At 32.7% G+C, this 288,358-nt stretch overlaps 14 protein-coding genes, 1 long non-coding RNA gene and 3 other non-coding genes across 27 annotated transcripts; 11 read left to right on the plus strand and 7 right to left on the minus strand.

Moving 5' to 3' along the window:
* The first annotated feature begins 258 nt into the window (after positions 1–258).
* Positions 259–33,026, plus strand: LOC129948114 (histone acetyltransferase p300). Of its 4 annotated transcripts, XM_056058963.1 has the most exons (16): positions 259–519; positions 1,822–2,458; positions 2,525–2,754; positions 2,825–3,011; positions 12,773–13,141; positions 13,214–17,190; positions 17,272–17,429; positions 17,895–18,005; positions 26,088–27,042; positions 27,103–27,336; positions 27,424–27,654; positions 27,730–28,127; positions 28,198–28,474; positions 28,707–28,982; positions 29,067–29,561; positions 29,625–33,026. In XM_056058963.1, the coding sequence occupies exons 2-16, from the start codon at positions 2,383–2,385 to the stop codon at positions 30,216–30,218; spliced, it is 8,568 nt and encodes a 2,855-aa protein (XP_055914938.1). In that variant the 5' UTR covers positions 259–519; positions 1,822–2,382; the 3' UTR covers positions 30,219–33,026. The 4 variants fall into 4 exon arrangements, with proteins under 4 accessions (XP_055914938.1, XP_055914935.1, XP_055914937.1 ...); XM_056058960.1 differs by having other exon boundaries at positions 12,773–17,190; XM_056058962.1 differs by having other exon boundaries at positions 12,773–17,190; positions 17,925–18,005.
* A 6,004-nt stretch (positions 33,027–39,030) lies between these two features.
* LOC129946654 (nose resistant to fluoxetine protein 6-like) lies at positions 39,031–43,219 on the plus strand. The gene is made up of 10 exons (XM_056056909.1): positions 39,031–39,352; positions 39,678–40,083; positions 40,937–41,010; positions 41,076–41,275; positions 41,368–41,483; positions 41,554–41,767; positions 42,050–42,237; positions 42,302–42,434; positions 42,500–42,835; positions 42,942–43,219. Exons 1-10 carry the CDS (start codon positions 39,100–39,102, stop codon positions 43,140–43,142), a joined length of 2,121 nt encoding a protein of 706 aa, XP_055912884.1. The 5' UTR covers positions 39,031–39,099; the 3' UTR covers positions 43,143–43,219.
* Positions 43,220–44,949: 1,730 nt separating this feature from the next.
* On the plus strand, positions 44,950–51,807 carry LOC129948252 (nose resistant to fluoxetine protein 6-like). Its single transcript, XM_056059180.1, has 10 exons — positions 44,950–45,319; positions 48,262–48,664; positions 48,724–48,797; positions 48,856–49,055; positions 49,117–49,232; positions 49,293–49,506; positions 49,566–49,753; positions 49,811–49,943; positions 49,999–50,334; positions 50,399–51,807. Exons 1-10 carry the CDS (start codon positions 45,034–45,036, stop codon positions 50,612–50,614), a joined length of 2,166 nt encoding a protein of 721 aa, XP_055915155.1. The 5' UTR covers positions 44,950–45,033; the 3' UTR covers positions 50,615–51,807.
* Positions 51,808–54,710: 2,903 nt separating this feature from the next.
* On the minus strand, positions 54,711–60,993 carry LOC129948435 (O-acyltransferase like protein-like). The gene is made up of 11 exons (XM_056059437.1): positions 60,965–60,993; positions 57,755–57,897; positions 56,867–57,245; positions 56,731–56,804; positions 56,468–56,667; positions 56,284–56,396; positions 56,016–56,232; positions 55,760–55,947; positions 55,558–55,693; positions 55,066–55,401; positions 54,711–55,001 (listed from the first exon to the last, which is right to left on the minus strand). Exons 1-11 carry the CDS (start codon positions 60,991–60,993, stop codon positions 54,834–54,836), a joined length of 1,983 nt encoding a protein of 660 aa, XP_055915412.1. The 3' UTR covers positions 54,711–54,833.
* Positions 60,994–61,261: 268 nt separating this feature from the next.
* LOC129947408 (nose resistant to fluoxetine protein 6-like) lies at positions 61,262–65,299 on the minus strand. Its single transcript, XM_056057947.1, has 10 exons — positions 65,037–65,299; positions 64,207–64,609; positions 64,075–64,148; positions 63,816–64,015; positions 63,640–63,755; positions 62,882–63,095; positions 62,637–62,818; positions 62,436–62,565; positions 62,035–62,367; positions 61,262–61,969 (listed from the first exon to the last, which is right to left on the minus strand). The coding sequence occupies exons 1-10, from the start codon at positions 65,272–65,274 to the stop codon at positions 61,787–61,789; spliced, it is 2,073 nt and encodes a 690-aa protein (XP_055913922.1). The 5' UTR covers positions 65,275–65,299; the 3' UTR covers positions 61,262–61,786.
* Positions 65,300–67,976: 2,677 nt separating this feature from the next.
* Positions 67,977–71,203, plus strand: LOC129947295 (nose resistant to fluoxetine protein 6-like). Its single transcript, XM_056057806.1, has 10 exons — positions 67,977–68,283; positions 68,553–68,961; positions 69,024–69,097; positions 69,158–69,357; positions 69,425–69,540; positions 69,602–69,815; positions 69,886–70,067; positions 70,172–70,301; positions 70,372–70,704; positions 70,771–71,203. Exons 1-10 carry the CDS (start codon positions 68,037–68,039, stop codon positions 70,966–70,968), a joined length of 2,103 nt encoding a protein of 700 aa, XP_055913781.1. The 5' UTR covers positions 67,977–68,036; the 3' UTR covers positions 70,969–71,203.
* A 602-nt stretch (positions 71,204–71,805) lies between these two features.
* Positions 71,806–76,723, plus strand: LOC129947629 (nose resistant to fluoxetine protein 6-like). The gene is made up of 10 exons (XM_056058263.1): positions 71,806–72,105; positions 74,058–74,472; positions 74,535–74,608; positions 74,665–74,864; positions 75,115–75,230; positions 75,288–75,501; positions 75,569–75,750; positions 75,812–75,941; positions 76,011–76,343; positions 76,417–76,723. Exons 1-10 carry the CDS (start codon positions 71,853–71,855, stop codon positions 76,582–76,584), a joined length of 2,085 nt encoding a protein of 694 aa, XP_055914238.1. The 5' UTR covers positions 71,806–71,852; the 3' UTR covers positions 76,585–76,723.
* A 1,730-nt stretch (positions 76,724–78,453) lies between these two features.
* LOC129947444 (40S ribosomal protein S10b) lies at positions 78,454–79,323 on the plus strand. Its single transcript, XM_056057999.1, has 2 exons — positions 78,454–78,567; positions 78,805–79,323. The coding sequence occupies exon 2, from the start codon at positions 78,805–78,807 to the stop codon at positions 79,276–79,278; it is 474 nt and encodes a 157-aa protein (XP_055913974.1). The 5' UTR covers positions 78,454–78,567; the 3' UTR covers positions 79,279–79,323.
* Positions 79,324–81,664: 2,341 nt separating this feature from the next.
* Positions 81,665–83,044, plus strand: LOC129947440 (RING finger protein 141-like). Its single transcript, XM_056057996.1, has 4 exons — positions 81,665–81,970; positions 82,038–82,266; positions 82,329–82,555; positions 82,630–83,044. The coding sequence occupies exons 1-4, from the start codon at positions 81,819–81,821 to the stop codon at positions 82,781–82,783; spliced, it is 762 nt and encodes a 253-aa protein (XP_055913971.1). The 5' UTR covers positions 81,665–81,818; the 3' UTR covers positions 82,784–83,044.
* A 166-nt stretch (positions 83,045–83,210) lies between these two features.
* Positions 83,211–85,083, minus strand: LOC129947439 (sin3 histone deacetylase corepressor complex component SDS3). 2 transcript variants are annotated; one of them, XM_056057995.1, is made up of 7 exons: positions 84,820–85,080; positions 84,678–84,753; positions 84,351–84,567; positions 83,991–84,089; positions 83,756–83,924; positions 83,490–83,698; positions 83,211–83,432 (listed from the first exon to the last, which is right to left on the minus strand). In XM_056057995.1, exons 1-7 carry the CDS (start codon positions 84,938–84,940, stop codon positions 83,337–83,339), a joined length of 987 nt encoding a protein of 328 aa, XP_055913970.1. In that variant the 5' UTR covers positions 84,941–85,080; the 3' UTR covers positions 83,211–83,336. The 2 variants fall into 2 exon arrangements, with proteins under 2 accessions (XP_055913970.1, XP_055913969.1); XM_056057994.1 differs by having other exon boundaries at positions 83,490–83,924; positions 84,820–85,083.
* A 1,118-nt stretch (positions 85,084–86,201) lies between these two features.
* LOC129947290 (protein SPT2 homolog) lies at positions 86,202–89,144 on the plus strand. Its single transcript, XM_056057799.1, has 5 exons — positions 86,202–86,428; positions 86,726–88,163; positions 88,227–88,356; positions 88,483–88,568; positions 88,659–89,144. Exons 1-5 carry the CDS (start codon positions 86,366–86,368, stop codon positions 88,742–88,744), a joined length of 1,803 nt encoding a protein of 600 aa, XP_055913774.1. The 5' UTR covers positions 86,202–86,365; the 3' UTR covers positions 88,745–89,144.
* Positions 89,145–90,571: 1,427 nt separating this feature from the next.
* Positions 90,572–98,042, plus strand: LOC129948195 (histidine--tRNA ligase, cytoplasmic). 2 transcript variants are annotated; one of them, XM_056059074.1, is made up of 7 exons: positions 90,572–90,869; positions 94,754–95,007; positions 95,120–95,332; positions 95,394–95,615; positions 95,688–95,894; positions 97,104–97,691; positions 97,761–98,042. In XM_056059074.1, exons 2-7 carry the CDS (start codon positions 94,804–94,806, stop codon positions 97,962–97,964), a joined length of 1,638 nt encoding a protein of 545 aa, XP_055915049.1. In that variant the 5' UTR covers positions 90,572–90,869; positions 94,754–94,803; the 3' UTR covers positions 97,965–98,042. The 2 variants fall into 2 exon arrangements, with proteins under 2 accessions (XP_055915049.1, XP_055915050.1); XM_056059075.1 differs by lacking the exon at positions 94,754–95,007 and having other exon boundaries at positions 90,575–90,869.
* A 303-nt stretch (positions 98,043–98,345) lies between these two features.
* LOC129948196 (LIM domain only protein 3) lies at positions 98,346–182,775 on the plus strand. 3 transcript variants are annotated; one of them, XM_056059076.1, is made up of 4 exons: positions 98,346–98,452; positions 177,317–177,558; positions 179,112–179,237; positions 181,480–182,775. In XM_056059076.1, the coding sequence occupies exons 1-4, from the start codon at positions 98,348–98,350 to the stop codon at positions 181,799–181,801; spliced, it is 795 nt and encodes a 264-aa protein (XP_055915051.1). In that variant the 5' UTR covers positions 98,346–98,347; the 3' UTR covers positions 181,802–182,775. The 3 variants fall into 3 exon arrangements, with proteins under 3 accessions (XP_055915051.1, XP_055915053.1, XP_055915054.1); XM_056059078.1 differs by lacking the exon at positions 98,346–98,452 and adding an exon at positions 126,689–127,508; XM_056059079.1 differs by lacking the exon at positions 98,346–98,452 and adding an exon at positions 149,342–149,533.
* Trnat-cgu (transfer RNA threonine (anticodon CGU)) lies at positions 169,873–169,944 on the minus strand. Its single transcript has one exon. It is a non-coding gene; the product is annotated as a tRNA-Thr (tRNA).
* Positions 170,318–170,389, plus strand: Trnap-cgg (transfer RNA proline (anticodon CGG)). The gene has a single exon. It is a non-coding gene; the product is annotated as a tRNA-Pro (tRNA).
* Positions 182,776–193,411: 10,636 nt separating the features above from the next.
* On the minus strand, positions 193,412–194,268 carry LOC129948437 (uncharacterized). Its single transcript, XM_056059438.1, has 3 exons — positions 194,208–194,268; positions 193,976–194,153; positions 193,412–193,903 (listed from the first exon to the last, which is right to left on the minus strand). Coding segments are annotated over exons 1-3 (672 nt in total). The 5' UTR covers positions 194,210–194,268.
* Positions 194,269–197,170: 2,902 nt separating this feature from the next.
* Positions 197,171–197,242, minus strand: Trnap-cgg (transfer RNA proline (anticodon CGG)). The gene has a single exon. It is a non-coding gene; the product is annotated as a tRNA-Pro (tRNA).
* Positions 197,243–261,688: 64,446 nt separating this feature from the next.
* On the minus strand, positions 261,689–263,996 carry LOC129947755 (uncharacterized). Of its 3 annotated transcripts, none has more exons than XR_008781758.1 (4): positions 263,887–263,996; positions 263,130–263,323; positions 262,891–263,068; positions 261,689–261,966 (listed from the first exon to the last, which is right to left on the minus strand). It is a non-coding gene; the product is annotated as an uncharacterized LOC129947755 (long non-coding RNA). The 3 variants fall into 3 exon arrangements; XR_008781759.1 differs by having other exon boundaries at positions 263,130–263,260; positions 263,887–263,993; XR_008781757.1 differs by lacking the exon at positions 263,887–263,996 and adding an exon at positions 263,544–263,667.
* Positions 263,997–288,358: the final 24,362 nt, after the last annotated feature.

The raw sequence follows: 288,358 nt of genomic DNA on the forward strand, positions 1-288,358 counted from the left end.
CGAGCAATCAAATGTCTATTCCCGTCACATGTCCTCCTTTCACAATTCGCACTGACTCTCACGTCTCACATAATGGCGGAAACTTTGTATGTGTGCGACTCAATGAACGCAAAAGAAAAGGTCAACCACATTCCTTGCCTCCATCCAACGGCCACCAAAAGAGCACAGAAAATGTGTTATAGAGAGCCGAGAGCCAGTAAGTATGAGTAGTTCCTTGTTTTTCACATATACACTATACGAGTGCACAAACATCATTTCACTCACATTTGATTGTGCTTTGCCGTTGGTGTGTCTACGCTCTACGCTCTACGACGGGCAGACGAAGACGACTTTTTCTCGCCATCAACATATAAGTCCGCCATTTTGAACAAATCGGAGTCTCGGTTGTTCTTCGTCGTCGAATCGAACAAAATTTTACTCAGAATTTTCTTCATCGCAGAAATTTTGTGAAAAATTTTCTCTCAAAAATTGTAAATAATTAAAATTCCTTATCAATTTAAATCGATGGATTAAATTATGGTAAATGAAATTATCCAAAAAAAAGTGATTATGTTTTTGCATTTTAATTAGTTTTTCGGTGTTAAAAGAAAAAAATATTTGGTTTTGGATTTTCTTTTTCTTTTTTTCGCCTTCACTTCGCCTCTTCTCTGTGTGTCCAACAAAAATTCAATTCAATTTTTTCTCGATTCGCTTCGTCGTTTCGTCGCTCGTACTCGTACATATTCGCTGTCGCTCGCTTCGTTCGTTTCGTTCACGTTCATCGTTAGGTTTCTTTCTTTTCTTTTCTCTTGTATAGAATTTGAGGCAGTGTAATGTTGCGTGTGTGTTAATGCATATAGAAATAGCAGTGTGTGATGGCTGTGTTGGTGTGCGAGCGGAGCGGGAGCGCTAGTTGGAGCAAGAGCAACGAACAAAAACTCTGGTTTATCTATTCTAACGTGGTATGTGCCATAGCAAACTGACCGAAAAAGAACTATACACGGCGAAGAGATTTTCGAGATTTTTCAAATGCAAAACAAAGATCGATGCAGTTAATTTGTTGAAAGTTAGAGTGACACCGCTCTATAATCTTCTCACACAGTGGACCACAAAAATCGCAATAAATATTATTTTCCTTTTTTTTCTCAATAAGATTCGGGGATCGTCGGATCAGTTGGTTTTTCACTTCGTTTTTCGCCTTTTCAAGCGAAAAAAATTAATTGTTGTTAAGTTTTTTGTTTTTTTTTTTTCTTCCGGAAAAGAAAATAATTTTTGGTTCCTAATTAAAAAAAATCTAATGTTTACTTGGAAAAAATCTTTTCGTAAAAAAAAACATTTTACCAACGTAGCCATTGTTTGTGGTCTGTGTATTTTATCCGTAATTCATAATGACAAGTCGAATGGGTGAAATTTTCTCTTTTCCTTCATCATCGCTGCTCGCTCGACATCGCCATCGCCATGACCATCGCCGCCGCAGTCTTCGCATTCTTGATTTTGACTTTCTTGCTCTCTTCTGCTTCGAGTCAGTTCAATTTTGTGGCTGATTGATGATAAAAGTAATTCATGGAATTGTTAACTTTATGAAGAAATACCCTTTGAGGTTCCTTAAAATAATATAAAAGAAAAAATAATCTTTTAAAAACTCAAGGCCAAAACTAGGTTTGTCGAGTTTGTATTGAATTTTTATGTTGTATAAACGTTGGACCACGGAAAGTCGAATAGTTGGCTCTGTCGTCGCCGTTTCTGTACTATTATAGTTTATGTCCCTCTGTATTCTTGGTGTATATCTAAATCTAACTAAAACTAACTCCATGTCTATTATGTTTTTCAATTTCAATATAGCAGCAGCAGCAAAGTTTTAACAAGCAGCAGTATTAAAAAAATATTAAGAAAAATGTGCAAATGGAGGAAACGCAAAACCTCAATAGTTTTTTCATTTTTCTCAAAAACAAATACAAAGGAACTCAAAAAATGAAAAAAAATGCAACTCAAAAACTGTTCTAAAAACACGAATTTTCCTTGCATTTTAAGGAAAAGTCAGTCTAAAAATATGCAATATTTTTTGCTTGTTAACAACATCAGAAACTGATAATAGATATTTTGTGTTTTATTTTGTGTTAAACTTAAAACTTCATGTGATCGTCGTCTCTTTGGAATCTAATTTTATCGTCGTCGAATGAATATGTCAAACCATCTCTTTGGATAGACCAAAAACATAACAGTTAATAATAATAATACAAAACCGAACATAAAAACAAAACATATAAAACTTTAATTATAATTAAGTTTTGTTATAATAATAAAAAAAAAAGAAAAACAAAAAAAAACTGAATTGCATTTGGTGAAAAAATATATAAGAAAGAAGTGCTTTAAGTTTAAAAAAATAATCAACCTCACCTCACCATGGCGGATCATCTGGATGAGCCGCCTCAAAAGCGGGTTAAGATGGAACGCTTTCCCCAATCGTCCAGTGATGCCGGTAATATAAACATTTTATTAAAATTGAAAACAAAAACTGATATATTTTTTTAAATTTATTCAACAGCGGAAGTTCTATCAAATATATTTGGTCTTGAAGATAATCTACCAGATGAGTTAGTCTCAACAGGTGCGTGGGGCGATCAGATGGGTGGAGGTGGTAATAAACCTCCGGCGCAAGGACCAGGCCCAGGTGGGCCTCAAATGAATGGCGGCGAAGACCCCAGTGGAGGAGTTCCCAATACTTTGCGACAGTTACAACATCAACATCATTTGCAGCATTTGTTGCAACAACAGGTAACTTTGGAAATATTTTCATTTTATGTTGTTTGAATGATTCTAACTGGTGTTTTATTTATGATTACAGGGAAATAAAAATGCCATGGTTGGAAATGCAATGGGTCTGAACCAATTGGGAAGTAAGAGCCCAAACTTGCAGTCGCCGACGGGAATGCAAGGTGGAATGCAGGGTAATATGGGGGTTGCGGGGATGGTTAATCCGATGCCCATGTCAATATCGAATAATGGCACACAGACCATAAATGCCATGCCAGGTAAATACAAAAAAATATATAAATTTTCCCCATAAGCGACCAGTAAGTTATGCTTTGAGGTCTTAAGATAATCAAAATTATTCTTTAAAGAGTTTAAAATTTAATAATAATAAAACTAGTTTATTAGAAACTGCTACATATACTCGCCAAACATAACTGGTGTAAAGTTTTGTGCTAAACAGAAGTATCTTATCAGTCTTATTTCACGGTTCTAATTTTTTTTTAATCTAGCGTATTGAAATGTAAATGGAAATGGAGGTAGTTTATTGTTTAGTCGTATGCACTTTGCTTGTACAAAACCAAACAACTTTGTTTCTAGTTTATTATTTCTGTGGCTACAAAAAAATATTTCCCTTCGTATAGTTTTTCACGATAGCAGTTTGAAAGTTTATTTTTTTCCTTATGTAATTTGTATTGTCGGTCTTAGCTTGTTTGTCAGTTTACTTTTCTTGAACTAAAAGTTCTGTAAAAGGACCATATGTCAACTTAAGTTGTTAATGTTAGGTAGAATGCAAAAATTTTGCCCTTTTTCTGAAGAAAAAATTCTTAAAAGCGGCTTTAAGTTATTTTTTTAATTGGCTAAAATTCAGAAAACAAACGAGATAAAAATAAACAAAAGTAATAGAGATAAAATCAAATGTACCCAGTCTGATACTACAATTAACTTTTTGTTGACATACGATTTTCTGTCCAGAATTTGAGAGTCAAAAAAAAAATATTACCATTAAAAAAATACTTTACATAGGTAGCTCCAGTTGTAATTTAAATATTGTTACAGAAAAGGTCTACCTCTAACGAACTCCAAATTCTGTTACAAATATTTTTCCCCTTTTGGTACTTCTTTTTTTCTGCAATGGTATATGAGTCGTGTAACGCAATGTAACAAATGATCTAAGTTAGTAAAATCTAAACAATTCAAAAAAAGGAAGCATTCAAAGTTTGAATTTGATAAAAGAAAGAAAGTTGATTTATTTAAGCATTGGCACATTAGGTTGGGTTAGGTTAAAGTGGCTGTCCAAGATGGAAACGAACATACTTAGGCAAGTTTAATGGCCCATTGTGATACCACATAATTGTTTCCTCCTCTTCCTCGTCCATACAGCCCCTGCAAAAGTCATTTGAGAATACACCTAGTCGCGTGGCGTGCTTTGCTATTAGACAGTGTCCGGTTATGACACCTCTTATCAAGCTTATATGCGATCTGCTTAGAGATAACAAGCACCTAGAACGTTTTAATTTTAGTGTTGGCCAGATGTTTTTTGTGACTCGACACGTGGTGATGTTCCACCTGGTGCCTGCCCTCCACACAGCGTCTTGTATTAGCAACAGCTTACAAGTAGCGATTGGTATGCCACTGTACCGGCGAGTTCATCTGCCTTACAGTTAGCTGGAATGTCTCTATGTCACAGCACCCAGCAAAGGTGAATATTAAACTGTTGTGCCATTTCCATTAGAGATGATCGATAGTTATGGACTGTTATAGAGTTTGGAGAGACAGAGTTCAGAGTTCGGAATCAGATGTGATATCACGTTTTGTTTAAGCTAGGATAAGAATCCATTTATCGCCAAAAGTTCCGCCTGGAGAGTACACACCGGCACCAACCCCTTCTTTTGTTTCTGAACCATCTGTATAGAAATCTGGAAATTTCTGTGTAATTGCATAGTCTGTGTTCTTTGGAATTGGTTCTAAATACCTAAGAATTACCGAGTGTTGTTGTTAGTCCTTTTCGACGAAGCTTTGAGGCGAATAGCAGAGATTGCAGCTATTTGTTTGCTTAATATATCAAGAGGCGTTAGGTAGAGTAGGTGTCCAGTGCCGCAGATGGGTTCGTGCGAAGCGATCCGCTTATACATAGGCAAGCTGAACGTTGGACTTATTTAATTGGCACATTGGTATACACAAAAATTGATTCGCAGTCTTGTGATATTAACTCAATTTAACTTAACAATTAAATACACATTTTTTAGCAATTTAAACTATCACTTATTTAAAAAAAAATTGATATGATTTTCACTTTGAGTAGATATCACAAGTAGTACCTATGGCGTGATACTTAGTGCGTAGGACTGTTTAATCCTTGCCTGTGCCACCTTAAGTTTTTTTTTTCACGGGCTACTACCTATTGGAGGAATTGAGTATCCAATAGTAATTCTTATCATAAAAAGTGTTTTTTTTTTTTAAATTAGCTGTTCGTATTCGACATAAAAACTGTAGGTCCCTTTTATCCCTGACATTAGTCGTACACGGGAATGGGTAAGAGTTTTGTAAGTCACTGGGCCCTGGGTCACTACGAACTGTCTCACAACCTAATTTCTATATGAGTCAGAACCTGTTAAAAGGTTAACAATCAACGTAAGGTAATATGCAATTTTAAGTTAGTTTATTCGGATTTAGAACTCAAATAAGTATACAAAAAGTTGTATTAAATCCTCAAAATAATAAACAAAAAGATAATGTGAAGGGTCATAAATAACATTAGCAAAATATAAAATGTCAGAACAACAGTTATTTCAATTTCAATTTAAACATATACGCAAAGTTGGCCCTTAATAATATAAAGGAAAGCCTTGATTCAATCAAACGAAATCAAAGATTTAAAATTGAAAATGCTCTGCGGCGTAACACCATAAAAGCTTGCTTTCGAAAAAAGTTTGGTTTGTAGTCTTGTGATATTAACTTAATTTATATTAAATATTAAATAACAATTTTTTAATTAATAGTATTTTGAATAAATATCACAAGACTTTTAATTTAGTTTTTTTTCGGAAGTGACATTTGTAGTAACTCATTTTCAATTTTAATCCAATTTTTACACTTCTTCTTACAATTCTTCTACTTTTTTGTTTAACGTAATTAAAATGTTTGTCCATGATTGAGAGTTAATTTTGTGTATATTTTCCATTTTTCTTTTAAAATCAAATCTCGATTTTTAATGTTTCTGTTTTTTAACTTTTCTGTCTTTCGTTAAATTACATAACTGGTTGTATTGGATCTTTTAAAAATAATGCTGTTTTTTATTTTATTTTTCCAATTGAAATAAGTAAATGTATTCGATTTAATTATCCTACTCAACTTTTGTTGCATTGTGTTGATATTATACTTTGCCAAATCTGAAAATAAAAGACTTGGCAGAAAATATTATAAAACAACGGAAACAAGACGAAACGGTTAAATTTTGAGCAGCAAATTTTTAATACTTATTTTTTAAGAAGTAAGGAGAAGTGTGAAAAGTTAGAAGCAAATGTGAATATCTTATTCATTAAACATTACACCTTCATTATGTGTATCATGAAGAAAAACAAAAAACTATAATAAAATATGAACCGTAAACCTTTTTTATATAGAATGTGTCCTTTTCTAAATATAATGAAATGTAAATAGTGAAATTCACATATTATTTATCTGTTCCCATAGATGTGATTTATTTCGCAACTTTTTTAATAAAATAAGTTTTTAATGTTGATATTCTTCCCAAATCGCTTGCCAGTATGTTAAAACCCATCAAGCAAAGGAGCTGTAAAAATTAAGTTGTTAAACATTAAAATAGAAACAGCAAACAGAGTTACTATTTTTGTAGTAAAATTATAACATAAAATATTTACAACCGCTCCATTCTTGACCGTTTTCTGCATGTATTTGGGATTTAGTTCTTTTAAATTAAGCCTTCTAATGGTTTGTCTTCCATCGCTTACGAACAAATTTATCTTTGTTTCGTCCATCCACAAAACATTGTGCCTCCTTGTAGGTCACTCCAATCAAAATGATCGTGGGCAAATTTAAACCGCGTTGTTATATTTTGTTTGCCTTAGAAAGGGCGCACCATCCTTGCGATCCTTCTGAGCAAGATAGTTTCAACAAGTCTTTTACGAACAGTTCTGGAAGTTATTGAAATCTGTAGACTTGTAATGATCTTTTTTTGAGGCGCAAATTATCTTTCAGTCTTCTCTTGGGGTTGTTTTGCTTGGTTTTCACGTTAAATTGCTTTTGCAATCAACTTGAGAGATCTGCTCATTATTCTGGCTATATTAAACCCATTTTATTTTGCAAAGTCTAACTTTTTTTTGATAACGGTTAAAACTACTTCTAATGCATGTTGTTTTAATTTGAGTTAACTCTTAGCAACTGTCTCTGTGTCTATTTTAATGTCCATGTCTGTAACTCAGTTTTTCTGTTCGGGATTGAAGTACAATATAAACAAAATTCAGTTAATTGTATTCGAGGAAAAAAAATGAAAAATGAAAATTAATAATAATTTTAAAATATCAAACAATTTTTTCGCAAAAACTTTAGAAGCGAATATCACTCGCGCGACTTTGAAATGTTCACAAAACCCATTTAAAAGCCCAAATTTCTTATGTAGTTATTTTGCAAACCTCAGTCAGTAAAATTTATATTGGCTTCATTTAAGTGATTTAAACAAATTCAGGATATTTTAAATAAGAATGTAAAATATATCAATAAGGAATATAATAAGATTAAAAAAAAGGTTAACATATTTGTCACACATTCACATTACACAGTCTTTTCTTACAAAATTGATTATTTTCATAACGTGTTTAAATATTGTTTTTACTTCAAGAAGCTATTTGTTTACAAAAAATTTTACTCAAAGAAATACTTACTTACTTAAGGTTGCGCTACAGTCCGGGGCGGACCTGGGCCTCAACCAACATGCGTCTCCCTAGCTATCTGTCTCCAGTTTCGCACGCCAAGTTGGTTGAGGTCCTTCCTACCTGGGTGCGCCACCTGAGTCGCGGTCTTCCTCTATTGCGCCGTCCCTCGGGATTGGATTCGAAAACCTTCCGAGCTGGAGCATTGATGTCCATCCGCTCTACATGACATAGCCATCTTAGCCGTTGGACTTTAATTCTGCTAACTAGGTCAGTGTCGCTGTACAGCCCGTACAGTTCGTCGTTATATCTCCTCCTCCATTCTCTATCTATGCGTACGGGACCAAAAATCACCCGAAGAATTTTTCTCTCGAAGCATCCTAAGACGCTATCATCTTTCTTTGATAGGGTCCAGGCCTCAGCGCCATAAATGAGAACCGGGATGATGATTTTAGATGCTTGAGAGAGGACTTTCTCAATTGCCTTCTAAGTCCAAAAAAGCAGCGATTTGCAAGTGTTATTCTTCGTTTGATTTCAGGGCTGGGTTCGTTGTCTGTATTATAATAGCGGTGTCTAGCTAGACAAAGTCCTTAACTACCTCAAAGTTACTACTCAAAGAAATGTGACTTCAAAAAAGAAAAAATGAAATGAAATGGTAGTTTTTTTGACTCGTAGAATTTTTAATTTGTTGTGATATTTAAATATTTATGGCAAACGACAGAGATGAATTATTTTTTTACGAATACAATTTGTTTTACATTGTTACCTCGCGGTAACAATATGACAAGTTAAAAATAATATTTTCCATGTACAGACCAAAATATTTAATACTCATACTCATACTCATAATTCGAAAAAGACTCTGGGTACTGTTTTAATTAATATTTGAGATCAAGCGTATTTAAAATATTAGAAAAAAAAAAACAAACTCAAAAATTGAAAAGCTTATATTTTTTTAATGTGTATTTAAAATTTATCAAGACATTTTCATCAACAGTAACTCTAAGCTTTTTCTAAGTTCATCTTGGTAACCCTGTTTAATAGAATTTGGGATAGTTGCATAGTCATACAGATTTCAAAATATAGAAGTAAATATTATAATATCCTCGTTATACGAACGTTCTATAAAACAAATTTCAATACTCATAAACAATTATATCGATTTCAATCAAAATGTTTTTGTGTGTGATCCTAAGAAATATAACAATTTGACATAATAAACAAAAATATTGTTTTGTAATTAATCCAAGTAATTAAAAAAATATGTAGGTACTTAAAATTGTAAATATAAAATTTTATTTAAATAAGGAAATTATCATTTATGTTGGCAATTATAGCTTGGAATGTCTGTATATAAAGCATATTTATTTAAGAAGTAAAATTGTTATTATAAATGGTATTTCTTCTACATAAATATAAATCCAAATATTTTTTTTTGTTCAACATTAGACCATGTCAAACTTTTCACTGCCATTTGTTAACATATTTTTTGGTGAAGAAAGATTTTTGCAAATTTATTTGAATTTGGCATACAAATAGTTTTTCGTGAAGTCCGTGCATCAATAAGATTCGAACTTTAACTTTTTCATTTCCATTTCGATAACTTTCTTTAACTGCACGTTGGTCTTACAGTTTTGAATATAAACATTTTTGTGAAAAAAAAACATTTTTATATCATTTGACACGAAAAGCTCATTCAAAAATAGCTTATAGTTGCAAAAAATGTCACCGACTTCAAAAGGTTCATCTACAGGAGAATTTAAATTGTCTTTGATATAAATCATCATAATGTTCCATTTGAAACTTTTAGTTTAACTTTTTATTCAAACTTTACTATCATCATTGGGCCTTAACTCATTTATACTGATAAATGTATATGTCAAATTTTATTTTGACTGACAATAGAGAAATTGTTGGTTAAAATTTTGTTTGGAAATAGTGACAATTCGGAATAATTTTTCAAGTTTATATTTTAAAGATCTCAGAGTTTTCCGTATTCTGAGAAGTTTAAACACAATTTTTTATATAAGTTTCTCGTTTTCGCTGTCAAAACTCTGAGAACAGAATTTTTATGATTTGGTTTCTCAAGTATTTTCTATTGCACATTTAATGAAACATAACAGATAATAACAAAAAATCACTAAATATATAAAACAGAATTTTAATAAATCAAATATAATGTAGAAATGAAGAAGTACCGAATGAAAATTACGTACAATTTTCCAAATGCTTTGAGGAACAATAAAATCCAAACTCCGCGTTGTATTTCAATTTCAAGCCTTTATCAAAATCAAAAAGGTTTAATAAGAAACATGTCTGAAGTAGTAGAATTATTGGCAATTGGGATTTTTGTTTAAATATTCGGTGTTTAATTTAGGGCCCAGTTATAGCTTTCATTGATTTTCATCATGTACAAAAAAGTCCAAGTAAAAATTTAACAATTTTACCGTAATGAGATCAAAATATAACCGTATCCTTTGTCTTTGTTCTATAAATTTGTTATGTTGAATTTATAGCTTTTGATTTTTGATTATTTATGTTTTAATAAAAAAAAATTACAACAATTTTGTCTAATGATTTAAATAAAAATAAGTGACTGCATATTACACCTTACATAAAGTTATTGGCTGTGAATAAAAGTTATTGGCTGTAAATAATAGTATTTTTCATAGAAAGCCAATTGATTAATTTTGTAATAAAAAGTCCTTGTATTATCTAGAAGTGTTGATTTTGCTTCTGCGCTATCAAAACGATTAATAATCATTCACTTATCAACTAGGTTTTTCTTACTAACAAATTACATTTTTCATGGCGTTAGTTCCCATTCGAGTTCAAAATTAATATCTTCTCAGATTTTTGAAATTACAAATCTGTGATTCCTGTCTTTAATATTCCATTTAAATATTTTTAGTATCTTATTCACATTTAAAAATCATCATTAGTTGTTAACTCTCGCTTAATCTACATGCATTTTAAAGGAACGCTAAAGCGTTTGTGAAAAACTGTTTAGAAGTAATTTTTTTCCTTATAACTAATTCGTCCACATATAGTTTTTAAAATACTAAATTAATCTTGAAAAGGGTTATTTTTAAATTCGAGTATAAATGGAGCTAAGGTCGAAATTCGGTTTCAGAATCCGAACGAAAAAAAAATCTTTAAACTAATGAAAATTTCCAAAAACTAGGTGACGAAAAACGATTTTAACTGTATCTGTAAGACTTACGTTGCAAAATCATCTTACAAGTTTTTTATTGAGAACTATTGTTGTGTTCTTAAACCTGTTTCATATACAGTATCTTTAAAAGTAACTCTTAGTGTTTCCCAATTTTTGAACATAAATTTAAAATGGTTTCACGCATTTTGTAAGGTACTAGTTTTCATAATTCGAAATTCATTAAAAAATTTGAATAGTTGAAAAGTTAAAATGAAGTTTGTTCTCCTTGAAATACGTCAAAAGCCACCCATTTTTAAAATCAAGAAATTGTTTTTAAAAATAATTTGACTATATTTTGAAGTTGACTAAAAAATAAATCATGAAAAATCTCCCTTACTTAGAAGTCATGGCTACTTGTGCCAACATAATTGTTTTTATTTAACTTAAAGTTAAAGTCCATTTTCTTTGTTTTAATCATTCTTTGGATAACTTCAGTTATGTTCGGTACAAAAAGACTTCTTAACAATTTGTAAAAGTGATAAGTATTGTACTAGGTTCATTAACAACTAATTGTGGTTTGTAGCTTGTGTAAAAAGATTTTTTGTAGACAAAAATAATTGACTTTTTTTTCTATATTTTCCACCAAATTGAGGTATTTGAAAGAATAACAAAAACACTGAACAAAATGTTTTTGAGGGAAAATTATGAATGTGTTGTAAATTTTCAATTTAAACGTATGAATTTTATACCAGTAAAATGAGATGAAAAAGGGTGCATTTTCGGAATGAAAGATAGTAAGCTTAAAATGTATAAATACCTTTCTTTTGGTGTTCTTAAAGTGCAAAACCATTGTAGCTATAGAAACGGAGATAACCACTAAAAATTAATTTCGCCTGGCTTTGACGATCCATAACTTACGAAGCAGACATGAGATTTTATAAGACTTTTTAAACAATGTTTAGAACAACAAAAGAAAGGTGAAACGCATATTTATTTTACTTAAACTTTTGTGTAGTATTCGAATGTGGCTATGTGTCAAAAAACAATATTCTGCGTGATTTGTTTCACATTTCAGCTTTAAGTTAAATTTTTGAAATTACACTAGACAAACGTTGTTAAAGCGAACTTAACTAACGTATGTGTTTCAAATTAACTTTAACTTTGAATTTTATTTTACTCAATCACTCCGCGTTAACCAAAGTGCTTGTGTCATGTACTGTAATGTTATGTGTGCATATTGCGCATTTTGCAGGCCTTGTTTGATTGAACCTCAGCCAACTCTTTGGTAAAAGTAAAAGAGTCAAATGCACAACACCACAACTATTGCTGATTCCTAGTTCCACAAGTGATTAGATTTAAATAAAAGTTTCAAAAATTAAATTAAAAAGTTATGTTTAAAGAGAATTATCTGTTATTTTACATATTTCAAAAATGTTGCTTTTGCAAATACGAAATTAATAGTGAAATATTTACCTACAAATATAATAATTCATTTTTATTAACACAATACATTTTTTAATTCGGATATGCTATTGTTTATAAAAAAAATTATTAAAGGTAGGCACTTAAAATAATCTTTTAAATAAGGAAAGAATTTTAACTGTTGGTCGCCACATTTCATCCTACGAATAGCTTAATTTTGAAAATGTGTATCTTGCAAAATGACGTTGAAACTTTAAAACAAATTCGCCGAAGCTAGGAGTATGTTGAATAATGTCTGGAAAAATGTTAATCTTTTTTTCCCATTTTCACTAAGATTCTGATAATTAGTGCAGGTTATTTTAAATGGACTGATAATAAAGATAAATAAAGATGTCTACAACATTACGAGCATGTTAGAGAACTAACGCAAAACTCTTTTAAAGCGTCAATATTCTGCTTTCTTTCGATAACGTTTCTAATAAAATACTTTTGTTTATTACACTATTTGCTATTTGACAGCATTAGTTCAAGTTATTTATTTGTCAAATGCAAGTAACATATGTTTTTGTTACAGGAATGAATAGCATTGCCCAAGGCAACATAGGAAACATGGTAATGACCAACAGTGCCATGGCTTCTGGTGGAATAGGTGGTGGCTCAATGGCAGCTTCCCAAGGCGTAATGGTAAATGCACTCAAACAACATATTAATACAGGGCCTATGATGGGACCAGGCAAAGTGCCAGGCGCTGGCCCTGCAAACCATCAAGGGATTCACCATCAGCAAGCAATGCAAAATGGTCCCCTCATGACAACTGCTGCAATCGGCGTTGGTGGTCGCATGGTCGGCCAACAACATATGATTAGGGGTCCAAATCCGCATCAACTAATGGGTGCCGGTCCCGGCGGTGGCCCGCGTATGCAAAATCCAAACATGCCAATTGGTAAGTTGAACGTAATAGAGAACCAATCGACCACAAACGAATTGTTGTCTCGAAAATTTGCGATTCGACCAGGTCAAATAAATAGCATGGGGGGAGGACCGAATGGACCATATGGCTATGTTAATGCTGGTCCTCAGAGTGTAAGTGTTAATGTTAATCCTGGGGGTGGAGGTGGGCCATCGCCACAGCAACAGATGCTGGTAAATCAGATCACGCAACAACAACGCGTGCCACCAAGTATGCAACAAGCAATGCAGGGAAATCGACCTGGGGGCCCCATTGGTACCAATATTGGTCTCGTCAACGTTGGGAATGATGGTAGCGGAATCGTTGGAGGTCCCCAACAGCAACAACAACAGCAGCAACAACAACAGCAGCAGCAACAACAGCAGCAACAACAACAACAGCAACAACAACAGCAGCAGCAACAACAACAACAGCAGCAACAACAACAGCAGCAACAACAACAACAGCAATTAGCAAATCCGCAACAGCAACTAAATCCTAATCAACCCCCTCAAGTAGTTTTAGGATTGCCAGCGCCAGGGAGTGTGCAGCAGCGTCCACCACAGCCAGGTCAAATGCAACAGCCTCAACCAGGTACTTCGCAAGGCCCTCCTCAACATCCACTTCCAATCGCTCGAAAGAAGCAAATTCAGCAGCAGTTGATGATATTACTTCATGCTCACAAGTGCAGTCGACGCGAAGCTGCTAACCCCCAAAGAGAGAAGTGTACTGTATTTCACTGTAAGATAATGCAGGATGTCTTGGCTCACATGGCTAATTGTAAGGACAGCAAAGATTGTACCGTCCAGCACTGCACCTCCTCACGTCAGATACTCCTCCACTACAAGACTTGCACAAAATCTGATTGTATTATTTGTTTTCCTTTTCGGCAAACTCACCAACTACTTAATAGTGGAAATGCCAGTGGAGAAAACAAACAGCAACAACAGCAAGTGCAGCAGCAGCAGCAACAACAACAGCAGCAACAACAGCAGCAACAACAACAGCAACAACAACAACAGCAGCAGCAACAACAACAGCAGCAACAACAACAACAGCAGCAACAACAACAACAACAGCAACAGCAGCAACAACAACAGCAGCAGCAACAACAACAGCAGCAACAGCAACAGGCTGTTCCAGGAAGCTCACAACAAAACGTTGGCAACCAGAACAACGTTCAGGGTCCAGTACCAGTTGGAGCTGTGCCTGTAGGAGCTCAGATGAGTATTAAGCCTAACGCTGTTGATATGCAACCGCAGCAAATGCAAACCTCAAATCCGAACCAAGAAATACGTCGTTTTGACAGCATGGGCATGCAGGGAGCTGTATCATCCGCCCCATCTAACCTTATGCAGGCCAATGCAAATGCACCTCAAGTACCGCAAGGAATGCGCATCCAAGGACCGCCGGTTAGAGTAGCTGCCCCTCCGAACCCCAACGTTCTATCTAATAATTTGCTGATGAGCAACAACGATATCCAAAATGGGAACAACCCCAATCAGCAGTTGCTGGTGCCAGGAGCTGGGAATCATGTTGTGACGCTAAGCGCCCAACAAGGAGGTCCACAACAAGGTGCGCATCAATTACCGGGTATGCAACAGCAGCAACAACAACAAACCCAGGCCAACATTCCACTATCTGTGAACGTACACAGCTTTAGTAATTCCAATACCGTCGACGGTGGAGGTTCTAATAAATCGCAACAGATGGCTCCAAGCCAAATGGCCCAGATGCAAATACAAGCTCATGCAGCTGTGGCAGCAGCAGCGGCATCGGCCAATGCAGCGGCAAACAACGTCTCTGGCGGACTTCTTTCCCAAAGCTCATCGATGCCAGCCTCTTCTGGAGCAGGCGACAATGAAAAAGATTGGCGTGAGTCGGTAACAACGGATCTACGAAAACACCTAGTCCACAAACTGGTTCAAGCTATATTTCCTACATCTGATCCTGCTACAATGCAGGACAAACGAATGTTCAATCTGGTTTCTTATGCAGAGAAAGTTGAAAAGGATATGTATGAAATGGCAAAATCCCGATCAGAGTACTACCACTTGCTAGCTGAAAAAATCTACAAAATCCAAAAAGAACTTGAAGAGAAACGTCTAAAGAGAAAGGAACAGCAACTTCTTCAAATGCAACAACAACAGCAACAAGCTGGACCGGGCGGCCCAAGTCAGCAGCAACAATTGCCGGGACACCAACAACAAATACGGCCAAACGTGTCAATGGTAAACCAATTGAGTGCAAGCCAAGCTGGAAATCCCATGGCAAGTATGATGCAACGAGGACAAGCTCCTGGGATGTTGCCACAGAATCCTACGCAACAAACAGCAGGAGTGCGGAGTCATTCACCGGCAGGAATGCTCAATGCAATGCAGCAAAACCGAATGCAGTTTTCTAATCCGGTGGGCTTACCCCTTGGAAATTTGGTAGTAGGACCACCTGGGCCTAGTCCAAATGGAACTCCAACATCACAGCAGAACTTGGTCATACAGAATGCAGTGCACTCGCCCTTCACCAGCGGTGGACAGACCGTGAGTGGAGGAGTTCTTTCTCAACCCGCAACATCTCAAGGATCTCAACAGCAGCAGTTTATCAATGCAAACGGAGGTGTAAGTCAGTTCAATGATTTGATGAAAGCACGAATGCAGAATGCCGCCGCTGTTCAACAGCAGCAGCAACAAGCAACTAGTCAAGTTGTCACCTCGGTAAATCAAAATATTGTCATGCCACAATCTCCATTTAACTCTGCCGGACAGATTCAGAATAACTCTGTTAATGCGTTTGCACCTACGTTGCAGCAACAACAACAGCAGCAGCAACAACAACAACAACAGCAGCAGCAACAGCAGCAACAACAACAGCAGCAGCAACAACAACAGCAGCAGCAACAACAACAACAGCAGCAGCAACAACAGCAACAACAACAACAGCAGCAACAACAGCCGCAAAAATCAGTAAGTGGTGGCATGCCACCAACCCCCACAAGTTTAGAATCACTAACTAATGCGAATACCACAATGGCTCCTTCTCCGTCTCCGAGCTATGTTGGCAACGGACCGATAGCTGTTAGTACTCCTAACCCTCCATCAGTGTCATCACTAATGCAACCCATGAGTGACCGCAATACACCACCATTGATGACATCACCATCGAATACGGGAACAACAGTGACCCCGGCAACAACCCCAAATATGACCCAAAAGCAACAACAACAGCAGCAAATGGGAATGGGTAAGGGAGGTGGAGTTGGCTCAAATAATTCAGCGCCTTCGAGACCGTCCTCCAGCTCAAATCTGTCATCTCAGATGGCTGCCTTAGAGGCTGCTTCCCGCGACCAAGATGATACCCCACCATCTCCAGACAACAACACGAATGCACCAAAAGGCAAGCTTGATTCCATTAAGCAAGAAGATGAGATAAAGAAAGAGTATATGGATGAAAATGGAGACAACAGCCAGATGGACACATCTTCAGGAGGAGGATCAGCGGGCATCGGCAAAAATGTCAATAAAGACGGCACCAACTGCACTAACTCTGCATTCATAAAAACCGAACAAATGGACACGGATGACAGCGTTGGTATAAAAGACGAGTTAGGTATAAAAGACGAAAACACTACCAATACAGAAGAAGGTTCATCATCCAGCACAAGTGGCCGGGGAGGTGACATTAAACTGGAGATCAAGACAGAAGTTAAGCCCGTGGTACCGGAGCCCTTAGTTCCCACTGGGGAAAAGAAGAAGTGTGTTTTCAATCCGGAAGAATTGAAAAGAGCCTTATTACCAACACTAGACAAACTTCTTCGCCATGAGCCTGAGTCGGTTCATTTCAAGAATCCCGTGGACCCTCAAGCCCTTGGCATTCCCGATTATTTTGAGATTATTAAAAAACCAATGGACTTGGGGACAATAAGAAATAATTTAATGAACGGAATGTACAGTGATCCCTGGGAGTATGTAGACGACGTTTGGTTGATATTCGACAATGCCTGGTTATATAACCGGAAGACATCGCGAGTCTACAGATATTGCACGAGGGTAAGTTTTGTTTTTTCTTTTTATAAATTCTGTACTAACTTGCAAATTTACTAACTTTATTTCTATTTTTATATCTCAAAGCTCTCGGAAGTATTCGAACAAGAAATTGATCCAGTTATGCAGGCATTGGGATACTGCTGTGGACGGAAGTACACTTTCAATCCGCAAGTATTGTGTTGCTATGGAAAACAGTTGTGTACCATCCCGAGAGATGCAAAGTACTACAGTTATCAAAATAGGTATGTATTTTTCTTTATTTGAAAACTTGCCTCCAAAGTATTTTTTATTTTTTTTGCGTGTTACATTTACACAAGTATTAAAATGATTAATATAAATAATTAATAAACCTTTATTAAACACCGCACATTGCATATAAATGTCATTGTTTGGAAAATGTATTAATCAACCTTTTCCTTTGCCTTTTCTTTTTTCATTGCCTGCACACATTGTATACTACCTCCTGGTTATGGTTTCGAACATTCACCAAAATACACAATCGTCACAATACCTTTTCAAATGCTCTATTTGCTAATAATCAAATCAAAAAAAACTAAAACATAAACATTAAAAATAAAATATGGTCAAAATTAATAACAAATTAAATCGTTCGTCAAAACACTCGTTCCCTATTAATCACACTGTACTACTTTCATTTACCACAACACCCAAATAAAATTTGTTTTTCAAACGAAACAAAAAAATAGTCTAAAGGATTACGGTGTTGCATCTAACAGATATACATTCTGCCAAAAATGTTTCAACGACATCATCGGTGACACGGTTACGCTAGGAGATGATCCAATGCAGTCACAAACGTAAGTACTTTTATTTTTATTTAAATTTTTAAAAATTATATATTTTTTAAAAAAGCGCATATCTCTTTATTTGGTTTAGTTAATTTTATTTAAGAAAAAATGTATTTAATATTTTTATTTTTATATATATCGGCGGGCGTTTCAAACAAACATACATTAAATAATATTTAAGTATAGATGTTTGAATATTTAAATCATTTCAAAAAAAAGAACCTTTAGATTATATGAGGCAGTAATTGCATTGGATCTTATGAAAACTTTGCCAACTCCAGACATTTCAAGGGGTGTATGCTATTATAGGAGGAAGCTTTGGACAAATTGTCTAGGTATCCATGACATGATAAAGAACAAAGCTTACATGTATATTTGGTATGAGTCGGTGGCATCAAGAGGTCCCCAAGAAATTGGCAGCTACTTATTATATTAAACATTTTGTGAGTACCTCAAATTTAATTATGTACACTGACCAATGTGGTGGGCAAAATAGGAATATTAAGATGTCCGTTTTGTGCCAATATATTATATATATATCTTTTAAATAAAATTGATCACAAATTTCTATTGAATGGCCACTCTTACCTACCTTGTGATCAAGACTTTGTTCTTATCGAAAAACAAAAGAAGTATTTTGACGAAAAAATTGGAAACAAATATAACAAATCTAAAGATTAATGTAAATAAAGGGATTCAATGGCTACAATTTTTAAAAGAGACCCCCTTCAATATTTCTTACAAGTACAGCAATAATGAAGACGTGCTTTCTGAAACTGTGATATTAAAAAAAAGAACATCTGCATTAATCACAGATCTCGAATTACTGTTTCCAAAAGGAAATGCCGTAAGTGAAGCGGAAAAGAAAGATTACCAGGACTTTATTAGAACTTGACAAGTGTTTCCACAGACAGAGACGTTGCCTTAGTAGAATACGTAGATGAGGATGAAGAGTGATAGTTGCATAGCAGTCTTAACTCATAACTTGTAACTATTTTGTACTTAGAAAGTCATAATAGAAAAAAATTAATAACTTGTATTTTTAATTATTGGTGTAACCAACTTACTTTTTTTAAATTATTTCTGTATCTAGAAAGCAGAAGTGGTGTAAGCCAAATAAAATCCAATAAATCACACATTTACAGACAATATTAGGATCTAAAATAGAAGATATTCCACCAGATATGACATACCTGAAGTTAATTAGCCATTATTTTAAGTAGGAAACCAATAATAAACAAATGTGTTTGATTATTTTCTTTAACCGTGATTTTATCAATTATTGCAATTTGGGTTGACGCCACTTCAGCTCTCAATGCCTCATATTAAACAAATTATTGAAAAAAAAAAAACAAGCTTATATTAAAAGTATAGACATTAAAGGAGTGATTTTCAAAAAGATTTACAATATAATTGAACCAATTCAATTTATTAAACATACCTGTGTTTAATCCGATTCAACATAAACGGCCATTTAAAGATAAAATAATTAATGACAGCGTTTTTAAATAGTAAAATTCAAAATTCTGTATACTACAATAGTTCATAATGCGGTAATTCTTAAATGATGTGCTTCAAAAAATATAGATTTAGAACAGTAGTGTATCACAATACTGTTTCTTAGAATCCCTAGCCTCAAAATACTGTATCCATTAAAATGTTTTTTTGCTTACTTGTGTTCTTTAGATTTCTGTATTAAAATAGCCGGAATTAGATTAATTTATAAATATAATAATATTTAGTGCAAAAACACTAAAAAAGTTTCAAAAACTCTGGGTACGTTTATATAACTCTGAATATTCATACTCTTGCAAAAGAAAAAACGCTACACGAAAAAACTAACAAGCCTTTAAGCATCTCAAAAAGAAAGATTATATTCAAAACGTGTACTGCCCTAAATGAAAAATTGAAAATGATGCTCAATAAATAATCTGCACTGAACTTGTAAATAAAATCTGTTGAAAAAGAAAAATCATTTTTAATTTGTACTTCTGACAAAAATTAAGGGAGTAAGAAAGAAACCGACAATTTTGGTGAGATTTTAAAAATCTGTATCTTGAAAACGAAACGTTGTACAACTATTAGAAAGAAAATCGTAGCTCTGTGTCTACTTTTTGGACCTGTGCTCCAATTTTTTGAGACAAGCGAGGAAAAAGTTTCAATTTTTTTTCTAGTTTATGAATTTGGGTTTTAACTTAACCTCTCAATTCTATCTTCAATTTATTTAAAGTTTACTACTCCAGAATTCATTGGCTGTGTTTCTCAACTTAAATCAACAAAAAACAATAGACAATAGAATAGATGTTTGGAAAGGGATATTTTAAATTCTTTAAATTGAATTTATCAAGTTGTAAAAAATATATATGTGTGATTATACAAAAGTTGGGTAACTCGATGTCATCAACCAATACATATATTCAAAGTCTTGTTATATTTTATTGAGATGACAATTTAATTTAAAACCTTATTTAGACACCTAATTTTAGTTCTTAATTTTGAATACAAGTTGTTAAAAAATACAATTTGTTCTTAAAACGTCAGAAAACTTATCAATTTACATATAAGACTTTGATTTGTTAAAATGTAGTTTGATGATATTCGAAATTATAAAAAAAATTATTAGTCCTGATTATAATCTCAAATTTCGCCAGTCCTATGGCGTCAGACCTGTGTCAGGTATTAGGTATTGTTATTGTTTTGCATTTCATGATCATTAGTCCCTTTAAGATGAATATTGTTAGATTTTGTTTATATTGTTTGTTGATAACTTAGAAATATTTAATAAAACGTGAAAGTAGAAAAAGATAAATGAATAACGTTACGTTAAAGTCTGTTTTGAAAACTGATAAAGTTTTTCTCCCAGTATTAATATTAATAATTATTTTTACTAATTTGTATTAAATTTCATTATAATACTTTCAAAAATTTGTATAACATGTGCCAGTACTATGTTACCTCTACAGTCCCCTGGCAGTCAAATATGGAATTTTTTAAATATCTTACAATGTACTCAAAAAAGTGACAGGCCCGATTGGGAAAAATATATTATTTAGATTAGCTTTCATATACACCAGAATTTGTAGAAGTTTGATTTAATAACTATCGTAAACAAAATATCCTCTAAAGTTACCCAACTTTTGTATAATCACACATATACAGCCCAAAAAAATAGAAACATATAACTTCACAATATAACTGGTTAAAATAATAGGAACACTTGAAGAAAAGCCAATACAATAGCCTTGTTTGGTTAAAAAATTCAAATTTTGTATATTATTTTTAATCTGAAATTAATTTTGCAATTATGTCAACATTTTTTTTTCAAAAATATTTTGAAGTAATTTTGGCACTGCATAATATAGACATATCCATTAGAGAAATTGCAAAATTAACCCAACTGTTACTTAATGCTATACAAAATAAAAAAATCAAGAAACCAGAAGATATTCCTTTATAGACAAAGCAACTTAAGTAAGAAAATCGAAAGCTCTTCTATCTGTGTCTTAAAAAAATCTGCAACCAGATACACTCAAGTCAGCTCCAGAACAATTCCTAGGAACTGATTCATTTTGCAAAAATATACTACATAACAAAATAAGGAAAGAATGCATTTTTAAAGTTTTAAAACAAAAATATATGTATTTGGAATAGATTGGAAAATGTTTTTTTGTCACCCAATGTGAGAAGCCACAAACCCAAGCTCATAAATCCAACGTTCAAATTACAAGGTGACAGCATAATACTTAAGGTTTAATTCTACTGAATTCTAATTCTCACAAGCTTTGATTTCAAAGGAAGAATATTTATATTCTCAACAATTGGTAACGCAATATCAAATAGTGTACTAACAAAATGAACTTTGGAAAATTTTATCACTAAAATGTGGTACTCGATTCAAGATGAAAAAGAGGCTGGGATGCGACCCACACTGATAACTTCCCATCCTGTCTGTCGATTTGTCTTGCTTAAAAGTTTGTCTATATGTACTCGTATCAATTTTTACCAAATTTGCGTACTATTTTTTGTAGATTTTATTTTGTATGAAAAAACGGACTGTAGGATTTTTATATAAAAATTACTAAATATCGAAAACAATATTTTCTGTGAAATAAAATAAGTTTTAAACCAATATTTTTAATTCTTGAAAAGATATTTGAGTCGAAAATCAATTTTTACCAACTTTTGTTAAATTTTATTTACGTTTTTTAATTTTTTGTAAAAAAAACTGTCCATTCGATTTTTTTCAAAATTTACTGAATGTTGACAACAATACTTTTTGAAACATAAAAGTATTTTAAAGCGAATATCTACAAGTTTTGAAAAGATATTTGAGTCGAAAATAAATTTTTACCAACTTTTATACATTTTTTTTAGGTTTTTATTTTTTGTAAAAAAAACTGTCAATTCGATTTTTATCCTAATGTTGAAAACAATATTTCGTATAAGTAAAAATTAATTAGAAGCTATTTTCTCAAATTTTTGAAAAGATATTAAGTCGAAAATCATTTTTACCAACTTTTGGTAATTTTTTTTCGGTTTCTGATTTTTTGTAAAAAAAACTGCCAATTCGATTTTTTTCAAAATTTTACTGAATGTTGACAACAATACTTTTTGAAAGATAAAAGTAAATTAAAGCCAATATCTCAAATTTTTGAAAAGATATTTGAGTCGAAAATCAATTTTTACCAACTTTTATTCTTTTTTTTAGGTTTTTATTTTTTGTAAAAAAAACTGTCAATTTGATTTTTCTCAAAATTGTATCAGGTGTCAAAAGCATTATTCTTCGTAGCACAAAATTGTTTTGGAGATGAGATCATATTTAAGTCGTAAAATTTTGGAGATCACAAATTTGTTTTTTCCGTGTTTTTTGATTTATAAAAAACCGTTAGATGGATTTTTTTCAAAAAATAAGTTCTTTGATATTACCTTACAATATATTATATACATTTTAATTCAAGTCTCTAGCGTTTTTGGTTCGTAAGATATTTAGGGTTAACCAAAATTTTCACCTTTTTTTCAAACTGCTATAGTAAAAAAAACCACCCACGCAATTTTCTTGACAGCCCTTTCTGTATCTTTCTGCCTTATTATTTCAAGTGGATATCTCTTCTGGTTCCTGTGCTATGGAAGACGAAAAAAACGTCGCGAACGTACGGACGTACAAACGTACATACACACGCACGCACAGACATCACAGACAAATCGGACCCATTACAATAACTTCCTATGGGAAGTTAAAAATAGAAATTATTTAATTAACTTTAAACATTTTTTTTTTGAAAATAGGAAATATAATTTATCAGCAAAGAAAATAGTTCCCATTTTCTGTCGAAATTAAATGTTTTTTTAAAGCTTTAAAAAGTCTTTTTATGAAGTCCTGCAGGAAATAATATTGCTTGTTAAAAATCACAAACTGAAAAATATTAACAAAAATTACCTACTATTAAAATTAAATGAATAAATTAAGGACTTGTTGCCTTACGCAGTGCTAAAAGCATAACTAGCTCAAAATCACCAAGGTGCAGAATTGGCTTTGCTAGCAATTTAATGCCTTAAATCTCGACTTAACTGAAAAAAAAAATGAATGAGAAATACTAAAACTATCGTGTTTTGTGTGTCCAATCAAATAATATAATTTATTAACAAGGTGAATTTTAAATTAAATGAATATACACGCATTGAAAATCATTTCGGGAACGCGTCCTAATTTACAATCTTTAAGGGGGTATTCTGGTCTAGAGACATGAATTTTATGTAATTTTTGAAGTGCTGTAGAAAAAAGCAAGCTACAATTTTACCATCAATTTTTTTATACATTATTTATTCACATTAGAAGCATACAAAAAAAAATAAAAAAGTAAAAAAAAATAAAAATTCCGTTAGTTATCAGCTGATAGAGTAGTGCGTCTCAAAAATTTGGTGCGTGACCATACCCACGATTTTAACTCTCCCAGAAATCTGAAATCAAAAACTAAAAAAGATTATTAATCTACAATAATGTCGCAATGTCTGGAACTACGGAAAAGTTACAAACATTTTTTTTTACAAAATGGCGGCTGTCTAAAGAAAAATACAAAAAATTTACCATTTTTTTGAACATTCTTCGATTTGTTAAAAATAGTAAAAATAAAAATTTGGGGATGGCCGTAGTTCCGGACGTAGACAAGTCCCTAAAGAAGACTTTCTTAAAATTTCAAGTAAATCGGTTCGGCAGAACCTGAGAAATCGTGGGTATCAGATTCAAAAAGACAGTTCTGAGAAAAACGCGTTTAAAGTACCCCATTATGTCTTTTGTTCTATTAGTTGCAGCCCAACCGATTTGGATGGCTGCTCAGCAAAATACTTATTTCTCCGAAAATAATTTGAATTTGGGAAAATCCTCTAGTAGACATATTCTTAAATAGTTAAACTATGAAAATATGAAAAGAAAAAAAAATCGATTTTTTTTAATTTCTAGACCAGAATACCCCCTTAACAAGTCCAAAATATAGTTGAGAAAAATTTAGGTATTTAACCCAGGTCATTACTCGATACACCGTATTTTTTATACAAAATGTAGTTTTAGAGAGAATGCTAGAAGACTATGTATTAACTATAAAAATGCAAAAATAGTTTGTCCAATACCGCAGAAGTCATTTCAGTGAACGTATCGACAATTGATCAAAAATAATTTTAAGTAAATCTATTCGGTGTCAAACGTCAGTCGAGGAAGAGAACAATAACAAAGCCGGCTGTCAGAGTATTTTTCGTCAAATAAATTATATCTAAACGTTAAGTACCTTTCTATTCATTATTCGTAGAGCGTACATCAATAGTCCGTCATTCCATGAACGTATTTACATTTTATTATTGATAAAATTCTTTTTTAACTGGAAATAACAAAGAAACCTCAAATATGTTCCTATTGACAAAGTCAGATCTCATCTAAGATGGCCGCGGGCCGTATAATCAAAGGGCGCTCTTGTTTGAAATCGGCATTTCGTGAACGGTCATTTCGGGAACGTTCCCGGACATAGTTTGAAGTGTTTTGCTAAGAAGTTTTTGATTGTAATGTTTTCATTATTGCTTATTTAATACAGATACATAATACAACCATGTTATAAATCAAAGCTTAAATTATGTGCTTTGTTTTGTTCTTAATGATTTTATCAAACTTAGAAAAACGGTCCCGAATTGATGGTTTCTATAAGATATTTAATACTAAAAAATATTTCTAATAAAGTATAGAACTCTGTCCGCTGCCCTGTCAAAGTTTATTAATATACAAATTTTAAAACAGTATAAGCTAAAAATCATCATTTTAGCTTGAAATTTGTTGTGTCATAAAACCAATTTTGAAATTTGCAACCTTGGTGATTTTGAGCCAACTACCAAATAATCAATTTTGTCTCTATTGTTTTCACCATAGCTGTAACATACTATATAGTTTAAACTTTAAAGTTAAAAGAAGAAAAAAAAAAAAACAGAACTTATAACTCATTATTTTTAAGGATTGTGGTGGTAATACGTGAAATCAGGTTCAATTAACTTTTCGAGATTTTAAAAAGGTCTTTTAGGAGGCAGAGTCTTGCTTCGCGAAACGTCTAGTTTTAGTTTTTTGTTCCCATTTGTATCCAATTAATTTAGCTGGTTCTGGTAATGTCATATACATTAGTTTGTGTTGGGATTAGGGAAAACTCCAGAATTATATTGAAGAACATCATAAAAACCAATAGACAGGCTGCTGTTTCTTTGACTATAAAATTCAATTTATTCAAGATGCTACAATGAATATTTTAATACTAAGGAACTACAGTCGCAGAAGACTTGGTGTACGTTTGTATTTAGGACTCGCGTATGACAGACCTTAGTGTTAAGCGCAACTAAGAAAACAACAAAACGTTTATTGAAATAATTCCAGGGTATATTATTAAAATATTGCTGAAAGCGATCATCTTAGATATGACCTATTTGCAGTAATTTATCAATTATATTTTACATATTTCTTTAAGACAAAACCAATTTATAAGAGAGGTATGCGAATGATATTAGAATTCAATAGTTTTGAAAATGTAAGCAAACAAACTAAAAAATTAATATTTTTTTTATCAGACAAATTAAAAAGGATCAATTTAAAGAAATGAAAAATGATCATTTGGAATTGGAGCCGTTTGTAGATTGCCAGGAATGTGGCCGAAAACAACATCAAATATGTGTTTTGTATTTAGAAACAATTTGGCAAGGTGGATTCGTTTGTGAAAATTGTCTAAAGAAAAAGAACCAAAAGAGAAAAGACAATAAATTTAACGCAAAGAGATTGCCTCCAACTAAACTAGGTGTATATATTGAGACCAGAGTAAATAACTTTTTAAAGAAAAAGGAGGCTGGTGCAGGAGAAGTTCACATTCGAGTTGTGTCCAGTTCGGACAAATATGTAGAAGTCAAGCCGGGTATGCGACGCCGCTTTGTAGAAGCTGGAGAACTCAATGCTGAGTTCCCATACAGAGCGAAAGCTCTATTTGCTTTTGAAGAGGTCGATGGCGTAGATGTGTGTTTCTTTGGAATGCACGTTCAAGAATATGGCTCTGAATGTCCGGCGCCCAATACAAGACGAGTGTACATTGCTTATCTGGACTCGGTTCACTTCTTTCGACCACGTCAATACCGTACCTCTGTGTACCATGAAATCCTACTCGGCTATATGGATTATGTGAAGCAACTTGGTTACACAATGGCGCACATTTGGGCGTGTCCACCGTCTGAAGGCGATGATTACATTTTCCACTGCCATCCAACCGATCAGAAAATACCAAAACCAAAGCGATTACAAGAATGGTACAAGAAGATGCTCGACAAGGGAATGATCGAGCGAACCATTCAAGACTACAAAGATATTCTCAAACAAGCTATGGAAGACAAGCTTACCTCTGCTGCGGAATTGCCCTATTTCGAGGGTGATTTTTGGCCGAATGTACTAGAAGAAAGTATTAAGGAGCTTGATCAAGAGGAAGAGGAAAAACGCAAGCAAGCAGAGGCTGCCGAAGCCGCTGCTGCTGCTGCCAATGCGGTAAATATTATATTATTTAATTTTTCAAGTGATTCTTTTACTAATTTATTTATTTATTAGATATTCTCATTGTCCGAAGAAAATGATACAAGTAGTGATGGCAAAAAGAAGGGCCAAAAGAAAGCAAAGAAATCAAACAAGTCGAAGGCAGCTCAACGCAAGAATAATAAGAAGTCTAACGAACAACAAACAGGCAACGATCTCACAGCGAAAATTTATGCCACTATGGAAAAACACAAAGAGGTATTTTTCGTCATCCGCCTGCATTCAGCGCAATCAGCAGCAAGTCTAGCGGTAAGTTTACTTTAATATTGCAAACCAAAAAAATATGATGAAAGGAAAGGAATTGAAAATTAATAAAATTTGTTTTGTAAAATTTAGCCTATTCAAGATCCTGATCCAATCCAAACATGCGATTTAATGGACGGTCGAGATGCATTTTTGACAATGGCACGCGATAAACACTACGAATTTTCGTCGTTGCGTCGAGCGCGGTTCTCAACACTTTCTATGTTGTACGAGTTGCATAACCAAGGACAAGACAAGTTCGTCTACACCTGCAACAACTGCAAAGCCGCCGTTGAAACAAGATACCATTGCACTGTTTGCGATGTAAGTGTAATAACAATTCAATTAAAAATGTACTTGAACATAACTACAATTCATGTTTCTTTTTTGTATATAAAGGACTTCGACCTATGCACCGTTTGCAAGGATAAAGTTGGCCATCCACATAAGATGGAAAAATTGGGTTTCGATTTGGACGATGGATCTTCACCAGCAGATCTCAAACAAGCAAACCCTCAAGAGGCGAGAAAGCAATCTATTCAGCGCTGCATTCAATCTCTGGTGCATGCGTGCCAGTGCAGAGATGCAAATTGTCGGTTACCTTCGTGCCAAAAGATGAAGCGAGTGGTTCAGCATACGAAGAACTGCAAGCGGAAAACAAATGGCGGCTGCCCGATTTGCAAACAGCTCATTGCGTTGTGCTGTTACCATGCTAAGCACTGTCAAGAACCAAAGTGTCCTGTGCCGTTTTGTGCCAACATCAAGCATAAGCTCAAGCAACAACAATTGCAACAAAGGTTTGAGTTTTATTTATACTGTTTTTATTGAATGTATTTTATGTTTATGGTGTGAATGAATTTTGAATAGGTTACAACAAGCGCAATTACTTCGTCGTCGTATGGCTGTGATGACAAGAACAGCGACGAATCCAGCTTTCCCATCAGGTGTTCCGGTGCCAGGTCCAATGCCCGTAGCCCCAATTATTGCAGCCGGTGGTAATCCGGGAGGAATGAGTCCTCATCAAGCTGTGCCATCGCCTGTCTCAACGTCTTTAGGCGGAATGAGCAGTCCTCACCAACAGGGAATAGGAATGAAGCCCGGCGGTCACTCTCCATCGCCAAACGTCTTACAGGTGGTTAAACAAGTGAGTTTTTATTTAAAGAAAATGTAGTTTTATAATACAGTTTTTAAGAGATTAGCTTAAAAGTTGAAAGTCCATCCGGAAAAATGCAAAAAATTAAATCCCACTTGTAATGGTATTAAATTAATAATAACTTAAAGGAAATTTAAAATTAAACATAAACGAGGAGTCACAGAAAATAAATATATCAAAAAATGTACGAACAAAAAAATTATTTAAATTTTTGGTTTCTAAGGTACAAGAAGAAGCGGCGCGACAACAAGTTCCTCATGCTGGAGGTTTCGGAAAAGTTGCACCAGCCCCACAAATGCCTCCTGCCGTAATGCAACGCCATCTGGGTGTAGTTCCTAATCAACCCCAACAACTCCCCATGGGAGGTGGACCGGTAGGTGGTAATAATCTTCTGTCCATGGAACAATGGGGCAACAGATACCCCAACAACACCAACCAACCCAATTTAAGGCCACCAAATCAAAATCAAGTTATGCAACAAAATCCAATGCAACCACAGGTAAGTGTTTGTCTTTTATCTTTTTTTATACCCTTAAAATGGTGCACTTTTTATAACAAAAAATCATATAAACAAAATCTCTAGAATATGATGGGCATGGTGGCTGGTCCGTCAAATCAGATGGGTGGTGCGATGAATGTCGGAGTTGGAATGCGACCAACTGGAGGTCAAGCTGGCCCACCCTCCTCCAATGGTCCCCAATTAAATACTCAACAACTTTCCCAGATAATGCAAAAAATTAAAAACAACCCATCTAGTGAAGGTCACCATCAAATTCTACAAATGTTGAAATCGAATCCTCAAATAATGGCGGCCATCATAAAGCAGCGCCAGCAGAGTCAGAATTCTGGCGGGGGTGTCGCAGCTCTTAATCAAGTAAATGGACCACTGCCGCCTCAGCAGGTGATGCAGCAAGGTGGTCATATGCAGCATATGATAAACCAACAACAGCAACAACCCCAACAAAATCAGGTTGTTATGCCAAATCAGCCTGGCGTGCCCCACAGCAGAATGCCTACCGCCATGCAAAACGCAATGATGGTTCAAGGAGGTGGCCAAATTCAACAACAACAAGGGCCTGTGAGTACACAGAAAAGGTTTAAGGTTTTCTCAAATTTTATCTCGGTCTTCCTTTTTTTATAGGTACAAAATAATCAGTGGTATAAGTCGATGCAGATGCGTCAGATGCAAATGCAGAGTTATCCAGCCCCGCCATATCCCCAACGACCACGCGCACCTCAAATGGGTGGTTTCCAAGGTGGTGGTGGCAATTTCTCGCCTGACCAATACGCAATGCAGCAAGGCTTAAAATCAAATCAGCCTCAGGTGGGTGGAGTTGGTGGTGTTATGCCAACCGGTCAACATGTGCAGCAAGGCGTCCAAGGGAATCCCCATGTCATGGGCCCACCGACCCCCTTGTCAATGCAACAGCAGCTGATGCAATCGGTTCGGTCTCCACCTCCGATTCGAAGTCCCCAGCCAACGCCTTCTCCACGTTCCGCGCCATCACCTCGAGCTCAACCCTCCGCATCACCACGAGCTCAACCATCTCCTCACCACATGCCAAGTCACTCACCCGCGCCTCAACCCGGTGACATGCACAACCACATGCACCCCCATCAATCACCGATTCCCGGGGTTCCACAAGATGGAGTCGGAGGTGTAGTTGGCCCTGGTCCTGATGCGCCTTCAATGACAGCTCAGGATCAATTAACAAAATTCGTGGAACAACTCTAGTATAATTAGAAGTAGATATTTTTCTAACAAACAAAATAACAACAACAAATATATTTCTATACATAAATGCGTACCATTTAAACCAACCAACCAAACAAGCTAAAAAGATAGAAATGATGAATGATACTGAGAGCCCTTATCGAAATTTTATCACTTCCATTATATGAAAAAGAAAAACAAAACAAAAAACAAGAGTTATTGTAAAACGCAACTTATTACTATTATCATTCTACTGTAGTTATTATTAACTATTAAAATTAGTAATATGTTTTCCAACCCAAAACGTTCCCATCTCCCGCTTCCCCCCTTATCCACTCCAACCTCACACTCACCCCCACTCACTCTTTGCTCTTTATAATTATATATGTAAATAAAAGTACATTAAGTAGTTTATTAAGGGAACCACAAACCACAATGTATAAATAAGAATATAATTATGTATAATTATTGTATACATCGATAGCATAAAAATAAATGTATACAGCATAAAAAAAACTTAAAAAAATGATGACGTAGGTTATAAGCAAAACCAAAATGCGGATTTCGGAAATTCACCTTTTACAAAAAAAAAGAAAAGAAAATACAAAAAAATAATAATGTTCACTATTTTTTTTTATTTTAATTTTTACATCTGATATTCTTTTACTCTCTAAGTTCTTAGTTAAACATTAATTTTTAAAAATCCAATAATTTACTAGCAAAAGAAAAAAATATATATATATTTAAATATATCGTAAAAAAACTGCAACACTTTTTTGAAGAAATACAAAAACAAACAAGAAGAAACTAACAACAAAATTGTATTTCGTGTTTACTATTTATGCAATAAAACATTTGTTTTTTAATTAATTTTTCTTTCTTCTTCAAAGTAGAACTTACATTGTAAAAGATATAAACATTAAGTGTATAACGAAATAATATTAACTGTATATATATAAATTACCTTATATATATATATACATCATTCATACAAGAAAACAGTAAACAAAAATAAAAATGCATCATGGGGTTACATAAAATAATAATAATAATAATTAATAAAAATAATTGATGACGTGCTTTATTTTTAAAAAATGGGATTAAACAAATTTCATGCTAAGTTAAAACAAGTATAAAGTAAGATTATACATTAATTAATATAAAGTAAAATAAAATAATTAATAAACATAGGGATTAACGTAATTTTAACGAGCCACGGTTTTCTTTTGATACGATAAATATAATATAAAATAAAATTAAAAAAAAAACAACAATTGTTTTTCTTCTTCGTCATCCTTTCGTCGTCGTGATACATGTCAATGGGGGAGAAAAAGAGAAAACAAGGAATCAACAAGCTATGAATAAAATTATCTTAAATTGTAATTTATAAAAAAATAAATAAAAATATATATTGAAATGCACTGTCTTGAAAAACAATGTTATAATTTATAAAAGAAAGAAAGAAAACGTTAGTATCAATAAGAAACAAAAAAAAAATTAAAAATAAGAATTTAATAAAACAAAAAAAAAACAAAATGTATGATAGCGAGCAAAACAAAAGAAAAGAAAATAAAATTATTAAAGATTTATTCCAAGATTTTTGTGATTAAGGCGGTGCGCGTCAATAAAGATTTAAAAAATTAAACGATTTCAAACCAGCAAAGAGCTAAAAACAAATATATACATGGTTTTGTATATAATATAATATAAATGAATAATGATTATTTATGAAATGAAACAAAAAAAACTTGTAGTTATAGAAACTTTAACAAAAAAAAGTAACATCTAACTATTATTAATATCACACTGAGCACTTTAATTTATAAACGTGTGCACCGAAATTTGCGTTTGTCATCTAAACAAGAGAAGTTTTCTTAATTCTTAGGCTACATGTAGATAAACTAATAAATAAAAATAAATTCATGAATACTGTAAGATACAAAATTTAAGCAAAAACAAACAAAACAAAAATCGGTAAATTAAATAAATGTTAATAAAAAAAAACATTAATTCTATATTATATTATAAAACAAAATAAAAGAAAAACAAAAACAAACAAAAAAATAGTAAAAAGGAGTAAAAAATATACCCCAGCTGAAAAATTTAATAAAATAAATAAAAAAATAAAACTGCTGCTTGTTTTTAAAGAAGAACTTGAAGAACTGTTTGAGGGGACTTTAACATACGACTTTATACAACAACAACAATAACAAAAGAATATCAAGTTATTTTTTTTTTAAATATTTTTCTTTTTTCATTAAAATGACTTTGACTCGTAAGAAAAAACAATCTGTATGTCTTCATGTCATACACAACAATCATTTAGGGAAGTTACTTTATTTTTTAAGATAATTATTGTTTTAATCCATCATAATGTGTATATTATTATTAATTATTTTATTTTTTTAAATGTAAAGTGAAGATATTGTTTATTTTAATTTTTTCATTTGAATTTTTTTTATATAAAAAATTTTTTTTAAACAATATTAGTTCAATGTTATATATATAAAAATTACATCTATAAATATTATATTATTATTTTAATTTACTAATATTTCCTTTTTTTGGTAATATTTAGCCTCATTTTGAGTTGATTGACAAAAAGAACATAAAATAATGGAACACCCATTTACATACGGATACACAGTACATACAATTTAAACAAAAAAACAAAACAAAAAAAAAGAGAAAACTAAAAATAGTAATTATTTTAATGTGTATGTTTAATGTTATTTTTCTCATTTTTCCTCTGTATAGAAAAAAATAATTCATATTTTATATTAATTAATAAAATAAGAAAATTACATAAATACAAAAAAATTAAATCAAGTTTTTTTTTCTTTATTTTCTTATAAAATAATTTCCTTTTCGTTTTTGTTGTAGTTCCAACCTGATTATAATTATTATCGAGAACAAAGTGGTTTCACAATATGATTTGACTAATGCATGACACCCCTGGCCCTGCATGCCTGCAATTGATTATTAAGTTGGTTTGTTTATTTGTTCTAAGGAAGTGCTATCAATGGGATTGAATGTACCACAGTTTTACTTAACTCAATATACAGACTTAAAAATTGTAAGACGAGATATAACTTAAAATCATATGCTGACTGTCTGGTATCAGTAAAACTCCTTCGTTGTCGATTGTTATTTAGTCATGATTTGTTTTTTGTCAAATGTTGGAAATGGGACCAGGATGTGGAATTTATCCAATGACTGCCATACTCACACGACCTTACCCTTATTAAAAATGTATGAAGACGTCGGTTTAAGGATGTTGAACATCTTCATGGGGCCGTTAATTTATCCAATAGGCGAGTTTCGCCGAATGTTTTATTTTTTGACATTAGGCAAAAAGGACTAAAGACGTATGTATGTCTTCTTTTCTAAAGACTAAATTAAATCTCAGCGTGATGTCAATGGGGCTTTTGTGAGTATTAAGGTAGAGGCGGCAAAAAATTGTTTAACGGTTAATGAGGGCAAAACAAAGTACATACTGTCGCCAAGAAAGGACTTAGAACAAAGACGATTCATTCGTCTACCTAGGCTCCGCTATAAACGCAGAAAACAACACCAGCGCTGAGATCAAATGAAGAATAACTCTTGCTAACCAATGTTTCTTTCGGCTAAGAAAACAATTGAGTAGCAAAGCCCTCTCGAAGGACCAAAGTGTGGCTATATAACACCCTCATCATTCCCGTCCTGCTATACGGTGCAGAAGCATGGACTATGACAAAAGCGGATGAAAGCACCTTAGGTAGTTTCGAGAGAAAAGTTCTTCGTGCGATCGACGGTCCCGTGAGCATAGAAGGGGAGTAGAGGAGAAGATGAAACGACGAGCAGTAAGGGCTGTACAGCGACCGACGTAGAATTAGCCGGAATGGTAAAAGTCCAACGACTAAGATGGCTGGGTCACATAGAGCATATGGAAACCAATGCTTCTGCCCGGAAAGTCTTCGAATCCACACCCACGGGACAATGCAATAGATGAAGACCTCGGATCAGGTGCCGCGCACAAGTGGAAAGTGACCTCACCCAATTTGAACCGCGAAACTCGAGACATCTAGCTAGATGGAATAGTTTGTTGGGTGAGGCCCTAGTTCACACAGGACAGTAGCGCCACCTTAAGTAAGTAAATTCAAATTATATTAAGCAGTTGTTTTAGACTCAAGTTGTTAGTATTAAACGAAAGAGACGAGCGAGGGCTGTTACCAAATCAAAAACATAAAATTAAATTTTTTGACTCAAGAGCTTTTTACATAATACGAAAGAACTATTTATTCTGGCGGTCGTATCTACCCACTACTAGAACTAACTATTAAAAAACATATTTGGAAGGGAACTTATTTCAATCAATCCATAAGCTTGTGGATCTAATTTAATTGCGTGCGTCAATTCAGTTGACGCAATTAAAATCTATATTTTTCAGTGTTAAAATGTTTGCAAGGAGCCGGAGAGCCATAAGCAACCAGTAAGCCCAAAAAAATGATAAATTAAGGCACAAGTTTTCTAATGAACAACATACCTTAGAAAATGTTTGTGCTTATTGAGTTGAAACTGAGTCTAGTTGCTATTAAAAAGTGCAAACAAAAGTAGATACATTTTTAGCAAGAAAAATAACAAGAATTGATTTTGCAAAAAAGTAAAGAATCAGTGTTACCTACCACAGAAGAATTTAAAAAAATAAAAACATATTGGACTTGACGAGAGCCGATTTAAGAAATTGAATTTCTTCAAAAGTTTTGAATTTTGTGAAAACAAAAGAAAATTATTCGTTTATTAACTGATGGGCCCAAGTTCAAAGTATGGATTAGTTGGAAAGATTCAAATGATTTTACAGGGCATATCGACAGATTTCGGGTATCCACTTGAGCTATGATCATCTCAAGTGGATACCAGAAATCTATAAAATATAACGTTGATATCATAATTTTGTTTATTTTTATAAATACTCGTAAATATAGTAACCAACCAATAATCTAAGTAGATAAGTCCTTATGTTTGAAGTAGTTTCCATATTCTTAGTCACATTATCAGCAAATAAATTTAAATAATCTAAAAGAATATAATATTTGACTTCTTGTTAAATTATGAATGCTATTTGTTGACAACGCACAAATCCTCAGGGCTTAAAAATCGTTTCTTGACTTGTATTAGGAAAAGTTGGCCCTATTCAAAATCTAACTTCTTTGGCCATTTTGGTCTACCGAATTATATATCCGAAAGTGGAAAGAGTTTTCTTGCAACTTCTTCTTTCGATTAGAATCGAAATTTTTAATTTTCAAATTGAAGAACAGGCTCGGAACGTTTGAATTGGCTGACCTAATTCTCCAAAAAACATTGGTATATGTATAATCAAGTAAACGGACAGTTCTAGAACATCACTAAGTCAAATTTCTTCATCGAAATGGTAAACGAAATAGAACTGCTCAAATGTTAAACGGACCATAATTCAAGACTTTCAAGTCTATTAGTGGCATATTAAACCATAAGACCATTTTTTAAATTTAAAGCCGGAATAAAAATGGAGACGCGTAGTAGAGTTTTAGAGTTTTCTTCACAGTAATCGAAATGTCTTTAAAATATTATAAAATTTTTCAGTTGTAAGATATAAATTAAATATCAAATCTCTGAGCAAGCTGCGTATTATAAAAACAAAAACAATTATTTGTAAAAAGCATTTATCTATGAAAATAAAATATCTATCTATCTATCTAATAGTGGAGATGGAACAATTATCTTTTCAAGTAATTGATTATTGTGTTAAGTGCTTACCTTAGCCTTGTTGCCTTTACAAGTAAACTTTAAAAAAGGAAAAATAAAGGTAAGCCATGGTAAATTCTTCATTTCATCTTCTTTGACTAAAATTTGTACAATTATTTTTATTTTCGAATCGAACGTTCGTATCACCTCGAGTAAAGACGATAATTTAAGTGGTGTGGTAATAAAACAAATACATATTAAAAAACAATTATATTAATTAACATACATATTCATTTATGATATTTGGGTTGAATTTTATTAGTTTATTGACAAATGGTAATGTCTAATTGTAATTCCCTTATTGTATTATTATTATTAAATCAATTATGATAAGTTTTATTTCACGTGAATTTCACGAGCAATTATCAAAAATAAACTATTGTTATCAGGATAATAAACAAAAAAACACAAAAACCCGGATAGATCTTATATCATTTCTTTAAAGGTTAGATAGACCTGTCAATTTTTATATTATTATCTTAAAATTATTTGGTAGAAGTTCTAAGTCTTTTATATTCATTTTGCTATCTACAAATGAACATAGTATGAAAATATGTACATATCTCGGTATGATTATAAAAAAAGGATTTATTTTTAGACTAAAAAACCCAAACAAAAATTTTCCAAAACTTAATCATAACTCTACGTGACGGCTTTTAGTTTTAGTAGGCTCTCAATAATCTTATCTTATCAAATCTTTATAAGACCCATCAAAGTACAAACCTTCAAAACAAGAAGTTTTAACGAAAGGTTAAGAACAGCTTTTTAAAAACATGTTTGATGTAAAATCAGTTCTGAGAATATTAAGCTTTTGCATAATTCAGATATGTTTTAATGGAATTCAAGAACTTGGATCAACTACCACTTCGCAGGTTTAAACGGAAAAGAGTACAAAAATGTTCAATGAAACGAACCTGACCTGGGAGAAGTTCCGATTCATGAAAATGTGTGTATTTTTCAAATTGTTTACTTTTCAGAAAAAGAGTCATTATTTTCTCATAAGTTGAGATTCCAAAAAAAAAACAAATGGATTTCGAAACCTTCATTTGTTGCATTGCACTGGTTTGACGTCATATTGCTCTTACAAAAGAAATGCTTAGTTTAGTGTCTTTAATATTATGTACACATGTAGTTTGAAAAAAACGTAATTCCAGCAGTTTTATTGTCCGATTTATTTATATTATTTTAGTGAGGGAAACTTCAAGACCTTTGATTTGGCAGTAAAAAGAATATTGATAATGATATTTATTGTGGAGTGGATTGAGAGTATACTTTGGACTATGATGAATATAGAAACAAATTGATAGTAACAAGAAATGATAGATAATTATCATACTCTTAAGTGGAAACAATATTGATATTATGTACCTATGTATGTTGATTAAATGTTTCTTTTAATTAATATGGTACAGATTATTTCACAAGGTACAGTTGATTATTTTAATGATATTTTTTAGATAGATAAGATTTTTGTTGTTGTTTTTGCAAACAAAAGCCATTGAATAATTTTAAACTAAGCAATCACATGATATGCTTTTGATATTCTCCTTTTTTTTCGTTTTCACACAAAGTCCTCTTATTTTAGAAATACGGATCAGGAAAATGTATGGGTTGGAAATGAGACCAATTACATCTTTTTGAAAATTACTCAGCATCTCATGTAATGCCTAACATTTTTTGAAGCAAAAAGTATTACCAACTGTGAAAATTCCAGATCTTTCTACTCTCCAAAACTTTTTTGTAGATTAGTTTTATAGAATTCAATGATTTTTGTATCTAATTTTTCTGGATTATGGTTAAATTTCTAGTTTGTTCTTAAGACTGGTATAAGTAAACACATCAAAACTAAATGACATTTTGAAATTCCTATAGTTCTATTAATAGATAGCAAAAATGATTGATATTTGATTGATAATAGATTGATTGATGATTGATATGAAACACGGGGTGTTTTTTTTGAGAGTTTGAGTAAATTAAACAATAATATGAATAAGACAATTTCATTTACTTTTTTAATATGACCTCTAGCATACATGCCCCGAGGCACATATCTATTCGATCTGTCCATATTGTTAGTAATTTTCCCAAAAAATCTTGCTGCTTGGCGCCAATGTACTTATCATTCCAAAAATTACTCTTGGAGGGATTGAACCAAAAACCTGTCACATGCCAGTCCTACGCGCTTACCATTACGGTTACTACTCCATCCGTGCCAATATTAATCGCACACAGGAATTGTTTAAAGTTGTAAACAACTCGACCCTAGTTCTCAACGGACTTTTGCGCCACAACTATTTACTGGCATAAACCAAAGACTTAATTAAAATAGTTCTAGAGAAAGTATTTTCTTTAAAATCGGACTAACTGGTGGACCAGTAAACGGTACCACTTCTGGAAATAAAGTTGTTGCCGAAATAATTTTGCAATTAATAAATGGTTAAGCGCATATGATAATATTTTTTTTTAAACAAAAAATCAGTCAGCATTTCTGAATGTCAACCCAGCATGGCATTATCAACTGTCAAACCATGGACAACAACTATTGAAACTTCAGAGGCAGCTAAAAAAACACCCTATACATGCTAAAGTATTTTATATAACGACTAAATAACGTCAACTGAAAACATTTCTCTATCAAAATTGATACTCGTACGTCACTTCAAATCAGTATCTCTATATTAACATGATCAAATTGGAGATAGAAGTACATAATGTATGAAGTATTTTTAACAAATACATACATATATATTGATTCATCTCTATGTAAGAAATAATTAATATTATACTAAGGTTAAGTATTGGAGTATTTTTAATCTTAATCAAGTTTAAAATTAGATACGAAAATTTCTTAGAACCAAACAAAAAACAATTATCGTTATTTTTAAAAATATTATATTTAGGAATATTTTAATCGCCCGGAAGATTTTTTATTTTGTGACCACCTAAATTACCAAACAAAGTAATTTTCCAAATGAGCTGATTAAAATTTAATTTTATCATTTATACTTACATAGTATACTTGAAACATAAAACTAGATGTTCTAATCTCAAAGCTATAAAAGAGGTTGTTAAGTTAAACCAATCAAGTCTTTATTCAACCTCATCTAAAGGCCAGTGGTCCTCGTCAAGCCTTCCAAAAATGGTCCGGAATATTTTATTTGGATTTGGTGTGACATTGTTAACAGTATTAGGACTTGTACAGTGTTCCTATAATATATCAACAAGAGGATTTTCACCATTCAGGAGTGATATTGCTATTGCTTTTTTTGAGGAAGCGCAAAAACAGAGTGAAAATGACTTGACAAGTAGAGATGTTAGCCGAAAACAGTGCCTGAGGGATATTAATAAGATTTATGAAGGAATTGCAGACTTGCAGGAATGGGCTTTGGAGTGTAAGAATAAAATTGTTTATCAAGTGAAATCAAACTTTTTTGGTGGCTTCTATTTTTTACTCATCTTGGATTTAAAAAAAATTTCGTTCAATAATTAAATTTAATATTCCCGCATTTTGTGCTTTAAATTATAATGTATCTAAAAAACAGAAATCGTTCTAAAAAAAAATTGAAGTAAGAAGTGATAATTAGACCATTCTTTTATTGTTTGGAGAACGTAACTGAAAAAATAGAAAATAGAGATAATGTTATAGTTTCCCTTTATATTCTTTAAGGAAAAGTTTTTGAATGAAATATCAACCGATTTAATTTGAATAATTTACAGGGCCAGACTCATGGGGACGCTTGCCAGTGGGTCTGTTCTGGGGCCACACCATCAGCATGGGAGCATACGAAGAATGTATTGCTGCTTCTCATCAACAAACTGAAGCACATACGATACGAGGAAAATATTGTTTAGCTAATATTCCAATAGAAGAATACTACAAACAAGTTAAGCCCCGCAAAAATGATATTCAAGCTCGTGTTAGCTATAAACAAACTGACCCTACAAGATTTCAATTAGGAATTTGTATTCCAAAGTCATGTTCAGCTAAAATGGGAAATGATCTTCTCATTGGTGTATTGAAAAATGTTACTAACATAGATTTCTTAAAGAAGAACATGGTTAGAGAGACACTCTGCAGAACAAAGGAGCCTATTATTTTAGAAGGAATTGATATTTTCGCAATGTAAGTATTCGTAAGAAATTCATGTATCTATTAGCTAAAAAGGCCAATACAAAAGCCTCAGTATTCTTTTATTTATTTACCTATGTTCTAAATTACATAAATTAATACAGCGGTAGCGCCATCTGGATATATTCTATTTCAAACTTGAAAACATCCGCCTTTTTTCAGTCGATTTTGACAGAAAGATGGCGATGCAATTGTAATGATTTATCTACATTGAAAACTATTGTTGAATCGTGAAAACTGTGTGGTTTACTGTTACAAAAAATGGCAGACTCATTTCTTCCTTTCCGGTGGCGCAGTTAAAAAACTAATTTCGGAGACAATCCATACATCATTCGTTGAGGACCACTGCACGACTAGAGAGTTGGGACGGGATGTGTTTCTGACCTTTTTTTCTCTAAGTTGCAGAGCCAATATACGGCACACACCTTTGGACTTTGTCTATCCACAAATGCAGAAAAAAAGACAAATTTGAAGCTTATACACTTACTGCTATAACGACCATAATACTACCCAAATTTATGTAAAATATCCACAAAAGCAGCTCTTTGTGGTCTTTTAATCGACGTTGTATTGTAAACCAGCTTTGAAATAAAAAGCATAAAATATTGTTCTTTTGAGAAAATCGGATGAAAAATGACGGAGCTATTCAACGTTGAAATAGGGTACGTACAGATGGCGCAACCTGTACATGAATATAGATGATTCCATTTTGTTTTTAAGTAGTCCGAGACATTTCAAAAATTCAATAATACCACATATTTAAACTCTAATGCCTTCGTCAAACATACCGTATAGGTATTCTACTATCTCGAAGCTGTGGTCTATAAAACTATTTATTAAATTTCAGATCACTTGTAGCAACCGTTACGGCCATAATGATTGTCAGCAGTATTTACGATGCAGTTTTACTAAAACAAGGACGTACGTTTTCAATCTACAAAAATATGACCTAATACATGTTTTTAAAAAAAATATTTCCAAATTAGAAAAAGGACATCCACTTTTGACAGCATTTTCGGTCTATACGAATGCACCGAAAATTTTTACTGTCAAAGAGACAAAGAATCCAAATGTTATTCATTGCTTGGCTGGTTTGAGATCAATTTCTATGATGTGGGTTGTCTTTGGACATGGCTATATGACTTTCAATCAATTGCCTCATTTGGATAGAAATAAATTTTACACTGTAAGTTTTTTCTATTTTTCATTAGCAACTATACATATTACGGTTCAACATGAATATCATTAACTTATTTTATATCATTACCGTTATTTCAGTGGATTGAAACTCCATACTCAATGCTGGTGCAAAATGCAACGTTTTGCGTTGACACTTTCTTCTTTATGAGTGGGTTACTAATGCTTTGGGGTGCCTTCCGTGAAATGGAGAAGACGTGAGACCTTAATATAATTAATCCGTACTTTTTCATTATTAACAATTTATATTTTTTTTTAAATTATCAGCAAGGGAAAACTGAACATACCTTTGATGTACTTCCATCGATATATTCGTCTTACTCCAATCCTTGCAGTCTTAATCTTGTATATAATGAGTTTGTACAGATATTCCGGACAAGGGCCAATGTGGATAAAGATTGCAACTCAAGACAAAAAATGCAGTGACACTTGGTGGTACACTTTGTTGTATATTCAAAACTATGCTACTCCACACAATTACGTAAGTATTAAAAAACCCTTCTTTGTGACAACCGTAAAGTACGGGGATAATTTGATACGTTCTTATGAATGACAAAAATTGAGCATTCGAAAATGTTGTAAAGTAAATGTGGGCCTTTTTATGAACTACGAACAATCTCTCGTTGTCATTTCGTTGCGATTAGGCTTTACAATAATATTTCTTTGTTTACGATATCCGTTTTTATTTACAAAACGACTATAATTATTTTTAAAAGCAAATTCCTAATGAGGTTTAATGTTTGTATTTTTTTAATTTGTACAGTGCGTTGGCCAATCCTGGTACTTAGCAGTCGACACCCAGCTGTATGTGCTCTCACCACTCTTCTTGATCCCATTATGGAAATGGGGCAAGAAGGCACTTGGTCCTATAATTGTGTTTGGCTTACTTTGTATGGCATGCACATATGCTACTTTTATGAAGAATGGCTTCACCCTGTTTCGTGTACAAGAGTAAGTTTTTTTTAAATTATTTATTTTCGTAAAACAAGTTTTAACATTTTTCTTTTACTTTTAGCGATGATGTTGATCGTCGTCAAGCACTAACCTACTACCCAACACACACCCGAGTTCCAACATGGCTAATTGGTGTCATATTTGGTTACTTCTTCTTCAAATTCAATCGTGGAAGGCAAATCGCAATGAATAAGGTTTAAATATTTGAATTTATTTTTAGTATTTATTTTATTTAGTTTAATTTCTTTTCATTGCTTAGACTTTAGTAGTCTTGGGCTGGACTGTTGCTTTGGGGACCATGTTAGCCTGTGTGTGGGGGCCTTATTGGAGAATTCTTCCTGGTACACCTAATGCACCCATTGTGGAGGGCGCACTTTATGAACCAATTAGTAGGGCTTCCTGGGCCTGCGCAATCGGCTGGATTGTATGGGCTTGTTATAATGGACATGGTGGAATCATTAACGATTTCTTGTCTTGGAGTTTCTTCCAAGTTCTAGCTCGATTATCGTACTGCATGTACATAATCCACAGAATCGTACAAAACGTCAATGGTGCTCGCCTACAGCATGACACTAAATTCGGAGATTACGAAGCGGTAAGTTAGATAATTTAATACTATGTTGACCAAAAGTTAACGTCTATGAAATTTTATCATTAATATTCTTTTCAACAATAACGAATTATTTGTCTTATATTTGTAGATTCTTCGTTTTTGGCATGATTTTGGAATCGCTTTGACACTATCATGTTTTGCAACATTAGCATTTGAAGCACCAATTCTTGGAATTGAAACTGCCATTTTCAGACGAGGAGCATCGGCAGAACCTAAGAAACCACATGAACTAACGAATGTTACCACAGATGCAAAGAAAGATGAAAAGAGTTGTAGTATAGAAAGTTGATGTTTCCATATAGATTATAGTACCTGTAAAATAAGACCGTATTATTTATAAAAAAAAATTAAATAAAAAAAAATTAATCGACATTTTGTTATTTAAAAGTACGCAAAAATAAAACTTAAGTTAGTTAAGTTAGTGGACGAAGCTATGAAAATATGAATTTTTGTTGGTTTTTGTACTCTAATTTGAAGTTTTGAAACTGCATTTCCAGTTCACTGAAGGCTGTGTAGAAAATTTTCTTTGTTTTTGTAGAAATTGTAGCTTTTAATTTAATATTTTTGTGCAAACCCCAATTTTGTATCCCGAATAGATTGGGATACTTATATTTAAATTTCTTGTTAACAAAATTATCTCAAAAGTTAGTTTCAAAAATCCAAAAAAGAGAGAAATTCAAAAATATGTTTAATGTCGTTGAACAAGATGAAATCGGAATACACTGATCTTATAGCTTAACTATTTTTCTTTTTCTGAGATAAGACGATAGCAATTTTTGAAAACTTTAGCGAACCTTAATTTAATTAATTGTTTTGAAAATCAATCGTGAGAACTGCAAAAATGGAAGGAAAAGAAAAAAGTTACAAATTCCACTTGATTGCCAAAAATTAATATTTTCTTTATAAGCAGGCATTTTTCTGGTGAAAATGATTATCTTCTTGATTCCATTTTTAAACAGCTGTTTTGGTTCTTTTCATCAATAAGCAAATTTAATTAATTTAAAGCAATCAAATTTTAGATGTTGACACTTGACAAAAAGACAACATTTTTATTAATTTATGTCAATGTGGCAATTAAGTATTATTTCTTCTATCTCTTCAGTTTTAAATATATCAAAACTTAGTTTAATATCCTCAAATTGAAGATAACTTAAAAGATAAGTTTTACCTGATTTGATGTCGGTTTATAACAACTTCTAATTTCCTTTCTTGGTACGAAACAAATGGAAATTAAAAAAAATTAATAATAAAAATTAACTTTGAACTGTACCCTAAATTATTGATGAAAACTCATGAAAACTAGAAGACACAATCAAAAAATGATAAAATAATTAGTACAAAGTTTGTATTTCGATAGATCTGGATGGTAAATGATCGTGATATAATTTTTTGTATTTAGTCTACCTGCGTCAATTCTAAAATTATATTAAAAAAGTTGTCTAAAAATATTTAAATACAACTCTGTAGTGAACACTAGTGAATAAAAGGAATTATTGATAACAATACTTTATTAGGCTGCTCAGGTGTCTTGGCATTAGAAAGTGCAATAAACTTAATCAATCTTTTTTCTTCTACGCAAACATGTTATTTATTACCTAATTTGTGACCGAAGATCAATGAATAATAACAAGTAAACCAATTGATAAAAAAGTCCAAAAAATCACCTGTAGTAAACTTATGATTTGTTGTTAAACTTATCTCTGTTGTAATCGCTCTTTGAAACAATTAAAAGGTGTGCATACCTTGGTGCTTAGGATACGTTTTTTTAGCTCTTATCAATGTCACATAAACTTTAAATATATAAACCTAAAACAATATAAATCCCAAAAACCGTGATTCAAAATTAAGCTATAAAATATTTTAACCGCACATATTAAATCAATGATTCCGGGTTTGTTCTTTATCAAAAGTACTTAGAATTGGAATTTCCATTTAATTCAATTTTTTTTCTAGTGATAACAATTGAATGTTGCGATCGATTGAAATTTTCTTAAACTCCTTTGCGTTTGTTTGGACTGCGATGGATCAGCTATTATCTTTAATCGTTTAATCAAAAAAGACGATAAACTTATACCTATAAAAAGGGGTTGCATTGTTTTAAAGTCACGTATTTCGTAAATCCCCTTCAAACGTGTAGGAGTGTTCGGTCGGTGAACTAAAAAAGGATTAAATTGCTTAACATGGGTAGACATTTCCATTTGGGATTGTCTATAGCTCTCCTAACCGTTTTAGGATACGCGCAGTGTTCAATTGAAAAAACATCAAACTATGGAAATATCAGATCAGTAGATTTAGCTCCTTCGCCTTTTAAAAGTGATATTGCTTTTGCGTTTTTCAAAGAAGCGCATGAATTATTTGCTAACAACTCATCTAGTCGAGCTAATTTAGAAATCAATGATCTCTGCAGAAGTCATTTGGAAAAGATATACAGTGGAATTTTGGACTACCAGGAATGGGCTTTGGAGTGTAAGAATTTTGTTTGTGGTGTTTGTCTTTGAAAATAAAAATTAAAGGACTATATTCCCCTTATTGATGGTTAAAATCATTTGGAACAGTGATTTAATTGAAGTGACTTATATTAGGAAGAAAACATTACCCCAACATCTTTTTTAATTGGAAAAATACCTAGTTTAAACCATAGAATAAAACTTAAGTGGATCATAAATAAGTTTACAAGACTTCATTGAAGAAATATACAATAGGGTATTGCAAAAGCTTATATTGTTTCCCTCTGAAGTAGCATGGAACTAGACAATACTTCTGCTTTCATAAATTAATAAATATTTTTGTTTTATTGTACTGCCATACTGATGTAAGTAAGGTGTTAATTCTAAATTAATTTATAAATTCCGGATGGATTAAAAGTAGTTTTTTTATAGGTTTTCGTATTAAGTATTACCTTACAAATAAATAACATCTTTAACCTTAAAGATAAATCAATCAAAAAGCTGGTTTATGCGACGTAAAATAAAAATAGTTATTCTGTAACAACTTTTATTGGTATCACAGAAATCTAAATTAATTTTGTGTTTGATTAGTGGCAAATTTTATTACTACGATAAAAATGTTTTAGTTTACGACTCGAACAAGAGGATACAAATGATATTTGGTTAAATTAATAAGATTGACAAAAATTAAGTGTTTTCATTTTTTTCAAATATATTTATGTATGTATATATGTAGGTCCTTATAAACATATAGCTTTTATCAATTTTTATTAAATTTATAATTTTATTTCAAAGACTTACCAAATAGATAATATAAAAGATTAATTGGAAATTAACTGATGACATTAATTTAAAAATTATATCATTATCAAACAAGTGATACAAATCGCAAGTGCGAACCATCGCTCATTTGATAAGTCAATAAAATAATAAAAACAACTTCTTCAAACAACCTTTATAAGATAAAAAGACTTTTTTTTAACATTAATTTCTTTTAAATTGTTATTCCGTTAACATTTAATTTCTATTCAATTGCTAAAGGAAATATTTGCTGAAAAAACTAAGATCATCTTTATAATTTTAACTACCATTAGTTGGTGCTTCTTAAATAAAGTGTTCTGATTGGAAAAACATTCATTTCCAAATCTACAATAATTGGTGACAGTTGTAAATCAGTTGTCTCTGATGGTTCTTTGAGAACTTAGCGCCATTAAGAAATAAATTTAACTCACATTTCTGACGTTATCTTGATGACTGGCCCATATAAGACTATTAATAGGTCAAATCGATTAACAATTAACGTAAATATAAAAATAGATTAGAAATAAACTTTTTCCCACAAAAAAATTTATCAATTGCGTAATACCTTGTCAATTAGCCTATACAGCTTTTTTTCCATTGATAATCTTTTTTTGAATGAAGTTATTGTTTTACGTACTTTCCAAATAAAAATAAGGATATCTACAAGCATGTTTGAAAGAAAAAACATAATCCCTGACATTGAATCTTTGATAAAGAATTTAATCTGCATCCGTTTTTGTTTTCGAAATTTTACTATTACTTCACTCAGTTGTTGTTTGTTTTCAAAATTTTAGATCTTTTACTATAACTTGAACCAGTTAAGTACATAAAAACATAATTTGTATAAAAGGAAGCTTAAAGAAAAAAGTCGCTGTTAAGGTTAACTTCCCCATTTTGTAAATACGGAGTCATTGAGCTAGAAATGTGTAACGTATTGTTTTTAACAAAAGAAGTGGACATATAAAATTCGAGAATTATCTTTAAATTTAAAATAATTTGATTTTAATATTTTTTTTTTCGACTGAACTTTTAAAAATGTGTATAAATTTAAAAAATCCAAATTATCTCATCGTCAATTATAAAGACCCCACTCATTATTAATGTTTTGTAATTTGTATTTACGCTGCATCAGAAGAATATTGTAATAATTTTTGAAATTATGTACACATGAAAATTGAGCTTAGAACTTTATTGTACATAAGTCTAATCACTGCAAAATTCAGTTCAAAACACTTAAAATAAACAAGGTTCATAATAAGATTTAAGTTGATTTTGAATGTTCAAGAGATTAAACTTAAACATTCCTCTAAAACAATTTGATAATAATACAACAGATAAAAACCATTCAAAATCTTGTCAACAATTAACAAATATCTTGAAGATATGTCAAAGAGCTTGTTGATAATAGACATCTGGAATAGACCACTTTAATTATTTTTGATTTAAATAAGAGATACAAAAAATTGATACGCCACAATCATAAACTTTAATTTGATAAGCAAACTTATTAGTTTAATCACTTTTTTCTCAAATTTATGAGCATGATCTTTGATTTTGTTGAAGGGTAAATTTAAATCTAAGTATTTAAAACCCCTCTGTTAAAACAGGATTACTTTTTACTATCCTTACACAAACATTAAAATCGATCCTAAAATAGCTGGCTTAGATTTTTGACTTGTAAAAAAATATATAAAACCATTATCTTCTTCAAAAGGAGATGGTGTTTGATATAAGTTAAAGTTAAATCAGATAACCCTTAAATCCGTGAAACACACACAAAAGTTATTTTTTATTTTAAAGAAAAGCATAATTACCTATTTTTTTAATACATTTTATGTTTTTACTTGTTTAACTGCAAATTTCAATTTTTTTACCAATACTTCAATTCTATTAAACAGTCATCTTTAAAATCGATATTCCAAACAAATAAAGATCATAGGTATAAAGTATTAAAAGATTTATTATAATAGGTTCTTCAGAAAATGTAAAAATAAAAATAAGGTATACGCCATAATGTCTCCCTGACATTTTTAAAACCTTAAGATGTAAACTATCGAAATTTAAGTCCTTTACGATAATATCTGAAGTTCTATATTTGTATCTACATTTTTTAAATTGACCAAAAAAAATTAAAAACTATATTTGTTTACTTATTTACAGGGCCAGATTCATGGGGTCGAATGCCTATGGGTCTATTTTGGGGACACACAATTAGTATGGGAGCCTTTGAAGAATGCATAGCAGCTTCGCGAAAATTCTCTGAGACTGATACAATTCATGGAAAATATTGTTTAACCCAAGTGCCGATTAAAAATCTATTCTCTCAAGTTAAGCCTCGCAACGATGCCCTTCAAGCCCGTATAAGTTACAAACAAAAAGATCCAGAAAACTTTGAACTCGGTATTTGTATTCCAAAGTCATGTTCAGCAGCTGATGTTAATATTATTTATAAAAGCGTTGTCGAGAAACTTACCAATGAAGTTGTTACTAAACCTATGGCTATGGAAAATTATTGTAGGGCAGATGATCCAATTGTTCTTCGTGGAATTGATATATTTGCTATGTACGTTATTCAACTCAAGTCCTTAATATTTCACTAATGAGGAACTATTTCATTTCCAGAGTTTTTATTTGCTGTATAGTTCTTATCATGATTTTAAGCAGTATTTATGATGCAGTCCAGCAGAAGCAAGGACGTAAGTTTAATGAAACACGGAAAGCCAGAATTTGTAATATTTATTTTTTTTCTCACAGTTAAAGGACGTCCTCTATTTACTGCATTTTCGGTTTATTCAAATGCTCCTAAGATTTTCACTGTCAAAAAGACTAACAATCCAAATGTTATTCATTGCTTGGCGGGCATGAGATGCATATCCATGATGTGGGTAGTTTTCGGACATGGCTATATGACCTTCTATGAACTTCCTCATCTTGATAGGAATAAATTCTACACTGTAAGTTTAATTTTGTAGTTTGTTTGTTTTGATCAAAATTGACGTCAATTGTGATTTTTAGTGGATTGAAACGCCATATTCAATGTTGGTGCAAAACGCAACCCTTTGTGTGGACACATTCTTCTTTATGAGTGGTTTGTTGATGCTATGGGGTGCTTTCCGTGAAATGGAAAAGACGTAAGGATATCCATTTAGCCTTTTAATTTAAATTTTACAAAAAATCAATTTTCTAATCAGGAAGGGCAAATTAAATCTTCCTTTGATGTACTTCCATCGATATATTCGTTTGACTCCTGTAGTAGCGGTAGTCATCTTGTACATTATGAGTCTGTACAAATACTCAGGGCGTGGACCTATGTGGATGAAGATCGGAACTCAAGATCAAAGATGCTCAGACACTTGGTGGGCAACTCTTCTATACGTTCAGAATTATGTCTTCCCTTATAAAATTGTAGGGTTTTTGACATCTATCGCTTAAAAGAATTGTATAATGTTCGATTTATTTTACAGTGCGTGAGTCAATCTTGGTACTTGGCAGTAGATACTCAGTTATATGTTATTTCACCAATTTTCCTCATTCCATTATGGAAATGGGGCAAGAAAGCACTTGTTCCAATAGTTATCTTTGGTGTTTTGTGCATGGCATGTACATTTGCCACATTTATGAAGGAAGGCTTCACATTATTCCGTGTCCAAGAGTAAGTTTTAACTAATTAAGAGTAAGCTATGTATATATAATAATTCGTTTTTCTTAGCGATCATGTTGACCTCCGACAGAGACTTACTTACTATCCAACTCATACCCGAGTTCCAACATGGCTTATCGGAGTAATCTTTGGTTACTTCTTCTTTAAGTATAACCGTGGACGTACTATTGCAATGAAAAAGGTAGAGATACTTAAAATTCTTCTAATTTCAAATGTCTTACCCGTAATTCTTTCAGTCATTGGTTATTTTGGGATGGGCAGTTGCATTTGGAATTATGTTAGCTTGTGTTTGGGGACCATACTGGAGAATTCTTCCAGGCACTCCTAATGCACCTATTATTGAAGGCGCTCTCTACGAACCACTTAGCAGAGCATCATGGGCTTGTGCTATGGGATGGATTGTATGGGCTTGTTATAATGGACATGGTGGAATAATTAATGACTTCTTGTCTTGGAGTTTCTTCCAAGGATTCGCACGGCTGTCATACTGTATGTACGTCATTCATAGAATTGTTCAACTGGTTAATGGAGCTCGAATCCAACACGATACCAAATTTGGGGATTATGAAGCTGTAAGAATTAACATATCACTTCTAAGTACAGATTTTGTTAAATTTTTTTTTCGAACCCTGTTAGATTCTTCGATTCTGGCACGATTTCGGTATATCATTGACATTGTCTATATTTGCAACTTTGGCATTCGAAGCACCTATTCTGGGAATTGAAAAGGCTATATTCGGTGGAGGAAGTCCACCCCCTAAGAAACCAGCAGAACCTTTGTCGTCTATTGTAACAGCAGAACCAGCTGTTACGATAACAACAAATATTGAAACCAAAGATCTAAAGGCTTGAGAGACTTTTGAATTAGTTATAATGTAAAAGTATTTATTTTTGTAATTTAGTCACAAAGAATTTTAATTGTTAATTTTATAGTCAAGTAAAATGAATAAGATGTACGTTTGACCTAAGAACCTACTTATAACGAATAGATTTGGATGATTTAAGATGTGTTATGTAAAAAGTAAAAAACTTATTCAAATCAAAAATATTTTGTCTTGTATTATACCATTTTGTATTCGATATTTATTTGTAACTGACTGATTTCGCAAACCAAGTCACGCCAACCAAAATATTTTTTTAAATTCAAATAATGTTCGTAGAGTTAAAAAAAATCAAATTTTTTAGTTGATGATTTGATTTTTGAAAATCATTTCATATAAACCATATTGTTAAGATAATTTGTTAATGTAATTAATACAAACTAAAAACTCAATTCCAATAATATGATAAAAACAATTTGTTCTCAATATTTTCAACATACAAAAAACAAACACAAAAATATACCTTCTTAAGCTTTTTAAATCAAGCTTTTAAGTTAAGTATTTTTTGATAAAGAACGTTTGAATAATTTATGATAAGCTATGTTTCTACAATGAAACATAGAATTATTTTCATTTAAATATATTCTTGGGATTTTTGAGTTTAGGAATTAAATAGATTAATTAAATATAAAAGTGATACAATTTGTCTTTATGGTTTGTAAAAAAAAGTATTTTTTGTAATTTTTAAGAAAAAATATGAATAAATTAAAAAATCCAGAAAATAATAATGTTGCTTTTTTGAAGTTTGTTCAAAAAATTGATAAAATCGTCCAAAAATATACTGTTCAGAGATTTGAAATGATAGAAACAAAAATTGAAAAATGTGTGTGCTTTTATAGAGACCTATGATGTTGACTATGATGTTGAATAAAATATAAAATATTAGTATTATATGTACTTCATTCAATATGAACTTATTGAAGTAATGTCGATGAAAGTGGTGTCATTTACAAATATTGAATATTTAAAAAAATATAAAATATTTTTAAAATCTCATTTTCAAAGACTACTTTTCATCGAAACCAAAAATATGGCAAAGAAAAGCAAAAGTAGGCAACTATTTCTAAAATATAATAAATGCTTTAAAGAGGTTACGTGAAACTTAGTTCTAGTGAAATAAATAATTGACCTCAAATAAAAACTAAAATACTTATCCTTTATTCGGATTGGGATTTTTAAACAACAAGTAAATTCCTTTGAGCTGATAAAACTCCAAACATTAAGATGGTATGATTTGTTAACTCTTTGATAAAAGTGATGGTATACTTTTTGTGTTTGTTCTGTAAGCTTTAGCTTAGTTAAAGGTTGAAAAGTATTGAAATTGGAATGAACAAACCAAAGCTTAAACATCTGAGAGAATTCTTCAGAGATCAGAATTGTTTTTTATTGCCATTTTTAATAAAATAAATCTCAATAAGCTTTATTTTCAATTAAAAGTAAAACTTCGGTCAAGGTTAGAGTGAAACCTTAATTTTTGTTTATGCTACGGTAAACTAGTGAGATGTAGCGTTGATGGAAAAAATAAAATTTATTTGCAAAGTGTTTTATGATTTGTTTAGTTTATTTACACATTAACTAGGCATTTAAGAATGTAGAACTAAATCTAAATTGAATTTTTATAAAGCATAAACTAAATTTGATGCGAGGTTCTGATTATTTTACGTTTATTTGCAAGACTTAATATTGGGTTAAAATTTTGTAAAACTTATTTTTTGTTAAAACAAACATAATTTCAAAGTTCAAAGAATTCAAAATACAGCTCTAAGGGTCTATATTTTAACAACGATTTTTTAGTACCGAATTGCCATATGATGTGATTATGGAGAATTTTTGCAAGTAAACATATAAAGTCTATAAGAACACATATTGTGTACATTTCACATTAAAATTATTTCAAGCTTAGTTCAAACCTTGAAGAAATAAGTTTTTAAGTTTGACAAAAAAAAAAAACTTTTGCTCGTTATCTAATTATTATTTTAAATATCCTTGTTTAACAAAACAGTACAAATAAATTGGTTCCTTTTCTAATTTCTTGTACGTTTGATATTTTTTGATAACATTGCATTTAGACTGTTTCTTAGAAAAATTTGAAATTTTCTCTTGAATTAACCATTTTTGATTTATTTTGAGCGAAAAAGGTTAAATATTGGCAAATTTCCTCAAGAACTTCAGCAGAAGAAGACAGCAATAAACCAATAGAGTGTAACCGTGATTTTTCAGATCCGCTCACAAATGTTTAATTGTTTTGGAATCGGGAGACTTAGATGGCCAGGGTACCACAGAGGTTTATCGCCAAGCACTCACCGATTTTGAAGAGTGGTTGATATGATTATCTTGCTAAAAATGACATCTAAAGGCATATTGATCTTAATATACGGAAGAATAAGTAGATAGGCGAATCCTTTACAGTCGAAACGTACTCTCACTGGACGGAGCCGAGCGAATTCGATTCAGCAGCAATGTTTCCGATAAGGACTGAAGAGATAGGGTGAGGCAGGAGAACAGGTGTATTCATAAACGCAGAAAATCTACGCAAGTACAATCGCATTTTTTTTCTGATTCATCTGACTTAGTTCGATTTGTATGTAAACAGAGTTCATAAAGGTCAGAGGAAATGGCTGCCAAAAAAATTTTGTTGGCGATATATTCCATAGTCATTCTAGGATGTCGAGGTCCATATTAAATGTAATTCAATGTAAAATTATTTTAATAATTCAGCTGCACAATCTGCCCGACGCCGACGAAAGTCTGACTTTTATGAACGGTAGGTATTGCAGTTCGACTAGGTTAGTTCAATCGAAAATCTGACTTTATGAACGCAGTGCAGATAACGCAGTTCTTAGTTAGGCTGACGTTTATGAATACACCCAACCAGTTTTGGTGGCTTCAAATTGAAAATGGCATTAAAAGTTGTCTGGCTTAAAGGGGCACCAAAAAACACCTTAAAAACATACCATGGTTGTTCTAGTTTTTAAGTAATTTTAATTAGTATTTTTGGATTTGGTTAGTTTTAAATAGCTTAAGTACTATAATTGGTTCTGTTTTTTTTTTTTTTAATTTCGTTTTAAGTTTTATATAAAATAAAAAATAATGGTAAGGATACCAAGTTTTTTTTAATTTTCTTAATGTTAGATTAAGTTATTGTTATTTAGTATTAAAATTATTTTTAGGCTGAAAGGCAGTAGTTATAAGATAATGGAATAACTTAGAGCACGCGCATAGGGCCAGTAATATATTTTTAAGTTTTTGTTATTTACGCTAGTTTTTTAAAGACCTTTTGTCTAGCTTTAAGATAATTTTAAGATTTTAGTAAAATACAAAAATACGGAAAATAACTTCTTTGAAAATAACACGATATGCTTCCTTATAGTCATGATTTCATGAAATTGGATGACCTGTCCAACATCAAACACAGAAAAGCAACCCTACGCAATAATGCTCCTGTCTCCGTGTTTCTTTATTATTTTTGTTTGTAGATCGAAAGACAAACTCCTTTCCATTCTTCCGTCATTTACATACTAGATATGAACTGCTTATCGATTTATATTCGCATAGAAAATCCCCTTTAAAAGTGATTCCACCTAATTAGACACACTTTCTCTCTTGTAGGTTTCTTGGCAAAAACAAAAAATAATTTAAAAATACCGTCTATTATATCTAGGCACCAACAAGTTTTTTTTTCAAAGCAACGAAGGACATCTATTTTAATAAAGTTTGACAAATTAACGAAGTATACGAGTACAAATAAATTCAAAAAGTTTCTCCAACTCGAAGTTGACTGCTAGCAGTCCATATTTAGCATGTTAATGTCTTCCCTAGTTATCTTAACTCCCAAAATCTCAAACCGTAACCGAACATTTTTAAAAATGTAGGAATTTCGGGTAAACGTTCAAAATGATTGTTTGTATTCATTGATGAGCAATGTAGTTACTAGAATCTTGAATTCGTCGATGGGAAACATTCCAAGTAGCATTCAATTCTTGATATCCCACAATATGTTTGATTAAAAGTACGATTTTAATTTCAATATTCATGTAAAAACTACGAAATAAGAATTTCGAAATAAATTTAAAATGACACTTTAAAATTTTAATATAAAAATGAATTAATGTAGACTTTGCACAGAGCACACTTTTTGCATAGTTTTTGTTTGATTTATATAATAACGTGCTGCACGCACTTGAAATCAGTTACGGTTGGTGTTCGCACAATCCTTCCTTTGAAATAGTCTTTGCTTTTTTTGTTGGATTTGACTTGAACAAAATTTTTTCGATTCCCATCATTGGTGACTCGAACATTAAGTAAGCAACAATAGACACTAAAATCGTGATACCGAAATCTCCCCAAAAACGTAACATCTGAAAATCAAAAACATATACTTAATATATATTTACAAATGAAGATTATTTATGCTTTTCTTACCAAATCATAATCTGAGAAATGTAAGTTTACTTTCGTTCGTCCAGCATTTATGGTCTCGACCGTCAAGTGAATAATGTACATACAGTATGAAAGTCTTGCTACTGGCTGCCAAAATGGCCATGACAAGAAAGTATTAGCAAGTCCACCATAACCGTTAACACATGCGAATACAATCCACGACAGGGCAAGAGGCCACGCTACCCTGCTTAAGGTTAAGTAAAAAGCTCCTTCTATTGTGGACAAAGGTTTTGCATCAGGCAAAACCTTGGGATACAAGGCAAATATCCCAGTTGCCAATAGAACCAATGCTATTATCCAGCCTCCAATTATAGCAACCTAAATTGTTGATATGAAATATTTTTTTCAAAAACGGTTATTTTTTAAATCTATGTATTATTTTAATTTATGAAGAAGGAGTTTTGTGAATTAGTCATCAAATAAAATCACCAATCTACTGACAATTACCGCATTACTTTTAAAATGTAAACAAACCTTTGGCATTTTTATGCGAGTGTCTTTATAGTTGTACAGAAAATATCCAACAATAATTCCGATAAGCCAAGGTGATGTACGGGCATGGGTGGGATAGTATGTTTTCCTCATTTCGGGAGTATCCTCACCTAAATTTCTAGAATTTTAAAAGCAGTTCAATAAATACTTTAGTCAATATTTAGTTAATAAACAAGTCACATACCCTGTTGGACTAAAAACAGAAAAATTATTAATCATAATAATTGTGAAAACGTAGGCTACCATAAGAATTCCTAAGACAATAACACCTCCAATAGCTTTTTTCTTCCATTTAAATATTGGAATCAAAAGCAACGGAGATATAATGTACAATTGCATATCTGCTGCTAAGTACCAAGTATGACCCAAACACTTTAAAGAAAAAAATTTTATATTATAATTGATTCCTGTTGCGATTAATAGAATTTTATCAAACTAACCATTCTTCCAGGTGCTGCATAGTTTTGAACATACAAAAGAGTTGCCCACCAAGTCTCATGGCAGAGTTTGTATGAACTTGTAAAATTGTTCCACAGAGGTCCATTTCCCATATGTCGGAATAGGCTGACATAAAATAATATAGCAGCAGCCACTATTGGAGTTAGACGAATATATCGATGAAGATACATCATAAGTATATCAAGCTTTCCTCCAGTCCTTTCAAGAATATTATTAACTTTAAATAAAATATGGTTGGATTATGCATACTTCTCCATTTCCCTCATGCCCGACCAAATGAGAAGCAGACCACTAAGAAAGAAGAAAGAGTCCACAGATATCGTGCCACACTGCAGAAACATGGAGAAAGGAGTTCGAGCCCACTACAAAATCCAAACCAAAATCATTACATTAAAATCAATTTAAACTTTCACGTCAGGATGCACTTTTTTACATCAATAATATCTTTGCTATTTGCATTTGGTAAGAGCAAACTCATCATGTAACTATGACCGAAGATTATCCATATAATTGACATGCACCGAATACCATTTAGACAACTGATTATATTGGGGGATTTTTTAGATGAAGTCCGGAACAAGGTATTCATGTTGACATAAAGCGAGAATGCCACCAGAGCCTCATTTGGAACACCTGAAACAATAAAACATTCAGTACTTTCTGTATAAATTAAAATAACGAATTTTGCTTCATTACTTCCTCGTCTTTTTGCAGTGACATCATAAATTGAACTACACACTATCAGAATTCCTATAAATGAAAATATTGATCTGGTGCATTTTTTGATTACTTATATTTATGTTTACAGTTCGGGTTATGTTGCTCAACTTACATTGCAATCCAGTCCATTATATCAAACTTCGTTTGCATACTCTTAGTGCATTGTCCTTCAGTAACTATAACTGACGGGCTTGTAATATTGAAAACTCTTGATAGGATTTCATTCAAAACCTCATTTGCTTCAAACGCTGCACATGTTCGGGGAATACAAATTCCAATCTTTAATTGTAGTCCTGGTGAGAGTTCTGGGTAAATGTTGTGAAATAACTCCCAAAACGGAAGTGATGCCAAACAATATTGTCCTCGGATTATTTCCTTGGGTGACTGATTTTCAATTGTATGTTCTGTTAGTAAACATTCATCGAAGCTTCCTAATTCAACCAAATTTCCCCACAATACACCCGATGGAAACTTCCCCCAGGAATCGAGAACTGAAAGATAAAGTCACAAATTAACTTTGTTCGTCTGAAAGTTGTTTAAACGATATTTTTGTTTAAATGTCATGATGCATATGCATATTTAAATTTAACATATTCACGTTTTTATTATTAATCAAATAACAACACTATATCTATGTCTTAATTGTTATGTCTCTAAGATTTAAGATTTAAAAATAACAAAGTTCATTCAGAGTAATTATTGAATATGTCCCAAAACACCATATGTGCAATAGAATAGGCTTTTTTCCAAAATGCATGTTTAGTGTTTTATTGTTACATCAATTGCAAATTTACTCATGAATATTAAAAAGATAAATTTATAATTAAAATATGATTACACTCGATGTCCAATAATTCAAGAGCAATTAAACAGAATGAAAACAAAAACAAATCTTATGATTGCGTTTCGTAATTATTTTTCGCGTGCTTAATGTAAACGTCATTCGATCATAAAAACAAAAATAAACTTCACAACTTATTCGGAATCTCAATAAACTTACACTTTATTGCCCATTTTTCACGGTTTTTAACTGCCGTTACAATTGCACCAATATGTTGATTGCACTCAAAACTTAAATTCAGAGTTAAGGACTCGATTTCGTTAAGGAAATCATTTTCCCAAGTATGTTTTATAAATTCAATACTTTTATTAACATATAGATTTTTTTCGATTTCACTGCCTTTCACGACCTTAGATGAAAATTTACACAAAATGTTTAACACAACAAAAATAAAAACCCCCTTAGAACTCCGCATTCTTATTTATGTGACACTGATTTTAGTGATTCAATTGAATAAAACTAAGAACACCTCATTAATAACCTCACCTGCTCACTGGCAGTGTGCTTCTGACCAAAAACGCTGTTAGACATCAGTTTATATATTAAAAACTCAAACAAATTGAACATTCTTATGATTTTGGATTTGATAAAATTGCATTTTTAGCATAATCAAAAACTTATCAATGGTTAATCAAATGATCACAGATTGTCAAATTGTCGAATTAAAAAAAAAATTAAGGAGGTAAGTGAATTGCGCATTTGGAGCAGCAGCGGCAGCGAGCGACGACGCGGAGCATGCGACGCACTTAAGTTCGACTGATCATATTTGACGAAATGTTAAATATTTATTTGATATAAGAATAACGCTACCGTTATAAGATATAGAAACCTTATCGAATGAAACAACTCTGTTGCAAAACTTTTATACCAATATAATAATAACTTTGATAGAATAGTTCCTAAGAACCCCGAATTATGAACGAAAAAAGTTCTTACGGTTGGGGTTAATTATTGAAGTTTTAATTTAAGCTCATACTCGTAAATTTCATTTCAAAACAGGTTCATCAAATATTATTATAAACATATGTACCTACATTTTAGGTTTTTTTTTGATAGTGGGTCATTATTGATTTCTCCATTGAATTATTGTGTCAGCCAGTGTAGGCGTTTAAATGAAAGTACACATTTCGATATTTCAGAAGCTGTACTTAAGAGTAACAGAAGTTTAGGATGCAGAAACGCATTAAGATGTTAAGTTTGAGAAATGGCAAGACTACAAAAGTGTCAAAAAATAGGTACTTAATTGTTGTTTCCAGATTCAGGTGAAAGTGTGACATGAGCTAAAATTAAACAAAACCAAAAGTTCATAGAGAAATTTGGTTTGCTGCGAACAAAACAAATGTGCGTTTCGGAAGATTAATGTATGTAGGTGGAAAGAGTGGAATGAACTTTGATTATTAATTTTTGTTTATTACATAATTATAATCTATTAACAATATTTGAAAAATCTTACCTTTCACCTTAAAATTGTCAAAAGATCACTTTTAATCCAATGTTTCAGACTTGAGTTCAATGATCTCATGTGGTTATTTTTTTAAAGTTTAAATTAAAAAATAATCATAGCTGATATCATTATAGTACACTTCATAGAAATTAATTGATTAAATTCAAAAGATAATTACTAAACATATTTGTGAAAAATCAAAATAATATCTAATCTTATATGAATCGCTTGCAATACTCGTGCTTAACTTTGTTAGTATAGTAGGTAAACTAATCATCATGAGTTCAATGGCCCTTAAAAGGTTGTATTAATTAAACCTACGTTTTTTTTGTTGTTTTTTTTTTGGTTTGAATAGTGCTTTACTAGGTACACATTATAACTTGTATTGTTAATATTATTGATATCACACTTAGAGCAATCATCATGAACCCAACCACTATAAGAACAAATCAAACAATTGCACGTGTTTTTGGCGCATACTCTTTTGTATCATGAGAGTTTGTGTTATGAAACATTGAAAATATTATCTTTTCTCAAACTAAAGCGAAAATGATCGGCATTATAAAATTTTGGAAATCATTAGTTATTTTTATTATAACTTTGAATTTAGATACATATAACATTATTTTGTTGAATAGAATGTTAAATTTTAACCCTGAATAAGTACAATTTCATATTTTAAGAACGGAATAAAGTTTCACCAAATTTAAAGGCAGTGGAAGAGAGAAGAAAACAGACGAATTTGCTAAAATTCGTTACAAAAAATATTTATATTTTCAAAAACTTAGCATTTTTTTTTATAAAATAAGTGTAACAGGACACACTTGCCAATTTTACGAATTTGCTGAAATTCGGTACTAAAAATATTTATATTTGCAAAAAGTTAGCATTTTTTTAGAAAATGAGTGTAAAGGGACAGACTTGCCAATTTTATAACTTGAAACCCCTACACACTTCTTCACTATTTAAAAGGGTTACAGTGAATACATATCATCAGGCTTAAACGTAAAAAAAACTAGAGTTCGAAATATAAATATCAAACCCTTGGACTTATGGATCTAGTTAAGTATTAGCTTTGTTGAATGCCAAACTTTTTTACATAATAGAATAACAGCGAAGAACGTTTTGAATTATAATTTTTAATGTGGAGTCACGAGGTCTGCTTATTTTTTGATTTATTTGAATTTTGATTTTCTGTCTCTTACTAACAAATTTGAATTCTATACTTTGCATCCTTTACATTTGACAATACTTTCTTTTTATGCCAACATCTTGTTCATTACTCACATTCAACCCAAAAATTCCCCCTTCTTTTCTCATTTTGAAGATGATGTGTAGCTAAATTTGTTCACTTTCTATTTCAAACAAGATATCAAAACCCTACCTAGTTTCAAACATAACGACCACCAAATAACTTTTTTATAAAACCTAAGAAAACCGAATGGTTTTTAATTTTCTATTATGAAAGTATGCAATCAACAAACTTATATTACAGCACAATAATATGCTATGAAATTTATTTCCTAACACGGGTTTTTAGCTGGTGTTTTATGGTTATTTTAAAGAAGCACATGAAAAAAATTATCAAAATGAAAAATTTCGGCTTCTATTAAATGGTTTGTTTCATAAAGTATGCATACCAAAATACGAACTTAAAAAAGACATTTACTTCTTTGTGGTAGTATTCGCAATTTTCGAAAACAGATAAACTGTGACAGTGAAAAATTGGTTTAATGTTTTTTAGTGAAAAATTAAGAAATTAAATCTAAAACAAGTTTCCAGAAATTAACTACTAGTTTATTTCATTGGGTCATTGGGCACATAAAATTATGCTGACTTTTATTAACAAATAATCGTATCCGATAAATATGCAATACCTTTAAATATGTTGATTAAAGCAAATCACCTAAAAGTAGACTACTCACCAAAAATGATCTAGACTCTTAAGTGGCATGGTGGGATGAAAAAATGTACGAATAAAATTTCCCTACATTGAAAATAAAATAAAAATGATAAAAAAGAAATTTTAACACTTTGTACTTAGCATAATCAGGAATCGATTCTTATCGTCTCTTACCTTTAGAAAGTTAATAACTTTTGGCCAATTAACACCCACTCAGGAACACTTTATATGTACGCAAATGGACCTTGTTCTTCAATCGCTATCACACCCGAAATAATATATTCTTTTTTTAAATTGGCCAAAGTTTCCAGAAGATAAACTACTTACTTACTTATTTTAAAACATAAAACTTGATGATAATTTTGAATCGACATTTTGAACTGAAAAGAGGCGGGCCTAAGGAAAAACCTACTGATTCCGTTGGATTTTTTTTAATTTTAACCAAACAAAAATATACTTAACTAACTTTACTTTTGTGCACTTTACAAAGTATTGTTTGTACATTATATATTGTATTCTTGTACTTGTTCCTTAAAGTCCAAATTCTATAGATTTTTATTTTTTTTTTAAATTTGTTTTTAATACAGTTTTGGTTTTCAATTTTAAGCATCTACCTAATATATGTACATACGAGTACATACATGTGTTCTAAACTTGATTCAAATTAATTCATTTATTTCTGACGCACGGTTAGCTTTCGTTTAGTTTTTTCTTAAAATTTAATTTTACTATTGAACCAATATTATAAGATCATATAGATTAAGTTGGTCTTTGGAAATTCTTACCCAAAAGAAAAATGATTGTATAAATATCTACAAAATATAATTATTTATTTATTGTAAAGCTAAGGAAGTTTTTGAGTTATTTCTAGCTCAGCCTTGGATTTCGTCTTTGGTTTTTCATCAATTTCTTGGTTTAAGGGTCTAAACAATAACTTTTCAATCGCTATTACTGGTGCTTCAAAGGCTAATGTTAAAACTACCGCCACGCTCAAGCAAATACCAAAAGTACTCCAAAAAGTTAATATCTGCAAAGAGAATGAGTATAGTTTAAGAATTTTTCTTTAACGCTTCAAAGTTTTGATTTCATTACAAAGTTGTAGTCTGAAAAGTAGACGTTCGTTTTCGTCAATCCATAGTTAACGACTTGAATATTCAAATGCACCAAATACATAGAATAAGTCAATCGAGCAATTGGTTGCCACATTTCGTGTGAAAGAAATGAATTTATCAAACCCCCAAATCCAAAATGGCACGCAAAAACAACCCAGGCTAGCATAACTCCCCATCCAATCCGCCTAAAGGGCTCATATAATGCAGCTTGAAGAATAGTAGCCCCTTGGTCAGCATGGATTGTAGGATAAGGTCCATACATTATGGCTCCAATAACTGCAAAGCAAGCACACCAACCAAGGACTTGAATAGGCTGAAAAATTATAAATTAAATTTATAATCATAATTAAATACGAATGTTATACTCTCGTTCATACGAACCCTTGAAAGACGTATTGACTTGCTTCTGTTCTTGTGCATAAAATACCCAAATCCAATACCCACGAGCCAAACAGAGTATCTTGCATGAGTTGGCTTATAAGTTAGAACTAATTGATCGTCCCCTAAAACTCTAAAAATATTTTAAGATAAAGTATTATTCAAAAATCTTGTTTCTAAGTTTTTGAATTATTGAATAATTACCCCAGAAAATTATTAAATCCATATTGGTAAAATATTGCAATAACATATCCGACCTGTAGAAATGCAAGAATAAACATAATTGGTATAACCTTCTTCCCATGTTTCCAAAGAGGAATCAAAATCAGAGGAGATAAGACATACAGTTGAGTATCAACTGCTAGATACCATGTTTGCCCTACACACTGAAAATTTAAGTAAATTAATTTAAGTATTCAAAATTGCAACCAAGTAAGATGTGACCTTACCACGTCAGCTGGATTAGCATAATTTTGAATGTAAAGTAACGTTGACCACCAATTATTTTTGCAGTTGCCAACAATATCTCTAAACTCTTGACTTATTGGACCAATTCCAATATAGTCGTCTATAGAAACAACATACAGAATTACAGCGGCTAATGCAGGAGTCAAGCGCATATAACGATGGAAGTACATCAAAAATAAATTAAGTTTTCCATTGCTGAAAGAATTTAATTTAGAAAATTTTAGAAACAAAGCGATATTTTATGATCCAAGGACACAACCTTCTTTCTATTTATTGTGCCCGCTATCGAGGGCTATGAATATTATAACAATGATTCAACAAATAGTAAATCATTCCACCTTCATGAAGTTCAGATATAAAAGAATTAAATTGGTCTCAATTGTAAACTGATAGACGTTCCTAAAAGTTGTACTGTAATTTTGAATATAGATATTGTTAATTAGACTAAAGGCAAAGATATTTGGACCATGATTAAAATGTAGATTTAATTGCATTTTTAAACATTAAATTAATTTCCTGGATGTTGATACCTTCGTTTTATTACCACTATAAATTCTTTACAAATATTATACTTTCGTATGTTAATATTAATGTTTTAATAGTAAAATTAGATTTTTAACTGTCAAACTATAATACATTTAAAACATTGAGTCACCCGTCTCAATCTATCGACAAATCTGCCAATAAATTTGTACATACCTCAAAATCAAGGCACTATAGACGTAATGTTAAACTTTACCTTTTATCCAGTTCAAAGAATCCAATCCAAGCTAATAGCAAACCACTAATAAAGAAAAAAGAATCCACTGAAACAGTAGCCAATACCACGTGCATTGTCGATGCCTCCTTCGTCCACTATAATTCAGAATCTGTTGATTATATTTGATAACATGATAGAATTGAATATTAATTTACTGGAAAATAATCAAATTTATTTATGTATGGCATTTTTGCAGAAGCCGTATAACAATGGCAGTAAATGACCCAAACCATCGATAGCACACGGATTCCTGTTAGACAAGAAATGGTATTGCTTGACTTGGCATAATTCAGTTTAAACAATTTTCGACCATTTGATACTACAGAGAAAGCTATGAGTATCTTATTTGCTGGCTCTGTAAAAAGAAATCTTGAAGTTATTTTGAATTTAGAATTTGTATGAAATTATTTTTACTATTGAATGTATCCGTAAAAATATCATACAATGTACTTAGCAGCATCAGCAGTCCAAAAATTCCAAATATAACACTTTAAAATAATCTTTTATGAATATATGAATATTGGTTTAAAATCGATTAATTCTCACAATCCAATATAATTTGTAATATTAAAACTTGGGCTTTCAGCTGTTACACAGTTCTCCACAGTAACCCTCTTTAAGGCCCCATTTATGATATTAACAGTTGCGTTCTGGAATATTTCTGTGAGTATTTCGGAAGTGCAAACATCAGGAACACATATGCCTATTCTAATGACTGCGTATTCTGCGATAGAAAATCTTTGTTGGATTTTTCCGTCACCATCGACACTATCCGGAGTAACAGTTTGTTCTTCTAATAGAGGAAGCGATGCAAAACAATACTTTCCATTTGTAGGACCAATAGATTGAGTTAGGTTTGTAGATATATCGAGACACTCATCGTAGTTACCAAAGTCCTCCAAGTGACCATATAGCAATCCTGAGGGAATTGTTCCCCAAGCATCAATAACTGGAAGATTGAAGATTTACATATAAGAAAAAATTGAACAACACACACTGAAGTATTACAAGTTTTTTAAACAAAAACTCTTTTATTAATTTTAAAGAACAATTCAAATATTTTTCCTCTCTTAAATTTGTCAATTTTTTGTTGATTTTCCGTTCAAAAAGTTAAGCAAATGCAGCTTGTTGTGTGGAGTGATCCAAGTTACTTTTTAGAAATTACCACTTTGTTTTGAAAAATATGATTAACAATGTTCTCTTAATGTAAATCCTTCATGTAAATGATTAAGGAAGGCTGTAATTTATTCCATCACCAGGAGAGGTAGTTATTTAAAACTGTCTATTTTACGAGTATGTAGTCCGTTTTTTTACTTGAAACATTTTAACGAATACCACAATTGCATAAATTGTTCATACACTTTGAATTAACTTACACGGAAAAACGTCCATACTTGGATAGCGATTCACAATTTCTTTAAGCCCTAAAATACACTTTTTAGAATCTTCAAACTCTGCTCTTGCAACGAAAATAGGTTCATGTTGTACATGATCAATTAATATTTTCGAAAGGATATCATTGGGCAAATCTAGGTTGCTTAAAACGGCAATCGATTGTACTTGAAGTATAAGGACACTTGAAGTTATTAATAATAAGTTTAATATTTTTTTCATTTTAAAACTTAAATGTCTATAAATGGATAGATTTTCTTAAACTGAAAAATCCATTATTATTGTGAGCCCTTTTATTTATTTCTAGACTTAGACGACACGACTTGAATTTTTCGATAAGAAAGTTAGATAGAAAGAGTTGCATCAATAACCCTATAGAAAAATAATGATCTTGTGAAATGCACTGAATAACGCAGAGATAAAAGACATTTTTATAGAGTAAAAGTTTGATAAGTTTTATGACACCGAAGTAAAAGTTGGTCTTACCTACATTCCATTTATGATTGGTAAATATAAAGACTAAATATGTTTTTGTGTGGTCATAAATGTTCATTAAAAAGTTATTTTCAAAGTTGCAGTAGGACATCGAACTTATATAGTTGCAAAAGAATTAAGAACATAACCTGATCTCAATATTCCCCAGCTAAAAAATATTATTACTTTATTGCTCAGAACAAATATCATGAGATCATGAAAATTAAAAATGTATTATTTTTATTCTACATACAAAAATGTAAGAACTGTTTCCACTATGAATCCGAAGTTTGGAACCGAGAAAATAACCTCTGATAATCAGCTGCATAATTTCTATATATGTATAAAATACATATATTCCTTGAACTGGTATTAATGAAAAATTACCAATAAGGGCCTCTTCAAGCCATTTGTTTGGTTCTTACAACTATGATACAATTCTAGACCTGCATACCTAAACTTATACATTCTACCGATCAAAAATAAATTCGATAATAATTATTTCGTATTTATTTTTAAAATAACCATAATTATCTTGTCACCAAAAAGATATTTATTATCCACATTTTCTGATTCCGATAAAACATGAACTTTATCAAATATTTAGGTTTGTAAATTGTGAAAGGCCTTAATCATTCAAGATAAGTTTGTCTACGTTAGGTCCATTTTTATTACTATGTTTATAGTTGTTTAAGAAAGAAAAAAGGAATTGGTAGTATTGTAGTAAAACAAAACCATTTCTTTCCCATTTCATTAATTGATGGTTGTAAAAGTACCTACATTTGACACATTTCGAGTTAGAGGCCAATTATAGCTATCATAGGTTTTCATGAATGGAACTAATCGTTGGATTTGTTGGTCGGTAATAGCAATTGTTGAATTGAGCATTCTGTCGCTGGAATTATGTTAAATTGAAAAACAATTCGGATCATTTTTGACGTAATAATAATAAAATAACTAAAATATCCATTCAAAGATTTGTCTCCAATTATTTAAATGCTAGCTATAGCTTAAGCATAATACAAAGTTTTGTTTCATTACCGAAGCTCGGGTGAATACTTAACCCAAACTTTGTTTGTGAGAATTACATTTTTTTAACACAAAATTTTCATTCAATGTTCTATAAGTGAAACCCCAGAAATTAGTATTTTCTCTAAGAAATCACTATGAAATAGTACATCAATTTTATGCTTATTAAATAACAAATAAAATAAATTCATTATAAAAGATGTACTTTCACTTCGGGGAGAGTTCTTATTAAATGGATTTTGATGTACATTATAGTTAGCACGTATTATTTTATAGCTTCTCCAAAAACAAATTCTATTGTAAAATAAGAATCAAAAAGTTTATTTTACTGAATCATTCAAAGTTATCTATAAGAACTTTGAAATCATATACGTACCATAAACTGTACGTTTAGTTAATCTTTTGAATTATATTGAAACATAAAATATAATAATAATATTTTACAAAACCATAACCATAACTTCCTTAAGGTAAATCGGAAGCTATGAAAATTGTTAAGATAATAATGTCTGTAAAATAACTGGCTATTTATATAAGACAATAATTCCTAGAACAATAATTTTATAACTCATCATAAAAATAATATAATATTTACGATAATAATAACATAGATTGAGCTAGACTAAATAAAAGAGCGTTATAACTTTTGTATAGGGTAAAGTTCAGAATTAGAATCAATGACTCAATTCAATGGAAGGCTAAAAAATAAAAGTAATAGAAGTTTTCATTTGGAGGTTACATACGCAAGTGTACAAATTTAGTAAAAGATACACAAATCAAAAGTTATAAGTGCTCAATCAATTATAGACTTTGAACTCACTCACTCTATCCAAAGTCAATATTTGTAAGCAACACTTACTTTTTTTTAAAGAAATGCGAACATATTCGTAGTCCTTTACTTTTTTGGATAATAAAGAAGTAAAAGATTTTAAAGATCTTAAAGAAATTATTTAGACGTTATTGAATGTTTTGCAAAAAGTCATCAGTTCATATACTTGTACTGTTAACACATATTTTAGTAATTGCGAATTAATAGCTATATTTTTTTTAATCTTTAAATCTCCTAAGCTGTAACTGCTTTTTCTGCAGGTGCTTTATTAACAACTTCACGTGACACTCAAGTAATAATAAAACTGACCCAAAGAAATTTAAATAAATATATCTACTCTAACTAACTTACAATTTTACTTTTAAAATTTTATTTATCACCGCCAAATGGATTATTGACTTATCCGTATCATTACTCGTACGAAGAATGCCTGATTCAATTATTATTTAATATTTACAAGTATAAATAATAATATAAAATTGCATTTTTATAAATTGCATTGATAATCTTATCGACAAAAATATCTACTGTAATTAAATGTTAAAAGGACAACTATCTTCAAGTAAATTTTCCAGTAACATGTAAGTTCTTGACGAGTTGGTGTCTACAAAACTAACAAGCTTCCGTGGTCGAGTCGGTTTTTCTATTCAAAATGCCAAAAAATAAATTTGTATTCGCTTCTTTAATTTTAACCGTGCTCGTTTTCGAAACACATTCAATATCGGTTATTAATAACGTGACAGTTTCGAGTAATTTCTTACAAGATGAGTTCCTTAAGCAAATGCGGTCTGATTTTAAAGTCACAGGAACAACTGGAGCAGATTTAATAAATGCTCGAAAATGTGTCCTTCAATTACAAAGTATAGTTAGCCAATTTCCAAGTATTAAAGTAGCTCGATGTAAGTGCAATCTGTTTGTTATTAAATATAACATTTTCTTAATTAACCCAACGCTATTTCCTTAGAGTTCCTATTGAGAATTTAGTTCTTAAGTGGTAGTAATAAATTTGGCAAAAAGGAGTTTCAAAACTTAATTTTGAAGAATACATTTTTTTCAAACAATTCTGAAGAGAAGTTTCTTAAAAACTTTATAAATACATTTTTTAAGTCAAAAACTTTTAAATGAAGCTCAAAAACCTTTCAATAAAAATAATTTCTTATAATTTTAGTTTTTGATTCCTGGGGTAAATTTCCATCTGGTATTCTCTATGGTCATTTAAGAGATCTTGGTAACTACGATCAATGCGTTAAGACATCCGTAGAACTAAATGAGACAATTGGCATTGCAACTGGAAAGTACTGCACTGCGTCTTTTCCACTAACATCACCCACAACATTCTCCGAAAATGATTTATCCTTGCTTCGAGAAAATCCCTTAGATGAAAAGATAAGTCTACGAAATGTTATTAGAATAAAAATAGGAGTGTGTATTCCAGACACGTGTAGCCCAGTTCTGATAACTCAGATTTTTCAAAGGGTATTAGCAAATGTACTGAATGGTACTCTTTCTGAAGTCACTGTTTCAGGTTGTTCCGTAAATAAGACTCCTGAGTACGAAGCACTGGATATATTTGCAATGTAAGTATCTTATAATAGTAATAACATATTATTTATTTACAACTTACTTCTTTCTGATGTAGTGTTCTGTTTTCGACGATTGGTGGATTAATGGTTTTGAGTACATTTTATGACTTATTTACGAGTACTTTTGAAAGTAAGAGTATTAGGTATAAGAATTTCATATTGAATAAGGTAAAATATATCGAACTTTTAGAAAAACCAAAACAACTATTAATGGCATTTTCGGTCATAAGCAATGGAAGGAAGTTATTTATGATCAACACTAAAAAATCACCAAACTCTATTGACTGTTTAACTGGTATCAGAGTGTTTTCAATGATTTGGGTTTTGCACTGTCACAATTATATGTTTTATGCAACCCAAAACTTGATTAATTTCAGCGATTCACTAAGTGTAAATATTAATGTCCTTTTTCAAAAATCTTGTTTTTCAAAAATTTTACTTAATTTTTTTTTTACAGTGGTACAAGAAACCATGGTCAATGGTGGTTTTAATGGGGACTGTTTCCGTTGATTCATTTTTCTTGCTGAGTGGATTGCTGGTAGCCTGGTTGGGATTACGAGAATTGGACAAAACGTTAGAAAATTGAAAATTGTGTTTAAAAAAATATTTAAATGTGATTTTGATATAATTTAAGGAAAGGAAAACTAAACGTTCCAATGATGTATTTTCATCGGTATATTCGGCTTACTCCAGCTCTGGCAGCAGTCGTTTTATTCTACGTTACATTAATTAAATTTATTGGAAGTGGGCCGTTTCGTCAAACATATAACAAAGCTAGTGAAACTTGTGAAGATTCTTGGTGGGCTACGCTTTTGTACGTGCAAAACTATGTTGCTCCCGAGAAAATGGTATTTTTTCAAAAACAGAAAAAGAAAATAACACAAAAAAAAATGATTACTCTTTTTTATTTTTTTAAAGTGTATAATGCAGTCCTGGTATCTGGCAATAGACACCCAATTATATTTTCTTTCGCCATTGGTTCTGATACCTTTGTGGAAATGGGGTAGAAGATATGTGCCCGTTTTAATAGTTCTGGCATTATTGTCTATTGGTTGCACAATAGCAACTTTTTTCTCAGAAGGCTACACAAGCTTAATAGGGTGAGTTATAAAGTTTTTTATGATCAAAAGATTTTTTTTTAAAACAAATAAAAAGAACAATCAATAGTGCTTCCAACTCTATTTCAAATTATTATATTTTAAAGATTTGGCGAAGCAGAACGAACAAGAAGAGTATACTTTCCAACTCACACTAGATACTCAGTATGGTTAGTCGGAATATGTCTTGGATATTTTATGCATCTAAACAGGCAAAAGTCTATGAGGCCTCCAATGGTAGTTAATTTAAATAAAAATTATAATATAATCTTCCTTTGGAAATTGCAAAATGGAATTCTTTCTCAAGGTTTTTCGAATGATTGGATGGATTATTTGTTTCACGACTTTATTATCCATCATATTTGGACCATACTTTACAATAAGTTCTTCCGAATCAGCTTCTGTATTCCATGCTGCATCATATGAATCTTTAAAGCGAGTTTCCTGGAGTATAGCCTTAGCTTGGATTGTGTTCGCTTGTCATTTTGGATTTGGTGGAATTGTTAACTCGATTCTTTCTCATCCTATTTGGCAGCCGTTGGGACGTTTAAACTATTGCATGTACCTGGTCCATATTACTGTGCAAACCATTAACTTTGGGACAGTTCGTACAGATGCATATTTCTCCGATTATAGACTTGTAAGTTCCTTTATTATTTAATTGTTTTGTATAAATTGTTATTTTATTTCAAAATTTTATTTATAGTATTTAACTTTTTGGAGTACTTTTGGAATCTCTGTTCTGGTATCAACAGTGCTTTCATTATCTTTTGAAGCACCTGTACTCGTTATAGAAAAGGTTTTATTTTCTAAGAGTCATCAGAATGAAAAAACGAACGGAAATATTTTGCCGTCTGCTCCATGCAAAGCTTCCATAAATGGACCCGATTTTAAAGAAGTGTAAACCGCGCTTTTTGTAGTTTTTGTAATTAATAGAATTTTATTTATTTTATCACTTGTTAAGGATTATTTTTTTAAGATTAAATATGAACAAATAACATTATATTTACAACCATTTATCAAGCCAATGTATTAATAGCAAACTATTTTATCAAAATGTAACTTCTGGTGGGACTTAAAAGTTTTGGTAGTTTTGTATTGCAACAACTTGTAATGGAATATTTATATTTTTAATAGAAAAAAAAATTGAACTAAAAAAAATATTTTTTTAATCCGGAAATATTGGTAGGTATGCAATTTTAGGATCACATTAAAGTTTTGTTCAAAGTCTCTACAAAATTTAAGTGAAAGCTTCAAATCTTGGTACGAGGATCTAGAAGGTAGCGCATTCTTTCTTTTAGACGAAACACAACCAAGTTTATGGACATTTTTAACTGTTAATGAAAAATCTGATTCATAATTTACACATAAATTTGTACAAACAATTATTAAATTATTTCCTGGAAGGAACCTCGTGTTACTATTTTTAAAAAATTAGGCATCCACCATAAAAAAAATTACAAAATTAAAATTGATGAGTCATTCCCAAACATCCAATTTTAATTTGATACCGAAATATTTATAGCCATCGATCGTAAAGCTAACTTATCGCCAAAAGGCGAGGCAGTCCATAATCTCTAAACGTCTTCATTTAATCACGAAAAGGTAATTTTATTTTCTTGACCAAATTAACAAAAAACAAAACAAAAATTATGTTTATCTTATCTAAGACTTTGAATAAGAAATACAATAAAAGGATAATTATCTTCAAAATTATGTGTAGTCGAAATAAACCCTCCGAGTTTTTAGGTTTATTTATTTATTAGTAAAAATATTAATTTATACATTATGCGGATAAAATTATTAATAGTTTTGATTTTTCTCTTTGGGATTCCTAAAAATGTGGATTCGAGAACGGTTGTGAACAATGTTACGGTTTCGAGTGATTTTATTCAAGACTTATTTATTAGTGAAATTCAAACAAATTCAAATTTTGATGATATTCTTGGATCGATTGGTTCAAATATTTTAGATGCACGAAAGTGTGTTCTTCAATTAAAGGATATAGTTGACCAATTTCCAAGCCTGAAGGTAGCACGATGTAAGTGTTATTTTATTTGTTGTTTAAGTTTAATAAACCTGCGAGAGATTTTATAGAAATTCAAATTTCTTCCTGTTTGTTTTAAATTGATATTGAATTGGTACGAACGTTACGTACTTTAAAATGTGAGTTCTCATTAGACAATCCGATGTGAAAATGTAACATCAGATTTGAATCATTAACAATGTTCATGGTTTCATTTTAAGTTTTTAACGATTCCTTGGTTGACAGTAAATACTCATGTTATTAAATGGAGTTTTTTAATGTTTTTTCCTCCGGTCAAGATTAAAATTATAATTATGTAAACCTTATTGAAAATTTTGAAAACTTATATACATACTATTTTAGCTGAAAGATACATTGTATCAAATCACTATATTGTAAAATGTGCGGTAACAAACCATTGTAAAATTTAAACAAAATCAATAAACTATCTATCTATCTATCTCTCATATTTGGGGAACGTTTCCTGTTTCTGTGGATTGCAAATTTACATTTGACCAAAAATTCACTGTGAATAGTCACGAATTTAGCCATTTCACACACATCCGTCTTCGTTGGTAGTTTAGAATTATTATGTACCCGTCGTATTTGGTTTAGAATTTCGGGCTTAATTTGAACTAATTGTTTTATGGAACGTGTTATACAAGAAAATACTTTAACGAAATTTAGTGTAAACTTTTTTTCAAAATCTCGTTCTATCCTTATTTGTTCATCATTTGTCTAAAATGATTTTTACTCATGATTCAAACAAAATCACCAAAGCTTTTCATTAAAATAAAACCTTCAACACTTTAATAGACAATTAATCAAAGTTAAGATTATCAACATTAGAAGTTTGACACAACTAAATTTAAACGATCTAAAATAATATTGCTATTATATTAATTAGGATAAGAGTGCTTAAAGTATATTATTAATTTTATTATAGAAATTTATTTTCAAATCCATTCATCAACAAAATATCAAGATTGTCTAGCTGCGATATTAGTAGGTGACCGACAACGAAATATTATGCGATAAGGATCGTCTTGCAATTAATCAATCTAAATTTTAAATGCACAACCGGATAGCACGCAAAACTTGATGTCCAAAAATAGGAATACAACAAATTAGTACTAGTTAAATTGAACAGCTCATTTTAATCGGAAAATATTGGTTTGTTTGTTTATTACTCTCATTTTAATGAGTAATCTTATTTTAATCTAATCTTTTTTTAAACTTTGGACCCTCGACATGCGTCACTATTGTGCTAAGAACATCTCATATCTTTTTCATTTAAAATTCGTATACATTGAACTTATCGTGTTAATTAATTAATGTTAATAGAAACCAATCATGTTCTGGTTTAGTTTTTTGAGATAAAGCCAATTGAAAGCATTAATTTAAATTAAAATATGATCATGCTAGTATATTATTATATGAATTATATGAGTTTTTGCTGTATTCGAATCAAATAATTTGCGTCCAATGAGAGAAATTTTTAACGAAAGCTTTAACGAACTTGTCGAAAGAATTCCAATGATTGGTTTCAATGATGGAATACAATGATAGGTATTACTGCCCCTAAATAATTTGGTTGAACGTGCCATTCATTTTTAATTTTTAATCAAATAATTTTCTGTTGATCGTCAGGACTCCTGAGCTTCTTTTAAAAAGAGAAAAGACTATTTTATTAACTTCTTAAAGAAGAATTCTACCCCTCAGTTCCCCTACAGATAATTGATAATAAAAATTGTGGATGTGAATAAATGTTTCAGTATCAGATCGACTAAGATGAGACAAAATAGACATTATAACGGAAATGTTGACCAATGCTTTACTATTTACTAACAAAACAACATTTTATGTAACTCAAATTTTTGTTTAGCTTTAATTTTTAAAAGAATGTGTAGTTAGAATAACAATAGTTAATTTGTTAATAAATAAAAATCATTTATTTTATTTTCCAGTCATTGATTCGTGGGGAAAATTTCCACCTGGAGTACTGTACGGCCATTTGACTGATCTTGGCAATTACGATCAGTGTGTTAGAACATCAGTGGTTTTAAAAGAAGGCACTGAAGTAACAAATGGCCAATATTGTTTTGCATCATTCCCAATACTTCCAGCTGTTCCATATCCAAAAGAAAGTTTGGATATTGCAAGAGATGTTTTAGTTAATCCCAGATTAGACATCGATCTATCCAAAATTTTGACCATCAAACTGGGAATCTGTATTCCAGATGTTTGTGATGCAAAATTGATAACTAAAATTTTTCAAAAGGCAGTTGCTAATGTTATGGGAGGCTATTTAACTGGTGTTCAGATTTCCAAATGTTCTGTTGCTAAAAAGCCTGATTTTGAAGCCTTCGATATATTTGCTATGTAAGTAATAATTGAATTATATTCAATGTTAAACTAACTAACTAACTGTTTTTTTTATATAGCGTATTTTTTTCATTGATCGGAGTTTTGATGTTAGCTAGTACAGCTTATGACTGGTACACTCAATATTTTGAAAGTGAGTTTTATTTACAAAGGTTATATTGGAAAGTATGTGAACATTTTTGTTTACAGAAAAGCAAATCAGTCTTCTACTGGCATTCTCCATAATATCCAATGGACGGAAGTTATTTGCTATCAAAACGACAAAGTCTACCAATTCAATTGATTGCTTGACTGGTATTAGAGTGCTCTCCACAATATGGGTCTTGTATTGTCATAATTACATGTTTTATACATCCATGGATCTTGTTAATATAGTCGACATACTAAATGTAAGTAAATATACATCTTATATTAGAAAGATCAGGTTTCGAATCAATAAGAACCTAAATGATCATAGTTTCTATTCCCAGTTTAAATTCCTAAGGGTCTTTAAGTTGAAAATTTGACACATTGTTTGTTAAGATCTGGTGTTTTTCTATGAAAATAAAACTATTAGAAGACCTCAGAAATGTTAACTACAAACTATGTAACAATGAATTCGAGTATTATAAATATTTCTGACCATAATTATCTTTAAAGTGGGCTAAAAGATTCTGGACCATGCCCATACTGATGGGAACTGTTTCTGTGGATACATTTTTCTTCTTAAGTGGACTACTTGTAGCCTGGCTCTGCTTCCAAGAATTAGACAAAACGTAAGATTTTCAAAAAAATACAGATCTTCAATTTTAATTTTGTTCAAATATTTACAGAAGAGGAAAACTGAATTATTTATTGATGTGGTTCCATCGCTATATTCGGCTAACACCACCTCTAGCAGTGGTGATTCTTTATTACCTAACGATAAATAAATTCATCGGAAGTGGGCCATACAGAGAGGATTCTATAAAAAGGCATTTTCAATGTAAGGAAACATGGTGGTCTACATTATTGTATGTTCAAAACTACGTCAGTGCCAAAAACATGGTAAGTCTTAGAAACTATATTACAACAAGAACTTTTTGATTTGAACGAATTTGTTTATAATTTTTAGTGTGTACTGCAGTCATGGTATCTAGCCATTGATACTCAGTTGTACGTGCTAGCTCCACTTATTCTTTTACCTCTTTGGAAATGGGGTAAGAAATGTATTCCTGTATTTACACTGCTCATATGTGGAGCAATTGCGTGCGTTTTTTCTGTGATCTTCATCGAAGACTATCAAACTCTTTTTGGGTAAGACGATTAACTTTTTCAAGATCTTTGGAGTTACTAAATTTGAATAAAATGTTTGCAGATTTGCTGAACCAGGACGAACTTCGAAGGTTTATTTTCCAACACATATCAGATTCCCTCCATGGCTGATCGGCATTGTGTTAGGATATTTCATGCACTTAAATAGAAACAAGATAATTCGTATACCAGTGGTAATTATACTCTATTCCTCTCTGTTAAAATAATTCCCCTTAACTATTTTACTTTTATAACGTCCACAGAAACTTCAACTTCTTGGTTGGGTCATAAGCTTGGGAACTTTGTTGGCGATAGTTTTTGGACCTTATTTTTCCATGAAATCATCGTACACTGTAACTGCGTTCCATGCAGCGGCTTATGAAGGCTTCAAACGCGTTTCTTGGAGTATAGCCTTAGCCTGGATCGTATTTGCATGCCACTTCGGATACGGTGGAAAGGTGAACTCGATTCTTTCACATCCTTGCTGGCAGCCACTTGGACGTTTGACATATTGCTTGTATTTAGTTCACGTTGCTGTGTTAACTTTTAATTTTGGAATTTCACGGACAGATGTGTTCTTCTCAGACTACACCTTAGTAAGTGTATTACTCTTGTTTTCTACTTAAAGTTGGAATCTAATAATTTAATAACTCTTTATTTCTTATGTAGATGCTGGTGTTTTGGAGTAATTTTGGAATCTCATTGATGGTATCTATTGTCTTATCATTATCTTTCGAAGCTCCAGTATTAGTAATTGAAAAGGTAATATTTAGGAGTAAAAATCAAAGCGATAACCAAACTGTATTACCAATTACGACTTCGACTAAGGGAGCTTAGACTGTTTATTTATTTATTAGTTAATTTATTTTTGCATGTATAAAGTCATTTTTCACACATTTAGTATATAAGAAAACATAAATATTATAAAAAGAATAAAAAATTTAACAAAAATAAAAAAGAATTTTCAGAAATTTAAGTTTTAATCCAGTCAAGCGCTTTATCACCAACAAAAATTTACTATATGAATTTGTGCGATTGAATTGGAAAAATAAAATATTTTTCTCTATTGGAGAAAGAAATGTAGTAATCGTAAAATTGGACCTATTTATCAAATTGAAAATTCTGAAATTCATCGACTTTTATTTTACATATTGTAACGTCTTATAAAATAACTTGTATGAATCAGAAAAATTTGTACACCGAAGAATAAAGTTTTTGACAAGGAGCACATGTTACAAATTTTTACCTAAAAACAAGTTTTACTAAAAATCGGTTAAAAATAATTTTCAACTCGTACATCTTGATAACTGACAACGATTTCTGAGAATTTTTTCAAAACAGGAGAATATAATATAAACAAAATTCTATATTCAATCTCACAAAATCAAATTAGTTTTGACTTGTTTTCCTTCCTTTTTAAATTGTGCAAAACGAATACTTGAGAAATCGGATCATAAAAATTCCATTCTCAGAGTTTTGAATCCAAAAACGAGAAATTGATACGAAAAATATTGTTATGTTTCTGAGAAAACAGAAATTTTTTTAAAAATGCCAAATTGACAGTTCTTTTAAACGTCTCGAACATTTGTACGGAAAACAGATTCAAATTCAGGTTTTAATATCATACTTTTTGAAGTCGTTAAATGATATTTCGGACTACAAAATATTATATTTAAACAATTTTAACGTCACCAATGAGATGTTATCAGATTATAAAAATAATGTTTAAACATTTTTAAGATCACCATTGGGAAGATTTCAGTGCTGTTGTACTCTAAACTAAGCCATTAACATACAAAATTATGTTTTATCACATCTTATACACCCTTATTTATAAACTAACAGCCTTATTTAATAGAATTCGCTAAACAGGTGAATCGTTGCGAAAATTCCCATTTATAAAAAATTCAGCCATAAATTTTAGTTATACAATGCTAATGTCAAACAAAGTACCAAAATGGAGCAAACTATTCCATTTATTTGTCTAACAAATCAGCTGTTTGTCATATCAAATAAAATTTAAAACTTTGTGTTGGGCTTTTGCTGTCCTTAAATCGAATAAAAATGGTAACTATAACTAAAAGGTCTCGTACCGCAAATTCGGATTCGTCCGATAAAGTACGTAATATCAGAGATAAAAACCTTTGAATGAAATCAATAAAACTTCTAACATTTCATTCATAAACTGCTTCCTTTACTAACTTGTGTGCAAGCTTTTCAGTTTCAACAGTTTAACCCCCACGATGAGGGAAACATCAGAAATCCAGGTTGGGTTGAACCTTTTTTTACAAGCTTTCCGACTTCTCGGAGTTGGTAAAACGCGATTTAAATTATAAAAATCATCAATAAACGAGTTCGAAAGGCATTATTGTTTTCTTTTTAATTTAAATGGAAAAGAATTAAAAATGGCATTTACGAAATAATAATAACAATAATTTCCTTATGTAGGCTCTATTCAACCTCAAAACGCGTTTAGCTTATTATGGGGCTATGCACCCTTGCATAAGTTTTATAAATAGCATTTTGGTTAGAGGCATTATAAACATTACATAACTTAATGTAGGCTCTATACAGCGTTTTTAAATAAGACTGTAACTCACTTTTATTAATTTTATTTTTTCATTTTTAGAAACATGTTCGAAGATTTGCAACATGTAGACAAATCCTCAACTGTGTTAACACTGCGAAGTCAGACTTATATTTCACTTTAACGACAATGCGACATCTGTGTTTCAATAATAAAACCAATTTTCTTTGAAATGTCATTTTCTTTTTGACAATTCCTTTCTTTCCGGTGACCGCTCTCACAAAGACGCTAAAGTATGTGAATTTTCGTAAAAATCTTTAAAAATCTTATCAATCGTTGAATTAAATTACTAAATGGAACCGAAATTATAATTTACAACATTATATCGATTTATACAACATGAAATAATGTGAAAATTTACTAGTGAATTGTGTAATATTTACATTTATTTCGGTTCACTTTAGTTCTTGTAGTGATTTTTTTTCTATGAAAAGTGCAACATTAATGAAAAATCCTTAATTTACTTTCAGATGTTTATGCCAAAGGCTCATCGCGTTGCTATCTATGAATACCTCTTCAAAGAGGGTGTCATTGTGGCCAAAAAAGATTTCCATGCCCCAAAACATCCCGAATTGGAAACAATTCCCAACTTACATGTCATCAAGACAATGCAATCTCTGCATTCCCGTGGATTGGTGAAGGAACAGTTCGCCTGGAGGCATTACTACTGGCATTTGACCAATGAAGGTATTGAATACCTCAGGACATACCTGCACTTGCCCCCAGAGATTGTCCCAGCAACATTGAAACGCCCAGCCAGGTCTGAGACTGCTCGTCCACGACCAACTGTTTCTGGTCCTCGTGGAGATTCCACAAAGACCGGCGAAGATCGTTCTGCATACAGACGTGCCCCAGGCGGTGCTGACAAGAAGGGAGACGTCGGAGCTGGAGCCGGAGATGTTGAATTCCGTGGTGGATTCGGTCGTGGTTCTCGTCCACAATAGGTTTTTATGTTAAATCAATAAACAAACGTTTGTACTAAAATGTAATCTTTTTTTCTATTATTATTGAATTTTCTGGAACAGTTAATATTTTGGGAGAACTATTTGATTTGCAGTTTGTTTATAGATCGAAACTTTCTTTGAGAAAGTTTCTGGATTCAATAATATGGTTTTTGTTCCTCAGCTGTTGCTTCTTCTATTGGGTGCACTATAATTCAATTAAAAGCATCAGTTTTAGGAATTTACTAGAAGCGTAAGAAGTTCGTATAGCAATAGAAGGTAAGATATTAATCTCACTCGGATGATTTGTTGTTAAAAGTCCTCCTATGTGATTGGTTTACTAATCTAATCTTTTTGGACATTAAGCATCGTTTCGGCTATATAAACATCGCAATTACATTTTGCCTCTAAAATGCTGAATGTTCGGACAAGGGAATGCATTAATATTCATTTTTAGCCTAATGTGAAATTATGGTACTTCAGTACTCTAAGGCACTGTCTATGTTGCATGATCTTCATCAAGAGCGATTCTGAAATAATTATTTGCAAAAGAATCCCATACCTACCCTTGTTTAAAATTAAACTATGCTATTGCACAGCTTTTAGAGGCAAACTTCTTATAAATAAAAAAGATACTTGAAGTAATTTTGATTTAAAAATAAAACTTAGCCAAATATTTATTTAAAATTAAACGGTCAATTGATTTGATTTACATTTAAACAATTATTTATTCTGGTTTTGAGACAGTGTCTTGTTCAGTGTTTGTTGCTTTGTTGTTTTGTTTGATGGTCTTTCGTATGCTGGACAATCGCAACAAGAGATCATAGTGTTCTTCAACTTTTCGTAAACAGGATCTGCATATAGTTTTAGGCAGAGGGTCTGTTGGCGATATCTATAAAATGTATAATAATAATGAATTGCTAATAGTGGAAATGATTTAAAGTTTCTTGCCGTTATTGGTAAATATCCATTTATTTTTTCATCAATTAGGAACTTCTTGACGCTATTGCTGTAAACATGAACAACGATTTTGTGAATTTCAGAACAAAGTCGACACAGAAAACCCGATATATATGCTTTGGCTATGCTACCCATCGGTCTGTTTATGTATTTAGATGTTAATTTAATTTTTCTTTACTTTTATTAAGTAAATTTTTCCGCAGAAAACAAATCAAATGAAAATTTTCCAATACTCAAGTTTTTTTTTTCTTTTGTAATAACAAATATAAATTATTTTCAACTGTTTGGTGTATGCATTAATGAATGAACTGAGTAGTCAGGTTCAAAAGTTGAAAATCGAACCAGTTTTAAGGCTAACGTTACAAGTATGTATATAAGTCCCTTATAACACGGGCTGTACATTTTTTTGTATGAGACTTTATTAGTTTAATTTTGATTTCAATCAGAAAAAATATCAGATTCATTTTTTCGCATTCTTATGAGGTATTAAATAAATATATTTTCGTTCCGTACAAATATGAAAGTTGAACTGTAACACTTTTCAAAGACATGTTAAAAAACTACAAGAAAATAGAAATTATTACTATCTAATCAAAAGGTATTTGTTTTGGATTTATCACATTCCATGTCCATTATTAAATATTTCTGCCAGTTTGAAGGATGTAGTTAGTAAAAATGTGAATTTGTTAAATTTGTATATAAATCAGTGAAGAAAGAGTGCCGATTTATATTTGGAAAAACTTTGAAATTAAATATTTTGAAAAAATATGCAATTAAAATAAATACTTTTATTTCGTTTTCGTTCATTGAAATTTAAAAAATCATAAGTAAAATTTAGTCCAGTAAATTCTGATGGTACTCACCTTGAGCTAAAATTTCAATGTAAAAGCTCAATACTTAGATGGGAAAGTATTTTTGATCTCACGCAAATTTTTGTAAATATTAAGGGCTACTTTATGGATAGTGGGTTCGGTTTCTAAAAAAATCTTTCTCTATCAAATTACACTAATCAATCAATGTCAGCTTGTTAACTTAATTCATAATACTAGGTTCTTACCTATATTTAAGCAACATTTGTGTATATTAAGGGCTAAATCTACTTAGCTGAATGGTTGCATTGGATGAAACATTATTAATTTTGTGCAACGCACTCATGTCATGTTTTTTTGTTGAAAATCGAAGTTTGGTTATAATCTCAACAAAAACATTGTTTCAAGTTTACAAATTTATGTTTTCAATTGATTTGTAGAATATTTTTAAATTAAAGTTCTAAAACTCGAAAGAAAATGTATTTTTACTCGATTTAGCTTTCAACTGTTGAACGCATAAAACACACAACAACACAATCAAATTATCATAGTTACGTGAACTCTGCCAATCAATTTGACAGCTGTTGTCATCATTTATCTTTTTTGGTGACTAAATAGAAACGTCAAAAATAAAGTTAAAGCGCATCAAAAAAAAGGACGGGCATTGATATACAAAAATAATTGAAAACCATTTTTGTTGGTACTTGGGTTTTTCAAACAACATGACAGTTTTTTAAAAAATAAAAACACTAAAATAAGATAGATTGAAACGAAATGGGTCAGAATCAAAGCATTACAGACAATGTCATCCCGGACACTGTGGATAATCTACAAATGCAAGTGGTTAAGCATGCAAAAGTTTTTTCTGAAATAGGTTTGCTCACCTATGACGACTTCACGCAATGTCTTGAAGGACTAAATGCGTTGTAAGTTAATTACCTCCAACCGGCTAATGCAGAAGGTATGCAGTTTTCTAAAAAAAAACTCTTACAGATCTCGCAACTGCTTGGATCCATCGGGAAAACAGTTGGTATTCCTTATCAAAAACGGCACAGATACTTCACTTTTATGGAAAGCAACTGTGAAGATAGCTTGTGTAAAAGTCGACCCAGTCACTCGGGAGATTGATCAATACAAACTTCTCAATCTTAAGCAATTTTTGTGTGTCTTTAAGACATTTCAATCCCATCTCCAAAGTCTGGTTTCCAGCGAAAAGCAGAGCGTGAGTAGTTTTTATTATTTAAATAACAAATCGATAATTGTGTCATACTATGTACTTATTAGGAACGAAGAGGATCCGGTTCTTCAGATTCTCAATCGGATACTCCAATAACAGCATCGATACTGATGGACAAAGTACATACAATGATGAATTCAGGCCAATTCAGTCCCACCTCCTCACTGTGTTCTACTCCAGATCAATTTGATGAGTGTTCTATATGTCTGGATCGAAGAACCGAAGTAATACTTCCATGCACTCATAGCTTTTGTGCTCCATGCATAGAACAATGGTAAGAGAGACGCAGTGGAAACTAATTTATTAAAATTAATATCGATGTTTTTCTTTTTGTTTAATTATTTTTAGGAATGTAAACAACAAGACGTGTCCCATTTGCAATGAGCTATTGGCTAGCACAGATGATACCTGGGTTATGTCAGAGCTGCCTGGGGTCGATGAAATAAATGACAAAATATGCGATGAGCTAATGAATCTCTCAAAGCAACAAATTGAAAAGTAAATAAATAAAAAAAAGAAAGTTGGCTCCAACAATGACAGTCCTCGGGGAAAAGTAAATTTTTATATGTATGTTAGATTATTATGTTTAAACAACCTCTATGTTGAAAAAAAACCTTACGAAATAAGTTCCAATATAATGTTTATGTATTTTTAAGCTTTATGTTTACTGTGTTAAATATATAAATGAATGTATATGCTTTCCGTTAAATTAAGGACACACATGTTTCAGGCGAAATATAGAACTGGGAAGCAAGTAAGAGAATTTTAAATCACTATTGACATTAATTCAAACAGAAGATACAGAAGAAACCTGTTATTTCTTTGAGTAACTTCAATCTTATTGTACTGTTTCTTTACTTACGTGGTTCATGCTATGCCGAGCTAGCTCTCTTTGGTCTTCCCTATAATCATGTTAAGAAAAGTCAGTCTTGCCATCTTAGATTTTAATATTGAACTTTAAACATACAAAAATAAAACTTGTAAAGTTATCAGCTATTTAATACTAAAAACTTATAAATTTAAATTCTACATGAAAAATACAAACAACATAAAACTTAATTAGCTCTACGCTTAATTGAAACTTTGCCCTTCGCCAAATGCGACATACTAATCTTCGAGCGGGTGTTGTCGGTAACTTTTTTAACCCAAACCTGTAATTGACGAAAACATTATAGAACACATTTTGTCACGTATGAATTTGAACTTACAATTTCATTGCCAATAGCAGATATTGTAGCTGCGAATTTAGGCAGTTCCTTGCCCTCGACATAAACTGGCTGCCCGCGATGGAACCATCTACGTTCGTACAACAATTTACCATCCTCTATTCTCGTCTCAACAAAGGAATTATTTGTCTCGGGCATCAAAAGTCCGGACGAGTTGTTCATAAGACTTCCCACTCCATTTTGGGAAAGTGCTAAAAACAAGAAAACAGTTACAATAAAAATAAAATTGAATAAAATTAATTTATTACTTGGCGTCATTGGTTTTCCTCTACTAATGGTCTTGAGATCATTATCAATGTCTTTATCTTCTAGAAGATAAACAAGAAGCTGTCCAGTTGCAGGCTTGCGTCTCTTTTCAACAACTGGCATTGGTTCATTAGGTCTTCGCCTAAGTTTTCTCGTTACTGTTGGTTTAATCTGTTTTTTTACGGTTTGATTTTTTTTTAAACAAATTCAAAAGAATTGATTTTATAATTAACATACCTCCATGGAATCACTTGTTAGTTCAAGGCTGTGTCTTTCATTTTCAATTAGTTTCTTTTTGTCTTCAAAATCGGTGAGGATATTGTCCTTGAGGTCGGCCTAAAGGAAGGTTAAAAGTCACATGATTTTCATTCAATTCTGCAGTTTTATTAATTGAATTTATTTTATTTATAAATAACTCAAATATCTAAATATAAATCGAAAACCTTCTTGAAATTTAAAATTTGAGATCTTATACGGGTATTTTAAATACAAGCTATTGAAACAGAGACAAAGGAATGAAATAACGGTGCAGAGCACAGGTTTAATTGTGTTTAAGGGCTTAGAAAGTCAAACCTGAGAATCTTTTTTGTTGCTTACCTTTTTCTCTTCGTATTCTTTAAGAGCTGCTTTCTTCTCCAGTATATAATCCCTCTCAACGCAGTCTCTAAGGTAGTCACGGTAGGTTTCGTTTAATCGCAAGCGTTCTTTGTACATACTCTCGAGCTTCTTCACTTTCTTAAGGTATTCAGGATGGCACAGGGCTTTGAGCTCTCCCAATAGCTTATGCAGACTTGCTAACTTGTCTAGATACATTCTTAAAAATAAATTAACAAATCGAATTATACATGTACAGTTAGGGGTACATAAAGGGTAGAATGCAGTTTTATTTTAATAAAGAAAAACGCAAACCTATCGTTAGCTTACTGTTCTTTTATTTCCATCGGTTCATCATTGCCGCGATGATGGTTTCTGAATTCTGTTTCACTAGCTTCTTCGGTATCTTGAGAAACAAAAATATATTTTAAATAATTTTCTAGATTTTATGACATTAAATCTAATGAATTACCTTCTTCGCTATCGTACATATTTTGGTCAAAATTGGTGTTTCTGGAATCATCATTGAAGTCGACGCGATCATCATCGTTTAACTCAAACATATTTAAATTTCCATAGCCTTGATGGGACATATTGAAAGAATTTAAATTTTAATAAATTTTCTTTTCATAAAATATTATTTTGGACAAGCAAACAAGAAACAAGGAAAAGGGAAGCTTTTCTTTAACAAATAAAATCGTCTTCTGTCTTCAGCTTCACAAAATATAATAGAATTGGAATGTCAAATTTAGTGTTAACGCCACAAGCCATTAGCCGAAGTGGAAATTCTTAAGTCGGTAGTGTAGAAAACTGGTTGACTAAGTGAACACATTCAGTAGGCAAGAGACTTTTTGAAAAAAAACATACATATATATCTATATAAATCCATGAAAGGATGTTTTTTCTTTTAAAACTGAAAATAGAATTTTTATGTGATTTTAGTGATGAAATATTTTTTTTTATAGACAGTTGACTCCTTAGCTTCGATATCTTCAAAATTGTAAACCAAATTCTAAATAAGAAATCCATAAGAGTTTAAGGTGTTAATGGTTGCTGTTTATCATCACAATGATCCAATTCCAATAAGAAAAATAAGACAGCACGGATCTTCAAATTTAAATTACATTATTCGATATTGAGAGTGGAGTTGCCATTTAGATATATATATATATATGATAAACAATGTCAAATTTACACCATTTTGTACTTTTTTTTATTTTAATTTCACGAAATTATGCTAATTAAAATAAATAAACATTAAGCTTATCGTTATGTAATTAAAAAATATTTAATTTCCAGATAAACGAAAATGGTAATGTAAAAACTGATTTTACTGAAATAGCTTGAAGTGATACCAAATTTTACAAAAAAAAATACCACCTGGTGAGAAATAGAAAAACTAATTTGTTTACTACAAATATAAATTCAACCATAAAAAGTACCAATTTTACACTTCAACTGAATTTTAATTAATTTTAAAATAATGTGATAAGAAGCAGGTTGAACGTGAGAAAAAATATTTTACTTCAGAAATAGAAACTTATTACTGCAAGATTGATGATTTGAATTAAACATTGAACAATTTGTGTACGAAATATAAGCAAAAAGTCAAACTGTCGTCTTAGTTTTACATTTATTGACGAACTTTTGTATATTTACTGTACGTACTTAAAGTTTAACTATTAACTAAATTATATTTAATGCTGCCAACTCTTCTCGTGTCAAAAAACCTTAAATGCTGCTGAATGCATTCATTAAAATGACCGACTGTATCACTTCCAAAAAATAAATTGGCAGCACTTGAAAGTATGTCATTCTATTTTTTTTTATTGTAAAGAGAAATAAATTTGACAGCGCACAGTCTTTCTTCATTTTTCAAGATGGTCGTGTGTCGTTTTCAAAGCACCACCAACTTATAACATATTTTAATTAATTTTCTATTAAAAACCAAATTAGAATCAAATTAATTTTCACTCAGGAATTAAACAGCAAATAGTAATCATCAGGCGTCAGCAATCATGGATTTCGGGGCCTTGCTTCATGTTGCCAAGAAAAATAGCGAAAGCACCAAGGGTGCAGATGTAAGTTTAACTATTTTTCCACTTTCACAATTGATTTTAATTTTTTTAAATTATAAATCGATTAAGCAATATTGAGTGTTATATTTCACACTAAAATTATAAGATTTCATCTCACAAGATAGAAATCTATTAGAGAAAACTTTATTGCTGCTTTGACTTCACAATTTTAAGTGCATTTCTAAATGAAGCATATTGTCTACAAAATGCAATCTTTTCATATAAAATAAATATAAATTTTATCTTAGTTCAGTCTTGATGAAAATCTAATTGTAAACAATTTTATTTCTGTTATGTCAGGGGAAATACTACAGTACCAAATTCGCACCTCCAAAAAAGGAATCAAAAGATAAGAAACTATCGCACAACATCCAGAAATTTCTAGCCAAAAAAGAACAAGAGGAACGGGAGCGACTGCGGGCGGAGAAGGAGAAGCGTGAGCAACTGTTGGCTCTGCGTGATGAAAAGTCAAAGAATAAGATCAAGAAAATGCTTAAGGTCATCAAATCGGCCAACAAGTCGGTGTTGGACGATGCAGTGGATACTGAACACACCGCAGTCTCGCGGGAAGGTGGCGACCAACCCGACGCGGACGATTATGGGTACGTGTCGACTGAGGCGAATGCCTTCTATCAAAAGTATATAGAAAAGGTGAAAGACGTTAAAGAAGACAAGGTCTTTGCACCGAGTAGACCAGCAACAAGAACTGACCTGAATAGTACGAAGGATCGCGTGAAAGCGGCCATTGAGCGGGAAATCCTGGAGCGAAATATGCCTCACACTCGTGTGAGGACGTCAACAGCGGCCCCTAAGCTAGCATCTGCCATGACAAGTGGCCCAACCTCGGGGTCATTGCGAAAGAAGGATCTCTACGACCCTGAAGCCGAGAAAGAAATGGAGGAGAAAAAAAAACGCGAGGAGGAACAACAAAGGCGGGCTAAACTAAAGAAAGCTGCCCCTCCGCCGGTCATGGATTTCCAGGCGCTTCTCAAGCTGGCTGAGAAAAAGCAATTCGAGCCGGTGGTGGTTGAAGTGGAGCCCAAGAAAAAGGAACCTGAACGGCTTCTGACAAAGAAGGAAAAGAAAGAACACGAAGAACGCCAAAAATTCCTCGAAGAAAGGGAACGACGCAAGAGGGAGAGAGAGAAGGGAGAAGGCAAGCCGGGTTCTGCTGCAACTGTCAAAGCTCCCGAGAGACAAAAAATGGAGCCCAATGGGCGCATACCAAAGTTGAATCAGTCGCCAGCTCAAAAACCCCCAACTGCCAGTTCAGTAGCAGCAACTCCAAGCAGTAGCAGCAGCAAATCCGTTGATTCAAAATCAACAACTTTCAAAAAACCCCTCAATCCTGTTCCCAACTCGAGTCAAAAAGGCGTTTCTTCCCCGAAGACGTCGTCTTCTTCGCCTGCACAGTCGTCAAAAAGCACAAGTAGTAGTGTAAGACCATCCTCCGTAAATGGGTCAACAGCATCGTTGAAGGATAGACCACTCCAGAAATCCCAACCCACAGGTAAGTTATCAGCGAGCTCTTCCAAACCCTCTCCTGCTGGAGGGTCGAAAAGTGCCTTAACTCAAAATGGAAGCAAGGGAGCCTACAATGGTCCCACACGGGAGTTTCCCCCAAGAGACATTAAGTCGAGACCCCAACAGCCAGCCCAGACAACGCGCCAATTTCCACCGCCAGATGTTCGTCGGAGTAACAAGCCGCCGGAGAGGAAACCTCAACAAGCAGTCAAAAGTAAGTTCTGTCATGGATTGTTTTACAAACTATCTACTAATAATGTTTTGATTTGATTGTTAGGAAGAATATATGACGACGATGATGACGAAGATGAATACGATTCTGAACTGGACGATTTTATTGATGATGGACCAGACGGAGAAGACTACTCGCAGCACATTAAGGCTATATTTGGCTACGACAAGTCGAGGTAAATATTTTTTAGTTTATACTTTAGTTTAGTGGTTTTGAAAGAGAGAGTGTTAATAGTGAATTTTTATTCATATACCTAAAACTATACAAATCAAACATTTAATAAATTTTAATTTACTTCAAGGTACCGAGATATGGATGAAGACGATTCTGGAATGGAATCTTCGTTTGCCCAACAAATGCGTGAGGAGTACGTTAGTAAAAAAATCGGTACGTTAATTTCTCTCTTAGAAGTAAATCAGCACAACATCAAGTTTAGTTTTTACATTTCTATTAAATTATTTGTTAACTTTTTTGTAGGTTTAATGGAAGACTTAGAAGATATGAGACAAGAAGCCGAAGATAAAAAACGTAAAGCGAGTATGAAGCGGAAAAAGGTGCATTAATTTGGACTGCAAAACTAAACGAAGGATAACCTACCTTCTGACCATACGTTATGTTCAAAGTGATATCTATATATATATATATTTATATAAAAAATAACTATGTTATTTCAAAAATATTGTTTTTATAGTACTTACCATTTAATAATTACTGAAAATAATCTTATTTTTAATTCTGTTTTATAATAATCTTTTGCCAAATTTTGAAAGTTCTTGTACTGGATACATGAATTTCATTATCTGCAAAAACACAAATTTATATATTTTTAAGTTAAATAGAAAATGTTTTGTTTCTTCTCCAAAAAAAAAAAATGGTAGAATCAATAATTTTTGATTGTATTGGTTGACGAATCTTTTAGAAATACAATTTATTTTATTAATCAAATTAACAAGTATAAAAGCTTCAATCATTTAAAACTATAAATAATTGGGAATAAAAAATATCCAAAAATATAAACTTATTTGTTTCAACATAGTGGCTTAGGTGAGCCATCATTTTCTTCTTGAGTCCATGGGTCAAGTAGAGATATTCGTTCTTCAATCGTACTGTGTGAATGTGGAATGACTTAGCAGAATCTTTCATTTCCAGTCATTATAATCTTCAACTAAACCTCCATTCTATCTAAATTATCTATCTATCATTAGATCTAAAGGATTAAACCGAAACTTGATCAAAATTCAAAGCATAGAAGCATTTTTCAAAGATTGAAAAACAGGGATAAGGTACAAATCATCATCAATCACATTTCTGAATTAAAAATAATAAAATGGACTTGGCATAAATATGGCTGCAGTATTTATGAAACACTGATAAAATATCGAACCACTATTTTTCTGGTTTCGATTCAGATGAGCTCCGACTTCAAGTCTAGAAGAATTCTCTTTTTGTTCGATCAAACCCGGTATAGGAAGGAAATCAACAAGGAATTTAATTATACTTTTTCTTTTTTTTTTGATAGCCTCATTTCGAAAGCGACACAAAAAATCAATCTATCAAGTTAGGTGTTTTTTAAAACTTCGAAAAAAATATATAGTGACCATAGATCACGCTTTTAGCGGTTTATTCACACCGGTTCGATAAGTATGAAGAGGACGGCATGCACTGAATTTAAGACAAAACATGGCTCATACCTCTTTCTTCAAACGAAAATATGCTTTAAGTCCAAATATTTCATTTAGTTTGTACACGCTCATTCGAGATATGTACGTGTTTCTTTCTATTAAGACCTTCCCACTTATTGTCAAACACTAATATGAAATTTATCTCCTGATGAAGTTAAAAGTAGCTTAACCCTGAATTTACTTTTATGTTTTGGAGCAAGCCCTAAAACTTTTTGTCTGCTATGAATTTTAAAATTCTGAACAATAAACGATTCTCACTATAGAATAATTGAAATCAAATAAAAATGATTGCCAATTAGAAATTCAATCTATTTTCAAATAGTTACCATCTGTCCATCAGAATTCGTACATTTAATTTATCAATCGGAAAGACTATATTAAACGCATTTCGGGATAACCTTCCATTAAAGTTCGTCTGCGTTTATACTTTTGTCTTCAAAAATAATTTAATTTTAATTTTTATCCTGTCTATATTTTACCGTCATTCACTGATTTAGCACAAAGTGTACCAAAATTACAATTTATAAAGAATTTTCTGAAAGTTCAGAATTTTTGTTTCATGAGATTTTTTTAAAATTAAATTGAAGCAATGGTATCACGCCTTAAGTTAGAGGAATGATTATTACAAATGTTTTCCTCAATAACATTCCTGTACCATCGAATAAACTTCAAAAATTCTGCAGTGGGGATTTTTAGACGTCTCAATTTTTGTACATTACATTTTTTTTACTTTTGCATTTAACCTCGTGTAAAGAAAAGACGTCCGCATTTCGTTTCGTGGAAAGAAATATATTAAAAGTTTTAATCTTTGAACTGATATGTGTAAATATTTTGCATAAATATAAACATTCATGAATTAAAACTATCCAAAAAGACAAACAATTGTGTGTTCTCCCTGTAAAAATACAATAGAATGAGTGAAAATCGCGAACAACTCTTGGAATCAATAAGGTGTCAAGGAGAAGTGGTCAGGAAATTAAAAGCTGCCAAGGAACCCAAAGATAAGGTAAGAATAAAATAATTGTTCCTCCTAAGAAAAACTTACTAACTTTGTGCATAGCTTCATTGAACTAACGAAACATCTTATAATCCAATTTGATGTGCTGGCAAGTACATATTATTAGGGGCTTGAAATTGAGATATCCAGTTCAATGCTTTCACTGAATACAAACAAAAACGCAATTGGTACTTAGAGAAGGAAAAAAACTTTATAAAAAATCAGACCATTATGTCTAACGTAAATGCCCATAAATATAGTTGAGATAAATTTCAACATCTCGAGCTTTGGTTTGTACATTACTCACACTCCTAATCCCACATCAAAGATTGAAACGTACACATTTTAGCGCGAGCCCCTCTTTGCAACATGAAAACAAAAAACCTTGAAAGAACTCGTCGTAACTCCGTTTGAAACTTGTTACAATTTTTGTTTGTTTTGTTGCATTAAAAGCCACCATGTACCTATCTATCTATCTAAAGTGAAGCTGTATGAATTGTTGGTAATATAATGGTCTTTCTTTGTTTCCCACTGAGTCTGCCTTCACTTAAAACTACTTCGGCATACTTACATGCTTACTTCGGCTCTCATATTGCAAAGAAGCTGATGAAACAAGTTTTTCAATTTTCCAATTTTATAACATAACATAGTGGAACATGTGCCAGAGAAATGACCTTGATAAGCTTTAATATTAATAATTGTACATGCGTCGTCATTATGCTTTTTTGCATTTCATATAGGAAGTTCCCAAATGGAAAACACCTCATTTTCCGCTGTGATATGTGAGTCATAATGTCAACTGATCTTATTGATCATGAAACATTTGAGAAATGGCTCTTACGAGAAAATGTTTATGATGGATACGAACATATGTATTAGCGCTTAGTTATCCCAAGATCCTACTTCTTCCTTTGTACCTATTTGGAGGATGAATACCAAACTGGTTTAACTGAGTTGCACGTGATAATAGAAATGATTTTTGAGAAGCACGATGAAAACAGGTTCCATTTCGTCTAGCATGGGATAAATTGGGTTAAATTATGGCTTTAGGACATAGCCATTTGGTATTTTATTTTCTTAATATGTTTATGTTGGCCTTTCGTTTCGCACATTGGCAAAAGTAAAATTATATAACTACAATAGATCAAAGTCAAATAATAGTATAATTATGAGGCCTGTAATATTTATGAAAATATTCATTTTTTGTAAGCAAATACAACCGAAGAAAATCCGCATTAGTTTTTGTAAAGATTTTTTTTAGAATTGGATTTAGAAGTGATAAAAAAATCTGGTTCTCTCGGACGTATAAGAACTTATTCATTTGATTTATTTAACTATTTTTTTTTTAAACTGATTCAGAAAAATATTTTAAAGGATTTTTTTTAGATGTGTAGTTTTCAAGAAGAAATAAAACACGTTAAGGATGTATTCATAAATAAAAATAAATAAGTGCGCAACAGTCCATGAAAAAACAGGGCCTAGTAATTTACAACTCTCAACCAATCCTATGTGCGAGTAATGTTGTCAGAGAGGGAGGGGACCTACAGTTTATATGCCGAATCCGAACGGCTAATTTGAAAAAGCACTTTTTATGACAATAATTACTCTTGGAGGATTTGTCAATTCCTCGCAAGAGCCAGTACCCGTGAAAAAAGTTAGGTGGCACGGACAGGGATTGAACCCAAGACCCTTGCATTAAAGTCCAACGCACTAATTATCACGCTACGGGTACTACTAAGATGTATTCATTAATGCAAAAAATCTTTATTAGTAAAATCGCATTTATTATTTCATTTGTGAACGCACTCACATTGCAGAATGTCTGCAGTAAACCACAAAGACCTTATCTAGTCCGATTTGTAAACACAGTTCATAAACGTCACAGAAAAATAGTCAAAGAAATATTTTTGAACTTGATTTTGATTCACGTCATTTAACATACGCTTGGTTCTTATTAGCAAATTTCCTCTCTTTCTTCTTTCTGCAGCCAAAAAAAATAACTGCACAATGAATTTACCCATGATGCCAAGAATTTATTAAAAAGATAAGGGCTTGCCGTTATGTTTTAAAAATAATTTTAGGCAAGTGGCCGCCGCGGCTGGCTTGAATAAATTCAGAAGTAAGTAAAATTATTATAAAATAGCAAACCAAACTGACCATAAATAAAGTGACAGCTGTCAAAAAGACCAACTTTAAAAAAAGTATTGTCAGATTAAAAACTACACGTTTAAAAAAACACCCGTTATAATATTAATAATTACATAGCACAGACAAAAAAAATGTTATATTATGTACAAATATTATGTTTTTCAAATAAATCACGGCTTTGTTGAGAACTGAGAACACAAATCAAAATAATTACAAACCATGTTTGCTCTTCATATGCATCGATTACAAAAATTATAAAGAATCATTAAATACAAAACGAGATCGAAGATTGCGCCTTGACAGAGCATACATGCATATTGGGGACAAAAGGCAAGAAGTTGTTAACCAGTTTTGTAAATTGGGGTATGGAAATATCAGTTTAAAAACATTTTTTTAATGTTGAGAGATATTTTTAAACTTTTAGCATTGAGTATTGAGTTATTTGACTATTAAGTTAAGTAACCAAGCTCATTAGCTATGCACCAAGCGATCAATGTCCCTTTGGGGTGAATGACAATTATACAATGTCATCAGCAAATAAAATTCAAGAACATTAGTTTATTATTGATCAGATAACAGGAATAGAAGTGGTCCTATAAGGCTTCCTTGTCGTACTCCTTTAGTGACGTTGCTTATACCCGATGGTAACTTATTTATACGCTTAAAGTGTTTTCCGTCATTGGGATAGGATGCAAACCAAAGTATAATATTTGAGTGAAAACCAATAGATTCCATTTTTATAAGTATACGATGGCTTACTTTAAATAAAAATTCTACTCTATATCAAAATTCAATAGAAAAATTTTAAGAAATTGTTTTTATAATCCATGCCACTTGGCTAACAAGGGTCAACAATCACGTCTGATTTTTTTTTTTAAAACTGTATCATGATTTTGCAAATTAAGATTGTGCTAATTCGCACTCCAATTTCAAACACTCGTGATAAAACACCCTCAACAAGTCTATTATAATGTTTTTTAAAAAGTTACATCTACAAAACTGAAGTGATATTGAGTTGAAATTACGCCATCGTCAGCCTTAAGAAAATTACTGTTTGATTGCAAGTTACAAAACCTTGTTGGTCAATGTCTTGATCATGATGATTTGATCATGATGTGACATGAAAATCCTTCGGAAATCATAATTTGACATAGACACCAAAAATTTGGTTCATGAGTGATAAATTTCTATTACTTCTTCTTAATTCATTAATAGATTATTACACGCTTAAAATATTGCACAATTTTTAATTTTATGTTTGATAATTTTATGTTGCTGCTTTTGTTTATTTTCAGAAGCACTTTTAAGTCATACAAAAATATCTCACCTAAATATTTTTGAATTGTTTTGCAAAGTAACCAAATTAATTTTATAAAACGTGTGTTCATTTAAAAGTTTCGTGTGGTGGTGGTTTTTGGAAACTAAAAAGTTTATATATCATTTTTTGCTGGTTTGTGATTACTAACATTTTTGAACTTAAACTTTGTGAAAGTGTGCTGTTGCTTTAAGACTTGTCGCATTGGTGGAATAGGGCGCAACATTTTTTTCGCTTTTAACATTGGCTTTTGGAACTTAATTTAATCATAACATTACATTACATTTCTTTCTGACACAATTCTATTTCATGTTAACAATTTATGCACTAACATTTAATTTTTTATTTTTTTGTGTTTAGTTCTTATTTGTTTATGTTGTTATTTTAAAGTAATATGAACTCTAATCAGTTTCATTATATTGTTGTTTAGGTTTAAATCGAGTCTGGGCATAATCCAGTTATTAGTTATTAGTTGTAAAAATGTTGCGTCACTTTAGCTGCCGCCTTCATAATTATTCGCGACAAATTCAAACAATTTTTCTAAATCAACAACAAGTCAATAATAATTGTTTGCATAATTCAGCAAAATTATTTAAAATTCAAACTAGTCAAACTATACAAAATAAAAACAACAACAATAATAATGATACTGATGATGAATCCATTGTACAGGAAATATCAAAGGTTAGCATTGCTTTTTTTTATAACAAATTCTATAAGTACATACATTTTTTAGTTTATCATATAAAAATATTAGTGATTGAAAAACGTATTGAAAATATCCTTTTTTCAATAGATTGATGCTGAGGTTTCTAAACTCTTGGCGCTAAAAGCGCAGTTATCAGAAGACAATGGAACACCCCAGAAATTCACCTTGAAGACACCAAAGGGAACACGAGACTATAGCCCGGAGCAAATGGCCTTAAGGCAGAGCGTCCTTGATAAAATCATCGCTGTCTTCAAGAAACATGGTGCTGAGTCCATTGATACTCCTGTTTTCGAACTTAAAGTAACTTTTAAAAGGATTTTTCGGCTCTTATTATTATTCTAATTTTCTTTTCTTTGAATAGGAAGTTCTAACAGGAAAGTATGGTGAAGACTCGAAACTCATATACGATCTCAAAGATCAGGGTGGTGAAATTCTTTCGTTGCGCTATGACCTTACAGTTCCTTTGGCTAGATATTTAGCCATGAGCAAAATATCGAGTATTAAGAGATATCACATTGCGAAAGTCTATCGACGTGATAATCCCTCTATAGCACGTGGACGCTATCGTGAATTTTACCAATGCGTGAGTTAAATCTTTTCACAAATCATTTCCTTAGTAGTTAATGAATATTTGTTTTTGTTTTCAAATTTTAAGGATTTTGATATTGCTGGAACTTATGATCCAATGCTGCCAGATGCTGAGTGTGTTAAAATTGTCGTAGAAGTACTTGAAGGTTTGGAGATGGGTGATTTTGTGGTCAAACTTAACCATCGTCAATTACTCGATGGTATGTTCGAAGCCTGCGGAGTTCCCACTGACAAATTTAGAGCAATTTGCTCCACAGTCGATAAGTTGGATAAGGTAAATTATTTATAAATTAAGTTAATGATTTTATTAGGTAGACTAAGAATTTTACAGAAAGATATTAGATGACTCAGCTTCCTCTATTTTATTGTTCTTCAGCTAAGTTTGTCAGTAAAATACTTTTGAATCCGATTCCTCACATTTTTGAGGATTTAACTTAGAAGTCCCATTTTTACGAAACCGTTTAGTGTTATTTTTAGAAAGATGATCAATCAACACCATAATTAGTTACCTCGAAATTGATCTTATTAATTTCCAGCGACTTCTTCATCCCACAGAAATCTTGCAAAAGTTGAATCAAGCTGTGACAGTTGTAATAATATAAAGAAAAACAATTCCCAATGACTCCTTACTAACTTAATCCTATCGTTTAAACCCATAAATTATTTTAAAGTTCAAAGCTCCTGAGAATTCCAAAATTAATTTAAATACTTTTTTCTTTGTCATGTATGGAACTCTAGAAAAACGTATTATTTTTTAGCTCTGAAATTTAAACCAGCAAGATTTTTACCTAGTAGAAAAGAAAGAATGAAAAACAGGGTCATAATAACAAGTCATGTATCGGTCTTTAAGGATTGCTTAAAAACGAAGATAAGGGTCTGGTATATTTTGTTGGTATAATCCTCTCAGCTTCCAGTTAACTGCAGTGTCTTTCAAGCAGAGGCACTTGTGATTCTAAAAGCCCCTTAAGGTCTTTCTTCCCAAAATTTGGTAACGAGGGCAACATTGGTAAAACAAACTTGTCCAATAGTCAAAAAACCGATCACAGCTTCATTCGAGCCAAACCGTACCAATGGTTTATACGACACTGGAGTAAATTTACCAAATTTTTCTCGAAACTCCTAGAAGCAGATGGTCGAGCCTTGAAGCCTTCTGCGTTTAAAGAAATCCATTACGGAATATTTCTAAGGAAAAAACAAAATAACTTTGATAACTAAGCAGCCGTTAATTATCCCTATCGACTGATATACTATGAGGTCACAACACAATGCTTAAGACGTATGACATGACATGACATTGACTAGTTTTATTTATGTAGTACACTCGGGCGTATACTTACTTTAATGTTGTTGCATTTTCTTTTAAGTTTTAAATTAGCCTTTTGCCCATTCTTAAATTGTAATATCTGCTTAATATTCATAATATTCATTCTTAATATATTATCTTAAAAATATCATTCTTATCTTTTTTTTGTTTCTATTTTAGAGTCCTTGGGCGGAAGTCAGAAGGGAAATGATCGAAGAAAAAGGCCTTGATGAAGTATCGGCGGACAAGATTGGAGAATACGTACAACTCAGTGGTGGTGTAGAATTAGTTGATAAATTGCTTGAAGACGAAAAACTTAAATCTATAAAATCAGCTGTGAATGGCTTAGAAGGAATGAAATTGCTTCTCAAGTACTGCAACGCTATGGGATTAAGTAAAAGGATATGTTTCGATCTGAGTTTGGCCCGTGGACTTGATTATTATACAGGCGTTATCTATGAATGCGTGCTTAAAGCAGAACCCAAGATCGCACAAAATGGGGATGAGGCTGGAACTGTTGGTTCGATTGCTGGAGGTGGACGTTATGATAACCTCGTTGGAATGTTTGACCCAAAAAGTAAACAAGTCCCTTGCGTGGGTGTATCGATTGGAGTAGAGCGAATATTTTCTGTGCTAGAAGCAAAGAACGCAGCCAGTGGTGTTAAGACTCGAACAACCGAAATTGAGGCTTATGTCGCTTCGGCTCACAAAGGACTCCACGAAAAGAGATTACAAATTTTAAATCAATTGTGGGACGAAGGAGTTAAAGTAAGAGTTTTTTTGTTTTTATATATCAAACCAAATATTATTGACTAAATGAATTAATGTGATTCTCAGGCTGAACACTCTTACAAGCTTAATCCAAAACTATTGGCACAATTGCAATATTGTGAAGAAAATGGAATTCCATTGGCTGTTGTATTCGGTGACTCAGAATTGGGAAAAGGAATAGTGAAAATTCGAGAGATTAAAACGCGGAAAGAAGAAGAAGTTAAGATCGAGAACTTAGCAGATGAGATCAAAAAACGTCTACGAACTTAAAGACCCTCTATATGATAAGCATTTTATGATAAATTGTATTTATTTATTTATATAATACTTAAAGGAAAGCACTCTCTGCCAGGGCATTTAATTATCCGTGCTGTAGCTATTCTCCCACAAAATCATGAAATTACCTGCAAAACAAATCAAACCAAACAAAATAAATCACAAAATATAACGATAACAAAACAAAAGCGAGAAAGCCAAAAAAAAACTAAGTGTTGTTTTATTTCATTCTCAAGTTTCCACTATAAAAAAAAAAACAATAATTAAATATACATATGCACATTTTAAGTAAAGTCTTAGCAGTCTCTTTTGAATGAATTATTTTTTCTTTGATTTTTCTCAGATTTCAAAAGGCGATTTCAGACGATTTCATCGCCATGCCGGATCTTCATCGAAAAGTAGTTCCTATCAAATTTAATAATCAAATATCAAGCAAAAAAGAATTCGCGAAAATGAACGCGTTCTTGCAGACAGGTTTTTTGGTAAGTACCAAAACAAAATTAATTTTGTTAGTGGAATGCACTCTTTTTTTTAATTAAAAAAAAAAGATCTTTTAAGAACAAGAGGGTTTATATAAAAAATGATAAACATTGATTTTAGAGAGAACACAAAATCAATACTTTGCCCATGGAGCAAGTAAAAACTTTGGATCAAGTCGTTTGGAGTTTGGGCAGCGTACGTAATCAAATGAATGATTTTGTATTTGTTCAATTTATGATTCTTCCAATTCTTTTAAAAGAAAAGGCTGATTTTTCTTGGCTTTTAAGAAAGAGTTAAAGTTTCAAGTTCTTTGGTAAATAAAGTTACTTTATAGGTATTAATCTTTATAAACACGTTTTGTTTATTGAAATTAAAATAACAATACAAGATAAAATCGACAAAAGGTCTAATATATTCAAAACTGACTAAATATCCAACCAAACCAAAAGCTATCTGTTAAAAGTAACTTTAAGAAACACATACATAGCTTCTTTAATGGAAAAATCTTAAGCTGAACCATAGGGTCCGCCATTTAACGTTTTTTTGCAAGTAGTGCTTATTTCGTGAATGAACGCACTTAGCTTATGTCTGATTTGACAGATAATTAGTTTTTATCTTTCCGCTGAAAGAATACAGTTGTGTATACGCTTGAACAACGCTGGGAAAAATTGCCTTTTCAGATGAAGCTCATTTTGTTCTTGGCGGCTATGTAAACAATTAAAATTGTCGCACAGAAAACCCGGACGCGTACATTGAAAAGCCGATACATCCAAAATGAGTCACTGTTTGGTGCAGAGGCATAATTGGGCCATTGTTTAAAATGAGCAAGAAGTGGCCGTTACAGTCAATAGCAATCGTTATAGGGCCATGTTCATCGAATTTTTGTTCACAAGAATTGAAGAGGAGGATATTGGCAACACTTGGTTTTGGTTGTTTTTGGTTTTTTGGAGATATCAGCAATATGATGAAGTTGAAAACTGCAACGGCTCTTCTTAAAAAAACTATTTAGATTACCAAAATCAACACCTAATAACATGGTGCTACTTGAAAGAGGTCTTCCACCTATTTATATTTTCACCTTGAAAATGCACTTTGATTATGTAGCGAAAATATTTTCTTATGATAATAATCGATTACCAAAATTATTAGCAAAACACAGTACACACAAAAATATAAGTTGGTTCAGGAAATGGGAGGATATAACCATATTGAGCGGTATTTCGGTAAATCCTTGGGAGATGGAAGATGAGAGAAAAGATCAATTGTGTTCTCGAAAAGCTAGATGACAAAATAAGACTAGATCTAATTGAAGAAGCAAAAGGCTCCTCACGTAGATCTCTATATCCAAAGCTCAATTATAATCTGAATGAGCTCAATTATTTTGCAGGCAAAATGAGCTTATTTGAAATTTCTATCATTTGTCAGTATATTTCAAATACTCTTAAATTATGACTGAAATGTCAAATGAACTCAACGAAAGATAATGCTTGTTCTGTTCGATAACTTGAAAATTTTATTTCTCTATGGGAAATTCTGAACATTTGTAAAAAATGTCTTGTTACCAAACATGCCAACTATTTTGTGATGTTTATTGTTACTGTTACTTTTTGTGTTTTAATTTGTTGTAGCCGACGATATAAGCATTATTTTAAAATGTAAATTTTGTTCATGTCTGATATTATTGTAAATTAATAAATCTAATTATAATTTTCAATATACATAGGTCAGTAACACAAAATCAGCTGAAAATGCGTTTATGGATGAGCATCCTTCCTTGGACAATGAGAGTTAAACCAATTGTGTCCAAGGGAAGGAAAATAGGACTCCATTTTATCCACAGAGGAAATAACTTGGCTTCTTAAATATCTGTTGTTTCCAAAACTATTTTGGATTATTTATTTCTGCAAGAGCGATACTAAAATCATTGCCTGTCAAACATACCAATGTTCTTCCGCCCCCAAAATTTCAATAGTTACAACAAATCTGAATATTAAAGGTAAATACATATGTACATGTATACAATTACAACCGTGTTACGAATTTATAGTTTCAAGTATCTTACAAAGGCTTCTTTTGAAATTACAAAACTTTAAAAAAAACTATAATTGTTTAATTCATTTTGAAACAATTAAGACAGATTACTTATGTACTTATTTATGTTTTGTATATAAAAAAATGCTTACATATGGGTTCGAATAATTAGAAGGTCTGATTCGTCTCTTAATTTTTTCGTACCCGTACTAATTGTACTTTTTGACTTTTATTTTAATTTTGTAACAAAATAAAACTACTCCGAAATATTTTTCTTCAATTTGCTTAGTTATCAAGGGAAATTAATAACACCTACTTACCTACTTATAGCTATCGTGCAAACGCTATCGTTTTGGCTATATAACTTTGACGATTATCGTCTTAAGTGATGTGAGACTATCGTCGAAATGCTATCGTCTAAAGATAATCGTTTTACGGAATGACCCCCAGCCTATCAGGAGGTATACATTTACATTACATTTAAATATTTATATTGTTGATTTTATGCCAAACACAAATGCTTAAGTCTCAATTTCGGAATATTAAATTTTGTTCCTATTATTTTATAGAACAAATTGGAACTTTCCAATCGTCATAAAAGTTATATTATTTTTGATTTTACATGAGATTAAATAATGAAGGGTAAAAACAACCTTTTTTATTTCCAAAATGTAGGAACTACATGTGTGGCAGGTACTCCATTCGTAAAACATTCCGAATTTGAGAGATTTTAATCAAACTCCGATAGATATCGTAAAAAGCGTAAAAAAGATCAAAGATTAAGGAGCTAAGCAGATTCTCGGTAGGCGGTTTTTAAGACCAGAAATAATACATTAAGTTTTTTTTAGAAATTAAAAGGTAATTTAAATCTTTAAGATCAAGTTTTGCAGATATATTTTGGGACCCAATGCATTTTATTTTATTTTTAAATGAACACTTGTTGCTTTTAATGTTTTTTTGCAGATATGGAACCATACATATGTACATTGTCAGCTTCCAAAAAATGTATAAATGAAGTTTAGATATTTTTAAGTTTTAAACATTGGTCAAGAACAAGATTTATTTTTATAACGGAAATTAGTTTTCATAAAAATTAAATTAAGAGAGCAAAGTTCAATACCTTTCTGTTGTTATATGACATCTAAAATGAAACAAGGTCTTGAATAAATTTTCAGTAATTTAATCAAATTTTAACCTCTTTTTCAAAAAATGTAATATTTTTCTTTATATCTCAAAACGTTTTGGTCCTTTTTTTCAAGATTCCAGTCAAGAATAACTTTTATGTATGTGGAATTCATGCCAAACAATTAAACATCTCTTCTAATTACACAATGTAATATGTAAGTAAAAATCTTCGAATATTTCATGTCCACAAGTAATTGTATTTCTCTATAATAGGGGAGGACTAGTTTTAATTTGTTTCATAAACTAGGTGCTATTGTTGAGTAAATGTACCCCTCCGTGAGTTCATCCAATTATGCACAACCACAATATTTCCATAATGCACAAAAATTGGTATTTTTTTCCACGAGACAAGAAGAACACCAAAAACCTAATCACATTTCGTTAATTTAGTGTGACCATAGTTTTTCAAACAAAAAAAATAAAATTGCTTCCCACGATCCCAGGGTTATTCTTCCGAAAACATAATCCAAAAATTAAACGCAAGCGGGTATTCAACCAGCAAACAACTTCCCCTCAGCAAATATTAAAAAATGAAATGAAATCAAAACGAAACGAAATATGTATACATATATATTTTTTATATCGTCCTTCATCCCTAAATGAATAGTCGCAAAAAGAATATTGAAATTGTCATTATCCGGTGCATCCTTTCTGTATTTTGTGTTATAAAAGGCATCAAAGCGGATTAATTTAGAATTTAGTATTTTTTTTTCTTTTAACAACCCCTAAATTCACGTTCATATTTTTGCTTGCTTAAAAAGGAAAACAGAAAAACATTTGTGAAATATTATTTTATATTGTGCGTAAGTGTACAGTACATTAAGAGCAGAGCATTCCCATCTAAAAGTGGATTTGAATTTGAAAAAGGGAAGTCGTACTCCGCAGGATCTAAAAGTTATTTATCGGTATTTAACAGATATGTAACCACATGTAATTTCCATTCAAAGAAAAAATCTAGAGAAAATCAAGAAATAAAAACGATAACAGCCCCAGGACCTTAGCCACTTTAGGGCTATTTTCGTGAATGGGGTGTGATAACTTTGCGTGACATCCTTTTTCTTTCTTTGCGATTGTCGATTGTACTCGTACTTCTTTGAAATTAAGTCCTGATAAGCGTACAGAATTGCCGCCAGCATAATATGTATTTATATATATTTATCATTATCCGAAACACATCTTAGTGGTGTGGCTGAGTAAAAATGTGTATGATTAAAGTAGTTAGCCTCCAAGGACGTAAGGTCTCTTGAGAGGTAATAAATCCTTAGATTTTGAAGAAGGAAGAGGTTTAAATGTAAAAGCTGGTACGGTTTGTGTGGTATTAAAATAAACTCAAATTAATCAATAATTATAATTAGAAATCATTGATTTAAATTAACATGACTCAAGTTTTTCCTAAATTGCAGTTAAAAGTCCTTATATAGAGTAACATTTTTTAATACATTTTGGGGACATTGGGGTTCATTTACATCATGGGCTATTCTTTTTATATGAAACGGCTTTGAAACTTTTTTTTTTAATTTAGACTATCTATTCAAATAGGACATTTTTAGGGACAGTACATTTTTTTTACCGGAAACCTTGTAACCCTTGGAATGATTTGTAGATTAAGTGGTTAATCTTCTCTTTTAGGAGAAAACTAATATGTACCTTGATTTCTGTCAGTCTTTTTTGATGCCAAACCAGTTACCAATAACAATTTATTTTATTTATCTTCTTATTCGAAATTATTTTTCTTTTTCTGTTTAGTAAGGATTATAAAGGACATTTATTTACATTTTGCGATGAGTGATATTGCATGGGTTGGAAAAAAATAATCTTATTCTTTTTTTATAGGAGGGGAATAATTGCAAACCTAGGGATATACATAATATAAATATGAAGGATGAGACTTTCTTTATTGTCTTTATATTGAAACAGTTGTATGTCGTATGTATTGTACATAAATGATGATTCAGTTCAATTGTTCGTTCTAAATATTCAGAATAAGCATTTGTGTTTCTAAATTTAACTGACAAACCAGTATGTGTTTTAATTTATTCTGACGATTGAAACGGATTTGGTGCGATTAATGTTTTCTTAAAGGATCGAACAAATTTGATTTTTTAAAATAAGTATATATTGGAATTTTTTAAGGAGCTTGTACACTTTAAATAATAATCCAATACAGAAATATTGTCTTGTTTAACGTTTAATTTTTAATCTGGTAGCTAATTTCATGGCAATTATTTTTTTTACTATACAAATCATTATGACATGCCATTTTCTGTCTGCCAGATTGACAAATATTTTATCTTGGAGTTTTAAACTAGGTTGAACATTCTTAAAAGCTTTATGAAGCCATATCATGAATTCATCGTATTCGGAAACTTTTACGAATTCTGTAACTGCTTTAGTTTAAGAAACTACATTTCTATCCATCTTGATGACATTCAAAAGATAGTCTGCTTACAGTTTCAATGTTTTAATGAAAAAGGGAGATAATTCTATTTCGAATTATTGATAAGCAGTTTTTGCTTTTGCAGTTTTTCTGTAAATTGTTTTTTTTTTCATGCTTAAAACTAAAAGATTACGCCGAGGTATTTGTATTCACTGACTTAGTCCATAGTCCCAACGTTATGTGTCAATTTTTTATTTGAGGCATTTTTTATTTGGACCTTTGTGTAAAAGCCTTCCGGCTGATTGTGTCGAAAGCTTTAAAGTCGACGAAACATACATAAAATCTATCCGCTAATCTTCTAAGAATGAAAATATAATCAATGATGGAGTTGCCTAATCTTAATCCAGCTTAAAATTCTTTTACAACTTTTCCTGTTTCTATGCACGTTGTGAGTCGCTTATGTAGCACCGATATGTAAAAATCTTATACGTTAAGAAAAGAAGTTCTTCGGTGATTCGAAGCTTTCATCACTGATCCTTTTTTTTTTTTTTGAATTGTGAATATAATTGGATCCTAAAATTCTTAAACTACTATTATCTCCTTCCATAACTTTTAAAAGTGTAACAAGGCGGTCTTTAAGTGTACAGTTCCATATTTATGCAGCTCTATGGATACCTACCAGTTACGTATTCCTTTCGATCAGTCTCCTTTTTCACCACTTTTTCCAATCCGCATGTGTGGCGTCAATGGTGACTTGAATATTTGATTCCAATGTCTTATGTGTTACTGGTTTGTTAAAAAAAATAATATCATTGCCTCATTAAAAGTAATCGAGATGATTTAAGTCGCATGCACTATGGGCATGACAAGGTACGCCGCCGCCGACATCGATGTTCTGATTATCAACTTCCCATATTAAGTTATTGTAATGGTCGGAATTGTCGAATTGAAAATTTTGACATTTCGCGACGTTTCAACGTCCCTAGAGTCGAAATAAAAGATTTTTTAGAAAGCTGTCTATGCGTGCGTTTGTGCGTACGTCCGTACGTTCGCGATGTTTTGTCACCCCTATCATTTTACGAATAAAAAATGATTTCATCTTCAAAAGAAAATAACGTTTTTAACATCTGGTAAAATTTTGAGTAAAATCAAATCGACAGTTTTTTTTTATAAAAAATAAAAACCTAAAATAAACACTACTCAAAGTTGGTAAAATTTGAGTTTCGACTCAAATATATTTTCAAAAACTTGAGATTATGGCTTTAAAATTATTTTATAAACAAACAAATTAATAAAAATTGAATTTCGGCTCAAACATATTTTCAAAAACTTGAGATTATGGCTTCAAATTTGTTTTATAAACAAAAAACTTAATAAAAGTTGGTAAAAATTGATTGATTGCGCGGTATGATAGTTAGTGCGAAGGGCTATCATGCGAAAGGGTCTTGGGTTCGATCCCTACCTATGCCACTTAAAGTTTTTTCACGGGTAATACCTCTTGCGAGGAATTGACAAATTCTCCAAGAGTAATTCTTGTCATGAAAAGTGCTTTCCCAAATTTGCCGTTTGGATTCGACTTAATTGTAGGTCCCTTCCATCCCTGAGAACAGTACTCGCACACAGAAATGGTTGAGAGTTGCCAGTCACTAAGCCCTAGTTCTCAAACGGACTGTTGATATTGATATTGGCTACTCTCATCTTTTAAAAAATATTGTTGTCAACATTCAGTAAAATTTTGAGGGAAATCTAATTGACAGCTTTTTTTTTACAAAAATAAAAATCTAAAACAAAAAAACAATACTAAAACTTGGTAAAAATTTACTTTGGAATCAAATAGCTTTTCACAAATTAAAAATATTGTCTTTAAACTTGTTTTTATCTCACAGAAAATATTGTTTTTTGGATATTCATTATTTTTTTTATAAAAATCTAAAAGTCAGTTTTTTCACAAAAAAAATAAAAACTACAAAAAATAGTAAGCAAATTTGGTAAAAATTTATGTTTGGTTATCGTTATCTCTCAAATTAACTTCATTCATCCAATTTGTATTTGTTTATATAAGAAATAAAAACTTCTTAAAATGCTACTGAGATTTGTAAAAATTTGTTTTCGACTAAAAATCTATTCAACGAAACTAGATTTTCAAACTAAACTATTTCCTTAGACGATAAATATTGTTGGTAATTTTAAAATGTTTAAGAATAATTAAACAGACAATTTTTTTTAACCCAACACGAATACCTACAAACTTTTAAGAAAGACAAATCGACAGACGGAATGTGAAGTTATCAGTGTGGGTCGCATCCCAACCTCTTTTTTTGAAAACAGATCAGTTGGTGATCCGAGCGGTGCCGTGAAATGAATTCAAGTGAATTCAAACCAATTTTAAAAGTGAAATAAGGCCAAATTAATTTGAAAAAAGGCTTTACTTATTTTTACGGTGAGTATTAACCTATTGGCTCTATTGCAAGGAACCAAAATAAGCTTCATCAGTGTAAAATGGACAAAACGCTCTATGTCCTTCGTAAACAGATTTATTTTTTTCTTCAATGTAAAATCAAAGTTAAAGCGGTTTTTTTAGCTTTAAGCTAGGTGCTTTGTCAAGCCTTACTGTAAAGATATGAAAGTAGAGTTTAACATTTTCAAGTGTCAAACCATAGGCAACAACCATTGACACTTCTCATGCGGCTAAAAAAACGCCCTAGTGAATATTCAAACTTTCCTGTGATAAGATAAAGATACAAAACTATGTGCTTAAAAATTAAGATGTTACGTCTGAAATTATTAAGGATCCTGGGAAGTCAAGTTAAAAAATATTGTTGAAAACTAAATGAATTCTTTTCTTTTTATTGACTATTTCAGCAGATTGCAACTCAAATTTTTATTCAGTTTTATATCGATTGAAATTCATTCGTGTTTTGGAACAATTCCTATCAACCTTTGAAAGTATGGCAACGTACAAAATATTCACTCGAACTTCTAAAGATTATCACTAATTTTACTTATGGTCGTTTGTTTAAAAATTCGCAAACAGTGATCTAAACCAAGTCGTACATTTTATTTTTTGTTTGCCAATTCTTAATGAATAATAGTAACCCTATCATTAGCAGATCTTTCGTTTTGAAAAATGCAAAATAATACAACAATTACAAGTAACAAAAAAAGCACATCAGAGAAGCAAATTTACCACCAATCGTTTGGAAAGGTCACGTGGCATCTATTCCTTATCGTGGTGACCAACTTTCCATACGCCACGTGCCATCAAGTAACTCATCTCTAAAAATGCAATCAAAGCCATGATTTTAAATTTGTTTTCATTCTGTGGAGAATAATTCATCATCGCATTTTCCAAATGGTTTTTGCAGTTACACAATATACATACACTCGCAGGATTAAGGGGAAAATGGAAAAACCATCATTAAGGGCAGAAGCTTCTTGCTGGCTGGTTGCAATTTCCCAATCTCAGAGCTGAGAGCTCAGTTTCAGTTATTTTCAAGTTCGTCGATGCATTGCTAATCGATCCGCATTTAATGACACTTTCTAGATTGTAAGGTCAAGATTAAGCCGCACCGCACACTTCTTAACTCAGTAATTTAATTAGAAATTCTGCTGCTAGCGATATGATCTGGAGCACGTTTCACACATGACTTTTTATGTTTGCTCGCACTTGCAAAAATAAAGAAAGAAAAATGGATTTTCATTTTTGAATTCAATATTACATTGCATCGGTTTCGTATCCTTACGAGAAGCTAGAGATGGAGAAGGACCTTTGCTTGCGTTTGACAAGCAATTTTTCTCCATGTCTTCAAGTTCTAGAAAAAAAGACAACTAAATCTATTTACTTTGTTATTGAACTGAGATGAGTCTTTTTGGAGTTGGAGGAGGACAATTTCCTGTCAAAACATCGTTATGAACATATTTTGAAATTGATTTGAGAACAAGGGTTTCGTAAACAATGCTCCATAGTTCCATTGGGGTGACCTATTCTCTTGAAATATCTCCTTTTTTCTCGTGCGAAGGTAAACAAGTTAAGCTAAAGTATAATCGAATGAGTAGAATATAGTTATAGATGTAGGATATAGGATATAGGTCCTTTGCTCCGGGCACGCAAAAGGAAAACTTTGAAATAGATCAGATGTAGCACACATCTGATTTATTTGGAGAACAACAGTTCCACAAATTATACCACCGAGAAATGAAAATGTATAACTAAGTAGAGTTGTCTTTTGGTCTCCTCGTCCGGATGCAGAGCGGAAGGGTATTTTACACAGAAGAAGAAACAAAGTTTTAAGTACCCCATCTTTCAGAGACTGGACGTAAGGGATTGTTTTTTAAATAATGACTCCTGAGGGACGTAACCCTTTCGTATCCTTGTATGGGTTAGTATGTATTTTGTTTTTGTTTTTCGTTTCTTTTTTTGTTTGCTTTTATAAGATATTGTTGTTTCCAATAATTTATAATCTGACAGTCTTAATTAAATGGTGGATATGGGATGGTCTGGTCATGGTGTTTGTTGTTATCTGACAATGTCCTTGTTATATAGAACTAACAAAATCCATTATAGTTTCCAATTTTTTAATTTTGATTTATCGAAAAAGTCTGTTTAGTTATATACGAGCAATGCTGTTTTGAGATTTTTTTTTGGGAAGAAAACTTAAAATTTGCATTAAAGTTGGGGGTTGTTGTTTTGTGTTTTTGTGAAAATTAACAGAACTTCTACCAAACAACTTCCTTGTTTTCTGATGACCTCTTTCCTCTTCTCTTGGCCCTTTGCGGCATCATTTAAGTAAAATACATAATATCTATCTTAAATATAATTATTTAAGTTGGCATTTGGAGATATTTTTGCACTTTCGGATGGTCTGCTATTTGATTTTATATATTTATGACAAATTTTAAAACCGGTTTTAATTTACATAAATACCTTATATAATTTTCAACAGGGTGTTCTTTAGCTATGTAGTTGCATGAGAAGTTTTGAGGGTTGTTGTCTAAAGTTTGACAGCTGGTAAATGTCAAACTGTGCTGACATTTGTGGTCAGTGTGTTTTGGCAAGTCATCATAAATTTAAATTAGTTTAAGGCTACAATAACGCTGCCAATTTGGCTAGCACTTCGTCCATTTTGTGGTGTTTAATAATACAGCTTATTGGCTCTGTCAAATTGACATTGTCCTCCACAAGAATGTGTTTTTGTACTTAAAAAAAAGTAACTGAACAAATTTTGTAAGCGTCTGGTAGCTCTATTCAGAAACGACATATTTGTAGGAAAATGACTATCACATTTTTGTTGTGACAGCTTTTTAAGTATCAATTTGACTATTACCTTACATAGATCGAATTCGATTATTTCGAATTGTTGTTGTTATTTATCAACAATCACCTTAACCGATAGTACTCAAGCCAATATTTGGTTCCAATAAATTGCAACATTATTATTTGCTGAGAATTTTGTTTCCAGAAGTTGTTCTGTTAATTGACCTCATCTTTCACATGATTTAAAATCTTTCCATTACTTTTAACAGAGCTATATTAAGCCATTGACAAACCAGCAATTCTTAAGGCATTGGAAGTTAATATTGATGAAATATTCGTCTCCTTGAAGAATATTTCTAGAGTTTTCCTTTTTTAAATTAAACAACTTCTTCGTACGTTGAACAAAAACAGAATAATACAAATTTTATTTCAAAGACAAAACATATTTTACAAAACATAAGTGATCATATATAATTAGAACAGTAGATTTTATATAAAGTATTTTTCATTTGCAACATTCCCACTAAAACTTTATTTGATAAAATCTAAAAAATGCCCATAAATTTCGAAAATTTAATATTCTTTGCAAGAGGTAAAGATTTAGTAAAAATGTCTGCAACCATATTGTTTGTATCTATTGTTCTTAAAGTGATTTGCTTATTTATAATTGTTTCTCTTACAAAATGATGACGAACTTGAATGTGTTTTGTACGTTGTCTATAAGCTTCATTCATAGCAAGATCAATCGCTCCTCGATTATCACAAAAAATGTTGGTTGGAGTTAGGTTTGTATTAAAAATTTCTTCTTCAAGACCTCTTAACCACAACGCTTCTTGCACTGAGGATCCTAAAGCCATATACTCAGCTTCGCAGGTCGATAATGCTGTAGTTGTTTGTTTTTTAGATCCCCAAGAAATCGCTCCACCTTGACTGAGAAACACGTAACCTGTGATTGACTTTCTCTCATCTGGATCATTGGCATAGTCAGCATCACAGAAACCTTTTACATTAAATTCTTCTGACTTGAAATAGTTCAATTTGTAGTCAATTGTTCCTTTTAGGTATCGCAACACACGTTTAGCTGCCTTCCAATGTTCATGTCCGGGGTTATTGTTGAAACGACTGAGTAGGTTTACTGCATAACATATATCGGGACGAGTTAACTGTGCAGCAAACAACAAACTTCCGATTAACTCTTGGTAGGGAATTTTAGCCATTTCTTCTTCTTCTTCTTTTGTTGAGGGACTTTGTTCTTTGCTCAATTTCACATTGGAATCTAAGGGTGTACTAACTGGATTACATGATTGCATGCTAAAACGTTCAAGCATTTTTAAAATGTATTGTTTTTGATTTATTGATATTTTTTTCTTAAAATCATATTCTAAATGTAGTCCCAAAAAAGACTTTGCTGGTCCAAGCACTTTTAATTTGAAATTTTCTTGAAGATGTTCTACTAATTTATTTCTTGAAATTTCATTTTTCCAAAGTATAAAAATGTCATCTACGTATACCATCAAAATTAAAAAATCTTCAGAACCTTCGTCAAAAACATAAATACATTGATCTGTTTTCAACTGCTTGAATCCAAATAGTTTTAATACTTGAGTTAACTTCATGTTCCACATTCTTGACGATTGTTTAAGTCCGTAAATTGGCTTGTGAAGTTTTAAGACTTTACCTTCTGGTATATCGAGACCTTCTGGAGCTTTTAAATAAATCTCCTCTTCAAGATCACCTTGCAAAAAGGCTGTTACTGCATCTAAGTGATCAATATGTAAGTCTTTGTTCAGTGCTAATGATAAAAGATAACGCATCGAGTTGTATCTAATAACTGGTGAATAAGTCTCTTGATAATCCACTCCACTACGTTGTCCACATCCTCGTGCTACAAGTCTTGCCTTGTATCTCGATATTTCACCTTTTTCATTTCGTTTGGTCTTAAAAATCCATTTTGTTGTTAAAGCCTTTCTTTCCTCTGGTAGATCTGCTATAGTCCATGTCTTATTTTCTTCCAATGAATTAACTTCTTCTTTTGCTGCTTCTGACCATTTTTTTGCGTTTTCACTGTTTATGGCTTCATAATAATTTTCTGGATCATCGTCACAGTGAACGTTATCAGCCAAAAAACTAACACATTTACTCCTTTTTGTTTGGTTTCGAATTCTTTCAGAACGACGAATAATTATTTCTTTATTTTCTGTTGGTCCTGGTATTTCTTTTGGTTGAGGTGGTATAACATCTGCGTTTGAAGTACTAGGTAAATCTAATTTAACATAATCAAGATTTCCTTCTTTTTCATAACAGTTTCCCACTAAATCTTGATTTTTTGCTGTTTGTTCTTGGTTGAATTGTTCAGGTTTTTCTGTTGCTGGGAAATACATTTCATTTTCTATAAATGTAACATCACGACTTATTAGTAGCTGTCTCTGGATTGGGTCATATAATCTATAGGCTTTAGTTGTTTCGGAATATCCCACCATAATACACTTTGTGGATTTCAAATCCCATTTCTTGCGTTTTTCCTTAGGCGTTAAAACCATAGCAATGCATCCAAAAACGCGCAAATGAGACAAATTCTTGTCTACGCCACTCCAAATTTCTTCTGGCAACTTATAATTTATCTTTTTTCTTGGAATTCTATTAAATAAATACGCAGCAGTGCATATAGCTTCTGCCCAATAAAATTTCTTCAAATTTGCATCTGCCATCATGGTACGAGCCATTTCACATAAGCTTCTATTCATGCGTTCCGCTTTCCCATTCTGTTGAGGGTTGTACGGAGCTGAAGTTTGGTGAACAATGCCATTTTCTGCACAAACTTTTTTCATATCAGCATTGCAATATTCCAAGCCATTATCCGTTCTTAATATTTTAATCTTTTTTCCGGTTTGATTCTCGGAAACATTTTTGAAAATTTTAAAATATTTAAAAACTTCAGATTTCATTTTCATAATGTAAACAAATACTTTTGATGAGAAATCATCAACAAAAATTACATAATACCTTGAACCACCAATTGAATCTCGTTCCATAGGACCACAAACATCTGAATGTACTATTTGTAGTACATCGGTCGTAGAACTTTTTGAATTTTGATAAGGAATCTTAGATTGTTTACCGAAAAGACATGAAATACATCGTTTTTCTTCCGAACTTCTTGTAAGTTCTATTCCTCGAGCCTTGACTTGAGATAATTTTTGAAGATCGTCGTGATTTGTATGACCTAAACGTTTATGCCATAAATCGGTCTTTGTAGCTTGAAAAATCTTATGATCCTTTCTTATATCAAGTTTATACATATTATGAACTACCTTAGCTGAACCAACCAATTTACCTTTGTGTAAAATATGACATTTTGAATCATAAAAATTGACAGTCAAACCATTCATTGTCAACTGGCTAACAGACAATAAATTTGCACATATTTCTGGCACCAATAAAACATTATGCAATGTAACGTCATAATATTTTTCGTTCAAAAACACTTGTAAAGGAACATTTCCTCTGCCAATGACTCTTAACTTATTGTTATTAGCCACTGTTACAAACTCTTCTGTTTTGAACTCTTGAAAAGTTGAAAAAATATCTCTATTTTTTGACATATGGGAAGATGCACCTGAGTCTATAAACCAGTTCGTTCCATCATCATTAAAATGTGCGATAAATGAACTGAGAAACCAGCTTGAACCCATACCACCATTATTTGAACTATTTATTTTCGATTTGTTCTTGCAAAATTTAGCAACATGACCTTCTTTGTTACATTTGTAACATACAACACGCTTTGTATCAAAACGACGTTCTCTATGGTCGTGTATCTTACCTTTGTTGCTATACAGAGCTGCAGCACTTCCGCCGCTTGCACCTGCATCTTTATTGTAATATTCGTAATCTTGAAGTAGTTTTGTTTTTATTGCATCGCCAGTTATTTTTAATTCACTACTTTCCATTGCCATAATCATGGGTCTAAAATGTTCTGGTAACCCCGAAAGTAACAAACTTCCCACCCATTCTTCAGTTACTACCATTCCTATTTGGTTCAATTTTTGGGCAGTATCAATAATAATGTCAACGTACTCACTCATATTTGCACAATTTTCTAGTTGAGTTGTTGTAAGCTTCCGAAGTAAGCCCCATCGTCTTGTAAGACCGGAATCATCATATATTGAACATAATTTTGTCCAGATATCCTTAGCTGTTGATATTCCCTGAATATGCGGATATAGGTTTGGAGATATATACAATATTAGTCTTGACATTGCCTTCTCTTGAATTTCTTGAGACTCTTCTGTCCCCTGGACCGCCTTCCAAAATCCTTGAAGCTTGAGAGCATGTTCGACCGTGAATTTCCATTTATGAAAATTTTCTCTTCCTTTTAGTTTTTCAATTTGTTCTGAAAATTTATCCATTTTTAAACAATATAGTTCTTAGTTACGTAAGTGGATGTAGCGAGGGCCCATAACCTGATGAAATATACGTCTCCTTGAAGAATATTTCTAGAGTTTTCCTTTTTTAAATTAAACAACTTCTTCGTACGTTGAACAAAAACAGAATAATACAAATTTTATTTCAAAGACAAAACATATTTTACAAAACATAAGTGATCATATATAATTAGAACAGTAGATTTTATATAAAGTATTTTTCATTTGCAACAAATATTGCCGACTTCAGATTTATTGGAAAAGAGTAGTGACAAATTGGACTGATCGAACGGATTACTATACTTTTAGCAGCGTCGGAAGTATGCCGGAAATCGTATTCAAAAAATTAATGTCGTGAAAATATTAAGAATACAAAAAAATAGTCTGAATATTTTTTGATCTTGTATTTTTATTCAAAGTTCTTCTCTGTTGAAAAAATACCCTATACAAAATTGATCAGCATGTTTCAAGCTAAATTTTGTTTAAGTAATTTTCATCTCACATGTTTACTAACTTCTTATTAATACATTTTGAAAAAAAAATTACTAAAAAAGCTTTTTCGACGTTGTTTAGCCCAACACCCTTTTTGTTATGTTTCAATCAAGTTGATTTACTTGAAAATAAAGAAGTCCAAATAACAAGAAATATATGTACATATGTATATTCTTATTTATTCAACACTCTTCTACTATTGAACTGAAATCACACCCAGCTTAAAGACTGCATTTTTGTTTCTACTTTAACGTGGTCATTAATTAGTCATCTTTTACTGCATTTGGCAGTGCAAAAGGACAACAAGGTTTTGAAATAGATAGCGTGTATAAGAGTTGAAAGTCACATCAGAAATGCAGTCCAGTGGAACAGCACAGAATATTTAATTTAAATTGATGAATTTTTATAAGTAGCCGTTCTCACAACCCTTAAATGGTGGTTTTGTTATAAATTTTGCAACCTTCAGATAGATACTTAGGCATAAAGATATACCATAACGAGTATAAGAACATGATTAGAGACCCCTTGTGTTGCTGTCAGGTCATGAAAAATTATTTTTTGATTCCATTCCATCAGATTGTAGATTTATATGGTTATGGTTCCTTCCCGGTTCCCTTATTGAGTCTCCGTCAAAGCTATACAACAAAAGAGTATACTTACTTCTTTAAAAAAAAGGGTTCACTTGTGGCTTACCCGTTAACGTGTTAAAGATAAATAGCCTTCATCCGCTGCGCTGTTGTTGTTGTGCACTTCGTGTGATATCAAATTTAATTAAAATTTATTCGAATCAAAGAAAGTGAACTGAATACTTATGAGCAAACAACTAGAGTAAAAAGGTATCCAGAAGTAAAAAAAAAATAAGGAAAAAGAAAAAGAAACCGAATCCTGAGTCCTTAAATTAAATCATTGTTTGCACAATTGCTCACCACAAGGACGAGAAAATCAAGACTATTAATCATTGGTCGCATTCTTTCTCTTTCTCTTTTTTTTGTTTTGTGTTCTTTCTTGAATTTGAAATTTTTGAAGAAAAGGGGTTGCTGACTCTAACAATAAGCCCGATTAGCATTTACAGTGGATTGGGTGTCGACAGTTTGAAATATTTATAAATACACAATCATTTCAGAAGACCTGACCGGTAGGTCCTTAACTTCATTGAATTTCAGTTGGGGAAGCAAAATGTAATAATATCAACAAATAATGGAATCAAAAAAAAAAAAACAAGAAATTAACGAGGCTCAACTTTAATAATTTTGTTCTACGTTTTGTGTTCCTAATTAGTTGTATGATTGTACAGATTTATTTAATTTTATTAGTTCACATGGAGAACGGGTTCATCAAACCCCTACCGTGCGTTTTAAAATTATTAAAAAATTATGTATTGATTATATTTTCATTTCGTAGTTTTGAGTTGACATCGCTGTCGTTTGAAACCTGCCAAACTCAGCTGTCTTGTTTGCTTCTAAGGATATTGTATCGATGGAAAATCGAACAACATGGCTTAAATGAATTAAAACTAACTGCAGATTTTATGATTAAAACACAGCTTCTTTTCGCGCAAAAGTCTACAATAATGATCTTCACTAGCGAACCAGTAAGACCAGTGCAGAATCATAATGCACCAATTTGTTGCAAATATTGCGCTTCTTCTAGGAAACATGTTGCTGATGATCGATTTCGAGTCGTACAACTCTTTTTGGCGGCAATTGAAGTCCACGAGTTAGAAGATATGTGGTTCCCACAAGACGGAATAACAAGCGACTTAAGACTATAGATTATGGGTCGATAAGTTGTGTGACAAGTTTCCTGAATTTCAAGTTTTGGCTACATCAATTGGTCACTAAATTAATGCCATCTGACACGTTTTTGACGATTTGAAAACATGTACCGTTAAATTTTGTCTTTCGTCTTATTAAAGTGGAATATTAAACAGGAAAAAAACCTATTTGAGCTACGAATACGGAGTTTGCGAGTTTGATTTTTTTTTTGGGAAGTATTTTGTTTGAAATTTCTTGTGCATTTTTAAAAATAAAAATTAGAATGAAAAATAACCAATGGGAGCTAGTACATTTATTTTTGCTCAACAAATTAGTGGTTAAAATTCAATTGACATTTTCAAATGTTTGCAATTTAAAAAAAGAAAAATTAAAGTCTTTGGCTACAAAAATTAAACTGCTTGCATCTTAAAAGTATTTAAAATTCTACAAATTTGGATGTTGACGAATTTTATTTATTTAAGACATATTTTTGCGAAAAATTCAAGCAATTAAAAATCATGCGAGTTACATATTTTTGCATTGTGCACCATATCAGTATCTAATTATTTACAATTTCAAAAATTAAAACATTTTGTCAATTATCACTACGCTATTTCACATTTTTAATTGCAGCAATTAAAGTTTTTGATAAATCAAAAAATTGGCTTCAGATTTTAAGTCAATTGTGAATGGCTTAAATTGACACCCTCGGTACTGTTCGTTTTGAATTTTTCAGTCAATCGAAAATTCTTTGTTGATTAAATATTTTTTGGAAGTCTGAACTGCCTCCCAAAAACTCCCCCAATCTTCCGAGCTGATTTGTATTGCTATCAATTTTATTATGTAAAGATAGGCTTAAAATAAATCAAACAATCTAACTTGTATTGTTTTTTTGATTGATTTCTAATGTTTTTATATTTTTTTTTAATTTTATGTAAGTTTATTTCTTTATATTTGTTTCGATTTGTTTTTTTTTTTACATAAACATATGTACATACATGTAAGTTTAAGCATACAATAAAATATTATTGAAGTCATACTTTTCTGACTTTGTCAGTTGCAAAATCATGAATTAAGTCATTAAAATCAATTTCTTGCAGTAATTCATTTTCAATTGATAAAACTGATAAGCTATTTAGTCTATCTTGTAGCATTGTTCTCGATGTCCTTCTTTTTTTCCGGTTCAATTTCGAAAATGAACGCTCTCCACTGCAGTTTGAAACCACCAAAGATAAGCAAATTCTACATGCTGTTTCTACATTTGGAAATGTGTTCCCAATTTCACCCACGGTAATTAAACTGTACAATTTTGATATTGTAATAAGATCTTCATTTACATCTTTTTCGAATTGTTTTAGTACAAGGTGCAGTCATTCTACCTCAAGTTCTTCTGCATTAACATCTCTATTGTATTTTGTTGAAAATTGTTCGCAAAAATTTTGCAACTCCTCTGAAGTCAAATATTGCAATCGATAAAAAAATCCAAACAATGCATTTATTTATCGATAGCAATTGCATCGTATTTTTAATTGCAAGGTAATAGCGTCAATAATTGGAAAAAAAATAAATTTTAACCTTTTTTTCCCAATTAGCTGGACGTATGGTAGAGGGCAATCAAAATATGTGGCACGCGAACTTCGTACTATTTTTCGCTGCATTAAGTCTTTATAATTAGCACCCGGATTCTGAATTTTGGAACACGCTTCAAAGTTATCAAAATTCTCCCTTAGATAATTTATGAAAGAACATAGTGAACAAAGCAAATTAGCAGCAACGTCAATCGTTATTGTTTTTTTTTGAAGGCTCGTGCTGGTTTTATGAATTCTTTCTAATATTATTCTTCCAATTTCTGTTAAAATTAGGAATAGTGTTGGCATTTTCTTAGACAGGCCTAGAGCTTCGCTTTTTCTGTCTGGAACTTGCTCTGGGTATCTAGAGATAGCTGTCAAGGCTTCAGTAATTTACTTATAACCATGATGGAGCGCGTTAACTGCATTAGCTTTTGCAGACAATCTTGTTTCAGAAACGCTTTGAAGGAATCTATGTGAACCTAAACATTCATTCAATTTATTCCAGCGATGGGTAAAAGCAGACACAAATTGTATATTTCTGAACCCCTTGGAAGAAACTTGTTGCCTCCTGCACACAACCAGGCACATGAAGGCCTAATAATTTAAGAGAATGTGCTGCACAAGGTACAAAGGTAGAAAATTCGCACTACTCCTTTAATTTTGCTTGCAAACCAAAATATTTTCAGACAATAAGACGCATTATCATAGCTTTGTCCTCTATAATACTCTATTGAATTATCATGATTTTCCAGAATATCAAGATTGTGTCAGCCAAATGTTCAGATTTACGCTCTTGAATAGATATAAATTTTAAGAACTTTACGATAGGAACACAATTTTTAACATATCGAATTACAAAAGTCAAAGGGTGTACTGTCAACACTTGTGCAGAACTGTAGAGTAGAACGTGTGCAGGTGTATGATTAAGGATTCATGTTGCCAGAAGTTTAAGATGTTGAGGAGGAGAATTTCAACGGAACGGAGAGTTAAATGAAACTTGTTTTTCTGTTACTGTCTACTAAACTTATTTCGTTTTCTATATAATTCTTGTATACATTTATTCATTTTGAGTTGTTGGATTTGGGGGCCAAATAATTGCGGGGCTCTGGGACCCGGCCCTTGCCTAAATTCGCCACTGAGTACATTCATTGATGTCATTCAGTTTATCAGTTCAGAATCATAATACCAATTTATCCATTATTTAATACTTTTTATCAATCGTCCATTAGTTGATCCGTGACAATCAAAATAAGGTTTTTATTGCAACAAAATACATAATGACTTTGCCAAGTACACATCCTTATCTTTTAAGTATACTTTTTAATTTGTTTACTACTTTACTTAGTTTCCATACAATTAACTGAGTGATTGCAAAATATGATTTCATTCAACTTTAATTTGTTAGATTGATAATAATTAATAGTTGGATGCAATAGTCCAATTGCACGTATTGAATAGTGGAAAAAACATAAAGATTGCTGCCATGTAAAAATCCATAACAAATATAGGTTAATTACATTTGTTGATCCAGTTTCAATTTTAGCTATAAGCTACGACCAGCAAACTTTTATCAAACTATCAATACGTCTCAATACAAGCTCTATAAGTCCATTTCATGCATTTCGTCTTGAAATAAAGTTGGTTTCCTTTTAAAGATGGAAACCTGTTAATAAGACAGATTTGTTTTTGCGTTTAACTAATAATTACAGAATACAATCAGCTTTAATTACCAATGTCGTTTTTTTGATAATTCAAGATAATTGGAGCTGTTCCTAATTGAATTAATGTCAATTTAACGCCAATAAAGAAAAACACGTTCGCACAGCGAATACTAATTCAAAAATGATCCAAAAACATTTAATTGCTTCTTTTCTTGAAATGCCCATACACCGAAGATTAACCTTAGTCCGTTTTATAACAAAATATACGAATCAAAATCCACTCCGCTTCCCTAACAATCAGGATCACAAAAAAGGACTACACTCTTAGGGCTGAGGGAAAGGAAAAAAAAAAACAAGAAACAAAATTGCTTTTAATACCCGGATGTATAATGTCACAATGGCAAATACTCATTTTTGTCTGTTTAGCTTTCCTTTCCTAAGTTTTCGGTTACACTGACTCTGACGACTCGCGTTCGTTGCTGTGCTGGTTTCTTGAAGTGCGGGGTGGGCTAAATGTTAAATGGATACATTGCTCTGGTTCGACTTCCTGTCTCTGGGAGGGTATCATGGTGACACCCTTCAGCATCAATGTTATTTAACAGTTATTTATTTTTCGAACGTTTTTAGTTGTTGAGTTATTCGTTTTTTCTCACCACCACCACCTTCTTCGAACGTTGTCTGGTCCGCCACCGCCGCGCCGCCATCCATGCCATCATCATTCCCACAGGACTCGAACAAAAGAGATGACTTATTCCATTTTTTATGGATGTGTCAGCTAGCTGCCGTTTGTGATGTGATGTGGTGAAGTGATTTGATTAGATAGGTATAGAGGTACCCCTCTTCGGAATTGTTTGCTACTTCAGGATTCTCTGGATACAATAAAAGAAATCAACTGTTTCGGGTGATTTATTGTTTGTGGATGGTTGGTTCACTTCTGCGACGATTGATTTGTCTACCATGTCGTTAGTTTATGGAAGTTAGAAGTCTTTGAAAGAGAAGTAAACAATTTTGAGCTATTTCAGTACTGGACATTATGGTCATTTTTTTAAGAAATAAATGAAGTATACGAACTAAAAGGTACTTAACGTGTTGACAGTATTCCAATCAACTATTTTTTCGAATGAGAGTTCGGTGTGAAACTCAATTCATCCCCTGTGTAAAATTGAATAAATATGTACATATGTATGTATATGGATTAAGTTTTAATCAATCCTTTAAACAATTTAAATTGGAACAAATCCGCTTAACAAATACGACCATAAAGAAAATGGAAGATACACAAATTAAACAAATTTAATTTATAAGTTTAAACAAATATTTTTCGAACTTGGGGAATAGAACATGCGGGCCAGTCAGCATTAGACTTTGTTTGATTTTAATTATAAAGACTTTAAATGTAAGAACTGAATTATGTTTTCTAAGCGGTAGTGTTTCTAAATATCTTTCTGCAATAAAATTTAGTAATCTTATTTGTCAAAGATGTGTAGTAAATAATTATTTGCAAATTTAAGGGTTTATTTAGAAAGATTTAATTTTATAGAATGGTTGAAAACATAATTATTGTGTGGCATTTCAGCCTTTAAAAATTTGAATATCCTAAACACACTAATCGACAACTATTCAAACTCCAAATATTTATGGAAACTAAAAAGAGTAAATATTGAATTTCTTTATTTTTATATGTAAAAACCGAAAGCAAATTCTGGTTAAATAACTTGAAAAATTAACAACTTTAAAAGAGTTAACCTTAAAAAACTAGTTTTTATTTACTAAATTAAATATTTTCAAAATGAAATATAAATCTTTATTATACGAGTGTTAAAGTTTGACGGCTTTATTTTGTGAAGGGAAATGTTATCTGTTCTTTAAGTTCAAGATGTGCATGATTTGTAATAATGTGACATCACTTCGTTTCCAAAATTATGTTTAAGTTTCAAATAGGAATTTTTTGTAACAATCTATTAATTATTTCTAAAAGATGAGTTGAAAGAGTTTTTCTTCGCTTGGGAGAAAACATGAACTTAAAAACAATTGAGGTAAGTCCATATATGTTGCCTTCAGACTTTTGAAAAATCGCTATAATTACAAATATTGTTTACTTATCCTAAAATAAAATTTGTAAACTTGTAAATTGATTAATCCCATATCATTTTAATATATTTTTGAAATAATAAAGTTCATAATACTTGTATTTTGATTTCGACAAAAAGTTAAGCTTGGAATTAACCCCTTTTGATGCAAGACCTTCAGTTCGGGAGAAAAATTCGCATGATACAATACATAAATATTTTTATTTAATTCCTCTCTCTGTTTTCATCGTGTTATTTAAAAAAAAATGATATCTTGAATTGATTCAAAAAATGTTTAACCACAAAAATAAATACCTCATCAATTTATATTGAAATTCTCAAGCAAGCTTAAACCAGCTATACAATTATGTTTTTCTTTATTCTTTTGTGATTTAAAGTAATAAAAACAATTATTTAGTTTTTGTTATTAATAGTTAATAGACCAACAATTTCTAACAATGGTCGTTTTTAAATTAATTTATCAACAATTTGTAACAATTACACTTAGCACCATTAAGTAAGAATAAAAGAATACATCAATAATAAATTATGTTTCTAATAAATAAAACCTGAGAATCAAAACAATGTAATGAAGTAACAGAACACCGTTGCTTATTCAAAAAATTTAAAATAAATTTGTCTTAAAGTATTTATAGAATCTCAAATAACTTCATTTTGGTGTCCTTGAAAAGTTGCAAATAATAATTTTTGAACGTCCGGTTATTGTCATTAAAAGAACTTCAAAAAGGATGCAATCAAAAATTAAATTTTTAACTCTTTTAAACTGATTTTACTTTATGTAGGAAAGCAATGTCAATTGGATTTCTTAAGAAATGTTCACCAAATGGTATCAGCAATTTTTTAAGTCAAAATATTTTGTTACTCTCAAGATATTTCACTAGAAAATCAATGTTTATTAAATGTTTATTGTATTTTTTTTGTAATTAAAAGTTCACAAAATTTAAAGTCAATATATTTCTTTTGTATGAATTTTTTAATAATTTTTGTTAATATTATGTATTACATATTTATTTATGTTTCCATTGTTTGTAGAGAAAAAATGTAACTGGATTTTCCAAAAAGTTTACTTTATTTCAAAAACGTTATTCTCTTCGCGAAATTATTCTGAAATTAATATTATATTCGAGGCTAAAATTTAATTGAAGTCGACAACGTTATTAGTTCGCGAGATATTTCATGAGAACCAAAATTTCCTTTACTGACACAAATTTCTTTGAATGTCCTTTTTCTATATCATGACGTTATTATTTGTATAACACAAGTTGTTTAATGTCGATATCTCTACGAGCTTTTAAAAAAATTGCGGGAGAAAAAAGGTACGAATGTTAATTATGAAACCGCGGGAAATATCAGAATTTTCAATTTGACAAATTGGACGGGTTACAATAACTTCCAACGGAGGGTTATTAAGTATTTTTGAATTGAATAATTTTTATTTTGTTTTTAATAATCTTTTGAGCATTCTTTTCAAAATGGGTTTATAAATCAATATTTAATAATTAGTGTACCTTTTTTATTTATTTCTGCTCATGACTATTTGCATAGGACCTGTACACAAAACTAACATTTAGAATCAGATGCCATCTTGCAACGATTTCCAGAAATTTTGGCAATTTTTCGACCATATGAAATTCTAAAAAAATCTGTTATTTTACAAACGATTGTCTGGTACCACTTGACAATTCTTTTGCGTAAAGTCACATTTCTGAAATGTTTCTTAAAAGTTTATTTTTGGTGGTCTGGACGCTCGCGAAACATTTCTGAAATTTTTCTCTGTTTTCGATAAGTTTGGGAAATTTTGATTCTCAAGCATTTATATAGGTCGACAGTGGGTGAGTAGCCAAGTATATACATAAATAATATTTCGTGAAAAGTGTTGCAACTGATAAGATGAGCCACTTTGAAAAACATTTTAAAAATAAAAACCAAAAAAATTCCATGCACAACATTGTATACGATAATGCGAAACAAAAAAACATTTTCGAAACGTTTCCTAAAACATTTAAATAACAAAAAAACGCAAAACATTTCAAAAACATTTTTTAACAATATTGTATGAAATGTTGCTTTGGCGTGGAAAAACCTTAAGGTTAAGGAACCATAAAATTTATCATAAAATTAATAACAAGTTGTGTGAATTTTAAAAGATTTGTTAATTTTCTTATACACACGTTTGAAATTTAAAAGCCAATTTTCTTAAAAATCACCTTTAATGAAATTACAAAGAGCTTCAACGACTCAGTTATGCATTTCTATTTTGGCAACAACACAAACACAATAACAAAAAAAAACAAAACGAAATTTCTTTCACACTATCATTTAACTCAAAATCAAACTTTTTCAAAAGAAAATGTGAAAAAAGAAACCAAAAGAAAATAGAAAGACTTCTTTTGATTTTATTTGCCTTTCATTTAAAATATTTGTATACCTAACCTGCACAAAAAGTTAAAAAACTTTATCAAAAATTCCAATCAAATGCAAAGGAAATTAAAAAAGAGAAAAAAAAAACAAGATGATAAAAACAAAACAATAAAAAAAAGGATTGAAGGGGCGGGAAACAACAAACAAAAACAAATAAATTTAAAAAAATAGTATTTAAAAAAATTCTATTAGAATTCATAGCCATTGCTGCAGACAGGTACCTAGCCAACGGCAATATCTTCTTTTTGCTCCCAAAGAACCATAATAAAATAATCAAAGGACATTGCTCCTCCCACAAGAGGATAGGTCCTTTCGTTAGATAGGGCGGATGCGGACTTTTCATTCGAGAATCCCCATTCACCTAATATCTCACACCGAGCATTATACCCGCGCACATGTCATTCTGTCACTCTTGGAGCACAAGAGCTACCGACCAACAAAAGTGTGATGTGAACAATTGTTGATTGGAGGGACGCCAAAATAAACAAACATTTTATGATAGGAGAAGACTCCAAGAGAAAGATATAAAAAGAGATACATTTGGAAACGCCGAGAGAAAAAGCTTCCCAAAGTGCCACGGAGAGAGTATAACTTGTGGAATTTTTGTTTACAAAATTGAATTTGAGTAATTTCACCGGAATTGTCAAACGAATACCACGTGGATTCTTTCTCACTGGAAAGTTGTTGGAAGAAAGTTGCCATATGGAGATTTTATTTCATACAAAAATAAAATTATTTTTTAGTACAAATTTTATCTTAAACTTATTATTGAACAGACAAGATTTTATACTCCCTCACACATAAAAGAAGTTATTCCATAATAACTCACAAGAGCATATTGGGATATTCTTAAGAGATATTTTACTGATAACCCATTTAGATGCCCACTTCCCATAAGTTCCGAAAAAGGTGAATTTTGGTGGTGAGTATTATTTATAAGACCTTTGTTTATATTCCTTAAAAATGTCTTTTATTTTTTATTGGAACGCAGGAAAATTAAGGGGGTGGGGGTTAAAGTGTTTTCATTTTTTAAAATTTGCTTGAAAATTGTTTTTTTTTTTTATCTGTAAGTACACATTGTGGCTGGCTCATGTCTTTCTTCACTAAAAATATCATAAAACTTCGCTCAGTTGATAGATATAGTAAGAAGGTAATTTAGACAAAAACAGTAATAAGATCATGTTTTGAACGTTGCATTATATTTTTTTTTTGAGTTACGTATGTGTACAAAATTATTCTGTGTTACAAAAACCAAGTTTCTAGTTGTTGACGCTATTAAAATAATGCCATCTAGAATTTTTTTTTTAATAACTTCGAAGAAGTTTATTTGTATTTAATTGATCTAAGAATTATATCAATGTATCTGCAGATAAAACAATTATACCTATAAAATCATACGTTAATGGTTCAAATTCGAGAACTTTGGTAACTCAAATAAAATGCATAAATAATGAAGTACACAAAACAAAGCTTATGTGCTTGCAACAAATAGACTTAAATTGAATGCAAAAGAATGCATGAAATGAATGAATCAATAGATTGCAGTAAAGTGATGGACTAACAAATGATTGCATTTTAGTATGGATGAAATGATTTGTTATTACGTAAAATTTGATGTGCCAGTTTCAAGGTTAATTCAAAGAATACAATTGAAATTGATTGCGTTTGCAAAACATTGCATTTTTCTACAAAACAACTACTACATACAAATGTTGAGACTAATAATTTATTGTAATGAAAAAAACCTTCGAAAATAAAATAGGATATCTCCTTGCAACAAAATTTTAATTTAAGAACATTTTCACACCTAATGAGATGAACTCTTTTATAAACTTACTGTGAAGATATTAAATGAGTATTTTTGACTTATTTTAAAACCTTCTTATTTCTTGAAAAAACATTCAGAAACTCATTAAATTCAATTCAGATTCTATATTTCAGGTTTCTATAGGTTCAGGTTAAAAATTAAGCATAAGTCCATCCAGTCGTGAATTGTCAAACTAGCAAAATTAAAATACAACACTTTATTCGATAGTTTAAAAGTAGGTCCTACACTACCAAAATTAGAAAACCCCTGTATCAGTAACAACAAAAATTAATTAACTTATCACACATCACGTATACCCCAGGTTTCAAATATGTATATAAATCATGACTAAGGGAATCTCTGTTATTTTAGTTTAAAAGCATTACTTATACTTTAAATGAATTTTTATTATCACTAAAAAAAATACCTAATTAACATTTATCTAGTTTAAATTAATGTGTCAAAAAATTAATCTTTTTTTTTGAAAAGCTTATCATTGGCCGTGTTTCAACAATTCGATCCTACCGCTCTTGTTATCATTTAAAATAAATTTAATAAAAACAAATCACAAAATATACATATGTAATTATTATTAATGATTGTGTCTTTGTGATTCCAAGCAAAAGAACCTGATTTTAATTGCTTGAAATCCACTCAACAAGCAATTTATCAATAAATTGTATCAATTTAGGAGTCAACTATTTCAATCAGCTTCAGCGTTATTCTCTGTGCTACCCCTTTGTACCCACATTGAATTTTCCAAGAACTGGAACTTCCAGTAGAGTTCTTGAATTACTTGAGAAAATATCTATAAAGATTCTTGTTCAGTGTTTTGTCTATTCTACTTCCACTGCTATAGCTAGTATCCGGACTAGTATATGGAGGTACCACGCATGTTGAACTACTTTGTTTCTTACCGACCGTTAACCGCCCTCGAAATCTTCTCTAGGAATTCATTGGAAGTTGCCTGGCGATTGGTGATGTGATGATGTGGTGTATCATCCCCTTTGCTCATTAGATTCTCAATTATTTTTTCGTATGCTACTCGGGTTTTCTTCTTTTATTTTTGTTGTTGTATTATTTCACCCTAGTAGCAGAATACTATCTCTCTTTTTCTTGCATCCATCTGCGCCCTCTCGTGGCGGATCAGTACAGTAGGAGGAATTTAGTATTCACTTTTTGCTGCTGCTCTAGCGTGCAAACGGAATTCAGAATGCCCAACCAATTCATTCGTCGAATAAACGTCGACGCTGTAAGTCGGTTTGCCGGAGAACGTTCGTTTGCTTGCGATACTTTCACCCCGATGTGTTTTGTGTGTAAGAATTAAATTCAAAAATATAAATAGTGTTGAGATTTAACATAACAACAATAGTAAATAAAATTGAATATATTTTATTTGTATCCAGCTTTTATAAGCCAGTGAAATCAAACCACTTGTCACTTGTGATAAAAATCAAATATACATAAAAGTATCTTTTGGTGAACATCTACAAGTTTAGATCTTGTAGATAGATTTCCTTACGTACCAATTATAGATAGTATATACGAGTATGCCGGTCGGTTGAAGTCTACTTTACTTATCTATCAGAAAGAGTGAAATATTTAACCACTTTAATATCTATAAACAAATCGGCACAAGAGTGATTTATATCTATTTACCTACCGCTGCCTACCTGCCGTGCGTCGACTACCGAATATACTACCAATTCTCGCTGAATCTTAAATTTAATCAAATCTCCGATAATATTTTTGCTTGAAATTCGCAAAAAGTAAACAAATAAACAAAATCCAAGCTAAAGTTCATTACGTGATATAATTAACGTTAAATTGTAGGTGTATCTTCAAGCTTCTATATAGAATAAAAAAAAAAAAAACAAAACACGTTCCACAAAAGTATCCATATATACAAAATTAAAGAAGAAAACTAACCTACTTGAGAATATCTTTTTTTGAAAAAGTTCGTCACAATTGTCGCTGAGAGCTCAATATACGTAAGTGTTAATCATAATCTGGTTTAATTAATATAATAATCACATAGAAAATTGCCCCCCTCTCATCAGAAATCTAATCATAATTATAAATTATCTATTACTTGCAACACTGTATCTTTGTATCTTTAAGAAAGAAATAAATATAGTTAAATGAGAAGCAAACTAAACAAACAAAAAAAAAACAAACCGCAAAAATGTAATTATACCAGTTCATGTAATTTGTAAATTAATTTCGAGCCAATTAGAAAGTTACAAAAATATAATTAAATTTATAATAAATTCACGTTGAAAACAAGTATCTACATATCTATATATTCTGTATCTTTACATACATAACCATATAAAGTATAAAGTATCTTTGCCATGGCATTTGCAGACGCTAAACGCTAATATGCTGCGTGTACGAAGTATACAAGTGCTTAAGTTCAGTCACAGAGTTTCCTTTAACTCGGGCTCCGATTGCATTTGGGATTGGATTGGGTTGGGGTCGTTAATTAACGAGTTCTCCTTCATTTTCACTCACTGTAACACATTTATTCTGTTTTCTGTATAATGCTGCTGCTACTCTATCTGACAAATGCGGGAATGTGAATGAAGAAAACAACAACAAAAACTAAAATTAAAATTTAAAAAATAAACAGATACTCGTTGCACTTTGCGCAAGAGGAATTGCTGATGAACTCATCACGCATTCGGATCGAAAATGAATAATTTAATGTAAATGACATGCAAAGATGAAAAATAACGAGACTATTCTACAGTGGGTTTTTGTTTTCTTGAAGTTGTTGTTGCAGTTGCAGTGTTGCAGTTACATACGAAAAATGCATTTAATTGCAGGAAAATGTATTTCATTGTTAAATTGTTAAAAGAAAAATAATTGCTTGTGCGGATGTGGCTTAGCATAGTACGAGTAAAAGGAACCCCTCCCGTATATAGAAACTGATATTTAAGTCTCCATCATAATGCTATAGAAAAACCGAAGAAGCCCTATGCTCAAGTCATAGTCGGGTTTTAAACAAGAAATGTTATTGTTGTTCGGTGAGACTATGACTTGGGCACTTGTCACACAAACGATTTATGATTTTTTTCTTCTAAAGTTGTAAGGTTGTAATTGCGGAAGGCACAGTCAAATCTCTCTTATTCACACTTCATTCAAAATGTAGTCTTTACAAATATTTCCTTCTGAATAAAAGCGTTTTCGAAGTATTTCTGAAACTAAGAAACTGATTATAAAAAAATAAATTAGGTGGCGCAACAGTCCGTTTAGACTATAGGGCCTAGTGACTTACAACTCTCAACCATTCCTGTGTGCGAGTAATGTTGTCAGGAATGGAGGGGATCTACAGATTATATGCCTAATCCGAACGGTGTGAGAAAGCACTTTTTCATGACAAGAGTTACTCTTGGAGAATTTGTCAATTCCTCGCAAGAGGCAGTGCCCGTGAAAAGATTTAAGATTGCATAGGCAGGGATGGAACCCAAGACCTCTGGCATGACAGTTCAACGCACTAACCATCATGCCACGGGTACTACTAAGAAACTGTTTAGAACTATTGATTTCAAAATTCTCTTGAGCAATCTGGTTTTTGTTAGAGAGATGAAACAAAATGCTGTTCCTATTTATTTCTCTGATGGTTTATATGATATTGGAAAGCTTGGCTCTAAAAGATGTATAAAACTGATAGTAATAGATTTACATGAGTCTGTAAAAGAACGATGCATGCAATATATAATTCATATTTATTAAATGGAGTCAGAAGACAAAAGATCTTCATACATTCCAACTATCTTACCCAGCGTAGAATCAGCTCTTAGTGAAAAATTCTCCGATTGCATACGATTTTGTCTGAATTTTTGTTTCGAAGAATTCTTCAGATCAGCTGTTCAGATTTTTTTGTCGACATTTAAATTTTCCCAATCACGAAATCTTAGTAAGGACAAAACTAACCAATTGAAAAAAAAATGAAAGAAACTGAACTGAAGTAATTATTTGATCAATTTTTCTACTAGTTTTTAAATTTGAGTGTATCATTATTATTCTTTCCGCCGACAAATACCTCGACTGAAAAATAAACCTCTGACAGTACGTGTGGCATACAGTTTTCAGTCCGAGTGGATGGCTAGGGCCGTATTTGAAGCACCATAAAGCAGACATGAAGAAAAACATAATCTCTTTTACCACATCTAATTATTTTGGAAATTATCTAATAACCCGATCTTTGACACATTATTTCAGTGTGAAATTTAAGTTAAATCTTAGCTAGCTTTACAAATATTTGTGAAATAATTCTGAATAACATGAACATAAGCTTTAGATATTTTATGAAAACAGAGATTTCTGCAAGTAAACTGCATTAAAAGAAAAGATCTTAATTAACTTTACAATTATTCATTTCTAGAGCTAACTAACTACAGTTTAACTTCCAACCGAACAAAATTAACAATAATCTCTTCAAATTTGCTGATGTAATACCTGATCTTGGTGTTTCGATTTCTACTAGTTTCTTTATCAATAGGTTTTCAAAACTTGAACAAATAATAATTCTATCAACAAGTTTCTATTCCTTTTGTTTTCTATTATATTAAAACCTTCGAATGAAACCAGAAAACTATCAATGTTTTTGCAATTTCTACAAAGAGATCCTTGGCTGTAATTTTATTGGGTTGGTCAACTTTTTATTGTTACTTGAAACTTGCCCATTTTATAGAACGAGTTTATGAATAGATTTTTGTCCTTGAAAAAACTCTTATAGCGGAAAAAAAATCAAAAATAGGTGTCCATTGACCACTATTTCTTTTGATATCAAGAAATTCCATGGACAATAATAATAATATATAATAACATATATAATATATAAAGTAAAATAATAATTTTTATCATATGTCACAGAATAATTTCTTAGCAATTATATTAAGTTGCAATGCTTATATTTTGTATGTTATAGATTCTTGTTTTATATCTGATTTTCTTTTGATGATTCGTACTTTTGATGACTGAGCAATCCATTTCTTTTGATGTTTAACTTATAAACCATATGTCAAAACCTTTTTAAAATTTACTGATAAGATTCAGTTGTCAGTTGTAGAAGTTAAAATACTTAATAGTTGGAATGAAGACAAGATTATTTAATAATTAATTGGATTTATTTGACCGACATTTTTTCTTTCTTAGAAAACTCTTTTGGTCTAAGATTTATTCTTTTATTTCCTGTAAAACATAAATCTAGAACTTATTTCACATATTTAATTGAGTCACCCTATCTTAATTAATAGCACATGTTTTAGATTAATATATCCTGCTTAAGTTGGATTAAACTAAGTGTATTAGAATGACAGTTTTTTTCCTTTAAAGAAGTATCAATTTGATTTAGTACTTAAGATATAATACAATATAAAATGACAAATAAAAAGAGCATGATAAGAAATGTGTTATAGTTGTTATAAATAATATTAATTCTTCTGTTTGCTAACACACAGAAGTTGTAAATATATTTGAGAAAGATTTTAAACATTAGCTTTCAAAGGTTTTTAATCCAAAGCCGGTGTAAAAATGGAAATTTTCTTTTTTCTATTTGCTGCGATTAAAATTATCACTTTCGATGTAAGAGTCCCAATTTTTTGATAATGTCCAGCTATAATTCAAAAAATGTTAATGTGAAATGTTTGTTAGTTTAAAAGTTTTTTTCATTATATGGCTTAATAATTCAGGAAATTTTGTCGAAAAAAGCATTTTTAACCGCAAGAAACTTCATTTTAAAATATCGCCGACAATTAACAACTAAATTGTAGAGAACTCTTCGCCAATTTTAAAAATACACCACTTCATTCACTTCATAGATTCTTTCTATAAGTTTTCGAAATCTGTACAATATTGACGAAATTCCGACTATACTTAGATGATTTCTACAACTAAAATATCCCCTTAAAAACAATGTCAAGCTGTAAAGAAAAATCAAAGCGTATAATCAAAAAAAAATATGAGTCAATAAAAATAATAAACTTACATGAGGTGTGTGAATTTTCTATAATATGTATTTCGAACCTGTTAACACCTAAATCACTACTCCCCCAAGCAAAATAAAGAAAAAGGCGAAGAAGAAAAAAGGCTGTTATAAGAAGCTTTTATGGTTTGTTTGTAGTGTATTTTCTGTTAAATCAGGCGTTATTCTATACCAAAGGAATCTGCCATGGCTCATTTTATGGGGGTGCGAATGGCTCTGTTAACACAACAATAATGGGTGTTATAAAACATCCTTACACGTTTGTGCCTTAAGCAACCCTTTTCTTTTTAGCTTGATTCCATCTGCTGCAGTGATTTATTTTCTGTTTTTTTTTTTTGTTAAGATTTATTTATTTATATTGATTGTTGTAAGGAATGTTACACTATGATGATACAAATTATGAGAAAGTAATGCAACTTATTTGATGTTTTTTAAAAATTGTATTTTTAAACTGTTATTGAAAAGCTATTTTTGTCGAAATGGGCAGAATTATATTATATTATAAACTTCACATTGGAAGCGACGACTAAGAACTATATATCGGCGACAAATAAAAATTATGTTTACATTGAGATGTAGGAAAATTACTTTGAGAAAAAATCAGTTGGTATTTTTTTACTAAAGCAATTTAAAAAGTGAAAGATTTGGTTGATTTTCAATATCTCTAGAACTATTTACGCTATCGACTTCAGTTAAAAAAAAATTAATGAACAAGAAATATTTGCTACTTTGAATATATTACGACAAAAAATTATACATTCGAAAAAAGTTTATCAAATAAAGTTTTGACAATTTTTAGAACATTTTTTAAAATTCTTATTTTTGGGTCGAATATCTTGAAAATAGAAAAAGATATCGGGAACTTTATTGTAACCAAAATCTTTTAGAAAACAAGAAAAAAACGGTTCATTAATTTAATTTGAACACGGGATTCATTTAAGTTTCCGAGGACTATTTCATCTTATACAATACACTTTTGTAAATATTTTAGTAAATTGTTCGAATGGACAGTTTATTTATAAAAAAGAAAAAACCTTCAAAAACCTTCATATGTATTACTAAAAATTTGTAAACATTGATTTTTGATTCGAATATATTGACAATTAATAAAGATATAAGACCAAAATTTTAAACGATTTAGTAAAATATTAAAGCCATTTTTAGCATTTTTTCTAATCTTAAAAGATTATTTACCTAATTTTTAACGATTTTAACATCCTATTATCTCTTAACAATTTTCTAAAGTTAAAATCACAGAATGGCTTCTTTAACTTTGAACAATTTACTAAATCCAATGTACAATTATTCTTATAAGAACAGTCGATGGATTGGCCCAGTCATTTTTTGTTTATATTGTGAGCGCACTCAAGGGGTTATGAATACCCTTATAATGATTATAAGAGGGCAGGATGGGATTGGAAATGTTTTGAATGCCTGCACATTTTAATGAGTGGGAAATATTGAGTCTGGTAAATCATTCCACATTCGTGTAGTGCGACTAAAAAAAGAATCTCTGTACTTTACTGTACGTCCGAAATTGGGCTAGAGCGGGTATTACGATTAAATTGTTTGAGGGAAAGAGTGCAACTTCGCTAGAACATTGTTTATGAAAATAGCGATACAAATATGACAGACATGAAACCTAACGGCAGTGGTTTTGTATCAAGAGATACAAAAGTTTCAGTTTAACAACGGTCATCTATCAATTTTAGAGCACTTTTTAAAATTCTGTCCAAGAGACTCAAATGTGTTATTGGAGCACCTGCCCAGATATGAGAATTGTACTCGAGTTTGGGACGAATATTAGCTTAATAGATTGTAGCCAGATCTGAAGGGGTAAAAATCTTTTTGCATCTTCAGTAAAAACCGAAGCACTTAGCAGCATTTTTGGCAATGTCAAATATGTGATCACTCCACAACAAGTGGTTTGTAATGCACATACCTAGGACTTATAGTTGTTCAATCTCCTCGATGCAAGGACCACCCATGAATAGTGGTATTGAGGAAGGGTAGCGCTTTTATAATAGTAAACATCATTGAGTATTCTAAGCATTAAATTCTACACGGTTTTTAAATCCCAATTGGACAATGCTGTCAAGATAAGAATTTAATGAGCTTTCATACGCTCCCGTTGGTAGTCCACATCCGAAGCACAAGGATGAGAATCTAAAATGAATATGAGAAACTGAGGGTACTGTCATCAGCGAAACAATTAAGTGGGTTAGAAGATTCAGACAAAGGATCATTTATAAAAATAAGGAAAAGTGTCGGAGACAAAACGGAGCCCTTGGGCACACCACTGATTATTTTGTGAACTGTCACTGTTTAGAATTGTTAAGATGCTCGATTTTTAATAAAAAGTCTTAAGCAATTTAATAGTTAGCGCAACGAAATGATAGGCTTACAATTTTGGAGTCGTTTAGTGATTGCTAAATATTTAGCAAATTGCTAATTTGTAAATTGTTAAGCTCTAAACAATAGGTTGCTTAAAATTTTGTGCCATTAACTTCAAATGTACACATGGTCCAAAAAATCTCCCTACAGCAGCTTTCTTTTTGTTGTATCGGGATAAAATATTTACTATAACAATATATTAGAAAAGGGTTTTTGAAAACCACAATCATAATTTTTTTTTAATTTGGTAAAAAGGTGAAGGTGGAAACTAACTTTTTTTCAATGTTACCACTTTGGTTTTTACATTTATTCCTAGTACTTTTTTTAAAAGAACAATACAATTAGGCTGCTGTATAAAGACTTTTTAGACTAAGTGTATGTATTTCAACTTCAAAAATAAATAAAGTCATTAAAATTTACCAAAATGCCTTAAAAAATCAAAATTAAAGACCTTCAAAAAATAATATTAAGCTGATGTTTGACTATTTGGACAGCAAACAGCTTAAACTTCATTTTTTGATTGAAAACTTTTAGAAGTTCTATAATTCGGTTTACAAATAATTAAGGGCTCTAATAGGAAGTTTTTAAGGTGACTCGTATCCCAGCTCCTTTTTGGACTTGATTATGTAGCGAATTCTACAATGGTACAAGTCAAAGCGTATATAACTTTGAAGCCAAGTTAATACCACGAAAACGACCTCTGTACTTTTTATGTTTAGATTATAAAAACAAAAATTAGTATTTAAATTATTTTTTTTTGTGTCTAAGAATTTAACTTCCTTCATAGAAAACTTTAATTATTATTACCTTTGAAGGCACTAAAATAATTTATGTTTTTGTAGTTTTAATTTAATGACAATTTTATTTATGAGTGATGTTGCATCATTATGATGATCTAAGAATAAATTAAGCTCTATGCAACTAAAAATTGCAAAGTCTATTCTCATAAGAAATCGCATTTTCTAAGTTTCATTATAAATTTTTGTCGGTTTTTAATTTGTATACTTGTGAATACAAGTTTACTGTAGTAATCAAATTTTAATTATTATTCAGTATAAGCAATAAATTATAATTTATATGTAATTCATAGAAAAATATTGTTTTGATGCAATTGATGTTCTTTCATTTCAAAATATATTGCCTTAGAGTCATCTTACTATCTTTTTATGTATGCATGTTATTCAATTATGTAAAAGAAAACAATTAACATTTTCTCAATAAAAACAAAAATATTCTACAAAAATTGGATGTATGTATGTACATGCATATGTTGTATTGCATATTAAATATAAAAATGCACTTTAATATTCAACAGCAATATAAAATAATGAAACAAATTAACTTATCAAATGAGAAGAGACTCAACTCAATTTAACTCGAAACTTGTTGAATAAAAGTTGCATTATTACAAAACAAAAACAAAAATAAGGAGAAAAACAATTAATTTAAAAGTAACGACTTTCCGAATATAGCGAATACAATGTGTCTGTCTAGTTTACTTATAAGTATTATTGTATATGTAGTTTTTGTTTTCTGCATAAACTTATAACTTATAATTACTTACAACTTTTTGAGCGCATTATTAGTAGTAATTGCAATGTAATTAGTTTGTATGGGGAATGTGTTATGGAAATTAATTGATTAATTATGCAGGCATTTTTTTTGTGTAGAAATGTATGCAGGTGAGGCGTTTAAATATAGAAAAGAAAAAATAACAATTTGGACCGAAAAGTCCATCACAACGAATTATTCAGAACTACAAAAACAAGCGTAGGTTACCTATAATTACAATTTTACTTACGTACAATTGGTATCACCTTAAAATTTAGAGGCGTGTTTTTTAGATGTGGGTTATTAATGTTATTATAAATTAGGTTTTAATATTGTTGACAGCTGAAGTATTTTATTTACGTGTGCAAATTAAAAGGTTTACAGTGGGTAAGAAAAACAATAATGGGATTACAACGGCATAATTCAAAAATGAAAATGTTTAGAATTGTTAAACATCAAAACTATTTTAGGCCTTAGGCAATTGTAGAGGCCTAAAAATGGATTTTTTTTTAAAAATATATCGAGATTAAGGAAATTACAGCTTTTTCCAGGGTCCATAGCTGGTCTAACAGCTCTTGTAATCATAGAGGTGTGTACGTGCCAGAAAAACATTTTTAAACAGTTTGAGAAACATTTCAGAAATATTAAGAAACTATTTCAGAAACAGACACATATTGCTTAAATCCTTCTAAAATGTTTCTGAATTGTTTTTTTTTTTTGGTCGAGACTCTCATGAGACATTTCTGAAATGTTTTTGAAATTTCTGTTTCTGTTTCCCATTTCGAATGGGACGCTCTTAACAAAGATAGAAAGTATGTTAGTGGTTTAATATTTATAAAGGGTGATTTTTTAGCTATTAATTGTTTGGCAACACTGGTTTAAACTTTCACTGTCTAACATCTTCAATTTGGTCTATAATTTAACCATGAATCGTCTTACAAACGAACAACGCTTGCAAATTATTGAATTTCATTATCAAAATGCGTGCTCTCGAAATGTTTGAAAGAGTGTGCCAAAATTGGGCTAAGCTAACATTTGCATGAAAGTCGATTCAAATAAAGATTTCATGTATTTTTCTGCAGTGTATGTGCTTTTTTTTTGTTAAAAAACTTTAATATAGCTTTTAAAAAATCACCCTCTATAATAAATATCGCGGAAAGTTAGAATCAACGAGAATTTTAACCAATTGATAAAAATGTATGAAATAAAAATTGTTTTGCGGGATCTATTTGACGAAAATTTAAAAAATAAAATCAAAAAAATCCGATGCTTTGATTCAAATTTCGAAAAATACAAATTATGAAGAAGATGAGGTAGAAAGCAAATAGAAACATTTTTGAAATTTGTCTGCAAAGTTTTTAAACAATATTATCTACCTGCAATGTTATTTTTTATATTGTGCGCGTACTAAAGGGGTTATGAATACCCTTATAATGATTAAACACAGTGAATTAGGAAAGGAGGATAGGATTAGGAGGGAGAAAACGATGAGCATTGGTTTTGAATGTCTGCACATTGTAATGAGTGGGAAATATTAGGTCAGGTAAAGCATTTCACATTCGTGTAGTGCGGCTAAAGAAAGAATCTCTGTACTTAACGATACGTCCGAAATTGCGGTCAAGGGTAAATTGATAGGCATTCCTGGCAGTACGAGTATTACGGTTGCATTGTTTAAGGGGAGGAACGCAACTGGCTATTTCGCTAGAGCATTGCTTATAAAAATAACGATAAAACAATGACAGGCATGAGACCTTGTGCGGGGTTCAAGAGAAGCAAATGTCTCGGTGAGAAAACGATCTCCTATCATTTTTAGATCTGTTTTGCAATTTTGTCTAGAAGACTCAAGTACCCAGCTAAAATATTAGAGTTATACTCATGTTTAGGGCGAATAAAAGCTTTTTAAACTATAGCCAGATCAGAAGGAACGTCGGAGAAAACCTAAACACTTAGCAGCATTTTAGGCGATGTCAAATATGTGATCACTCCACAACAAGTGGTTTGTGATGCTCATACCTAGGACTGATAGTTGTTCTTCTCGATGCAAGTACCACCCATGGATAGTGGAATTGGGAGAGAGTTACGCTTTTGTGAAAGTAGACAGCATTGAGTTTTTGAAGCATTAAGTTCTACACGGTTTTTGATTCCCTATTAGACAATGCTGTCAAAATCAGAATTTAATAAGCTTATCATACACTGTCGTTGGTGGTCCACATCCGAATAACAAGGATGAGAATCTTAAAACAAATATGAAAGGGAGAGGGTACTGTCATCAGCGAAACAATGCAGTGGGTTAGAAGTTTCAGACAAAAGATCGTTTATGAATATAAGAAAGAGAGTCGGACACAAAACGGAGCCCTGGGGCACACCAGCGTTTCTTGAGCGTAAAAACACCTACATAATCATAATAAGCTAATGATTTTTTGATTATGTACAACAAATGATATAAAACATATGTAGGCTAAAGTCTTTTTTTCACGGGTACTGCGAGGAAATCTACTCCAAGAGTCATTCTCGTCATGAAAAGTGCTTCTCAAATTTTGTTGTTCTGAATCGGCATATTAAATGTAGGTCCCCTGCAACCATAAAATGACTAGAACATAGGAATGTTTGAGAGTTGTAAGTCGCTAGGTTTTTTTTTTTCTCTACGGATTAATGCGCCGTATAATTTTTTTTTTGTAGAGAACGATTTAAAATAAAAGAGGCCATTCATTATTTGAAATGCTTGTGGAGTCACTTCGTACGTTTATCTATAAAATTTAACCTAATTCCTCTTTAACTATTACACACTATTTTCAGACGAAAACAAACAATACAATAACAAGTTCTCCAATACGATTACTTCAACTTTCAACTACCGCAATTAGTCTGAAAGCAAACAAAAAATGCAATTTTTTTAATAAACAAATTATTTAATATGATAATTTGGCCATACTAAAATAAATTAGCTTTCAGTTGTTGTGTAGTAGCAGATTTGATCGTTTTTCTGATCAAATATTTTGTTTAATCGCTTAAAAATGCTTGTGGAAAAGATTAAAATTTCAGTGGACTTATAGAAATGGGTCAAAATCAATGAAAAGGCCATACTTATTTATCACGTATGCAAAAATATGGATTAATTTTTTCATCTCTTCCTGAATAAACCTGTGTTACACACCATAAAACTTGTTCAGTTATTTTTATAATATCAAAATGCCGCCGATAAGAAAAAACAAATTTAAATCTTTCCAGTTTTTTTATATAATGATATCAACAAAAACAAAAACGCTAAGCATACAAAATTGTGTATACCTAGCGCCAATCTTTTTAAAAAAGAAGTCTTTACCACAGTCATCATGCATTAATAAATCGCTCATCCTTTATGAAACTTGTCATGAGAATTTGTTTTATCTTCATTTGCCTGCGACATGTAATTCCGTACGATTATGATGACAAATAGGAGAAAATGGGGCATTTTAATTCTGGAGAAAATTGGACTTTAGTTTCTAAAAGTTGTATTGAATTTTGACAGAAAGCTACATTTTGAGGATAAGGAAGGCTCTTAATATGGAGTTAAAATCTGTTGACAATTTTGGAACTATATAAAATTGAGTTTTAACACCGGTAACGGCTTTTGAAATATTTACATTGCAAAATTCGAAGAGAAGTTTTGTTCTCACTCCAATTTTCGAAACGAAAACTACCCACATTAAAAAATTGTATCACACGCTGATCGGATAAGTTGTACCAGATTTAAGTTGCTTTCCAAAATTGGTAACCAATGAACGGAATAAACAAATATGAGCTGCAGTTTTATTATTTTGTCAAAAAAGAGTACATGCTCCGTTAATATAAATAAATATATTAGGTGGCACAACAGCCCTTTGAGAACTAGGTCCTATAGTGACTTACAACTTTTAACCATTCCTGTGTGCGAGTAATATTGTGAGGAATGGAGGGAATCTACAGTTTCAAGCCGATTTCAAACGGATAATTTGAGAAAGCACTTTTCATGGCAAGAATTACTCTTGGAGGATTTGTCAATTTCTCGCAAGATTCAGTACCTGGGAAAAAAACTTTAGATGGCACAGACAGGGTTTGAACCCAAGACCTTTGGCATGAAAGTCCAACACACTAACTATCACGCCACGGGTACAACACTCCGTTGATATATCGTAGAAAAATAACAAAACAAGAAATGGACATTCGGGCGTATACTTACTTTTTTTAATTCTTTGAATTTCTAATACTCTTACTTTAGTAACATTAAAAATTTGAAATGGCTAAAGTATTTTGTTCATATTAAGTTGATCATGATTCGGTTTCTGTGCACGAATCTGGAAAATTAAAAAAAAAAAAACGTACGATCATTTTATTTATCATTATATTGACATAATCTGGGCCCAGACCAAATCTTATGTTCGCAATATTTGTTAATTATGTTTCAAAAATTTCAAGTAATTAACGGATTGAACAACTATTTGCTGCAGTTCCATTATTTTTCAAAAAGAGAAAGATCCTTTAATATATCGTAGGCAAACAATAATACAAGAAATGTGCACTCGGGCGTATACTTACTTTTTTAAGTTTATCAAAATGACTAACATTTTTGTTAATTCGCTTTCACATAACAAACTTGAAATGAATCATATTTTAGTTTTTGAGCATGAATTTACTCCCTTCTCCCCTAATTTTCTTCGCTTTCGACTCTAAACGAAATGCTAAAATGCCATCTTAAAGACAATGTGTCTTCGTTAATTACTATTTACAATTCAAAAAATGAAAAAATAAATAAAACTTCGTCCAAAGAAGAGCAAAAAACCTGCGAAGTTCACTACTTAATTCGACGACGACGAGTGTGGCAAGCGAGCAGAGAAGAACTTCATCTCACAATTTATGTAACATAAATGTATAGCTATGTAGCTTGTAGAATAATTTATAAAGCCAAAGATACAAAATAAAATTAAACACAAAAAAATATTCTTAACAGAGATCTTTCTTGCTGTTTTGGATTTTCCACCACATCAGACATCACATTCATATGTGAATGCATAATGACGTAGAGACGACGGACGCGAGGACGAGTACGAGAGGTGTACAATGTACAATCTACGAGTTAAGCATAGCAGGAACGGCAATGCTTCTGGAGCTCTCTAAAGCTGGACAGAAAAAAGAATGAAACTCTTAAGCGCAGTAATTATGCTGTTCGCTAATGGGAAGCAATGTGTCACATACGCTTGGCGGCAGTGACAGTCGCTTAAGTGACATGTTGACTGCCAGATGAGACAAATTTATGAGGACGACAGCTACAGCTATAGAGACGAGACGTAAGGGGAAAAGAACCGATAGAGTTAGTGCAGCTTTCAGACTTGCGTGGGATCCATGACGATTATTTTATTACGAATGAATTCTTGAGGTTTCGCATTTAAATTAACAAAAAAACACAACAACAACAAAAAAACTTAAATTTTTAGAGTCATGTTCGTATTTATTATCTTGTATTTTATTTATTTATTTTTTGTTTTCATCTGAAATTTACATGTTTGCATTCTAAATTTTAATCTCAATTAAATTAAACAAAACATTTTTATAATTCAGAAGTTTTATTTTTACACTGTAAAAATATGTTGTTTTTATTTTTTAAATAATTATTGTAGATATAGATCAACAAAATAAGAAAGAAAAAAAACAAGAAAGGGAAAATAATGTTGTTTTCGTTTGTGTAAACAAGAATCGTGTTAAATTGTGATGTGAAAACAACAAATACAACACACAATCGGCTTTAATGGACGGGGGCGCGATTTTGTGCTAGTTAACAACCTCTCGCGCCCCTATCGGTTAATAGTTTAGCAATTATAATGAGCTTGGTGTTAATTAAAAGAAAAACAGATAGCCCGAGTCATAATTGAGTGCTGAAACGAATAATATAGTTCAATGTTTTTTTTTTGTTTTTTAATTTGTGATTAAAAATAAAAATACAATAAATGAAAAAGAAATTTTTTAGCTGTTACAAGTCGCACGCATCTGTTCGTTAAATTTTGTGATGAGTGATAATGTAATAGCTCGCTTTTAGCGAGTTTTTGATCTTTAACTGTCATACTTATTAAATAATGCAAAATATTAGTGAATGTTTGTAAAAAAAATATAAGATTTCAAAAGAAATTGGCCCTAAATTACTTAGTTCAATTTTTGGAAAAGAGTTTTTGAAATAAACCTTAGAATATTGTCTAATGAAGATTGGTCAACAAAATTAAGTTCCAAATAATTTTGCTGTCCTTAATTGGAATCTCAATTTAAAATTTCTGTATAAGGTCAGGATTTTGAAATATACTTCTTCAAACATTCAAATAAAACATAGTAATGTGTTTTTAAGGCTTGTTTAGAACACAATATTTATGTAGTTCTAAACAAGAAAATGTATGATGATTTAAGATACAGTTTTAATCATTTTCGTTCCTTTCATAATTAGTTTTCAAAGGTTGTAAGATGGCTTAATTTGAGCCTACACTTAATTGTGAAAAGCCTTGAATGGTTTCAAAATTCAGTTTAAGAATTAATTATTAAAACTGATTCCAAACTCTGATTCTAGTTATATTCATTCATCATCAACGTTTTTTTTCAATACATCTTGTTTAGACGATGAATTCGTTTAAAAAATCACTCTTGTACCGTTTAGCGTTGATCTGTGTAAAACTATATTAGTTCCAGAGTGCCATCCAAATTTATGTAGAGCAAGTGAACAATTATATCTAATGAATGGGTTGGGGTCGAAATACTGTATGGATCAAAATACTGTATTTAAAATACTGTATCTCAAAATACTATATTTCAAAACACTGTATGTACAAAATACTGCATGATCAAAATGATGTATCTCAAAATTCTGTATTTCAAAATTCTGTATATCAAAATTCTGTATTAAAAATGCTGTAAATAAGGCTACAAATAAAATTAGTCTTTACAATGTAAAAAAGAGCGCATTTTTACACTATCAAAACGATTTTTATTTTTTAGCCTTATTTATAGCATTTTTTTAAGGATTTTGAAAACAAAATACTTTTTTCAAGAAAACATCATTATAATTGTTCATTGGCATAATGTTCTAATATACTCCTTTCAACAATAACATTTGTATAAATAAATCTACAGAAGCTATGGGAAGATATCAGTGTGGGTCGCATCCCAGCCTCTTTTTCGTTTTGCAATTTTTATTATATTTTTTGTTAAAAACTGTTATTTTAATTTTCTATAAATTGTCCATATCCTTTGTTTCCAATATATTTTTTATCGAAAATCAATGTTTGCTGATCTATAGTTAAAAATTTGTTAAGTTTGATTTTTTTTTTAAATATCGATTTTTCGACATTTCCTGTCTAGAAATCAAACCATAAGAATAAACATTATTATTCGTTGAGTAACATTATTTTGAAGTTACCCCATTTTTTATTCTTAAAATATTCAATGGACAATGAAGTATTTCGATAACTGTCAGTTCAATTTTTGTAAGTTCATACTTATTTTATAAGAAGATTCATGACGTAGAATGGATAATATATATTTTTTTAACCTGATTTGTTGGATGTATTTTGGTTTAGTCAAATTTTAAATTTGTTGTTCAATTTCTATAGCAAAAACCACTTAAAATTGAATTTTTTGAAAATCTTATTTATCAAGTCGAAATCTCTGCTGGTTCTTGAGATACGACGGATTATAATAAGTTGGGAAATAAGAAAGTTAAGTATACAAGAATAACTTAAAACCAAATATTTAAAACTTGTAAAATAAAGCATAATGTTTAACCTTACCCTATCTCTCATTACCGAAACGACTATAATAAAATGTATCACACTCATAAATTAAACATAATCTTACTTATTTCTCTATCAACATCAATTTTTTGCTTAATTAGTTCTAGTAGGCATTTTTAGTTTTAGAATCTTGTTTTGGCGACTTAGTTTTTGTCTTTATCAATAAACGCTTCTAGATCGTGAATACGTAAATAAATACCTATCTTTCTAATGTTAAAAAGAACTACGTCCTTCCTATTTTGTTGAAAATAAACATTTACATTTGCCTTCAGTTTCTATGTTGATCATACTTTAGTTTTTTGTTTTTGCAACAAAAATCTACTGAACCCAGAAAACACTCCAACATCAACACCCCATTCAATGTTGTTTTCATAAATGTCAAAAATTTCAAAACGCTAGTTTCAAGATTTGAGTACCTGACATGTAACAGGTACAGAAACGATACACAAACAAATTTCAACTACGACGACGACCGACTACGATGATGCGATGGTGTTGTTTCGAAACCAAATATTTACACGGCAAACAAAAAGTCGAGAGTCGAGACTCCCTTATTGTATTTACGACATAAACCATGCAAAGTAATCTTCACTCCAATACGGCACTACACCACTTCCAATCATCAGCATATTAGGTTCTGGGTGCGAACTGAAATGTTTTCTACATAAATTCTGAAAAAGAGAGCCTTGCGATTTGAATAGAACCACTGTAATCCCCACAGACATTTGATGGCGGAAGAAATACCTTCGAATCACAATAAATTTATATTCATTGAAGCTGTGGGCTTTTGGTCTTATTGTTAGAATAAAAACATACGAGAATATAGATACTCGTTTATTGTGCTTTTTCAAAAGGGCTCCACCATTAGCACCACCACTACCAACGACGTGGGCCAGCCGGGCCACCCGCTGGCTGGTCTAGAGATATTACTCTGACTGGGGTACACTTCAAACGAATTTTCACAGCGAAGGAATGTGATTTCACACTTTGCCACAATTAATTAATTGCCACAGCCATTTACTGAGCGATCTGACGACGACCATGATGCGCTGTTAGTGCATAAAAACAAAAGCGAAACGAATTAATTTAGAGTGTTGTTTGGTTTTTATTTTGAATTTCTAAAAATATATGTTTTATCCGTCTGATAATGATGAAGTTTATCTTTGTGGATTTTTTGACTTGCTTTTAAAATAAGTATAAGTCTTGGGCTTATACAAAAAGAAACAGCAATCCTTCGTATTTAAAAAGTCGCAATCGTAATCTGAGATCAAATTGGAGCTAGTTAAAGCTATCATTGATTTTTATCAGTGAACATTTTGTTTCTGAAATAGTAAGCGAGTAAGAAAGACACCGAAATTTTGTATGATTGTAATCAAAATGAAGTCAATGAGTTGTAGAATATTTTGATCCAAAACTTTGGTTTAATTTATTCATGTTGACGTCTTTTCAATGATAGAAACGTTTCCAATAAACAACAGATTTTTGGTTTAATGGTTCGGAACAAAATCGAAGGTATTGCATTTCTGGAACGCTTGTCAGTTTTGCGTTCAATGATCAACTCTAACCTAAAATGCTTGATTTCAATCAGAACTATTAATTCACTGAAAAGCAATTTCAATCATCGCTGTAACCGAACTCCGATGATATGTCTCAACGATGAATCAATGATAGCTAAATCAGGTTGTTGTCGAAATAGTGTAAATGTCATAATACTATATTTATTATTCTGTACATCAACATTCTTTATTAAAATATGGTCAAAATTCTTTAGAACAAAATCCTTTTTTTCAAAGTTCTATATTTTAAAAATGTGTTAATAGAAACAGAATGAAAACAAAATCGTACATGCAATTTTATCAAAATGGTTTTTAATTTTCCTAAAAAGTTGTTAATTTTCAAGTTTTAAGTGAATTTTTTTGTGAATATATCAATACTTTAAGTCTTTGTTTTTCTTTTGATGTTGTTCTTGGAAATTTTTAAATGGCTTCTTCATTCAATTTCGCTATAAAATTATTTCTGATTTAGACATTGTAAAACATCAAGTACCGCTTTTTTTTATAATTCAGAATTTTGATAACAAAGATTTTTTAAGAACTGGCTCCTAAAATTGACCTAATCTTAATCTGGCTCTAGACAAAATTTGATTTCAAGTTTTACATAGTAAACCGATTTAAGAACTTTTGTAATTTAAAGATGATTTGTTTTGGTGGTTTTGTTCAATCAGAAATGTATTTCAAAATCTATATTATATATATGTTGACTAAATTCAAAGCAAGTACGAAGGACCAAGTTTGGCATTTTGTGTGGAGACAAATGTACCTACTTGTTATAGTTTAGGTACTTATATGTACAAATTATTTAGTAAGGGTAGCTTTTGTGTATGACATGTTATCTGTGTCCAACCAATTGTTTGTTACATCCACTTCCATCACACTCAATTCCACATGCCTTCTCTCGAAAAAGGGTTTTATTAAATTAGAAAATGTATAAGATTGAAAATTCGAATTTAATTTAGGGTGCAGCATCATCAGCGGAAAAAGAATGGAAACATGCTCATCATAAGTACAATATTAAATGTAGCTGTCATACATGAGAGAGAATTAAATTTCTGATGAAGTACGTATATGTTTTTGAGTCTTCTCTTCGTCATATATAATTATTCATATTATCGTCAACGTTCTCGACGTCGTCGGCTTCTATTGTTACAGCAAGTGGAAACTGTTTGTGACAGTTTTTGTTAATTCAAATAAACCAGTTCTTAGTTTGAAATTAATTAAAATATTTGTATTCATATTTTTGGAAAATGGTTTTAATTTTTTAAGGGCGGTTTTTTATTACAATTCTCATCAGAATTAAATAGAAAAAAATAGCCTGTTTTGTTTTTAGCTCTTAGATGATAAAGACGTAAAAAAGTAGGTTCTTATGGCAAGTTTCTCAGTGCAGTTTAAGGTTTTGACAACTTCAGTGCATCTCTTATTTAAGTTTAATTAGAATAAACTACTTTTTAATCTTAAGCTAAAAATGGAGAGTCCCTTATTTCAATCACAATTTATTATTAAATTAAAAGCTACAATTGAACAAATTGGTTTAACTATATGATGAAATTTTCAACAAAAAAATTAGAAAGCAGAAACAGTAATTATATTGTATTGGATTAAATTCGACATCACAATTTCAGCAATTTTCTCACTCATGACTTCCAGAAAGTATTTATACAAAATTTTGTACAGAATAATCAAATTAGAATTAAGATAACATACATACAATGCTGCCAAATTCCTTAAACTTAGACTAATTGAGTTCAGCTTACACTTTGAAAGCGAGTTAGTTTAAATTTGCATTTAAACTGGAGTTCAGGTTCAGCTTAATTTAAGTTTATACTCCCAATTGTAAAAATGCTCATTATCAGCTGTATTTTGGTTTTGGAAATGATTCAAAAATTTGTGATCTTGGTTTCTATTTGGTTAAATTTGTGACACCTAAAAATTTGTTCTCATTGTGACAGGCAATTTCTTATTTTTTTTTTATGGTAAGGCAGTGTGAACTGTATTTGAAAAAAAGACGCAGAAAATGTTTGAACAGTAAACAAACATAAGAAAAAAAGGGAAAGCTGTATACAAAATTCAAATATGTCTTGGATCTATGCACATCGTCCTATTTTTGCAGTAGAACTTATATGAGCCATTGGCGATAATACAACAAAGCTTTTGTCATTTAAATCTTAAATGGAACCTTTACATCAACAATTTGGAATCCTGGTTTCTATATGGATTAATGTCAGAAACGTCAAACTTAGTTTGAATTATGACGGTAGATGTCTTTTTGATACGGTAAGGTAATGTTAACTTTAGTTGAAAGAAGAGAAGCAGAACATTTTTGAAATGTAAACAAACTTAAGGAAAAGAGAGATAACTGTATGAAAATGTTATGATTTGGATATATGTATGTATGTTAATACATTGTTTTAGTTTCAACAAATTTGTTAGTTTTTCTTTTGAATAAGCAAGGTTTACATGAAGGATGTCAGTTTTAAGTCATTATATTTTTGTAATTGTGGTCACTTAATTTTATTCACAAATCATAATCTATCAAAAATGTTCTTTAAATTTCGACTTTATTTAGCTCTCCTTCAAAAGGTTTTCGAAAAATATTACAAGATCAAAATCAAAAACAACCACGATTATTACGAAAAATTGCTTAAATTGAAAAACAAAAGCTGCTTTGTTTGCTGAAAATTACATAACTGTCTGTTTATGCTTTATTCTACATTGTATAGGCACTGTTGTCCATTATTTAAGTCATATCATCCCTGGAATGCTTTATGCTTGCTTTTGCACCTCACATGCTATATCCGGTGTTACCGGTGTCCTATAGGTCGAAGGGATGAAATTTCAGTTATAGTATATGTAATGTAAATAATTTCCATGTTGATGCACAATTGGCTATTTTGGTACACCTTTTTCCTCTCAGGTTTCAGGTGAGCGTGTACACTGCACAGGAGTATATGGAGCTAAAACTGAGCGACCGATAGATGCACTTCGATGGAGTAAGTGCAGTGTAAAGTGCAGATAAGTGCAAATCGAATGAAAACGCTTTATACAGAGTAAATTGTGGAAAAATGATATATTTCGTGTAAACATTTTTTCCATTCTCTACCACTGACTCTGACTCTACCCTTGCCTCCGACTCTTTCCCCTTTACCCTTATCATCATCATCATCATAGTCATCAGTTGAGGAGGCCTGATTGTGAGATTTATATGCTGCACACGTATTTTTGGTATTGGACGACCACAAAATGCAAATTATGCGTTGCTGAGAGGTTATAACAAGGCATTCGGATGAGTTTCATCTGAAAATTAACTGCAAATGACAATGAACGAATCCAATTATATTAATTTAATTTCATTAAGTATTTCATATAATTTTTATATTTTGTTTATTCATTTGTGTATAATTTTTGTTGTTGTTGTCGTCGTCAGTGTGTATAGGATTCATGTTGCGAAGTAGTCAACTGAATTCGACTACAATAATTGAATGATTGCCTCTCTTATCCACTTATGCGTGCAATGCATTTTGTATGATGATGATTATGGCTATTTGAGTGGTTGCGTCTGGACTGGTTAGTGTTTTATTTTACAGTCAAAGATCTCTAAGTTTGAAGGTTACCGAATACCGACATTTCAATATTAATAATGATTTACTCAATATAAATCATCTGTCATCAACTGTCATATCTAATGTCAATGAAAACAGTGCTGCCAATTAAAACAAAATATTAACATACCTGTCACCTGTCTTATAATATAGGATGTGATTTGTTTTATTTCCTTTTCTATCAAATACCAGAAAGCAAAAATGCACCTTACATATTGACATCCAATTAAATTAAAATTTCAATTTTAGAAAATGCAAGTAATTGTCCAATTTGGTATTACAATACCTCTCTGCATTACAATCTCAGACTTAAACATACAAAAAAAAACACTTGCCAATGAAAACAATCACATAATAGAAGTCTTAATTAAAAATACTAAGTTCCAATTAAAATGATTTCCAATCATTTACTTATATCACATGCACAAAGCACATACTCAACAGTTTCCTAATTTTCATTCCACATACAATAACAAAAACATAAAATAAATTCAAGGACCACTTCAACTCCAAGAAGTTCCAATTAATCATGAAAACCACTTGGTCAATAATCAACGACATTAATTATAACTGTTGAGATGAAATCATACCCCGTTAACTCTGTATACCGGAGTAGGTAAGGTAAGTAGGTAAGTAGGAGTTGGTATTGCAGTGCTACAAATGCAATGTAAATATACAAAATACAAACTTGTTATTGAGAAGGAGAAATGCAAACACAATACAATTTTTTAATCACGATAACCTTTTGCAATTATACCTACTGACTGCTGCTCAATGGCTGTGTTGTTGTTGTAGCTGCTGCTATTGCCTCCATTGCATGTTTAACTTAAGCATTCTACCAGAGCTATAAGGTACCTACTTATATTGAGTCCAGTTCCAGTCCCAAAGTACATCGAGCTCTACGGTCTCTTATAAAAGTTCAATTAATTAGTGTAAAATTCACTACAATTGTGTAAACGAAGTAAATACTCTAATTAAAGAAGCTCGTTCAATTAATTAATTGACAGATAGTGTTTTATCATCTCATCAGAAAGAACAAATAATACAAAAATAAAACAATATCGAAATCATAAACAGTAGTTCAATGAAAAGTTTTGCTTTGAATGCAAGGCGCGGTTTATTGCACTTTGCTCTCAAAAAGTAAGGCATTTGACCACTTTATCAACTCGTAGAAGACTTGAAGAGCAATGTGTACAAAGCTCTCAATAGATTATAACAATAACTTTAACCACCATCGTTTGCTATAGTTGTAAATGACGTGCTGATATAGTGATACAATTAAAAAAAAGACTCATAGTTTAAAAAGTTCTTCAGAATTAATTACATCATTAATTTGGTTGTAAATGTTTTATTTTATTTTTATTTCGTTGACACATGGTTTTAATTTAATTTTTAAAACATCGTGTTCATATATAACAAGTCCATTATTTGAGCTCATTTGACTTTATTTTCTCTTCGATGTTCATGAATCAGTAATAAAAGTTCAAAATTTGATTACTAAATGTGTTCATTTGGTCAGTTTCTTACTTGCGAGATAAACCAAAGTTACTTCACTCGCCAAGTTAACCTGTTTCCCATTAGCTCAAGTTATTGTTAAATTAAGATTATTGTTATTTTTCTACCATTATCTAGAGTGGTTCCAGGTTTAATAGGGGTGTAAAAGTCAGACAGTAAAACATGGTCTTTATACAATTTACAACTTCATAAAAACTTCATTATCTAACAGCTGTGAACAAGAACCCAACATATATTTTTTTAAACAAACAACAACGAAAATAAAAAAAGATTTACCAAAACAACACATTCCGGTAGATAAATCTTATTTTAGCAAAAACAAAAAGAAATACACCACCTGACATTCCGAACACAACCAATGGCAGCAGCAGTTTTGCTTCACTTCATCCCCTTTTTCTGTTTGGGTAACTCTGTTAGCTGTCATGATGTCCCTCTCTGTTGAAGCGTATTGGCAATAAATACCAATCAATGGCACATGTCACCCCCAACACAATGACTACCGACAAAAATTAAACGATCCAAATATGATTTAAACGTTTTGGCAATAAATTTTCAAGTACCTATTCGAAGGATCAAATGAGAGTATACATATACTCTTTGGACATATCCCAATCGTATCTGTCAAGCTGATATGATGGTCATGGATTAGACATACGGAGTGGATGTCGCGTTACGATTCTGACAAAAGAACACTTCATTGCATGTCAGATGCAATAACTTCAATACAATAGACATACATAGAGTTGACAGATAGAATCATGTCAACGCTAAATTTTAACAGAAATGCGTTTACAAAAGTCATCAATATATCCATGTTGAAGATAACAGAGTGATAGATTGAAAAAAAAGAACAATTATTACGAGTGGAAATCATAAAACTCTTCTATTTTATGTAGACATTTTCGAAACCTTCAGAAACAAAGTGACATAAGTCGCATGTTCCCGTTTTTTTTTGTTTTAAATAAACTGCAGACAAAAATGATTGTCTACAGAATCCTACCATAAGAAAATGTATTAAGAAAATTATTTCTATAATTGTAGATTACATTTTAAAAACATAAAAAACCTTTTTCAAATAAAACTTTTCTTTTGAAATATGTCACATTAATAATTGGAAACATAGCAACATTTGACCGCTTTCAGTTTAAAAATAGATCAATTTCTTCGTTTTGCAAACCCAGATCCTATTTAACTAGGATCGGATTTAAGTTTAATCAAACGGGGCTAAGGATGTAAATTGTGTTTAATAAAAAAAGAAATATTGGTTGGAATTTGTTTCTAAGAATTTCAATTGCAATTTACTTAAAAAAACGTGCTACAAATCAATTTGATTTTTCATATGATTAATAGACTTCTTATATTTTACAACACGTCATGTTCATTTCTTAAAGTATTTAAACAATTTTTCTTTCATTCTTTGCATAACATTTTACTTGTAGATCAAAATTTGTAGTAAAAATAATCTATGTAAAAAAAAATGTATTTGAACAAAACTGAACAGTAACAGTTTATGCCAACAAACTAAACAAACACACCTTTGTTAACATTTACAAATGTCAAACAACCAAGAAACAACTTACAAGCTTCAATATTTGATAATTGGTTTGTCATTTTTAAGGTATTTTATTTTTAAAAATATAATTGTTTGTTCTAATGAACATATGAATATAGTTTTGTAGTTACATTTATGTTACGGTTACGATAGTGACAATATACCTATACAACCTATGCACTTGAGACGTTCGTCGGTCGTGGTTCTGTTCGTGTGTTGAACATATTATGGAGCTCTTAAGGGCCTTGCACATGAGAGCGAATAACAAGTGAAAAATAGACGAACAAACGTGATTTTACACACTTTAAAAAGTCAATTTGAAACAAACACACATTTAAATTATAAGAAACCAATACCATCCACACATACCATCCACACTGCAACGAATAAATTGTACGCGCGCAACTTAACCTCAAAATTATACCACTCTTGTTTTGTTTTTGTGTGAAAAATCATGGCTGAGGAGAATATGGAGAAAACGGTAATTATAAATTGACAATTCGTCGCTGTCTGCGAATAGAAATAAAGATCATGTGAAAGAAAAGTCAGCTTCAGTTCGTAGCTCATGTGCAAGATGCTTTATAGTTAATAATTGAATCTATAGATTTACAAACAAATTTGATTGACATTCAAGTAAATGAAAATGTGAAAAAAAATCGAATTATCAAAATCCAAAGAATAGTTGAGGTCGTTTTTGAGCATAGAGCTTTAAATATTGATCGATGTTGTTAATAAAAAACCCGACGAACTGGCCTTCAAAGAATTTAAAACTGTTTGTTCAAAATATATTTGAAATTTTGGCTTAAGTTATCAACGACAGAGTTTTGTAATAATATGCCATCTGGATGTATCCTCTTGTTAACATTCAATAGCTCCGCCATTTTTTAGCCGATATTGACAGATAAATACAATTCTGAAACATGACTTTGAGGAGATCAAAAGGAAAATGCACTGAATTCGTAGACCTTAACAATGAAAATACCTGGTCTCGCAAACAAAAACTGCACGTGCTTATCATACAAAATATGACAGGTGTCCAGCGCATATAATCAAGACAGTTCAGAAATACAAGATAAGCACAGAAAAAAAGTTTTAAAAACAATTCTTAAAATTCTAGTTTTTGTGTGAATATCAGTTGAAAATTTTCAGAGTTTTTTTATGGTAAAATAGTATATAACCATATCCTGCCTCCTGAATGTACATAAAGCATTATTCACATGAGCACGACCAACGACTAACGAATGAACGAATATTCGTCGATTTTGACATTTCTTTCACATGAGAGTTTTTAATTCGTCGCGAATAAAGTTTGACTTTGACCACCGAAATCAAAACAAGAATGATTTTTTTAGGTTAAGTACGCGCGATTATTTTATTCGTTGGGAGTGTGGATAATGTGGAACGCGAATAAAGTTTGACAGTTCGTATCAACTTCAATTTTTTCGCGACGAATAAATTTGTTTTCTTAAATTTATTAATATTTGATATTGAAAAGTAAAAGTATGCATCATAAATCAAATAGAAACTATATTGCTATCGTTTTGTTAAGAATTTGTGTGGAAATATGTCTTTAAACGTATATAAGCTCACATTTTGTAAGTCATTCGTCGTTCGTTGGTCGCGTTCATGTGAATGCTGCTTAAGACATTGGTTTTTGGATCGATTATGTTGTATTTGAAGGCAGTGGTGATTTGCAGCTTTTTGGAACTCAAAAAACCCATACAAGAAAAGATCTAAAGGAGTCAAGTCTAAGTTGCCAATTTAAATCGATTTGGAGCGATAAAACCATGCCATGAAACCGCTCGCACAGAATATCGATTGGGTCTTGAGTTATGTGGCACGTAACGCCATACTTTGAAACCATATGTCCACATCAATCAATTTAGGCAAAAGAAATTGGTGATTATCGACCAATATCGATCGCCGTTGAAGCACGAGTGTTGGCTGATTATTTACTGAGCAAGTAGACTCCAATTTGGCAAATCAATTTGAATAGTTGACTTGGAAGACAACCACCATTAAAAGGGAGAAACTTGAGAACACCTATTTTGATAATAAATTGTTATCATTTGTGTTGTTTGACACTTGTTTAACTCTTCGTGATAATTTTTCTCTAGTCACTGATTAAAAACATATATTTTGACAAAAAGTACAAGAAACAATATGGCTGCCAGGAGCTGTCAAAATCAATTCTATTGGAAACCTCTTTATATTTTTGTTCTCAGCTCTTCGTTTGTTTCTGCACAGAATATTCTCTAAATATTTGTTTGAAAATGACTTTAAATAATGTACATTATGTATGTACATATGTATGTATGTATGTATATATGTATGTATGTATATATATGTATGTATGTAAATTCAATAATGTAATGTTTTTTTAATCAACTTAAAGCTTAACCTCAAAAAATAAAGTACAGAATTATTGTGATAAAATATTTACGGATATGACAATTTCATGTTCCGAACGATTGTTTTTTTAAGTTTTTTTTTGAATATCTAACAAAATAAACAATTAATCTCCTCTACAGTAATTTATTAAAAAATCAAAAAAAAAAATCTGACCGATAATGACTTTCATCTGCCAATATTAACCGGTTCGGAAATTAACATTGTCTTTCCACGCCACAACAGTCACGTTCCACAAGCTGCGTTTAACGTAATTAATTCCCGTAATGCGTTAGTAAATAAAATTCTCCATTTATCTCCGCATCACCTACTCGTGTGTTGGTCGTTCGTCCTCATCGTCGTATACCTATAATACCAATTTGTGAGACTGAGCCAGCAGCAGTAAGTTTACTGTGCACAAAATTTTTTGAAAAATAAAAAAAAATCACAAATTCCGCCAAACTGGAGTTCATCCATTGCACGTTATCTACAATATGCAAAATAAATTAATTACCAATTATCGCCCCCATCATTAAATAATGTACGTGCGCTGCAACAGAAAAGAGGCAGAGGCAATGGCAGCAGTTTGTGTTGCATATATACGATATGCATTTTGTTGCACTCTGCTTTAATGTTCTGTGTCTGTGTATGAGACGAATATATATGCATTATATCTCGTTTCTCGCTTTTGGTTGCACTTTACGTAACTATGCATGTGCATGGCGGTGCCGGCCGGCAGAGGGCAGCAGCTGATGGTGCGTGTTGTGCATTTTATGCGAACACGAAAAGTGTTCAACAGTCTGTCAGAATCGTGCCGAGAGGGGTTGATGAGGTCGTCCGCCGTTACCGTCACCGTCACCGTTTGCGTCTCTGTCACCTCGACCATTGCATCAGTTGCTGCTAGCACGATTTGATGTTATTACGCACGAACCTATCGATGTGCAAACAGGACATGTGAAAGGACACACCATGTATACGATGTATACAAGTATACATCATCAGATACACAAACACCATATGCCTTGGCTAGGACTACAAATTTGTGTGTGTTTTTTGAAATAATTAAATTTTTGAAAATACGACACCTCGTGTTTGTCATCTGAAACTCACCACTAATTAGTGTCATTAAATACGCCAGGCAGAGACGCAGAGCACATCAGCAATGTTCCAGAGCGAAAAAACCACCGAATAAATACCGCTTTGCATACATTTCCGCCTCCTTTCGCAATGGCTATGGTGATGGCGGGCGGGCGCTGGTAGGATATCCTTTCACTCTATTTTTGGGTATATCACCAACGTTTGATGTTTTCGAGCTTATGCTGATGTTGATGCTGATGCTGGATGGTGGTGGTGGCGTTGGGTGGCAAGGCATACACCAGTTTAAAAACGACGATGTAGCCTCTCTTTCTCATAGCTTGCATATTGGCGAAAGCGGATGACTGTGAAAATATTCCCCGTCAGCATCGCATCGCATGTTCGCCAACATACCAATGGATGGTGTCATTCAGTTATCCTTAATTCGGTTACTGCGGATCCTGCAACATTTTACCCAGTGGCCACAAATGTTGTTTCTATGGTTGGGAGGACTCGTTTCCGCCTAAACGCACATGTGAGATGTGTGTTTTTGAAAGGGTTTTCCAAACGGAATTGGATTGTGGGTGATTTGATGTTGATGTTGATGTTGTTTTTGTTTTTTCTTTAGCCGTTTTCAGTCCACACTGATTTAATTCTAAATTATGTGATTTGTCGCTATGCATACATTTTGACAAAACTCCTCCGTTGTTTCCAACCACTGTTACTCCATCCATTTAGAATCTTATAAGGGATCACAAGACAATTAGATAAAAAAACAAAACAAAAACAGGAAAATTGGAAAAAAATGTTTTAAAAATTGTCCCCCAAAAATACCTACAATTATAGGTTAGATACGTATTTTTTATGAATGTTGTACTTTGTTATGTGACCCCTGAAGAACTGCTTCGTACCTATACCTTCCCCTCAAGAGCAACATAACATAAACAAAAGAACACTTTATAAAAAAGCTGTGAGGAAAATTGCGGCCATGACCAGGCTTTAAAGAACTAGCAACGACGTCGTCGTCGGTCGCTAGGGGTAAGTGAGGGATGAGGCAAAGTCACAAGTCACAACGCGCATTGAAACGTGCGGAAAATTCAAATTATTTGTATATTAATTTTTTTCGCCAGAGTATATCTTTTTTCTATTGTTTTTTTGTTTTTATTAAAATTAAAATGCCGTTCTAGGGCTTCAGCTGTTGTTGTTGTTTGGTTTTCTAGTTTTTCTATTTTATTCCCATTTCCATAAGCTTAAATGGTTTCTGATTTGAATTTAACTGCATGATGAATGACCAAGACCAACGGCCGACCGACCCTGTTTAATATGAACGAGGGTATACTCGTACAGTGCACACGAACCGGTGTGGTGGGTTTACAGAGCAGGACTGGATCAAATGTTGGGCCCGTTTCCCTCAAAAGATGCAGGATTTTTCTCTCAAAAGTCATTAAGTGACATGAGTTTTGCTTTACTTCATTCTTTCAAACGGTTTAGAAGGGTTCGAAGGTCGAAATTCTGTATACTCCCGTTTAGAAGTAATACCATTTAAAAGAGTCTAATTTTTGAAATTTACAGACACTCAAAGGGTTTTTGATACCTTTAATATGTTTACGTTTTCCTAATACAGTGCAAGGAGGATTTAAGAAGAGAAACCGGTACACATTGGTCTTCAAATTTTGAACATTAAAATTGAAGAAAAACGGAGTTCGGTACTCCACATTCTCGATGTGTGGTTGAAAAAAGAATCTCTTTACTTCACAGAACGTCCAAAATTGAGCGCAAGGCAGAATCGATGAGTACTCCTGGAAGTGCGAGTATTACGACTGAATTGTTTGTGAGGGGGGGATGCAACTGGCTAATTCGAGAGAAAATTGTTTGTAAAAATATAGGTAAAATAACGAGGGGTATGAAACAATCCTGCGATGTTCGAGTGATGTAGATGTTTCGGTTATAGTTCTATTGCCTGTCATTTTGAAAGCTCTTTTTTCAAAAGACTGAAACTCGTTTTAGGGGCACCTGCCCAAATTTGAGTTACATTCAAGTTTTGAACGAATAAAGACTTTGAAAATTATAGCCCGAGTTTTTTTATTAAGCTTGTTACATTTCCCAAACTTGTATAAACATTATTATCATACATTTTGCGAAGAATCGGTTCGGTGGAAAACGAAGAAAATCGAATGTAGTTGTCAAACATTTTCCAAAAAAGCAAAATTATTGGGCGTGGGCTTAAGAAATATTGGAGGAAAATAGATGATCGGAAGAATTTTTCACTCCGAACGAATATCTCGCGGTAAAAAGACAACAACGTGCGGTGAAAAGCGCCACACAGCTTCGTGAGGTTAAGTTGACGGCCTAAGAAATTCCGACCATGGTGTTTCTTGATTTTTTCGTCTTGAATATTGTTTGCACTTGACTTGAGTACATTTGGTATGGGAGTTCAAAACTTCTTGGTATGTTATAAAAATAATTAAATCTGACAATTAAAGGATTTTTGTGTTGTTTTTTTCTTCAAAACACAAAACAAAATATGAAAAGTTGAACCGGTGGGTGGGGCTCAACGGGTTATTCGTGTCGTTTACGTGTCTATGATATGTGAGAAGGAGTCTTATTCCTATGCTGAGTGTCCTTTTCATCTAATTAAGCACAATCAATATTCAGATTTGTCGTGTTTGTCAAGAGTTGTATCCAAGCCATAGCCGGTGGAAAGTGGAAAATTGACGGTTTTTTTTACTGGAAGAAAATTACCGTCAAACACGAGAACCACCGGAAACTAGTTACGAGAAATTGCCTCAAAACTGTCGCGTAGACGAAATTTATGATGAGTTTAAATTGTTACTTTTGTGTTTGGAGTTGTTGCATAAAATATGTATTTTTTTTTATGTTGTATGACATGATTTGAATGTTCATTCTAATAACTAGAAATATTATTTATTTGCGAGCTGATATGGCTGTTGTTCCGAGTTCCTTTTTGCGTCATAACATAAATTATTATATTTGTGTAGTTTGTGACTCAGATGAAATTTGTTTGGTTCAGAATTTTCTTGTGTATATTTTTTCTTTTTTTAATGTCTCAAGCTTAGTTTTTATATGTTATTTCCTTATTGAATTCCATATTTCATTTACGCAAGGTCAAGACTGATAACATCAGTTACAGAAACTAACGTTTTTCTTACAGAAAATAAAGAAATCAAAAAGTACAAAGTTTCAACAAAATTATCACATTAACCGCAGAGCTTATTAAAAACAATTAAATAATCAAATGTTCAATTTTTACTTTCTATTGGAGTACAAGACACAAAATTACACCCTGTGTTATTGTTTAATTGTTAGTTAACGAGTTTAATTATATTTAAAAACTGCTACTTTGTATGATATTTATAATTTAATGTTTTTTCTTCTTTGAAATTGAAGGCAATTTTTGTTTCCAGTTGAAGAACTTTGAGCGAAAATGAAAAGAGCTAATTGAAAACTTTGTTACTTTAATAGAATATGAATCCGTTAAATTTTATTATTTATCACTGTAAATTATAACAAAAGGGTATAATAGACTGGGTGGTAGTGTTGCATTTCTGTTTGTGGATTTGGTTTGAAATTTTAACGGGCTTATGGTCAATTTCTTGAAAAAAAATCAAAAATGAGTTATAATTGTTGGTTCATCTTTGAAAATTTATTTTCAAAATACTTAGAACTCAAGCGTTTCTCTTCTTTCTATAATTCCCACAGAGCTCAATGTAAATTTACTTTCAAGTTTTAAGGCGTTAAATCACGTTTAAGAAAAAAAAATAAACAAATTTGTAATGCATAGTTTACGATATTTTCATAGCATCCGGTAAAATTGTTTTACATTAAATTCTGACATTAACTCGTAGTAACACGTATTGTACTTGGTAATAACATTTCCTTTGAAGCTTATATGGTTTTCATCATGAAGTCTGATCAAACGACATTTATCCAGATTTAAGATTTCATACTATTTCTTGACATAATGTCAATGTCTTTATGTTCACTTGTGTAGTCTCAAGGTTGATGGTCATTATAACTTTTCTCTGTATAACGTATAATGTGCAAATAATAATAATAATTTTTCTCTGTATAACGTATAATGTGCAAAAATCATATTATTTATCTGAAAACCGTTGTGAGTTGGACTTGTCCGCCTCCATAAACGTTTATATGTTCCTGTATTTTATTATCATTGAACAATAAAACTTGTTGTGGTATCGATTTAAGCTAAAAAAAATTGTATTTGCATCAAGCCGTTTAAAGAGGTAAAAACATTGGCAGACCGAGTTTTAATTTCTTAGACGTCCATCTGAATATGAGGTTCTAATAAATCGAAGTTCTATCTTAAACTTAGATCTAAATCAAAGTTTAAAGCTTCAGAACTTGAAGAAAAAATCAGTCAGAACTTAATTAAGTTATACTTTTTCTATAAACCGAGTCTTAGGTTAGGTAAGGTTATAGTGACTGTCCAAGATGGAAACGGACACACTTAGGCTAGTTTAATGGCCCATTGTGATACCACACGAATCTTGAGGCTTCGTCCTAAGCTCAATGCAACCAGTTTGAGTCCCTTACGAAACTTGACAGGCTGATTATGCTGATATGATTAAGATCGGTTAGATCGTTAATTCTTGCGTTTTTGAGCTAGAGCAGGACATGTACAGAGAAGGTGAAGAACTGTTTCCTCCTCTTCCTCGTCTATACAGCTTCTGCAAAAGTCATTTGAGAATACGCCTAGCCGCGTGCTTTCCTATTAGACAGTGTCCGGTTATGGCACCTATTATCGAGCTAAGAGACAGCAAGGACCTTGAACGCTTTTGCCTTCTTCATAGCGTCTTGCATTAGCAACAGTTTTCAATTAGCGATTGGTATGTCAGTATGTGCCAAACGTGGTAGGATGGCCTGCACTGTACCATTGCTGCAGCCTTACAGTTACCTGAAATGTCTCTATGGCCCGCCACCTAGCAAAGGTGAATATTTAACTCGACAGTTATGGACTGTTAAAGAGTTTGTACAGACAGAGTCCAAAAATTTTTTAGCGGCCTGGTTAGGTTAGGTTAGGTTATAGTGGCTGTCCAAGATAGAAACGGACACACTTAGGCCAGCTTAATGGCCCATTGTGATACCACATGAATCTTGAAGCTTCCTCCTAAGCTCAATGGAACCATCTAGAGTCCCTTACAAAACGTGAGAGGCTGATTATACTTATATGATTTAGATCGTTTAGATCGTTAAACAAGAATTCTCCTAGGTAATTCTTGCGTTTTTGAGCTAGAGCAGGGCATGTGCAGAGAAGATAAAGAACCGTTTCTTCCTCTTCCTCGTCCATACAGCTTCTGCAAAAGGCATTTGAGAATACGCCTAGTCTCGTGGCGTGATTTCCTATTAGACAGTGTCCGGTTATGACACCTATTATTGAGTTTATATGCGATCTGCTTAGAGAGAGCAAGCACCTTGAACGTTTTATATCCAGTGTTGGCCAGATGTTTTTTGTGGCTTGACACGTGGAGATGTTGTTCTCCACCTGGTGCCTGCCCTCCCGCAGCGTCTTGCATTAGCAACAGTTTACAAGTAGCGATTGGTATGCCAGTACTTGCCAAACGTGGTAGAATGGGATGTACTGTACCGTTCCTGGCGAGTTCATCTGCCTTACAGTTACCTGGAATGTCTCTATGGCCTGGCACCCAGCAAAGGTGAATTAGAGATGATCGACAGTTATGAACTGTTATAGAGTTTGTAGAGACAGAGTCCAGAAATTTGATAGCGGCCTGGCTTTCAGAGAAAATACGGATATCAGATGTTGATATCACGTTTTCTTTGAGCCAAGACAAGATCCTTAATCGCCAAAAGTTCCGCCTGGAACACGCTACAATGATTGGGAAGGTGGAATGATAGACTTAATTTCAGTCGTTCAGAGTACACACCTCCACCAACCCCTTCTTTGGTTTTTGAGCCATCTGTGTAAAAATGGATTGACTCATCCTCCAAGAATGTCCTATCCTCCCAAAAAGATCTGGTAGGTATAGAAATCTGGAATTTTCTGTTGAATTGTAGTTGGGGGATGGTGTTGTCTGTGTGCTTTGGAATTGATTCTAAGAACCTTAGAATTACTGAGTGGCCAATATTGTTGTTAGTCCACTGCGACGAAGCATTGAGGCGAATAGCAGAGCTTGCAGCTATTTGTTTGCTTAATATGTTAAGAGGTGTAAGGTAGAGCAAGGTGTCCAGTGCTGCAGACGGGGTCGTGCGAAGCGATCCGCTTATACATAGGCAGGCTGAACGTTGGACTTTATTTATAGCGGCCTGACTATCTAAAAAAATACGGATATCAGATGTTGATAACACGTTTTCTTTAAGCCAGGACAAGACGTCTTTATCGCCAAAAGTTCCGCCTGAAACACGCTACAATAGTTGGAAAAGCGAAATGAGATACTAAATTTCAGTCGTTCAGAGTACACACCTCCACCAACCCCTTCTTTTGTTTTTGAACCATCAAACCGAGTCTTAGAAATTCGAATTTTGTCAAAAAATTGGACGCTAGTAAAATATTAAAATGCTGAAAAGACACTTTTGCGATTATTTAATGATTTTATCATTCCTTTGTGTCTTAACATTTCACTCAAGTTCAAATCAAAAAATGACCACTTTGACTTTTATTAAGTTGTTAAAACAATTTGACTTCCAGTTTTCTGACGTTTCAAATTAATCGGTCTCTTCCCTAAGTTAAGGTTTGTTTGCTTCGTTTTTTTCACAAACTGTGACTTTTTAAACGTGTTCAGATGCATCAAATTTACTGTCAACTAAAGGTTAAATTAGATTTCTGGTATAGCTAGCAAATTGATAAATATTTTTAAAAAATTGTCTAAGATTCAAATTATAAAGTCTCAGCACAACGTTCTTTTAATCTTAAAATTTTGTTATTAGTAGAAAGGGCAAAAGAGTAAAAACTTGAAATGTTGAATATGAAAATAAGAAGTTTTTTATTGCTGACATTGGAGATGTTTTTTACAGCAAACATAGGCATATCGTGCTTCTAATATCTTCCTATCGCATTTATTTTGGAAAAAAAGAAATTGAGTTTAACCTTTCGCAAAAAGAACATACATTTATTTAACTAATTGATAACATAAGTTTAAGTCTTCTATTCTTGCATCATGGTAATAACTTTACCAAATTAATTTGTTTAAATTTTGTATTTACTCGTACAACCTAACCCCTCAGGCTATAATAATAGATTATAGTCTTGGCCCTCTTTGGGTAATAACAGCGTAACTGATGTTGGGTAATCTGGTTCCAATTAAAATAAAAACGATCTTCCATGTTCAACCAGCTTGAGTAGAGTATAGCCTACCTACTTATAAATAGTTGGAGACTTGAGATGCAGTGGATGACAATTGTGATTCTTTTTCTTCTTCCCTCTTCCTATTTCTGCGGTTGTCTTTTGTGAATTCCCACTTATTAAAAATACTGTCAAGTCGAACGCTTCACGTTTCATTTTTACTTGAGTGGTTTTATTCAAAAACAAAACAATAAAAATGTTACGATAATAATATACTTTCCTTTCCGCCCTCTTCTTCGACTTCCAGCCCCAACATACCTAAGAAAAGAACCGAGAAATAAAAGAGAATCAATGAAAATGTAAACCAGAGCAAGAGGTATAATTTTAAGCCATCCAGGCATGTGTAAATTAGCTGACAAGTGAAGATTGTAAATTCACTCAATGGTAATTAATTCGACTTGGTCTATTTTTGTCCATAGCGTTGTTGGTTGGTTGGTATATTATAATTAATTCTCTTTAAAACTGTCAATTAAATGTCATAAACATTTATATTGAAAACCTATTGTGAAGTTTATGTAAAAGGAAATACAAAAAAAAATACACTAATTCCTCGAATCATTTTCGGTTGGTTAGTTATTTTGTAATATTTTTTTTCGAAGAAAAATGTTATCTTTTAGGATGAATTAAATAAATTGTTTTGTTTTTTTATTTTTGGAAATTGTTTAATGAAGTGAAGCAGTGAAAGAGCATTTAAATTGTTAGCTTATTCTACAGTGTTTGACACACGAACTTGTCAAAAACTGCCTTTTTTGAATACTTCAAATTTATAAGCTAATGACCTTTTCTAAGTGTCGAAAAAATAAAAAACACAACTAAAATAGTCAAACCCTTACATATTTTTTTGGATTGTTTTGGTGTGTCTGTTTTTGGAAATGATACTTTTTTAACAAAATGTTTTTGAAATGTAAAGTAAGACTGTCGAGGTGTTTCCTTAAGAAGTTTTAGTCTACTCTTTTGCAGTATTAGTTTTGAACTGCATGTTTGGTAACTAAAAGATAAAAGAATTTACCATCAAAATAAGTTTCTCTTCAAAAATATAACCTTATAACTTTCTTAAAAAAACTATTTATTTTTTTTGAAAAAAATTAGCTCGTTTTTTTTTAATCATTAAAATCGGATCATTAGTTCCTTCTAAAATTTTAAGATAAAATAAGAGTTCTACGAGTATTAGTTATATTCTTCTTTAAAAAGATGTTAAGTTAAGAAAAGAAAATTAAGAGAAAATTTCATAAAAATCTATCATACCGTTTTTAGGAATATTTTAATTTTTGACCAATAAATTATTTGGGAACTACCGTTATTATTGTATATAAAAATGAACATTTTTATTTTGGAATTTTGACCTATAAATTTATCTGGGAGCTACAGTTATTTTTGGTCATAAAAAATGAAACTTGCTGAGGGAGTTCTAGGCTGGATTAAGACCAAAATATTCAGCAATAGATAACATTTTTCTATTCATCAACTTGGCAGAGAATTTCTTGAAATAAAGGAAAAAGCTGCAGCTTTGGATACAATCGATCGAGGTGCAGTATTCTATAAGCTGTATATAGTCTTGGAATATCATTGAAGTTTGGTCGCGTTCTTGAGCACCTACATAGAGAAACAAGAGCGGCTGTATGGATAGGTGAAGAACTTTCAGATTGGTTTGAAACCTCATCGGGAGTGAGACAAGATTCTACATGAAGACCTACTTTGTTTGCACTATTTATAGACGGCTTTTTAGACTACCTGCCGGGTGGAGTGAATTTCGCAAGGATGCGGATTAGGGAGCTTCTGTTACCATAAAATATAGTCATGTTGGGCATTCACCGGAAACTCTGGAGCTCATCATTAACAGGGTTTACCAGTATTGTCAGCTATATAATTTAATAGTGAATGTATAGAAAAATCGTAGGTTATGATTATTAAAAGTGGTAGTGGACGTAATGCATGAATTGAAAAATGGAGCATTAATTTAAAAAATATGGAATGTGTGCGAGACTACAAATACCTTGGCACTACTGTTACAAACAATTTAAATATGGAAAAACACTTGAAGGAGAAATTGGAAACAATGCTTCATCATGAATGAAGTGTAAAGCACACAGTAGCAAGTTTAAAGTATTTGAAGCAGTCGCGGAGAGCATACTTTTATATGGATCGCAGGTTTAAAAATGTAAGAAGTACAATTCGGTTGAAAAACTCCTAACGCACTTTATGAAAATAATTATTAATTTGCCGAAAATACGCCAAACTACGTAATAATGCTGGAAACGGGTCTCTCTTCTTTATTTATAAAAACATTGAAGCTACAAGCGCACTTTTTACTTAACGTTTTTAAAATGAATGATTCACGGGTCGTGAAAAGAGTGGCCACAAAAGCGATACAAGATCAAAATAGTTGGTATCGAGAGCGGCAAGATCTTGCTGGGGAATATCAAATTAATTTTAATTTACCCATCGAGGATTTAACAACCACTAAAAACATTTTGTATGAAGTCGTTTTAAAGGTTGAAGAGAAATGTAGAGCCGAATAATTGCTGAAGCTTTTAATTCCTTGTACAGAACAACTTCCAGCAGATTAAATCATAAACTCACAGAGAACAACTATTTTAAGGATTCCAATAATGTCCGTGTGATTTCTATGATGGTTAGAGTACGTTGTGAACTATTAGATTGAAATTTCATACCACACAGACCGAGTTTACCCCTAGATATGTGCAACCTATCAGAAAGAAAGGATACTGTCCACTTCTTGGGAAAAAGCCCCCTTATCAGAGAAATCGGAAGGAATGTATGCAGAAAAGACTTTTTATCGAAAGATCTAGTGATAAGTTTATTGAATGAAATGAATGTTGTCAAACTTTAGCTTACAGTGCTTATCGTGGGTATGTTCAGACGTTGGTGGTTCCGGGAGCTCAATACGGAGTTCTTCAATCTATGAGGTGTTCTTCGAATCTCTTTTTCTGTTCTACAAAAATTATTTCAATAACATATCTTTCAACTTTTTCTAATAAACAATGGCTATCTCTCCAAATGCAAATGTATTTTGTTTGTTGCATTTTTTTTAGCTGTTGAGCTGTCAGACAAAGCAAATGTTCAGCAAATTTGAACTAGACCTTCCGTTTGGAGTCACATTGCGTAACATTACGTTCTTGTCCTTACGATTGTCAAATGAAACATGGGGTCGTAGCTTTATTGTGATAGCATGCTTTGCATTCCTATGGCTGATCTCGTAAACGTCAGGCGAAGCCGAAACTGAAGCGTGTTTGTGTTTCAGCCATAAGGGCTTCTGCCAAAGTTTTTGTCAAAAAATAATGATCTGCATTGGACTAGATTCAGAAAAGATTCTTTACAATTAACATTCAATTTCAGAATGATAGTTAAAAGTCGTTTATGCCCTGGTTTAAACACCTTGTTAAAACAACCTTGACTTTGTTATTTTTTTCTTATACCTTTTAACTATTCTGTCAAAATTTATGGTACAACCCAAATGGTATGTCTGTTATTGTTTTTGAATATTATTATCAGCTAGGTCTACAAAAGACTTGACTAGGTTCGATTTTGCCACACCTTTCAGACTTAATTTTATCATGTTTATCACGGTTACGGATAGAAATTCTTTTTTCCTAGACTTATGTAGGCTTTAATAAGTCTAACAAAGTTTTGTGAATGAGCCTTGGCTATGAACATGCAAAAACATCTCTCTCAGAACAAAACTGAAACAGAGAACTGCAGCTTAGAATTAAGTTTAAACCAAATCAAAATAAATCTTAAGTCTCCATAGTTTTTCACTTTTTATTCCTTATTCCTCAATTTGAACAACATCTCAATTTTCAGCTGTTACATGTTCTTAAGAACCAATAAACCAAATTTCTGGCAATACTTAAAGTTGAACTTGAATGGAGTTCAATACCAAGAAGCTTATTTTTGCTTAATAAATAATTCTGAATAATTTAACTAGAAAATCAATATTTTCTAAAATCGGTGCACTTGTTTTACTGCATATCCAATCCTAGATTCTTATATTGAGCAGTTCGCCATCTGTGGAAACAAAAGTCCCCATTTCAAGAACAACGTGCCACACTAAATGGGAGTATGAAATTTAGTACTCATTTGGTCATCATCGTTTCAAAAGCAAACCCCCCTCAGACTTCCAAAAACATCATCAGCATCATCATCATGACATGACAGAAGGAGTAAAAACAAAAACAAAAACCACGCCATTTGTCGGTCCGTCCTTCGGTCGGTCGTCTATACGTCATCAAACCAAGTGTGGGGGTCGGTTTTATGGACAATTGCTTCATAAAAATTCAATCAAATCAATTTATGCAAATTAATCGCTCGGAAATCGGCGCACACATGTCTAATTCAATAAGCGACATCGTTGTCGTTGATGACAAAAAACAACGTCAACGATGAAGAGCGGCCGTCGTCGTCGGTCGGAACGACACGAAACCCCTTGTTTGGAAGGCATAGGTAAGGTATGTCTATTTTTGTCCATAGATTCCGGTACAAAGTACCTAAGCATACGAGAGCATTGTGGGATTCCATGAATTTGTCTTTGAGACGATGAGACATGAGACGATGATGGAACAACGAACAACGTTTCATCGCTACGCTAGCATTCCGTCGTCGTCGTAAAGTAATTAGCACATTCTATATGTTGTGTGTCCACTATGATGATGTCCAGTTCAGCCCAGTCCGGGCCTTGATGCTACTGGTTATCTCTCCATTACCATTGAATACTTGTTTGTTTCGTCTTTTGCAACACTGCTCTGTAGGTAAGGTACTCCTAAGTCGTTAGTTCAAGCTTCTTGGCTTTGCTTGACTTGACTTGACTTGACTTGACTTGACTTGACTTGACTTATGGCACACTATACACTCCGACTCCACTCGTCTCGTATATGTGTACTTTAAATTGAAGTGCTAACAAACATAGTTATGATGATGATGATGATGAAGACGAGAATGCGACGATGAAGTTGGATAGAAGTTCTTGGTCTTGGCCTGGTCGTAGCTAAATTAGCAAATAGTAGCTCAAGTGGCGTATAAATGCGGCAAATGGTGACATCTTTTTCTGTTTAATGTTTAATGTTTAATGTTCGCCCATAAATGTGTTTAATATGTCCATTGCACCACATCCAGTTCATTGCACTGTGCGGGCTTGTTGTTTTTGTTTTTGTTTTTTTTGTTTTTCGATTTTGTTTGTTGAAATAAAATTGTTTGAGCAATGTAAATAAAACCATGTGAACAGATGAGCTGTGGAATTTATGTACAATGTAAATAGAGGAGTATTTTACCAATTTCAGTGGCCAAATTTGATCATTGAAATTGAAAATGTCAATTGGATAACGTGGCAGAACGAACCCAAGATCGATGGCAGCATTCTCTAATTTTTTAAGTTTTGGATTATTCTTAAGATTTAAAAAATCGGTGAGTTAAAAATGAGTTACAATTTTTTATCAATGATCTGTTTTTTGATATTTTATTTACCGCGTAATGTACGAAAAGTAACTACTTGCGAATGAACAAATTCAACTAATAAAATAAAAGATGAGTTTGACAGGTGTCAAATACCACAGCTGCATCAGTTCGAACCAAGAAACTTTGTTTTTTATTTCCATTAAAAATTTTAGAAATAATCAGCTTTTGGTATTTGATTGATAAGAAATACATTATCGTAAACAGCAAACATTGAAATAATGTCATATGACAGATATAATGTGGGAAATGTCAGTATGACCAACTTGATAACACCAAATGAATGACCAACTAGTTCATTGTTATCCGAAATAATTTATTCCTGTTTGTTTGTTCGGCGATCAATTGTTGTATTGGGCAAACATTCAACTAATGCTATGACACTTTAATTGACAGATGAGTTTGACAGATGTTAATTGCCTAAAATCATAAAATGAATGACTATTAAGTTATTTTTTATAAAAATTTCTTGAAATAAACAGTTTTGTAGTCCAATCGATAACCGATCTATTATCGTAAAGGCCAAAAATTTAACTAATGTTATGAAACTTAAAATGACAACTGAGTTTGACAGATGTAAATCTTCAGTTTTTTTTAAATGGTCCGAAAAAACAGTTTTTGTGGTCCAATTGTTGAGCGATCCGTTTTCGTAAAGGACAAGCATTCAACTGATATTATGACAATCAATAATTTTAATAGCAATTCAAGAGCTGTCAACTTGTAACCACAAAACTAAGCACCCTTTCGTTTTTGTATTAAAACTGTCCGAAATAATCAGTTTTTGTTGTTTGATTATTCAAATCATGAAACTTCAAATGACATCTAATGTTGACAGATGTCAAATGCCAGTGCAATCAACTTGAAGCCACAAAATTAATGACTGTTTTGTTCTATTTCTTGTATTGAAACTGTTTTGGAAATTGACTTATTAATTAGCAAAAGATTCAAACACTTCTCTATTGAACTTCATTTGAATCCTTTTGGAATTTTCGATGGATATTTTATTCTTTAAGAAACAATGCAGTAGTCCTTCCTGAAATAATCAGTTTTTGTTGACAGGTGTAAAATATCAGTGTAACCAACTTGAAATCACGAAATTAATGACTGTTAAGTTCTATTTTTCATTGCAACTGTTTTGGAAAATGATTGAAATTGGAAAGAGATTCAGGCACATCTGTATTAAATTTCATTCGAACCCTTTTGAGATTTCAGTTGAATATTTTATTCTCTAAGAAACAATGCAGTAGTCTTTCTATTTTTGGTCTATTAGTTTGGATAAATATCCCCATGTAGTCACGATAGCGATCACATAGCGCACAGACAGCAATTAAAACACTTCCAAAAGCTAATATTTCGAATGATGCCGCCGTCGCCGGCCGTCGCCGATGCTATGCCTGCTGCCGCGCCGCCGACATGACGTATAAATGCAGATAAAACTGCTGCGAATATATCATCCATTTGTGGGGCACAATCAGAAAAGAAATAAAACCAAACCAAATTTTTTGGGAAAGTATCCGCGGAATGCGAAGTATCCTTTCCCGTCATGAAGTAAGTATGCACACCAGTTAGCCTCAGAATGCACATTGCATGCTTCCAAATGGAAGCCAAAGCCAAAGTCGATTTGCCCAGAGAAGAGATTGAGAGCCTCCCCAATCCCCATATACAATTCATCCACTGTATAGTACACAGTGATGGTGCGTTCGATTGCAAGCAAGTTTTCTGCCTCAAAAGGCCGAAGGTATTTCTCATGGACGGTTTTTCATATTCATAAAGCGCACAGCTGAATATAGTATCGTAAGTTACTAGTTATATGGCGTTAAACTAGTGCCGAAGTCGATAGCATCTAGAATGCAACAACTATAACACTGACGACGACGTCCACGATGAACGATGACGATATGGCAAGGCTTTATAAACTTTGACTGCATATTACTTTCGTTTGGATGCGGATGCTCTTTTGTTGGAACCAGGACTTCATGGAATTGCGACGCCCGAACGTTGCGTTTCGAAAAATCAAAAATAATGCAGTATGACGACTGACTTGACTTGACTACACCATTTCGTTTACACTATTTTCTGGAGTTGAAAAGTTGTGCAAAGTTGTTTTGGAGTTAAAAAATAAAATAAAAAAAGATTTTCGCTCGTTGCCCCCTGTGAGGTTTGAACTCACGACCCCTGGTTTACGAGACCAGTGCTCTACCACTGAGCTAAAGGGGCTCGATAAATGCCGTTGTCCAAGTTCTCATTTAACTGTCTTGTAACTTTGGTGCATGAAATTTGATTTGTTGTTGTTGTTTCCTTAAAGAGAGTATATGACTGTGCAGTGTCAATGTTGTTCTTATGTTCTTTTGATAAGGGGTAGTTTCTTTCTTTTTGTGTTTTTCTTTTGGGTTTGAGTTAGGGGATGCAAATTCATGGATTTTACGGTGTTTTAAATTTTGAGATTGTTATTTTGTGATAAGGGTTGTTTTTTCTTTGTATGCATTCATGTATTGTTGTTAGTATTTTCACGGTGTACGAGTAAATCGGCGGCGTTACAATAAAAATGAGCAATAAGCTTAAAAAGAAAGATTGTTAGGGTAGTTGTTGTGGCTCGTTGGTCTAGGGGTATGATTCTCGCTTCGGGTGCGAGAGGTCCCGGGTTCAATTCCCGGACGAGCCCAAGGAAAGAACTCTACTTGTATTTTTACCAAAACCAATTACGATCATTGATCGAGTTGTTTAAAGTAAACAATTAGAATGTAAATCTCAGTTAAAAAAGTACAAATTACACTTGGAGCATGTGCTACTTGCACATGCAATAAATGCATACGTAGTGTGACCCCTAGAGGGCCACTCGTTAAGAGAGCCCATCTCTGGTTATAAAAGTGATTGGGTCTGCAAGGTATCGAGTTTAGTGCTAATTTTTTATAATTTTTCTTATATTTTTTTCTTTTTAATTTTTACATACAAAAATTATTAAAATTTAATTTTATATTTGTATTTAGTTTTTAAGTTAAAATATAACATTGTAAAATTCACTGAGGATATCCCTCAAAATGAATATATTATTTATTTGTTACTATGGACAATTTTAACGATTTATAGGCTAAGTAAAGTTAACAGCTGACAATTTTTCGTATTATTTAGGCTTTTCAATAATTTTTTTGGAATATCAACTCCAAAGTTGATATAAAACTTTGTTGCAAATTCTTCCACCCCTCGACCGACCCGATACGGACTGATTATATACGAATATTTTTTAACAATGTTGGATTTTCGAATCAAATAATGCCGAAGACCGAACGCGACTTAAATTCTTTTTACTTGTTTTCAAATTAAACTAAATTAAGTTGCACGCCAACGATGTGCCGCGAGAATTATGTTTACAATTTACGAGAAACGTCAGTCGGTGTCAAACAGTTGGAATAATTCACCACAGGTAGCAATAAAGGTATTGCCAGCACGGTAGCTCAGCCTAAGGGGAGGTTTTGATTAGGCATTTATTTTATTGATCGAAGTGAAAAAAAAAATTAAATAAAATTGACACTACACGGTTTTGACCGTACGGAAAAAACCGGACGGCATAAACCGGATGAATGGCTAATTACACATTATACGGTTTTAACCGTACGGTAAACGATATATGCAGCTTCTGTGCTTATTATACTTTTTCACAGGTTTAGTTCGAACGAATAAAATCGTATGATGTGAAAACATGCATTTCCTCACGTACGCCACTGAGCTTATCGAGCCGTCCGGCTGCCGTATACTGTAGTGGTAGTGCACTGTTGCTACACGGTACGGCGCCGGCATTTTTCCGTGACCGTATAATATGAAAGCGTATATGCTCTTCTTCGCGCCTCTAACAAAATGTCGCCGTCCGGTTTTTTTTTGTCGTACGGTCAAAACCGTGCTATGTGAAACGAATCTTAGAGTGATTTTATATCGTTAATACAGGGTGGGCCGTTAATAAGTGCACTTTTTGTCTCGCTCTAACTCCCGAACGAAATAACCGAGGCTCGCGGGGATGGTATCTCCTTGCAGCTCGAGATCTAAATTTTTAGTCGCAATGAGTCCGTTCACGGGAGAGCAGCGCGCTTTCTGCGTTCGCGCCTTTTATGAAAACAATCGCTCATACGTGACTGTTCGTCGGCTTTTTCGGGTAAAGTTTAGATTACGCAACATCACCGAGTGTCCAAGAACGAATGTAATCAAAAAATGGATCGTAACATTCGAGGCAACGGGATCAACGCAAAAACTTCGACCTACAGGACGCCCAAGTTCCAGGCGGACTGCAGAAACAATTTAACGCGTACAAGCTTCTGTGCGCGAGGATCCAAGAACCCAGAACGACTTTACGTCGCATTTTACGGGATGATTTGAAGTTATACCCTTACAAAATTCAGATTGTCCAAGATTTGAAAGAATCCGATTTTGTTTCACGGTTCAATTTCGCAACAGAAATGTTACGGAGATTTCCTCACTTCAATAACATTATCTCCCCAGACGAAGCTCATTTTCATGTCAACGGATTTGTTAATCGACAAAATTGTCGATACTGGGGAACAGAAAATCCACGCTTGAATCATAGACGACCGTTACACTCTCCCAAAGTGACCGTTTGGGCCGGAATAGCCAAGTGGGGGATCATAGGGCCGTATTTTTATGAAGATAGATACGGGCGTAATGTTACTGTTAATTCAGAGCGTTATGTTTCGATGCTTAGAGATTTTTTAGCTCCAAAACTGCAAGAATCGAGTGGTTACACTATTCACACCTGGTTCCAGCAAGATGGCGCTACCAGCCATACAAGTAACGACTCTCTGGAGGTCGTTAGAGAAATGTTTCCTCGAAGGTTGATATCGAGGAGGGGTGATATTGCTTGGCCACCCAGGAGCCCTGACTTAACGCCACCGGATTTCTTTTTATGGGGCTACCTCAAGAGTAAGGTGTACTCTAATAATCCTTCAACGACGGCTGAATTAAAAGCGAACATTGAAGAAGAAATCCGCTTAATCACTCCGCAACTTTTGACAAAAGTGTTCCAAAATCTCAGAGTCAGATTGGAAGAGTGCTGTAGGCGAAATGGACAATATTTGGATGATTCAATTTTTAATTTTTTTTAAGTTCACTTATTTACGGCCCACCCTGTACTTTATGATGGGCCCTCGGCCTATGCCTTTTCCGAGTTGTTAAGCCAATATGTGGAACAACCCTCGCACAGATCATTGGAATAGAACCCTTTCGCACACTTTAAATTTGCTTTCCCAAAATGCTAGAAGAGCAGGTCACTGGCTGATGGTCCAGGTTTCTACTGAACTCTTCCAGAAATTTTGGGTCGCAGTGAGAATTGTTAAGGAGTGGTAAACAAAAAGGAAGGTGAACCGTAGTCAAAAAACTGTTTTATTAAATGCAGAAGCAAATGCTTTTGCTCTGAGGTATTTTAAGTAAATACTAATTTTAGTTTTGGATGAATTTTTGTATATGCCAACTTAAAAATTCTTTAGCATTTACTTTTTCTTACTGAAGACTGAGTCCAAGCTCGAAAGGTCAAAATCAAATGTACGGATAAATAGAGCCGTCGAATCAATTACTCTAAGTTCAACAGAATTCGTTTTGCTTGGAGATGATTTCTATGAAATCAGAAATCAGGCTTATGACCCATTTTAAAAAGAAAGAGATGAATAGGAAAAAGTATTTGATAAATTCCACTTTAAGGAGACAGTGTGCTAAAAAAAAAACTGCGTACGCCTTAATTTTCATAAATGTTCAAAATTTAATTGTAGCCTGTTTTGTCTTGCACAACGATGCAAAATATTTAAAGGACAACAAAGACTATTAACCATTTCAAGAAACAGAAAATAATATAGCTACACTGTGCTAAAAAAAAATTGGCGCACCTTGAAGTTTCGCAATAATTTCAAATATGCAAAATAATATTATCTACATAATAAACAAATGGGAATAAATTTTGAATACAAAATAAAATAAATGAGTTTTTGTTCACTGAGTAGTGTTTTTTGTCTCCCCTATCGCCCCGGCATAATGTTTTTGACCAGATATCAGCCCACTTAGTGTCTCGTGAAGAGCAGGGCGCTTTCTAATCATTTCCTTACAGCAGATCGAATATATGTTCGATGGGGTTCATGTCCGGGATCATGTTCGGCCAAGCCATCACATCGATTTCTACTTCTTCCAGGTAGTTCGTTATGGACCTGGCAACGTGAGGTCTCGCATTATCTTGAATTAGCAAGACATTTCTTGCCAACAAATGCTGCGAAAGAAACCACGTATTCTTCCAAAATGTTGGTGATGTAACAATTGGATTTCACCAATCATTTCACTATGCACAGCCCAATTATTCCGTGCACGGAAATTTCTGCCCACAATATGACGTAACCTCCCTAGAAATTTCCCGTTGACAACTGTTTTTGAATTGTATCTGCCACCTGATCTTCTCCACAATCTTTTACGTCAATCTGGTGAGCGTAAACAAATCTTGGAATTATGAGTGAAGAGAACTGGACCCTAGTCGGCCTCGGTTCAATCTTGCTTAAGGCGAGCAAATTCCTTTCGCTAGTGCTGTATCGTGAGCCAAGGTATGCAACCAGATCACTCTCAATTAAACGCCACCCCACCGTTTAAGCATTCAAAGTTATCCCCCTCACTGACTTAAGTCTGTGACACACTTCAACCGCTGTTTGGTGACGATCTCGAAGGCTTTGAGGCATCTAATATCTCTGCAAAAATAAGGCGGTACATTATCAAAATAATAAAAACACATTATAAGGTATGCCTGCGCCACTTTTTTTGTAACTCTAACAACTCTATTAAAACTCAAAGATTACAATTTTTTTAATTTGCTGAAAAGATGTACATTAATTTTAACTAGTAGAATTTTGGTATTTTTATTCAATATACTCATATTTGCTTCGTCCTTACGTAAATTAAATACAAAAAAAAAACATTAAAAAAATATTTCCCACGTTTTTATAATAATTAAAGAAAATTTCATGACCAAAATATTGAAACATCTTTTTTTCCATTTCAAAGCTATATACTTCTAAAAGGCAACATCTACAAGATGAATTCGGCGGACAAAAATTTGCATGCCTTAGGTTCCCATTACTTTGCTTTCCACTCGAAATAACGAATTAAGATTGACATAGGAGCTCGAGGTGATGGATGTTTACAATAAAAAGAAGTAATTATATCTTTTTAAACCGTTAATTCTTAGACAAATCGAAAGACGGATACGGATTGGAAGTTATCAGTGATGGTAGCATCCCAGCCTCTTTGTGTGTTTGAAATCCCGTCAAAAACTTTTTTGTATGCATACGAAACGAAGCTAATAATGAAAATCGGAGTTTCTACCTTAAATTTAGTATTTAATTAAAATTTGTAAGTAATGCAATATAACAATATATACAAATTTAGGAAGTCAACTTTTTTAATTCTTTTATGTTGAGAAAAACTAAAGTTGATAAACTCTAAAATTGAGAATCTTGAGTTCAGAATGACAACTGCGAATAAAGAAAAATTAAATCTATGGTTAAGACAAAATCTTTAGGTTTATATCTTTGACGTTAGGCAATAAAGACTTAAGTCAGAAACTTGTCGAACAAGCTTAATAAACGTAAGAGGTTAATATCAAAACAAGTATGAATTTGTCTGTCTTATTGTCCAAAGACTAAATTAATACGATATTTAGCAGTTGTTCTAGATTTAAGTTTTACGTATCAATTAAAAATCCATTCAATCCAATTTTTTTACTTTAGACCTTTTTACTTAACGCCAAAGATATTTACTCCGAGTAGGGAAAATAGCTCTTAAGTACATGCTACCAACATATAATTTTGAAGTAAAACCGCATTTACATGTCTTCTTGAATCATTTTATGATTGCAATTTGAGTATTCACTTAATAAAAGTTTCAAGTATTACAATTTAAGAAATATATATGTAGTTTAAAAATGTTTAAACTGTTTTGATTATGTTTCCACTCTTTTAAAGTATATAATACATACGCTTAGTCCCAAAAGTCTCCGTACAGCAGCCTAATTTGAGTGTCTTTTTGAAAAAAGTACAAGAAATAAATGTAAAAACCAAAGTGATAACATTTAAAGAAATGTAGTTTCCACCTTCACCTTCTTACCAAATTTAAAAAAATTGTCATTGTGATTTTCAAAATCCTTATTTTCAATATATTGTTATAGTAAATACTTATCTCAGAATAAACATTAACAAAAAGAAAGCTGCTTTGCGGAAACTTTTTGGACTATGTGTATGCATATATCAACCTACTTTTGTCTGAGAATTTTCAGCTTTTTGTGCATCAATTTAAAAATTCTTTTATATTTCATTTTGGGTTAAAAAAAAAAAACAAATTCCTTCAAAAAATATTTGGTTAGGTTTAAAAAATGTCTTGCTTGTATGAAGTAATTGAAAAAATGACCAGTAACGCTCGTGTGTTTATCTATTCAATTGCATTCATGTGGAACGACGACACTTGAGAAGGGTAGTTTTGTTCCTAAAAACAAAAAATAAAACTCTTCCATAACGCTTATATAAGGACGAATATTTTGTTTGTTATTTTTTTTGGGTTAAAATCCGCACGAAAAAGGGGTAAACTTTGGCGTTAAAAGTTCCCACAACTTTTAGTAAACATTCATAAATCATTGCACAGATGAAAATAGAAACAAAAGATTCCTTACTTTTTTGTTTGCTTCCGATGCTCCCATTCTACACTATGTCTGCATCTTTATATTGGATTGCGAATCAAGTTTATTGCTGCAAAGGTGCCCAAGAACGTTTTCCAATTCTTCTACAAGCTTTTATTTTTCTTTGTATTCTTCGTATCCAAGCTATGTGGGAGCGTATAAACTTTTCCAATGCATAGCCGTAACTTTTCATAGCAATAAAAACATCATCCTCCAGGATCCCATAGTCTGGAATCTGGATTGAATGGGGTGGTAGACGTTATTGAGATTGCCAAAGTGATGTAGAGCATTAACGCTTAGGTGGTCACCACCAAAATAGCAAAAACACATCTTCCATAACTAAGGTAAACTTCTTCAGAGATAAAGTTGTTTATATTTAAAATTCGAACTCACGTTTCGCAATCAAACTTTGAAGAAAATTTCCTCATTCTTTCTTTTATTATCTGCTCGAGATGTGATGACACTTAAATCCCTTTTCTCCAAAAGGGTTGTAATTATTTTTCAAGTTATAAGATCTTTATTAGCATCACTCTTGTAAGTTTCCTTTTCTGTGATTTATTTGGCGAAAAACCGCCATTTAGTCCTTTTGAATATAAATCTTCCTGTTTAATTTTTCTACGTTAAATTCGTGGGTAGGTTTAGAAAAAAAGTCAAGCTTTTCGTGACTATGTAACTTGTTCATTCTTTATTTGAAAAATAAAAGGCCAAAGGACCTCTCTGGACTTTGTGACTTTGTATACGAGTATATTCGCTGAATGATTTTAATTAAAATAACTCTCGTCTGGTAATGGAACCGTTTGCACAATATTTATTGCAGTTTGTTCTTATTTTTAATTACTCCCTTGAGAGATGATGGCTAATTGTGGAAGTTTTTTTTTCTTTTTATAGATGATGACGATGGACGTCACCAAAACGGAACCCTCTGCGGGTCCTAATAATCCCAACAACAATAATCAACTCTGTGCCGGATGCGGCAAACACATCCAGGACAGATATTTGCTGCGGGCCCTGGATATGCTTTGGCATGAAGATTGCCTGAAGTGTGGTTGCTGTGATTGCCGACTGGGTGAAGTCGGCTCCACTCTATATACCAAAGGCAATTTAATGCTTTGCAAAAGGGACTATTTAAGGTGAGTTAAATAACATTCCACACCCTTTGGAGATTTATGAATTTACTAACGCTGCGTCAAAAATAACATTTATCAATTATAAAATTTTCTAGAAATGAAATCACCATTTTTTGCACCAAAATGTGTTTGGTTACCCTTTAATCCATCAATGTAGAATTAGAACTTAGACCAGACATAACATGCTTTACGAAATGTCAAAATGAACGCATTCAGAAAGAAATCAAATATAAGTGAGAAGTTGCATGGGGACTTTTCGATGATTATATGATTTATTTTCTTATTTCTAATTATCTGTTTCCAATTGTTCAATATTAAATAAGGGGGTTCTACTTTCTTAGCTCAGATAAGATCACTAACCAGAGCCTGATCTCATTAAGAGCATTCCGAGCAGAATTTGATTAAAAATGCTCCGATCTTTCTTACCACCTAAACAAACTTGAAGTCTACCGCACTTAGCTTTTAACTCCATTAACTCGGTCATTCTATTCAGAGCTCTTAGGCTCGTTTCACACTACACGGCATAAACCGAATCAATGACTAATTTCACATTATACGGTTTTAACCGTACGTTAAAACGAGATATATGCAGGTTTTCTGTGCAAAGTATACTTTTTCGTCGTGTCTTGAAGTGGCTGATCGAACCGTGCCACACGAATTCGTCACGCACGCCACTAAGCTTATCGCGCCGTCCGGCTGCCCTATACTGTAGTGGCAGTAGACAGTTGCTACACAGAGGCGCGGTGCCAGCATTTTGCAGTGACCGTATAATATGAAAGCGTATATGCTCTTCTTCGGGCCTCTAACAAAATTTCGCCGTTTGGTTTTTTACCGTACGGTCAAAACCGTTTAGTTTGAAACGAGCCTTAGAGCCTAAAACAAGCTCTCATTGAAAAAGATTATTTTTGACAGCTGTGAGCTTAAAAGAAAAACTCCCAAGGGCTACGGTTTCTGTTGATAGTCAGTCTGTCGATACTTCTGCTCCCTCTACCTTTCTCTATAAATATGATAGGGAACAGCTTTAGTCAAAGCGACTATAAAATTACCACACGGTCCTTTTTTAATGCGATAGGGACCGGTGATGGTGAGCGTATCCGTCTGCCCCTTTATGTTTTTGACCAAACGACAATTGATCAATTGATATTTGATAATTAAGGCCAATTAAATGGATGGGGACAACTATCGTCAAAAACTATTATTACTTTATCAAACGAACGTTCTTTTACGGTGATATTATTTTTACCTATCCGATCAAAAAAGAAAATAAGTTAGCTTTACGTTTTGACCAAACGAAAGTCGGTCAATTGATATTTGATAAGCAAGCCCCAAACAAATACATCAATACAAAGATGTACTGCTAGGGCGCTGATCCATTCACTTGATAAAATATTGTGATTTGTTTCAGACAGTTTTAGCTATCATTGAACACATTATTGAAAAATGCTTCGGGTTGCAATTGATTTCAAATTTTAAAATTAAGTTAGTTTTAAAAATACATTTTAAAAGACTTAGATTATTAAATAAATATTTTTTTTTTATTTTTCTTGTTTATATAGATTGTTTGGAAATACGGGCTATTGTGCTGCTTGCAGCAAAGTTATACCAGCTTTTGAAATGGTTATGAGAGCAAGAACGAATGTCTACCATCTCGAGTGTTTTGCGTGTCAGCAGTGTAATCATAGGTAAGTTTTAGCCACAGAATAATTTAAAAACATAAAACTCAATGAATAATATTTTACAGCCTGTTAGTCGAATAAATCCCTTTTTAATCTGCCATAAAATAATCCCTCAATAGTCCTTTAAATTTTATTACACTGATGCTTTGCATTTATATTTATTATTCAACCCTTTTCTTTTTTTTATTGCCATTTCGATTTGTGTATTGTATACTGTGGCGACTATACTGAAGCTGGATTGTATTGTTTTCGAAATATATACCAAAGAGTTTTACCGCTTGTAGCTTTATGAAGCCAATTCTGAAAACAACCCCGTGGGTGTACTAATGAAAAATCGCTGAATTTATTTCGGATCCAATTCTTGAAATGTCACTCATGAGAATATCGCAGTTTGGCAATTGAATGGGAACCAGGGAGGGTGAGTGAATCCAGCTCCAGCCCCAGTCCCAGTGCCATTCCCAGGAAGGCCTAGCCGGCCGACAGCAAGAATTCACATTACAAATTCATACAAATTGCTGCAGTTTTCCGCTATAAAAACTAAATAAAATATTTAAATTGAAACGAATCGGTTGGGTTACCCATTTTTCCATTGTGTGTTTCAATTTTTTGAATAGCTGAGTTTGAGCTTCGAGAGTTCGAGACAAGGCCAATCTCTATACGAATATATTTGGATATTTGCTTTTAGCCAGGATCACATCGACATTCGACAATAAGAAACACATATTTTTGTATACGTAGTATTTTTATTTTTATTTGTTATGTGCTCAAAAACTCCTACCTGTATATTCACTGGTCACAGCTAATCAATTTTTAAAAATTAATTCAATTGGCTCGAACTCATTGAAGCGTTTCAATCAACATGCAGTCACCAGTGTATCAAATGTAAGGGCAGTCATTCCGTTCGTTGTCGCTGTCGTCTCGATGACGGCTCTTGTCGTATTAATTCAGCATGTGGGCTCTGGGCAGTATATACATCCACCCAATTGTTCAACGGCGGCGGTGGTGGAGGCAAAGTTTGCATAATTTTCTGAGGATATAGGGGCGCGTTGATGTGACGCCGGAACCAAAACCCACATGTTACAAAGTTCCTTTAACACAATCAGAAAAACAGTAAAAATAAAAACAAAGAGAAAACAATCGGTTTTTCTCTTTACATCACAGAACAAGTACCTACCCACCCGGAGTAACCACCGATATTGTCCTGCCACATGTTGATATTCAAATATCTACCTACGACTTGTTTCTTTTTATTTAAGGCAAACTGTCAATCGATTTTAAATCAAACCATTGTTTTTGATATTCGTGGTTGAACTTATTTGATGCGGGGTTTGAGAAAGAGTTCATTATTTTTGTTCTCTTTTTATTTCGAGTCGAAGCGGAAATTACAAAAAGGCTTACCTTCTACCGACTACCTATACAACTTAAAGGAGGGGTCCAGCGACTGTGAAATAAACTGATTCTAAAATGCAGATTTGTAAAAAGGACATTTCCGGTGAGTGTCCCTGTCGGTCCTAGTGGAATGAGTTCGATTGTTAGAATTCAGAGTGAAACAAACAAAATTAAAAAAATAAAACACTCGAAATCGTGAATTTTTTATCCGTTTATCGTTACCGTTTGCTTCAGGAAATTTCTTCTTGTGAAACACGTCTAAGTATAGGAGTGTAGAGGAAGTCAACAAATATTTAAAGCTATTAAAGCTACATTTAGTGTTTCTGAGAATAATTTCCAATAAATGGAAGTGAAATTGCAATTTTTTCACTAAATGGCGCCCGGGTGGAACTCAGTTTGGAAAAATAGTACTACTTTTTTTGTATTCCCTATTCTCCCTGTCTGTACATAATATCCACTATAAAATAGAAATGAATACATTTATAATTTTTAGCAAATTGCAAACTTTCACTAAATGGCGCCCGGGTGGAATCAGTTTAGAAAAAATCTCCAACTTACTTTATGCACTCACTACTCTTCCTGTCTGTATATAATATTTATTTTAAAATACAAATAAACAGACTTATAATTTTTAGCAAATTGCAAAGTTTTCACTAAATGGCGCCCGGGTGAAGCTCAGTAGAGAAAAAAAATCCCTCTTACTTTATGATTACACTACTCTCCTTGTCTGTCTATATTATTTATTATTAATTTCAAATAAAAACAGTTGTACGGGTGAAAATCAATTTTGAAAAATAGTCTGATTAAATACAAATCAATACATTTATTATAAAATTTTATATTTTTATTTTATTTCTAGGTTCTGTGTTGGTGATCGCTTTTATTTATGTGAAAATAAGATCCTTTGCGAATACGATTACGAAGAACGATTAGTTTTCGCTTCGATGGCTAATCATCCAATGCTGAAGCGTCACGCCAGCTCCATCGGCCAAAATTCTCCTTCGGCTGGTGGAGGTGGTGGTGGCTTATTGGGCGGAGCAAATGGTCAAGTTGGCAGTCAAAATGGACCTCGCACACCAGGTGACCACAATAACAACAACAACGGACCTCAAACACCTACAAATGGCAGCCCCTTTGGAGCTCAATCGCACATGAAAAGTGCCCTTGGGGCGTCCAGCTAAAAGAAAGCCCACGATGGGCTGCCAAAGCGGTACCAAAGAAAATTTTATGCTAGAGATTGACCAACCATTGAACGATATTGAAGTCGTGAGTCAATACTGCAGTAAATAAAGGATATACATACATAATTTTACTGTCGATGGACCCCAGCAACAAAATATAAACTAATTAAAAATTATGTAGTTAATTTTTCTTTTAATTAATAATTAAAATTATTATTTGTTATAATAAATTTTGTATATATTACGTGTATATGAAAATGATAAATGTGCAATGCTAAAGTTGGGGTAAGATAATATTCTTCATAAAACTTCGAAAAGTCTGTGCCAAATATTATTAAAAAAACAACAACAAAAAAAAACTAATTTTATTTTGTATTAGTCATCCCCACCGAAGTTTAACTGTGAAATTCTTGAAGATTTATAAAAGAAAAAAACAAACAAATAAAGTTCACAAGATTCCATCGTCCTCTAAAAAGAAGGAGATAATAATTATCTTATATTAAGTGTAAATAATTAAATTGTTATTTATTTTTTAAGTTATTCTATACGAGGCTGCAAATATATAAAAAAAAACAAAAATCTTAATATTCAAAAATAAATAAATATAAATTAAACTAAAAGAATTAATAACTTGTAATTGTTATTCGTTTTGAAAATATTTTTTGTTTCTTTAATCAAGTGGAGATGTTTTGGTACGTTGTGACACCATCACACATAACACTTTAAAACATTGTACATAATAAATATTTTAATGTAGATAATCAATATTAATTAAAAATAAAAGATTGTGAGTCAAAAATTCTCATTAAAATCAAATATTTAGTGTATGTAAAAAATACTCATTTCGAGATTAAACTAATATTGACCTATTTTATTCAATACTAATTTTATAAAAAAGAACACACAAATATTAAATGGAACAATGTGAATGGAATCCATATAGTAAATTGATGTTTTTAAATTGGAAACTATGAAAGCCTATATGACAAAAAAAAGTAATAAAATCTAGGACTATCCAAACCAAAGAAACTCAAATTGTTTGTATTCATAGATGCTATGAATATCGAAAATAAAAATAATTTAATTAATAAAATAAATAATAATATTCTAAAATTAATACAAAGTAATGTCTTTTATTTCATATAAAGATACAAATTTATCATCAGTGCCGGAGTTAAGAACTAAAAACTGTTTTTAAAGGTAAGTATTGCGTTTAGTAACCTTCCGAGGAAATTGTAACATATGATCAAAATACAATTTCCACCCCCTCGGAGTTGAAAAATAAACATTTGTAAACAAAATGAGTACATTTTTTAAAATTTGAAACATTAGAAGAATATTTAGAAAATGACTGGCTAGAAAATCGGGACCCTTAAAGAATTAAACTTGGCATTTCTTTTTAAGTGTTTAGAGTTCAGGAAGAGTACATTGCACATTTTATTTTCTTAGGTACAATAATTTTTCAAATTTAAGAATATTTTACGAAATGTTTATAGGTTTTTTTCAAAATTGGCAACTTAGGCACCAAATAAATAAAATCGATAAGTTAAAGAAGGAATGCATTTTTTTCAATTTCAATTAAACGTTATTGTTATTGAAGGAATTTATATTTTAATTACTTTTGATTGAAATTGAAAAAATATTTACTTCAATTACGTGTTAATAAAAATAAATTAACATAAACTGGTTGGATCAGTAATTGTATTGCGAAAGACATATAAGTGCTGCTCTGACCAGAGCTAGGGGAGTCTTTGCGCTGACAGAGCGGTTGTTTTTTAGCAGTCTTGAGACTGAGAGCAGGGTGAAGGTGATTTGCTACATGTCCCTTATCTGGCCGATGATTGCCTATGGGTGCCCGGTATGGTTCAACGTTGCCCCATCTTTAGAGACAATGTCTGCGACGTTGCCTTGGACTACACAGAACACCAGAGTCGGAGTACCAACATTACTATTCCAACCAGGTTCTATACAACACAGCCAACATAAACAGAATAGATAATTTCTTGCTGAAGCTTGGTAGGGTCAATTTGCGAGAGCGATATGGTCGACTAACAGCTTAATTTTTGCGGCTTACTACCTCAATAGTGAGAAGTACGAAAGTGCACGTTTAAGTGGCAACATTCCACCCGAAGCTTTCCTCTATTCAGACAATCGAGGGCTGATACAGGATAGGGAGGCGGTTCCGCTAATATGCCGTAAAACAGACGAGACGTCCTCGCACTGTACGGAGCCGAGTCCCTTCGGTTCAGTAGGACTGTTTCCGATATGGACCAAAGAGATAGGGTGAGGCAGGAGAACCAGTTTTGGTAGCTTCAAATTGAGAATGTGATGTTAAGTTGTCAAGGGCGTTTGGTCCTGGCCGGCTTACATAGGTTTCAGGATTAGGTCAGGGACAGTCAGGGTGGTAAGCTTTATATAAAATAAAACATATTAATAAAGATTATTTTCTTAGTTTTAGTTTAAGTTATTGTTATTTAGTATTAAAATTGTTTTTAGGCCGAAAGGCAGTAGTTATAAGATAATGAATTAATTTAGAGCGCCTGAGTATATAGAACGTGTGAAAAACAAACAAATCAAACAAACCATAATTTAAAATGTCAGAAAGTCAGAAGTCAAAGTGACAATCTATGGTGACATTTTGCATGGAAGAAAAACTTACAAACTAAAGATTTTGCTCGTGCAATTAGTTTGCTTCATGTAGGTAACTCAAAAAAAAACAAATTCTATCGGACGCTGTAAGGAACGCATATATTGTGTTCATGCAATTTCGCTTCACTTTGCTTAATTTTGTATTTTTCTTTAACGTACTTTGCAAGAAAAACTTCAGGCAAAAAATATCTACTTCACATTTCTCTACGTTTTGGGGAAGACACATTAAGTTGATTTTTGATAAATGACAATCAAATAGCTGCCAAAAAATATACATAAATGTGATTGTCAATTTCCAATGAATATGACAATCGCTTAAGAAATTACTGCAAAATGTTCTTGTTTATAAAAAAACATTCTTAAACCCGATAAAGCTCAAGACTTGCGAAAAAAAACAAACAAAAGTAGGAAAAGGTCAATCGTACATTTGCTTTAGAAGTGTGACTGTGCAATTTTGATAGGCTTACTAATATTCATTTGACGAAAAATTTTGTTTCTAAAAAAAACTTTGAAAAATATTTTTAACAAATCAGGAACATAAACAACTTCCAGAGAATAATACTCAAGGCAAAGCAAAGTATATATGGACCTTCCAATATTTGTAACAAAATGTTAACCAATTTTCTATCGACCATGTAAACACGCAATTACATCAGTCGAAAGTTACAGAAAAAATAGCCGACTTCTTGCAGTCGTTTGAACTCGTATAATTGTCCATTTTGTCTATATTTTAAAAAAATTGGACGATTGTCCAGTAATTGGATATTGGATGCTGTTCTTGCCAATAACAATATCCAATTTTAAATTAGCAGACAACAAAAGTTTACAAGATATTGAAAGAATTATAAGGCTATGAAAATGGAAAGAAATAAGAAATTACCGTGCAACTGGCTAATTCGATAGAACATTGTTGATAAAATATCGGTAGAACAACGAAAGGCATGAAACATTGCGGCGGTGTTCAAGTGACGTAATTGTTTCGGTTATAGTTCTATCGCCTATCATTTTCAAAGCTCTTTTTTGGATCCTGTCCAAGATACTTAAACTTTTTTTAGGGGCACTTGCCCAAATATGCGAGTTATATTCAAGTTTTGGACGAATGAAGGCTTTAGAAATTACAGCCAGATCATCAGAAGAGGTGAAACATTTTTTACACCGTCGGAGAAATCCTAAGCACCTAGCAGCATTTTTTGCAATATCGAATATATGATTATTCCATAAGAGGTGATCTGTGATATGCATACCGAGTACTGAAAGTTGATTAGTTTCCTGGATGCAAGTGGCTCATGGATAGCGCATTGAGTTTTCGAAGCGTTAAATTCTACACGGTTTTTGATTCCCTATTGTACAATGCTGTCGAGATCAGAATTTAATGAGGTTATCATACGCTGTCGTTGAAGTTCCACATCCGAAGGAGAAGGATGAGAATCTAAAATATAAATAGAAAATTGTGAATTGACACCTAATTGGGTGCTTTTTGAAAACTTTTGACGTTCCTCCAATATTTGAAAATCTTCTAATCGTGTATATTTAGCTTAATTTACAAAACTCTTTCATAATTAGGAAAAATAAATGTTCAGCAAAAATTCTAGAGCCAAAAATTTGCTACGTCTCCTTTATATGCAAAACAATCAAATTTTTTATTGAAAGCTCCAAAAACGGTATAACTGCCATATCAAGACAACAAGAAAAAAATTTAGGAGGGTTTTGGATATTTGTCTTCTTAATAATATTCGGGTATACCTACCGAATGGATAAACGGTAAAATAAACACGGGCATATTTTACTGTAAAACTAAAAAATGGCAATTTTGAAGATTGGTATTGTAAATTGTTTCATGAAATTGAATTAAATAACCTTATACACACGGACATTTCGGTGGTAATCAAATTTGACTTTAATAAATATGAAAATCGCTAACAATCTTAACCGATTCTAAACCTTTTTCATTCTTCAATTGCTCGAAGATCGTTTCTGCTAGTTATCAGAATGTTATCGATTTATTCGATCAATTATTCAATAAAATGAATGCTAAGTAATAAAATATAAATGAGAACCCCTAGTTTGTCAATTAAAAACGTGCGTATTTTAAAAGCTCAAACCGCATCAATTTCCTGGCATTCTCTAGTGATTTTAAAGGATGATTTTTTAAAAGCTATAAGAAAGTTTAAAAAAAAAAACATATAATATTCAGAAAAATGCATGAAATCTTTCTTTGAATCAATAGTGCGGTCCATGTAGTTTAATGTTTGAAGATTATTTCATGGAAATGTTTGACCCTGACTACACCTCATATGGTCCATCCGCTTAATCCAATTTTGGCAAACTCTTTCCAACTCACTCTCACGAATAAATGCGATTCGCATCATCTTTGAAGAAGTACGGTCCCATGATGCCACCAGCCTATAAACCGCACCAAACTGTGACTTTTTCTGGATGCATTGGTAGCTCTTGCAATGGTTCTGGCTTCGATTCACTCCAAAATCGACAATTCTGCTTATAAAATGAGCTTCCTCGTTGCAGTTGGTTGTTCGGCTTCAATTCTTGCACCAGCTGTTTTTGAAAGGCATTAAACCTAAATCCTTGCGCAAAATTATCCATGTTGATAAGTAATAGAGGCCCAATTACTGCGAACAGAAACGAATCGTTAATTGATGGTCATCATTAACACTGGCCGATACAGCTGCGATTTCTTAAGTTCGCACTCTACATAAGCGTGTTGGTAGTTTAATGTCCAACAGTGTGAATTTGGCACGAAATATAAGTACAATAGCTCAAATAGCCGCTTCAGTGTGTTGATTAAACTGACCATAAAAAAGAAGAAGCGCACGATGAACTTTCATAACAGATCAAGCATTTTGACAATAAAATACAATAATTTCCAATCGTTGTTCGTTTGTAAGATGATTCCTTGTTAAATTATAGACCAAATTAAAGAGGTTAGCTAATTAAGCAAGTGTTGCCAAAAAGATAATAGCTAAAAATCACCTTTTTTAGGCAGAACATTTTATTTCAGTCAGAAAATTACCAAGAAGAGTCTTTAGAAAAAAATGTTAAGGTATATAAACTCTGATAAAAAAGTGAAATCCCCATTTAAACACACTAATGTAAGAAGTTAAAAGGGACAAAGGTTCCCCCTTTACAAAAGAGTTTATGAGCCTTATTTAACACTTTTTAAGAAAACTCTTTATCCTTAAATTTGGAAAGGAAAACTTCAATCCTACAAAAGACACCTACTAAGTGTTCCTACTCACTCAATTTGATATGTAAGTTATTGTTTTAAATACACTTAATTCAAATACACCACTTTTATAATCAGATATCTATATAAAGAAGGTATTCAATTAGAAAGTGTAATTCTATAGCACAACTTTTATTTCTTTCCAAACAATCTATCGCATTTCGTATATCTCCTATTATATCCCTTCTCCTTATACTTCCACCACTTCAACTTCAACGTCAAGCCAAAAAGCTTTTGTTTCATTATCTCAAATAGAATACCTTTTGAGTGTTCTTTTTTAAAAGAGAAGAAACTTTTACAAAATCAACATTTTCATCCCTGCTCAGCGCTCAATCTGCATAAATAATCTTCATTAATTAATGTTGTTAAATTATTGTTGGATTTAATTTCTTCCTTCTTTCCCATTCTCTTAAGCCCAACGGAGTTTTAACGAATAATGAATCCTCCCCATCCTCATTCTCATCCTCATCCTTACTTAAATCCACAAGCACATTATGTATACGATATATCTTCAACCAACAGTAATGGCTCTGGCAATGGCACACTTTGACAAATAAAGGTATGTAGGTAAAAAAGTCCTTAAATGATTTCATTTACGTTCCTAATAGCCGGGATTAAGTGTGTGCTTGCTGTTCAAGGAAGGCAAGCTCAGGCTATAAGGACTCAGGAGCACTTCGGTGTGATTAAAAGGATTTCAAAAATTTTACAAAATTAGAACAACGACAATAATTTTCAACTGCTCAATGGATGTGGATAAATGTTTTGCTGTACTCAGTGCGTTCATATCCACATGATTGGTGTAATTGGACTTGAAAGGCATTTAACAAGAAGATGGATGAATGACGAGACGAAGGGATGAAATAAATTCTCTATATTTACATATATTTAACATACATACATATATAGAAGATGGGGTTGATGGATTTAAGCACTTTCTATAACCATAATTAAGGAAATTCAAATTGTGTCATTAGGACGTAAACGTATCGTCAAACTAGAGATAAGTGTATTCTCCAATTAGGTATACCTAACATCATAACTATGTATTTATTAACTCGGGTGTACAAATTTATAAAAGATACTTTACTTATCTAATGCTTTACGAAACTTTAAAAAATAAACCTAAGGGTGTGTTTTTTCTCTTTCCAAAATCCATCACCATCCCCTCTCACAATAATTAGTCCTTTTGAATTTAAACAGCCGGGAAAATATTGCTCCTCGAAATTTCACGGGCGATATAAAAAAGTTTGTCTTTGTACGGTGCGTTGGGAGTTAAAACTTTTCAAAACCGTATAACTTAAAAGGTGAAACGTCTTCATTATGCATAATTTCGAAGTCGCGCTGAAGACGGGCGTTGTTGTGCAAAGCTGCTATGTGTTTAAACTTTCAAGGATGATACATCCTAAAAGGAAAACAAGCAACTAACTACCAGCTGGATGTCGTGTCGGCATACACGGGGTAAGGAACTGTTATAAAGAACATAAACCTAGCGCTAGCGGCGTCACCGACAATATAAAGTCATTTCAAAACTTGCCATCAAGCCTACAGGAGATGAGTTGTGGTATTTCAATTTCTATGTGAAACTTTTCAAAGATAATGAAACTCAACTTATACAATCATCTATGCATTGTGAGACAATGCCTTCATGTGCGAAACCAGCGGCGGGGCCACATCCATGAACCAGAAGCTATACAGTTGAATGGCATATCCGCCTTTTTCGAAAAGCCATACATCATCAATTTCTTGAGATGGCGATTAGGCGTTATCGAACGATGGAATATCATCGTCGAACGCCATAACAATAAAAGCCATTTTAACAGCATACATCCAGCCACAAGGAACTCTATATAACTTTGGCAGTTCTATTCACATCGTATCTATTCTCATAGCTCGTAGTCCGGGTCCTGTGAGTTCTGGCTGCGCTCATATAAAGGAAGCCCCAAGGAAATATTAAAGTCATTTCTCGAACTACTCGAACTCTAACCACAGTTCCATTTGTTTTTATTCATATGCTGCATCGTCGTCGTTGGTTGGTGATGGAGTATTTTCCTCCTTCTTTTCATGGAAACAATAGGGCGATGAGATAATGCGATAGTGGATGGAACGTCATATACATAAGGATTCTAATATAGCACAAAAACACTCCTAAGCCACACCACTGGCAAATAAAAATGATCGCTTATGAAAATGGTATAGTTTCAGTTCCTTATCAGCAGTGTAGATACTGTTGTTTAAAGCGGCTTTTTATGACATTTAATAAAAGTTTTTCGGTCTTTTTGGCATGCGTTGTGCATTGTTATGGAAAAAGTTAAAGTCAATTTTAGTTTCATGTCATTTGACAGCAAACAAAAAGTTGGTAGTAAAGCTAAATTTTCTTTTTGTTGGTTTTATGGTAAAACATAAATAAATGAAACGTGTTTCGATAACAATTTGTTAGAGTTCCCAATAAAATTATAGAAGTACATAAATGTTGTAATAAAAAATATAAATCGTTTCAAAATATTCTTTTTAGTTATTATAGATCTTTTGCAAAAATACTATTTTTCACTAAAAATCCCCCTTATCATATTGTAGAAACAACTAGCTGACCTGTCCAACTCTCTTCCGCTTAAGAGACAGATTATAGATTTCATTAAGTTCCATTTTTGTTCCGAAATACTTTATAGTTGATGTATTTTAGTGCATAAGTTGAACTTTTTAGTTAAGTAACTTCTGATACACGACAATTTTAGTCTTATTATCAGGTGCAAGAAAAAACAACGTAGAGGTCTTCCGACCCGTGAACATTGTTTAATTATGATGACAATTAAAAGACGTATCGGAAATTGATGTCTTTAAGGCGCCAGTTATAGCTTTTATTGGTATTTATCATTGAAAACAAATATTGGAATTTTTTTGACAGGTCGTTTATAGCTATCTCCAACAATTCTATCATTCAAAAAAATTACCTGATTGAAATCCACCGACAAAAATGTCACTGACGGAAATCTGTCATTGTGTGAAATTGGGAGTGGGACTCAAATCAGCGAAACGATTCGATTGACTGTATCAGCTGTTTAGGAAAATGAATTTCCCTCCGGAAAATAGAAAAATATATTTTTAGAGATAAATAAATGAGCAATTACACTTTTTTTATCAAAAAAAAATTCTTTGTGGGATATCCGATCGATTAGTATATAATTTATATTTCTTATCAAAGGGAAACACCGTCAAATATCGATTCAAACATTTTTCCGGATCGATGTCAACGATAGCTATAACCGGCCCCTTAAACTTGAACGGCATATCGGTACTTATGCTTTGAAGGATGATTACTACCAAGTCAACCTTTTAGCCTAAATTTTGTAGTAGTAAGAACGATACTTCGAAGGAGTTCAAAAATGAAGTAGATAGTTGGTCACTTCATCTTGTCGCTTCGCCATGTCCTACTCCATCATGGACAGCAACTTTTAGCTAACCTAACTGAAGCTTTTCTAATTTATTTTGTAGCTTAGGTCATCTACATCTTAGTTCTTAGCTCGCTTACTCAACCATTTATTATTTTTGTAGTTGTTAAAAATATTTGGGAATATTTTGTTAATAAGTTTTTCTTTCGATGAGGCAAAGTTACAGAAATGATCAGAACATTAAATCTGTCCACTCGATTCGTCGACAGGTACTTGACCATTTTCATTTTCTAAAATTACTTGACCATTACCTAAAGACGGAAATTGCTCAGAAAAATCTTCAGCAGAAATATCATTAAGCAATGCAACTCTTGTTAAAACTATGTTTTGTATTTTTACGTAAACATTTGTTATTTTTTCATTTTGTCAGTTCCTTCAGTTGATACAATCGTGTATTCTTTTTCATTTCGTTCACTTGTTAATAAACCTTCGTCTAGTAGAAACGTCTTTGCCTTTTATTTCCTTAACAGCCCTATTATGGGTTACCAAATATCAACACGATATTTGATAATAGTTGATAATTATCAACAAAATTAATGAATCGGTATTATGGTGATCAGTTATCAATATTTTTGATAAATAGTGAATTAAAAGATCTATTGTGAATAGCTTTATTGATAAAATCGGTATTACGGCTATCAAACATATTGATACCCATCAAATATTCTATCAGCTACAAAATCTTCGTTGACAAATGTATCAAACATTCGTTAATGGTAAAGAATTGTAAGTTAAATACGATTTATAAAAGTTTTAATAATTTTTTTTCATTTTCAAACTTCAGATTAATAACACGCCGAATCTGATATTGAGCGTTCAGTTTGTGGAACATGCCTAATGTATCAAATTATCGCAGCCTGTAAATAGTTTTTATTTATATACAGCTTATAAATTGTTAGGTATTTTTTGTATTGGCAACAAACATTTTAAAACGATGTCTTCGGTAGAATTGTTCTTTGAAGGCAACTATGATGAGGAAAGAAGTGTTATCACGCACGCCAAGATACGCAGGGCATTACGAGATGCTTCAAACCCAATGGATTTGGACGAAAATATGTAGGCAATAAGGTTTTCCATTTTTACTCTAGGTACTTACTGTGATTCGTTTCCAGATTCATACAAAATTTCCGACTTTCGAAAGAAGCCTTCCTACATGTATTCACCGATATTGACGATAAACTTAAACCAATAAAAAGTCAACAATCCATCCCAAATATACTCAAGCTAGCAGCTGTTTTAAAATTCTTTGCTCAAGGAAGCTACCAATTGAGCGTTGGGAATGACTTTAATATTGGTATGGCACAACCAACGGTGTCTGTCATTCTTAGTGAACTGCTAAGTATTTTGGAAAGACACATTTGTCCGAAATGGATTCAATTTAACTATACCCAGGAAGAAGAACGTCGGGCAAAAATATACTTCTTCGAAAAAAGTAGAATTCCAAATGTGGTCGGGGCTATCGATGGTACGCACATAAAAATAATTGGACCCAATAAGGACCTTCAGCATGTGTATTACAATAGAAAGGGGTATTATAGTATAAATGCGATGCTTGTGAGTTTTTTTTTACTAGGCAATAGACGATTATTATTTAGGTATTTGTTCTGAAAAGTAGATTTAGGTGCCTTTTGCAAGCGCGAGAACTACATTACACAGCAAAAAAAGCAACCAAAATATTTAACGTATGTGCAGCCCTTCATAACATTTGTGTAAAGTATAGATTGGAAAATCCTGAAGCTATCGAAGAGGAATCCGAAAATGTTCTTGGAAACCATGATATGTTAGATGATTCTGCAATGTTCACTGAAGGCAGTCGGATAAGGGATTCAATAGCAAGATTCATGCAAACCGAATAAATAAAAAAAATGCATCACAAAATCAAAAATCTTTTGTTTTATCATTTTATTGTTCGTTTTAAAAAACAATTTATGTATAACAAAACAAGATACATATTACAAAAGCTTAAAAAAAAACATAACATGAAAACGTAACATAAAAAAAGCACTGAGAGTTCATACATTGCTCAAAAGTAAATAAATATCCATTATAACTAACTTAACTGAAATCACAAAAGTTCACTTGTTTTAGCATTTAAAACATAATTAAACTGGCACATAGGAATTCATAACATTATGCTTTGCTTGCTCAATTTCCAAAAGTTGTTTTTTTAATTTTAATTTGGTATTTATATCGTTTTCTTTATTTTTAATATTTTCTTTATATAGCTGCAACTTTTCTTTTTTAATTTTAAGTAATTCACTTTGTTTTTCTTTTTTAAATTGTACGTTTTTTGGCATAATATTCAGTGTTTTGAATGGATGATTTCATGATTTGTAAGTTTGTGTCGATATTGCTCATTAAATTACTCATGTTGTCATAAAATTTTTCCTGCGCCGACGTTTGCTTTTCCAACAGAGCCATTCTTTCTTTTTCATTTGTGTCCTTAAATGTTGCCTTATTTTTCCGATTTGGATTTGTTGACGCTGCAATCACTTCTATAACCTGCACGGCCGTGACTACTTCTTTGGTGTCCATTGCAGAAATTTCTCCGACTCCTTCATCTTCTTCAATAAGAAAACTTGTTGAATTCAATCCAAATTCAACACCTGGTGGATCAACGCAGGCAGGAAAATGCATAAGGCGACTAACTGCTTCTTCGGTGTCAGTCAATCGATGCAATTTATTGGACCCTCCACCGGTCGCATTGAGTTCAATTTTATTTTGCGAATTTTTTTTTTTAATTTTACATTTTAAATCAGCCCATACCTAAAAGGTTATGAATAAAATTAGACAAATTATAAATTAATAAATTAAAATTAGCCAAATAAAAACACTCACTCTTTGCCACTTAGCTGAGTCCCGTTCTGGAGGCTCCAAGCTATTAAGTTCCAGAGCGATGTCTTCCCATTTTTTTGTTAGAACTGGCTTAGCACAAATGCCTTTTGCAAGCTCAGGATTTTCCTCCATCAATTCCACAAGTCTTTCTAGTTGTTTTTTGTTGCTAACTATTCTACTCCTAAATAAACATTATTAAGAAAAAAGAGAAATTTATTTAATGAAAACAACTTACATTATTCCGCCGAAATTATTTATAAAACAAAACACAAGAACTCAGCACTAATGACAAGCGTCAAACAGCAAACAAAACCTATTCACAATCGTATATTGATTAGTATTCACAATGGGTGAAAAATTATCATTTGATACTCATAATACCAAATTATCAATAAATTGATAGAAGTTATCAGTTATCAAATAATTGATAGTTGATAGCCATAATAGGGCTGTAAGTCTAAATTCTAACAACTCTCATGTTTGTTGTCAGCTGAAGTTCCTTTATATAGCGCCACATATTGGATGATTTGAGGCAAGCATTTTTCTTGTCGGCAGTCACTGATCTTGGCGGAAATCGTCAGACCTTAATTTCTACTAACTGCCTAACCAAGTCGTTTCAGGGATTTTTGCGTTTGTGATTGATGAAAATCACAGCCATGTAAATGCGACGCTGTTCATGGGCAACTTCTTGTTCTCCTTCTGTCCTTTCATTCACAATATTGTGTATCAACAGTAAGAAGATGTAAAAATTTGGGGGAAAGACGTTTATAAAATTTAAAAGGTATTCTGTCCTCCCCAGGCGCTTTGCCACCTTTAGAGTTTGGTATAGCTGCTTCAACTTCGAATAGAGAAAATAGAGTATCAAGAATTTCATCGGCTTAAAAAGTGGTTGCATATCGATTTGGAGGCAATATTTCGGTTGTGTTAAAAAGACTCGAAAAATGTGTTTTAATAAGGTCTATGTACAGAGCTGCAGACATTGAAGTCGTCTTTCCACTCAGAGCTTCACTGCTTTCCAGAAATCAGTAGCGTTTTTAGCCTTGTTCATTGTTTCAATATTTCTGAGGTTATAATTTTGTGTTTTAAGCTTACAAACCTCTTTCTATTTTTGTTTGCAGATGCATACAGAACTTGAAAGGTTATGTTGTCTGCCTTTCTGAGTAGCTAGGTAAGCAAGAGAAAGATTTCTTGCTGCCAAACACTTTCTATTGAACCTCTTTTGCTTACTTGGAATGACCTTTCTTTCAAACGTTTTTTGACAAGTTGCATTTTTTATGAAAGTTACGAGTGCGTCTAGGTTGGGGTTGTCTGGAACTTCTGTTGCTACCAGCAAATCGATCTGTTTGTTTATACTTCACTAAAAAATTGTTCTATTGAAATTTCGGTGGAAGAGAAAATCCCGAAACCGCTGTTTCGTCACAACATGTTTTTAGAATCATTGAGACCTCCAATGGATGTGATTGAAAAATGTTTTTACAGTTACTTCAAATTTATCTAAATGGGAGCTCCAGTTTCCATATATAAAACAATAGTCGATCACAAAACAAGAAGTTCCATGGATAGAAATAAATTCACCACCTCGTCGTCTTCACAGCTTCAGTTTAGAACGTGACAATCTAAAGCATCAGCCAGCTCCAAAATTTTAGTTCCCTTCGTATCACACACCTCATGTTTCGATTTTCTATCATAATAAATATGATTTGAAGTCTCACCACTTTCAAAGTTGTTTTGTGATAGGCCAATTTGTTCTTCGATTGAAATCGCCTTTCACCATCAGATTTGTTGGTCTTAGTTCATAAACAAGTTCTGGCAGCTTATCGTAGCCTTTCTGCCAATGAGTGCAATTCAAGTATATCAGAACGATGTAAAACGGCTGTCTTCAATTGATATTTCAAAATTCGGAATTTGTCTATGTTTTACAGCTGATATGCATTCCATTTCATAGTTCATAAAAATGTTCTTAAAAATGTTAACAATAATTTCAATAAGAGATACATATAAATAAAACGCACGATCGGGTTCACAAAATTGCTCTAGTATTAAAAGACTGTGCTTTAAAAAAGTGTCTTTATCTGAATAATTGAAATTGCATTCAACTCCTCCAAAAACCTCAAAGTATACATTTTTTTCGAAAGTCGTTAGAGTGTTAGTGTTAAGTCTGCAATATATCTACACGATTTTGTGATATCGAATGTTGAAAAAAATATTCCATGAAGAAAGAAGCCAAGTTAAAAAAAAATGTGAGAAACATTTCATAAGAAATGTTTTTGGACCAAACAATTTGTATTATTTTCGGTCTTACAAATACCTAGCGCAAATCTCCTTAGAACCTTAATCTTCTAGTTTGAACGCACTCGACCTAATGGCTCAGGCTATAGGGGAGAGGCCAGACAGACATACAGACGGACGGAGTCATCGGATACACCCTTTTTCGACTTCTCTACCATCGTAATTTCATGTTTGATAAAATGTTCAGCTCAACATTTTCTTACAAATGCGATATTTGCTACATAAGTTCCTATATGTCGTAAGTAAAGACGGAATGACATATTCTAAAGATCCGCCAACATGGATGTTCGTCAAGACTACAGGCTGCAGTCTACAGCAGCAACATTCACTTTTGTTCTTGAGTGATGTTCCCCGTTTCAATTCTTCACATTAGTAATTTGTCCCAACTTCTCAATCTTTCTTTCACTTTTGACGTCCAAAAAGTGCTTCCCGATCCCATAGACTGTAAAGTGTTATAGTTTTTCAATCTGGGACTGTACAATTGTTGTAGTTATTTTTCACAATTTTAGTGTGTTGTTGATGCAGTAATTAATTCATTTATAGTAATGTCATAGTTTTATTTGTGAAATGACAAAAGAAGACAGTTTTAAAGGTGCCAACTCCCCAAATCACGACCTATTAGAAATGAAACCTCTTATTGGAAAAACCATATTTTGTTCGAAAAGAGTCTTAATGATTACAAAGGCCACCTTAATTTTTCTTACAAAAATCTTTGTTTGTCATGGGGGTTGCAAAGGTTCCCTTTTTAATTAATTTAAACCCGTCGTCGTTGTCATTACATTGCTTTTGAAAATTAACTATCCATTTCGCAGAAAATGATCTCCAGAATTATATAACAGAAGAAGACTTTTTGTTTTAACGATCGCAGACATTACATCGAAATTTTTTAAAAAAAGTACACCATTCCTTGGGCTCGTCCGGGAATTGAACCCGGGACCTCTCGCACCCGAAGCGAGAATCATACCCCTAGACCAACGAGCCTATTGATCGAGGCGCGACAGATATTCAATAAAATCTTAGAGTACTTTTAAATTACACACATTCTCGCAGAGTGATAATGACAAAAATGACTCATCCGCAATCATTCAAGACTGAACCTCAAGATTACACACATGTTTATCAAAATAATTAAATGATATCATCGTAGGTAATAATTGAAAGTTTCAATGAAAACATAATTAAACTCTTTCATGTGGGTTACTTTTTCTAAGTATGCAAAAGTAGGAAGGTTGAAGATATTGTGCCTGACAAATATTTATAATAAGAATTTGAAAAATGTGTCCTTTGAAGTTAATATTCTAAATCAAAGAAAATTCCAACGACAACGAAAACTGTCATCTCTCTAACACAGATTCCAGAAATTAAATTAAGGAAATTCCAAAAATGTATTTAATTAATTCATTCAACTTGATGCCAATGATGATACTTATACTAAAGCAGTGAGAGGCACGGGAGACAGTGGCATTGCGACACGATACTATGTAAGTTGGAAGGGTTAGGGTAAAACGACAATATCTGTCACAATATCTGACACAAAGAAAATTCTATCGAAGGCATCGGATAAATAATAACACTGCCTTACCCACCCTTTCAACTGTTGTAACTGTAAGGTAAGTACTTATCAAAACAGGCATTCCATTTCACAATCCCAGTTTCCGGTCTAATAACAGCACAAAGCTCATATACTAAGAGTAGACGTATATAGGCTACGTTCTACGTAGACGCGAATGGGGGTTATTGTGCCTAATTGGGCTGATTGGCGCAAAACACCAAATGAAATTGGTCGCCAATTTGAATTGCCAAATGCGGTATGGCGGTATGGGTGTTTGTTGTAAAACAAAACTTTGCAAAACTGTTTTCGTTTCCAAAGTGCTTATGACTGATGTTGGTGTTGGTATTTGTTGCCATTGCCATTGCTATACTCTCTCTTGGTATCGTTTTGTTTCGTTTTTGGATTTGGCGGATGGCGGATGACAATGTCAGGGATCGTTGCCGTTGGTTGGTAAAGTATACAACATACAAAGTTGAATATGCGGATTTGGATTTGAATTTCGGAACTCGGAAGCGGATTCTCTGTTTTCTAACCGAAAAGGATACAACACAATCCTGGAATTGCCATTGTTGGTAGAAATGGGTTGGGGTTCATTAATCAATTTCCGAACGTAAATGTTATCTCCAATCAGATTTTACCAATGATTAATGACAGCACATTGTGTTTTGCTAGTTTTAAATTTAACGTTAAACCGGATTCGGGTCCTTGTGTTTTGCGGGTGTTTCCTTTTTTTTTTGTTGTTGTTGTTGTCTGTTTGTATATTTGGTGAGTTTGCATGAGACACAGAGTGATAATAGAAAGGATCATCGGATTACAAAGGAAGCTCTGTGTGAGTCTAGCGTAGATATGCTATTTGTTCTAGGAAATGTGAATGAATAATATCAACAATTTTCAGCTATTTTTTTTCAGAATTCTCAAATTTTTTTGTTTAGGAGAATTTTTTGCGAGTAATTATTGGTGTGCGAATAAGGAAATTTTAAAAAGTTGTTTTTAAATGCAATGCCTAAAGAGTTTTTTAAGGTCTTAAGCTTAATTTATGCATCAAAAATTACTATCAATAATAACTTATTTGGATTTAACTAGCTTAATCTCATTTTAACGTCATTTTTAATAATTGTTAGTACCGGGTTTTTCAATAAGAGCGCTACAAAAGTTTTTTTTTTAAATAAAACAAAAACGGTATTGGATATCAATGATTTTCTTTATTCCTGTGAAAGTTCGTTCGATGCCATTATGTATGGAAGTCGATTTCTTTTGCATGGCCACTACGGACACGCTTGCAGAGTACCAGACGCTGAAACCAAATATCGTCGGTTTTCAGGCATAAATTGGTCGATACTGCTGCAATCGCACTACCGTGGCGGCCAAGCGACTGAACCATTTCGTGAGATAACACGTTCTCCAAGCTTGGTTTCCAATAAATTGATTGTGACTTTCACTATGTTCCTGTTGGAACCACTTGTCCTCTAAGTCCTTATGACAGAATTGGGGCCAAAAATATTCGGTTATCATTTAACGGTAGCGATCCTCATTCAAAACGATCATCATGGAAGAAGTACGGCCCAATGACGACTCCGCCTCCGACCCATAAACCACAGCAAGCTGTTATTTTTTTCGGGATGCAATGATGACTCATGGAGTACGGGTAAGTTGCTGCCTGACCAATACCGCATATTTTGTTTATTGACGAAGCCATTCAGCCAGAAATGAGCCTCATCGCTGAAGATGATTTGTCGATGAAAATCCGAATACGACGCTTCTGGTGGTCAAGCGGCTTCAGTTCTTGAGTCAATTTAATCTTGTAAGAATGTAGGCCAAGGTCTTTGCCCAACGCTTGAGAACGACCTTAGAGAGACACATTTGGGCTTTCTGCAACTAAAGCCTCAGCGGCAGCAATATTCTCGACACTACAGGCACATTTATGGTCATCATAAACCGACTAGATAAGCTTTTGCTTGAATTGTTAAGACATTTTGAGCGAGAGTAAGTGCCTGTGCATGTGTTGCTAATGATCCAATGAAAAGTTTCCACACCATTTTTGACCGGTGTTTAATTATCATGATTACGACTGTGAGTAGTTTTAAGAACAAGGGGAATAATTCACACAATACGAAAAATTATGTTCATATTGCTTGAGAAGTTTTCTGCTCACGTTAGTTCAATTTTTGCCGGTCAAGACCATGCGATTTAACATAGTGAGATTTCTTCTATGAGGATAATAATCACCGGACTCCAGAGGAGTGAATAAATGATTTTTTTTGTATAATAAACGGGCACTCAAGGGGTTATTAATACCCTTAACATGTTTGAAGTTTAAACACAGTGCAAGCTTTAGGAAAATAGGCAAGGATAAAAGAGGGGATATCGATGCACATTGGTCTTAAAGTTTTGAATATCAATATGATAGGGAAAAACAAAGCTGGGTAAAGCATTCCACATTCTCGATGTGTGGTTGAAAAAAGAATCTCTATAGTTGACAGTACGTCTGAAATTGAGCTCAAGGTTAAACTGATGAGCATTCCTAGAAGTACGAATGCAACAGGCTTATTCGACAGAACACTGTTTATCATTTTTCAAACTAATTGGAAAATTACAAATTCAAAATGAAATATATATTTCATCATGCTCCTGTTTTGTTCCAGTTTATGCTGTTCTTAGAAACATAGAACTCATTTTTAAACTTTAATCTGAAATCTAAAAAACTGTTCTGTTTGCTATAAAGTTATAATCTTGCAAAGGTCATTTTAGTTTTACAGTTACAGAGCTACTACAGTGCAAAAACAGTAAGTTTCAGATTATGTGTGAGGGGTTAAAATAAGGAGCTATTATTGGTTTTTGGATTTATTTTGTAATTAATCAATTGAAATCGAATTGTTTCCTTATTTAAACTTAATTTGAGATTAAATGGCTCAAAAAAAATGTGCAGCGCACAGAATTCTATATACTTCTTTAGTTATATTGCTTAGTAGGAAATATATTACAGAAAACCATTAATTCGTTGACGTTTTTAAATGTTGATAAAATCAATATATATTAAATAAGCAATAATGAAAACACTACTTTCAAAATCTTCTACAAGAAAAACACGTCAAACCATGCCCGGGAACTTTTCCGAAATGACGTGCTTGATTATACGTCGGACATCTTAAATGCGATCTGACTTTGTCAAAAGGAAAGTATTTGAGGTTACTTTAATATACCGTGTCGTGAAAACGAATTTCATCAAAAATTAAATGTAATAAATACGTTAGAGAATTGACAGACTATTGATGTACGCTCTACGAATAATGAATAGAAAGGTATTTACAATTTAGGTATAATTCACTTGACGATAAAAACTCTGACAGTCGGCTTTATTATTGTTCTCTTCCTCGACTGACGTTTGACACCGAATGGCTGCGTTCACTTGAAATTATTTTTGATCGATTATCGATATGTTCACTGAAATGACTTGTGCGATATCGGACAAACTAGTTTTGCATTTTTATAGTTACAAATGAATAATCTTTAATTATCCTTTCTAAAACTAGATTTTGTATAAAAAATACGGTGTATTAAGTAATGATCGAAGTTAAATACCTTAAATTTTTCAAATATATTTTGGACTTGTTGTTATAGATTGTACATTAGGCACGTTCCCGAAATAGTTCTCTATGCGTGAATATTGATTTTGTTTAAAATGTACTTTATTTATAATTTATATTATTTTATGGACACACAAAACTAATTTTTGTGTTTAATTAATTTTTTTTTCTCAATTAAGTCAAGATTTAAGACATTAAATTGATATCGAAGCAAATTTTGCACTTTGTTGATTTTAGGCCAAATATGTTATAAAATGATGATAATGCTCTACTACTTTTATACATTTTCTTGGAGAAATTGAACTGCAAAAACGTACATAAATTAACATTGTCCGAATAGACTTGGGAGCCACTGTACATACTTTTATACGATGGACATTTTTGCAGTCCATTTTTGTACAGGTTCAAAAACTCTGGTTTATTTAAATTTGGTTTTAAGATATGACTAGGAATACAATATACACTTTAATGCAAAGTGTGATATTTAAATAACAAATTGTTGTAATCTACTTTTTTTCCGAACTTTTATAATAATTTATTGTTTAAAAAATATGACTTAGTCTGATGCTATTTACTTGTTATTTATTTCAAATAGTGGTTGATTTTTAAAAACTAATTTAGAAAGATAATTTGTTGAGCTTCAAAAATGTCTTAATACAATTTCGCAAACTGTAGTTTTTCACATATTGATTAATTTTGAAATTGAAAAACTTATATATTTTTTTTAAAGCCTTTACCCTTTTCATAAGTTAAAAATGTATTAATTATTAAAAAATCAGGATAGTCTAAAGAGCCGAACTGAAATCGGAATTAAATTTACTTTTTAAATTTTTACCGTTGGCATACAATAGATCTTTGTTTTCATTGCATATTTTAAGGAACCCGTAAAGAACTTTAATTTCAGTTTCGAATGAATATCTTTTGGCGTAACAACAAGCTTCGTTTAATTTAAATTAAAAGTTGCTATGTGCTTGAAAAAAAGTGTAATTAATGCAAAGGTAGAATATTGTTGGTACATGTATCTTTTTACCTAAAAAGAAAAAAAGATGATGATTGAGTTCAACCGGTACCTACCTACAGAAATGGTGGTATACCTAGAAAAAGTATAAAGGTGCCTCTGATGTCTATACCAAGATTAAAAGAACAAAATAAAAATAAGAAAAATCCTTGCGCAGATTCGTTGAAATATCATCCAACAACAACAAAAATATAAAACTTGTCCTTAATACAGGCGTGGCCTCTGAGAATTATTATGTCACCGCCCCATGTCTTAAAACGAAGAAAAAGGAACTTTTGCGAAAACTTTTAGAAAACTTCCAATTCCAATAATATAAAGCACGCATCTCCTCTTCCATCCCTATGACATTTTTGGAACTTTTATTAACTGTGTGTGGGCCATCAGAGTTATATGGCTGGGGTTGGTGACTGAGCATATTTCTGTACCCATCAGAAAGTTAAAGAAACTTATAAGGTAGGTAGGTACCTACAGTGATTCTTTGCCTTGATAAGGGACGAATGTGTAAACCTATACAGACAAACTACAATGTTGTTGTGCCACAAGAAGGAATCAATCACAAATGAGTCCCATCTTACAATGACGTGCTCTGACTCTGCCTTCGCCTTCGCCTCCGCCTCTGAATCTGAATCTAAATCACACATTTACATATTCACCGCATCGCTTCTTTTATTTATTTTTTGTATATATTTAAGCTTGAAAAGTTTTAATCCCCGAGATAAGAATCCTCGGCTGAAGCAATTTGTATACATTTGATACCACTTGCGATTCGCAAGCAATTTATTTTACTCGAACAAACTTTCGTTTAACTAATGACTTAATTTATCTGCTTCAACCACCCATAGGATTCAGGACTTTGTTGAATATCCCTTTGTACAACAAGTAATCAAACACAGTGTCCTATCCACACCCCATCTCCACCTCCACCAACATCCGCACCCACTTTCTGAATCTGAACTGTAATCCTCATCGAATTTGCAGCGTCTTAATCGTTCTCCATTAATCGAACAGTTTGGAGTATACAATGGGGTTAATCGGGGGTAATCTCTGTTTCTGCTCCTCAATTTGTTGTTAAACAATGCCGGCTCGTCGTGGTTGTGATGACGATGGGCAGCAGAACACGCATCCTTAATATTTATATAAACATATATCCACCGCACCACCCACAACACACGAATTCCGAATGCGAATAAATGACAGATATTAGCAAATCTATCATTGTCATTATCCTTCGATTTGTTTTGTTTCTTTTGAAATTCCAAACAAGGGTTGGGGTATTTAGTATTTCGAGCAGGACTTTGATTTAAAGGGATATACACAGATATGTGGGTGACTGCGAGGAGTGAGGACCCTGATATGATGTGATGTATGTGTTGTGTAGTAAGGCGTTATATGATTAGATGTTGTTCTTGTTTAGTTGTTGTTTTGAATTTGCCTGAGGGCGATTTATACTCGTATATGTAGGGTAGTTAATTAATCGAATTAAAGGCTTCGATTGAGTATGGTGTGCATCTGACAGTGATTGCCTGGATATTAAGAGATATTGTGCGTAGCTTTGGGCTGAATTGAGTAGATTTATAATTTGAAAATATGCCTTGGAACGTTGCACATATAGGTATGAGGGTATTGTATTGATTGTACGAATTTAATTGTGGTGACCTAAACAATTTCAGACGAAAATATGAACCAAAAAGCCTTAATAAATCAACACAAAATTGAATGGCTCTATCTTTAGGTATGAATTTATTTGTATTTAATCATTTCAATTGTTAAAACATTTTATGAATTGTACAAATATAATGATATGCTTACTACTCGAAGGCCTTATCACTTGCAACATAAATATTTCCGACTGAAGTGCAGTACGATGTCCTACGACATCATTTATCAGACCATAATAATGGCGTATTTTGGAAACAGTAGATGACCATTTTTATGGTAAGTTTTGGTGCCTTGTTCAATTTCTAAGTAAACTATTTTCGTAAATGGCAAATATTTAAACAATATTATGATATTTCAGTTTGACAGGTGTCAAATGCCAACTGTCAAATGAATGATCCTATAAATATGTAATTTTATTACTTTAAAATGTGAAAATATAAGTCAAAGCATTTTACCATTTAAGAATTATCCAAATTGAATGCAATTTTTTTTTTGTCTTTATTTTTTGTCTCTCATGCAGGTATTAAAAATAAACATAAACGAAATTTTCAAAACTTTCTTTTCAATCAAAAAGAGAAGACAAGGTAATGAAACATTTTTTCATAAGGTTTTGAAATAGCTTTATCAGAAATTATGGCTGGAAACTTTCCTAAAGCAAATCAAAGCATTAAATCAACCTCTACAGCGAAAAGGAACGCCTGTGGAATTAAAGAAGCATCCTATACAAGAAAACTGGTTTAAAGAATAAAGCATGATTATTCGAAGCTCAAAAATATAGACATACAAAATATACAAAAACAAATGGTCCTCAAGGTCATGGGCATCAAGAAAAGTATTAATCCAAAACCGATGTTTTCTTTTAGTTTCCTGCTCTACGCTAATGTCTTAAGCAGTATTAACATGAGTGTGACCAAAGAACGACGAATGAATTACAAAATGTGAGTTCATATACGTTTGAAGACATATTTCCACAATTTCCACAAATTCTTAACAAAATGAGAGCAATATAGTTTCTATTTGATTAATGATGGATGCTTTTACTTTTCAATATATATACTTTATATATATTAATAAATTTAAGAAAACAATTTTATTTGTCCCGAAAAAAATTGTAGTTGATACGAACTGTCAAACTTTTTTCGCGTTCCACATTATCCACACTCGCAATGAATAAAATAATCGCGCGTACTTAACCTAAAAAAATCATTCTTGTTTTGGTTTCGGAGGTGAATGGTGTTCATTCGCGACGAATTAAAAAGTCTTTATGTGAAAGAAATGTCAAAACCGACGAATATTCGTTCATTCGTTGGTCGTTGGTGATGCTCATGTGAATAGTGCTTTATGCCTCCAGTTCTTCTCACTTTAGAGCTTTAATTGTTGCAATTGCAATCATTTTCATTAGTTTTTTTCCTACGCTTGTGTGTATTTAAACACTTCAAAAGAACAAATTAATAAAAAAGCAAACCAACAACCAACCAAAATACAAACGATATTCTAAAAAAGGTTTAATTAGAAATTTCAATAATTTGACGTTTGAAAGAGATATTTTACAATTGACAATCACTTTCTTAAACAAAATGTCAAGACTTGAACTACCAAGCAAAAAGAGAAAACAAGTATTGGTATTTGAATTTTGGTGAACTTTTTTCGTAATAACACTTTCAAAATTTTGTCTAAGCTTTTGATTAAAACATTTTCTTAAGCTTTTACAATTATATGAAATATTCTATGGTCAGAACCGTCATTGTCTAAAATTTTTCGAGGATGTTTGAAATGTTCAAATCACCTTTACATCAAGATTAGTAAAATTTCAGCCAAACATCTGACAATGATATTATAGAACTATAGCGGAAAATCTGCTAACCTACAGACAATTTTTGAATTGAAAGGTGTTTGGCAATATAGATGCCTTGACAATCTATATTGGCTTCATTCAAGCACGACAATTGAAAATTTAACAATTTGTAGAGTTGTCGGGAAATTTTCGACAGTTGTAAAGATTTCGGATCATAAAAACATTTTCATGACAAGTGATTTGTTAAAAATTGTCAAAAATTTCCTTTTAAATTTATAGTGACAATTTGTGTTATGGAACAAAAGAAAACAAGCTATAATTTTGTCAGTATGAAATTGACAATTGTTACAGGCAACTGAGTCTCGTACGTAAAAAACCAATTTCGGTACAAAATTTAAAAAAAAGTACAAAGCAAAGCAATATAATTTGTTAAAAATCGGCTTCCACGACAAGCTGAGAAATAAAAAAAATGTCATGAAATATTTATCTGACAATTATGTCACCTATCAATACGTTAAACAATGATAATATAATTGCGATGAATTTTTAGAATTGTCACTTGTTTATGAAAATGGGCCCAGGTATTAGAAATTAACAAATGACAGTTATTGACTCCACTAGAAAGAGTTAAGCAAGATTATTTTTTAGAAGCTTCTATCAAAGTTTGTTGATAGAGCAGAATGGTCCAAGCAAGAATGGAAGCTTTAGAGCTTGGTCTACTTCAATCAACTAGGCTTATTCTGAATAAAAAATCCAATCCTTACATCAAATAAATGTTGCCTTGAAATAAAGCCAAGTGAAATAAGGCAACATTTTAAGAATTGTCTTTATTTCACTTTTGTAAAGTGATATGAAGGCAATTTCCACCAGTTGGTCGTATTACTTAAACAAAGTGAAATAAAGACAAATAAGTTTTCTTTCAGTTGCCATAAATAAAAAGAGAATTTGCATACACTAAACCTCGCATCCACCCCAAAGCCGATAGTGTGCAAAGAACACAACAATAAGTTGGTCTTATTTCTCAAAATAATTTGGAATTATTTCCCTTTTTCAAAGTGCAATATGACCAACTTATGAAATTGAGTCACATTTCACTTTTGTAAAGTGCAATAAGGCCAATTTTTTGAAAGTTAGCCTTATTGCACTTGGCTTTATTTCACGGCACCCAAATAAATACCTTAGACCGGTTTTAAATAAGCTAATATCTCCTCTATTTTGTATGTTTACTTTTACTTTAACAATATATCCCACTGATTAAACTCCTGCAACTTCATATGTTGAATTCTACACAAAACCCCGATTCTACCAAACCAACTCAAACAAAAAATTCAGCAAAACTTCATTTAAATGTAAATCATTTTTATTGTCTTCCTGGTTGTTATATTATCAGAAACACTTAAGTGAACAAAAAGAACAATGTTTCCTTTCGAAATGTTCATCATATTCGCTTTGTTTTTGGCAGTGCAAATAATAATTTATTTTTATTACTATCACCAAAATCGGGCAAGGTGAATCACCAGCACCAGCACCACCGACCGCATCACCCCATAAATACTAATTTCACGAGTTATAAAGAATAACATTTCCAGCTTTGAGATACACCATTATCAGTCCTATGACTTGAGCCTTGAGCCTAACTATAACGACTCTAGGATATTTCCGAAAGTTGCTAAGGCATAATTCCATTATTTTTGTTTGCGAGTATTGAAGCCTTTTTTGTGAAAGTTGGGGCTTTTACTTTAACCAGGTTGCCATACAATCGACCCGTGAAACGTTAGCGGCAATCGGGAATACACTTTATCAATTTAATTTCCTTTTTTTTAAGCGAAAGCTGCACAAAATCAAATTGCCTGTCGAGTCGGTAGCATTCTGGCATTTTCACCAAACATTACGAACAAAATACAATACTCGGTACGGTAGTCCTGATGGTTATAGAAGCTAAGCCCACGCGGAACGGAAGGCATCTGGCTGAATAACGCCTCATAAATATTGTTAATGGCCTTACGTGTGTTTGATCTAAACTTGCTTTATTGGTGCGAATCTAACACTTTGCAATTTCAAAATGGGCTTTTTCGAGGGGGGAAGCACAGCACAGCAAAGCATAGTATAGCACAGCGCAGGGAGTAGTTGAAAATGCGTGTTTAACCTTTCGCTTAACATTGTTTTGAAAGCCCACCTTACTACCTTACACGTATAGTATAGAGGAGGGGTGATGGTTATTATTAGCATTAGTATCACTTGCTGATGTTCAAAATTAAATGATGAATGGCTCAAAGTCGCGAATGTTTCGTTTGTGAATTTTAACAGAGAGTGAGAGAGGTGGGGGGGGGAACACTAAGGAATTATTTGGCGGAATGATTTGCATCTTCACAGGTGCAATTAATTGCATGTACATTAACTCATAAATTATTGGGTATCGTATATACCTAAGCCTTTATGGAATGTGTTTTGTATATGAGCTAAAGGACATTTTCGCATGTTTTGTTAACGGCTTGATTAATGGTTGTGTAATTAGAGTAATTTAAACTTAAGAAAGGGAAGATCTCAAATGCATATGTGCGTTCTCATTTGAAGCCATTTTCTTTGTAAACAAGAACATAAATAAAATGATTTCAATGTTTTTTAATTAATACAAAGTAAGCTTACGTTGCCTGGGACTCTGCATATCGGTTGCAAATTTTTAATTATAAAAAATAATATGAATGAGAAGACAAAACAATGAATCTAGCTGTAAAGTTGTTTATTCGTCCATTTTTAGGGTCTTAACATTGTGTAAAAGTTGTGTCTGTGTCGTAAGATATATATCGTGATTAACTTAGTTTCGAAAGCTATAATGGTGTTAACACTTCCAAAATTATCAGTCATAGAATTGGCTTAATTTTTCGTCTCAAACATTTATTCATACGCTCAACTCAAAGTGGTCATAATACTGTAATAGGCCCTCTAAGTAGGCTATAGTGTACTAGGTCTAGATATAAAAATAACATGAAGAAACCTATCAACGATTCAAAGAACTATGAATCGCTGCAAAACACTTTAAAAATTGAATCGAAACCAAGATCTGGCCGACCATCGAAGCCCTTTGTAAGAGAAAAGCGTGCGATAAAGCTAATGGTTGGCCAACGTCCCTTCATAACTGCTAACTTGGAGTTACGTCTGATACTTAACCCTATACGCTAAGCCCGCTTTTCCCCACACGACATCTTGCCTAACACACCAAAACCAATCCAGAACGGATACACCCCTTTTCCCCTCTACCTCTGAGCAACGAAATGTAATATGAATATTGTATAAACAAATTGATATTTTTATAACGCGGCACATTTTCCCTTTTAACCAAAATATAGTTCAAGCCAAAGATCATTCCATAAGTTAGTTCTAATTCTGTACTCTAACTGGAAGTTGTAGAATTTTGCTATGAACAGCGGCCTTCCTTTTAGAAATAATGTAATTTAAAAAATGTACGATATAAAATAATTAATAAATAAATAAATAAAACATAAAAATGAAACGATTAAGGTTTTTTTTTAATGTCAAACGCGAGGCCACACTCGTAAATTTGGTAAGCATACAAATTGAAAAATATAACATAAAAGTGCATCCATGAATCCATGAAACGATAAGAAGAATTGTAGTTAAAGAGGGATTAAAGTCATGTACATCCAGGAAAAGCCGTTTATAAATTGAATCAACAGACACAAAAGACTCGCGTCCGCAAAGAAGTATGTTAAAAAGTCTCCCGACTTCAAGCAAAAAGTCATATTATCCAAAGAGTCAATATATAACTTTTTTGGGTCTAATGGTCATTTAAGGGTGTGGCGAAGTCAAAACAATGCGCTTAATCCTAAGTGCACTATCAAGACTGTAAAGAACAGTGGTGAAGGTGTTATGGTGTGGGGCTGTATTGATGGTGTCTTCAGTGGTCGGAAAACTGAAAATAATCGAAGGGATCATGGATCAATATTTTTTTATTGACATCCTCAAACGAAATTTAAAAATAAGTGGCGAAATTCTGGGTATTGCAAACGATTGTTATTTCCAGCAAGACAACGACCCAGAGTCATACAACACAAGTCCAGTTATAAACCCCCTTGAAACCCTATGGGATGTTCTAGAAAAGAAGATCAGGATACAAGGCATGTTACCTGAATGGAATAATACAAGCAGTTCTCACACAGAAAAACTTGTAGGGTCTATACAAAACTGCTGGAGAGAGTTCATACGGCTGAAAAGATATCCAACGAAATACTGACACCAAAAGTAATAATAAAGAAAAATAATGTTTCTTTTTTTTTTTTAACGCTCATTTGTTTTACAGCTGTAACCAAACTTTTGTGGACTATTTTCAAAATTATTTATGGTTTAATTTGTTTGTTTTTAACATAAGGAATATTTTGTTAACTTTCTATAGGAAGTTATTGTAATGGTCCTATTTGTCGAATTTAAAATTTTGAAATTTCTCGACTTTTTAAGCTTCCATACGTCCGTATGTTTTGCGACGTTTTTTCGTCATCCGTAGTTCAAGGACCGGTAGAGATATTGACTTCAAATAAATTTTGTTGTTCAGATAATAATGCAGAAAGATGCAGAAAGAACTCTGAAGAAAATTGCGTGGGTGATTTTTTTTACCAAAGCAAATTAAAAAAAGGTGAACATTTTGGCTAATACAAAATATCTCACGAACCAATACTCTAAGGACTTGAACTAAATTTTATATTTTATATTGTTACGTGATACCAAACAAGTATATTTTAAAAAAAGTCAAAGTAACGATTTCTTATAAATCAAAAACCTGACAAAAAATGTGTCACCTCCAAATTTTCCAAACAAAAAATGATTTCATCTCCAAAACAATTTCGTGCAGCGAAGAATAACGTTTTTCCTTAATAAATTTATTTATCATTTTTTCTTATCTTAAAATCTTGTTATTTATGTTAAAGTTGTAAAGAAATTTTGTTTTTCTAAATCTCTTAAATTGTTTGTTAAATTTAAAATAATGTAAAAATTGTGCTACAAAATAAAACGAAACTGAAACTGAAACTGAAAACGTTTTTAACATCTGGTAAAATTTTGTGAAAAATCAAATTGACAGTTTTTTTTATAAAAGATTACTCAAAGTCGGTAAAAATTGATTTTCGACTATAGGCTTTAGCTTAATTTTATTTTATAAAAAATATTGTTTTCGACATTTTATAAGAATCTAACAGTCAGTTTTTTTATAAAAAATAAAATCTACAAAAAATATTACGCAAAATTGATAAAAATGTTGGGTTCTCGATATCTCTTGAATTATAGAAGACATTGACTTCAAATTAATTTTATTCATCCGATTTGTATTTGTTTATATTAGAAATAAAAAAATTTAAGAAAAACTACTAAAATTGGTTTTCGAATAAAAATCTCGTTAGCCTAAATGTGTAGATTTTGAAATTAAACTATTGTTTTAAATTTTGTAACTGATAACTTTTTTAATAAAACATGAAACCTACAAACCTTTTTAATAAGTCAAATCGACGGGATGGAAAGTTATCAGTGTGGCTCGAATCCCAGCCTCTTTTTTAACTTATTTTTGTCTTAATTTCTTTGTTTTCAACATAGGAAATATTTTGTTTATTTATGTTATACAAAATCATAACCTCGAATATTATTTTATTGAAATATAACTTCTTTTCAAAAAATTGTAGTATTCATCGTTTGTGAATTACTATTTTATTTAATAATTCATCGTTGTAGGCAGGCTTTTTAGAGTAGACATTTAAAGCTTGAAAATCGTAAAATCGTGTACAAAGATAGCTACTTCAATGGAAAAGGTGATGGGGGGGTTGGGGTGTCGAGATCACTATATTGATATTCCAGCCCTAAACAAGAGGATTTAATAGAAAAAAACATACAACTGAATGCTTCCATGCAGTTCTTGAACACCATAACTCCAAAATGTAGATCAGAATCTAATGTTCTATTACATTTATCAAGAAAACATGATGTAAAAAGTGTACAATGAAACTAGGACATAACTAAGATTTAAAATTTAAAAGACAATGAATCCGTTAGATTCTATTTTCGAAACGATTTTAATGGAAATTAGAATTTTACATACAAAAATATAGAAAGACTCAAAAATGTTTACTTTTCCGATTTATTATTGAATTCAATTTATTAATATTACATTTTTATCACAAAAAATTAGATATTTTTATAAGAAAATTTAAATTTAATTTGCCGATAGCGGAAGAACATCAGTGAAACACGAACAAAAAGAAATATTGAATTCTGAATTGGGTGTTAGAGATGGGTCAACGTGAAATTGTGGAAGGTAGTGGAAGGTAACAGAATAGCGTTTGCATTAAAGCACCTTGTACATGAACTACGAATTGCGAAATGTGGATGTTCGCATATTTTGACTTTTCTTTCACATGAGCTTTATTTCTATTCGCAGACAGTGACGAATTGAATTACACTTTTCTTCATATTATCCTCATCCATGATCTTTGACACAAAAAACAAAACAAGAGAGGCATAATTTTGAGGTTAAGTTGCGCGCGAACAATTTATTCGTTGCAGAGTGAATGATATGCGGAAAGCAAATAGAGTTTGACAGTTCATAGCAACCAAACCAAATTGTTTTTACAAAATTGTCTTGTTTTAGAGAACAAAATGCAATTTTTTGTTTGAAATTGACTTTTTGAAATGTGTAAAATCACGTTTATTCGTCCAAAAACTTGAGCCGTTTGGTTTTAATTCGTTTTAATTTTCTTTATTTGGAAAAAAGAATGTTTAACAATGACATATTAAGATTTAAGTCTTTTAGAGTATCGATAATTACTGAATATTTTGAGAATTTAAAAATTGAAAAATAGATACATATAAAAATTTTTTAAGGCTCCAATAATTTACAGATAAGTATAGTACAACATTTGGAATTTCCAGAATTTCAAATAGCGCGTTTGTGTTAAGCTAACTTTAAGTTTTATTGTGTATTGGAGAGCTTCAGCGAACTTCAATAGATGGAAATTTGCCATGGCCAATAAATCAACCCTATTATTAGTTTCGCTGGAAAATCGTTCACTCGTAATATTTTTGTTACCTGGAATTTTAAAAGGCCATCAAGAGTTTCCCCCAAATAAAACTTCACTTCGAATCTAGAGCTGACAGTTTAAAAATAGGTGTATTTAGAAAATAGCTCTCAATAAATTTTCTCATCTCTGTGATGGAAATTGAGAATTAAATCTGAACCTACAGTTTATATTGAACATACAAAATGAGCAACATAAATTAGATGTTGAATATTCTTATAAAATTACGGCCATTGAGCCCCGTAATAAGAATTTTATTTTTTCCAATTGATTTTATAAAAATTCTCTCTCTGATTTTACAGAAAATGAACACGTTCGTGTTGTTGACAAACAGCAAGGATTTAAACAAGCGACAAATAAAATAATTGATTTTACTTATGATTTTTTTGTATTGATTGATATTATATTTATTATGTATTAAACGATAAACTGACAGCAATCATAAAAAAGTTATATTATAATGCAAAGTGTAATCATGCATGGTATGTTGCTTGAGGAAAAATAAGAGATCACTGCAATCCGTTGGACTGTTATTTCCTAAACTATTGTAAGATTGAAATCACATTTTCAGCTTTATTGAATGTCTTAATATACAAATTTTTTAGATCTCAAAAGCTGTAAAGCTTTTACGTATGGTATTGACTAGTGGTCCCTAACCACCGCATTACCCTTAAAAGTACAGTTCTTTTGAATTCCACCTTGCGTTTTGAGCAAATCGTATCTTTGCTGAGAGTTGATTGATTTTAAAGTAAAACTAAAATGAATAAATTTAATAAGAAACCATTTCGTCGACAAACTTAAATTTTAAAGTTTTCTTACTTTTCGCCTCTAGAAAATAAGTGAAATTTTAAGCTGTTGAATGAGTTGGATTACGACCGAATGAAAAACATGAATTTAATTTTAGGTGAGACTCAAATTAGATAAAGGAAAAATAATTTTGTTCGGGTGGAATGACGTTTGGCCGAAACTATTGATAGGGCTAAATTTATCAAAATTCACATTTTACAAACTTACTTTCATCTTAAAAAATTGCTGAGCTTTCTTTTTGACCTTACACGCTGGCAGTATCATTGTTCAACATACATACATTTCGAAATGAGGAATTAGTTGCAACTACGGTAAATTGTGGACTGATTTTTTTCCCCCAAAAATTGAACAGTTAAATATGGTCGAAATGGAGGCAAAAGCTTGTCATACAGGGCCTTTAACCATCCATTTATTGCAAAATCAATTTTGTTGGAAGCCAATATTTAAGTCAACCTTGACGAAATATATCCAGATTTATTCGAAAAAGTAGAGACAGCTTTAACTGATCAAATGGGCTACACGTCTACATTTTTGAAGAATTATTTGAGTAAAAAAATCAATTTTCATCAAATTTTATCAAGAAATAAGAAAATAAAACTAATTATTTTTGTTCAATTTTTTTTCGATTGTTAAAAATAAACGTAGTTGATTTTTTTATAACAAAATGAATTTAAAGTCGATATATCCACTGGTTATATGGACGACGAAAAAAGCTTCCCGAACGTACAAACCCAGTAGGCACTCTGCCTTAAGCCTCAAAGTTAGCTTAACACAAATGCGCTATTTGGCCTTTTGTATTTCTAAACATCTCTTAAGTCCAAATACAGTATTATATTTATAAAATTAGTTGCTTATCCGAGCTTTAAGTAATTTCTTTATGCATTTTTCATATATTTGAATTCTCAAAAAAATTGTGTAACTTAAATTATCGATACTCTCAAAAAAATTTAATTCTAGTATGTCATAATTAAATAATATTTCTTCAAGAAATTAAAATGAATTGAAGCCAAATGGCTCAGAAAAAAAGCCTTGCTTAGTTGAAATATGCCTTAATGTTATTTCACCGTCACGTCGCCTTTAAAAAGTTGCTATTCTGCTACGTTCCACTTCCTGTTACTCAACTTCACATTGACCCATCTCTAAAACTCCATTCCGAATTCAGTAATTCAAGTTGGTTCGTGTTTCGGTAGTGTTCTCCCGCGATCGGTTGTGGTTTAGTTTTTAGTTTTCTTATACAAATATCTAAGAAAATGTGATAAAAGTGGAATATAAGTGTAAATTAATAAGTAGAAAGTTAAAGTGAAGTAAAAATTTGCGAGTTTTCTATATTTTGTGCGTGAAATTTTAAGTTCAATTAAAATTGATTTAGAAACAGAATCTAACGGATTCATCGGTGGTGATTTGTGGATATGTATGTATGTATGTGTTCTTGTGGTATATTCATGCTTCGTATCCGGTATAAGATATAACGTTACGTTTCCGTCGCGTCGCGTCGCTTCGAGTCGTCGTCGTCGTCGGTTTGGTTCAAATTTCAAAGTGTTTTTTTAAAAAATTCAATGAATTCTTTTGATCCTGAATTATGTGCTTGTTTACTTTCATTTTTCCGTTTTTTTTTTTAGTGAAATAAGAAAATATGTTTTAGAGTGCCATCTAGATCTACGTATTGGAATTACATATGGTGCCCATGAAGCAAGCATTTATTGGTAAGCTTTGGTTTTTGTTTATTAAAATCTCTCATCTTTTATAAGTAATGACATCGACATTATCACAAATTTCAAAAAGAAGACGACCTTGAGGACTAAAATATCTGTAACCTAATCTAAAAAAAAATGATATATTAAAAGTCCATCTTAATGAAACGAGTAACTTCCAATTAAAGTGGATTCTAGATTGATAACTTTTGATCCCAAGAGTTTATGATGTTCTGTTATGAATAACAGTTGAAATAAGTAAATTCTAAGAAAAAAAAAACAAATACTTTAGAAGTTTATTTTATTTACCAACCATACTATTTTGTTGATCGACCAACTTTTGCAACGTTGCCTCACATTTTCGAGGTGAACTTTCCACCAAATTTTGGCATCTACTTCGAGACTCGAGTCAAAAATTCGTCTGAATTGTTTACTTTTTGCTGCCGGATCCTAACCTTAACATAATTCCATAGATTATGTATCGGGTTAAGATCTAGACTTTGCGTCGTCCAAGTCAAAACGTTGATGGATATATTGGTAAGACACTCCTTCACGATTTTTGCTAAATGTTTTGGGTCATTAACATGCATGAAAACTCAGTTAACTGGCTCTTAACAGTCACTCAAACGTAAAACTCTTTTTTTCAAAAGTGTACGTCTTTAATTAGGTGGTTTTACGCGAGCTTTGATATTCTTCTTAGATACGGAAATGTTTGTTTCCTGCTAATGCATCCATACATTTGAGAATTCTTGAATCGCCTTTTTCCAAGCCTATACTCGAAATGTTTTAGTTGAATTCATCATGATAGGGGATGATTTAAATTTGTTGATATTACTCTTTCTCACGATATTCCTATCAAAACGCGTAGAAGTTTTTCAGAAAAAGGGCTTTCGAATGTTATTTTTACTTTTAACTGGTACACCAATTTAAGTTGGAGTCTAACCTTGTTCACTAACATCGAAGATTAAACTCCTTTTTTCAGGTACAAAATGTTGTTTTCAGCCCATGTTTTGTATAAACCTTCTTAATATTCGTAAAACAATCAAAGCGAATAAGTTTTTTGTTTAACTAATGGAAATTTATGACACACAAAATAGCTTTGCTATTTCTCTGTCCATATCTTACTTAGCAGTAAAAGGCATACAAATGCAACAACAAAAACCCGCAGGTGATAACGTGCTAAATTAATCTATTGATTGTTTTTTTAATTGCTGCCAAAATAATGCAACAAAACAAATATTCAAAAAAATATTTACTATGACTAAAATCTTTGTTTTAATGTTTGTTCCATTAGATGTGCTATTTTTCTGTCCATGGCTGTATATGGCAAGTTTACATGTAAAAAATTTCAAACTTACTAACTTACTTACTTAAGGTGGCGCTACAGTCCGGGGGCGGACCTGGGCCTCAACCAACATGCGTCTTCAGAAATGCTCGGTCCCTAGCTAGCTGTCTCCAGTTTCGCACGCCAAGTTGGTTGAGGTCCTCTCCCACCTGGGTGCGCCACCTAAGTAGCGGTCTTCCTCTACTGCGCCGTCCCTCGGGACTGGATTCGAAGACCTTCCGGGCTGGAGCGTTGATGTCCATCCGCTCTACATGACCTAGCCATCTAAGCCACTGGCCCGTACAGTTCGTCGTTATATCTTCTCCTCCATTCTCCATCTATGCGCACGCGACCAAAAACCACCCGAAGAATTTTTCTCTCGAAGCACCCTAAGACGCTTTCGAACTCGAGATTTTAATTAAATATGACATTACGATGGAACAGAAGACGATTCCGTCAGTCAGTCTGTCTGGGCTGTCTGTCTTAGTCCCTACAGCCCAAAGCACTGACGCGAAAGATTTCAAATCTTTTGAAATGGTTGACTCTTACCTTAAGAATAGTATTCAATTTGTTAGCATTGAAAATATTGTTTCAAGTCCAGTTCTGGTAACCTCGGGTGTTCCCCAGGGTAACCAATTTGGGCCAATTCTTTTCCTAATATTTATCAATGACTTTCCTGGTATTTTCGAAAATTCTGTTCAACTTCTATTTGCTGATGACTTAAAGTTTTGTAGACGTATAAGTCCATTACGGATTGTCATCTGTTGAAAAATGATCTTCGTAAATTAGCTGAATGATGCTTTGTAAACTAATTATATTTAAATGCCTCTAAGTGCAAATGTTTTTCCTTATGTCGTTACTTTTCCCAAATTCTCTTCGATTATAAGATTAACAGCCATGTACTTGATAGAGTTTGTGAAAAGAAAGATCTGGGCATAATTTTGGACTCTAAATTAAACTTTAAATAGAGTTCATAGTTTAAAAAGCAAATTCTATTCAAGGCTTTATTAAACGCAATAGTAAAGATTTCAAAGACCCTTTTGCTCTCATCGCAAAAGAATCGCTCTATTCATCTTATGTCAGACCAATATTAAAATACTGCTTACATGCAGTTCATCATCTCCAGAGGGTAGTATCTCCAAGTAAATTAATGGAGTCTTCGGGCTTCATAATGTCTTCTATGCGATATAACGTTCCAGTTTCTTTAGATAACATGCAACCGTATAGAATAATACTACCTCCTCCATGCTTGAAGGTGACTGTGGTGTATTTGAAAGCTTCAGTCTTTAGTCGTCAAACATACTGTTTTCCATCGGACCTCATCTTATTTATTTTTGTTATCATTCCAGAGTATTTTCATCTATGAGATCGGCCAATCCTTATGAAGTCTCACAAAAGCTAACTTAGTCCTTCGATTTCTTAGTGAAAGCTTTTTTTCTGGAGAATCTTTAAAAAAGCAGAAAGTGTATTTGGATCCTCCCTGAAAACTTCCTTTGAATACTGTTCGAACTTAAAAACAGATTTTATTTTTGTGGTGCAAACTATCAACCTGTCTTGAGCTTCATTTCTCTCTCTACCCTTTGGAAGGTTTAATGTTTTTCAACAGATTTTTTTCAAGCGTTAGAGCTTATTGTTTTCGAACAATTTAAAATGGCGTTGTAGGACAAATTCTCATTACTATGAAGACGAACGTGTTAGTATATTTACGTGCAAACAGGGCCGTCTTTACCCTTTTGGGGGCCCTGGTCACTGTTCGAAAATGGGGCCCCTTTATGATTATATAAAAATGTGATGTTATCACATAGCTTTGAATTGATATTTATTCTTCTTGTTTCTGTAATAAATATTTTTTTTTTAATTCATTTAAAAGATAATTAGTTATTGCAGCATTTAAAACATAAACATAAACAAAGTAAAAATAAAAAACAAAAAATAAATATTTCATATTAAAATTCAAAATAAAATAAACAAAATTTAATGAAGGGGTGTTTTTTCATTTTCGCGTCGACTAATTTTCAAGTAGTCTTTTAAATACAGGCATTCAGCATGTAGTTCATCTCCATTCACATCTCCGGTGTAAAATTTAGCAAAAGATTTGCAGTTCTCTTTTAAGTCTTCTGAATTCAGATTTTTTAATCGAAAAAAAAGTCAAAACGTTGGCCAATCTTCGTATACGAACCTAGTCGCTGTTTAAAATTAACGCTTAGTGTTTCGACAATGGGAAGAAGGGTTTCAATTTTAAATCTTTCTTTCCTAGTCAGAATTACTGACGGTCCAGAGCCGTCAAAAAAGTATAGCGTGAGCTTCTGCACCTCATCCTTTCCGAAAAAATATTCGGAATCCGGTGTTTTTGTCTGGCTGATGAATCAACGTTATCAAAATTGTCCCTGAGTCCAATTATAAACTCATCTATTGCACTCAGCAAATTTATTGCAATATCCAGGGTAATATTTTGGTTAGGAAGTAAAGTACTTATTTTATTAATTTTTTGCAATACAGAGTTCCAAAGTTCTGTAAGTATTCTAAATTCAAGCTTGGAAATTTTTTTGCAAAGACTAAATGCTTCCTCTCTGGCCTCTCGTGTCTGTCCTAAATCGTTCGCTATAGACATCAAAGCTTCTTCAATTTTTTTATGACATTTATATAAGGCGCTTAGTGCACCAACCATCTTGTTTGAGAAAGACTTTTTAAAACTTTTTTTGGACCTAAATGAGCAGTCAACACACTCCACAGAGGAGAAGATACCGAAAAGAAGTTATACAATTTTTGAACAATGTCCAAGAATTTGGTTGCTTCTAAGACTCACCCAGCGGCACCCAGCAGCATGCACTACCAAGTTTAATGAGTGCCCTGCATATGGTACAAAAGTGGCAAATTTATATTTTTCTTTTATTCTTACCTGCAGACCAAAAAACCTTCGTGACATATTTGCCGCGTTGTCGTAGCTTTGGCCTCTGAAATCTGTTATCAATCTGTTGTCATGATCCTCCAAAAACTTCAGTATGGTTTCCATCTATGTTCGTTAATTGGAATAAAATCCAAAAACCTTCCAACAGGCTCGTTTTACGTAGCGAATAATAAATGTTAGTTGATCAATATGAGACTATTAACGCTAATTGAAAAATATTTTGCCATTTTGACTTCTATTACAATAATTTTCAAAACCTGTCTTCCCATGAGATGAACAAATTCATTACAGATATTTGCTGAAAAAACGCATGACCACTTCCTGGATTTCCAAATATGCTTAAATGATCTGTGAGAAACCGGTAAAACTCGCTAAGCAACTCAATGCATCCCAAACGATTCCCGTTATTAGGAGATCCGAGGATCTCATTGTCACCGCGAAATGGAAGCCCTCTCGAAGCTATAAACTTTACAACAGCTACAATCCGAGTTGTTGCAGTTTCATGATTAGGGCCCTGCTCCTGGCTTTTTAATTCATCTCCGGAATTTTTGGAAGATGTGGAGGACGAAATTTCTTCAACTTGGGAAGATGACGACTCATTGTCATGCAGCTCGCCTTTTTAAATAAAAATAAATGTATACCTAAATATTTCTGGAGAAACTGACTTATGAAATAAAAATGTGTGTTTGAACATTTTTAATTTCTTTTTACATCAAAGTGATTTAAAATTTTCTGTGTAAAAACTGGATTTTGAAAATAAACAATGAAAAAGTAAAAATTAAGAGATCGTAACTATACGTTGCTTTGTTTTATTAAGAGCAGCTCTGTTCTGAATTTCAATACAAACTAACATCATAAATTGATGTATCATTCGAAATTCCTAAATCGTAATAGAATAGCTAATTCCGAATTAAATAATAATCCCTATCGTGAGCTTTATTTTTTTGGATTTCCAAAAAAATAAAAATTGTACATGTAATTTGACATATTTACTGGATGGAAATCTATAAAATGGACACTCACAATAAGGCTGAACACATACGAATACAATGATGGTTGTTATTCATAAATAAAAAATGTTCCTTGTATTATAATTTCACATTGTAGCTGCATTAATTGAGATTTCATGTTTGTGTCCACAGTTCGTTAACTCCACGGCACTTTATTGCTGGAAAATAAAATGGAAAGTCTATTTGTCTAAAATATGCAATTACTGTGGGAAATTGTAATAGATTCTATGGTCATTGGTAATGCCGAATTTTATTCATGAAATCATAGTAAGAAACCATTTTTTGACTATGTAAGCCCCCTTTTCAGTTAGGTGTAGATAAGTGTAGCGATTAATGTTTTGATTACTATTGATTACTTGCAGACGTTTCTCCTGCAATTGAAGTGAAATACGATGTCAGTTTTGGTAATTTCTCCATTAATTCTTTCTGTTGTTTAGATTTCTTCCTTTTTTCGGATCCACACAAATATAATTTCGCAGAGAATGTGATAAAAATTGTTCAGCAAAGGTTGTTGTTCAGCAAGGAAAGTACAAATTCTGATCATTCATTATGCATCTAAAATTGTATCGAAATATTTTTTTTTCTTGAGAGTAAACCCATAAAGGTTAAGTGATGTTTCAGCAATGTGGGGGCCCTGGGCCTGGGCCCAGTGGGCCCAGTCGTAAAGAGGGGTCTGCGTGCAAACACTTTTCGTTGACTCCAAAAAAGTTCAAAAAAACTGTACTTTTGCCAAATAAAAGTTAAAGCCTTTCGTTAAATCCCAGTTAACTCGTCGAAATCCGTATTTATTTATGAAGCCTCAACAGTATCATAATTCTGGTACCTATGTTAATTTTTCTTCAGAAATCAATTCACTCCGTAAAAAAGATAACTTTGGGATGCTAAAGTAAAGAAAACTCTTAATTTTTTCATAAAACCTGAGTTTATTGAATGTTTCCACAAAAAAAGAGAAAACGACCCTAAAGGTAATATATTACAATTTTTCCAGTGTTTCTAACAAACTCCAACTCAATTTCTGCCACTGCTGCCACATTAGTATGCAGATGCTGAACCGTTCACAATTACAGTGAAGAAAAATTATCCTAGATATCCGATTGTAAAACAAAATATGATTTATGACTAAAGGACATGCGAATTCAAACATGTGTGTCGGTATCGGTATAAGTTGTGTGGCCTTCATGCGTCGTCGTCGTCCTTCTGAATTCGAAGAAAAGCCGGAAGATTAGATAGAGTATCCTTCGCTCATGAAAAGTAAATAAAAATTGAATTTTCTACAGCATTGTATTTGGTTTTCATTTATAGAAAATGAAATTTATTGCGGAAATGATAACAAAACGAAAAACGTCTAGAATAGATTCTATTTTATGTGTGTTTGTTCGTTCGTTCGGTTTTGACCAGATATAAGGATTATAAAGCTTCTAAATGGGAAATGCCGGATGTTTAAATAGAAAAGAAAAAGAAAACACATAAAAAGAAGTATCATACAAATATCCGGAAGCCATGTTGTCAGTGACTAGTGTTTCCTATTTTAAGTTTTTCTCTTAACTTAAAGTTTGACAATGTTCAAGGCGGCCGGCAGAGTGGGATGAATAAAGGACATCGCCCGATGGTATAACTCGTAACGAAATACCTCTATGACATATTTAATAAAAGTTCTTCCCTCCGAAATGAAATGACCAACATCAGAAACAAAAACAGCTACACTAGGACAGTTTGGATTTTACTATTGCGTTATGCGGAACTCTCTAACATTGTTGGCATGTTTTGCATTGGAAGGAGTCACAGGATTCATGTTTCGCCTTTCATGTACCCACATCTGTCCAAGACATTCATTATCCGGTCACAGAGGCAAACGACATCGGACCGTATACAAGCTTAGATATACCTTATGCACTGTCCAAGGCGAAAAGATATTAATTGAATAATTATAATGGCCGTCGTCTTGTTATATGGGTTATGACATGGGTTAGGGTTTATACGATGTGGAATCTTGCTAATTGTCTGTTAGGATACGCACGACATCATCCGGTATGAGAGGTTTTGGTTCTTATAGATATGGAGTCATTATATGTATGTTTATAAGGCCTAGAAGGGATGGGTGATATGTTTGTCATAATTATTTAAGTTCTTGTTATGTGATTTCTATTTTATACCTAATGTTTATGTAGATTTGTTTCATATAAAGAGACACCTGTGGCGAAGAACTGTCACTTGAGGATGTTTTAAGTGTAATAGTCAAAGGATGTGGGATGCGAGGATGTGTAAATGACAACTGACATGAGGGTATTGATAATTTTAATAAGACAAGCTGTTGCATAGAAAAATGAGGATTTGAAAGTCACTACAAAGAAAGTCCTTTAAAGCGGAGTTAAAATTAGGTTTCATGAAAAGTAATATATTTAAAGTATTCACATATTTTTATTTTATATTGGACATAAACGGACAATTTATTTTTAGTCTCCAAAACACGGTTTATTGACATAATTATAGAACTCGATAAAGTTCATAAGTCATTTCAGTATTAAACAAGCGTTAGAACTCTGATTTGGATCTTTGTCTGAGATAGAGATTCGATATAATATTTAGATATATATGAACTTCAAATTTGGGGATCTATGGTATTAAAACTCTGTTTAGCTATGTTTATACTTCTTTAACCAACCTAATTCTTGGACAAGATTAGGTGTAAGAAACAATTAGACATTTCGAAAAGTTATTATTAGTCTCTTCGTCGCTATGTTTATTTAAATGCCTAAAAATGCAAACTATTATTGAATTTTGAGGCTTTCGATAACAATTCTTGGATTTACTTGGAAAAGTAGTTAGAAACCTTAATTGTGCTTATTATATTCAAACTTGTTGGATTCGAAATCTCCAATACGCTAAATGGTAAAAAACAAACGCTACATATCTAAAATTTTTAAGCTCATTGTGAAGATGTTAACATCGTACTTGAAAGAATAGTGCAGAGTTCCCACGTCAACACTAGAGGCACTATCTTTCAAGAGTCTGTCCAATTACTAGCATATGCTGATGACATTGGCATAGTCGGAAGAATTCAGCTTGATGTTAATTGGGCTTTAGTGAGTAGTGAGGCAGAGAAGGCAAAAATGGGTTTAACTGTTTATGAGGGCAAAACAAAGTAGTCAAGAAAGGATCTACAACACCTACGTCTCCGTCACAACGTCACCATCGACAGACGTAACTTTGAGATGGTCAAGGACTTTGTCTACCTAGGCTCCGCTTTAAACACAGACAACAGCACCCTTGCCGAGATCAAACGAAGAATAACACTTGCTAACTGCTGTTTCTTTGAGCTAAGTAAGCAATTGAGTAACAAAGTCCTCTTTTGAAGGACCAAAGTGTCTCTATATAAGACCCTCATCATCCCCGTCCTGCAGAAGAATGACAAAATCTGATGAAAGCACCTTGGGTCGTTTCGAGAGAAAATTTCTTGGTGTGATCAACGGTCCCGTATGCATAGAACGGAAGTGGAGTAGAAGATGGAACTACGTGCTGTACAGCGACGTAGACTTAGCAAGAATGGTAAGAGACCAACGACTTAGATGGTAGGGGCACTTAGAGCGCATGTAAACCAATGCTCCGGCCCGGAAAGTCTTCGAATTCACAGCCACAGGACAGAGCAGTAGAGGAAGTCCACGGATCAGGTCCCGCGCACAAGTGGAAAGTGACCTCACCTAACTTGGAGCGCAAAACTGAAGACATGTAGCTAGCGACCGAGCTAGATGGAGAAGTTTGTTGGGTGAGGCCCTAGCTCACACAGGACTGTAGTGCCACCTTAAGTAAGTAAGTAAATGTAGATGTACTATTCAGGAAAAGCTTCTAAGGAAACCAATACAAGCTCGCTATAATGTTCAAAGAAGATGGTTCATAATGTTGTAAGGGTTTGCACAGAGACTAAAAGCCTTGAAAACTTCAAGAGGAAAGAGAGAACAAGGCAAAAACTCAAAGTGAACTTCAATACTTTTAAAGCTAGTCAAGTAATTTGTAATGAAATTTGGAGCCTATTAATCGATCAAACAACAACATGGACTTTAAGGTTTCGTCAAATGTAGGTTCCGGGGATGTAGTAGTAGTAGTAGTAGTAGTATTTTTATTCATAATTAAATTTTAACATTAAATTTTAACAAAAATGGTTTATATAGCATGGCAAAATGCCGTCTGCCAGATTGGCAATAAAGTATAATTACTAGTTTGTAATACAAGTTTTCCTCGAATTATACTAAGTCGTGTTTTTTTCAGGTTCTTATTTATATACAAGAATGATTGTTACAACAATAGTGAATAAGGTGGAACATTTGCATATACATAATTATATATATTTTTTCTTCATTTAAAAGCTTTCATTTTGTATTCTTAATCTATATTTTAGTGCGATTTTGCAATACTCATAAAGTAGCGGAACATTTATCTGATTTAGTTGCATAATAACCTCTTCCTCCGATAAGAAATCGTGCCCAAAGACACTTCTCCTCGTTTCCCTTAAAGTTGGGCATCTTCCAATGAAGTGGATAACATCTTCACGTTCGGCCAGGTTACATATACTGCATTCCAATGGCAAATCTGCTCTGTGGGGAATATAATTAAGGTTCAGCAATTCACTTCGAAGCCTGACCATCGTAGAAATTTTTTGTACACTATTAGAGTCGTGAAAGTAATTTGTATTTACCAAGTTGTGGTTAAGTTTACTATAGATTGATCTGTACAACGACCCAGATGCTTCCGTTACGTAATCTTCTCTATATTGCTCATCTGTTTTTTCTATTATCTCGTACAAATTTCCTTTAGTACTTGCCACATCTTCAATGTTGATATTTAAGCTTAAATTACAACGCTGTGCCAATCCCATCCAGTCTGCATACCAACTTTTTCTACCTTCCATATCTTTTACTACGATTTTCCTAATAAGTCGAGTCTCCGGCATCATTATAACCTTAAGTAAATAATCCGCTTGGAGCTTAAGCGTTTTTATGAACAGCGGTGATAGCCCCGTCTCAATCATAATAACATAATTAGGCGTGTTTGCTGGTAGATGGAATATCCTTTTCACATAAAACCTCAAAAGTTGTTCAACTATGTCAAACTTCTTACTTCCCCAAACCTGAGATCCATATAGCAGAATGGTCTCCGCAACTGCTTCAAATACCTTGTATTTGCTGCTATGCGCGATGTTTTTGTTCATAAAACATTTCTTCCATGAGATATTGATAGCCGCTTTTGCTTTCTGGAGCTTTTCCTTAAAATGCTTCTCCATACTCAAGTTCTTCGAGAAGTAGACACCTAGATACTTATAATCGTTGACAATCTCAATATTTTCCCCATTTAATTTCCACTTTTCGTTTGATGCGGTTCTTCCACCACTTTTTCTAAAAATCATTACTTTCGATTTTTCGATATTGACTATGAGGTTCCATAACCGGCAATAATCATGTACTCTATTGATCATGAGGTGCAGAGTTTCAGGGGAATTTGCAAACATTACTACGTCATCCGCAAAGAGAAGCGCCTTTATACTCTCTCCCGCGAAGACCACTCCGCCGGGCAGATAGTCAATCAGATCATCTATGAAGAGAGCAAATAATGTTGGACTTAATGCGCATTCCTGCCTGACACCGGATCCAGTTTCAAACCAGTCTGAAAGTTCTGCTCCATTCCACACTGCTGCATATGTTTCCTTATACAAAGCTTCCAGAACTCGCCCAAATTTTCGTGACAAGCCCACTCCATACAATTTGTATAATAAAGCTCTTCGGTCTATGGTATCAAAGGCTGCCTTGAAGTCGATAAAGAATACATACAATTTTTTATTTTGCAACAAAAAGTTTTCCGCTATACTTCTCAGAATGAAAACGTTGTCAACTGTCGAATACCCTGCTCTAAATCCAGCTTGAAACTCTTTTAACAAATTCTGCGAATCTATCCAAGTTGTAAGGCGCTTTTGTAGCACTGCTGTAAATATTTTATAAGTGGAGTTTTGGAACGAGATTCCTTTATAGTTTGCAGGATTCGTTAAGCAGCCCTTTTTATGTATGGGGAATACGATCGAATCTCGGAACTCCTTTGGCGTTAAATTACCATTAAACACTTTATTAAAAAGTCTTGACAAGCAATCCTTCAAATTGTTAGTCCCATATTTATAAAATTCCACAGGTATACCGTTTGCTCCTGGGGCCTTTCCATCTTTAAGGCCTCCCAAAATTAAGTCAATTTCATGCGAAGTGATTTCAGTATCTAAAATTTCGTTTTCAAATCCAGGAACTGCATATTGCCAATTTAAGGTACTTGGTGTTGGATTCAGCAAAACTTTGAAATGTTCCCTCAGTGCATTCTTACAGAGATTCGTATTTATAGTAAATTGTTTGCCATTAAGTTTCCATGCAAGCTTCCAGAATTCCGATGCATCTTTACAATTCGCCAACCTCGACGCTTCTAATTCACTGTAGCTTCTCTTTTTGCTTCTGCACAGCTCCTTGTATTTTTTATTCGCCTCGGTATATTTATCTCTACAACGACTTTCATTTAAATTTCTGAACATATTAAGCCAACGAAATGTATCCATGCGCGCAAGCTGACATTGTTCGTCGAACCACGATTCTTTACTGCCTACTTTATTTTTAACTTGCTTTTGTGGATATGAGGTCTTGATTATTTCTTCTAAATGACCAAAGTCCACATCCTCTTGAGTTTGAAGTTTCAAATCAAGTAAACGTCTATACGTAGGTGCTCTTGACTCTTTCCATCTTAGTTTTGGAAGCAGCTTCATGCTCGTAGTTTCTTCAGAAGTATTTATTTTATTATAAAAGGTTACAACTATTGGAAAGTGGTCCGAGTATGGTACTCCTTCGATTTCAAGGTCCGTAATATAGGGCTCCCATTCCTCACCTAAGATGCTATAGTCTATCACCGAAGTTCCTTGCCCGCTGGCAAATGTGAAATTGCCGACACCGTCGCTCAAACTAGTTCCATTTTGAATTCGAAGGGCAAAAGAATCGCAGAGCTCTAAGAGTTTTTTTCCCCTTGCATTGCATACTGCATCCTTTGATCGCCTATTTATTCCATTGATTGCGTTCATCACACTTGGTTCTTGTCCAACCCTTGCATTGAAATCTCCGATCATTAAAACGTTTGACGCATTTCTGTTGTTTAGTAGCTCGGTTAGTTGCTCGAAGTCAGTTTCCCAGTTGTTGCAATTTAAGTAGAGAGGTATTATCCACAAAATCTTGTTTTCCATTTTCAATTTCACACATGATGTTGCATTATGCGTATGAAACTCGCATTTGATACCATTGAGATTTTTCTTGAATCCGAAGAAACAGCCTCCACTTGCTCTACCCCTCGTATGAGTTCTTACTGCAGGAATCCACTTAAAATTATAATCTATTAGCTTATTCTCAACATTTTTAAAATAATTTTCCGTCAAGAATGTCTCATATAAAAATACAAATTCAAAATTATTCAAAAATTTATAAAACTCGGTAAAAAGTGATTTATTAAGTAGCCCTGACACATTGTAGGATAATATCTTAAAGAATTCTAACTTATTATAACTAAAATCATTACATACAATTTTTGGTTGGCAGACGGCTTTAGTACTAAATATTATGTTTAGGAGTACTAACGACAGCACTGGTCGAAGGCATTGTGTTTACATCCTTGATATATTGTGCATTCTGACGTGTGGTGAATAAACTGTCAGTTTCGCTGTCACAAATCAATTGCTGTAGCATATGTATTCCATCTTTTTCGTCGCATTTGAGTTTATTTTTGTGATCAAAATAAAATGTTTTATTGTTGACTTGTAATGTTTGTCCGCGAATTAGAACTCTAGCGTTTCTGTTTTTTGTGACTATATCTGTTTTTATTTGTATTAGTCGTCTCCTTTTATCTCGTGCAGCTTTCGTGTAGTCTCGATGGATGGATATCCCACTGTTTTTCAGCTCTTTAGCATTCTTCAATATGCACGGTACATCCTCAGATTCCTGCATTTCTACAATAACATTTGCTATTCTGTTGTCTCTGGAGCGAATTATCCGTGTTCGTTTTATTTTTGTAGTGTTTTCTTGTCGCAGTAAATCCATGCACACCTTTTTAGCAGTTTCTATTGCTTGCTGCTCGTTGTCCTGCGATGGAATATGCAGAACTAAGTTATTCTCTATGGATTTCCTTTCGAGAATTTCTACTTGGCGCTCTAGTTCAAGGCACCTGTCCTACATTAGATGTAAATTTGACAGAAGCGCTGCATTGCTTTGTTCTAATGACTGCACTTTTGTTGTTATTTCTATGAGGTCTGCCTTTGTTGGAAGGTTTTGCAGTCTAACATCGAGAATAGTTGCTAGTGAAGCCTCGATCATGGATTTAAGATCAACTATCTGCATGTTTCCGACTTCTGAGTTTTGTTGTGACATTATTTCTTCTGAAGTTGATTCGTGTAAAGGCGAAATCTCAGAAAATGGTCTCTTGGTTTTAGGACCTTGCGATGGAGTGACATTTTTTGCAGTTTTATTGTTGTTGTTTTTTGGTGGTGTTCTTTTTATTCCCATCATTTATGCGATTTACACTTACTTATTTAATAAAATGTATGCTCACCTTTGAGTATATATTTTTCAAGTGGCTTAATTTTCACTTTCAAATTGTTTCTTTAAAAAAACACTTTAAAATCAGTTAAAATTCACAAATTTAAGGGAGCTTATTTACAAAATACTTCTAGACGTTAGCGTGCCAGGGTTGTATGTATCCGGGGATGTATTGCTTGTCAAAACCCATGCATGTCAAAAAGAACCTTAAACGTCGTTTTGAGTCTTCCCAAGAACATTTTGATAAAAACAGCTTTCGTTTTGGAAAAAAATTTATGAAGCAATGAATCCAAAGTAACTATATTTTGATCAGATCTCAAATGTTGTGTCCAAAATGCAATAAACGAGTAGCTAAATCCCTATTACACAATCAAGAAATTTGAACGTGGGGGCCGAAATGTGACTGTTCTGTTGGTGTTTGCGTGTCTTGAAGGTGGTATGAATCAATCAAAATTTGCCTTTTTCTTACATTGTTCAAAAGTAAACCGATCCCAAGACTTCAAGTCTAAACAAGTGCTGATTTAAAAACGAGAAGGTTTGGATATGTCAATTCAACCTTAATCCAATAAAAAAATCTATGGGAGCTTTTCAAAAATATTGAAGAAGAATGGAAAAAGTTTTCCATGAAAGGTTGTCAGAAATACCATACCGGGTGCTGTAAAAGTAATTTAGTTAGAACTTTACTTTATTAAACCGATATCTAAGTTATTAAAAGTAGAATTTAAATTTACATCGGTCAATGAGTTGCACGGTTTGTAATTTTTGTTGCGACTTGATGTACCACCCTAGATATCGTTGATTGATTGACACCAATGTCACCAACACCGCTTTAAAATCCAGGATCTCCTACATAACGCAGAAAAATCCTCATTTTCTTTTGATAATCAAAGCACCACCGCGTGTTTCCAGGGTTGGGCCCAAAAACTCATCTGTTAATAATTGCACACCTGTTTCACTAAATCTATACAATTTTCGAAAACCTTCACCAATTGGATATCTTCTATTTTTATAAACACGATTTATATTAAAATTATTCAGAAACTCTGCCATTTTGATAATTGTTTATCAACTGAGTAAGAAAAAACCCATCCTGAACAATTTGTGACATCGATCTCATGCAATCGAGCGTTTATCTTTTTGCATATCAAAACTAGAACTTTCTCACATAGAGCATTCGTCGAGATATAGATCTCAACACTTTGAGTTCGAACTCACAGCTTGTATTTTGTTTGCATATTGCTCTAAAAAAGTTTTCAGAAAAGTGAGTAAAGAGCTTGAACTCATCTTTTTGAATATGACCCATTGTATTTCCTCATATTCCATCAGGCTTCCCAGATTGGACTATTCATCTTAAATTGAACTAATTTGTTCTTAAAAGGTTTTATATGTATTAAATTCCCCCAGTTTTATATATATAAACCTGAAGTTATCAAATTTAGTTGATAATTGATCGAAGAACTTTGTCAAGAAATTGGCCATAACAACTTCTAAACTTCAGTCAAAGCTTTGATCTCATTACAGACAGTCGATGCACTTCTTGCTTTTTGTTTTCATTATGAACGTCCAATGCTCTCACTGTAATTTTCTAACTACAAAGTCTGATTTGATTAGTTGCGGTGTTTGCAATTCCGGTTTTCATATGAAATGTACTAAAATCAGTGATTCTGATCGGATCGCGCTTGAATCGAGTAATGATTTGTTTTGGAAGTGTGATACATGTAAAGGCATTTCTTTTCTTGGTTGCATTCCAAAGATCAAAGAACTTTATACTTTTTTTGTTGACCATAGTTCAGAATTTGATAATCCTGTGAAGCCTTCTCGTATAACGCGCTCTCAAGTTAAGTTTACGGCCCCTGAACAAAAAAACAACAATAAACAATTACAACTTTTTAAAGAGAAGAATATTCCAACATCTTCTCCTAGAACATTGTCTTCTTCTTTAACCAAAAACACCTGCTCACTCTCATCATCTCCTGCTGTGAAGAGTGTTATTAAAAAGACACTTAAAGACAAAAAAAAGGAAAAACCGGTTTCCGCATCAAAGCTTAATACAAAAACAACAAGCAATTCGAACTCTTTAATAATACAGAGTGACGATTTTGCTGCTGCGTGTGATGTTAAAGCTGCGAATAATGGTGGTGATAGTGTGATTGCTGCTTTTGTCTCGTTTGCTGCTGTGACTGGTGCATCTTCTCTATCCGCTGGTTCTGACAGAACTGATGAAAGCTTATTTCTAATTAGTAACGATCTGCGTACCTCTGATGACGTCAATAAAGAGCTTAATAATGAAGTAAAAAATTGTGATCATCATGTTGGTGGCGTTATTAATTTGGCTGGTAATGGGACAACAAATGGTGTTGTTGTAAATGATACTATTGTTGCTGATACTGTTGTTGCTGAAGGTGAAAATGGTGGTGTTGCTGGTGTTGTTGTTGCTAATGATGTTGGTACTCAAAATGATGTTGCTGATCTCGATGAAGTTGCTGATGATGCTAATGTCGCTGGTTGCAGTGGTATTAGTACTGCTACTGATATTGTTGCTTTTGATGGTAAACGCGTTGCCGCCGTTATTGATAATAAAAGTGATAGAGAATCTGATGATATCCAAATTAATAATGAAAAATTGACTAATAATTCCAAAATACCAAATCGAAGACCCCAAGGCCTCAATGGTATTAGAGGTCAGTGTGATAATATAAAGGTTATGCGAAAAAATAAATGTTTCCATATCTCTGGTTTCCACCCTGATACTACAATTAATGCAATCACTAATTTATTGTTTCAAACTTATGTGCGTATCCAAATCCTACAGGGATATCTTGTTTTTTGCTCAATACTAATAAGCAAAGGAAGCAACATTTTATTAATTTTAAAATAATTGTCCCATTGGAGTACAGTAGTTCAATATACGATGCTGCTTTTTGGCCTAGTGGGGTTACGATACGCCCCTTTATAAATTTTCCAAAAAACGAATAATCACCAGTTCTCAAAGATCTGAGAACTATGCTTCATGCTCTTTGAATGATAATACACAAACTGCTGCCAACCTGCCTCCGCTTTCATCTTTAAATTCTTCTACAAGATCATCATCTATCAAATTTGGAAATAAAAGCTTTTTTTTTTATTATCAAAATGTAATGTATTTGTTTCTTTTTCTGCATGTAACTATGATATTATTGTTCTTACTGAGACTTGGTTGTCTGAAAATCATTATACTTCGGAAATTTTTCCAAGTTATTTTACAGTTTTCCGAAAAGATAGATGTAAAATTAAAACAGGAATGGATAGGGGTGGAGGAGTATTGATTGCAATTCGTGCTTCTCTATCATGCAGGGAAATTGTATTGGAATCAAACTGCTCAGATACTAACCAAGATATTGATCAAATTATTGTTTCCATTAAAGTAAACGAATCAGAATTATTTATTGTTGCAAGTTATATACCACCTAAGAGCTTATTAGACTATTATAATTTACACTTATTGAATTTAAAACAGATATTAGATAATTTGAATAACCTACAACATATAATTTTTGCTGGAGATTTTAATATTGGTAATATTAAATGGGAATTCGACTCAGAAGATAAATATTTAATTCCATTTGGAGTTACAACTGAAGTTGAATCACTTGTTATAGATTTTTTAAGTCAATATGATTTAGTCCAAATTAACCATGAATATAATGATCTCAATCGCATTCTTGATCTTGTATTTGTTGATAAAGAATTTTATATTTGTATAGAAAAGTCGAATTTTCCCATTATAGGAAATACAAAACACCACCTCGGAATTGAGGGTGATATAATGTTTTATAATTATTTAAAAAATGAAAATGTAAATAATATTTTTATATACGATTATCAAAAAGCTGACTTTGATGCAATGGTTGAGTTTTTGTTGTCTTTTTCGTGGCAAAATATTTTTACTGGTTTTGATTTAGAAAATGATTTCTTTGCCTTTTCGTCTGTTTTACAAAGTGCTATTGAACAATATGTACCACCGAAATATCTAAAAAAGAATTCTAACCCTATCTGGTTTAACAGGAGATTAAGTAATCTCAAAAACCAAAAAAATAAAGCATATAAATTATATAAAAAGAACAAAAATAATCCAAGTCTTCGAAACAGCTATCTAGATATTCAAAAGAGATTTGACTATCTAAATAAATTTTTATATCATAATTATCTACTTTCAGTTGAAATCGATCTTAGAAGTAATAGTAAAAGGTTTTGGAGTTTTTTAAATACCAAACGAAAATCATGTGGATTACCAAGCTGTATGCAGTACCTAGGCACTACTACGAGTGAGTTATCCGAGATTTGTAATTTATTTGCAAGTTACTTCCAATCAGTTTATTCCTCTGAATCTGTTTTAATTGATGAGCCTTCAGGGGTAAGAAAATGTATTGATCTTGGGTCACTTATTCTAAGCCAGGTTGAAGTTGAATCAGCTCTTTTAAGCTTGGATGAAGTGAAGGTCCAGACAATATTCCGCCCATACTTCTAAAAAAATGTGCGAGAGCGTTAGCAGAGCCGCTCACCCTAATTTTTAATTTATCTCTTGCGAGTGGCAATTTCTTGCGTTCGTGGAAGATTTCGTTTTTGTCTCCGATTTTCAAATCAGGATCTAAACACGAAATAACAAATTACAGACCGATTTGTAAGATCTCTGCAATACCTAAATTATTTGAAAAAATAGTTTATAACAGAATTTCATTTGTAACCCAAGGTAAAATATCGATCTTTCAGCATGGTTTTGTTGCAGGTAAATCAACATCTACAAATTTAATGATTATGATAAATGCCATTATATCTAATATGGAAAAAGGCTATCAAACTGGCATCATCTTTACCGATTTTGCAAAGGCTTTTGATAGAGTTAATCACAAAATTCTGATTCACAAGCTTTTCTGTTTTGGTATTCACTCTTCTTTATTAATGTGGATTGAATCTTATCTGACTGGTAGGGTTCAAGTTGTTAAAATTAAAAATTATAGATCCGATGATATAGATGTCCCATCGGGTGTCCCCCAAGGGAGTCATTTGGGACCGCTCTTATTTCTCCTGTTTGTCAATGATATTCCCACTTTCTTTAAAAACTCATCCTGTCTTCTTTTCGCAGATGATCTTAAACTTTACAGAAGGATTTCCTGCAATTCTGACTGTTATCTTTTGTTATCTGACTTGCATAGTTTGGCAACTTGGTGTCAAGCAAATTACCTGAATCTTAATGTTGCTAAATGTCAAGTTTTGTCTTGTTACAGGAACTTTATTAAGATAATGTTTGATTATAGCGTTACCAACATAAACCTAGAAAGAGTAATACAAAAAAAGATCTGGGAGTTATTCTTGATGTCAACTTGTCATTCCACGCACATTTTGATTATATGATCAACAAAGCAAATCAGATGCTGGGGTTTCTTAAAAGAAATACAAGAGAGTTTAATGATTCATATACTCTTATATCATTATATAACTCATTGGTTAGATCTGTGCTGGAATACTGCTGTACAGTTTGGAATCCATATTATTCAAATTCATCGAAAAGGATAGAAAATGTTCAAAGAAACTTTACAAGATATGCTTTTTTTAAATTGAGATGGAGGATTATAAGACCTTCCTACGAAACCAGATGCTTATTATACTCGGCGGAAATATTTTTCGATAATGTTCGTCAGGGATATAATAACTAAACATATAAAATGTCCTCCGCTTATAGATTTGTTCTATGAGGGAAATGCGCCCTCAAGAGTTACGCGCGAAAGATTTTTGATTTATGAACCATTCCATCAGAGAAACTATGGGCGCAATGAGCCTATCACCCGTTGCATCAGAGAAGCTAATGCATTATGCGAAAGAATTGATTTTATGTTAAATTGTACAAGAGATGCTTTTAAATCTATTATTCTTAGCCAAATTTAAATTTGATTCAAGATGTTTTCGAATTATGTTTTTATGCTGTTATGTTCTATTATTAACTTATTATTTATCTTGTAATACCTATGCGTGGTTTCACTGTTAAGTTATTTATTTATTTATTTTATTTATTGTTTAATACATAAGAATTTTTAATCTATTTATTGTACATATTATATACCCACCTACAAACATGTATATTTGTATTTAATAAGTCTGTAAGAGATGAAAATTCTCTAATTGATGAAATAAAGTAAAACTAAAACTAAATATAGTTTTCCTACATGGTACTCCAGAAACTTACTTAAACCCTTGGACAGTATTCAAAAAAGAGCTCGTGAATTAATGGGTTATAATAACATCATTAAATTGATTTCGTTACTCGAGCATCTTCGTAAAGGTTCTTGTCTCTATATACTCATTGAAACATCCAGCCGTATTTTCTTCCTTTACACAGTTTAAACCTAATACTCACGCTTCTCGAAATACCCATAAGAGATTTGTTTTTTTAGCCGTACAACACGAATGTGAAATGCATTAACACGCTTTATCTTTCCTCATGATTGTAATGTTCAAGAGTTTCGAGTTTTCAGTAAAAACAGTGAAATAAATTCAAAAAGTCATGCATTTTCTTAATAGCGGAGAAAGCTAAATGTATTTATCAAGTCACCTATAGGCAAGGTCAAGATGCAAGGTTTTTGGAAGATATTGTTATTGTTGTTTATTCTTTTTCTTTTTGTTTATTCCAAATTTTGTGTGTTTTAAGCGATACATTATAATCAAAAGGGCCTTTGAACCATATAATGTTAAACAACAGGGTATTCCAATGACAGGTTTTACTGACAAAAATGGTCGAGACATATACCACCCAAAAGTGGAAATTGTTTACCATTGTAAAGGTTAGTTTTAACAATTTATTTTATTAATTTAATAACGGCGGAAAAACGTGTATAAGTATAACTAAGTTTTTAGTAATGGCGTAATTTTCACTAGTCAAACGTTTGACAGCTTCAATAAAGCTTCAATAATGACAGATGTCTAAATAGCAGGCTGCTCAAAATGAAACCTATTTTAAATAAAATGCACGACTGGGCACAGAAGTTTAAAGTCAAAATAATAAACTATACGATGTTGATAAAATGTGCAAAACAAAAATACAAACTACATAAAACACAACTGTTCCTTTAAACTCGACTTAACTAAAAAAATTGATTCCCAAATAAAATACATTTTATGTTGTGACATATTTTTCCATTAAAAAAATGAAAATAAAATTCGTAAAGTTAATGTTCTGTAAATACTTTGTTAAAAGATAACCGGATAACATTTTACACAAAAAGTTGCAAAAATGTTATGGCTTAATCATCCAAGCCACAACAATATCACCAACAAACTACACATGGTGTCGGGGGCGGGCGGGCGTAGTGTGATGTGCTTTTTTTGCCTTAAAATCTAATCGATATTTATATATTTCCCATTGAAGATTTTCACAGGAGGAACAAAACAACAAAGGAACTCTTCCCTGGAACAGATATGAATAGATTTACAACGAAAAGGGACATCCACAAAAATTTCCTGTGTGGTAAACCAAAAGACGAAAAAAAACTTCATTTATCTGATTGAGCGTGAATAAATCCAAGAGACGGTAAACTCAATCTATATACGCGTAGCTATAAAGCTCTAGCCCATATATAAAACACAACAAGGACAAGGCTATTATATTTAGCTACACAACAACAAGGATTGCGGCTTCATGTTCGTTTATTGAATTAGCCCAATAAACCAGAAAAACAACCGAACACAGCCTTAGTGGGGAGTTGGGGGCTGGAAGACGGGCTGCTGATATGTCTAGGCGTCTATATACATTGTACCAGGTTGAGTTGAGACTGAGAGTGAGGGTGGGTGATGCAAAACGCAATGAGCTGTATGCCAATGTGAGTCTATATGAATGGATACATTATTTTTGCACACAGGACTTAAGGGTTGTTAACTACCCTGTCGTAGACTATAAACGCTTCATCATCATCAACATCAGTATCATTATCCTGGCAATAGAAAGCGATATACTCGTAACTCGTAACTCGTATACTTGGCAACAACACACGCTCCTTCTTCTGTCATGTCGTCTCGGATACAATAATGTGTGAATCCTTGAACGGGACGAGTTGTTTTGTATTATTGCTATTCTATTCTGTATGTATGTATGCTTATAAGTCTATGTGGGGGGGGAAGTTCCTTTTAGTCAAAATTTCACCCAAAAGTGTGATTAAATCTGCATGTGGTTTTGATTTGAAAAAATGGTTTGTCATCTCATCTCGTTGGTGCCAAAAGAATGGTTTTAGATTGGCTCATTTTGTTATCGTCTTGAGGGTAAGACCAAGTTTTCCGTTTTGTAAGGTTTATTATAATTAAAAGTTCAAATACTGTTTATCAGAGATGATGTATTTTTACCTGGGGTGAAATGGCAGTAAAATATTTTTCTTAAACGAATGGCTGGTTTTTTGGAACCGATACAAGGCAAAGAATGTTTCGCAACATTTCTTGGAGCGATGAAACAAAAATAGACCTATTTAGCACTGAGTGTAAACAAATTTTGGGCAAATCAGTTCCGCTTCCATTATCCCGGTTGTGGAATCGATCATGACGATCGTGATATTTTGAAGGTGATAATGCTTCCGCATGGAATGCCACTTTAATGGCAAAATAATGATCCCAAGCATGCTTCAAAATTGGAGAGTGCTTTGGTTCATAATCACCACATCGAATCTGTGTGGTACCCTGATTATCTCAGTTCTCCGATCGCAACTTAACTCGGTTGACAATTTTTGAGAGTAAAAATCTTTGCTATTACCAAGGTTTTCAACAGTCAAAATCAACTATCTCTTGAAATAAAAAAGTAATATAACTCCATTCCTTTAAGAAAATATCAAAAACAAATGAGGCTATTCTGGCTATTGAAAAAGCTGCAAAACATTTTTCATATTTAAACTAGCTTGGACTAAATTTAATTTGCCACACTAAGTCTGTACATTTTAAAAAGTTGGAAATACATACATTTTCGTTTCTCGGTGGTATATTTTTCTAAACTTAGTTGGGTTATTGTTTTTACTATTATTTTAAACTTTTCCAAAATGAATTAAGACAGGAACACATTTCGTCAAAAAAAGTTTCAATAGGATAACCATGAATAAGTCTCCATGTTTTCCACTTTTTTTTAAAATGTTCGTAGTGGATTTTATATACACTTCTGTTGTTCTCAATGTAATGATGTGCTTAGAAGAGTTATAATTTGGAAACAGTTTGTGGTCGAAATGAACAAAATTAAGCATTAATACAAAATTAACTAATTCTCCATTCTTGCAGGGGTCGGCAAGTAGTTTTAAGTGGGGTCCAGATACGTATGAAAACATTTTAATCGAGGTCCGGAAAAAAAAAAACTAAAAAGTTTTGTAGTTTTTATTTTGCTTCATTCAAGTTACTGTAATATTAATGTAATAAATGAGAAAAATTATACCGATGGTCTTAAATAAGCTTTTATAGTTTGGTTCACGCGTGGAGCACAAAATGCGAAAAGTGTCAACAAGGTGACGTCTGATAATCTCGAACGATATTTGTTCTTCAAAAAATTCATTTTTGAGAAAGATGATTCGCATATATATTGTCGAGCCACATATATTAGCCAAGTTGATAGCTAGTTTTTTGCAATTTTAATATTTTTCTGGAACATACCTACCCCTAAATTCTTCAATGGATGCAGTTTTAAACATTTTCAGGGAAATATCTTCTTGAAGGTCAATTAATTCCAATGAAGCTTTTTAAAGATTGAATAACTTCGCAGCCACTTCAGTCCATTCTGCTACTGAAGGAACTGAGATAGCTTTCCAATCTCTGCAAAATCTTGGAATCTTACAACAAATTCGCTTTTAAACTTGGATAGAAAGTTCAAAAACACTGCAATTTCTTCTTCTTCAGAGTTCTTTTTTTAATATTCAAGAATTGTTGGGAAATGAATACATTCTTTTTTTGCAATTTTTTCTTTTTCGAAAACATCCAGCTTATGCAGAAAAGCGAATACGCTTTGTATTCAACCACACATTAATAAGCCATTTCCTTGTAACTGGATGTTAAAGTCATTTAAATATTTCAGAACATCTTTAAAAAAAAAGCCAAAGCTAGCACTTTGCGCTCTTCTGCTTTGAACTCCATATGCTACCTTGCTTCCGTCGTTTTGTAAGAAAAAGAAAACTTGTTCTTTAATCTTCCAGAAACGTTCAAAAACATGATCTTTACTTAGCCAACGAATATTGTTGTGTTGCAGTAAGTCCGAATACGCCGTTTCAATTTTACAAAGAAACTTGTTTTTGTAGAATTGCTAATGAGTTGTTTTGTAATGTTGCTTCAAGTTGGCACTTTTAACAATAGCAACGAGGCATATAATTATAAGGCAGCGTTAAACAATATTGTTCAGTTTACTCGGTCAGAAACTTTCTTTTTTCACTGTCCACCTTTCGCATTTTAGAATCGATAGTCCTGGCACGAAACGTTTTTAAACACGAAAAATTATCAAAAAATCGATATCGAACGGAAGATCCGTAATTAGATCTCACAATAAGACTGACAATCGATTCGACTGCGGAGAGAATTTTACTTACAAAAAATCGATTGTTTACATTTTGTATTTCAATTTAATCTATTTGTCTATGTGCTAAGCCGCCATATTTAAAATTGCTTAAAGGAGTTGCAAACGCACTTGCTTGTGTGTTAGTAAAGTATTTTTTAATTTTCTTTACATTTACATACATAAGTTATTATGTAAACCTTTCGTGGTTTCGCGGACCGACGTTTGACCTTTCCGTTTGCGGACCGCGGTCCGACTATTGCTGACCGCTGACTTAGTGATAAGTTCTGTTGTGATGGTTTTAAAACTAAAAACATAAATCGAACGTTGATGGCAAAATTCGCCTATTAATATCTTGGCAGTTTAAAAATAAATAATAGCTGTAATAGCAAATATGAACGGCTATTTAATTATTTCACTTTTATAAAAATTTGGTTTTAAAAAAGAAAATATTTTATTAACTTAAAACATAAAACTTTGATCCATCAAAAACAATTTTCACACAAATTTTAAGGAATACAAAAATGTACCCTTTTAAAACCAAGAGCATTATCACAAATTGTTGCCTATTTTTTGTTAATATTTATTTAAAATTTTCGAAAAAGAAAAAACAAAATCAAAGTAAATGCCAATTGCTAAGTATAGGCTCGATAGCTTCCACCTCCATTACAAAAATAAAGAAGGAAATATCCCTTCTTCCACCGCAAATTCATCTCTAGGTAAATAAAATCTTTTGACCTTTTCACTTCTTTTAACTTTAAATTCATCAAATACCTACCATACCGTAATAATATAAAATGTTTTAATATTTTTGGCAGCTAATTTTCCGCCATGAAAATAAGATTAACTTTGGCAATTAATTTGTATATTAAAATGCAAATCTCAAGGTATAAACGGCGTGCCATTGCAATTAGTTTTTTTTTTTTAATTTTAATTTCATATTAAAAAAGGGTTAAGTCTGAGAGTTGTATATGGACAACAACAAAAAAAGAAAAGGGAAAGAAAAAGGATGGCATTCGTTTCCGAAAAGTAAATGTGATATCTTGTCCTTAAAAAAGGGGTTAAAATCTTTATTAGAAATTAATGAAAATAAATTGGAACTCCACCCGGTGACTTTTGTATAAGTACGTGAATTTTTCACTCTTTCTCTTTTTAACCAATTGAAAGTTTTTTTTTGAAGAAGATGGGATAACGAGGATAAAATAGAGCAAAGAACTGAAGAACAAAATAAAACAAAGTATAAATCACAACATGCCACGTTAAGTAAACAGAATTTCCATAATAAAATTACTTTTTCATTATTCTTCCATGCGGTTTCGTGATTTAAAACCCTCGTCCTTTCGAATCAATTTTTTTTTTAAATCAAAGTCCTACAACGGTTGGAAAACCACCCGTGATTACCCGCAATTATGGAAGAGCAAAGATTTGTTTTTAATGTTGGATAGAAAAATCTGCTCTTTCTCTCACCTTTCATAATTTTGTATCTCAAAATTTAAAAAAAATACCATAAAATTCGTTTTCCAATTATTCGGTTAGGGAATTGAATTGAATTTATTGATTCAAAAATGAAAAAAAAATAAATTCCACTCGTAAACAATGAAATTTCATCCCTTGCATAATCACGAGTGGAACTATGTACAATACGAACGCCACCCTTAATCAGGGCAATCAGAGGAAAACCATAACATTTATCAAAATTATCACACAAAACCCTAAATGCCTCATCTTAAAAATGTGTAATGTTATATAATTTATAATAATTGAAGATAGAGAGAGAAAAGCAGAGAGAGAGTTTGGGGAAACGCCAACATTAACCCTTTTTCGTCGACTATGATCCTTATGGTGTTCACTCACGACTCAGGGTCACAAGGACTCGGAGATGAAGGCGCTGCATGGTGAAGGTGAAGGCTGCTAAATTTCTCGCCTTTCGTTTAATTAAACAAAAATGACACCCTCTCATTTGTTTGACTATAAGCAAGGCACACCATAAGTACTTGTGGCAACTCCTTTTCCAGAATATAATAACATAATATAATTTCCAGACCAAAGGGACATTAACAGAAGTCATTACAACAATCCCCGCCCATTTGAACATGAAATGAAGGCATTGTGATGAGGAGACAATCAGGACCTTCATCGGGAATAGGAATGGGAATGGGACTCAAAAAATGGAAGATTTTAAAAACGTGTTTCATTTCTTATCTTTTTTAATGGGAGTCATTTCTGTGAAAGCGGCTTCGGCATCTACAATAATAATGAATAACATAAAAAAGAACGTGAAAAATATTTGAATCTTTTAACTATAGGTCTTCATCTATTTTTTGATGTGTTGTGGGATGGTTGGGGGGGGGGGGGGTTGTGAATTGTGAATCCTTGTGGAGCACCAATTTTATGGCAGAGATGGTATTGTTTTGATTGTTTGTTTGTCATTGTTTGTTTGACACAAAAGAAAACCTTATTAATGTGACGAGATCTGTGCACCTTTTTTTTTTGATTTCTTAAAATTTATTTTATAAATCTTTGTGATATTAAATTAATGAAATTTTTGATGGAATTTGGAGGTGGGGATGAATTGATAAATTGTAATCAAGGCACAATGTACATAAGTATAACTTATTTGGGTAGCTTAAAAATATTTGAATGTTATTTGAAGTATCAATATTTTAAATGTTTTGACATTTTTACTTTGAAAGTTTAACAATTTAAGACGAAGTCTAAGTGCCTTTAGTTCTGGCATTGTTTGCATAGACAGTCTTACTCGATTTTCGATCGAAATCTCCTGAATTTTATACAGCAACTTAAAATTTTGAATACTTACTTCAAAAATCGGAAAAAAAGTAAGTAAGTTACCCAAACCAAAACCGAAATGTCCCTATATTTACAGACAGTCAGGCAGCTGTCAAAATTGGTAAATTGGTCCAGCAATGTCGCGATGAGCTTGCGAACCTGAATATTAACCTCGGTGTCACCCTGATCTGGTTTGCGGGCCATAGTGGTATGGTTGGAAATGAACGGGCTGACGAGCTAGCCAGGCAAGGATCGGCCCTTCATAGCTCAATTGCGGAAATGGTTAACATTCCTCTTGGTGCTATGAACGGTAAAATCTTTTATATCTACTAAACTGAATCAAACCGAAGGTGGAGCAACTTACCCAACTGCATTATATCTAGGAAGATATGGCCCACCTATAACAAAACCCGTACAAACGATCTTCTATGCAGGCCAAGGCAAGACATAGCCAGGATTGTTGCGGTTTGTACCGGACATTGGCCTATAGGAGTTCATGCAGAGAAGTTGGGTATATCTTACACCTTTTACCGTAGCTGTAGTGACCAAAGAGAAAGTGAAACCATAATCCATTTCCTCTGCAAATGTCCTGCTTTGGCAAACACCAGAATGAAATGCTTTGGAAAAGCATTCTTTCAAGAACTCGATGAGCTATCTGAGACAAAGATTAGAGACCTAAACTTTTTTCTCAATGCGACAAAATGGCTCTAACATAATCGCTATGAAGCTTCTCTATCAATCTATCCCTTTCAATCAAAGGTCAAACGAGTTTTTGGTATCAAAACGGCGCACTAAAGCGCTAATTGGATCTCAGGCTAATTTGCCTTAAGATAGCCATTTCTACCTACCTACCTAAGTTACTCACTGAATTATTGACAAGCCTATCTTCAAAACTACTGTTTTACAAGCTCATGGAAACAATGAATTGTTTCTTCTTCCTTCTAGTACTTAAATCATTATTACGGGAGATTTTAATGTACACAATTCTTCATAGCTTTGAAATTTGGGTCAGTCATCATCCGAAGGGCTTACCCATCATACCTGGCCCACTTGAAGTTAATGGTCGAGCAGAAAATACTCTTGACTTGATCCTTACTTCTAACCCTGATAAGTATGCTATTAGTGTTCTATTACTCTATCTCTATATCTATCTCTAGGCTCTAGCATTTGACCATTGTGTTATATCAGACGTGTCAAAACTCTCCAGTTAAAGAAGGAGCTTCTAAGAGAACCGCTTAGCAATATGAGAAAGCCGGTCTCAATGATTATTTCAAGATCTTTAACTGGTCATTATGCTTTCTTGATAGTGACGTTGATGTTACCGCTGATATGATCACAAGTTTGATTCCAAACAGGGTTAAAAGTATCAGACCTAAGAAAATCGCTGTAAAAAGGTTATTGGGGTTAAGGATGTTAGTTTGCTTGTTTTAAATCCAACCTAGCTGAGGAAAACCGAAAAGAGTTCAAGCAAGCCAGAAACGACTTCAACACTCATTTTTGACGGACCCAGTTTTTTTTTGTTACTAAAAATTGCGGACAAAAATATTGCAATGTCCCAAAGTCAGTTGAAAATTTTGGTTGTTTGTAAAAATCATGACAAATTCTTTTTCGGTTATAACGCTTCATTCGTTATTTATTTAGAAAAGCTGAAAATGTTATGACTCTACCTGTACTTCAGAGTGTAAATGATTTTATGGGACCAATCTTTTTTCGCAGCCGTGTAGTAGCCAGAGTCATAAAAGATAACATCTCCTCTAATTATATAACGATTACACTTAGACCCCTTCTTTCCAAGGTATCGGAGTAGTATTTCGAAGATCGAAGGCTTCTTAATTACCGGCAGTACGGTTCTCGTACCAATAGGTCCACTGGTGATCTCACGGTTCATCTCTCTGAATAGTGGAACACATCTTTACATCGTTTTGGAGAAAGTAAGTAAGTAATGTTCTTAATATATCAAATGCGTCTGATAGAGATTGGTAAGGAATGAAGCTTTCTTAACAATAATGCATGCATTTGCTCCTAGTAGAATTAGATATTGCTTTTCTAACATTTCAATACTGTACTGGAGAGGTTTAAATCTGATATCCACAAAATAACCGCTGGTGTGCCACAGGGCTCCATTTTTCCTCCGATACTCTTCTTTATTTTTATACTTGATCTTTTGTTTGAAACTTTTATTACCTACTAAATTGTTTCGCTGATGATAGTTCCCTAAGTTTCTAATATTCGTTTCTAGATTCACCTCCTTCTTCTTCAGATGTGGAAATTGAAAGTATTATCCAACGGAAAAATACTGGTCATAAAGAGGTCCAAGCGTAAGTTTAAAACCAAATTTTTGCATTACCAACAAATACGTCAAAAAAGACTGCAATGTCCCAGAAAGAGTAAGAAATTTTGGTCATTTGTAAAAAACATGAGGTGTTTTTCCTCTTCCTCGGTTCCTACGCTTATTGTCAATGACACTCCTCCTATCATGGCTACTCCAGTTCTTGAACGCGTAATCTATTTTCGTACTCGAACTGTGGCGAGAGTCCTTAAAGATCTCAACATTCATAAATCCGCTGGTCCAGATAATGTCCCCGCTATTTTTGTGAAAAAGTTTTCTTCCACACTAGAAAATCTACTGCATTAGCTTTTCTATCTATCCTATTCTTCTGGGCCCGTTCAGAGAAGCTGGAAATATGGAAATCACGTTTTGAAGAGTAATCACATACGCCATGTCTCCAAAAATGGCGCAAGATGTCTAGATTTTCTGAGACGATGCAAGAAATGTTTCTCTCCATCTGATTTGGCTACAATCTACAACACGTCCGAAACTTGAATATAACTCTTATCATAGGCTGGTACTCCCTTTTCTTTAAATGTGGCAGATATTTTTCTCCCCTTCTGATCTGAATGTAATTTACTTTATTTGTCCAAAACTTGAGGAAAACTCTCTTATTAAGGTATTTGACATTATTAAGAACTTAATTCTTTTGGACAGAATCCAAAAAGAGCTTTTGAAATGATAGGCCATAGATTTACAACCAAAAGTTTAACATAGCTTGAACAATGCCAAAATGTTTCATGTCTGGTATTGCATTGTTTTCTTAAAATTTGTATGAGGAATGTTCTCTCGACATAACTCTAACTTCTACGAATACCCATCTACCCTTTAGTTCAATTTCGGATGTACTGTCAAGTATAGAGATTCTTTTTCTAGCCGAACATCAAGAATGTGGAATATTTTACCCAAATTCGTTTTTCGCTTTGATTTTTAGATTTAAAATTTGAACAATATGCAACAGTAACTTTTATTTTGCCTTCAGTGTGTGAAAATAACGAATGAAAAGGGGGCTTCTGTCATGCAGAAATCATTTAATAGCAAATATCTGTCATTATTTTAAAAGTAAATTGATATTAAACCACCTTTAAAAATTTTGCACTTGCCATAATTTTAGATTCCGTTGCTTTTAAGGGCAGATTTATTACTCAGGTGCTTATTTACAGCATGGATTGACTTCGTATTTTTTAATGTGAATGTTATTAACTAATACGTTCTTCTAACCAAATATACTCGAACATTTAACACCCTTATGTGCTTGAAGGTCTATATCAGCTAACATCTAGGACGTATTATTTTGGATCAATCGATAGCCCTGGCATTTATTTGTTTCTGATACTCCAGTATCTGTAAGTATCTAGGATGTTTAAAAATTTAATTTATTACACCTACTTGGCAATAAACCGAACCCTTACATCAATTAAACTTAACAAAGCAAAGTTAAAAGTCATTAACCATCGATTAATCCCTGAACATTGCTATCTGAGCAATGTTTCTCTTTCAAATTCCAAAATGTCTATATACGTTCTTATACTCGTATACATCGTAGGTACATGGGTATAGTTGGATGTGAGTTGTTTACCAAAAAATACTTGAAATTCATTCGATCGGATTCAGATAAAACGTTTGGCCGACAACACCAAAAACCCAACCAAACCAAACCAAGCCAAGCCATCCCAATAATTCCTATACACATAGTATATGCAAATGTAGCGATTAAAATTGGCACTCGCAATAAAACATGAGTCCTGATTGTGGAGTGGTTGTGCAGAACACGAACGAACTCTCTACTCTCCACAATTCAATGGATTCCCTGTTGTGGCAACTATGCTGATTCCACTCAACTGTGTCCATGGAACCGGAATTGGAAAACCTATCAGGATATAAAGCGCCCCATTAAACGGACGTTTGGTCATTGTATTAATGGATGTTTATGGTCAGATGGCGTTCGGTTTACAATGCAGACAACCGGACCAACCGAGGACGATGTACAGAGGTACGCACAAATCGGTCAGGACTTCGAACTCCGGACGGGGCCGGGTGGGTTTTTAAAAAATTGAGTTTTATTGTCGATTATTGTTAAATGACTTCTGCAAAATTTACTACGAATCGAAAATTGCATCATGCAACACCCGATATACGCCCATTGCCACACCGCCCCCTTTCGCTCTCAGCAGCAGCAGCCGGTTGTCCTTAAAACATATTTTTTGTGCTTCATTTTTAATTCCAATCCATCATAAGTAATTTCCTCCCTTTGGATCCGTTCGTTTTATTTTTTTTCATTTTGTTGTACATTTCAATTTTTTAATGCAGTTGCATAGAGAAGTTGATGAAAATATGAAAATGTCCTTAAAATTCCATCGGGGACGGAAATAACAAAATAAGCAAATTGTCTGCGAAATAAAAATTACTTCCGGGAAGTTTTTCTTTTTTCCTGGGATTTGCCTTTTCTCATAAGGATTTTATTCTTTTTTTATTTACTCTATCGGGGATTTCCTTTTATATTTCTTGAGAAATGCTTGAAGATGTTTTCTCTATGGGGGTGGACAGAGGGTGGTCATTGTCAGGAAGGGGATGTTTGATTTAGAGAAGAAAAATACAAATTGGGGGAAAAAATATCTTTGACCTGTTGAATGAAGAATGCCGGTACGCTTAGAGCTAATAAATTATGCAGGGATAAAAAGGACAATTTTTTGTTTGTTTTCTTGGTTTTATTCTTCGTCGAAAGATTGACTTTAAATTAAGGGGTGGAGTGACACTTATACGTTTTATTAATTAATTTCAGAATTGTTTACTTTACTAGAATTTAAGCTGGTACGCATAAATCTTTAATGCTGATGTTTAATATTTGTATCTGTTTCAATAAATCAGCAAGGACAGAATATTATACAGATTATTGTAAAAATAAAAGAAAGTTAATCCGTGAAAAATTTGTTTAACCTGTGCTGTGGAAGGAATTAATCATAAATGCATTTGAATCGGACTTTGAAGTGAATGCAATCATTTTTGAATGCAGTCTTTTATGAAAAAAATTTGAAGATAGCATTCATTGAGTGCACTTAGAGACTGGCATTTTAAATTTTACCCTCACCGATCATATGAAATCAAAATGATTATAATCATTTTAATGCAATCAATTGATTGCAATTATTTGAGTCATTCGTTTGAATCATGAATTTATTTAAAGACTTGCACTCTTTTTTTTTAATCTTAAACTAAGGTGGGTGCTGTAAGTACCGTGTCGCTCGATGGTGAAAGTATCGCAAGAATGATTTACTACCGTTGAGTGCGTTCAGCAGCCGTCTAGCTAATGGAAAAAATTTACCCGGATAGGACTCGTAGTTTTTTCATCTTGTTTGATCAATATCGGTTGGTGATTCGATTCATGCTTTTCGAAGGGAAATTTTGCAGTGATATTTAAGATCGCTTGGATGGTGTGTGGACGGTTACTCTTCTTCTTCTTCGACAGCTAACGTCAAAAATTGGTATAACGAATTCCAACGTGGAGGTACATATGTTCTTAAAAGACTCCGCCCAGGTGCCCCAAAAACGACTGTCACAGAGGACAACTTGTCAAAAACCCAAAATTTCGTATTGGCAGAACACCGATTCAAGGTTCACGAGATAGTTGAAAGGGTAGCCAACTCAAAAGATGGCTTTGGTCGCATCCTCTATAAGACATACAAAACAAACATTTGACGCAATGGAAAAACGGTCCACGGACAACGCACCAAATAACAGCTCCACCGGCGTCAAAGTGCTCTAGTTTCTCCAATTGTTCTACGAACAATATATGATATTCCAAACTTAAAAGATTCACTCTATAATAAATAAATAAATAAACTGAGTGGCGCAACAGTCCGTTCAGAACTAGGGTCAAGTGTCTATCAAGGATGCAGGGGACCTACAGTTCTAAGCCGAATTCGATCGGCAAATTTGAGAAAGCACTTTTCATGACAAGAATTACTCTTGGAGAATTTGCCAATTCCTTGCAAGAGGCAGCACCCATGAAAAACTTTAGAGGGCATAGGCAAGGATGGAACGCAAGACCTTCGGTAAGACAGTGGAACGCACTAACCATCATGCCACGGGTACTAGATTCACTCACCATATAGAAATTTAACTCGGTTGAAGATATCATCGCTTGCGAAGGGTCTCTTGGGAGACCTCGAGAAAACCTATTTTTGGGTAAAAAAAAGTTGGAGCATCGCTAGATCATGTATATTAAGCCAAAAGATTTAATAAGGTGGTGCAACAGTCCGTGGAAAACTAGGGTCTAGTGACTAACGACGCTCAACCACTCCTGAGTGCGAGTAATGTTGTCAGGAATGAAGTGGATCTACAGTATTAAGCTGAATCCAAACGCCCAATTCGAAAAAGGAGACTTAATTGGTAAATAAATTGCAACTTTTCTAAAAGGTCTCTGTGGCCATAATTTTAAAGAAAATATATGGATAATTTTAGACCTTTAAGCTGATCTCTCTAACTTACAATTCAATTTCTAAAACTGTCTTAATATCGACTATTTAGTCGAAAGGTCTGAAAAGCAATCATATTTTTGGTTGAAGAGTTTCGAAAACTTTTCCAAAATCTGAAAGATTAGATGTGTTCTAAAATCTTACTTGTCCTTAGATCTATTATGTTTGTGAAGTTGTCCTAAAGAGGCATAGTTCGTCATAGTGTACGATTTCCGAAAATATATCTCAGTTCTTTTCAACTAATCCACTGAAGTGTTAATTCCTGTTCCACTGTTCTTCTAGCCTAGGCTGGCTCCCTCGTCTACATTCTTATGTGAGCGCGTTTAACTCCATAGCTTGCCTAGCAAAGCACCTGAGGCGATTTCGAAGAGTATGCCTAATCCACTGCCACTTTCTGAAATCTCCATTAGCTTTTGTACTAAAAATAAGTTCAATGGAATACTTACAAAAATTCACTTATCTAGTTAGGAAATAGTCCAGGCGTCAGTTTGAAACTAATATTCAATTATAAACCAGGTACAGAGAGCATCTTATATTTTTATCAGTTCCAGTAAAAATCTGCTTCTTCTGTGTACCGAAGAATTTATTTAAATTATAGCCTTTTTCCTTATGGTCACCTCGGAGAAGAAAAAATTGGAAACTCATTAATTTAGCTGCCAAAAGGGCAAACATTTTTTTTTAGCATTATATTCTCAATCATGTCCTCTTAGCCTATTCTACATTCTACCAACCGTGTTGTAATCCAATTAGGTACATCATGTTCGTGCTCGATTGCGCTTAATGGACCATTCTTACCATTAAAATTCATCTCCGATATGGCCCGGGCTATATATTTGGAAGAGATAACGATAACGGCCCAACTTTAACTGCGTCAAAATGTCATTACGGGCAAAAACTTTCTCGTTTACAGTAACGACACACAGCAAACATAAAAAAAAGTTTAAAATCAACCGAAAAGGGGGGGGGAAGAGTAGGTCTAGGTATTTTCCAAATCGGTCCCCCAATGGAAAATATACTTTTCGTTTATCGGACCGGGCATAAAGAAAGTATAGGTTTGATGAAGTATTATAGATGCTGAAAAATTTCCGGCCTTTCGAAAATCATCGTCCTTCGTAGAATCCTTCGAACCTAACCTCTCCATCAGCTAGTCCTTGGACTAATACAGCGAACAGGTGATAATTCCGACGATAAATAACCAGTCGTTCAATATATGTACTCGGTACGTAGTTCAACCCGGCGGTGCGGACATCACCGGCTTCCGTTGTCGTCGATACCTTTTTCATGGACCCTGAGTGTCGATTAAGCGAAAGTGCCACTTGTATACTTCACAAAAATTAAAAAAAAAAAGTCCGTGAATTTCAACCCCCATTGTTCGCTATCCTTTACCAACATTTCCTCATTCTCTTTTTTACTATGGTTTGCCACCGGAAATTTGTTTCTTTCGGAAGTACGTTTTGGGTATAGCCAGCGCCGGCCGCCGGCCGCCGCCACCGGGGGTAGTACGAGTATGTGTGTATGTGCGGTCCGTAATGGATCATCGTGATTGGGGATAAGGGTAACTAGCAGGCAGGCAGTATAAGCTTCAACCTGGCAATCTATAAGGCAAACAAACAAGTCAGCTACATAGTCAGCCATCCAGTCGAGTATGGCAATGGTTCTGGCACTGGTCTGCCCACTGGACAGGACAATTAATTACCCGGTTGTAAAGTCGTTCCCGTATCCTTTGTTTGGTCTATGCTCCCGGTTTGCATAACTAATGATACAACTTTGTCCATCACATAAATTGTGGTATATTCCAAGAAAAACGTTACATAGCTTTGCATTCGTAAATTTAAAGAAACAAAAAAAGGACTTCCTCTCTGCACAAAAAGGATTCAACTATGATCTCTTCTATTAATTCGAATCACCTCCAACTCTTGAGAATGACAAACAATAATGATACCGAACTGAACCGAAAAGTAATCTTGGTGGTCATTGCCATGAACCCTCTTAATGAGCCACTCGTATCATAATATTGAACAATGACAGGACATGGGCTATAACATGCTGTTGCAGTTAATTCCATAATCGAATCCCTTGTAATCATCGCCATGATAATGACTATCATCTTTATCCTATCCTGATGCTGCTGATGGTTGCCCAAAAACGACTTCGACTACAACGATGACGACGACGACAATGGCGCCCGCAACTAAATAAGCAATAATAAGAAATAGCAGCAAAAAACTCCTGAACCAGGTCCTGGATGGGGATAAAAACTTTCTCAATAATCCTATAGACTCCATTATATTTCCGGCGGTGGATTTTTTTGTATTTTTCTACGGGACTGGCAAATGGGGTAGTTATATCCTCATTAAACGATTTGCAACAGGAGCAAGAAAAACTCGCAAGAAAAGGCCGTTAATTTCTTTTTATGAACCAGCTGGGAATCATTATATGCTGCTTGGAGTTGGCTCTGGAAGCACAGCAGCTAAGACCAAGACAAAGATAAACATCACCTTGGAGAGGACACACAAACAATGTCAGCAGGAAAATAAAAACAAAAGCAGGATAGCAACTGTAATGGCAATTATCTAGTTCATTCCTTCCGGGATGTATACGTAAAGTATAGTATAAGAGCGTGAATTGGTATGAGAAAGGCAGGGGTGGGGAAATGGAGTTGGGGGTTCCAAAAATTACTGAATTGCAGAATTTTTCCTTTTTCGCCAAGTGGTCGTTGAAGGACAATTTGGTCATCTACTTGACGTTGTCTTTAAGCACCTCTGAAACTGTGAATTGCTGTTCTGATTAATTCTTTATTGAGCTTGGATTGAAGGGGGTTGTCTTGTATTGTCTTAACTAAAAATAAAAACCACCCTTATTTAGTATTTTGTTGGGGGGTTAAAATTTCACCACGTTAAATGAATCACAAGAAATAAAACTATCATACGATATGAGGGTTGTTCAAGATGTGAAGGAAAAGAAAAAACAAAATAGCATAAATCTACACTCAGGAACTAGTTTCGATATTAAACCCAATTTAAGTTTAAGTTAATTCCAGTAATTTGGTGTGTTAACGTTGGTTAAATGAATAAAATATTATCGACACTTCTATAACAAAAATTCGTCTAAGTTTATAGTCTGCCGCCTCAATTTGAAATAAAATAAATATCAATATTGTCAACCAATGGTTTCAAAACAAAGAAGTCTTTGTATGACCGTTTTGCTCATTTCTTTCAAGCCTTTTATAATTATTATATTTTAACAAATATTGAATTCTTATACCCTGATTTCACTCCCTCGATTGATTTTAAACTATACAAAGTTTTTTTCAGAACACAAACTTTTGAAAAACTTAAAAGAAAATGAATTTAAAAAAAAAATTGGTTCTTTATAATGTTTTGACATTTATGTATCTTATAAATCTGTACACACTTTTTTGAACCATCTTACATCAATTCCGTTTAAATACTTAATGAATAACTGTAGACTAATCTTAAAACTTTTGGTGGAACGCCATCTTTTTGGCAATTCGGTCACTTAAAGACTTTATTTTGCTGTCAAGAATTCTTTGTCTTAAAATGAAAATCATGTAAAAAAGGGTACACAAGTTGATGTCCTGTATACTGATTTTGTTAAAGCCTTTGGTCTTTCAAAATCTAGAGATTTTGAGATTGAATATTACATTTTTACAGTAGTTAAATTCATATCAGTCTGACAGAAAACAAGCTGTTAAAATTGATGTGTTTTAAATTATATAAATGTGATTTAAGGTGTTCCACAAGGGAGTCATTTGGGTCCACTTCTTTTTATAATTGTTACTAAATATTCTATTTTTGAACGTTGTAAGTGCTTGATGCGAAAGTATTTACAGTACTTCATATCCACTTGAAGATTTCTTCTTAACGCAGTTGGATAGAAATGATTTTCTTTAAATGGTGCAACTACTAACATCTTCAGCTGATTTACACTTAGTGTACATTTTTAACCGAGTTGAGAGAGAAAGTTCTATACTGAAATAGTTGTTCATTTCTCATTAATTTTAAATATAAATTCTTTGATGTAAGTAAATGATCTTGGATACTTTTTGATTCAAAGCTTGACTTCAGATTTCATTATTTCATTATATCATTTCGAAGGTTGATTCACTTTTAAGTTTTTTTAAGTGGAACTACGAAGAGTTTAGCAATGCCCATTATTTGAACACCGTATAGATTTTTAGAGTTCTACCGCTTTTAGAATATTGCTGTGTCGTATTTTTAAAACAAATATTATTTTTAGAATCGAAAGAGTTTAAACAAGATTAACTTAAATGGACTATGTCTTTACTACAAAACAAATAAAGATGTTTTCTAATTTATTTAAAAATGTTTAAATGTCGTGGACAAGTCCTACGTATAGTGTTCATTGAAGATATTATTGATAGCAGAATTACTTCTTCTAAGCTACTTTTATCAATTCCATTCTATGTTCAATCAAGAGTTTTTTGCAGTAGAGGAAGACCGCTGATCAAGTGACGCGCACAAGTAGAAAGTGACCTCACCCAACTTAAAGTGCGAAACTGGAGACATCTATCTACGGACGGAGCTAGATTAAGAAGTTTTTTGGTTCACACAGCACTGAAGCACCACCTTAAGTAAGTAAGTAAGGCACTACCCTGGTGCCAATTTACTTAAATGTACGTTTTAGCAATTCTAAACCGTAATCATACTATTTTATTTTATTTTTAAAAAGTCCCTATCCGGGCGGCAATTCACGAAAAATTGTTCACAGTTTTTGGCTTTCTCATTCATTCCACTCATTTTCAGATACTGAATTGTTAAAAATGACAATCACATTTTTGACTAAATGTATTGTCTCACAAAATAATCTCACCACACTCTCATTACACTTCAATAAATCCCTACCCGGGCGCCAATTCACTAAAATTTTGTTTTTAGCAACAATCCATCAGATGAAGAAATCTTTGGATTGAGGAAAAACACATATTTTCAACAAAGGTACTTTTCTATCCCCATTGAAATCATTTTTATACATAAATAAGCTCCTACCCGGGCGCCACTTTAAGAAAATTGTATTTTTAGTTATTCTTGATAAAAAGAAAAATCAGGTCCTTTGAAGGCGATTGAAGTACACCTTAGCTCCACCCAGTTTCTTATTACATACCAAAAAAAAACAAAAATTTAACCACCTTGTAGAAATTCAACCACTTTTAAACAGCAAAATTATGCACGCTGCATAAATGCGACAACGACAATGACGACGCGCATAAATTAAAAATTTTATCTAAGAACTCTTTTTCGACATTCAAGTCGAGTTGAGTCGAGTGTCTTAGTCATGTTAATCAGAATATGATAATCGTTTGTCAGGATGTGGCGGGACAAATTTAAAATTAAAACTCAGACAAGTGGAACTTTATCCTGTTCGTTAGTCACCAGAGACTGTGACAGTAACAATTTTCCAACTGAACGCAAATGTATGTATTTGTATATTCCGAGGACAATTATTTTTTGAAGGGGGAACAAGGACTTTTCTGTCGTAAATGTTAATGGCTCATAGAGAAAGAGATACACTTTCTTAAACTTAAGTTTAAGTTTATATTCGAGCATCATAACGTTGCCGTATAGACAGAAGTCCAACTTAATTATTAATACCACATCAGAAGAAGAAGAAAACTTTTCCGGCTTTTATAAGTATATTTACATTGGTTTGGCATTTTGCAATGTGCGGTAGTTAGGTACATATACAAATCGAAACTATGATTCCCTCGAACTCAATTAAGTGTCAAAAAGTTTTTGCCTTTGCCTTCTTAGATTTGTTCAATTTATTTACTTTTATACTTGTACTCGTCCTCGCACTTCTTTTACTTTTGAGCTGATTCCTTGAGATTTTCTTTCAAGGAAAGATTAAGTTTTTCGGTCTTGAGATTGACACTTCTTGTTGTGTTTGGTTGACAAAGTGAAATGGAATCACTTAGGCATGTTATCATCGCAGTAACACCTGCTTGGAAGTATACGAGTATGTGTCCTCGAAAGTTATGCTATCAGAAAGTGGAATATGCCACTCATAATTAAATCACATAGACTTTGCTCTTTCAAGCAATTTGAAAACCTAAGGTATTAATTTCAAGTGCTCACTTTTATCCTTCCCCCCTTTGACACTCACTCTCACCCCTGAGGATAAAGTGTATTCGAATAACATATGAACTTACAGAAACTACTATATTATACGATACCTTTTTGGAAAAGTTAAAGTGTCTGCGAGTTGGCAGGGGCTTATAGCATGTATACGGTGTACGGAATAATCCTACCCGCTTAAGTAATTAAAACTGAAAGTGGGGAATTAACGAAAATAATTTAATCGCAAAGATAATGGGAAAGCATATATAAAATAAGAGGAATAATCACGATCAAGGTGATGGAGCTTTTATCTGAGACACATACTGAAGATAGGGGTATATCTTTGGGCATATGGGGATTTATCAGATATCCGAAAATGTATTTCGAGGGTTTGTGATTTTGTGAGCAGAATACATAAACGAAGAGCTAAATTGAAAGGAATATTATGGAAGTATAAAAAAATATGTGAGCATACATTTTAGCGCAGAACTGTGTGTCAAAAAAGTATCTTTAGTGTGTAGTTTTTTGACGACGAGGGCTAAGAAATGCAAATTGTTTTAGTCTTGGTCTCTTCACAATTTAAAGCCTTAAAATAAACTCTATAAATTGGGTGGCGTGACTGACAACTCTCAAATGTTGTTGTCAGGTATGGAAGGGACCTACAATTTAAAGCCGAATCCGAACTTAAAATTTGAGAAAGCACTTTTCATGACAAGATTTACTCTTTCAGTATTTTTCAATTCCTCGCAAGAGGCCAGACCCGTGAAAAAAACATTAGGTGGCATAGGCACTAGGCAGGAATGGAACCCAAGACCTCTCGCATGACAGTCTTTCGCACTAACGATCATACCAAAGGTACTACCTTGAAACCGTTAGATTATGTAAAAAGAGTACTTTTGACCTATTTTCCTAGACCGGAACAAACAACTGAACAGATTCTTCTTACAATTGTCCTTGAAATTTAAAGATAGCACTGGTTAAGGAGCTTTTGTTTCTGGCAATCAATTTCCATATCTACGAAGGGTTTGATGGCCTAGATTGAAATGCGACTACAAAATTCTTCTCATGAGTATATGTTACCCTCTTTAAAGAGTTTAAATCTTTCAAAATTAATTATATGACAAATATCTTACCGATATGGAAACTTCTTTTAAACTTGCCCCAAAAGGGTTTGGAAATTTATTTATATAAAACGGGAATCTAATGGCTACCCAGTAAATTTTACTTATAATAAAGATTACTTAGTTAGTACTTCAGAAATTTGTAACGCTTAGAAAGTCAGTAGTAACATCTTCCTTTCTTCGCATATTTGCACTATCTCTAAGCCCAAGTAAATTTCCAATCATTTGGAGAAAGGCATTTATCACAACAGTCAACAAGTTGTATGTAATAGTTTGATTCTGAACTTCAAGAACAATTTATGTAATCAACAACATGGTTTTATGCAAAAACGTACGACAATTACTACTTGTATTTTGGAATAATTTTTCAAAAGCTCTAGAACTCTGTTAAGACCTCGCCTGTTTTTACACTGATAATCCTAAAGCTTTTGACCAATTTTCTCTTGATATCATCACATTTAAGCTTTCATCTTTTATTCAAAACAGGTCTTATCAAGTTAAGTTGAGAAGTTCTTTCTTTAACTCTTTCATTGCCAAATCCGTAGTTCCCCAGGGTAGTCATTTAGGACCTCTACTTTTTTTCACTGATAATTCTAAAGTTTTTGACCAACTTTCTCATGATATCATCACATTTAAGCTTTCATCTTTTATTCAAAATAGGGCTTATCAAGTTAAGTTCGAAATTTCTTTCTATAACTCTTTCATTGCCAAATCTGGAGTTCTCCAGGGTAGTCATTTAGGACCTCTACTTTTTTTTCTTAGCTATCAATATGATTTACCCCTTTGTGTTCGATACAGTAACATTTTAATCTATGCGGATGCTTTGAAAATTTTCAAAAGTAAACAATCTATAAATGATAGATTACAACTCCAGGAGGATAATAACAGTTTTGTTATTCAGTGTAAAAAGAATGGACTAAACCTTAATCCATTTAAATGTCAGGGAATAACTTTCTCAAAAAAAACGTACTTCATGTTCATAGTGTTAAAGATCTTAGTGTTCTTTTTCAACGCTGGCAAAAACAACTGCGTAAGCTTTTTCATCTGTCCTACTCCTCAGGTCTCGTTCTGAGCGGATGGAAAACGACATTTGTCCAGCCTATTCCTAAAAAAGGCGAATCTTCCTCACCCTCTAACTACCGACCAATTGCACTTACATCCCTTCTTTCCAAGGTCATGGAAACGCTGATTAAATATCAGCTCAAGAAATATCTTGAAGATCGAAAGCTTCTTAATGACCGGCAATACGGCTTTCGTAGCAATAGGCCCACTGGTGATCTCATGGTTCATCTCACCGAACAGTGGAGCAAATCTTTACATCGTTTTGGAGAAAGTAAGATTATTGCACTTGATATTTCAAAAGCATTTGATAGGGTTCGACATCAGGCTCTCTTATCGAAAATGCATGCTTTCGGTTTTCATGAATCCCTGCTTCATTGGATTAGTAATTACCTATCGGATCGTTCAATATAAGTAGTATTGGATGGATTCAAGTCTGAACACCGTAAAATAAATGCTGGTGTACCCCAGGGCTTTGTTTTATCTCCAACACTCTTTCTCATTTTTATTAATGATCTTCTCTCTGCAACATCTAATCCAATACATTGTTTCGCTGACGATAGTACTCTTAGCTTTTCATATTCGTTTTCAGACTCACATCCCTCTTCTTCGGGTGTGGAACTGCAACGACAAAATATGATAAGCTTATAAAATTCCGATCTAAACAGTATTGTTCAATGGGGATTATAAAACCGCGTGGAATTTAATGCTTCGAAAACCCAATGCTGTCTTGTATCGTTAAAGCGAGATATACCCCCATTGCCATTATCCATGGATGGCATTTGCAACAATGAAACTGAACACCTCGATATTCTCGGTATGTGTGTCACCAACCACCTCTTGTGGAATTATCACATACGCGATGTCGCCAAAAATGCCGCAAGGTGTTTGGGTTTCCTTAGACGATGCAAGAAATATTTCACCCCTTCTGATCTGGCTGTTATCTACAAGACTTACATACGTCCAAAGCTTGAGTATAACTCCCATCTCTGGGCTTGTGCTCCTGCAACTTACTTAAGCCTCTTGGAAATTATTGAACGTAGAGCATTTAAATTAAATTGATTGATTGATTGTGCTCTAGTGAATTAGGCAGTTGCATTCCTCCCCTTAAACAGTTCAACCGTAATACTTGCGCTTCTAGGAATGGTCATTAGTATACCCTCGAGCCCAACTTCGGTCGTACTGTCAAATACAGAGATTCGTTCTTTAGCCGTACTACGCGAATGTGGAATGCCTTAACAGACTCTGTCTTTCCTAGTCATTGCAATATTCAGGAATTCAAAATGTTGAAAACGGTTTGTTTTTAAGATTTTAGATGATAAATCTATTTTGAAAGCATTTAATTTAGGGCTTCTCACATAACTACTGAACATTTCAAAAAATCATTTATACTGTTTTTAGAAGACATAAATTTGTACTTTCTAAAATCATCATACCATTATTATTGTAAATAAGTACTGCTGTGCCTTATATTGCCCTTAAAAACACCGTTTTTAACATCTTTAAAGAATCATATTTCAAATAAGAAATGTATATGACTGTTTATTGAACAGAAAAAAACATAATTACGTCGACCTGTGCAATCATCAAAACCGCCCATCGAACTGAATCCGCTTGATTTGGGTTAGAAGATCAGTCGAAATAATAATTTCTTGCTATTCGAATTTGCCTCGATGATCGAAGCTTGAATCGCATCGTTCCACAGTTTCTTGACACACAACCACGTATTGATGAACAATTTCGGAAAAATTGTAGCAAGTTAACAAATGATCAATTTTTTTCGCGAATGATATCAATGAACTTGAAGTATCAAAAGGTATCAAGAAGTCAGCAGCTGGTCAACGGCCGGCGTTAAAACGATAATTACTAATACTGGGCTTTTAGAAAAAATGACCAAAGAAGCTTATTAAAAAAAAACAGCTTGATGAAGATTCCCATTTTCATTTTCAAATCATGAACATTCATTTAATCGATTTCAATCCCAATTTCATCGAATATTCCATCGAAGCATCAATAAATTGCATCTAAAGGTCTGAAGCAAATATTTTCTAATTTTCTTCTTTAGACCAAACTCCAACTTTTATTATTTGTTTTCTTGAAATTGCGAAAATTGTAAAGTATGTTTTTAAAAGAATCAAACAAAAACACATAAATAAGTTACTCCAAAAAAAAACAATTCATTTTAATTGACGCCAAAGTTAATTAAGAAACCAACTTTTGTTTTTCCAGTTTATTCAAGTGGAAAATGAAATCATTTCGTATTCGCGTTATCCAACCAAGGATAACCCCTTTGGAGACATCATCATCATCTTATAGACTTTGAATTTCACATTTTGGTTGTAATCCTTTTTCGAATTCTTATTATACGCGATTTTATAAACTTTCATAACCGAGCGACGTACTCAAGATACTTATCTTTGGGATTTGGATGCAGGACGTAGAACGTAGAACGAACGAAGGACGTACTAGGTGGTAGCGCAAGGAAGTGAAGTGACACCACAACAACAAATAACAATAATATTACGAGATTTTTCGTGGGGTTGTTTAATTTCATTTTAAGCACATGCAAAATGTGCCGCTGCTGAGGTGGAGTACACTGAACCAAAAAGGTACGTAAATATAATTAAAAAGTTCGTTGAGACAATGAATATAGTGATGGAATTTGTCCAATAAACATATTAATCGTGTCAGTGAATTATCGTTTATTATTCTCCATTTCCGGCTGAAAATTTTACAAACAATTTAAAATTTTCGTTTATAACCACAATAAACTGAGTTTATTGATTTTGATAAATCCATTAATTAAAATAAACAACCGTTTATATTTTCGTTTATAATATTAATAAACCTGTTTATAGCCTTAATGGACAGAGTTTTTTATTTTTAATAAATGCGTTCATAAATATAAAAATTAAAAATAAATAAATTGGGTGGCGCAAACAGTCCTTTGAGAACCAGGGCCTAGTGACTTACAACTCTCAACCATTCCTGTGTGCGAGTAATGTTGTCAGGAATGGAGGGGACCTACAGTTTATATGCCGAATCCGAACGGCTAATTTGAGAAAGCACTTTTTCATGACAAGAGTTACTCTTGGAGAATTTGTCAATTCCTCGCAAGAGGCAGTACCCGTGAAAAAACTTTAGATGGCATAGGCAGGGATCGAACCCAAGACCTCTGGCATGACAGTCCAACGCACTAACCATCATGCCACGGGTACTTCATAAATATAAACAACCGTTTATTATTTCCGTTTATAGTATTAATAAACCCGTTTATAGCCTCAATGAACACAGTTAATTAATTTTAATAAATGTGTTTATAAATATAAACAACCGTTTATTATTTCCGTTTATAATAATAATAAACCTGTTTATAACCCCAATGAACACAATTCATGAATATTAATAAATGCGTTTATAAATATAAACAACCGTTCATTATTTTCGTTTGTTATATTAAAAAACTCGTTCATTGCCTTAATGAACAAAGTTTATTGATTTTAATAAACGCGTTCATTAATATAAACAATTTATTTATCAATCCTGTTTATAATATTAACAAATAAGTTTATAACCACAATAAACAAAATTTATTGATTTCAATAAATTTGTTTACTGCGTTTATTAAACCCATTTTTTACATTAACAAACAGGATTATTAAAATAAATCCCTTTTTTCAGGAGGATTTACATGGCTGCAAAAGCTTATTACTTTTGCCATACTTTTACCATATATCGTCAAAAGCGTGTTTTTTGACAAAACATAGTAAAGTTATGGGAAAAATGATGACACTTTTTCAGTCGTGTAAGTCCAGCATAAGATTGATCTAAAACGTATAAAAGAAAACATTCATATTAATATTGTTTAAAAAAAAGTTTCCAACTTCCGGTTACAAACCTGTTTACAGCGCCAATGAGTGACTTCATCCTGGATCTCACTATCGAAGTCTATGCTGAAAATTATAAAAATCTGAAAATAAAGAATTCCGAACTAATAAAAAGGATCTAGTTAATTTAATTTTACAATTTTTATTTTTTGTAGTTAAGTTCATTTATCAATAAATGAGTCCTTGCGTTCATTTTATTTTTAAAATATTGTGTCTCAATTGATGATTCCATGTGATATTCGATTGCTTGGATCGTTGCACCGACCCAAACAAACGAATTCTGGGAGTCCTTGATGGTAAATCGTAAACGTTTTTTTCTCCTCTTTGTATTTCCTCACAACTTTTTGGAAAGGCACAAAATACCCATTTAGGGCCCAGAGTAAAGCTCAATCTTGAAAATCTGAGAAATATAAACAATTTTATTTAAAACATTTTTCACATCATCGATTAATAAAAAAATTAGTTTGTTTATTATAATTTAACAAAATTGTTTTGCGAATAGTTGTTAATAGCTGTTAAGCAACATAGTAAGTCTTGACATAAATTTTTTGAAATATTGTGTTTCGATAAAACCCAGAAATGAGGAACAAGGGATTGGGTAATGAAAATTAAAAAGGTAAACAAATTTAACAAATATCTATTGCTCTCAAAAAAGCAGTAGGTATTGTTATATCAATAATTCAATACTAATTAAACTACGTATGTACATTAATACTGTATCCGGTATGTAATATAATTTATTTATTTTATATCATGCTCAGATAACAATTTACTTTTATACCGTTGGTATCATTGGCGGATCCAGGGGTGGGTGGTCGTAGGGGTCATGACTCCCCCTGGGAGATAATTTAATTGCTTTTTCGTAGGAATACCTTTCAATTAATTTTAAATTATTTATTTTTTGTACATATATGAAAACAATATTTGTATTTTACTTCCTTACACTTTGTTGCTAAAAGTACTACTTTTGACTAAAGATTGGACCGAGAACATAATATGAATCGGAGATAGCCCTATTCCAAAAACACAGCACAAATTCATCAACTTTTGACCAATGGACGATCCAGGGGGGGAGGTCATATGAGCCATAAAGCTTATACAGTTAAGTTGTATAAGTAAAGATTTTATCAAAAGATTTGTTAGTAATTTAACGACATTCACCAAAAAGTGGTTTGCTGTCAAAAACCCCCCAATAAAAAGTCTTGATCCGCCCTTGGTTGTTATAAAATATTTTACAAATATAAACAAATTGTTTGTTCTGTGTTAAGATGAGAAGACCCAAATCCAAAATATTAAAATTATAAAAACGAAATATATTACTCACTGTTAGGTATTGTGCATATTAATGCTTCATTTGACAATTTTTCCAACACTTTCAATATGGTTTTTTCCTTCAATTTGTTGTCATTTAAAAGGAAGTTCAAAATTTGGGGCTGTATTTGTTCGCAATTTTCAAGAACTGGACCAGCGTTTTGGTGCAAAAAACAAAAATCCATGTCAATCTAGTTAATGAAGTCACAGTTTTATTATAAGCATATGGCATGCAACAAATATCTTACTTACCATACGATAGCCAATTAGGCATTTGTATTGCGGCCATTTCAAAAAAAATTCGGTAGTAGAGCTTGAGTTTCTTAAATCCAATAACCTTCGATTTGTACAAGCTTTCCAGCATCGATCTAACGCTTCTCCCGCTAAATTATCATATTTTAAACAGCAATATTTTTTAAAAGATAGGAGTTGTTTTAAGTCAATATCTGTAATTTTTAAAAAGATATTAACGTCGAAAAAAAAGTTTTACCAACTAATGTTAATTTTTGTTCAGGTTTTTATTTTTTTTTGTAAAAAAACTGTCAATTCGATTTTTATCAAAATTTTAAAGCATGTTGAAAACAATATTTTTTCAAGGTTTAAGTTGTTTTAAGTCAATATCTCGAACTATTGAAAAGTTATTTTCGTCAAAAAAAATTTGTTTACCAACTTATGTTAATTTTTGTTAAGTTTTTATTTTTTGTAAGAAAACTGTCAATTAGATTTAGACGAAAAAAACGTCGCGAACGTACAAACGTGTGAAATTTTATGGATGTAAATAGATGAAATAGATAGAATAGAAATGAGATGAGAATTAAAAAAAAATGTGTAGTTTACTGACGCGCGCCGCGCCGCCGAAGAGTTGCTCGTGGCGGTATGCAATCAACAGATGGCGAAACCATTTTGTTGGTGTTGCGCGTTGCATTAAGGAGATTCGCAATTATAAAAATAATAACTAATAATATGACTAATAATAATATCTAATAATAATAACTAAGAAATAACTCACCTTATTAACTAATCTAATTGTTAGCTGATGCACAAATACTTTTTTAATATGTTCACTTCACTTTTCTAAATGTTCACTTCAAACCACTTTTTCGTCTCGGCTTCTTTTGCGAAATTATTTGCATTCTATTCGTTGTTGCTCGTTGAAATTCGGCGGCACTTCATTTGTTCGTTCAGTTCGGCAAAAAAACTTCTTACATTGAAAGTATTGTTAAGCTCCGTTTATATTGCCAATTTTCAAAGAAATGCTCATATTTTTTAGATTGGAATTTGATAGTTAATTAATGGTTTATTTAAATTAATAAACAAGTTGTTTATTTATATAAACGAGTTTATAAACGCAATAAACGATTAATTGATTTTAATAAACATGATGTTTCTCATTTTTACTCCGTTATGTTTATCAGACGCTTCGTTCAATTTGTAAACAACCCCCACGAAAATTAATAAACTGTTTATTGCCATAGTAGTAATTGGGTTAGTTAAAATCAATGAATATGGTATTTATTTATTCTATAATATATTGCCGACTTATACCACGTGTTCACTCGAACAAAAGAAAAAAATAGGAGAAAGGAAAACTTAAATCAACATTTATTTGAAAAAAAAATAGCTCATCACATTAGGAGGATTAAAACTAGATATAAAAAGATGGCGATCGAGTATACCTTAAAAATGTAAGAACTTGGTCAAGCTAAGATAAAAGATAAAATCTATAGTTATTCTTAGAACATTTAAGATATGAGTATTTTAATAAAAATTAAAATAACTATCAAGTAAATTGGTTTTGGCTTACCTTATTTTTAACAACACTGTACCTACACAAATATTATTATTACTATTTTTAATTTTATTATTATTATTACTGTTAATATTATTATAACTTAATTGATACATAAAATAAATACCAGTATAAATAAATAATTTGCGATTGCTGCCAGGAATTTACGCTTGCACACAATAACACAGCAAACACTGCAAAAAACAAATGTTTGTAAATCTGAACGAAATTTTAGCGAAATTCTACACACCTTGTTTTTTATTCTTTTTTACAATTTTAATAATAAATACACATTTACGTACCATGTAATCATGAACGTTCGTGCTTGCCAAAAGATGAAACAACCAAAAAACGAATCGTGTAATCAGACGCTTATTCGATCACTCAGTCATAGAAGATAAAACATTATAAAGATACAAATCCTTACGTTCCGTAAATACTACCGTAGATGTGTATATTTACAATGGTTAATCTATGGTATTACATTTTCTTTGGAGTGCTGAAATGGGCTTAAAGTTTCCTTTGACCCTTTGTATATATGTTTTAACTTGAAATAAGTTTGGTTTGGCTGGTTAATGTGAGGAGGTACGGGTAGAAGTAGAAGTTGATATGAGATGTGTGACATTCAACATTTTTTTTTATAAAGGTGTGAGTAAGAGAAATGCATTATAGTTGGACACTTCACAAATTAAATTAGTCTCAAAAAATGTTTGCTCTTGTTCTCACACTCTGAGTTCACATTTCTGGGAATCATGTATACTGTAGGTATGACATATTACGATTCCCAGCAATTACATTTTAAATATTGAATAAAAGGATTTTTAGGAAAAAGTGTGAACTCTGCATCTAGGTAAAAAATACAATTTTTCGTTAAATTTTAAAAAACAATTTATTATTTTTGATAAATTGTTTATTATATATAACAATGATTAATTGAAAACACTGCCATCTACAACACACATGGTAATTACACCCAGCTTACATTACTTTTATAATTAAAATAGTAAGGAAGCCCAGAAGATGCCAACGATCTAATATAACAATTATGAATGAAAATACTAATTGAAGGCTTGTGTTTTTGTTTCGTATTTTAATGTCTTTAATTGTAAGTAGAAAACTCTATATTATGATTTTATTAAGCTCTTATGATTCCTTATCATATAATATTAAATGCAAATGTTTCACATTAAAATTTAACTTAAAGATCGTTTTTATCAAAAAATGGTCTGCTTACATAAAATATAAAAGTACTTAGCCTAAATTATTACCTATATAGAATTAAACTCTAGGACTAGGACTTTTGCATTTATAAACGAGTTATAAATATAAATAAAACTCATCACTGAACATTTTACTTATTTTGAATGCAGCGTTACTGCGATTCACAAGAATTCGTATAAAATGATATGAAGTTTAGCAAAATACCTCATACAATTTCATAAAAATAATGTTTTTCGGCATCGTAAAGTTTAGTTCCGCTGAGTTTGAGCGCAGTGTTATCTTTATGATTTGATAATTGATTGATTCAAGGAATCAATTTCATTTTTGGAGGTTGGGATATAATAATTAACAATTTGCCTCTTTATAATGTTGTTCATAGCAACAATAAATGGTTCACTATTTTCCAATTACCAAAGTTTATTGTGTCAGTGAATAAGTTTATACAAAATAATAAATTGCTTGTAAATTTTCCAATTCGTCTATTAATAATGTTGTTCATTACAACAATAAACAGTTTATTATTTTTTAATTGCCAAATTTGCATTTGGCAGTGAATAAGGTTATAAAAAATAATAAACTATTTGTAAATTTAAGAATTGGTTGTGATATTAGATGAAGGTTGGGATATAATCTTTAATAGTCCCCTTTCAAACATTTTGTTTATTGTGGCAATAAACGATTAATTATTTTTAATAACAAAAATGTTTGCGGCAATCAATAGAGTTATTAATTTTAATAAACGTTGATTAAGTGCTTTATTTTTCATTTAATTAACAGCTGTTAATAGTATAAACAAACGATTATCAAACGCTGAATTTTTTTTTAATAAACCGTTCACTCCGACAAGAAAAAGTTTGTTGTGACAATAAATAAGCAGTTAATAAACGCCGTTTTTTATATTAATGCACGTTTGTTTTTTCAGTGTAGAGTGGAATGGAGGGGGTTATTATATTGTAATAATGTTATTCCTTCATAAGGACATACTGGCTTCCAAACAAGGAGTATACATATTTATTTTCTACAATCCCTTTTAGAATGCTTAGCAGATATACTTTCAAGAGTACAATGGGAGAAAAGTATCTATGTATTGTTTGTGCCTGAGATCGCTTAATGGCTCCCTGGGGAACTATAAAAGATAAATTAATTGGGGGTTAGAGTTAAGTGAGTGCTTGGTTAAATATTTTGATCATGTTGTGGCCATAACCAAAGAGTGAATGCTTAGATAAAACATTTGTAAAATCGACTCAGATGAGATTTATTTGACAGAAAATTCTCAAGGTTTTTAATTTGTACATCATGTGCTACAACTTCATTCCTTACAAAGGTGGGTCTATCTAAATTAAATTTGAACTGGGGCATTTCAAATGTGCACACCACATTAAAAAATGGACTTTCTTCAATTCTGGGAACATATGAGAATGAATGATTACATTCGACTTAATGTGTTTTCTTTATTTTAATAATATCGAGTTACACTTTCCATGAAGGTTGATAGATTAGAGCTTTTGAAAATGTTTCCCGGCAGACGTTGCCGAAAATAATGAGTTTATTTAGGCGTTTCTGGACTTTTAAAAAAACCACTTGTTATTGGTCTCATGCGGAAGTCCTTGACTTCCTGAGTTTAAAAACAGACGTAGACCAATCAAATATATTGGAATTAAAAGCATTTCTATACCAGAATATAATCATTTTTTTTAAATCCTTTGAAAGGGAACAGCGATTTTTTTCAATTTAATGTTTAGTAATGGGATTTTGAGATAAACCACTTCTGTTATAGTACGTTAACAGAAAGATATGAAGTCTAATAAAATTTAAAAAATAGCAGCAGAAGTTGAAGAGGTGCAAAAATTTTGGCAACTGCAATTTAATAACCTAGTTTCCATAGGGTGGCGTACGAATGGTCGACAAAAAAAATGTCGACTGGCCAACTGAAAACTTTACAGACTCTTAAAATGTCGACTGAAGTTTGATCGACAGAAAAAAAAGTTGCCCATTTAAATGTCGACTATAAAAAATGTCGACTGAAAAGTTGTCGGTTAAAATGTCGACTGTTGTAAAGAAAAAAACAAGAAACTCTCTCTTTAATGTGGAAACTCAATTTTATTTTTAATTCAATGATATACTATACACATCGGTTCATACAAAAATACAAATTAATAATTTCTTTAAACAAAACTTTTACAGTTATCTGAAATTTCACAGTTAACCGATAGTTACTTGTTGATCGACAGTGACAAAGTGAATGATGTTCACATGCATGCGGCGCCGCATCAATCGACTTTTCGACAATCGACATTATAATGGTCGACTTTTTTAAATCGACATTTTAAAAATCGGCAAATCGTACCCAACCCGTTTCCATATATGCCCAAAAATTACTCTAAGCTCTTAATTAGACTTTTTTCTAGTTGATTTTAAAAAACCGAATAAGCATTATTTATTTCCTTAGCTGATTTAAAATTCTAACTTTATCTTCTTAACTTTTATTTATTTATTCATGTTTTTCTAGGCTTAAAGCGGTAAGTTAAAAAAGAGGGGTTTGTTGTTACCTAAAATTGTGTGTTGTTAAACTACAGATGTCTACTTATAAATTACAAGAAATATAGGCAAAAGCTTTAAGAAACGTCAATTTTACCGTCCATTTACAGTTTTCGATTAGTCGATTATAAATATGAGCAACATACTACATGCTTTACATTTAACAGGTCAGTGCAACTTCTTTAACACTCTTGAGCACTTCTAAGTGGGCACTTCGCAGAAAGCTACTTTAAAATCTCCTTCTTCTTCACAATTGGAACTATCTCTTCTCGAAGTCCTTCTTACTGACCTACAGCAAACAAGCTGTATTAAAAACTCGAAAAATCGGATTCTTGATTTAGTCTTTTCTTCTGACGCTTTTAGTACTCTTGTTTTAGAATCTAGATCAGGAAATACTAATATTGATAAACATCACCCCCTTTGGACTTTTTATTTTGACTTAAGTAATCACCTTACTGAACACTGTAATTCCTTTTATTGCTTATATAATTTTGATTTCAGAAGAGCCAATTTCCAGCAGGTGTATGAAGATTTAACTATTTCTAGAATTGCTGATACATTATCATTTTCTCACATTGACGAAGCAGTTTAAACTTTTTACCTTTTGAACCCCTTCCGTTCTTATTCAAACTTTCTCTAAAAACAGGCCAATTTCCCAGTATATTGAAGAAGTCATTTCTAACACCAATTTTTAAGAAATATAGATAACAAGGCGAATATAAGCAACAACAGGTCCAATGCAAAGTTTTCTTGCATTCTTGAAGTGTTTGAACAAGTTGTTTTTGAAAGTGTAGCATTTTTTAGTAAGAATCTCATTTACGAACAGCAACATGGTTTTGTGAAAAAAAGATCAACCGTTACAAATATCCTCACATTCTCAGATATATGTCCAAACGCTTTTGAACAAGGTTATGAAGTTGACTGTGTAGTGTGTATGCACTGTCTTTTCTAAAGCTTTTGACTGACTTAGCCACGGAATTATTTTATTTAAACTTAAAGCTCTTGGTTTTCCACCTTTTTCTTAGCTTGGATAAAATCATACCTTGAATACAGATCCTATGAGGTAAGATTTAGAATTTGTCATTCAGAACCTTTTGTTGCTCAATCTGGTGTTCCGCAGGGAAGTCATCTTGGCCCTTTTCTGTTCATCCTGTATATTAATGATGTATCGTCATCTCTATGCTCAAGTGATGTTCTCATTTTTGCTGACGACATGAAGATTTTTAAAGTAATAAAATCCATCCATGAACGTATTCTTTTACAAGCCGACATTGATAGTTTCACATTTTTGTGTGGGAAAAATAGCCTTTGCCCGGTAGTGTATTTAATTATTGTATATCACAGCAAAAACTCTGTCGCGTCTCCACATTTTAAGATTTAGGTGTTCATTTCTGTTCGAACTTAGTATTTACACATCACCTTAAATTAAATGTATTGTTAATAAAGCAAGTTCGCAGGTACGGACTACTTTTTACGAAATTCATAGTAAATGTATTGAATCAATTCAACATAACTTCATTCGCTTTGCCCTAAAGGGTCTTTCTTGGGATGATCCTTATGATCCCTATGAACATAGTATTCGGCTTCTTCAAATGCAATCTCTCCATCAAAGGCGTGTTAATAATGAGTTTTTTTTCATAAACTCATTAATGGTGAAACTGATGCACCTTATTTGCTATCTTGTGTACATTTGAATTACCGAGGCGGAACTCATCACCTAAGTTCTTTTGATTTTATACATAATGACTTCCATAGAACTAACTATATGAACAAATGAAGATTTATGTCAAATGAGCATTTAATATAACTTAAACTGTTTATCGATAGATTTAAATTTAAATAAGGTCGGCTTAAAGTCATGGTTCAGAACCAGTGCTCCACTATCATGAACGTTTTCATTTTATTTTTTGTTCTGTAAAAAAAAAACATATTTTAGTCATCGGTAATTTATCCAGAAGACTAAATAGTCCGAAATCCGAAATTCCAAAAAATAAGAAATCCAAAAGTTTGAAAAGTTCACCGGAATTTTTTTTTTAATTGAAACTTTACAGTCCAGTAATGGACTATGCAGTTACAGATCCTGTAGCTTTAATTGTTGAGAGCGTGGTCGATAATGTTGGTCAAAAATCGAACAAATCCCGACACTTCTTCAGTTTTTACGTTTATTTATGACTTTAAGCCTGTCGTCCCTAGTTTTAGGTGGGGGGTGAATTTTGTAAAGCAAACATTTTTTGGACATACAAAACAACTTCCAAAAGCTTTGACAAAAAAGTTAAGGTATTTTAAAAAAACATAACTTGAAGTCAATTTAAAAAGTCATTTCACTTAAAGTCAGTCTCCTTGACTTTATAAAGTCTTTAAAGTCACTTAAAAGTCAATTTTGAATGCAAGTTAATTTTAAAAGTCAATTAATCATTTAAATTAAGACCTGAATAAATCCTGATGTTCTCAATGCTGATTCCGCTAAAGACCAGTCCGAATCTCTTAATGAGGTAGAAATAGCAAATTATATGGAACCAGTGGATCCGAGCTTAAATTGTTTTGAATTTCGAGTTGTTGAAGAAGCTGATTTAGTAGACAATATTTTAAAAACTAAATCTAAAGCCATGGGGTTTGATGAAATACACCCCTCGTTTATTAAAACAAAACTACCTCAGATACTTCCCACCCTCACTCATATTTCCAATGCAATCATTACGACAAGGTCTTTTTCTCATACCTGGAAAGTTGCAAAAGTAATTCCTGTGATCAAGAAACCTGCCACCTGATCAAGAAAACATCTCCCAAAAACAGAGCAATTTCGATTTTCCATTTATTTCAAAAGTCTTAGAACTTTTAAATAGCCAGATCTCGATTTTTTTTTAAATAGCATTCTCTTATGTGTTAATAAATCCGGTTTTAGAATAAATCACAGTTGTGTGTGTAACATATGATCTAAGAAGTGCTGTTGACCATGATCAAATATCATTTTTAGGGTTACTTGACTTCTCTAAAGCCTTTGATATGAATAATCACGATTCCTTTCTGGGAGAAAACAAGCTGTCGTTGTAGATAAACATGCTTCAGGATTGCTGGATCTTTATTCCGGAGTTCCCCAGGGATCAATACTAAGACCATTGCTATTTTGCATTTGAATTAATGACCTTCCAAGTTATGATTGAAAACGGTGCTTACCTACTTAATGAATACTTGTATAACATTTATCGTTAGTCTGACGAGAATAACTTGAGGTTGAACCCAATAAAATCTAAATGTATGATAATTTAAAAACATAAGCTTGATCTCAGTTATTTTCCACCCATACAAATTGTCAACCAGGTAATCGAGTACGTTGATAAAGTAAAGGACCTTGGTATATGGTTTAGTTCCACACTTAGTTGTGATTGTCACATACAACACATTACAGACAAAATTTACGATGTCTACGCAGTCTTTCCTTCACACAGAAGAATGCATCTCAAGATATTGGACTTTACATAGCAAAATCTATAATTATCCCGATTATTACTGACCAGATATTTCGCAGTCAAAGCTCAAAATCTTAAAGAAATCTAAATGTTGCCTTCAAAAACATAATTCGATACGTGTACAATCTTAAACGTTATGATCTTTTATACTTTACTTTTAATTGGTTGTACCTTGAAAGCATATCTAAATTACAATACTTTAAAGACTTTGAATGGCATCGTATAGCAAAGAAGGAGCCATATTATCTTTATAACAAAATTGTGTTCTCTACTTCCATACGATCTTTTGTATTTAGGTTAGGTTGGAGTGGCTGTCCAGATGTCATTGACGCACGCAGACCTCAAGGGTCCATTGTGATACCACTAATGAGGTTACTCATGGGAGAGTAATGAACTTAAACAAACCATTTCGTACTTTTAATAAAGTTAGAGAGACGTTTTGTGTCAATCGTTGCCAGTTCACTGGTATTATCGAAGAAAGTTATTCCTTCTAATGGAGAGTGCTGGCCATGTACATAGAAGGTGTTGGGCTATTTCCTCTTCCTCCTCGTCCACGCAGATTCTACAAAAGTCAGTTGTGTAGACCCCTAGCCTCACAGCATGTCTTCCTATTAGGCAGTGTCCTGTTATTACTCCAATTGTAGAGCTTATACTTTATCTGCTTAGGGATATCAAGCCTTTTGACCGTTTTAAGTTTATGCTTGGCCATATTTGCTTGGTTGCTAGGCAGGTGGTACTCTGTGACCATCTAGCATTTGTTGATTCTAGAGCATATTGTTTGAGAAGATATTTGCACGTAGCAAGTGGTGTTCCTATGTTATGATTTAGTCTAACATTAGGCAGAAGTGTTCCGTTTTTGGCGAGCTCATCGGCTTTGCAATTTCCCGTAATGTCTCTATGGCCCGCACCCAAATGAGGTGAATATCAAACTGTTCCGTCATCTCATTCAGAGATGATCGACAATCGTGGACTGTTTGAGAGTTTTTGGAGACAGACGCGAGAGATTTAAGAGCGGCTTGGCTGTCTGAGAAGATTCGTATATCCTTGCACATATAACGTTTTCTTTGAGCCAGGATAGTGCTTCTTTAATCGCCATTACTTCTGCCTGGAATACACTACATTGATTGGGAAGTCTATAGGATAGACTGAGATTCAGTTGTTCCGAATAGATATCACTTCCAACGCCGTGATCGGTCTTTAAACCGTCTGTATAGAAGTGTACCGCATCATCTTCCAGGGGTATCTCTTCTTCCCAGGAGGATCTTGAAGGGATGGACACATAGAAGCTTTTACCAAATACCATTTTTGGGGTGGTATAGTCTAAGCGATCTGGGTTAGATCTGAAATTGTCTAGAATAGTAGTATGTTTAGTATTGTTACTGTTCCGTTGAGAGGTGGCTCTAAGCCTCACACTTGAGTTGGCTGCCACCATTTTGGAGAAGATGTCATCAGGTGTTAGGTTTAAAAGCACCTCCAGTGCTGCGGTTGGTGTTGAGCGAAGTGCTCCTGTGATGCACATACCTGCTGACCGCTGGACTTTGATGAGCTTATTTAGATTTACCATCTTGTCCAGTGCGGTCCACCATACGACAGCTCCATAAATTAGTATCGGTCTGATTACCGAAGTGTATAGCCAATGGGTTATTTTTGGGGAGAAGCCCCGATTTGATCCTATGGCCTTTTTACAAGTAAAAACGCTACAGTAGCCTTTTTTACTCTGTAGATGCGTATGCACAAAGCCTAGACCGTTCTTCTTAACATCTACTTTTATTATGAGCTATTCTTCTTATATCTAACAATTCATTTTAAGTTTGAATGACATTTAGTATACATAAATGAACAGAATGAATACATGATTGATAATTTAGGTATAGGGTGTACATGATTAAATATTAAATAAATCAGGTGGGTTGACTCGACCTGAGTCCCCACAGTACTCCCCCGCTGGAAGAGATTCCATATACTAGTGATATTTGGATGGAATAATGACTTTTCGGCCTGATCGAGTTGTTGTTTCAACCGGTGTAGCAGATGTCTGATTAGGTTTCGATGTCTTGGGTAGTGGATTCCTTGTATTCGTTTGTTCATTATTAGTTTTTGGCTCATCCGTTTCATCAGTATTGATAAAAGCTGCTTTTAACCTGTCGATAGAAATGTTTTTTATTTTGTTTTTTACTTTAATAGAAAAATATTTAGGAAATTTTTTAAGAATAATATAAGGTCCTTCGTATGGTGGTTGGAGTGAAGATCTAACACTGTCAGTTCTTATGAAGACATGAGTACATTTTTCTAAGGACTTCTGTACGAAAAATTTGGGTCTTGCATGGTGGTTGGGTTTTGTTGGTCGTAAGGTGGACATGATTTTTCGCAATTCTTTTACAAAGTCTTCTGAAGTTGAGAAGTTAATTGTCGGTTCAGAAACATATTCGCCTGGTAACCGAATTGTTTCACCATAGAGAAGTTCTGCTGGGGTGGCATCCATGTCTTTTTTGAAGGACGTCCTCAAACCAAGCAAGACGAGGGGCAAAACTTGGAACCAGTTGGCAGTTCCATGGCACATTATGGCAGCCTTAAGGGAGCGGTGCCAGCGTTCGATGATCCCGTTGGATTGCGGATGATAAGATGTTGTTCTGCAGTGTTTTATTCCTAAAGTTTTGTTCAGCTCGCTAAACAGTGTTGACTCGAATTGTCGTCCCAAATCAGTGGTTATTTGTAATGGAATGCCATATCGCGATATCCAACCATGGAGTAGATGTTTGGCTACTGTCTCTGCCCTGATATCTTCCATAGGGTACGCTTCTGGCCATCGGGTGTATCGATCTATGATCGTTAATAGATATCTATAACCGTGTGATGTAGGCAAAGGGCCAACTATGTCCATGTTGATATGGGTAAAACGCTGGGATGTCAAACTGAATGGGGCGATTGGTGCTTTGTTGTGTCGAATGATTTTTGATTTCTGGCATTGTATGCAGTTCTTTACGAATTTTGTGCAATCTGCTCTCATTTTGGGCCAAACGAATCGCTCTTGAACGAGTTTAAGAGTAGCTCTTACGCCAGGGTGAGAAAGACTGTGCAGGTTTCTGAGAACTGTGTTTCTGCTGCTTTCGGGGACATATGGTCGGATCTTTGGAGTCGATGTGTCACAAAAAAGTTTATATTTTGTTGTTCCTGGAAATGACAGAAGCTTAAAACGTAAGGAAGTTGAGTTACCTTCTTCAAGTAAGGACTTCAGTTCGGCATCGTCAATCTGTTGTTTCGCAATCACTTCTAAATCGATTGGATGAGAAAGGTAAACTGCGTTTATCCTCGATAAGAAATCCGCTACTTCGTTTTGATTTCCAGGAACGTGCAAAATTGATGTTGTGAACTGGCTGATGAAGTCGAGTTGCCGAATTCGTCTTGGTGATGCCTTATTCAGATTTTGCTAGAACGCATAAATTAGCGGCTTATGGTCGGTGTAGATGGAGAATGATCTTCCTTCCAATAGGTGTCGAAAATGATTCACGCCCTCGTACATGGCCAAGAGTTCACGGTCGTATGTGCTCCGTGTCTTCTGGGATTCAGTGAGTTTTTTCGAAAAAAATCCTAGTGGTTGGGAAGTGTTGTTCGTTACTTGGTTTACCACAGCCCCAATTGCAGTATCCGATGCGTCAGTGAACAGATAAAGCGTTGCGTTTGGAATGGGATATGTAAGTACAGTAGCGTTGGCCAAATCGGACTTGCACTTTTCAAAGGCGATGTCGCTCTCTGGTGTCCACTTGATTGGTGTGTTATCATTCTTCTTATTACCTTGAACGAGGTTAAAAAGAGGAATTTGGCTAACAATGGCATTGGGAATAAATTTCCTGTAAAAATTAATCATGGCCAGAAATTTTTTTAAATCTTTGGCTACAGTAGGTTTTTTAAACTCTACAATATTTTGAACCTTCTCTGGCAAGGGTTTGATGCCATGTTGATCAACAGAGTATCCCAAAAATTTTACATTCGATTTTCCAAAATGACATTTTAAAGGATTTATTTTAAGGTTATACTCACGAAGTCGAACAAAAACTTCTTCAAGATGTTTTGAATGCTCAATCTCATCTTCTGACGCAACCAATATGTCGTCAATGTACGGGAATACATAGTTCAAGCCGTTCAGAGCTTCGTGTATGTAGCGTTGCATGGTTTGTGCTGAATTTCTCATGCCATAAGGCATAAAAAGGTATTCTATAAGACCAAACGGTGTCGTGATGGCGGTCTTTGGTATGTCTTCCGTTCGGACAGGGATCTGATGGAACGCACGCTGCAGATCGATCGTTGAAAAAATTTTCTTTCCGTTCAAAATATTAACAAAGTCCATGACGTATGGAAGTGGGTATCGGTCAGGCAACGTGTTCGCATTGAGAGCGCGGAAGTCACCGCATGGTCGCCAGTCTCAATTTGACTTCTTAACCATGTGGAGTGGACTCGCCCAATGACTTTTTGATGGCCTACATATGCCCTTTTCCATAAGATATGCGAATTCCGATTTGGCGGCTGCAAGCTTTTCTGGAGATAATCGTCTAGGTTTAGCAAAAACGGCTGGTCCTGAAGTGACAATGCAGTGTTCCGTGAGAGATTTCCTTTGAATTCCAGCGGTGTTGAGCGAAGCGAGATCTTTGAATTTTGTGAGCAAATCTGCAAACGGGTGTTTAGTATCAAAAGTTTTAATTTCGCAATTACCTGAGGATGACTTCCCAGTCGTAGACAACTTGGTGGTTTCATCAATGAGACGATTATTCTTGACATCAACAAGAAGGCCGTAATGTTGTAAGAAATCGGATCCTATAATGGGTTGTGCCACGTCTGCGATGTAAAATGTCCAGATGAATACCCTGCGTAGTCCAAGATTAACTTGACAGCGTTGGCTTCCGAAGGTTTTTATTTTTGTTCCGTTAGCAGCAAAGAGTGTGGTGTTGCAATGAAGAGACTTCTGATGTTTTTTGGGGGGCAAGACAGAGACGTCAGCACCGGTGTCAATTAAATATTTCTTGTGTGTTGTCTTATCCGAAACATACAAACGTTGAATATGTTTTACAACTGTTGTCACCGAGGATGGTGACAACTCTAATCGTTTTTTGAAACGGTTGAATTTTTATAACTGCATGGTTGCTTGCAATGTATTGCATTGTCTTTGTACCTATAATGGTACCAACATATGTCGTAACGTTTACCGTTTGATTGTGTTGGGTCTCGGTGGTGTGATGGTGTTGAGGTTCGATGGCGTGAGCGAGATGGTGTTTTGTTGCGATGGCGGTGATTTGAGTTTTCAAACTTGTCGATGCGGCGGCTGAGTGCTTCGATTTTATGTATGAGACTTTCTTCATGAAGAGAAGTGGCATCACGATGATCGATTCTTGATATATGGCTTCCATTTGATGTGGTTTCAAGAATCGTGTCAGCTACTTGTACGAGTTTTTTGACGTCTTCACTTTTGAAGGCCGCTAAAATGGCTTGTACTTCTGTGGGTAAACGTTGAAGCCATATGCTTTTTAGGAATTCTTCTCCGACCGAATTTCCAGCTAGACCCTTAAGCTCGTTGAAGAGTTGGGATGGCTTTTTATCACCTAAGTCAACATCCGATAAAAGTTTCCTCATCTTTTTGTGCTCGGAGTCCGAAAAGCAATCGATTAGAGCTTTTTTAGATTTTCATATTTTCCAGATGCAGGTGGTTGTAACACAGCGTCTCTCACTTGTGCGAGGACTTTTCCGTCCATCGAACCAACAACGGCATTAAAACGAGAAAAATCTGGGGTTATTCGACACGTTGCGAATTGTGCCTCCATGCTGGCAAACCAGATTTCGGGCATTTCAGTCCAGAAAGGGGAAACCTTCATCGAAACCCGCAATACTTCGTTCTCGTTGCCGAAAATTTGACCTGGACTGCTAGTGCCACCGGTTGTTCCATCTGTATGGCTTCCATTGCTATCACCCCCTTCGTAATTTGTACTATTGTTACCTTCAGCGTGAAGTGGACTACTTCCTTCCTTCATGGTTGGTTTTACTTCGTTAATTTGTTATGACTTCGAATGAATGTGATAAATAATGTTAAATTAAAACGAATAAAACTGTTTTTTATTTTAAAGGTATGGAAAACTTCCACGCGGTACTTGTTTCTAACGGGGTCACCAGATTGTAGATGCGTATGCACAAAGCCTAGACCGTTCTTCTTAACATCTACTTTTATTATGAGCTATTCTTCTTATATCTAACAATTCATTTTAAGTTTGAATGACATTTAGTATACATAAATGAACAGAATGAATACATGATTGATAATTTAGGTATAGGGTGTACATGATTAAATATTAAATAAATCAGGTGGGTTGACTCGACCTGAGTCCCCACAACTCTTTTATCAATATTTGCCTTCCAATTTAGTTTTTTGTCTACAATGAATCATAAATATTTAGGTTGGTCGGAAAAGCCTAATGGTATTCCTCTATTCTTGGGTGGGCTAATCTGAGGATTTTTATATCTTCTCGAAAAGAGTATTAATTCTGTTTTATGTGGATTGACGTCCAATCCACATTGCTTAGCCCATTTTGTGATCCTATTTAAGGCATTTTGTAGGAGTTCCAAGAGAACTTGGGGGTGCTTCACAAATACGGATATTGCAACGTCGTCAGCATAGGCAATCACCTTGAAACCCTCTGCTTCCAATGATGTAAGCAGGTCGTTTACTTCCATGTTCCATAAAAGAGGCGAAAGGACCTCATACTAGAAATTATTGTCCTGCTTTTGAGCATGAGACTTATAAGATCTGTGAGTGATTTCTCTAATTTCAGCTTATCGATTGCTGATTGCTGTTGTAATCGCCTGGTAACTGACGTTGTTGACAGCTCCTTCAATATCTAGGAACGCTACTAAGTTATATTATTTGTATTCGAGGGAATATTCAATAATACGTACCAGCGAGTGTGCTGATTCTACTGATTTTCTCTAGAGTAAGCATGTTGAGCTGTGGAAATAAGACATGGTTTTAAGCTATGTCTGATGTAAATTTCAATCAATCTTTCCAAGGTTTTAAGAAGGAAGGATGATAGGCTGATTGGTCGTAGATCTTTAGGGTTAACGTGGGAGGGTTTCCCTGCTTTAGGAATGAAGACTACTTTTGTCATTCTCCAGGCTTTCAGAATATATCTCAACCTTAAACAGCTTGTCAGAATGAATTCGAATGGTGGAATGATCATGTCTGAGCATCTTTGTAGTTCGGCCGGAATGATTCCGTCTGGCTCTGGAGATTTATATGGATCAAAGCTGTCTATGGCCAATTGCAGTTTTTCCCGCGTTAATAGATGTTAAGTCGTTGAGTATGTTAGACCTACCATGAAAGTGGGTGTCTAATAACAGATTAAGGGATTCTTCATCTGTGATAGTCCACGTGCCTGCTTCTGTCTTTAAATCACTGGGTATTGCTGGACTTTTTGAGAGAATTTTCCTTAGTCTTAAAACTTCTGAAGTATTTTCTATTTTACCACAAAAGTTTCTCCAAGAACACATCTTACTCTTCCTTAATTCTTTATTATATTGCTTTAGAGCTTGTTTGTATAAGTCCCAGTCAGAAGGAGATCTAGTGTACTTAGATCTATTGAAGAGTTTGCGACAGCTCTTTCTGAATTGTTCTAGTTCTTTACGCCACCAATGAGGTTTCTTTTTACCCTTTAAAATGGTTACAGGGCATGAAGTTCTGATTGATTCATTAAAGGCTTCGGTGAGATGGTTCACAGAAAGGTCTAGTTCATCTTTACTGGAGCATCTTTTAAGAAGGTTGTGTTCAAGCAGTTGTGCTAGTAGCTCAATATATCGCTCCCAGTTAGTATTACGGTGATTGCGAAAACCCGTAGATGTATTTGCCACATCTTTGAGCTCAAACTGAATTTGATTGTGGTCAGAGAAGGAATTCTCTTTTGAGACATGTTTGAAATCAGATTGTGGATCGAGTCAGAGGTAAGTGTAATATCAAGTACCTCTTTCCTATTCTTGGTTACAAAAGTGGGTTTATTACCAATATTACTTATGAGTAGGTTAGTGCTTAGTAAGTAAATCTTTTGTATTTATTCAACCAATATTCACTTGCTTTGCCTCTGAGCTCCAATTCTTTAGACTATGGAACTCCCTACTCCCCTTAGACATACGAGAGCTTCGCGTAAGCATTTTGATCGCGTTATCTTTTGGTATTTGGCTGTAACTTTTGCTTCTACAGACTTAAGTCTACTGAAAAAATTAAGAAATCTTAAAGTCTTCGCTGTGGGTAATAGATTTTTCGATTTTTAATTTCGGCGCTCAAGATGGGAAACTTAAACTATAGATATGGTCAATATCATACACAACTCACTAAAAACATAACGCAACCGAATTTGACGAATCAAATTTGTCTTATCAAATTTTCAAAGTCAAATAAATAAATTATTTTGTTTTATTTTAATTAAAATTCAACAAAACAAGATAACTTCATCGTTCAAGTTACTTACTCAATTTGTATATAATTATTTAACCCTAATGTTCTGTGTAATGTCTACACACTCTCTATAATGGAATTAACTGCAGAGAGAGTTACTTAAAGTCCAGTTTGCATGACAATTGCCATGAAAGGCAATCTTCATATGTTATATAGGCTTTGAATTGTTAATAGGGTACAATCCTATCTACAATACGAGTACGATGAAGAACATACTCCTTCTTCTTGTAGGTAAGACATAAACCCACAAGATTAAGACACTATACAAGATACTCTACACTACCAACTCTACACCATATAATAACACACTATACCTATACACAGTGGTTAAATAACATTGAGTGTGCGAATAGACATGAATTAAGGATGTTATTCCCAGAGTCACGGCTATTATACGTTTTCATATGTAGGGAATAGTGGGATAACATTGTGTGCTGTGGGCACTGACATCTTCTTCCCACAATTTAATACACTCATTCAAGTGTTTGAGGGAAGTGATGTGGCATTGTGGGGGATTTTGGGAGGAGTGAGTAGAATTTATTGGTAAGTAATTGTGTTACGACGCTGACAAATGAGCGTTTGTCGGCTTAACTTGATTACGTACATTTATTAATGGAATATCGTGTACATGAAACATTAATTGTGTTCTTTTATTTTAGTTTTCAACATTATCTTCTACTTCAGTAGAAATGGATATCAGGATTCTAATCACTTGATATTGATTTATAAATGTTCCTTAAAGTTCCTATATACATCAACTAAATTGGTACATATATTTTTAAGCAGGTTAAAATAAAGTAGACAATTATATATTGAGAGCACTTAATGGAAATACATTTTTATTACTTAATGCGAAACAAAAAAGTTTATTAGTACTCGTAGGGAGGAGTTAACAAGTCTAGCTCACTTTTCCCTACGTTATGCAGATAACTTTCATAATGCGCACTGCCCCTACACAAGGGGAACAATTTATCTACTTCTATTATAATAAAAAGCTTCGATAAAGCTTGACGTAGGGAGGGGCCTCAAAATAGCTGTTATTTCATTATTTTCATATTTTAAAAGCTTATCTGATGAGAATCGGTTCTAGTTGAAAAATATATAAAGATAGCGAACGCTTCGTTGCGCAATTTGAAACATATCGTTAGCTAGCAAGCAGAACTTGAAACCTGTCAATAGTTTAGTTTTGTTAGTCAATTCTTTCTTTCCATTTATTTTTTTTTCCAAAGTCTTTTTACTTTCTTTTGTTACTATACAGGGTTTACCATTTTGCAGTTTCAAGAGTAAACTTAAATAAAGCACATAACATTTTTTCCTGATATTTATTTTTAAGTTCCCATAGGAAGTTATTGTAATGGGTCCGATTTGTCAAGTGGAAAATTTTGACATTTCTCGGCCTTTCAAGGTCCCTAGAGTCGAAATAAAAGATTTTTAGAAAGATGTCTGTGCGTGCGTGTGTACGTACGTTCGTACTTCCGTACGTTCGCTTTTTTTCGTCCTCCATAGCTCAAGAACCAGAAGAGATATCGACTTCAAATAAATTTTGTTACACAGATAATAAGGCAGAAAAATGCAGAAAGGGCTCTCAAGAAAATTGCGTGGGTGTTTTTTTTTACCATAGCAGTTTGAAAAAGGTGAAAATTTTGGTTAACCCTAAATATCTTACGAACGAAAAACGCTAGAGCCTTGAATTAAATTTTATATAATATATTGTAACGTGATACCAAACATGCATATTTTTTGAAAAAAATCAATATAACGACTGAAATATGATTTCATCTCCAAAACAATTTTGTGCAACGAAGAATAATGTTTTTGACATCTGATAAAATTTTGAGAAAAATCTAATTGACAGTTTTTTTATAAAAAATAAAAATCTAAAAAAACATTACTCAAAGTTGGTAAAAATTGAATATCTATTCAAATATCTTTTCAAAAACTTGAAATTTAGGCTTCAAGCTTATTTTATGTTATAAAAAATATTGTTTTCAACATTCTGAAAAATGTTGAGAAAAATCGAATTGACAGTTTTCTTACAAAAAATAAAAACCTAAAAAAAAAAATTACAAAAGTTGGTAAAAATTGATTTTCGACTCAAATATCTTTTCAAAACTTTGAAATATTGGCTTTAATTTACTTTTATCTTTCAAAAAAATTTGTTTTCAACATTCAGTTAAAGTTTGAAAAAAATCAAATTGACAGTTTTTGTACAAAAAATTAAAAACCGAAAAAAAAATTAACAAAAGTTGGTAAAAAATGATTTTCGACTCAAATATCTTTTCAAAAATTTGAGATAATAGCTTCTAACTAATTTGATCTTATAAGAAATATTATTTTCAACATTAAGACAAATTTTGAGAAAAATCGAATTGACAGTTTTTTTACAAAAAATAAAAACCTAAAAAAAATGTATACAAGTTGGTAAAAATTGATTTTCGACTCAAATATCTCTTTAAAAATTTTATATATTGGCTTCAAAGTAATTTTATCTTATAAGAAATATTGTTTTCAACATTCGGTAAAATTTTGAGAAAAATCGAATTGACAGGTTTTTTTACAAAAAATAAAAACCTAAAAAAAATGTATAAAAGTTGGTAAAAATTGACTTTTGACTCAAATATCTCTTCACAAATTTTAAATATTGGCTTCAAACTAATTTTATCTTATAAGAAATATTGCTTTTAACATTTGGTTAAATTTAAAAAAAATTCAAATTGTTAGTTTTTTTTACAAAAAATAAAACTCTAAAAAAAAATACTAAAACTTGGTAAAAATTTACTTTCGGCTCAAATAGCTTATCAAAACTTAAAAATATTGGCTTCAAACTTATTTTATTTCACAGAAAATATTGTTTTCTATATTCAGTAATTTGTATATAAAAATCCAACAGTCCGTTTTTTCATTAAAAATAAAATCTACAAAAATAGTACGCAAATTTGGTAAAAATTGATACGAGTACATATAGACAAACTTTTAAATAAGACAAATCGACAGACGGGATAGGAAATTATCAGAGTGGGTCGCATCTCAGCCTCTTTTATTTATTATAAAATTTTAATGTTGACATTATGTGTCAAATACTATACCATATAAATAGCTACTACGCGAATTGTTGCAAGCATCGGTATTTTGAGGTAATTTTTGACCACTTTTTGACATATAAATTGACGAATGTTGGTTTTTAAGTAATCAAGAGTTAAAGGTTTATCTGCTTAAACACGGTCTTTTGAGTTTAGGCCCGTCTCCAGCAGTGTCAAATCGCATGATCTTGGTGGCTAGTTGATATCGCCACGACGATATTCGCTCGAGTTATGCCACAAAACTCCGTGGCACAGTCTTGTTGAAACCACATATTCTCCAAATCGTATTATTCGCTCCGAATAACCGGTTATAGTCGTTCCATCGTAGTTTTCGGAGAAGCAAGGTCCAATCACACCCCCGTACCAAAAGGCGAACCAAAAAATGACTTTTTGTGGCTGTAATGGCCTGTCTTCAATTACTTGAGGATTCTCAGGACCCCAAATATGACAATTTATTAATTTTTTTTATTAACATAGCCACCGAGTGAGATATGTGCTTTGTCGCTGAAAAAACTTTTGTTAAAAAAATCGCCGCCCACCGTGTGTTGTTCAAGCATGCGTTCGACGTGTCTTCGATGACTTTATGTGAATGGTCAGCTGGCCTTAGTTGTTGTGTAAGCTGGACTTTAGGTTATGTAGGTAGGTGTAGATCCAAATGCCAAATACGCCATAATGTCCAGTTAGACAGTCCTTATTCCTGAGAACGACGAGGAATCGATTTATTCTTCTGTTACCAATGCAGTCTCTTCAAATTTCTTCACAGTTTTGCCAATTTCTAGGTTTAAATTTGTATGTGTTGTTCGATATTTAAGTGATCCATTTTTATATACGTCAGTCTTTAATCTGTCAAACAATAACTTGGTTTAACAACTTAGTTTCACAGTTGTCGAACTCCAGCCCTATATTTTTGAAATCGCAAAATTGATAACCGGCTATTTAAATTAATTTGTTTGGGTTTGACGGAAGGCAAATTGTTATGAGAAATTGCAATAACAAATTCAAGAAAGAAATTATAGTTTGCCATTTTTAATTAGGCGAAGGTAATGTCATATCATTGGGATCTATAGCTGCAAATGGAAAGGGAACCTTCGAATTCATTGACAAATTGATGGTAAACAAACATCGTTTGAGGTGAAGAAATTGTTGCTTTATAATACCAGAAGACCCTACCCATTCATTAACGGACCTCAATACCATTGATCATTTGCAGAAAGAAATGAACCTAAGGCTGCAAAGTTGCAAACCAAGCAATTACAAAATTACAGGCTGCGATAATGGCTATAAATGGCCCTACAAAATATCAATCTTTGTATTCTACCACACTTCAACATTTGTTCTTGATTTTTTCCCATTTTATTCTCAATTCTTTGACCCCGACGATGAACAATTTAAATTGGTCACTAAAATTGTGCAAACTCATTCCATTAGTGATTGCTTTTTGTTTGCACTGTTAGACTATGGAACTCCATACTCCCCTTAGACATACGAGAGCTTCGAGGACGTAAGCATTTTGATCGCGTTATCTTTAGGCATTTGGCTGAAAATTCTTAACTTATTTTTGTTTTCAATTTCTTAAAACTAACATTTTTTAGTCCTTATTAATGTTATTAAAACTCATTCCATTAGTGATTGCCCTTGAAATCTACTTTACTTAGGACATGTCGTTTGAATTCAGTTTTTGAAAATTCGACTTTATCTATTTCGTTTCAACCTTTGAAAAAACATGGCGTATCCCGAGTCGAAATGTTGACCCTATTTTCGTCCCCAAAATCCATGTTCTCTGAGGTTTAAAGAGATTGAAAAGAAAATCACTTTCTGTTAAAATGTTGCTCCTCATTTGAACCTAATAGTGGCAGTTATCGGACAAAATACGATGTTTAGGATCAAATGAGGACGACAGCAAAAAGCCTCAAATTAACCTTTTTCATCTAGACCATAGCTTTTTTCTTTCTTATTTACTGTCTCTATCTCTCTTTCTTTCTCTGTTTGTGATACTACTTTATTATACTCCCTCTCTTTTCTCTTTCTTTCTCTCTTTCTTTTCATCTTGATTTTTCCTTTCTCTCTCACTCTTTTTCATTCTATTTATTAGGAATCTTTTTAAAATAAATAATTTATATTTTACTTTTATCCTTTTTTTTAGTAATTAAACAAAACACTTTTTATTAACATAAGTGAATAATTTAAAAGTAATAATTCTTCGTCGAAATAGTCTTCTTCGTTGTCGGTGTAGTCGTAAGAGTCGTCGTGTCGTTGCTGTCCTCGTCGTTGGTGTCTTCGACTTTACTAGCTTCACCGTTACCATTTTTACTATGACCAGCTCCAACCTTGTCATTTCCACTATCATTATTATCATTGTCATCATCTTATTAAGTATGAAAAAAGCACGTTATCTATTTTCTATGTTGATAAACCTTCATATATGTAGGACGAAATGAGGTTCACAAAATATGCCTAGAAAAACGGAAAGAGTCCTTAAGATTCATGTAGAGTGAAATGAGTACGATGAAAAATCGTTCAGGATGATATGGGGTTCATTTTTCTGTGTGCAGGAGGCAATTAGAAGAAAATATCCTTTTAAGGGTCAGAAAAGGGCCAAAATTACTGCTCGGGATATTTAAAAAATGGAACATTATACATTGCGCTGTACCACTAAATATTTGTTTGGGTTGGTAATAAGAATAACCGTTCCCAACTTGATTTAAGTTACATTTTAAAACCGATCCGATTTAGAGAACACATATATCAATTTTTGGATTACCGGTCAAACTTAAGACATTTATTGTAAAGCACCATGGTTGGTGCATCATTTTTAAATTACAAACACAATTATTTTAAAGACAAATCAATAAATGCATACTTTGTTAATAAGTCGTCAATTGTTGCTTGTATTTCCTTAATAACTTCACAAATTCCATAAAGAAGGTCGAGTGGCTTCAAAGAAATAAAATGTACGCTTTTTGGCCACACGAAGTTGGTCCAGTATTTAAAGAGTATGTTTCAGTCCCTATGTTTAAAGATTCAAAAATATGCCTGCAAAAAAAGTAATCTTAAAAAAAAGTATTTAAATCGGTTCCTTAGTGTTTGGGAACATCTTCTGTGTAGGGTATTCTTAAGTAATACAAAAATATGATTTTAATATTTTTTAAAATTTTCTATCGGGCCTTTTTGGAGAAATTTAAAATTTTCGATTTTTGGCCGATAACGATTTTTGCAAAATGACGATTGATTCGTTGCTTGTTTCGCATAAAGAACTGTCTTGTTGAATACAAACGTCATCTACATCAATACATTAAAATGCTGGCCATACAAATTATTATTCATAGCTTGCAATCCTAGGAGCTTTTTTGACTTCCCGAGTCCCAAACAATAATTCAGTTTATTATTATTAACAATAGCCTCTGAGGTGAAGATAGGCCTCATCACTAAATATGATTTTTCGATGAAAATTTGGATCAATTGAATGCATTTCAAGGACCCATAATCATCGAAGACATAACGTTTCTGGTGATCGACGGGCTTGAATTAATTTAATTGAACTTTTAAAGACTATAGAAGACATGTTCTCAGTTGTTCTTCAGTGATTCACATGGCTTCCATATTTTGCATGACTATAACTTGGCCCAAAAACAAATTTTTTATATGACTTTTACTATTTCCGTCCGAGAAAGTGCTTCACGACGCACCAAAAGCTTTTAAGTTTTGAGAACTGTGGCTGAAAAATGGATATCATTTCTTTAGTAAACTTTCTTTTTCACAAAACCATTAATCCCAAATCCTAAAATGTCATAAAGCCCAACATTGGTCACAGAGCCGTATCACCCGAATAAATTTTTAAAAAAGGACGCCAAAAGAATGATTAATTTGGTTTTTATTTTCTAGACGTTCCGAGCGATCTGCCATTTTTTAAGTGCCCAAAATAGACAACACATTTATCAGAATGTCCAAATGTTGAAACACATGACATCTTTTGGACGATATGTCCCTTAGTAATTTTGGAGTTATAATATTTTAAAATTGATTGTTCCAATATGACATCGAATTAGGGCTTCAAGACATTTTCTTTTAAAAAAGTTTTTGGGTGATAGAGTCGTTTTTGGCCAATATAACATTTTTAATATCTTGGCGTAATTTTTTTTGGACCAAAATACCGAACGCTTCTTTTTATTGGGAATTTCATCTGAGTACCAATCACCGCTGTTTCTAATGTTTCTAGATTTTGAGATGGCGTTTGATCGGGTCAATCGTGAATGCATCTGGAGATCGCTTATTGCGCGAGGAATCTCTGAGAAAATTTTCGCTGTTATTAAAGAATCGTACAACAACGCAAGGTGTTTTGTGTTGCACAATGGACAGCTTTCCGACTCCTTCGATGTGCGTCAAGGAGTGAGGCAAGGAGATGTCTTGTCACCAATTCTGTTTTTCCTGGCGATTGACGATGTGATGACTGCCACGGTGGGTACAAATGAAAGACACTGTATCCAATGGAGTCTATTTGACAAGCTAAGCCACATAGATTATACTGACGATATATGTCTCATTGCAAACAACACGGCAGGCTTAAATCAGATGTGTCATTCGCTGCAATTGAATGGAGAGGTGGCTGGCTTAAGGATTAACACAAATAAGACCAAAGTAATGACCACGGGCCAAAGCACACAAGTTATTCTAAGGCAGGGGACCATAGAGGAGGTCGAGCAGTTTAATTATCTGGGAAGTTTTATAGCTCTCGATGGCGGAACGGACCTGGATGTTAACAGTAGAATAAACAAAGCCCGTAGTGCATTAGGAATCCTTTCTGCTGTGTGGATCTCTAGAAAAATATCGCTAAGCACCAAATTGAAACTCTTTGAATTCAACGTCAAATCAGTGCTGTTATATGCTTCTGAAACATGGAAAAT

Source organism: Eupeodes corollae, chromosome 2 (genome assembly GCF_945859685.1).
Source record: "Eupeodes corollae chromosome 2, idEupCoro1.1, whole genome shotgun sequence".
Taxonomy (NCBI): domain Eukaryota; kingdom Metazoa; phylum Arthropoda; class Insecta; order Diptera; family Syrphidae; genus Eupeodes; species Eupeodes corollae.

What these genes read in the sequence shown, in the direction of transcription:
- LOC129948114 (XM_056058960.1), top strand. Translation starts at nt 2,383, where the DNA reads ATGGCGGATCATCTGGATGAGCCGCCTCAAAAGCGGGTTAAGATGGAA. An exon ending in GATCCAATGCAGTCACAAAC is followed by an intron (nt 18,006 to 26,087) that starts GTAAGTACTTTT and finishes TTTTTTTATCAG; the next exon opens with ACAAATTAAAAAGGATCAAT. An exon ending in TTCAACAACAACAAGGGCCT is followed by an intron (nt 29,562 to 29,624) that starts GTGAGTACACAG and finishes CTTTTTTTATAG; the next exon opens with GTACAAAATAATCAGTGGTA.
- LOC129946654 (XM_056056909.1), top strand. Translation starts at nt 39,100, where the DNA reads ATGGTCCGGAATATTTTATTTGGATTTGGTGTGACATTGTTAACAGTA. An exon ending in GCAGGAATGGGCTTTGGAGT is followed by an intron (nt 39,353 to 39,677) that starts GTAAGAATAAAA and finishes AATAATTTACAG; the next exon opens with GGCCAGACTCATGGGGACGC. An exon ending in ATGCTACTCCACACAATTAC is followed by an intron (nt 41,768 to 42,049) that starts GTAAGTATTAAA and finishes TAATTTGTACAG; the next exon opens with TGCGTTGGCCAATCCTGGTA.
- LOC129948252 (XM_056059180.1), top strand. Translation starts at nt 45,034, where the DNA reads ATGGGTAGACATTTCCATTTGGGATTGTCTATAGCTCTCCTAACCGTT. An exon ending in TTCCGTGAAATGGAAAAGAC is followed by an intron (nt 49,233 to 49,292) that starts GTAAGGATATCC and finishes TTTTCTAATCAG; the next exon opens with GAAGGGCAAATTAAATCTTC. An exon ending in AATTTGGGGATTATGAAGCT is followed by an intron (nt 50,335 to 50,398) that starts GTAAGAATTAAC and finishes GAACCCTGTTAG; the next exon opens with ATTCTTCGATTCTGGCACGA.
- LOC129948435 (XM_056059437.1), bottom strand. Translation starts at nt 60,993, where the DNA reads ATGCCACTTAAGAGTCTAGATCATTTTTG. An exon ending in TGAAAAATGGGCAATAAAGT is followed by an intron (nt 57,246 to 57,754) that starts GTAAGTTTATTG and finishes TTTATCTTTCAG; the next exon opens with TTCTCGATTCCTGGGGGAAG. An exon ending in GGCATGAGGGAAATGGAGAA is followed by an intron (nt 56,233 to 56,283) that starts GTATGCATAATC and finishes TATTCTTGAAAG; the next exon opens with GACTGGAGGAAAGCTTGATA.
- LOC129947408 (XM_056057947.1), bottom strand. Translation starts at nt 65,274, where the DNA reads ATGAAAAAAATATTAAACTTATTATTAATAACTTCAAGTGTCCTTATA. An exon ending in ATTACAAATTATATTGGATT is followed by an intron (nt 64,149 to 64,206) that starts GTGAGAATTAAT and finishes ATTATTTTAAAG; the next exon opens with TGTTATATTTGGAATTTTTG. An exon ending in ACTTTTCAGACTACAACTTT is followed by an intron (nt 61,970 to 62,034) that starts GTAATGAAATCA and finishes TTCTCTTTGCAG; the next exon opens with ATATTAACTTTTTGGAGTAC.
- LOC129947295 (XM_056057806.1), top strand. Translation starts at nt 68,037, where the DNA reads ATGCCAAAAAATAAATTTGTATTCGCTTCTTTAATTTTAACCGTGCTC. An exon ending in GCACTGGATATATTTGCAAT is followed by an intron (nt 68,962 to 69,023) that starts GTAAGTATCTTA and finishes TTTCTGATGTAG; the next exon opens with TGTTCTGTTTTCGACGATTG. An exon ending in AGTCTATGAGGCCTCCAATG is followed by an intron (nt 70,302 to 70,371) that starts GTAGTTAATTTA and finishes TTCTTTCTCAAG; the next exon opens with GTTTTTCGAATGATTGGATG.
- LOC129947629 (XM_056058263.1), top strand. Translation starts at nt 71,853, where the DNA reads ATGCGGATAAAATTATTAATAGTTTTGATTTTTCTCTTTGGGATTCCT. An exon ending in AAGCCTGAAGGTAGCACGAT is followed by an intron (nt 72,106 to 74,057) that starts GTAAGTGTTATT and finishes TTTATTTTCCAG; the next exon opens with TCATTGATTCGTGGGGAAAA. An exon ending in TTCCAAGAATTAGACAAAAC is followed by an intron (nt 75,231 to 75,287) that starts GTAAGATTTTCA and finishes AAATATTTACAG; the next exon opens with AAGAGGAAAACTGAATTATT.
- LOC129947444 (XM_056057999.1), top strand. Translation starts at nt 78,805, where the DNA reads ATGTTTATGCCAAAGGCTCATCGCGTTGCTATCTATGAATACCTCTTC.
- LOC129947440 (XM_056057996.1), top strand. Translation starts at nt 81,819, where the DNA reads ATGGGTCAGAATCAAAGCATTACAGACAATGTCATCCCGGACACTGTG. An exon ending in CTTGAAGGACTAAATGCGTT is followed by an intron (nt 81,971 to 82,037) that starts GTAAGTTAATTA and finishes AAACTCTTACAG; the next exon opens with ATCTCGCAACTGCTTGGATC. An exon ending in TTTCCAGCGAAAAGCAGAGC is followed by an intron (nt 82,267 to 82,328) that starts GTGAGTAGTTTT and finishes TGTACTTATTAG; the next exon opens with GAACGAAGAGGATCCGGTTC.
- LOC129947439 (XM_056057994.1), bottom strand. Translation starts at nt 84,940, where the DNA reads ATGTCCCATCAAGGCTATGGAAATTTAAATATGTTTGAGTTAAACGAT. An exon ending in TATGTACGATAGCGAAGAAG is followed by an intron (nt 84,754 to 84,819) that starts GTAATTCATTAG and finishes TTGTTTCTCAAG; the next exon opens with ATACCGAAGAAGCTAGTGAA. An exon ending in TAACAAGTGATTCCATGGAG is followed by an intron (nt 83,925 to 83,990) that starts GTATGTTAATTA and finishes GTAAAAAAACAG; the next exon opens with ATTAAACCAACAGTAACGAG.
- LOC129947290 (XM_056057799.1), top strand. Translation starts at nt 86,366, where the DNA reads ATGGATTTCGGGGCCTTGCTTCATGTTGCCAAGAAAAATAGCGAAAGC. An exon ending in ACCTCAACAAGCAGTCAAAA is followed by an intron (nt 88,164 to 88,226) that starts GTAAGTTCTGTC and finishes TTTGATTGTTAG; the next exon opens with GAAGAATATATGACGACGAT. An exon ending in GTACGTTAGTAAAAAAATCG is followed by an intron (nt 88,569 to 88,658) that starts GTACGTTAATTT and finishes ACTTTTTTGTAG; the next exon opens with GTTTAATGGAAGACTTAGAA.
- LOC129948195 (XM_056059074.1), top strand. Translation starts at nt 94,804, where the DNA reads ATGTTGCGTCACTTTAGCTGCCGCCTTCATAATTATTCGCGACAAATT. An exon ending in ATCGTGAATTTTACCAATGC is followed by an intron (nt 95,616 to 95,687) that starts GTGAGTTAAATC and finishes TCAAATTTTAAG; the next exon opens with GATTTTGATATTGCTGGAAC. An exon ending in CAGTCGATAAGTTGGATAAG is followed by an intron (nt 95,895 to 97,103) that starts GTAAATTATTTA and finishes TTTCTATTTTAG; the next exon opens with AGTCCTTGGGCGGAAGTCAG.
- LOC129948196 (XM_056059076.1), top strand. Translation starts at nt 98,348, where the DNA reads ATGCCGGATCTTCATCGAAAAGTAGTTCCTATCAAATTTAATAATCAA. An exon ending in TCTTGCAGACAGGTTTTTTG is followed by an intron (nt 98,453 to 177,316) that starts GTAAGTACCAAA and finishes TTCTTTTTATAG; the next exon opens with ATGATGACGATGGACGTCAC. An exon ending in TGTCAGCAGTGTAATCATAG is followed by an intron (nt 179,238 to 181,479) that starts GTAAGTTTTAGC and finishes TTTTATTTCTAG; the next exon opens with GTTCTGTGTTGGTGATCGCT.
- LOC129948437 (XM_056059438.1), bottom strand. An exon ending in ACTCAGCTAAGTGGCAAAGA is followed by an intron (nt 193,904 to 193,975) that starts GTGAGTGTTTTT and finishes ATAACCTTTTAG; the next exon opens with GTATGGGCTGATTTAAAATG.